Source organism: Spermophilus citellus (genome assembly GCF_964194105.1).
Source record: "Spermophilus citellus genome assembly, chromosome: 11".
Lineage (NCBI taxonomy): Eukaryota > Metazoa > Chordata > Mammalia > Rodentia > Sciuridae > Spermophilus > Spermophilus citellus.
Genome location: NC_138192.1, coordinates 70,144,064 through 70,374,761, shown reverse-complemented (window position 1 = coordinate 70,374,761; position 230,698 = coordinate 70,144,064). Strand labels below are relative to the sequence as shown.

The 230,698-nt window shown below is 34.7% G+C and overlaps 1 protein-coding gene across 1 annotated transcript; it reads left to right on the top strand.

Moving 5' to 3' along the window:
• Positions 1–34,063: 34,063 nt before the first annotated feature.
• SCN9A (sodium voltage-gated channel alpha subunit 9) lies at positions 34,064–215,888 on the top strand (the record flags this gene model as incomplete). Its single annotated transcript, XM_081262212.1, has 27 exons — positions 34,064–34,140; positions 118,478–118,785; positions 120,908–121,026; positions 121,400–121,489; positions 122,028–122,156; positions 123,875–123,966; positions 124,964–125,176; positions 136,031–136,094; positions 137,236–137,377; positions 139,229–139,435; positions 140,979–141,266; positions 143,465–143,836; positions 146,558–146,687; positions 147,824–148,062; positions 149,476–149,649; positions 150,444–150,800; positions 161,772–162,248; positions 178,138–178,258; positions 183,943–184,097; positions 187,444–187,617; positions 199,099–199,221; positions 202,734–203,015; positions 203,645–203,692; positions 204,857–205,007; positions 210,440–210,537; positions 210,674–210,944; positions 214,696–215,888. Exons 2-27 carry the CDS (start codon positions 118,528–118,530, stop codon positions 215,886–215,888), a joined length of 5,967 nt encoding a protein of 1,988 aa, XP_081118338.1. The 5' UTR covers positions 34,064–34,140; positions 118,478–118,527.
• Between the last annotated feature and the right edge of the window lie 14,810 nt (positions 215,889–230,698).

Here is a 230,698-nt window from a genome sequence, read left to right as displayed (position 1 = left end):
AAAAATAAAAGTTTGAGCAGAATTACTATGGGTGCCCTGAATTCCTTCACAGACATACTTAATTTTCCCTTTGGTTCCTGAAGTCTCTCCTTTCTCAGGTGGGTCTACATTTTCAACTATATGGTAAATAATAAACTTTATCAAATAACTGAGTGTTACAACCACAAACAGGGATTTTTTTTTCACCTTTGTTAGGTAAACCAAAACTTTCAGGGTCAGACACTTACTCATTCTTTATCTGGATGCAAACTTTTATCTTCGTTAACTCAAAAATCACATCATAGCTCACAGAATTCTCTCTCAACTCCAGTCCTAGTCTTCAATTAACTATCCAGTTGGCTCACCCCCACTGTGAGTCTAGGCTAGGTGAAAGTCAGTAAGTTCAAATTATCTGTAAGTTCAGAGTTCAAGTTCTTGCAAAATTCCATAAGTATCTTTCCTTACTTTCTCTCCCCCTTTCTTCCTTTAGTAAAAATATTTTGAGTACCTCCTAGATATTCAGCACATTAATTCACAGATAAATGAAATTGTCCTTTTCCTTAAAAAGTCCTTTCTTAGTTTGATAGATAAAACATATTGGAACTATTTGTTTGATTCCTTACTATAATGGAAACCCTCAAGAGGATGTCCTGGAAAGTCTTACTGAACTTCACAGGAAAGCTGGAACTTGAGCAAAGTTCCATAACGGATGGGATGTGTTCAGGGGACACAATGAAGTTGAATTTCAATCCCAAATTGAAACACTAGCGAATATTGAGGTTTAAAAAACTGTTAATAAAAATCATGTCTCTCTTCTTGTATGTTCATGCAAAAAGCACTCAGGATCAAGTGAGGGTAACCCTAGCAGTTAGGGTATTCTTATAAGGGAAAGAAAGTTGAAATCTCAAGAACATTACGGTTCAGATGACCCAAAAGAACATTAAGTGTGTTCTCTCAGATACCAACCACAACTTATATTACATGTTAGAAAGCCCATATTGGCAGTCAACTGTTTTTTTTTTTTTTAATTTTTGAGGAATAATTTATATTACCAACAAAATTCTCTTTGTAAGGTGCATAATTAAATGATTTTTAAAATATTAACAAGAAAGCATCACCCAATCTACACTTATAATATTTTCATCACTGTTGACAGTCAATCCTAATTCCACCCTGCCCCCAACCCTGGGCAACCACTAATTTACTTTATTTCTATAGATTTACCTATCAATAAATGACTTATATGTGTGGAATCATATAAGATGTGATTTTTTTGTGACTAGCTGATTTCATTTAGCATAATGTTTCAAACTTTACTTATGTCAAAGCCAATACTTCATTCTTTTTTACTGTTGAATAATATTATACTGTATAGTTATAGTGTACATTACTTTGTTCATTCATTGCTCAGTGGGTATTTGGGTGATTTCCACATGGTAGCTATGATGAATAATACTGCTATGAACATTACAGCACAAGTTTTGTGTAAAACTATGTTTTCCAGTCTCCTCATTATATACCTAAAAGTGGAATTGGTAGCACTGCATTAAATTATTTGAAAAATTTCTGTTCTGTTTGTAAAAGTGGCTGCACCATCTTACATTACTAGAAGAAATTATAAAGGTTCTAATTTTCCCCATACTTGCCAACACTTGAAATCTGTATTTTGTTTATAGCCATGCTATGAATGTGCAGTGATGTCTCACTATAGTTTTGTTTGCATTTCCCTAGCGGCTAATGGTCTTGACCACATTTTCATGTTTCCTATGCATCTGCATATCTTCTTTGGAGAAATATTTACACAAATCCTTTGCCCATTTTTAGTTTAGTTTTTATCTGTCATTGTTTCTCATAAAATATATACATATCAGATGTCAGATTTCCAAATATTTCCCCATGATATGAGTTGTGTTTTCTCTTTCTTGTGTCTTTTAATATGCAAATTTTTAAATTTTGATGAAGTCCAACTTTTGCTTGTGATTTTAGTATTTTATTTAAGACACTATTGCCTAATCCAAGTTCACAATTATTTACTCCTGTTTTCCTCTAAGAGTGTAATAATTTTAGTCATTACATTTAAGTTTATGCTTTCCGTTTATTTTTTAGCATGTAAGGGTTTCGGAGGGAGTCTAAGATTAAGCTTTTGTATGTGGCTACCCAGTGATCCTGGCATTGTATGTTGAAGTGCATTTGTTCCTCATTAAGTTGTCTTGGCATTCTTTTTGAAATTCTGTTGACCATAAATGTAGGGTTTATTTTTGAACTTTCTAGTCACTTGACTTCAATGCAAATACCAAATTGTGTTGATTACAGAAGCTGTGTAATAGGTTGAGAAACAAGGAAATTTGTGTCCTCCAGCCTTAGTCTCCTACTTTCAAGATGATTTAGGCTATTCTATGGCTCTCAGGTATCTATAGCAAATTATGATCTGCTTGTTAATTTCTGCAAAAAGGTAAACTGGGATTTTGATAGGAATCACATTGAGTTTAAAGATCATTTGGGGATTATTGCAACATTAGCAATATTGAATCTTCGGTCAATTCATATAGAATACATTTCACTTTTATTTAGAGTCTTATCAATTTTATTGACTTTTTAAAAAAACAGCTTTTAGTTTCATTGGTTTTCCCTATTATTTCTTTTTTTCAATTTTATTGATTTCTGCTAATATATTTCCTTTTTACTCTTAGTTTTATATTTTTTTAATTTTCTATTTCTTTGACGTGAAGAATTAGATTATTCTCTTGAGACCTTTCTTCATATCTAATGTATTTTAATGCTATAAATTTTCTTAATAACCCTATGTTAGTTGCATCTGACATAGTTTGATATATCACATCTTTATTTTCATTCAGTTCTGTGTATTTTTAATATCTCTTTTAAGGATCTATCTTTTACCCATGAATTTTTTGGGTGTGTTGTTTCATTTCTTAATGTTTAGAAACTTTCCAATTGTTTTTGGTATTGATTTGTACTTTAAATCCATTATCTCCAAAGAACACCTTATATTCAATTTCAATTATTCTAAGAGTACCAAGGTTTGTTCTATGGCCCAGGATACCAAGTTATATCTTGGTAACTGCTCCGTGGACACATGAAGAAAACGAGTATTCTGCTGTGGTTTGGTGGAGCATCCCATGTATGTAAATTAAAGCGTGTTCATTCACTGTACTGTTCAGACTGGCTATATCCTTGCTGATTTTCTGTCCTAGGTTCTATCAGATGCTAAGAGGGAACTATTGAAATTTCCATCTAGGACTATGAATTTTTCCATTCCTCCTTTCAGCATTATCAGATTTTGCTTCATTTTGAAGTTTCATTATTTGATGTAGAACTTTGTAGGATTGCCATTTAGGTTGCTTTTTATAGTATGTGTTGTTCCTCTTGGTTGCTACTATCTTTCTGAAGTCTGTTTTGTCAGATAATAACACAGCCAATACTTCTTTTTGAAAAATTAAGTTTTGTGTGCTACATCGTTTTTTGTTTTACTATTTTATGTTCAACTTACATATGCTATTGAATTTGAAGGGAGTTTATTGTAAAAAGTCTTTAGTTCGAATTTGTCTTTTATTCTCTTTTTATTGGTATACTTAGACCAGTTATATTTAACATGATTTGTTATGTTAGCACTTAAGTTTGCCATTTGGTTTTTTTTTTCTTCTGTTTTCAATCCTTTTTTTTTCTTTTATCTTCTTAAGTATATTGAAACACATTTTAAGATTTAATGTTGATTTTATTTTATTTTTAAGTGTATGTCTTTACATATATTTTTATTAGTGGTTGTTTTGCATGTTACAATATCTATTTATCTATTTATCTATATTGATTTTATCAACTTATCTGTGAGTTATGAGTTTACTGCAGTATTTTGCATGAAATGTATAAACTGCTCCAATTCATATATTTTTATCCTCCCCATATATAAAATATCATCATCCTGGGAATCCAATGGTGTTATAGTTTTTGCTCCAATTATCATATATGATTTATAAAACCCATTATCTATACCCATGTTTCTGTTCTTTGCATTATTAGTTTTTCTTCCTGATGGTCTTTAATTCCTTCTTTCATTCATTTCTTTCTATTTGAAGAATTTTGTCTAGCCAATGTTTAAGAGTCATATCAGCTAGTAATGAATTATTTTTCCCCTCTGAGAATGTTTTGATTTTCCTTTTGTTCCTGACAGATAAATTCACCAGACAGATTTAGAATTTATAATTGACAGTTCTCTTCTTTTAGCATTTGAAACATATTTTGTCCCTTTTCTGACCTCCAAGACCTCATATGGGAAGTCCATTGACCTCAATCTGGTATTACTCAGTAGATAATGTATCATCTCATTTTAATTGCATTCAAGATTCTTCTATGTCTTTAATTTTAAAATTGTTAATTGTTAGGTGTCTGAAAATATCTCAGAAATGAAAGCACCTGTATCAGAAATCATGGTGTGGGGCACAGATAAAGGGATGTCAACAAAACCTCAAGGTAATTTTAATATATACTAATCATTAAGAATCAGTTATCTAGATATGCACTGATAGATGTATGTAGTAATTCCAATTTAAATTAATAAGCAAATTAAATAAAGTAAATAAATTTTTAAAATTCTGATTCTAATTCCCAATAGTCATATTTCTGGTATTCAATAAATATCTCTCTAAAGTCTAATTCAATGATAGTACAAACTATCATTTGAGACAACATTTCCGTTGTCTCAAAAAAAAAAAAAGTTCTATTAAACAACATAGATCTAAAAATAAATGAATTTGTCTGATTAGTGATTTTGTAAACATAAATATCTGGCAGCACTTAATATCTTTCTTGTGCCATTCCTATGCTTCTCTCCACTATCCTTCCCCAAACCTGAGCTCCTCCAGGTTTACTAACACAGGTTGTTTCAATAACGTCTCTTTGTACCTGTTGCCAAACTTCTTCTCATCCACCCTTCTTGCTACTCTCCCAGTCTCTAGTAGTTGCCATTCTCCTTTCTCCTATGAGAAAAGCTTTTCAAAAATCCCACAGTATGAGTGTGATCATGCAGTGCATGTCTTTCTCTCTCTGGCTTATTTCACTTAACATGATGATTTCCAGTTCTATCTCTATTGCCATAAATGATAGGAGCTAGAACATCATGGTGGAAGAGTATGGCAGATGAAAGTTGCTCAGAACATAGACACCAGGAAACAGAGTGAGAGCTCCACTCACCAGTGACAAAATATGAACCTCAAAGGCATGCTCCCAGTGACCTACCTCTATTTCTTCAAATAGAAAGAAGTGAATGAAAGAAGGAATTAAAGACATCCTTCCTGCCTACAGTTACTGCCCAGTAATACATATCAGTGAATCAAACATTGATCAGGTTAAGGCTCTCAAAACCTTTTTGTTTCACCTCAAAACTTTCTTGCATTGTCTTACATAGGAGCTTTTGGGAGACTACCTCATATTTAAAACATAACACTATCTAACATACTATCTCATTATAATTAACTCTTTACTAAAACTATGAGTAATATAGGCAATAGTTTCTAACCCTATCTTAAATCTCTCCAAGATCCTTACCACTTAATTGTAAGAGAATTATTATGAGCCCAGAAAACAGTGCAGGGTGAAGTAAGACTGCTTTTGATCATTGAGTATATCATGCTGTTTCAGTATATAAAAGAGCTACCTTGGCTAGCTATTTGAATAAATGTTTTTTTAAAATTTTTCTTTCAAGCTTGATAAATCTAGTCAAAGAAAGTATTTTTTCTTTCAACTGAGTGAAACTTCTTTATATCCAGGTAAAGTGTTGACATAATTAGGACAAGCAAGACTCCATATAGTAACATCTATTTAAGTAAGAGATATGTTGTTTATTTCTCTTTTATGTCACAGAAAAGTGGCAAAGATTTATTCTTAAGATGTCTGCTTTTCTCCTGAACCTTAAATTATTAAATAGATTGCTGTCTCCTTACATTGCTTTCTTCAGTATACTCAAAAATTCCACTGCATTGCAACCCAAGCAAAATGAGCCAAGGTCTGCTGGGGATCTCTGCTGCAGAAGCATTTGATGTACACAGGAATTGTCTCATAAATAATCTACAATTATAAACAGGTGACCATATCAAACTCTCTTCACTTAATGCTATCCCCAAATACATTATGAGGAAAGTAATTGGGTACTTTCATTAGCAATTGATCTACACAGGAAGAAAGTTTGATTAAAAGCCTTGCAAGGCATTGATTGCATGTGCATTATGTTACATTGACCTGCATTATTTTCTACAGAAAATTGATGTACATCAGAGCAACAACCAGAAGAGTAACACTAAACAGAAATGTAAAACATTATAAAGCTTCAGTTATGAAAATCCAGAGCAATTTTTTCACTGCAGAATATTTAAGAAACACCTTGTGTTTCACCTTGTGAAACACCTTGTCATTGGTATGTGCTGGTGAGACACTGTTTGGTGCTGATGGAACAGTTTGTAGGATATGAATCCACTTTGGTCTATTTTCTTAACACCAATGACAAGAAGTGTCAAGAGGCTACAAGCAGCTTCCTGGAAAAGCTATCATTAATCTCCAGTATGATCACATTACCTTTTTATTATTTTAGATGAAAAAGAATAATTGGCCCATTTTCCCAATTACAGCCTATGCTTCAAATATACTATATCATATTCTTTGTGCATTCACCTCAATTAGCCAGAATTATCAACATAGTTTTCTAAACCCAGTTTCTGATATTGGTGGGAGAAAGCTGGATAGCCCCCATGGTAATGTCTAAGCCTTTTGACTCTTAAACCAATCTCAATAAGAAATGGAAATGTGGTATACTATCCCAACTATGTTATGAATTATTAAATAGAAAGCACTTATGGGCATTTGTAAGGCTGCATTGCAGGGTTGTCTGTATATGTAGCTTTATTTTGTAATGTTTTACCTAAGTGACTATTAAGACATCAGACATCTTACATAATACTACCTGTAAGTGCCTATTTTTTCTTTGATATGAATAATAGTCATTAATCTAGATGCTACAGAGATTCTATGTTGCTGAATAATTATAAACCATTTTATTTATATCATTATTCTGTTATGGTTATGTTCTCCACTTAGTTATTCCCTGATCATCTTTGTTGGCTTAGTGCATAAGGATAAAACATGCTAATATGAAAGACAAAAAAATAAATTCTAAGATGTCATTTGTGTGTTATACAATCGCTGGGGAAACAGGAATTATTTAAAGCTATTTTAAAATGAAGTCAGGGTCTTCTGTTTCCATTTATGAAGGATTAACTGCTGTGGAAATTGCTGTCTCATTGTAATAACTAGAAAAGTGGATAAAATGTATGACAAAAATATTTTTAGATATTGAACAATAGACACCACATAACTGAAGCAACAGAAGGGAGCCTGAGAGAACTCAATTTACAGATCTTTGTCCTGTATCACAGGCTGCTCTGTATTTGATTTCAATACCCTTCAGTACAATCCTCAGAAAGATTATACTAATCTGAAAATAGTTTAAATGCATGCCATATTTAAGGAATATAATAAAACTTAAAATACAATAGTGAATAATGTCAAATTAATACTGTCTAATATCCTATCAAATCCTTCATTTAGGTAGGAAAGAAACTGGAAATATGACCGCCAACTAGAAATAAAAAGATACAGGTTTAGTTATTATGTAAATTATGAGACAAGAAGACTAGGACATTAAAATGGACATTAAAAGTATAACTAGACAAAGAAGTAAAGGAACAGAAGAATATAATAAGGAGAGATTTTGAAAATGCATATCCAAACGGGAAACCTAGAGATAAAGTCAACTGAAATGAAAGATAAAATGAATGGATTCCAATGTAGATTAAACACTGAGTAAGAGATCAATGACTGGAAGCTGTAGGAGGGAATTATAGCATTAGATATATGAAAATGTTACTCTAAATCTAACAATACAAATTGAAATACTGCTAATCATTTAAAGTAAATATGTATATATATATAAGATATAAAGATAGATATGTATATTAATATACATACATGTTATATATGTATGTATGACAAATTAATGCATTAAATATTTAGTTCAAAAGACCAAGATAAAATACATACAAAGAAAGTAGCAAAAATTACATGCATAAGAGGAGAATCAGTGAAATATAAAATAATAATAGAAATGGACGTAATAAAAAAATGTGTCTTCTAAAGAGATATAGTACATGATAGGAAGAATTTAGTATTAATACATTTTAATACATGAATTAAACAGACTAAAAGTACACACAAACACACACACATACACACACATGAATGTATAAAATAAGAAATAGAGAAATATGGATGGATTTGTGATCATTAAATAAATCAAAATGACAATCTGAAAGCTAGTCTGTGATGAAAAATTGTCACCAGAGCCAGGTGGCTTATTAAATTTTTAAAAATAAAATCTCTATGTAAACTATCCAAGAAAAACCTCCTGAACTCATTATATCATATCTACTTGAGACTGACAAATAAAAGACAGTACAAAAAAAATCCTATATATAGACATTAAGGAAAATTATTATATACATAATAAAAATTTAAATTAGAAAACATTTAAGCAAAGGTATCCCAATCAACTTTAGTATCTGAAATATATAAAGACAGCTCCACATCAGAAAGTCTACCAGTGTTGTTTATGACAATAATATATTCAAAAAATACATTTTTCTATTGAAAGAAAATATTAATATTTATTTACAAACAAGTGAAAAGCCTTCTACATGTTATGAATAAACTAACCTTAAATGAATAATACCAACCTCAGAGCAACAGGACTATTTTTAAATAAGCAAATAAGTGTCACTATCATTTTTGTGTGAACCACCATTTCATAAGAGATCTTAATTTATGTCACAATAAAAAAGTAGAGTATCATATATAAAATAAAATTGTTATTTCTAGATTACACAATTACCAGAACATATAAGAGAGCATTCAAAGAAGTTATAATTAATGAGAAGTCAACAACAACCAGAAAAAAAAAAAACAAGTAGATAATGTAATATTAGGGAAAAGAGCTAGCAAGATGATTCATGATATGACTAGTAATAATTCTAGTTTTAAAATGAGGAAGAACATTATTTATTAACTGATACATAAAATTATATTTGCAGTACCTTGTTATATTTATATATATGTATATATATATATATATATATATATATATATATATATATCATAATGTTTAAATCAGGTAAAATATTTTATCTCCTCAGAACACTTATCATTTCTTCATAGTGAAAACTTTCAAAATCCTTTTAGGTTTTTGAAATGTATTATTATCTATGGTTACCCTATGTACTATTATGTAATAGTACATCAGAACTTCTTGCTCATATCTAATCATAATTCAGACCCATGATCAACATTTTCCCACCCTTACTTTCCCCAGTCTTTGGTAACCATCATTCCATTCTCAAATTTTATGAAATCAACTTTTTATATGGTACATATGTGTGAGCTCCTGTGGCTCCTGTCTTTCTGTGCCTGCCCTATTTAACTTAACATAATGATATCCAATTCTATCCATGTTGTTGCAAATTACAAGATTTCATTCTTTTTACAGCCAAATAGTATTCCATTATACCATATTTTCTTTTTAAAAAAATTTTAACTGTTAATTTCCCCCTTAGTCCTCCATTCTTTCTACTTTTATTTTAAGACAGGATCTTGCTAAAGTTGCTTAGGGTCTTGAGCTTGATCCTCCTGCCACATCCTCCCAAGTGGTTGGGATTACAAGTGTGTTTTTTCTAGTTCTATAAAGAATGTCATTGGAATTTTGATAGAGATCGCATTAAATCTGTAGATCAATTTGGGTAGTATGGACATTTTAGCAATAATGAGGTTACATTCTAGGAACATGGACATCGTTCTACTTTTCTGTGTTCTCTTCCTTTTTATTTTTTTTATTTTTTTCTTCCTTTATATATATATATATATATATATATATATATATATATATATATATAAATTTCATAGTAGAGATCTTTCACCTCTTCACTTAAATTTATTCCTAGGCATTTTTAATTATTGAAAATACGATTGTTCTCTTATTTTCTTTTTCAGACAATTCATTATTGACATACAGCAACACTACTCATTTTTGTTGGTTTTATGTCTTTCAACTTTTCTGGATTTATTTATAGTTTCTAATACCTTTTAGTGGAGTCAGCTTAAATTATTCTTTTCCAATTAAGGTACTCTTTATTTCTTTCTCTTGCTTGATTGGTATGGATGACACTTCTATAACTCTGCTGAATAAAAGTGGTAAAAGTTCTTTTTGTCTTGTTCTAGATCTTACTGAAGTGTGGCTGGGTTTGCAGCTTAGTGGTAAAATGTTTGTCTAGCATGCACAAAGCCCTGAGTTGGATCCCCAGAACAGCAAAAGAAAAAAATAAATAAATAAAAATAAGACGCAAACAAATCTGAGAAAGAAAATATTCAGTTTCTTTTTCCTATGGGAAAAATTTTAACCAATATTATGTCCATTTAAAAAATAATACATGGATAACTATGTTGATAATGTCAATATAAAATTATGTAAAATCTACTAAAATTAATATATATAGTTAATGATTTTTTTTGCATGGCTTCTGTTATTGAAACTAAAGCATGGGATCCCAAAATTTATGCAGAAGAGAAATGCTCCACATATAGAAAGACATAATGAGTAACAAATAAATAAACAAGACAATTTCTTCTATATAAAAAAATAGTAGTAATTTTTTTCCTTTCTTATTTAATGCCTTCCATACTTCTTCCCCTTTTAGCTTCTCTCAGTTTACTCTGTGCTTTCTGTATCTTCTTTCCTCTTTTCCTCCCTCTTCTTTCCTTTTTACTCATTCATATAGCATATAGTTTCATAATGGAAAAGAATAACTGTAGCAAATGCATCAGACACAATGTTCTGGGTAGTGATTGTTCACAAACCCTTTCATGACCTACATTTTTATATATATATAATTTCAGAGAAACTTTGACTTCATAAGCATTTGATGTTCTTTGAGCCATCAAATACATCTAAATGAAGGAGTGCCTCTGAAGTAATGTTTTCCAGATAATAAGATGGATCCCAAGTAGATCTTGTTGAATTAATGATAATTTTGAATTAGTACAAATTAGAGAGGGTTATCATAGATTAATAATTTACTCAAGGTTTAATAAATGGCAGAATATTATATTTTCTTGGAGCAAATTCTATTGTGACAAATATTCTGGGATAGCTGATTTTTGGAATACATTTTTTTCAACCAAATTATCAAGCAAAACTATCAAGCCAAACTTAAAAAAAAATGTTTTATCACATTTATATTGAACATTTTAGTACTGAAAGTAGTGAAACATTCATAAAAATTATTTTAGGTGTTGGGCATGGTGGCTCAAACCTGTAATCTCAGTGACTAGGGAGGCTGATGCAGGAGGATCACAAGTTCAAGGCCAGCCTCAGCAACTAAGCAAGGCTCTATGTAATTTAGTGAGACTCTGTTTCAAAATAAAAAATAATAAAGGCTTGCAGATATTGCTCAGTGATTAAGAGGCCCTGGATTCAATTCCCAATATTAAAAAAAAAATCCACTTTATGATAATTCTATAAATTCTACTCCTGCCATCACACATCCCCAGAAGCTAATCATATAGAATAACTTATTGAATGGTTACTGTAAGCCAAGTACTATGCTAAGCACTTTATATTTATTAGCATTATAACCTTACAAGAATCTCTTTGGATTGGTATTATAATTATTACCAATTTAAGGATGACTCACGCTAGTATATGCCTAGATAAGATTGAAACCTATATACTCAGATGTTACACTTCAATATTTCTAAGTAAAAACTGTAAAATGTTTCTTCCTTTAGTCAGTAAATCTTATATTTGTATAGATATTTATTTGTGTCTATCTTGTTCCATAATGGAATTAAAGTGACTTCCAAAAACACTTAGATGATAGATTGGAGTTTCTGACCACAATACTTCACTCTTCCCTGCATTGATATCCTTTGCCTAGTGGTGTTGGAGTTTCTTTCATTCAGTAATGAAGTAAGTTCATTTCTTAACCCATGAATCTAAGCTTAGACATGTGACTTGTTTTGTTTGAAAGAATGTGGCAAAAATTCTACGTACCCATTCTGAAGTTGGGCCATCAGAGATCTTACACATAAGCATTTGACCTGGTTTTTGCAGTTGATGTCTTTGTCTAAAAACATGCCTAAATTAGTCTGCTGGATGATAACAGATCTGTCCAGTAGAATTGATTTGCCCTCTGTCCCAGCCTAGATTGTCTGATTAGTCACAGCCAGTTAATCTCCAAATACGTGAGTAAGTTCAGCCCACATCAACATTCAACAGCCAGTATATTCCTGACTAGCAATAAACACAAATTGTCATATGCCAGGGAGATTTTTGTGAATATATGTTATTCACTAGTATTATTATGCCCATAAACAAACAAAATATAAAACAAGTTTCATTGAGAAATATTTGTAGAATTCACTCCATCCTAGACAATATTCTAGGTGCTAGGTTTCAGTGGTAATTAAGAAAGACAGAGTCCCTGCTTTTTTCAGAGATTAAGAGATACAGGAAAAAAAAATACATTAATGTACAAGTAAAATCTTCATAAAGAAAATGTAGATGGCCTAATAAACACTGATTGGGAAACAGAAGATATAAGGCATGAAGTATTTGGTCAGAGAAAGAGAGGACATTTTGATGTGGTGTTAGTATTAATTTAAGAAGGTAACGTTTGAACTGGTGTTTGAATACCCAGAAAGAGTTAACCATACTAAGATCTGAAATCTAATTATTCTAGGTAGACAAAACAGTAATGCTGACTCTAACCCGGTGTTCTGGGTAGAACTGTTTCCCACCAAAGGATATGTTCAAATCATAACCCTCAATACCTGAAAATGTAATCTTATTTGGAAGCAGGGTTCTTGCAGATGCAATCAAGTGAAAATGATTCAATGATGGACTAGGATGGATCTTATTCAATGGCCAGTTTCCTTATAAAAAGGCAAAAGTTTGTACACAGTAACCCAGCCAAGCAACTCGAAGAATTATTGACAACTGCCAAAAGCTAGGAAAAGGCCTGAAGCATAGAGAATGTTTACCAAGAACTCCAGAGGACACACACACACACACAAACCTAGTCTGCCAAAACCCTGATATTAGATTTCTAGTCCTCAGAACTTTGAGAGAATAAATTTCTGTCATTTTAAGGTAACCAATTTATGTTATTTTATTTTGGCAGCCCTAGAAAACAGACACTGTTTGGAACAGGTTTAGATTTAAGATCTGAATGAAGACCCACGAGATTGAATGGAAGTGAGGGGGAGAGTGTAGAAAACAAAGTGGAAGTGATAGGCAAGGACGTGGTTTTTGCAGAAATAAGCTATGATTTAGCTTTTAATATAAAAAAGAAAGTGAATTAAAAATAAAAGAAGGGAAATATATTTTTAAATGATTGTTTGACGGATAGGTTAACCAACTTGATTTAATCTTTCTATTGTACCTCATGGATAAATATGTAATTTTATTTGTCATTTAAAAATATGAATTTTTTAAAAATAAGGTAACTATTCACACCATGGAAGTCTTGTACTTGTTAGAATTGGGCTATGAATTTTGCCCTTGATTCTCTATCATCCTATGCAAAGAAACTTCATGAATCAAACTGCACATTGGACAACAGCAAACTAGTTTTCCATCACTGGTAGAGTGAAGGCTAATCTCCTTATCCTGTCATACCAGTCCCCCCAATGTTTCTGCTTATCTTTTCAAATCCATCTCCATTCACTCTCTTCCTCAAGCATAAAAATCATCCTGCTGATCTTAATCCCTTTAATGCACCATTTTCTTTCTCACTTCCTGTGTGTACTGTACTCACTTTTTCCTGGAGGATCTTGCCATCATCTTGCCCATCTTCACCGGTCTAACTCCTGTTATTCTTTATTGTGCCATTAGTTCACTTAACAACTGGGTTTCTTCTCCTCACGAGGCACCTTTTAGTACTAGATTATATTAAGGAAAAAAAAGTAGATTCTGTCTTCCTTCCTTCCTTCCTTCCTTCCTTCCTTCCTTCCTTCCTTCCTTCCTGTGGTGCTGGGGATTGAACCGAAGACTTTCTGCATGCAAGGCCAGTGCTCTACCAACTGGGCTATGTCCCCAGCCCCCATAATTTCTATTTTCACACAGCTTTTGTTTAACTGGTTAGACTGATAAAATACTTATACAATTAGTTAATATACAAGTATGATGGAAAAGAAGTTCAATGTACTGTGACACTGTAAGTCAGGGAGAGCCTGACTCAGTCTTGTGAGTTGGCTTCAAGCTGAGAAATAATTGATGACAGATATACGGCAAAGAGTGTGGGTGGCCTTCCAGTCACAGAATACTGCATGGACTTAGGCCTTTGAAATGAAAAGAACTAGTTCATCTCCAAACAACCTAAAGAAACTACTTCTTTTATCTGTCTCTCTCTTCCCCCTCCCTTCCCTTTTTCTCCTATTTGATGGTTGATTTTTGTTTTCATATGATCAAAAGAAGTCTCTGGAGTCATAGATGACATTAAAATCCCAGATATTCCACTTATTAATTTGTGTAAAATTTATTTAAGATAAATTTCAATATCTTTTCTGTTAAATCGGAATATAAAAATGTCTAACTCCTGGGTTGTTATGAAGATTTAATGTGGTTATTTTGTTCCAAGGACTGGCATTTGGAGAAAATGCAACAAGGCTATTTCTCTATTTATTTATGTGTTTAACATTGACCATTAGCTATGTGTTCTGTGTACGAAGCTCAGTGTTATACTGTTTTATAGATATGATTTTACTCATCCTCACAGACTCATGTGAGGCAGGAATTCTTGTTCCCATGACAAGAGAAGAGAGAATGATGCTTAAGTGACTCATGATCACACATTCAGCAAACTTCCCCTGTCTCTGAAGCTGACCATAAATATATTTGTTTAGCTCTGTTTAAGTGTAAGAATTTTGAACTTAAATACAAGAGAAGAAACAAGATAATATTTCATTATTTTGCAGTCGATGACCAGGCCTATTACAAAGTGAATTCACCACAAGACACGAGAAAGCAAAGTAATTGAGGGAAGAGCACTAAAAAATCAATAAATTAGTCAAACTGATCATTATGATTTTGCTTCTTGAGAACTATGACTTTCTTGACAATTCCACTTGTCAATTCCAACTATGAGAGACTTCAAAACCCCTCTGGTATAGATAATGAAATACCACCATGAGTCAATGGCCAGCAATTCAGCCTTCTATCTCCATCCTCTTCCTTCTTTGGTTCTCATGAGGCTGGTGCTTATGGTAACATGGCTTAATGTAAATCACAGACCCAAGAGGTCAGTAAAAACACTTTTGTCAACTGGATCTCAGTTTACCTGCATCTGATTGTGTGGTTTAAGTTGAGATACACTACGTGTTTTTTCCTGTTATTTCATGGTGCTGGGGTTTGAACTCACAGCCTCACCCAAGCTAGGAAAATGCTCTACCACTGTGTTATGCCCCCAAAACACATTATAGGTTTTTTTTTTTTTTTAAAGAGAGTGAGAGGGGGGGAGAGAGAGAGAGATTTTTTAATATTTATTTATTTATTTTAGTTCTCGGCGGACACAACATCTTTGTTGGTATGTTGTGCTGAGGATCGAACCTGGGCCGCACACATTCCAGGCGAGCGCGCTACCGCTTGAGCCACATTCCCAGCCCACATTATAGGTTTTAATCACACTACAAAGCGTATGGTTAAAAGAGTTTAGTGAAAAGAATATTAGTCCCTCCAGATGAGGGGTTACCAGTGCTGTGCCATGATTGGAACCAGTCAATAGGGGAGTTTTCACTTGTCCTCAGCTTCTGATTTCTCTACAACAGGGCTCAGTACCTCCCACCTTCAGCCCCATTATAAACAGCCCTGTAGATGGCTTGGAGAGCACTCCAGTCTCCTTGCCACAGCTGTTCCAATGTATCAATCACCCAATTCATTCTCTGGCCTCCTGCCTTGTTTTTTTCATCTTTCATTGTAAAGTCAGAAATAGTGCCAAATGCTAGAAGCTGGAGACTATTTCTCTCAAAACCCCCAAAGTTATCCCAGAATGATACAACATAGGGCAATGAACTCCATTTCTCTAAACATTACTAAGCAATGTAGACTACTTCCAGTACTGAGGAGTCAGAAAGATTAGTATGGAAGTTCAGTGGGATGTATTCTCCAGAATTATAGCTGAGAGGAAGCAAGGAATTCAGGTTGGGCAGAAGAGGCTGAGCAGACCTGCACCTGCAACAGCAGCCTCAGTGGGCTCCTGGGAAAAACAGAACAGTTATACTCCTGTGTTAATCATCCTTGGGTGTAGGCTGCTTCAGGAGGGGTCACAACATTGTGCAAGGCCACTACCTCCACTTAAGGACAGTTTCAAAGTAGGATCTCAACTATGAGCCTTTAGTAGCCCACACTACCTCTAACTTAGAAAATAGGTCTACTGTTCCTGAACAAAGATGGGTACCAATACAGTATCCTCTACCTCTTACCAACTGTGGTAGGTACATAGAATCCCAGGATACACTGGACATCTTTTTTCCTCTCTGTGTAGTGCTACCAAATATGGGTCTCTAAAATGATAAGTATTGTTATGCTCGAATTCGGGACCCCCAAAGACTACCAGAGACCCAAGATCGATGTAAGCAGCAAAGAGGTGTTTATTGCGAGCTAGCTCGGTCCTCCGTGTGCACACACAGCAACTGGTGACGCTAAGAGGCCCTGAGCCCAGGGTTTGCAGCAGTTTTATACATTCTTTGGAGAGGGCAGGGACTTCACATACATCATAGCCTTTTCTAGCAAATCATCACACACCACGGGAAAATCAAATAACAACTCTAAAACATGATTAGCACATTCACTGGCGGGAACAAGTTGGGTAGGGGTGATTGGTCAGTACAAAAGGGGTATTCGTTTGAACTGATTGGTTTAAGCCAAGAGGGGTGTATGTGCTGAACTACATGGTTTCCCAACTTGTTATCAACCACCATAAACTGGGAGGGTCATCTGGCATCCCAGGTATTTCCCTGTCTCATGCTGATTGGTGGCTGCTAGGGGGTTGCTATGGATCTCCACCTAGCCTGACTGAGTCAGGGACACCTGGGGCAGCAGATCTCTCCTGTTATTTGTAGATAAACAACTTAGCAGGGTGGGAATGTGCTTAGGAGTGCTCTGTGGGTTTTTCCAAGGACAAAGGTTATGTCCCTTTCTTGGACAGGCTTTGCTCTGAGATAGAGGCTGGTTTTTCAGTATAAGTCAAGAAAATAATTACATGTAATTGGATTTTGCAAATAAAATCATTTTAACTCTTTAATTTTGAAAATAAGCATTATTAGATACAGAAAGAGACTGACAAATATTGTCCTTTGTTAAAAAATACTACTTTATTCTGAGAATATTTTCCATGTACTAATGAAAGGGTAAAGTTTCTAAGCTGGAAAGCTTGAATTAAAATGTAAAAGATTAGGTACTATTAAGTTCCTCTGTTACACCCAGATTCCTGAGATAGTTAAGACAACGCCCTACTGGCCATTCAGCCTAGGGCCCTGTGCAGTTCGTCACAGGGCCCGAACCAATCAGTTTGAATGTGTACCCAGTTTAGAAGTGACCAATCACCCCTGCCCAGCCTGTTCCCCCCAATGAATGGACTAATCATGTATCAGAGTTGTTGTTCAATTTTCCCATGCCTCATGATGATTTGTTCTGATGTATGCAAAGCCCCCCACCCTCTCCAAAAAGTGTACTTAAGCTCTGCTTGACCTCTGCTCTGGGCTCCGGGCTGCTCTCCCTTCTTGAGTGAGCACGGAGTCCCAGCGCGCTGTAACGGATCCAATAAATCCCCCTTGCCATTGCATGAAGCTAGTCTCGTGGTCTCTTTCTCTGACGTTTCGCCGGACCCTTACACTTCTTTTATATTTTATATTATATATATATATATAGTGTGTGTGTGTGTGTGTGTGTGTGTGTGTGTGTGTATATATACACATGTATATATACACATGTGTATATATATATATACACATGTATATAGATATATATATTTAGTTGTAGTTGGACACAATACCTTTATTTTATTTATTTATTTTTATATAGTGCTGAGGATGGAACCCAGGACCTCACACATGCTAGGCGAATGCTCTACTGCTGAGCCACAACCCCAGTCCCCTCCTTTGCTTTTAAAATTAGATTTAAAAAATATAAAATGTAGGTTTTAAATGTTATATGTGGTAATGAAGCGAGATTTAAAGTTAGGTAGTCAGTGTAGTTAGGTAAATCGGGTCTAATATCGGGTAAGATCTAAAATGGAGGCTATGCTGAGAATGATTCCAGGACAACTCATGGAATGTTAATGAAGTCCTGAAAAGGCCCTAGGCCAAAGTCCACCCCAAAGGAATGTTAATGGAACCCAAGAAACAGCCCCCAACAGATTGGGAGATAACCCATATCAAAGAAGTGTTAATGAAGTCCTTCCTGCCCAGATTACTTGTTTGGCCCACCTGTGTCCCAACCCTCCCGCCTTACATTCCATCACCAAAACTATAAAAAGGGGGAGACAACCACACTTCCACGGATTCCACCTCTTGGGTCCCCTCTTCCTCCGGGAGAAGTCTTTTCTGCTGTCCTTTAATAAACTTCTAATTTCTACTCTGACCTTGCCTCGGCATGTGCTTTTCTGGTGTTATTCTTCAACATCCGGGAAGCAAGGACTCGTCACCGGCCAACAGCAGTAACAGTAATTTTCAAATGAATTTATGTACATATTCAGCTTCCTAAATGTTTCCAGTTGGGTATCCCATAGTATTTTGAACTCACTATTTGTAAACCTTCCCCCAATAGAACTATTTCTACTACAATATTCCTTTTTTGTGGTAAAGGAAAGTTTGTTAATAAAACCAGAAGCAGCACTAATTGTCACCCATGTTAAACACTTCTGATTTATCAAGGCCAGGCGGTGCATGCCTGTAATCCCAGAGACTTGGTGAAGTGTGTTGGGGGTGAGGGGGTGCTGATGCAGGAGGATCACAAGTTCAAATCCAGGCTTAGCAACTTAGTGAACCCCTGAGTAACTCATTGTCTCAAAAAAATAAAAAGGATGTGGTTCACTGGGTAGCACACCTGGTTTCAATCCCAAGTACAAAACAAGAACAGGAACAACAACAATAAAAATCCCTTCCGATATATATTAGAGACTTCTGTCCTATCTGAATCCACTAATTATTTTATTCCTCTCAAATCTACTTAAACAGAAAACCCATCAGTTCTTATTATCCTCCTTCACTTACACTCCATTTGTCTGTTTCTATTTTTTTCTCCATTGTTTTATTGATCAAACCATCCTTCCCAGTGTTGCCAGAGTAATATTTTTTCTTTTATCAAAGAATAATTTTTCTTTTGTTAAAGAATCAAAAAATCAAACATGAAGATGACAACTCAGATTTTCAAAAAAAATTTAAATGACTCCCATTCTTATGGAGTACAACTCAGCAGAGTATATTGCAGCCCTCCTATAAACACGTTCCCTTCCCCCTGGGCTTATCTTTCTTTATTCTCCCAGGGGCTTCTTAACTTTCATTTTCAGAGAAACCAAGAAGCCTGAAGTCTCACAAAGGGACCTATCTTTGCACACTATCTGACACCCTGCCTACCCCCACCCCCCAACCCCGCCCCACCCTGCGTGCCTGGAATGTCTCTCTCCAACCCCATCCACCTGACTAATTCTTGAGCAATTTCCCTGATCCACCTCAAGCGTCCTGTTTTCTGGGAACCTTTTGCTGGCACTGGTAAAAGCAATTACAATAAAATGTGAGGCCTGTTTTGGTAAGGGAAAGATGGGCCTAATAAAAACATGGCGGAAAAGAATCTAACCCATACTTTGTAGGTCAAGTAGGATTTAAAGAATGTGATTTTGGGGCTGGGGTTGTGGCTCAGCAGTAGAGAGCTCGCCTAGCACCTGCAAGGCCCTGGATTTGATCCTCAGCACCACATAAAAATATAAAATAAAATAATAATATTGTATCCAACTACAACTAAAAAATAAAAACATGTTTAAAAAAAAAGAATGTGATCTTTAAGATATGCAGGATGACAGAGGTGGCTCAAGTAGTGGTGTTAAGGCAGAGTGCTCCAGCACAGGAGAGTGCAAGAGCAAAGATCTTGATGCTAGAGATGAAGGACCCCAGCCCCATAACCTAAGGCCCGATTATGAAAAGTAGAAAGTATGCAGTAAACAGGTGAGCTCACCACATAACCTGTTAGAAAGGGCACCCTGCCCACATCACAGGACATGCTTGAGCAAACTGGGATCATAAGCGGGAACAGGGAGGAAACAAAATGTAAACCTGTGAGATTTATGAGTTTTTGGGGAACCTATAGTGAAAAACAAGTTTATCATAGTGAAAAACAAGTTTATCATAGTGAAAAACAAGTTTACCCTTTAAGTGACATGTACGCTGGATTCAAAAACACCTGTTATTGTGCTAGGTGGAAAACAACTCCTTTTTCCCTATAAAAGATCTGTACCCCAAAGCCCGGTGTGCCAGTTCACCAAAGCTTCGGCTGAGGTTTTGCTGTGCACCCGCAGGCGCCTGTGTATTAATAAACTTGCCTCTTGCTTTTGCAGCCAGTGTGACGCTAGTTCTCTTTTGGACGGGGGATTTGAGGGTCTGGGGGTCTTTCAGAGATACTGTAAGGGTCCGGCAAAGCGTTGGAGAAAGAGACCACACGAGACTAGCTCCATGCAATGGCAAGGGGGATTTATTAGGGATCCGTTCCAGTGCGCTGGGGCTCCGTGCTCACTCAAGAAGGGAGAGCAGCCCAGAGCCCGGAGCAGAGGTCAAGCAGAACTTAAGTACACTTTTTGGAGAGGGTGGGGGGCTTTGCATACATCAGAACAAATCATCATGAGGCGCGGGAAAATTGAACAACAACTCTGATACATGATTAGTCCATTCATTGGCGGGAACAGGCTGGGCAGGGGTGATTGGTCACTTCTAAACTGGGTACACATTCAAACTGATTGGTTCGGGCCCTGTGACGAACTGCACAGGGCCCTAGGCTGAATGGCCAGTAGGGTGTTGTCTTAACTATCTCAGGAATCTGGGTGTAACAGAGGAACTTAATAATACCTAATCTTTTACATTTTAATTCAAGCTTTCCAGCTTAGAAACTTTACCCTTTCAATACAGAATCAGAACTTGATCCTGAGGTCACCCATTCAGTGGGGAAATGTGGAGAATTAGTTGGAGCTGATAACACTGAGATTGACAGAGCAGTGTGGAGACTGTTTCCAGAGCCCAGATTATAGTTCATACCACTCCATTTAAATGGTAAGAATAGTGGTAGAAATCTTTCTATTTAAAACATATTGGTGTGAATTTTTCAACAAAAGGAAAGAAGGAAGGGAGGGAAGGAGGCAAGAAGGAAAAAAACCAAATCAGCTATGTAAGTCTATTTGCCAAAATTGACTCTTAGAAAATTGTTCTGATAAACAGTCAGAAGTAGTTGTCTTTATTTCCTCTAAAACCAGATCTTATGTCTGAACACCAGCAAAGTTTACCTTCATCCTTGTTTATAATGTTTTTGTAAAACTTTCTATTGCGTTTGAACACCAGATGGCAGTAGATGTAGTGTTTATCACAAAATGGAGGAGGGAGGAGGGTTTTGAACTGTATCTATTAAAAGAAATAGTACATATCCAGTGTCCACTATATCCATTGTGCTAGAATTTGTACTGGAACACCTCTAAAGGAAACAATGATGACCCAGTGCTACGAAGGTAATTTCATATTTGGTTTTGAGCTTTCTATTCGATGAACTCTCACTGGATCATTTCTCTTAATTGTATAAAAGACAGAAAGTCATTTTGCTAACACTTCTCCAAATTGGCCATCACAGAGAAAACATGAATTCATGTTGCTCACAGATAATGATTCTTCAGTATGGATTATGTTGCAATGAAAATGTATTCATTTTAACTTTAATATAGAAAATTTTTCATATTCATAAAAAAGAAATAAATCCAAAATGGAAAAGAAGAAAGTACCTTGAAACTAATTTAGTACAAACTTTCCCATTTATAGAGGAAAAAACTAATATACACAGTATTAGGAGACATGCCCAGAGGCACAGTAGGAACTGCAGATCAGGAAACAGCTTTGGTACTCTATCCAACACACCACAAGATAATTTTAATTTCTCCAGCATGTCTGACTTCAGTCAACAGTTTTACTTGTGAATAAATGAACTGCTGAGAGCTTTATTTTATTTTTTCTTTATTTTTTTCTTGTACATAAATTTTGTTTTCAATTCATAAATATGATTTGGCTAATATTTTCTATATGCATATATCATTTTTATGAGACATAGAAAAGCCACTTCCTTATGTGGGTGATGTACTATAATGCTTAGGCATACAGGCTCCAGGGACAAATTATTAAGTTGATGGCTTTTACATGTATTTGTGTGTGTCCTTGAGAAAGTTGTCTAATCTCTTGTATTTAGTAATCTCTTGTATTTTAGTAAACTTGCCTGAAAAACATGGGGTTGATAATAAAATTAGCTATCTCTAACAGTTGTTATATCGATTAAATGAGTTATGTAAAGTTTTTGATCTAATTCCTGGTGCTGTTAAATAAACATTATAGAAAGTCATTGTTTGGGTCTACCCACCTGCTCTAGGCTAAAATTAAAATGGAGCTATACACAATAAAGTTTCTTTTCAACAAGCTAAAATGAGGCTGTTTATTTAACCTCTCAAGAAATACGGATAAGAGAATAATGGTTAATTTCCCAAACTTTCAAATGGCATAGTAATGAAGTTTTCTCTGCCTTAATCCTTACATTAAAAAAGGCAACCCCAAGTAACTCTATATTAACCAATCAGTTATTGTTCTATTATTCTGTCTCCCTGTCCCTCCTATGTCCTCCTTGAAAGGAAAGTAACTTTAGAATCACCAGTTGGCTTTGGGGTTTTCTTTCTGCTCTCTCTCTTTTTTTTTTTTTTTTCTTCTGTCTATAAAACCATCCTTCTCTGCTTGGTTCATTTTAGCCTTTAGTTTATCTCATGAAGTAATGTGTTGTCTGACTCCAAATCATAAAACTAAAGTATTAGAATTTTGTCCTACTAACATAAATTGAAAAAGGAGGCGCAAGAGGTTCATACAAACTTATTAGGCTCTTATACATGAGTTGCAGGATAGTAGTTTTAGCCTCCCAGTATCCAAAGTCTCAAGATCTGGTTAATTTAATCTTTAACCATTTCAAGTTAGTTCCTCCTAAATGTAATGATGTTATGAGGGTGATAAATAAGGAGGAGAATACAATGTTCCTGCTTGTCTCAATGTTTACCTGGAACATATAAATAAGTAATCAATGTCAATCAACAGTCTGTGCTATTTTTGTTGAATTATACAATGGTAACAACTGGTTTGCTGGACCCCCATTGTTTTTGTTGTTTGTTTTTTTAATTTATAAAACCAGATCCCTTGGATGACATTTGAGAGCACTTATTCTAGGCAAGTAGAATTTGGGATTTGCAGGTGGCTATAGCACTTTTGTTCAGACTCTTTGTCTTTATGCTTGAGGTAAAAACAGTACCAGTACCAATTTGCCTTTTAAATTGACATTTTGTTTGTTTGTTTGTTTGTTTTGGTCCTGAGGATTGAAACCAGGGCCACTTAACCACTGAGCCACATTCCAAGCTCATTTTTACATTTTTATTTAGAGACAGGGTTGCTTAAGGTCTTGCTAAATTGCTGAGGCTGGCTTTGAACTCAAAATCCTCCTGCCTCAGCTTCCCAAGTAGCTGGGATTACAGGCATGCTCCACTGTGCAGGAAAGGTTAGCATTTTTAGAGATCACAGAGGGATCTCTAAAATGACTCACCTTGCCCCATTCCCCTGCAGCTCTCTGATTCTGGGGCCTCAACTGGAGGACAGGGGTAAGTTTTCTAGGGATCCCAAATCGCCCAGATTTTTTATTTTAGTTGAGACTGGTATTTATTTTAGCTGTTTTCTGACTCTTCTCTGTGAGAATTAGGAGTAGAATTTCATCTTTACTCTTGACAGAAGTTGAATACTGTATTCCACCTATCTCTGCAGAGGTTTGGATCTAAGATGAGAGCAGGGTAACTCACTGGTATGGGTCCTTAGGTGTAAAGGCTTTGTAAAATGCAGTTGCAAAGTTTTTTCTTTGTCATTCAGATCTACTTTTGTGACCAACCCTCTTCATTCCCATCCCAGTAAAAAACACCAGGAGAGCAAATCTCTCTCCAAAGAAAAAGGCATGACTCTTTCCAGTCCAAGAGGGGGCTCTAGACAATTAGATCCTTAGTGGAAGTGGGGGTACCTTGGTTCATGAAGTCCTCCTATCCCATAGGAACTTCCACCAGGAGGATATTTTTAGGGAACTTTCAGCACACTCAGAAGGAAGGGATAAAGGTTGTCACCTGGCACCTTGAACACCCAAGTTATAAGACAATTAGGAAAAGGGCAAAATTGATTCAAGAGTTATGGTTTGAGAAATAAGCAGTCTGTGATAGAACACATTTCAATATATAAATATTATCATTAATCTCACTGACCAGTACCAGTAATAATTTCAAGAGTTCAATATATTGTTTCTCTGAAATTTTTTCAATAAAAACATACTGACCATATCTTTATAAAGTATTATATACTGTTCAACTTGTCTTCACAACGTTTCACATGGTGATTCATTCTTAGAATATCAACAGGTTTTTTTGGAGAGTAAGTTAATTCAAACATCCCTGAAACAGACTTCCAATTTAAAATCTATCATATTCTATTCATAACTATACAAATGAATCATATATGTTTTTATTCTTTCTCACTGTTCTAAAATCCTGAGTCTACTGAAATGCTTAAAACATAAGGTAAAAATAACCAAAAAAAAAAATATTAAAACAAGTGTCAAAAGATATAACAAATATTACTCAATAATTTGAAAATCTGAGATTTCAATAGTAAGCCTTAACTGATTATAATTTAAATAACAAACCTAGAATCTACAATGTAAGAATCTATAAATAGCAATGGAGCCCTTACGAATGCATCAAAGACCTTTTATCACTGAGCTTCTGTGGACTGCCCAGCCTCAGCTCTCTTTAGACCCCTCTCCTCAGAATTCTTGATTCACAAACTAGAAATATTCATCCACTGATTCTTTCTCAACTATTTTCCCCATCTTTACCTTAAACCTAACTATTCTGTTGAGAAGTTATTACCATGTCTTAGCCTACACATTCAAATCTGCCAACACTCTAATTATGAAAGTAATCAAAACAATCCCAACCCCCCTGTATTTCCAAACTACATTTCATAATGTGCTGAGAGCCATTACCAAGTAGAAATGACGCATCAAAATTTCCTTGCTAGCGTACCCCATGTTAATGATTTCGCTGTTGACATTGCATGTAAGGTGACCTTGCTCAAAGACCAAGGCGGATCCGGGTTTAGAGCTGATCAGGTTTGAGGAAGTATCCCGGTCCTTGGGTTAAGGGCGTTCCCAGTTTAAGACCTTGGATTTTAGGGAAGTTCGATGTTGAGGATTATTGCTGCTGGAATTAGGGCGTTCCTGCTGCCTGAGCTCCCATTGAGCTCTCGTGAGATTCAGAGAGGATTTTGGGAAAAAAGCCTCGTGGAGTAGGTGAATTGGGTGGCAGAAGAACTGGGATTGCCCCAGAACGTGTGTGGAGGCCGGTGTGAGTTCGGGAATAAAGAATTGCTGTTTGAATCTACAAAGCTGTGTGGTGGCTCGTGATTCTGTGCCCAGCCAAGACTGCGGCAATAATGCATAGCAGAATTTTAAAGTAGTATCTTGGAAAGTTACATCTTGATATCACTCATGATAAATGTGCTGAAATATATTTGAATATCTCTTTTGAAAGTATCTTTAGTGCCTCTTTATATATCTTTGATGAAAGCATATTCCTGATACTTGAGAGTAAATTTATAAATCTAATATGCATATAGAATGTTGGGTAAATATATTAAAATTCTTATTCAAAGTTAAAAATAGTCACAGATTGCTATGAATTATAACTATAAAACAATTATTGCATCAATATTTCATCATTTCAAATAGTATTAAAGATATATTTATTTATACAGGTGAATAAAAGTCTGGAAAGATAGCAGTCAAATTGCTAAAAATGGGCTGTACATAAAGTTTAAAATAATAGGAGTCATTGACTTTCCATTCTTCACATATTCCTTTAATATTATCCAAAGTAGTAACTGTTGCTTTTACATACAGTGAATTATCATTTCTGATACTGTTTTTCATATATAGAAGTTCTGCTTTAGTGTTATGATATCTTCTCTTTCTCTCCTCATGATCTTCAGATTTTTCTCTATTATGTTGAGCATATTTAGCACTTATGTTACAGAATTTAATGTCCTCATTTGCTAATTTCTGGATGTGTTCTTATTGATGGATTTTTATTACCTGTGTCTTGTATTTTCCTTCTTCTTTCCATGCCTGAGATATATATATATACATATATATATATATATATATATATATTTTTTTTTTTTTTTTAATGTGGGTTGCCAGTCAATGTGAATTTTATGTTGTTATATTCTTTTAAAAGTGTTGGCTTCATTCTGGCTAGATTTAAATAATTGAAATCAGTTGGATCCTTTGAAAAAGTCTTGCTTTTAAGCTTTGCCAGGGTAAGTTTAGAGTAACTTAAGACTGCAGCTAGTGTGCCACTAAGATAATACTCTTCATAAGCCTCTACCCAGTATTTCCTGTAGGAGGTCTTTCCACTTTTACTAGGATGAACATAAAGTATTTCCAGTCCTTTGTGAGGTCTAGGAATTTTGTAACCTACTGCTTAACATTAGCTCTTTTTCTAGCCTTGGGTATTTCTGTTCTCAAAAGCTTGAGGGCATTCTGCTTCAGATCCCTGTTCTGTAAGCATCCTCCTTCTCTCAGGTATTCTGTCCCGCAAATGATAGTTGCCTCAGCCTCTCCAACTCTATTGTCTATCTTCTCAACTTGGGCAGATTGCTGAACTCTTTTGGGGTTCCTCTTTTCTGAGTTACAGTCTTGAAATTACATTCACATGGTGAACTGGGCTAATGATATGTTCATCTTATTTCTCTTCTTTAGGAATCACAGTCTTTTACACTACATTGCACAAGTCCAAAAATGGTGTTTCATATACTTTGTCTCCTTGTGTAGTTTAAGAATTTTCTTCCTGAAAAAGGAGATATCAATAACAGCAGTTCTAATCAAAAAGTACACCACAGAAAGCACCGTTCTAGTAATGGATTCTTCAGTGGGCTGTTTGACCTTGTGGGAAGAGTTCTTCATAAATAACTTTAATCAATCAGCATACTTATTAAGAGTCTACTACATGGAAGATGAAGATATATTTCTTTTTCTTCACATGAGTTTACTGGCAAAAAAATAGTCAAGACTATGGCAAATTAAACCAGAAGACACTCTGATGCTGATACATTGAAGAAACTCTTTTCTTTAGTTGTTATATTATTCATAATTTGTTCAATGTCTAGTCTAATCAATGTCTGACAGTCTTTATTGTATGAATTTCATACAAACTTTCTTTTATAAACACTATATTTTAATTATAAATCTCTCTTATTTTAATCCTTCTTTGAAATCCTACTTTTGAACACTGTTTTTTGGTAATGTATACATACACACACATAAAAAAAAAGAAAAGAAAACTTGAAGATTTATTTTTTCATTTTCAAAATAGCATAATTGTCTTTTTTCTTAAACTATAACATTGCTGGTTTGGAGGTATAGCTCAGTGGTTTAGCACTTGGCCTGCATGTGCAAGGCGCTGGGTTTATTCCACAGTGTCTCAAAATAATCATAATCATAATAAAAACATTGATGTGTGGCAAATATTAGAAGGTAACTGTATTATTCTAATCCTTTTAGATACAAAAAATAAATTCAGTATTTTAGCATCTTAATCTTATTTTTTTTAATATCACTGTCTACTATCCCTCCAGAAAATTCTACACTTTTGAAAATTGGAGTGTCAATTGTGGAAAAGATAGAGGTGTGGATTTCCATGTTACCAGCAAAGTGAAATAAAATAGGACATTGGAAAATTTCTATACATAAACATCTCTACATTTTTGTATCCAAGTTACAGAAGATCAGCTATGAGCAACCTTAGGAATTTATTCATTATTGGCTGGTTCAACCAAGTATCTTCTGCCTCTCCTAACTCAAGCCTTCTCCAGTCTTCCCCTAGGAACTACTTACTCACCTCTACATGTGGCATCATCCCTTGGGGTTCCATGAACTCAAGTTTTCAGTATGATATTCAAGAGGTTTACTGGGTTTACACAGATGAAAACAAAACAACAACAACAACAATAACAAAACCTCAAGGCTGATAAAAGCACAAACAACACAGACTAAAAGTAACACAATACAGAATGTTCTAGAGACTGGGAGTGGCACATGAGATAAACAAAAGGAAAGAAAATAAACAGCTGGAAGATAAAATAGAGTTTGGAAAAACAATAAACTATATGCACCATTCTTTTCCAATAAACTCATTGGCAAAATTCTAGGAGGGATCCCTCAGACATATCATAAAAAGAGCCTAGGTATATTGGGAATAGCATGTGCTTATGAATGGATGCTTAGAGGGGAATATATACACAGAGAGATGGATAATCTATATTTAATATCCATATCATTTTAGTGGCAGGTGAAAAGTAACATCAGATCTCTTTCCAATACACAGGTGGGAAGTACTTTTCTGTCCATTAAAATATTAATATTAATATTAAGCATTGTGCACATCATTAAACAGTAGATCATCCAGTCCAATATCCTGTCACTATCTTTTTTTTTTTTTTTTTTTTTTTTTTGCACTGACTGGAGATTGAACCCAGGAGCACTCTAGCACTAAGCTACCTTCCCCACCCTTTTTATTTTTGATTTTGAGACAGGGTCTCACTGAGTTGCCGAGGCTGGCCTCATACTTTTGATCCTCCTGCCTCAGTCTCCCTGGTATCTGGAATTACAAGCACTGTCCACTGAGCCTGGATTTCCTATCAATATCTTAATTGATGTTTTCTGGATAGTGCATTAGCCATCAAAGTTGACACTAAGTTCCTATAATCAGTCCAAATGGTGCCATCATTCACCAACTCATCTTAAATCAACTTTTGTCTTTTTTTCATCTGTAGGAATAATAGATCTGATGAGTTTACTCCATAATCTATAATATAATAATCTGGTTTGTTTTCAGTTTTGCTTCTTTAAATGCTTTGGGTATTGTAGGATCTGGTGTTCAAATCTGTTTACCATATTCATAACTTTAGAATTATTGATCTTTTTGCATTAATTGTCTTCTTCAGGTAGAGTCTTGGTGTTCTTAATACATCTTCATAAGGAAAGAAAAGAAAAATAGATTTAAAGTCCTGTGAGTTCTAATTGTTCTAAATGTCAGATGGATTATTTTGTGATGAAGTTGGATATCAGATGACAGAGAGTAACAGAAAGGTCTTTTGGGGCCAGTTTTAATTTCAGTGGCTGTGCAACAGAAAACTTAGATACAGAGGTCTTTAGCAAGGTGGCACAAAAATGGCCACCAAAATTAACCCACAATGGATCAAAGACTTAAAAGTAAAATGCAAAACTATAAAACTCTTAGTAGATAACACAGAAGAAACCTGGGGCAACATTGGGTATGGTGATGATCCCCCATCCGCTGGGATCAAACCTAGGACCTTAAGCATGCTAGGCAAGCTCCCTACCCAGCCAGGTGATGACATTTTAGATACAACAAAAAAGGAATACTCGATGAAAGAAAAAGAATGGTAAGTTAGTCTTCATTAATTTTAAAAATTTCTGCTCTGCAAAAGCTGTCATGAGAATGAGAAGATAAGTCACAGCCTAGAAGAAATATTTGCAAGGACACACTTGATAACAACCTGAAATACATAAAGAACTCTTAAAACTAACAAGAACAAAACAACTTAGTTTTAAAATGCACCAACCAATTTGACAACTCAGTAAATATATGCTAATTGCAAAAAAAAGTGATCCATACCAAGGTCAAAAGGAAAATGCAAATTGAAGCAACATGATGCAACACATTTGGTACCAGCATACCTATTAGAATGGCCAAAATCTAAAATAAGAATAACACCAAATGCTGGCAAGGGTGTTGAGTAACAGGAATTCTCAGTCATTGTTAATGGTAATGCAAAATGTTTTAGCCATTTGGGAACACAGTTTGGCAATTTCCTACAAATTTAAACAAATGATCACCAACAATACAATCATTTTGCTTCTTGGTGTTAACTCAAATGAGTTGTGTTATGATTTAGATAGAAGGTGTCCTCCAAAAGTTTATATTTTAGAAAATGCAAGTATGTTCAGCATTGAAATGATTAGGTTATGAGAACCTTAACTAATTAGTGGGTTAATCCACTATATGAATTAACTGGGTGGTAACTATAGGCAAGGAGGATGTGACTGGAAGAAATAGGTCACTGGGGTGTAACTTTGGGGTGTATATTTTGTGCCTGTTGAGCAGAGCGCCCCCTCTCTCTCTCTCTCTCTTTCTCTCTCTCTCTCTCTCTCTTTCCTAGTTGCCATGTCCTAAGCTGCTTCCCCCTACCATGCCTTTCTGTCATGATGTTCTGCTTCACCTTGGGTCTGGAGCTATGGAATTGTCTGACCATGCACAAAACTTCTAAGAACATGAGCCAAAATAAACTTTTCCTTCTCTTAAGTTGTTCTTGTCAGGTCTTTTGTTATGGCGTTTAAATCAAGTTGAAATCTTCTGTGCACATAAAAATCCTTCTATACAGAAGCTTTATTCATAATTGCTAAGGCTTGGAATCAACCGAGATGTTACTTAGTAGGTAATGAATAAATTGTGGTACAACCAGACACTCTAGTATTCTTTAGCACTGTAAAGAAAATGAGCTACAGGGCTAGGGTTGTGGCTCAGAGGTAGAGCACTCGCCTCTCATGTGCAAGGCCCTGGGTTTGATCCTTAGCACCACATAGAAAATAAGTAAAATAAAGGAATTGTGCCCAACTACAACTAAAAAATAAATATATTTTTAAAATGAGCCATAAATCATATAAAGACACGAAAAATGTTAAGCAAATATTGCTAAATGAAAGAAACCTATCTGAAAATACTACACACTGTATTATTTCCTTTATAGAACAATGTGGAAAAGGCAAAACGATGGAGATATTAGAAACATCAATGGTTTCCCAGCATTGCGGGATGAATAGGTGGTGTATAAAACTTTTTAGATCAGTGAAACTACTCTGTATGTTAAGATAATCGTGGATATATTGTAGTGGTAGCTCTTCCTCCATAGAAAATCTTAATTAAGCTTCTCCAGAAATCTTGACAATAATTGATTTTAGGAGTATCAGCAAAGGAGTCTCTACAAAAGAGTTCAATGTAGGTAAACTTCTTATTTTCCTATTGCTCTATTTTACTTGACTACTGGCCTAGAAGAAATCATGACTCCAGGTGTTGAACACCACTTTACTAGTTTTTCACGAATATTTATCCAGTATAGTAGTTTGTAGAAGTGTGTTTGCAAATGCAAAATGTGATTAAAAAAATAAAACAGATCCTTTAACAAGGCCTCTGGCCTTGAGCTAGAGCTTCACAGAGATCTCTACATTTCTAAGATAAGAGAAGTTACCAATTGGGCTCCATGGTAACAGTTGACAGGGAGAGGAAAGAAAGGGGAGAAGAAGATCTCCCCTTCTCAGGTGTTGTCCTTGAAGGGTGAAACAGTGAAAGAACAGTGAACTAAAAAGCTGCTTTTACATGAACTTGCAGACTCTGAAATTCTGAGCCCCTCCCTTTACATCCTGGGTATAAAGTTCTAAAACTACCTGAACTCAGGGTTCAGGGGATTAATTAATTACAGTGAAAGCTGTACCCTCTGAACCTGGCTGCGGCCAAATAAAATTGTTTCCTGCTATCTTTGGTGCCTTGCCTCATCTGTCCCCTACAAGAAAGTGTTATTGTACATTTGTTCAAACCCAAAGACTATGCAACTCCAAGAGTGAACCCTATTGTAAACTATGGACTTTGGATAATAATGGTGTGTCAATTAAAGTTCATCCACTGTAAAACAAAAAACTGTACCACTCTGGTAAGGGTGGAGGGAGGAAGGGAGGCTATGCATGTCTGAGGGCAAGAGGTATGTGGGAAAACTCTATTCCTTCCTCTTACTTTTGCTGTGAACTGAAAACTGCTAAAAAATAAAGTTTACCAAGGGCCTTGTACATGGGAGGTAGATGTTCTACCATTGTGCTACAACCCCAGGCCTAAAATCAAGCTTAAAATTTACATGGATCACATATAATCAAAAAGGCTGTAATTTTTATTACAATTGAATTTTCCTAAGTCTGAAACCAATCTGGGAAGAGAAAGTCACTCCTTCAGCATATGGCATTGAATAGGAGGTGACATACTTCAGTTCCAAGTAGAGCTTCTGAATTGGAAGTTTTCTTCCTTCAGTAGCACATCTTACAAATCAAGAATAGAAGGTTCAAAGTCTCAGGGCAAACCCAGGAAGCTGAGAAAGCAGCAGGGCTGGGCAGGCCCTGGAGCTTATAACCCTTGTTGTTTACCACTACGCCTCATTTCCATAATAAGGATGTGGAAGCAAATAACAACATAGAGACCTGTCCTTTAATTAGGCCTGAATCCTAAAATTCCCTGTGCCCCAGGGCCATGCCTTCTCCCCTTGGTGGAAATTTATTGTTTCTTTTTGAAAAAGATAATTCATTCCTATTTTCATTGCTTTTCCTTCCAGGTGGCTGTACAGAACACACACACACACACACACAAACACACACACACGCAATTATAAAGATTTTCTTTCACAGTGGCTCCTTCCAAGCTCTGAAATTCTGACCCACATCACTGATGATACAACTAGATGAAGGGGTCCAAAGTCTGGGAAAAGGCAACTCCTTCCCAGGGATTCCCTCCCCATCTACTACAGTCTCTTACTCCACCTTCAAGAAAAATACAATCTAGACTCCAACTAGATTGATTATTTAAAAAAGGAAGGAAGGAAGGAAGGGAGGGAGGGAGGGAGGGAGGGAGGGAGGGAGGGAGGAGAAAAGAAAAGAAAAGAAAAGAAAAGAAAAGAAAAGAAAAGAAAAGAAAAGAAAAGAAAAGAAAGAAAAATCACAGCCCAGAGACAGGTATCGAGCACCACCTCCCCATTCTCCACTAGCAAAACCCCAGGGAAGGAACTAATTCCCAGCCTCGAATCCCTGAGCCCAGGGCCAGGCGGTGTTGTCTGGCTCCTCACACACTCCCACAGCCCCAGTTCTTTGCCACCGGTCTCCACCTCCTCCACCCCAGAGTTTTTCTCCCGCTCTGCCACCAACCTAACAAAGTGGCTTCTCGGAAACGTTAGCCAATTCTGCTGAGCTGGAAGGGAGGAAGGGGATAATGGGGGCGGGGGTGAAGTAAGGGAAGGGCTCTATCTGGCTCCTGGACACACAGGCGCACACAAGCTCAAGCCCCACCCAAAGAGGTGGCCCTGGATCGGAGGTTGTGCGACCCCCTCCTCCCTTCACTAGCGCTTTGTAGAGAGGCTGCAGCAACACCCCCACCGCGCCCCTAGCTTGGTCCCCGCCCTGCGACCGCCTGCAGAGTTGGAAGGAGGTTTGCAAGGGTTGGGGACCCGAGCGAAGAGGGAGCCAGGGAGGGAGAAAGAGCTGCGCTACTGTCTGAGGAGGGCGGGGTTGTTGCCTCCCTGGGCGCGCCCTGGAAGGAGGGGCTCAGACTCGGTGCAGGCCCTAGTCGCGCTCCAGCTGCGGCTGTCTGGTTCCAATACCGCCGGCTCGGCAGACGGGGGTTGGACTGGGTGCCAGCCTCTGGTAGTATCGGGCACACGCGGAGCAACAGGATACCAAAGAAAGGAAGAAAGAGCAGCAGAGAGGCCGGGAGAGAGGAAGGGTTCCTGCAGTGCGTGCTCTCCCCTGGGCTAGATTCTGCAGGGCCACTGGGCGGGCATGAACCGCTGTCAAGGTCGCAGGTAAGTGCCTTTTTTTCTTGCTCCTCTAGTCTAGCGGAAAGAGAAGCTACCAGGCTCTCGCCCGTACTCAATCATCTGCCACACCCACCTGTACCCATTTTCACACGCCTTGGTTTTGGTCATTGGGTTTTACAACACCTGGAAAGTAGAAATGAAAGAAGCTGGTGGGTGATCCTTGCAATTGGAGGAAGAGAGACTGAAAGCCAACTCTTTCAACAGCAGTGCTGCTGCTTTGCTGGGTTTGAACCTGAGGGTTTACTGCCAGGTTCTGAACAGTTGTGCTGAGGAAAGGTAGGGACACCGAATGGTTTCCTGTCTTTTATTTCTTTTGGTATCTGCTGACAGAACTGCTAGATGAATTTCAGTACCAGGGGCAGCTCATGATTCTTTCCCAACCAAAAACATGTGGTGTATTCCCCATCTGTAAATCTGAGCGCGCAGAATCAGTGTAGCTCATGCCACCTGTGGGAGATCTAAGAAGCGCCGCATCCCTTAAGAGCACACAGACGGGAATAATGGACAAGGAGGCTTAGTTCCCCATTGCTCAGCGCAGTTTATGTTCTGGCGACTTATAAACCCTTAATCGTGAAATTCAGATCAGACCCAAAATCATTTGAACTTTTTATCTGCGTCAACCCAAACTTTCATGTGCCTTTAGAAAACAAAAACATTTTCGCTCCTTATGTTAAAGACAAAAGATCAAAGCAAAATTATGAAACTAAAAACTTTAATGCTAGTTTTTATGATTTTAGTTCATATTTACACACTTTTTATTTTCAAAGTTTTAACGTTTGTAGTCAACTGTACGTCCTCTGAAGCTTTTCATGAGAGAGAAGCTTACAGAAATTTTTCCAAAGGTTGATTTAATAAGATAAAGGCTGAATCAACATAAGCTTTGAAAAGAATAATTGATTTTCAGTTAGTGGTGGGAGGTTTAATTCTTTTCATTAGCACTGTTAATATTCTTTTCTATTTCTTTTTTCCTTGTGGACAAAAGAAAGGTGTTTTTCTTTTTGATTTTTTAATTTAAGATATATTTATTATTTTTGCTTTAACCTCAGTAAAACTTATTTATATATAATCTACAAATTATTACTTTGTCTATTTTAATGAAACGTCTTAAGATTCTTTTCACATTATTTTTTAAAAATTCAAACTAGAATTTAGAATTTACTTTCTTAGAATTTATGGCAAGATTTTAAAAAATACATTATTCATAAGCTGGTTTTAGGTGATTCCTGTATATGAAATTTTCATGATTATTAGCTCATAACAAAATGCTTCACAAAATATGGCATTTGATGTAATGGAAAATAAATTGTTTATTAAGGTAACTGATCATTTTTGTGCTTCAGATACTTTCTAAAATTTTTTTTTAGACACTTAAAGGGCGGTTTCCTCTTACAGGTAAATCATTGTATAGTCAAAGAATACATTTTTACAAAGACTAGGTGTCTGATAGACTCCTATGGTAAAGAGCTGGGCTCCCTGGGTACCTGATGCTTCCATGGAAGAAAGCTGAGTCAGGTCTGGCTCTCTGCCAAAAGTATCCCTGTGCCTACTTATTCCCCTAAGGCCCACAGATAATCATGGGAGTCATCCTGTGTTTTTGCTACCTGTTGCTGAGGTGAGTTTCAGCTGCAAAGAAAAAGTAAGAAATAAAGAAGAGAAATCAGGGTCCTGTTTGCCTTATTTAATATGTCCAACCTATTTTCTTTGTGGTAAGAAAAAAAAATAGAAGTTTGAATTTGCATGGATAATAAAAACATTTTCTACCTTCTATTTCTATTAGATAATGTAAATAACAATGAAGTGCTAGAAGTTCATATAGTATTTTTGTATGACAAGACATGACCCTGTAAAGGAGTTAAATTTTATTAAAATAAATGGAACATTCTCAATGTCAAAATTCACAATTTTTCCTGAAACTGTGTTTCAGATCCTTTCCCTAAATTTTTGCAGTCTGAATAAGTGGCTCCATCATTTACCAGATGTTGAAGTCATCTTTGATTGTAATCCCTTCCTCATAACCCTATTTCACCCCTATACAGCCTGTATGTAGACTCATTTAATTTGTCGCAAACATGTCTCTATTCCATTATACATATCAAATATATATCTTTTACTGTATTTTCTATATTTACACTGCCACCCAATGAGTTCATCTCATCATCATAATCTACCTGCCTGCAGTCCTATTTTATGGGCTTCACATTTGTTTCTTGACTCCCATAATTTGTTCCCCTATAATTCACTCTCCTTAGAAACAGTATCTTCATGTTGCTCCTTAAAAGCATTCACTGGCTCATCACTGCATTAAAAAGTAAAACAGAAACAGATTGATTACCAATAACAGTAGATTTCTTTCTTTTAGCATACATTTCACTCACTGATCTGTTCCTTCTCTTTAACCTCAACAAAACCCATCTTCCCCTGATTTATGTGTTTCTGCCACACTAGTCTTTTAGCACCTGGAGCACATGAAGCAATATCAATTTCACTCTCAAAGACCTCACATGCTGTCTCCACGGCCGAGACTATCCCCATTCACACACTCTTTACATGGCTAGCTCTTTCTCAAACTTTAAATTATCAGCTCAAAGATCTCTGTCTCAGAGATCATTCTTGATCACCTTGTCACAGTATGTTGTCCCCTTTTCCTCTTGATCTTGGTACCTTGTTTGATTCCTTCATGATTCTTATTATAGCAGGCAGGTATTTTGCAGATTTGCATACCTAGGAGCTCCAAGGGAACTCAGACTATGTCTTTATGTTGACCCAGCTTCCAGGATAGTGCCTGGCATGAGGCAGGAAGGGGGTTGCAGATATTTATATAAATAAAAAGTAAAAAGACATGAATTATTTCACCATAGTACTCACCAATGCTGGAAATCTTGTGATTCGATTTTGTATACATTGACTATCCAGGATGTTTGCAACCCTGTGCTATGATTTTGAGAAGGTATAATTTAAATGTCCTGAGATATAGTCCCTCTTTCATCAGTATAGGTGATAATGTGTTCAAAGATAAGTAAGGCAGTAAGGCAGTGACCACAACTTGATTAAAATATATTTTAAGGAAAAATTAGGCTGCATAAACTAATATGATTTTAGCAAGTGATTCCTAATCTACATTGATGACATTATGAGTCTGCATCTTTACCAAGGATTTAAGAGTCACTCAGTAATTAAGCATAATTTTTTAAAAAAAATAAATATAGGCTTTGAAGTGAACTCAGTTGATAGAAGCCTGATCCAATGAGACTGGGACCATAGATTGAGTGTGTACCTGATCTCAGTTTTTACTCCAGGTACAAGGAACAAATTACCTCACAAATACAAAGCATTCACCAAGGAGGGCTTAGGGAGAGACAAGGATCATGAGGACCCACCACTATTACTGGGATAGAGACAAGGGCTTCAAAAGTTATACTAATGAATAATAGTGTCATATACACACTAGAATTTTACTACAAATACACTTTGTGTGGCCATAGGTCCTCCTACCATTTTTATTTTTCAAGACTGCACTTAAATATGCTACACTAACTAGGAGTTTTGTTTTTAACAATTTATTGAAAATTTAGCTTTCAGATGGGTTATCAGCTTTGGTTAATGATTTTCTTTAACATTAACAAGTGGCCTACCACATTGTTTTTTGTTGTTTGTTTTTTGGTGAAAATTTTGTCTATCATGTTTCATCTTGAAGAACTAAATTATTTCATGAATTGGCACTGGGGATTGTGTTAAATTTTCTATTAAATTGGCATATTGTAGTTATTATGAAGTTTTGGAGTATATCTGTGTACTAATTGGATATGGTCCTCCACTTTACCCATCACAAATTAGCTAATTTATTCTTACACAGGAGTGTAAGGACTGTCACATCTTCCTTCAGAAGTAGGTGAGTTAGATCACCACTCTGAGATGGCAAGGTCATAATAAAATAAAAATTATGAGATGTTATGAAAATAATTTTATATGAAGATTTATGAGAGAACATTCAAAGAACGTGAACAGAATAATTTTGTGGAATATCAGACAACAGTTTTGGTGTCTTGACATCCTACCAAATGAAATTTCTTCATTGAAGATTTTTACTTACTCTTTCCTCTCTGCTTTGCTGGAAGGAAATCACCCTAGGCAACAGGAAAAGCTATAAGCTCTTGGCAGCAGAAAGTGGAATGAAGTACCAAGGACTGAAACCCTTATGGGTGGTAAGGAAATCTGCCAGACCATGATGAAGAGGGGAAGGAAGAGGGAATGCCCAGACAGTGCCAGTACACTTCATCTGCCACTGACAATTTTGAGTTGATATAATGAATAGAATTGAATTATTCTACGTCTTTTTAGCCCAATTGAGAACATAGTTCTTTCCTCTTCTTTCTTTCAAATAAGAATTTACTATAAGTGAAAGCATGATACTATTGCTTCTTTCATACAGGAAATGGAATACCTTTGGATTTTTAAAGAGATATAATAGTCCCAAATGCCATATATTATTGTTAAAACACACCATTATTTTAATTGTAGTTTTATTGCTATTCATTAGGATTTTCTTTTTTTGTGGAGTATTTGAGAGATTGTTCTTACTGATCATGAATTTCTTTAAAATATCTCCCCGGATTTTTAAAAAAGCTTTCTGAAACATTTATCAAAATGTGTTAACACTTCAACAGTACCTGGGCTTGTTCACTTGGGAATTTACAGGAAGTGAGTGCATTTACATTGTCATTAACCTAGCATCCTGTCCTACCCAAATGCCTTCTTTACTCCTTTTCTCTTAAACATGTGATATATATATATATATATAAATAAATAAAATCAGTAAATACCCCATTTTATGGTCAAACTATTAGTGCAAATAACTAGAAAATTCATCTTCTAAAGAAAGATTAATAAGATTAGAAAGATACAATAACATAAAAGTACAAAGACATTTTTCAAGAGATTGATAATGAAATTTTATATATGTCCTATGCCAAACTAGAATCCATAGAGTGTCTTGGTAAGGTTGGCTTTTTTAAATATTTTGTTTTAGTTGTAGATGGATGCAGTACCTTTATTTATTTATCTTTATGTGATGCTGAGGGTCAAATCCAGTGCCTCACACATGCTAGGTGAGCACTCTACCACTGAGCCACAATCCCAGCTCAAGTTGTTTTTTTCAAATAGAAGCGGTTTCACTGGATGTAGTGTCTGGCAACTTTAATTAGTTGCATATTTCAAATTACATATCTTAAACCAAATAATTATTTTAAAATTGGTCATTTTTGTGAGGCTTGATACTTTAGAAATTAGAAAACAAATATTTAATCCCATATAGAATAAAACAAAAAAATAAGAAATGTTATATGATTAAATATCATATTTCATGTATTGATTTGAATTCCACTAAGTGATTATTCTTTCAAGTTCAATGGACAAACTTCCTTTAGGGCTTACTGTAAAGGTAATTTATCAACTGTAAGTAATTTTGAAAGCAATAAAAAATAATAGTTTATTGGTGAGTAATGTATTCACTTTCTCTGAGTGATGGTATGAAATTAACTTTCCTTCTAGGGAAATGAACTGGGACCAATCTTTGCAAATAATTGAAGTGAGGATTTTATTTCCCTCTTAACATAATATATATTCTTGTTTCCGTATACAAACTTGGTTTCTGGTAATTCAGGTTTGGAGAAGGGAAATGCCATCTTCAGAGATCAACTGGGAACCTGGTTCCCATAATCCTGCCAGATCATCTGTCACACTTTCAGCAGTGAAGGTTCACAAAATGGCTAGGCAAAGAAGTACTTTTTCAATTCATATTACATTCCTCCTTTATTTCTGAGTCTTTGTACAATATTTTTATAAAGTTTTAAAAGCACAGAGAAATAGATTTGTGTTCAAATTAGTGTAGAGATAAATGCTTTTTTTATCTAGATATTTCTCTCACTCATCATGCAGTCTTAGTCAAATATTAATTTCTCAAAGGCAGTTTCAGTATCTGTAAAATTGGTAATATCTATTGGTAAGGGCTGGTTGTATAGATGTATAGGTGAATATATATACGTGTGTGTGCGCGCGCTCAAAAACAGCCACTTGAATGTCTCACATATGATAAGTGGGTGTTCAATGAAAAGGCAGCTGGATATTTGGTAACTTAGCATATTATAGAATGTATTGTGATTTTATTTTGAATACAAATGGGGTGGGAAGTTTCATAGGGATGTAATATGAATTTGAAAAAGCACTTCTTTGTTTAGCCATTCTGTGAACTTTCACTGCTAAAAGTCTGCCAGATGACCTGATAGGATTATAAGAAGCTTGTTCAAAGTTGATCTCTGAAGATGGCATCTATTTTTACTTTTCCTTTGTATCCAACTCCAATGGACGCTGGTAAAGCAGTTTCCCCTAGTTTTAAAGACAGTTATAATGTTACAACTCTAATTTAGGAACTTCATTTTGAATACTTCATAACATTATGTTGATAAAATATTGTTATTTGTCATTTCCACAAAGCTTATATTAATTATCTAAAAACATATTAGGAGCAAAACACGAAGGGATGTTCAAAATCAAGAATTTCTTGTGTCCAACTGCACTTTATGTTTTTGATCCTGGTCTGTTAGAATGCTTCATTAAAAAAGAGCATTTCAGTGGAGGAGGTGATATGCTAGATGTTATATTTGGGGATCTTACAACAACTAATATCTACTTTTATAGAAAAAGATTTTTAAAGTATATTCAGAAATTTCTCACTTAATTATGGCAATCAAACTTTTTACAGTAATTCACTCACAGAAATATCTATCTGAATTTTATTTTATTTTATTTTATTTTTTTTTAAAGAGAGAGTGAGAGAGGGAGAGAGAGAAAGAGAGAGAGAGAATTTTTTTTTTTAATATTTATTTTTTAGTTATTGGCGGACACTATCTATCTGAATTTTAAACAAGCAAATAATGTATTTGAGCATGGAGAAAAATATCTGCCAGAACGTCCGTTAACTTACTTCATTTTATTGGTTATGCGTTAATAAAACGAGGATCTTGTAAAGTAAAGCATGAAATAAGGGTAATAGTTTAATAGTTCCAAATGATTGTTTTCTTCAGAAATTCACAAATCTTCCTCCAAAAGGATAAAAGGCTATGTGTTGCAAGAAATGGCCAAGACAATATCAGAAAAATATAAAATAAATAATAACAAATACCTTACCATAGGAAAAATATAACTGACAAAATTGACATCTTGCTAATGTTATTGACAACAATAACATTAATTTAGCAGGCTTATATCTGAATTCTGCTGGGCTTATATCTCATTTATGCCCAGCAGAAATTTAATGGATTTTCAAATTCTCCCTTTAATTTCTCACAAGCATCCTTTCAGGTGGGGACACTGAGGTTCAGATGTCACTTAAACTTTCCAAAGACTCACAGTGAGTACTAAGTTTGAATAGAATACACTTTTTTTTTAATAGGAAATAAAATTATGTGTGTTTGTGTGTCCCAGTAATACATATGCACTTATCCCACACCTGGTTGTTAGACTGCCAAGTACTCATAAAAAGCTTTTTAACCCATCATTGAGCTAAAAAAAAGGGGAGTCACATTTGCAATTTCAAATATAGCAAAGGATGCAATCACAATATTAGAGAAGAAAAGATTAAAGATTGTTTAAGTGTTCACCTTGCATACTGACTCTTAGGAGCTACCTTTATGTTAAACTAAAATTGAGCTTTCTTTATGTAAAGAATATCTATACATTTAAAATGTTTTTTTGAACATGTTTTATAGGCTGTGTGCCTTTGATTTCCTGGACTAGGGGTGTCATTGTACTATTCTGAGTTAACTTTATCACCATTAAAAATGTTTTGTTTGCCTTAATGTTATAGCCTCAAAACAAGAAAAAGGACTTTCTCAAAATAGGTGTTTTAGTCAGCTTTTTCAATGCTGTGACTAAAGGACCAGACCAGCACAATTATAGAGGAGGAATAATTTATCTGAGGGCTCACAGTTTCAGAGGTCTTAGTTCACAGAAGTCCAGCTCCGTTCCTCAGGGTTTGAGGTGAGGCTAAGCATCATGGCTGGAGGATGGCAGAGGGAATCAGCTCACATCATGGTGACCAGGCAGCAAAGATAGAATGAGACTCCATTCTCCAAATACAAATATAGACCCCAAAGCCACGCCTCAACTCCAACTTCCTCCAGCCACACCCTACCATTTCAGTTACCATTCATTAATCCCTGTCAGAGAACCTTCTTGCATTACCTCACATGTGAGCTTTTGGGGGACACCTCACATCCAAACCAAAATAGGCAAGAGTTGAAGAAAGAGAAATTAAGAGGAGATGTTATTAAAAGAGATATTTGAAATGTCTAGGGTCAAGTCCATTCTGAAATGGAGAAGAAACAAGGACTGGAATTACATATACGTGATCCAGGATGTTAGGAGACAAAGAAGCAGAGCAAGTAAAGTGACTTTGTGAAAGATGAGGAAAGAAAAAGACAATGTTCATCTGAAGTATTATATCCCGGAATTAAAGAATTTGGGACACACACACACACACACACACACACACACATACATATTCATACAGTTATGTTGGAATATTGACCCTATGTTTTATTGTAGCAGTTGCAGGGTTTCCTAGGTCTTTGATCCACTTTGAGTTGATTTTTGTGAGGCAAAAGACAGGGATATGGCTTTATTCTTCAATATATGGATATCCAGTTTTTCCAGCACTATTTGTTAAAAAGACTGTCTTTTTTTCAATATAAATTTTTGGCATCTTTGTCAAGTATTGAATGACTGTAAGTATGTAGGTTTCTATCTTCTCTTCTACTCATTTGGTCTTCATGTCTGTTATTATACTGATACCATGCTGTTTTTGTTGTCATAGGTCAATAGTGTGATTTGAGCTCAGGTATTGTGTGCGATGCCTTAAGTATTAGTCTTCTTGAGCAGTATTGCTTTGGCTATTCTGTCTTTTACTCTTACATATGAATTTTAGGACTACTTTTTCTAGTTTCAGTTCCATGAAGAATATTGTTGCTTCTTTAAATAGGGATTGCATTGAATCTGAATATCCCTTTTGATAATTTGGTCGTTTCGACAATAGTAATTTTGCCTGTCTGAGAACATGGGGGTGCTTTCCACTTTCTAAGGTCTTCAATTTCTTTCTCAGGGTTTTATATTTTTCATTATAGATGAAAAATAGACCTCCTTGGTTAGTTTTATTCCCAAGTATTTTTTTTTGTTTGAGGCTATTGTAAATGAGATTGTTTTCCTATATGGAATAAGAGTGGTAAGAGTGGACATCTTTTCTTTGTTCCTGATCCTGAAGAAGTGGTTTCAATTTTTTTCTATTCAATATGATGTTGGTTTGGGGTTTGTCATATGTACTTTTTATGATTCTGAAGTAAGTTCTTTCTATCCTTGTTTTTTTTTTTTTTCTTTTAGTGTATGTAACATAAATGGGTATTGAAGGCTTTGGCTATGTGCATTGATATGGTCATGTGATTTTTGTCCTTAATTCTAGTTATATGATAAATTACATTTATTGATTTGCATATGAAATAAAAACAAATTGATCATGCTGGACAATCTTCTTGATGTGTTTTTAAATATGGATTGCTAATGTTTTATTAAGGATTTTTTAGTGTTTGTTCATCAGAGATAATGGTCTGTAGTTTCTTTCCCTCAGTGCTGGCACCTACTTCTTAAATAAGACTCAAAAATCTCAAGAAATAATAACCAAAAATCAATCAGAATTGGCTTCAAATTATAAAGTCACTACATAGCAAACAAAATAATTGAGAGCATGAAAGAGAGCCTATAGAACTGGAGAATATTTTTGCCAAATATTTTCCAACAAGTATTTTCTATATCCTTAATATCCAGAATATAGAAAGATCTCAAAACACTTAACAACAAAAAAGCAAAAAAACAAAAAGAACCAATGAACAAACAATAAGACCTCCCCCCCCCCCCAGTAACCAATCAATAAATGGGCAAATGAACTTAACAGTTCTCAAAAGAAGAAATATAAATGGCCAACACATTTATGAAAAAAATATGTTCAATATTCTTAGCAATCAGTTAAGTATAAATTAAAACTATGCAAAGATTTCATCTGACTCCAGTTAGAATGGCAGCCATGAAGGATACAAATAACAATGAATGCTGGTTAGGATGTAGGGAAAAGGTACACTCATATATTGTTAGTACAAATAGTTTGGAAAGCAGTATGGAGATTAGTCAAAGGCTAATACATGTATATCAAGGTTTATAGCAGCACAATTCACAAGATCTGAGTTATAGAACCAGGCCTGGTACCCATCATTGATGAATAGATAAAGAAAATGTGGTATTTAAAACAAAGTGGAGTCTTACTGAACCATAGAAAAGAATGAAATCATTGCATTTTTTGCTAAATCGATGGAGCTGGAGAAATCATGCTAAGTGAAATAAGTCAGACTCAGAAAGTCACAGGTTGGATGTTTTCTGTCATATGCAAAAGCTAGAGAGAAATAAGGAATTTTTTTAAAGAAAAGGGGGATATCATGAGAATAGAAGGGAAAACAGTAGATTGGAGGAAGGGGACTAAGGAGGAGAGAGGAAAGCGAAAAGGGAGGAACTGTGAAATTAAATCGACCAAATTATGCTATGGGCATGTATGAATATATCACAGTGAATTCTTTTTTTTTTTTAAGAGAGGAGAGAGAGAGAGAGAGAGAGAGAGAGAGAGAGAGAGAGAGAGAGAGAGAGAGAGAGAATTTTTAAATATTTATTATTTTTCAGTTCTTGGCGGACACAACATCTTTGTTGGTATGTGGTGCTGAGGATCGAACCCGGGCCGCATGCACGCCAGGCGAGCGCGCCACCGCTTGAGCCACATCCCCAGCCCCCACAGTGAATTCTATGTTTCTGTATGACTATAATTTAAGAAAAAAATGAATAAATAGAAGGAAGACTAATAAAGGATGGGGAATGGAGGAGGGAAGGAAAGGGGAAGTGCTGGGGATTTAAATGGAACAAATTATGTTATATGCATTTATGAATATGTCAAAATGAACCTCACTAGTATGTAAAACTGTAATGTATTCATTAAAACAGTTTTTAGAAAATTGAAAATGGGACTGGTGATGTAGCTCAGTAGTAGCATGCATGAGGTACTAGGTTTGATCCTAACATCAAACAACAACAACAAAATTAAAAATAGATATATCATCTGATTTAGTAATCCCACCCCTAGGTATATATCCAAAGGTTTTTGGAAATTCAAAGAGATATCTGTGTTCCCATGTTCATTAAAGCATTATTTATAATAGCTAAGTATGGAGGGAAAAAAACCCAATATATAGAGAGGTGAATTGATAAATAAAATGTGGTATATACATAGAACAGGATATAGTCCACCTAAAAAAGAAGGAAATTTTATTTATGTCAACATGGATGAACCTGGAAGACATTATACTAAGTGAAATAAATATTCATAGAAAGACAAATAATAATAATTTCACTTGTATGACAGATTTAAAGTGGTCAAAATACAGAAATAGGGAATAGAATGGTGGTTGCTAGGAGGTGATAGGAGGGAGAAATTATAGTTATTTACAGTGGGCATAAAGTTAGTTATACAAAATGAACAAATTCTAGATTTTGCTGAATAACATAGTGCCTATAGTTAATAATGCAGTGTTCTATACTTAAAAATGATTTAAGAGGGTAGAACCCATATTAAGTGTTCCTAACAAAAAAAATAATAAGGCAAAGGTCACAATAAAATCTTTGGAGGTAATAGATGAGTTTATTTCTTTGTGGTGCTAGAATTTTGAACATGTATGGTATTATGGATAATGAGTTTGGAGATATATGTATATATCTCCAAAGTCATCAGATTATATACATTAAATTTGTTTTTATATATCAATTATAGCACAATAAATCTCTATAAAAAAGGGTTCCAATCATATCTTGTTCATGAGAGCATTTTCATTGGGGCCTTATATGCAGTTTGTTCTTAATACATCTGCTAAAGGAGTCATAAATATTTTTTCACAACTATGTCCTCAAATTTTATTTAAAAAACAAACAAACAAACAAACCTCCTTTTCACTGTAATTTACTTTTTACGAATGTGGTGGAAGTAAGTTAACCGAGACTTGGAGGCTTTGTTTAGCTTTCTGTCATTGCTAAATCCTGAAGAAATAATCATGCTTCTTGTTTCATACTCAGAAAAGGAACAGTACTTTTTTTGGCCACAGTTTAGGTTCACCAAACCTGAATGACAATTTTAAGCTTTCTTTGCACAAATGTGTTAAAAGGCATTTTAGCATATACTCAAGTTGATTAAAAAGGCTGAAATTTAAATCCTCTTCTAAAAGGGTGATCTTTTGGAGGATTTGATTTAGAGGTGAACTGGAAGATAAGAAAAAAGAAACAGAGCTGAAACTCCATCTGATTTGTCTTGGGCTGGTGACCAAGCCATTAAGCTGCATCTGGTTGGCCTCCAAAATGTGTATGTCAGGAGTTGGCATCCAGGTTGGCATTGGTGCCATTGAGGCTTGTGGGGAGGGAGGCCCTGGCAGACATTCCAAGTGCAGTGGTAAAGGAGTGTTGAGTCTCTCCAGGGCAGCTCTCAGAAGGCTTGGCATCTCTATTCTGTTCATTTATACATTTCCTGGAATTTATAAGTACTTCTTCTCTCCTTCCCTTTTCCACTATTTCCTCTCTTCCTTCCTTCAGGAAGTACATATTGAGTAGCTTCTCAAGCATTATTGTGGACACCGTAGGCACAGCAGAGAACAAAACATGGAGATCTGATGCTAGCTTTGAGAGAAAGATAATGAATAAATAAATATACTCCCTCCCCATCATTGTGTTATCATAATTGTTGTGAAGAAAAATGGGGCAGGACAAAGGGAATTAAGGAAGGAATTACTTAATAAGGGTGCTCAAGAATTAGTCAAGAAGCAATATTTGAGGAGCGTCATAAAAGAAGTTGAGGAAGAGATTGAGATAGCTAAGGAAATGGAGATTCATTCCACTCACAGCAAGTGCAGGAGCTTTCAGGGCATGTGTGGTGTGTTTACAGAGCAGCAAGAAAACCAGGGTTGTGGCAATGAAGACACCATGAGGGAACGTAGTAGAAGACAGGATCCTTTTCTTAATGTTGTAAAGATTATTAATCATCCCTAAAGTTTATAAAAATTAGCATGGGACAAATTTTGTAAAGGGATGAGTATGCCTTATTTTAACTGGGTCTCTTTTTGGATATGGGTGACACATGATCAGAATAAATGCTTGAGAAGCTCATAATATCATACAAGATTATCTTTTTGTCGTTCTTTTGTAATTTTCATGTAAATGTTTTATATTCTATTTCCATATACAAACAGATTGATTTCTCGAAAGCCTTTATTACTTACTACTTGGAGAATATGTCAAAGGTTAAAATTGAAAGTATCTTCAACTGTTCAAAATTCTGGGAACTAAAGAGTAGTAAAAGTACAGTGATATTTTCCATATTTTGATTAATTTTTTTAAAATCTATTTTTATGTTGTGCTGAGGATCGAACCCACTGCTTCACTTGTGCTAAGCAAGGGCTCAACCATTGAACTATAACTCCAGCCCTTGATTATTTTTTGTGCCTATTATTTGACATGTCCATACAAGTCTACTGCCTGGCAAAATATAAACTAGGGAAACTCCTGGCATCTACTCAGGATTGATCCGTTGCTAAGTAATCTAGAAACTCTTAATTCATTGCTAACTCATTAAAAACTTCAGGTACGGGGCAGGTACGGGGCTGGGGATGTGGCTCAAGCGGTAGCGCGCTCGCCTGGCATGCGTGTGGCCCGGGTTCGATCCCCAGCACCACATACAAAACAAAGATGTTGTGTCGGCAGATAACTAAAAAATAAATATTAAAAAATCCTCTCTCTCTCTCTCTCTCCCCCTCTCTCTCTCCCTCTCTCTTTAAAAAAAAAAAAAAAAAAAAAAAAAAAAAAAACTTCAGGTACTATATTTTCTAATATATGTATAAGATGTTCCAATTAAGTCAAACAAAGATCTGTCTTGCTGTGGTTATGTTCTCCATATACCCTGTCTCAGTGCTTTGCAAGAGTAGGTGTTCAATAGTACTTGAGTGAGTAAACAAATGACTAAATGAAAGAAAATAAACCTATTCTGCTCCCTTAAGTGTCAGTAAACCAATCATTTCTACTAGTTAGAATTTTAGATTTGTTTTAATAAAAACAAATTTAAAAACTCTCTTCTTTCCTTTAATTCTCAGTGAAGATACTAATTTTTCACTCATTTTTGTTAGAAGTATTTTCAGAAGGGTTCGCTACTGAGAACTAAAGTTTGGTGGTTAGAGTTTATAACCACAAACATTTCTTGTTCTGCTAGGTAGTCATTCTACGAAGTCAGGAAGTCAGGTATGTTTCATAAATAGAAAGTGATACTATGGAAATTTAAGGTCACTGAATAGTTTTACTTATGAGAATATGATAAATAAACATCTTTTTAAAAATAAACTGTTCAATGGACAAATTAAAACAATGGTTAAAATAAGCGAAATCTTTAAGAGTTGAACACATTTGCCACTAAATAGTCATAGATGATTTTTGCCTAAATTTTCACTTTATCTCGGAATTCAAATCTCCCAATGAGATATTTTCTGGAATACAAATTTGAGAAAAGGTAGGAATTATTTTCTTTTCATTTACTTCTTGCTCTGTGGCCACTACATGGAATTTTTCTCAGAATTCTGTTTATATCTGTGAGATTCTAAAAACCCTTCACCAAAATGGCGAAAAGTAAGAAATATTATCATGTTTATCATTTTTAAAAAATCACACCCTTCATCTTCTGAATGTTTTTAAGTTACAACAAAAAGACAATATGTTTTAAACACCTTTATATGGGTTTTAGCATATTCCCAGATTAAAGTCAGCATTACTAGGTGCCTTGCTATAATTATAAGCTCTAGTTCCAAGAGGGAGAAGAGAAGTTTGAAACATAGGAAGTCCCTCTGCCTGTGAACGTTAGTTTGCAAAGGTATGTTTGTAAATTTATGGGTTTTTTTTTAAATTCCATAGTACTCTACTACCCATAGATGAATTCTCATTAAATAAGTTGTTGCTTAGAATCATAAGACAAAATTACCCTCTTCTGCTGATATGCATCCTGAAAGCATGTCTACTCCTACAGTCTTGAGTAGATGTCACCCTGTCTCAACAATGTCCACAAATGTTCCAAGAATCCTTGTGCATTCATGCTACTGAATTCATTTCTTTTGATACTGAATGAAGAAGCCTTGAGTCTACCGAGCCATTTCTGACCTGTCAGGAATATTTCATCAGCATCTGTCACTGTGCTTCAGTTTTACCTTCTTATAGGAATCCCTTACCTTCTGTTGCTTTAGCATTAAGTTTTGGAGCATCCACTTCTGCTAATGAGGAAAAATCCTCTGACCAGTGCTAGAACATTTTACATTAAAAAATATTAATAATGTTTGTGTCCTGCTGGTATTACCTAGGCTCGACATTTTACCTTAATGTGTAATCCTGCTGTGCCCTGAAGAATCATTTTTAATGTCAAAAGATTGATGTTTATGGACCTGCACATTCATTAGTTTCATATACTTTTGATTTTTGGTTTCCATCATATCACAGTGTCTTTCTCTATTATATCTTTCTTTTAGCATGCTTGCATTTATTCAGCCTGACAGATTTAATCATTTTCAGCACCTTAAGAACAATGCACATCATGCATGGACTAGTGAACCTCATGTTGACAGGGACTAAAATGGCCGAGTGACACATCCATCGCCATCTTCTGGTAGAAAGCAGTGCAGTCCTGGGTTTGCAATGAGCAAAGGTGGTTTTAATCTTTAAAATATACTTTAACTGGAAGTTCTGTTTAGTGACACACTATGTTATAGAGTACAAGTTACTTACCCTCTGATTGTGTGGCTGACTGGGAACTGTGACTTGCTACCACTGCCCAACATCATGAGAGATTATAGAAAGACATATCACTAGTTTATAGAAAACATCAAAATTTAAAGTGAGGGGCTGGGGATGTGGCTCAAGCGGTAGCGCGCTCGCCTGGCATGCGTGCGGCCCGGGTTCGATCCTCAGCACCACATACCAACAAAGATGTTGTGTCCGCCGAGAACTAAAAAAAAAATAAACATTAAAAACTCTCTCTCTCTCTCTCTCTCTCTCTCTCTTTAAAAAAAAAAAAATTTAGGGCTGGGGATGTGGCTCAAGTGGTAGCGCGCTCGCCTGGCATGCGTGCGGCCCGGGTTCGATCCTCAGCACCACATACCAACAAAGATGTTGTGTCCGCCGAGAACTAAAAAATAAATATTAAAAATTAAAAAAAAAAGAAATTAAGAAAATAAACTTATAAAAAAAAAATTTAAAGTGAATTTTCTACTGAATGCATATCACATTTGTGTCATCATGAAGCCAAAAACTCACAATCAAATTGTCATAATGCAGGAAACATTTAAAATATATTCTACACTTAAAATATACCAGGAAATGTGCAAAGATCAAAATGCAGCATTCATTTCCCCTTTTAAAATGACTTTATAGGAGAATCATGCTCACTCTGTTTTGCAATGTAAAAATCCAACCTTTAAAGAGGTCGGTTAACTTCTTTAAAAATATAAACTAGTAAGCAGTAGAGATCTGACTTGAATCCATGAGTCTCTCACCTAGGAGGCACCAATTGAACATGCATGTTCTACTTTTTCCTGTTTCACTGCAGACCTAGATTTTAAATGAAAGCCATAAATATGTTAGAACAAAATAAAGCATAAATAGCAAATGTGCTATACTTACAATTTTAAGGCTTTATTTTATTGACTTATGGTTTATCATTTAAAAGCTGCAACATAAAAGGGTTAAATGATAATAATATTGTTGGTACTTTACAGAAATTGTGTCTATTCTACATGTAGCCTTGTACAATGTATTTACTTATGAAGAATTTGCATAATGCCACAGAACTAATTATATGGAAAAATATAACAAACAAAATTCAAAACCTAAGTTTACCTGGTGCCAAAGTTATTATGCTCTTTCTCCTAAATCATGTTGATGTTTTGGGAGAAGTGGGAGCATACACATCATAGTAAAAGTGCACTCGCTATAGGATGCTTTACAATAAAAGTGTAGAACCTCTTCTGCAGCCATACTTTAGTGACCTCAGAGGTCACTTAAGTCTATGATTTTGTGCTCTCAATAAAGGTTAACTCTAAAGAATAGAGAGATAAGATATAATAAAAACTAAGACATATTTTTTACAAATTCCTTATACATGGTATGTAGATAAGATTTCACATTTTTTTCTGTTAAAACTTCAGACATGCCTGCAAATATTAATAATGTTCTTAATTTCCTTTAATATAATGTACTTCTTGGGTTTATAAACTTTATTTTCATATGAATTTCAGGAATACTATGTTTTGTGAACCTATGCATACAGAGATAACTTCTGGAACATAACGTAGAGTAAATAATCATTATGGGATGTTATAAAATGCTAGGATCATGATATTTTTAAAACATTTATCACCAAAGAATCTAGGAATATATTTTTAACTATCAACCTGCTACTCTGAGTATTAAATTATCACATATACGCCTTAAATTTCTACATACCAATTGTTCAAAAACTAAAAAGCCACAAAACTTTTTTGCATGATTTTTAAGACACTGTTTTTGAAGCTATTAGGTAGGTTTTTGCAAATTAACCATTTTTAATAAATAATATTCATTTTAAGAATGTGTTAATATTAATTAACACAATACTAAATGTGAAGTCAAGATTTCAACAATTAGGAAAGTATTTAAAATTATTATTTATATATTGATTATTGTACTTAATGTACACTTAACATTAGAGGTTCTAAGATAAATAGGCAGCTTAATTCATTTGTCTTAATATGATGGTGTACTTTATTTTTGAAACCCAAAAAGAGATTAAGAAGGGGATTGATGCTGGTGTGGAAGCCCATACATGTAATCCCAGTGGCTCAGGAGGCTGAGGCAGGAGGATTGTAAATTCAAAGGCAGACTCAGCAACTTAGTGAGGCCCTAGGCAATTTAGAGAAACCCTCTCTCAAAAGAAAAGAGAAAAAAAGGGCTGGGGATGTGATTCAGTAGTTAAGTGTCCCTGGGCTCAATCCCTGCTACTAGAAAAAAAGAGGAAAGGAGTCATAACACATAAAGATGGCAGTTCTTTTTAAATTAATCTGTTTTTAAACTTACTGCAGTCTCAATGAAAATGGAACGAGAATTCTTCCCCCTTTGAAATTAGATAATCTGACTCTAAAAATATGCACTAAAATAAGAGCTACATATGATAGGACTAGTCCCATTAAATATTAAATCACTTTATGAAACTAGAATAATTAAAATAGTGGGGTACTGGTACAGTAGATAGCTCAATGAGATAAACATCATGTTTAGAAATAGACATAATCATGTGTGAGAATTATAAAGGTGGCATCTCAAATAAGAAGATTCAAATATTAATTAAAAGGAATAATTAAGACAACTTAGTAACCATATGGAAAAAAAACAAATGCAGATCACTAACCCACAAGTTAATCTCAGATTCATTTCAGATTAATTTAAAATAAAATATAAACCACAAAATTACTGAAAGAAAATATGTGGGAATTTTTTTAAATTTCTCAAAGTAGAAGTTTTATTTGTTTCTCAAAACAAATAGTGAACTAAAGCACTAGAATAATTGGAGAGGTTTGGTAAATTCAATTTAATTTTTTTTTTAAAAATGCATTTAGGCCAAAAGAAAGTCATTATCCAAAAGAAATAAAGAATTACAAATTGATAAATATATTTGCATTATGCCAAAGGAAAGAACTAATTTTATTATTTTGTTAAGACTTTCTAAATTAATAAGATTAAAGACTAAAAGTCCAGTATAAAAATGGAGAGTGTTAGATGCTGACAACCCATAGGAAAAGAAGTACAAATAACTTCTAAGCATATGAAAAGATTCCTAACTTCACAACATAAAAGAAGACGCCAACTAACCTGACAAGAAGTTATCATTTCCCACTGCTTAGAATTACAAAGGTAGAAAAAAGTATAAAATACTTCCATGAAGATAGGCTAAAATAATCCCTAAGACATTGTCTGTGGAGGGTATGAGTAGATAGGGAATTTGGCAATATTCTCTTTCCAGAGTAAATGCAGTTGCAATCATGACTCAGCAATTCCAGCCTGTCATTTGTTTCACAGTGTCATTGCTAAATAATTGTGATACATCCATAGAACTGGAATTTATGAAGATGCTATAAAAAGTAATGGCCCTATACATACTAATACAGAAAGATTTCCAGATTACAATTTTAAATGGCAAAATCGAGGTATTAAACAGTGTTAATTAGGTTATTGTTTAGGTGAAAATAAAATTAATAACTCTGTATGTTCCCATAAAAACATTCAGGGAAAGAATCTTGGTGTCTGGGAAGCTTGGAAGAACTAGAAAATTATTTTTCATTATACATTCCATGGATATAATTATTTATTCTTCAAAAATAAATATAAAGAATGCACATTGGACTGAGCGATTCAACTTAAAAGTGTTCTGGTCTTGACACAAATTCAAAGATACCAAACTGGCAAAAAGAAAAAAAAGAAAGAAAGCAAAAGAAACTTTTATGAAAAGAAATTAATGTCCGTGGCACAACAAGCAGCCCTTACCAAAGAAGGAAATAATAAATACCCCAACGTTTATAAAGGACCAATAAATAAATTTAGCAATAAAAGAGTAGAAATGTCTCAGAGAATACACATTTAAAAAATAAAAGCATTTTTCAAAAGACCTATTGTTTTGTTCTGAAAAATATATGCTTATATGTTACTGGATGGATTATAGAGTTTTATAGCCTTTTCAGAAAGCAGTTTGGCTATGTATATGTATATATGAAGACCAAGTTAATATTTCATAATATTTAATTTTTAATATTTCATAATTAAATAATTAATATCTGGGATTTCAAGTATTACCATGGCAAACAATATTGAATATTTAATATTTCATAATTTTTCTCTGAATAAGGTTAATTTTATTTGATTTTTATACTCTTTAATATTTTCCAAATTTTCTATCAGTTAAAGTATTCATATTCAATATATTAATATCTACAATTTACTTGTACACATGACTTCCTGTAAAGGATTATGTCTTAATGGTAATAAAATACTTTCTATGTGGCTTATTTGCAAACAAATTTTAAATAAACTATTATTTAATGACAAGAATTAATTTATCAACAAATCTAGTATTTTATCTATGCCCAGGTTTCTTATGCATTTGTGTAGTTTATACATTTGTATGTCACAATTGTGCAAATATCGTTGTTAGTGGTTTGAACATTAGCTAATTTGTTAATATATGTTTCAAATAGAATATTTACAATTTTAAGGTGCTTAAGCACTGGTAAAATTGAAAAACATGCCTAATAGATTTTTAACTTCTGCTATGACTAGTGTAATTCAAAATTAGAGAATTTTAAACCTTGACTGGGTGGAATCTACTATTTGTGGACTCCTGTCATTCATCTGATTAAGCTTTGAACCTTACTGTTTATGTTTGGGACAAAGTTACTTTAATTAAGCAAGCAGATAGTGTTTTTTTATTGTTATTTTTTATTTTGGTGTCATTAAGAAGGAGAAAAGAGCCGTAATAGCAGAACTTTATATTTCTTGCATACTTGAACACATATATAAATGCAGAAATTGCTTTGTTTGGTAATGCATTTTAACATTTTAAATGAGGGAAAAAAAGAAAAATTGAGATTTCATAACTAAAAGACTGTGTTTCTGATGTAAAATCCATCACAGTTATTAGCTACTTTCAGTATTTGAAGAGGCTTAAAAATATTGAAAAATCCAAAGTAAATTAATAATTAGAATTTGTTTATAAATCAGTGTAACATAAAGGTTATTTTAAAGGCAAGAATTCTCAAGTGTTAAGATTTTGAGGAGTATTTCACTATCTCCATTCATCTAACCTTTAACAATTTCATGGTATACCTGAACGATAAAAAATGCCCAAACTTCCTGCCTAAAGAGCCTAGAAATTAATCGAAGGAGACAGGCTGATGAAAGACATGAGGCATTTTAGGAGCTAGGGTAAAAACCTGCCTTAGGGGACAGTTGAGAGCTCAAAGCAGACAGGAGATATAGGAGAATGAGATGCTAACAAAGAGTTGAATTTATATTTGAAGCTAAGGATATAGGAAGCAAGATCAGATTGCTTCATGTAAGAGGGATTGAGCTTACTATTAAAAGCCAAGTGATCAGTGATCAGGACAGTAGAAACAGTTTGGCCAGGGAACAGCATGGGAGTGCAGGAACATCTGGCTGCCTCCTGGAGAAACTGAATGTGGAGGGGTGAGGATGAAGTGTAGACATCAGACAGAGGAGACAGCACCAACTAGAAAAATCAAAGTCAGACTAACGACCTGGCCGGGTTGCTCTGGAGATGGTGAGCCAGCTACACATGATTTTCTGGAGATTGAGCTCAGGGGTTGAGCCCTTTTTGTTTTTTTATTTTGCAACTTGGTCTTGATAAATTGCCCAGGCTGCCCTCAACTTTCCAAGTCGCTGGGATTTCAAGTATTACCATGCTAAACAATTGATGATTTTTTAAAAAATCTGTAGAAATTTATCAGATTTCCCATTATAGAGGCAGGGTCTTTTGTTCATTGAACAAATATAAAATAAATCTAAACTTCGTTATTACCCAACTAAATGTTTTTTTTCCCCAATATTTTTTAGGGTACTTAACCACTGAACCACATCCCCAATCCTTTTTACTTTTTGAGACAGGGTCTCACTAAGTTGCTTAGGGGGTTACTAAATTGTGAGACTGGCCTTGAACTTACAATCCTTTTGCCTCAGCTTCCTGAGTTGCTGGGATTACAGGTACACCAGCACACCTGGTTCACCTAACTGTTTTAAAGCATTTTTTATAGTACTTTTTTTTTTTTTCAAAAGAAATATGCTTCTTTTCACAGGGAGAAAAACTAAATACCATTAAAAGAGCAGAATACACTCTCAGACCTGGAGACCTTGTTCAGGAGGAGTATTCATATTTCTGAAATAGGCTCTAATTTGTAATTTATTTATTTATTTTTCAGTTTAATTAACATGAAAGACTGAATATATAGTTGGGGGAAAAGTATCTTGATTGGTATATAGGAGCATATTCTATAATGTTACTGTTACTAAAGAGAAAATAAATTTGAAACAGAACATTTTAAATCAATTCTTAAAGTTTTAAATTTTAACTAATAAAAGAAAAATATTTTATTAGTGAATAATATTTTGTGATTGAGGATTTCTTTTCTCAATAATATTCACATATTCCAGTATAGAATTTAAGGTATTTGCTCACTTATTGTTTAGTTTCTTAGTTTCAGTCTTGCTGTACTCTATCCTTATAGTAGGCATATATTTTAAGTTATCGCCACATTAATTTTCATGGTGTTTCATTTTTTAACCTTACTTGTAATTTAGATCACATTTTACATGCTTTATTTCATGACTCATAGCAAAGCAATGTGTATATCAATCATGTAAATAATTGTTGGAAAGAATAATCCTTAAAAGGGTATCATTAAGTCAGTCCATTATGAATTTTGTTCATTATGAATTTTCTATTATGTTATTAAAATAGGCTGTGTACAAAGGATATGTAAAAAATGCTCTGCATCACTAGTCATCAGAGGAATGCAAAATGGAACCACAATGAAGATATCATCTCAGTCTAATTAGGTTGACAAAAAATAATAATTGTTGATGAGGATGTAGAAAGAATGCTTATGCACTGATGGTGGGAATGTGAAGGAGTATGGCCATTATGCAAAAAGTGTGGGGGTTCCTTAACATGATGAAAATACAACTACCATATGACCCAGCATTCCACTACTGGCACACATCCAAAATAAATGAAATCAGTATGTTGGTGAGACATCTGCACTCCCCTGTTCATTGCAGTAATATTCACAATAGCCAAGATAGGAAGTCAATCTAGGGGTGTATTGATGTATTGATGGATGAGTGGATAAGGAAGATGTAGTATATAGACACAATGGGATAATAGTCAACCACACAATGAAGGAAACCTTGCCATTTGTAACAGCATTGATGAACCTACAGAACATGTTAAGTGAAATATGCCAGGCACAGACAAACAGATACCATATGATCTGACTCATATGTAAAACATAAATAATTGATCTCATAGAAGTTGACAATAGAACAGTTCTTTATCAGAGTGGGGGAGGGTTAAAGAGGTAGAGATGTGGAGAGGTGGCTCAAAGGATACAAAATTAGATAGGAGGAATAAATTCAAGAGATTTATTGTATAGCAAGGACACTACAGTTAATGATGTTATATGATATTCCTTCAAAATGCAAAGACAGGGAATGTTAAGTGCTTTCACCACAAAAATGGTAACTATGTAAAGCATTGCATTTCGTAATTACATAGATTTTACTATTTCCCAAGTTATATACATTTCAAAATATAATGCTGTACAAGATGAATACATAATGATATTTGTTAATTTAGAAAATTCAAGGCTGTGCAAATCTGATACTCCATTCAAATTATGATAGAAAACTTACTAATATTTCAAGTTAATAGGATTTTTTTTCCATTTGATAAATTTAGGATTTATTTTTTAGAGATACTATTTCAATATTTTGTATATTCCTTAAGAATATGCAATAAAGAAAGACAGTAGGGAATAGAATTTATGATGTAGTCTAGCTTTCTTATATGTTTAACTGCATTTTACAATGGTAAACATTATATCACACTAAACCTGAAATTTAAAGAAAAAAACAATTTTCAAGCATCATTGCATTATTTTGCAAATGAAAATAGCTGGTATTAGGTATGTTGATGATTGGCTTGGTGGTATTTATTTATAACTGCAGAAAGGGATTTGTTCTCATTCTAATCAAGAAAGATAAGACATTTTGTTAAAAATAAAATCTGTCCACTGATAATTAAAGTAAACATTATAAGCACCTGTCTCTTACAGTTTAGCTATGATAAATCTGCAATTTTTTTCTATCCAGCCCCCAAACCTAATAACTTGGATGATCTTTTTGTTCTCTCTTGTCCAAAGCACAGACAGATGGATCAGCCAGGGAATTCTCCACAGCTCTGCTTCTCTAAAACCACAAAGTCAGGAAATGTAATCAGAGTGCTCAGCTGAACCAGAGCAAGAGCTTTCCTAATGGGTAACTGTGACTTGAGAAATCACATCCATTAGGTAAAGTGATTAAATATACATCAGTCTTTGGCAACAGAGCCATGGAGATATTACAGTAGAAGTACATCATCACGTGACCCATCTTTTCTGCTTAAAAAAGAAACATGTTTTACTTTTGATGTGTATCATTCTTAAATTCCTCAGTTCAGTTGCTGGAAGCCATTTTCCATGAAGAGGTGTACACAGTTGATGATGTTCTGTGAACTATACATTAATACTATATTGATAAACCTAAAGGAAGTGTTTCTGATTTGCTGACTCCCACCCTGATATGTAGTTTTTTGTTTTGTTCTTTTTTTATTCAAATTTGTTATACCTGACAGTATATTGCATTTCAATTGATAGTGCACAAATGGAGCACACGTTTTCATTTCTATGGTTGTACACAAAGTAGAGTCACACCATTCATGTCTTTATACATGTACCTAGGGTAATGATCTTCCATCATCTTTCTTACCCCTCTACCTGCTCCCTTCCCCTCCCTGCCCTTTGGAGGATCCAAAGTTCCTCTATTCCTCCCAGATTCCCCCCCGACCCCCATTATGGATCAGCATCCACTTAGCAGAGAAAACATTGGTCTTTGGATTTGGGGGATTGGCTTATTTCACTTAGCATGATATTCTCCAACTCCATCCATTTACCTGCAAATGCCATGATTTTGTTCTCTTTTAATGCTGAGTAATATTCCATTGTGTATATGTACCACAGTTTCTTTATCTGTTCATCTATTGAAGAACATCTAGGTTGGTGTCACAATTTATTTATCATGAATTTTGCTGCTTTGATGTGGCTGCATCACTGTAGTGTGCTGTTTTTAAGTCATTTGGGTATAAACTGAGGAGTGGGATAGTTGGGTCAAGTGGTGGTTCCATTCCAAGTTTCCTAAGGAATCTCCATACTGCTTTCCAGATTGGATGCACCAATTTGCAGTCCCACCAGCAATGTAATAGTGTGCCTTTTCCCCCACATCCTCAGCAACACTTATTGTTGCTTCTATTCTTAATAACTGCAACTCTGACTGGGTTGAGATGAAATCTTAAAGAAGTTTTGATTTGGTAGAAATGTTTAACATTTTTCATGTATTTGTTGATCAGTCATATATCTTCTTCTGAGAAGTGTCTGTTCAGTTCCTTAGCCCATTTATTGATTGGGTTATTTGATTATTTTGGTGTTAAGTTTTTTGAGCTGTTTTTATATCTGGAGATTAATGCTCTATCTTTTTTTTTTTTAAAGAGAGAGTGAGAGGAGAGAGAGAGAGAGAGAGAGAGAGAGAGAGAGAGAGAGAGAGAGAGAGAGAGATTTTTTTAATATTTATTTATTTAGTTCTCGGCGGACACAACATCTTTGTTGGTATGTGGTGCTGAGGATCAAACCCGGGCCGCACGCATGCCAGGCTAGCGCGCTACTGCTTGAGCCACATCCCCAGCCCTTAATGCTCTATCTGATGTATATGTGGTAAATATTTTACTCACACACATCAGAGACAGCACCAAACTCTAGGATTTATAATGATCTAAAAAAAAAAAAAAGTAGTTTTCTAATACTTTTGGTGTCAATTTGTTCTTTTTTATGGCTTGAGATATAATGTTAGATTATTTACTTGTTAACTTTTCCTTCCTCTAAGGAATGAACTCCATGCAATGAACTTTCCTCTTAGTATTGCCTTCTTGGTGTCCCAGAGATTTTGATAGGTTTTATCAGAGTTCTCATTTACCTCTAAAAACTTTTTAATCTACTCTGATGTCTTCTGCAATCCATTGTTCATTTAGTAACATATTATTTAGTCTCCAGGTGTTGAAGTAGCTTCTATTTCATTATTTTATCATTGATTTCTAATTTCATTCCATTATGATCTGATAGAATGCAGGTTAATATTTCTACGTTTTTGTATTTTCTAAGAATTGCTTTGTGACATACTATAATTGGCTTTGGAACTTCAGAAGAGTTTGTTTGATGAATGTAGAGGCTTCATTGTTTGGGGCATATCTATTTATAATTGTTATGCCTTGTTGATGTATGGTCCCTTTAAGCAGTATGAAATGTCCTTCTTTATTTCTATTGATTAACTTTGATTTGAAGTTTATTTTATTTGTTATAAGGATGGAAACTCCTCTTGCTTCTGCAGTCCATGGGAGTGGTATGATTTTTCCCAACCTTTCACCTTCAGCCTGTGGATGTCTTTTCCTATAAGATGAATCATTTGAAGGCAGAATATTGTTGGGTCTTTTTAAAATCCGATCTGCCAGTCTATATCTTGATTGAAAAGTTTAGGCCATTCACATTCTGGGTTATTATTGAGACATGATTTGTATTCCTGGTCATTTTTGTCTATTTTTGGTATTTAACTGACTTGGTTTCTCCTTTGATTGTTTTTTTCCTTTAGTGTAATAACTCCTTTTGCTGTTTTTCCTGGCTGTTTTTCATTTCCTCCTCATGGAATATTTTGCCAAACATGTTCTGCAGTTCAGGCTTTCTAGTTGTAAATTATTTAAACTTTTGTTTATCATAGAAAGTTTTTATTTCATCATCAAATCTAAAGCTTAAGTTTGCTGGATATAAGATTCTTGGTTGGCATCCATTTTCTTTCAGGGATTGGTGTATGTTATTTTATGATCTTCTAGCTTTGAGATTCTGAGTCGAGAAATCTGCAGATACTAATTGGTTTCCCCCTATATATAATCGAATTCCTTTCTTTTGTGGCTTTTAAAATTCTCTCCTTATTCTGTATGCTAGGCATTTTCAGTATAATGTGCCTTGATGTGGATCTGTTTTGATTTTGTACATTTGCTGTCTTGACAACCTCTTGTATTTGATTTTCCAATTCATTCGTCAGGTTTGGGAAATTTTCTGATATTATTTCATTGAATAGATTCTTCATGCCTTTGGTTCGAAACTCTATGCCTTCCTCTCTCCCAATTATTCTTAGATTTGGTCTATGCTGGCCATGGATCCTACTAATATAGTGTCTTGGTTTGTTTGGAGCACTTTCTTCCTTTGTTTTTTCAAGTTGTTTTTGTGTTTTTCCTCCTAGTAGTGCAGATCTGGGGTGTTACAGTTTTTACCATGTAGACTTACATACAGTGTCCCTACAGAATCCTAATACCTCTCCTTTAGAGGGAGATCAATATTAGCAATTTCCATACAAACAGTATACAGCCTTAAACCAAGTAGCTCCTATTAAGACATCTACAGTTTTGTCACAATAGATAGAAATGGTAAGTTCAATTATTACCTATAATATAAACAATAGGTTTGCAAAAGGGTCTACAGTTTCTAATGGTGGACAAAGAGAGAACAGGGGAGGAGGTGTAGGATGAGATATTAAGGAGTTAGGAGTTGAGGATATAGAGTTATTAGATCTCAGGAAGCATGGCAGTGGAATCAAAAGAAGTTGGCTAGCAGCAGGAGAAAAGAGAGAAAGAGATTTTGGGGAGACAAGTGGAAAAACAATAGAGAGAGAGTACAAAAAACAAACAAGGAAAAAAATTAAGAAAAAGAAAAAAATGTAAAAATAAAAAAGAATACAGCACAATTATAGTATACTGTTTGGACATCCCAGTCCTCAGTAGCCTAATTCATGAAAAGTACTTGTTTTAACAAATGTTGGGGATATGAGGGCTAGAGAAGAGAGAAAGAGAGGGAAGAAAAGGGAAAAAGAAAGAAAGAAAAAAGTCTCAAAGGAAAATTAAAGGATTGTTTCTGTTGGAGTTCAATATCTTTCCTGCTTCCCTTCTCATTCAGTAGATGGGGTTGTCTATTGTTTGCTGGTAACTTCACTCTCAGGATGGTGAAGGTTATTAGGGTGGGAGGGTTGTTCTTGGGAGCAGAACTCCTAGACAGAGTTATAGCACTTTCTGGTCCCCATTGGAAGACTGCACCAAAAGGATCTCTTTTGGGGCTCACTCACATGATGAGGGGACCGGGTTTTATCTTCTTGTATTGCCTGTAGACCTCACAATTCCTGGTCTCTAATTTAGTCTCCAAACTGTATATCACTCACCTCTTCCCTTTCTACTTCCCAATCAGGAACCTCTCTCTCCAGAGGGTCTGTGGGCTGGGCTCTGTGTCCTGTGCACTTGCTGTGGAACCTGCTTTGTATCAGGCAGATAAGAATCAGGCTTTGTGAGCTATGGACTGGCCACATAGCCATAAGCTCTGTGCTGGGTTAGTGGCTGGGGGAGAGAGGGAGGACTATAGGTACCTTGTTATTGCTTCTAGATCCTAGATGTTGTCCTAAGCTGGGAGTTGCCTCCACTAAAAATGGCAATGGCAGTAGAGAAAATAACCTAAGATGGCTTCAAAGGTGACCCAAGAGAGAGGCAGCCGCTTTCAGGCATGAGGTGTCAGGTCAGGCCAGGCTGTGGCCTTAGGCAGTGTGCTCAGAGATTCAGCTCAGTGACGTTCAGTGCTAGGTCAGGAAGCTGTCTCCAGACCCTGTCTGGTGTCCTCAGGTTCAGGTTACCAAGTGGAGGGGACTGTGACAATGGTTGCAGTGTCCCAAGATGGAGACAACCAGTGGAGCCCCACATTGCTGGTGAGGGGGTCCTGCATGGGAGCCGCAGCTGGGAGACGTTGAGGCCAAGAGACCTGTAGGAGCATATGGTGGGATTCCTGAGCAGAAGCAGCTGTCAGGGGTCCTCTAATAACTTGCAGAGAAACATTATTCCTACCACTTGAATCCTAGGTTATGGAGGAACAAGGAATGCACCTCCCTTTAGCCCACCATCTTGGGTCTTCCCCTTTTTTGTTGTTCTTTATGTTTAGGCATTTAATGTTTGAAGTTATTTTGTTAAATTATTTCTCAAGAAGCCCTTGTTTCTAAAAATTAGATTTTTTTCCACTTAAATATGCCTTAAATGTCTTAAATATAAAAAGTCAATAAATGATACATGCAAATTACTATTACCTTTACAGAAAATGTTTTTGTTTCAATTGTGTTTTAAGATACTTAGTCATGAAGAAATGTCATCATCAAAATAGCATTCTCTTTATATTTATAATTTTAGAAATTCCTGTCCCTTATTCTTAGTTTTCAAATATTTAAATATATGCTGCCCTTTATATATTCATAGCCTTGTTACTAACCCACTTGAAATAGTGCATACACTTTGAAGGTTCTTTTGAGCTGTGAATAATCTTACTTTTTTCATGGTGACAATCACCAGGCAATTGAAAGGTGTGTGACAGAAAATATGTTTACAATTTTAGAATCATAGACAATTTTATGAAGTTGAAAATGCCTTCATAAAGTATAGTTCTGCATCCTCATTAACAGAGTCCTGGGAGTTCAATTCAGTGTGTCTAGGATAATTGGAAGCACAGTACAATAAAGGATAAAAAGTAATAGTCATTTTAAATTTCTCATTAATGAATTTCTTTTTTTCTCATAGTTTTATTGAGGTAAATTGAAGTAGAATAAAATGCACATATTTGAAGTATGCAGTTTGATCAGTTTTGACATGTATATAGCCAATACAATCAGTATAAAAAGTATTTTCATTACTTTTTCTAAATTTGAAATTATGCAGACTATTTCCAGAATGATCTATATTACATTAGAAATCAATCACGTTAAGATGTATAGAACCCCACCCCTACAAGTCAACTATTTTAAAATTAAATGAGACACTTATAAATATCTCAGAGGCCAAGGAAAGAAGGACAAGAAAAGTAAATAAAAAGTGCTTTGAATGAAGTGATAATAAAAGCTTCAAATATCCAGATCTTTGGGATGAAACAGTATTCAGATGAATATTTATAACTTAAAGTACATGTATCAAAAAGAAACTACAATAACAATCAAATTATTTTCAAGTTATGTAGCAGGAAAAATATAAGAGTAGGAATAGAAATATATGAAATAATACAGCTAAAATTTGATAAATTCAAAGGAAGTCTAATCAAGAAAAAAGAAAGAACACAAAAATTAATATCAATGGAAAGGGAGCTATGAAAATAACCCCAGAGATGCTAGAAATATATTAAGGTACTATTATAATTGCATGTCAACATATGTGATGCCTTAGATAAAATGGTTTATATTAGAAAAGGATCCATGTACCACTGAAAAGAAAGTGTATTCAGTCACTAATGGTTGAAATATTCTATATATGTCTGTTAAATCTAAATTATCAATTGTATTTTTTACTTCTATAGCTTCTTTATTTCGGTTTTTTGTTTGTTTGTTTGTGGGTGGTTTTTTTTTTTTTTTTTTGGAGGATCTATCCAGTGGTTACAGAGGCATGTTATAGTTACTCAGTCTTGTGGTGTATTCTATTCTTGAAATTGAGAAGGGTTTGTTTGATGTACATAGATTCTCCATTGTTCAAAGTATAAATATTTGTGATTGTAATGTCTTTTGATATATAATTCCCTTAAGCAGTAAAAAAAAAAAAGCCCTTCTTTGTCCTTTCTGATTAACTTTGGCTTAAAGTCGACTTTATCTGATATGAGGTTAGAAACACCTGCTTGTTTACGGGGTCCATATGAGTGATATATTTTTTTCCATCCTTTCACCTTCAGTATGTGTATGTCTTTGCCTACATGATAAGTCTCTTAGAGACAGAATATTATTGGGTCTTGTTTTTTGATCCAATCTGCCAGTCTATATCTTTTGATTGATGAGTTTAGTCCATTAATGTTAAAAGTTATTATTGAGATATGATTTGAATTCACAGTCATTTCTAGTTTTTAATTTGAATTAGTTTTTCTTTGATTTACAATTTCTTAGTGTAGTACGTCCCTTTACTGCTTTCCACTTTTTTTTTCATATCATGTTCATGGAATATTTTGTTGAGAAAGTTCTGTAGTTCAGGCTTTCCACTTGCATATTCTTTTAACTTCCATTTATCATGGAAGGTTTTTATTTCATATTCAAATCTGAAGCCTAATTTTGCTGTATATAGGATTGTTGGTTGGCATGCATTTTCTTTCAGAGCTTTGTATATGTTATTCCAGAACCTCCTAGCTTTGAGGGTCAGGGTTGAAAAATCAGCTGAGATCCAAATTGGTTTTCCCCTCTATGTAATCTAATATTTTTCTCTTGCAGCCTTTAAAATTCTCTCCTTATTCTGTATGTTAGGCATTTTCATTATAATGTGCCTTAATGTGGGTCTGTTGTAATTTAGTATATTTGGGGGTCCTGTAAGCCTCTTGAATTTGATTTTCCATTTTATTCTTTATATTTGGGACATTTTCTGATATTATTTTATTAAAAAGATTGTGTATTGCTTTGGTTTGTATCACCCGTATCTTCATCTCTCCCAATAAATTTTAAATTTGATCTTTTCATATTATTCTATAATTCTTGGAAGTTCTATTCATGGTTTCTTTACATTTTCTCCCTGTGATTAACTCCATTTTCTAAATTATATATTTTGTCTTCATTGCCTGAGGTTCTGTCTTCCAAGTGGCCTATCTGTTGGTGATGATTTCTGTTGAATTTTTAATTAGGTTTATTGTTTTCTTCATTTCAAGGATTTTCTGCTTTGTTTTCACAATCTCTATCCCTTTATTGAAGTGATCTTTCACTTCCTCCATTTTCTCTCTGATTTTATTTCTTATAGTGTCCTTTACTTCATTGATGAGTTTAACTGTGAACATTCTAAATCCTTCTCTGACATTTCTTGCGCTGTGGCATCAGTGGATTCTGTTATTGGAGTATCCTTGTTTGTTTGGAATGATTTGTTCCCTTGCTTTTTCATGTTGTTTGTATGTCTACTCATTTAACAATATGGATCTAAGGCAGCAGAATTTCTACCCTGTGAACTTATAGTGTCTTTGAAGGTTTCCAGTACCTCACTCTTTATGGTCAGAAAAATAAGAACAACAATCAACTCAAACAATATACAGCATTAAACCTAATAATTCCTACTATGACATTTACAATGTAAATTATCACAATAAACAGAAATGATATTATCAGTTATTGCCTACAATAAAAATAGCAAAAGCATTTATAATTTCAAATTGTGGACAGGAAGAGAACAGAAATTACATAGGATATGATGATTATGAGAGGAAGAGAGAAGAAGTAAAAAAAATAAAGGAAGAGTGAAAGAGAACCATATAGTTTGGCTATTAGCAGAAGAAGAGAATCAAGGGAAACAGGTAGGAGAAAAAATATATAAAGTAAAATATTTTTTAAAAAAGTAAGAAAAAAACAAAACTAAAATATACTAATCAAGCATCCTAGTTCTCTCTCTCTCTCTCTCTCACACACACACACACACACTCACACACACACAACTAACTCATAAAAAATAACTGGCTTCAAAAATGCTAGAAATGAGAAAACCACAAATATGAATATGTATAAATGTTCACATACCATCAAGATCACAACTAAACAGAGAAAAGGAATTTTAAAAAGATCTTGATGAAAAATAATTCTTTACATTGGTGTTCAAAGATTCTCAGTTTCTCTCCTCAGCAGTTTTAGATGGGGTTGTTTGGAGTGTGATGCTCCACCTTCTGGATTGCTTGAGTGAGAGAGATAATTCTGTAAGTGGAATTCCTGGAGGCAGGGTTTGGGCTGCCTCTCAAAGCTTCAGTGGGCTGCAGGCTCTTTTTTGATTGGCAATTGGTCTGAACATTTTAAATCAGTGCACCTTTAGCACCCAGTACTTCCTGCTCCACATTGGAAGGCTATACCCCAAGGATTTCCCCTGGTTTCCACTCATGTGGTGGAAGACTCAATTCTTAGTTCCCTACATCACCTTCGAATCCCATGTTTCCTGGTCTTGGGTTCCATCTCCAATCTCTTCCACCCCTGCCCTTCCAAGTTCCTGGCCAGATGCATCTCTCCGAGCTAGTCCTGCAAGTAGCCTGATCTGAGGGGATTATGTAGAGCCAGGTGGGTTTCCATGACCAGTAGTCCCCTGTGTAGACCTCCCTCCACACTTTATTTTCTCCTAGTCACTTAAACATACTCTGTGTCATGCAGTATGTGCTTACTGGGTTTGTGTTTCAGGCCAAACTGGGATTTGCCAAGAATTGTCTCCCTCAGCTGCTGGTGTCCATGCAAAATGATTTCTTCCTTTGTCCTCTGCATACTGCCTGCAGAAATGACTGCATCTTTCCCTGTGCACAGACATTGTGCAGAATGTCTTTCAGGTTTGCCAGGCAAGTCCTTGATCTTTAAATGCTCCATACCCAGACATGCCTCAGGTGCCCCCCAAATGTGGGTTCCTATAATTCCCTTATCCCCCCAGTATATTCACAAAGGCATTGCTCTGACTGGAACTTCTGGCCCAGCCCTGTCAGTGGCTATGTCGCTGGAGATTTCTTCCTTATTTTATTATATACAACCTCCTGTGACCCAATCTGCTTTGAATGGCCAGTTTTAAATTTCAGTGAGTCCCCATTTTTGTTGTTGTTGTTTTTGTTGTTGTTCACTTACTTTGCTGAGAAGCTGCCTGTCTGCTTTCTTGATTTTGCTCCTTGGAGCAGCCAGGAAAGTGACCTCCTCTATTCTACATCTTGAGAAACTCCTCATTAATGAATTCTTAAAGCACACTCCTGTAAACACTAATTTCGCTCCCCCAAATCAAAATTTCTTATATTATTAAATCTCTAAATCCTTCAAATGATCAGAGAGAAAGGGGTGGAGCAGTGAGCTTCATTTGTGTGTGTGTGTGTGTGTGTGTGTGTGTGTGTGTGTGTGTATGTGTGTTTTGTTCTGCTGAGGCACATAAAAGAATTCACAGTTTCAGGAGACCAAGTGAATGGGAATATAATACTAAAAGATGAAGTTATTAGAAACAGAAGAGATAGAATAGAATAGAAGCCCAGATAAGAATGCATGATTTATACTTGGGGGTGGACAGCTTCACTGGCCTGTTTGATAATTGCCCTGACTATGTAAAACTCTTAAATCACCTGTAAATCTTACATTCAGGAAAATCAGAAGCATAGAATTGTCATACTGTGAGCACACTTTCAGAGGTCCTAGCCACCCTACTCATTCAGTACCCAGAGGTACTTAATTCATAGTACATAAAGTTATATAGAAAGAAGTCAACAAACCAAAGTAGAAGACTTTTGACTGAAAAATATAGCAGACCAATCATATGAATTTGAAGTATTTCTATATACACAGCAACTCTAGGCTCCTGTATTCTACTGTTCCCATTTTCTACTTAGGGCTTTTAGTCAAATTATTTCCTAATTTTAAGTATAGTGATGATAGTCCAATTTTCTCTGACCAGTAAAAATAATTAATACTCCTAAGTTGCAGGATGAGAAGGTACTCAGTAGGTTAGTAAAGCATCTGATTAAATGCAGAACTTAGAATAAAAAGATGTTATTTATAAAATGATAATAAAAATAATACCAAAGTTACTAAACTTTGTGACTTACTTTCTTTCTTATTAGGGCTTTATGTTTAGTACTTCTTCTTACCTTTTATGTTCTCTACTTTCTGAGTGAGGAATAGAGAAAGAAAGAAATAAATAAATAAATATTTATTACAACCTCCTCTGTGCCACATTCATTAAATATTTACAGTAGAAAGATGAATAAGATGCTCACAGGCTGAGGGAAGGATAGTTATGGTGAATAATGATGAGAGTAACTGCCCTGGAGCTCAAGGGAAGTGGTCATGGGTTAAATGACCCTTGGGCTGACTCCCAGTTGAGTAGATACCCCAATGGAGCTTAGCCACCCAAGGTCCTGTGTCCTGGATAGGCAGGGGAGTTGGAATGAAGGAATGAGGCAGGGACCACTTGCAAAAAGCCCTTGTTGGTAGGCCTTATAGCTGTGGGGAAAACACTGATGATGTTAATGCAGAGAAGTGGTATGATTAATTTTTAATTACTGCATCAACAGTAATATATATATGAAGGATAAGAGACAAAGAGAATGGGGACTAAACACTGGCAAACTATTGTGAGACTGCAGACAGGAGAAAAAGACATAAAAAGAAAAAAAGGGAATTTGTTTTGGAGTGGTTTTCAAAGTATAATCAATAGGACTCTTTGTTAACTGCTAAAAATCTATTCTCAGTCCTCACAGAATGAATCACTTGTCAGTTTCAGCACTGTGATGATTATGATGGTCATGAATGAGGAGGGTAATGTATATGAAAGATTAGAGTTTGCTGAAGTTGTGTATTTTATTTTTGTGGTTCAAAACCTTTCCACTATTTGTTTATGGAAAATAATTGATACATTAATGGATAAACAATTACATATCGGCAAATGTTTTATATTAGCTAATGTTTATTAATATATGTTAGCCTCCTGTTTAGTTGCTGCCTGGCTTCATTTCAGTTTATACTCCTAGATTTACACATTGCCAGCTGAGAAGTGAGAATTCTCTCCTTTATAAATGAATACCTTGTTTGGATACCCACCCTCTTGCTATAGGGAGAAGCTGAGTCCTTGTGGAATATGTTTATGAAAAGTTGTCAAGTACTTATGTGGTCTCATGGTTTATCTGAAATTTAAAGTTACCCAAGATCTATGCATTTTATTTGATAATCCCATCCTATGTTTTTTTTTTTTTTTTCTGAATTGTTCATCTATTTTTTTTTTTTTTTTTTGTCTCCTTGTGACTTCATTGTACAAGTTCTAGATCAGAATGTACCAGACCCTTTAAATTCTGGGGCATGGGGCTGGGGATGTGGCTCAAGCGGTAGCGTGCTCGCCTGGCATGCGTGCGGCCCGGGTTCGATCCTCAGCACCACATACCAACAAAGATGTTGTGTCCGCGGAGAACTAAAAAATAAAAATATTAAAAATTCTCTCTCTCTCTCTCTCTCTCTCTCTCTCTCTCTCTCTCTCTCTCCTCTCTCACTCTCTCTTAAAAAAAAAAAGTAAATTCTGGGGCATGAATTTTAGGTGCCATGTGAAGGATGGGTTTGGGGAAGGATTGTCTATCAATTAATTCCAAGTGCTTCAGATGCTGATTCCTGGGTTTATTTTCTTTTCTTTTTTTTTTTTTTTCATATTTATTTTTATTTATTTTTTTTTTATTGATTATTTATCGCATTACATAGTTCATGATATATCATCTTTCATACATTAGACTCAAATTGTGCTTTGAACTCCCATTTTCACCCCAAATACAGATTGCAGAATCACATCTGTTACATATTCGCATTTTTACATAATGCCATATTAGTGACTGTTGTATTCTGCACTAAGAAATGACAAAATCCTGGGTTTATTTTCAGTGTTGTCATTTATTGATTACTTCACATAAAACCTTAATGTGTTTATAACTGAGGAAGAATGATGGAATAGTACTAACAATGCCGCAGGTGTGTTTTGAGCATTAATTAGTTAATTATGAAACATTTACTTGAGAAGCTCTCTAAGTAGTGAAGAGCTCAAGGATTTCCACCTTGATTGGGGGTCTTCTTAAATAGCACTTCACCAAGCTAGGAGAAACAAACATAACTTGTATGTGAGCTACATCACCCACTAGGAATGCTGATCTCCCAGAGTGATTGCCTGCATGAAAAAAAAAAATATCCCCAGGGTGCCAAAGGCTTTCTAAGAGCAATGATTCATGAACCACTGGATGTAGTACATGCTGTGAAAGGCTTTGCATCTGGAGTTTTAAATAGTTACTTGACATTTTACTTATATAAAATAGAAAACATTTTATATTTTGTGCCAGGAGTTGCAGTTATAAACTGAAAAAGCAGAATACTCCAAAAATGGTAGATCTCAGAGAAACCTGGGAGAGGGCATCTGCTAGAAAGAGAGAAGAGAATGATGGACCAATTCTTTAGACAAATTCTCAATACTAATACCTCTTGTGTTTTTTTTCTAAACAAGAAATTCTTTAATTCAGCATCTCCATATAAATATGGACCAAGCAGGTAATCAGCAGATTAGTTTGGAGGCAATGTGGCAGATATGTAGATGACTCAGTCCCAGTTCCATTTCCCTATTTCATTTTTCATTTGAAATATCCTGCTCTTCAAACAGACTTAAGTTTTATTTATGTGAAGTTCAAATAGAATGATTATTTCAAAAATATAGTGCAAGGGCTGGAGGTGTAGCTTCATGGCATACCACTTGCCTATGCACAAAGCCTTGGGTACTATCCCCAGCACCACCAAACAACAACAACAACAAAAAAAAACTTTTGTGCAAATGTCTATTTTTCTATAGTTTGGGGGTCTGAGCTTTTTCTCTCCTAGTCTTTATAACTAATACTAGAAATTACCTGCTTTATTAGGTAGTTTTTAAAAAATATTCCATAATTTCCCAATTAGGTGAATTCCCATCTGAATCCATTCTTTAATGAGAACAGAGAGTATTCTCTACATCTGCTCCATGTTTAGTAAATTTCTGTTATGGTTTGGATGTGACCCCCAAAAGCTCATGTGTGAGATAATGCAAAGTTCAGAGGAGAAATGGTTAGGTTGTGCGAGTCTTAACCCAATCAGTGAATTAATCCCCTGAGAGGGATTAACTAAGTGGTAACTGAAGGCAGGTGGGGTGTGGCCAGAGGAGGTGGGGCATTGGGGATGTGGTTTTGCCTTAGATATATTGTATCTGGTGAGTGGAGTCTCTTTCTCTGCTTCCTGAGCATCATGTGAGTTGCTTCCCTCTGTCACAGTCTTCTGCCATGATGTCCTGCCTCACCTTGAGCCTCGAGAAATGCAGCCAGGCTCTTATGAATTGAAACCTCTGAAACTTTGAGTCCCTAAAGAAACGTTTCTTCCCCTCAAGTTGTTCTGGTCAGATCTTTTAGTTGCAGCAGCAAAAAAAAAAAAAAAAAAAAAAAAAAAAAAAAGCTGACTAAAACAATTTTCAATTTCTTTTGGTGCCAAGCAATAGTAGTTATTTCTACAGTCCCTCAGGTCACTAACGTGCTTGGTTTTGTTGTCAGGGTAGCAGTTGAACAATAAGTTTCACAAACACATGATAAATTTTTTTTTCCAGTTTGAGCAGAGCATCTCACATTCATTAGAAGAAATGCTCTAGAGACCCATCTTTATGTCATCAACATGCTCAAGCAATATATACTTTAAAGTGTCTTATATATTTTCTGTTGTGCAGTACCAAGTAGTTTTAAAACATTAAAAAGATTTGTAGCTCCTATTCCTTTGTTGAGATGAATAAAAGGTGTTCAGATGCCCTGAGGTAAGCCTGAAATGATCTGTGAGAAATGCCAAGTCATGATAGATTTATTGTTGGGAAAAAGGTTCATGACAATACCGTGACCTTTGTTATTAAATTTTAAAATTGTGACTGGACCCAAATAATGTGAAAATATTTCTGATGATTTATTTAATTTCTACCTTCCCTGAAGAAGCCCAATGATTTTTTTTTTTTTTTGAGAAATTGATTATGGCAGGAGAGAGGGGAGAGTAGTTGGGCATTATTGACCCTACCGTCTTTGTTTACTCTCTTTACAAAGTGGTAAGACAAATTACATTCCCTGAAGCACAGGTTAATCAAAGGCCCAGAGGAGCAGGAAGATGAGACATCCCTTACCGACATTTCAGTGTGGTATTTTTCTCTGTCTTGGATGTTTCAAGGCAGAAGACAAATGCCCCTTAGCCTATAAATCCCAGCAAGCAGACCTAGTGATATAGAACTTTCTGATGTGGCCCACTGTGTCTGTTTAAGCACAGCATATCCAAGATTCAGGGAGGATGCTAGATCCAGTAGTTTTTAAGTAATGTTGGAAAGTGTAATTTATCATGTGTGTGTATAAACAGATTTGTTTATTCCTAACAAGATATAACATCTATTGTTTATTAGCAGATATTATCTTGGGATACAAATAAAAAGATTAAGGCAAGCACTATTAGTTTTCCTTGGGGAGGAGGTGGTAATAGGTGAGAACACAACCAAGGATCCTGTCCTCATTCCTATTGATATCTACATGGAATAATGGGAGGTTAGGAAGAAGAAAGGCAACATGTGCCTTTGCCTTCAACAGGCTGTCCTGGCAAATATACCTGATTTCATTTGTTTATTTGTTTGGTCCTCTGATGATTTGAAATAAATATTTACATTGTGTTTCCTACAACTTAGTTTCCTGTCAATAATCCCCCATTTCCTTAGGTTGGTCTCTCTCTCTCTCTCTCTCTCTCTCTCTCTCTCTCTCTCTCTCTCTCTGTTTTTTTTTTTAACAAGTCTACTGACTTCTACATGCCCCAAGTTTTCAAAAGAGGCAAAACTGATTTTAAAGTCTGCCTTTGCCCCCTCTCTAGCAGTTTCAAGTGAACATCTACATCTCCATGAATTGAAGTGAAGATAACAACACGTTCTTAGTGTTGCTGAAAAATTATATTTTTAACATGGCACCTAACATTGAGTAACTGCTTTATAAATATTCATGTTCTTCAATAGCACACCAAACTCCACCTACTCTACAACATCAGCTTCTCTCATTTTGGCCTTTAGAACTTTATAAAAATTCCTGTATCAAGTGCCAAAATTTTCATGCTCATCACAAGACAGTACTAATTTTGACATGAAATATTCCAAAAAGGGCCTGGCAATATCACTCAGTGATAGAGTGTTTGCCCAGAGTGAAAAAAGCCCTGGGTTCAATCTCCAGTTCTGCAAAAATATTATAAATAAATATATATGTTCTGAATATATCCTAATAAAGATTCTGTGAAAGAACTTTGGGAACCACTAAATCAAGGTATACAATACAACAGTGATTCACTTGTTATTCTTCCACATGAATTCATGACATCTCTACTTGGGCCAGTAGATTCCCATTTTATATGGGGGCTGTGATATTTTAACTTCTGGAGTAATTGGAGGCATATTCACAATAAAATCAGCCCAAATCTAATTTATCAATTTTATCAATTTGACTGTGGTCAAAGCTCCCTTTTGGTGCCTTGAATAAAAGTTGCTTCCCAAAATTACGAAGGGCATCATCCAAATGCTTTCTGACACACACTCCTGCTTAATGTCTGAGGCAGAAAGTTTTATGTTAGTGACCTCCTCCTCCCACATATTTTGAATTTTCTCATCTAAAGGCACAGCTATGATATCAGTGATGGAAATTTCCATCTCTGAGTTTGTTATCCAGATTTGTTTCCTCTTTGCACAAGGCATTTTAGATGGCTTATCTGAAAATAAAAATGAAAGGTATTACTAAAAGAAATACCAACATAAATCAGATATTTGTAGTAGAAAGGAAAATGAGAGTTTCTGGAAATTTCATTTCACCTCTTACACAAGATCTAACAATGAATTGCTAGTATGATGATTATTTATATAGCTCAGATGAATTTTTAAATTTTTTCTCTGTTTTCATATAATGGAGCCCAGTACTCTTATAAGGATGAAAAAGTTAATGGCAAATAGCTAGAAGGACACTTTTCTAATCCAATACAGTAAGTTACAAATCTTTAGTTTTATAAAATACCATCTCACCAGAAGGATTTACTTTGTGGTTTCTCATGTTTCATATCTGTGTTAACTCCTAATTGATGGCTAATTGTATCTTTTGAGCAGTTTAATAGTGTCAGCCTCAAATAATAGATATTAAAGATTTACAAAGTTAAAGGTATTTCAAAGCCTATATTAGTGATGCCTCATTTATTCTAAGTAATGTGGTATGGTTAATAAATTTAAATTCATACTAGTCTGTGCCAAGTTAGGTTGGTTGACTGGAAGATGCTGCTACTACAGGTAATGCAATGGGCTGCATCCCTGTAGGCACCCACTATTTCTCCACAGAAAGGCATCATATATTTTTAGGTAATTCTCTGACCCCAGCCAAGTATCTCAGACAAGTATAGAATTAATCCTTTTTGAGATTTAATAGTTATTCAGCATTTTTGTGTTCAGCCCTTTATAGACTTTATGTTGTAAAGTATCCACATAAAGTAGATGATTTATATGTATTATCTTCTGCAATACACACAATAATATAATGAGGATAAGCACTATTGTCATCTTCATTTTCTAGATGAGGAAACTGAGACTTAAAGAAGTAGAGGTGTTATCACACATAATCAGAAAATGATACAATTCCAACCATGTTCTTTTTGCTGCATAGTTCCTAATACTATATATTATATTCCCCAAAACAAAGGCTCTCTTTTACCTGACTTTGAGATGCATACAGTGATCCTTAAAAAAGAAAGAAAAAGTTATTTCTCTGTCCATGAAAAGCATTTGGCTGGTATTTTGCATCAATTAAGAACTTATATTTAGGAAATATAGACATTCCCAGTTGTATAAAATACTGATATATGTGAAGTCCAGAAGCTTGGGGTTTCCATATGTAAAGGCATGGCTTCTTGTTTTCTTTTCAGAATAAAACATCAATTAGAATTCTAAATTGTCTATCATTTTGTCCTATGCAACTAGAAACATATGTGACGAAAATTATGTATGCATGTTGCATCTCAAAAATAAAAATCACTCACATGATTATTTCATATAAATAAGACTTTTCACCTACACTAGATTATTTAGTTATTTTTGCAGGTTCTGGGAACATGTCATGCAGAAGGAGATAATCCAATCAGTTTTCGGTTGAAAAATGCTAAATCTAAAAATATTTTTGCAGTGTATAGGTACAATTGTTTGGGGGACATTTTGGTCAGAGTTTTCCTGGAAGGTTTGGCAGTGAATGCATTGCATTAACTGAGCCTGCTAAATAAATAAGTTTTGATTTGGACATGTGAAGGGCACAGTCAGTGGTATCCAGAGAGTTCAATATGTACACTTAAGTGGGATGCTGATTTTTAAAATTCTTATCTTTGAGAGTTTCCATTTTGTGTATATTTTAATATACAGTGTTTTAAAGTTGTACATATTGATTCTTTATAATTTAGGAGATATGTAAATTCATGTAATGGGACATGCTCAATGTATTATTCTAATTACTATTTTTGGTAAGGATGAGTGATCAAAAATAATTGAAGGCTGTCTCTCCCTCCAGAGATGACCTGCATTGTCCCTTGAGTGTGTATCCCTTCCTTTTCCCAAAAGCTTCTCTTAAAGTAGCCTACATTCTCCCTTTAATATATGTCTGCTTTCCTAAACAAATCTCTGTATCTCTAAAATAATAATAATATAAACATTAAGGAAAATAATTTCACTCTAATAGACTAATCTTCAAAACATGAAAAAAGTGAGTGATAATATGATTATAGCTGTGAAATTTAGGACATTTAATAATAAGGATCAAAAATAATCCTATCATTATTATCATCTTAACAAAAAGCTAATTGCATTGACTGCTGGCATGATGTAAGTAAGGGTCATGATTGGCCGAGTTTTTGAAACAGTAACCAAGCCAGAGTGTCTCCATATAGCATTCATTGAAGAGATGATTCCTACCACTAATCAAAATCTCTTCTGTTTCTTGTACAAACTTGAAATAGCCCAATAATTCTAAATTATTTAAAAGTAAAAGCAATATAGTATGAGTATTATATAGTCTATATGTATCTATTCAGGTATGTTTTCTTCTCCCTATTTGAAGGACGTTATAATTGCCTGATCTCAGATAAAATATCATGACAAGACTTGAGAACAACACAGTTCACACTGTTATCACTCAGTTATTATTTTGATACATATTTGTGCTACACAGAAAAATATAAGTCTGCAACATTTCCTATGTATTGATCACATTATTTTTTCTGTGCTTATAAGACCAATATAAAAGAACCAGAATCTTCTAGCATTCTCCAATTTAAGGTCAAAACCTTCTTCCTATTTCCTGAATGAAATGTCAAGTTAATGTTATTGATGAAATGACTGTGGCTTAGCTTCCTTGAAACACAGACGGTTAGTGAAAAAGCAATTAAGAAAATAATAAATAAATGAAATAGCAATCCCTCTCCCTTTTTCTTCTTCTGTATTACGTCATAAGCAAAAGTAATATAATAACCACTAATTATAGGAAACCTTCTAGACTTTTTATAATTGGATCTTTCATTTTTCCCACAGCAACTGTGAACTAAGAATTTATTCACAAAGCAGGCCTAGTCTGCTCCTGGGGAACTCTCGTTACTGCTCCTTTGTTGATCAAAGCAAAGAGAACTATGTACATATGTAGGCCTATTGGCTAAAGTGGTGCCTTTAAAAACCATCTGAGGGCCAACTCTTGCCAATTATTTTATCATCTACTATTAAAATTACCTATCTTAAGTAGTATGAAATGGTGGGAGCCACTGAAACATGACTAGATGGCAAACATGAAACTTTTTGGACTTCAATGCTCAGTGTCACCATATGTTAAAGAGTACGAGGGAACAGAGTTTGCATTCTGTATTTCAGAGCATTGTTCTATACAAAAGAGCTGCAAAAATTGTAAACCAATGTGACTTACTATATTTTATATCTTTGTTATTCTTGAATATAAACTGTATATTTTCTTGAAAAAATGTCATTCTATTATATGCATAAATAGTAAAAAAGTATATTCTCTACATATTTTTCAACCCAAATTTCAATTGTTCTACTAAAGAAGTACAATCAAGATATTTCCAAAGGAAATTGTTCTTTAGAAACTATGTTGCTAAAGCTATGTCTATCAAACACACAGTTACCATATTCTTGGCCTGCATTTGTATGTCAAGAAATAAACTTTATGATACAACTAGAAGACCAAAGCTAAAAGACTAGAAAATTGATTTTAAAAAATTGGGAAACTAAGTCTCTATAATAGTAGTTGAAAGAGGGAAAGTGAAATGATTCAGAAACTTCAGCAGAATCAATGTGAAAACAATATTTCATAAAAATGCACATGTACTTGATCTTTAAATATTTTATATCAATGTTAACATTTCATCTCTTGGAAGAAATCCCAAGTACAGTCAAGGATGAATTATATTTTCTAGAAAGAAAACACTAAAGTATATAAAAATTCAAAAAATGTGTTCTTTCCCATTTGTATTACTTTGGGATTTTTGTCTGTACTTATTTTTCTTAAGGAGACTGACTTCCTGATTGTTTTTCTTTTCATTCTATTAGGCTGTAGGTCTCTGGAACAGAAATAACCAGGTTCTCATCAGACCTTAACTCATGCCCTCTTTTCAATTAGCCAGATGCCTTCTTTACCAGTGAAAGGGGATATAGTGAAATTCCCAAGTAGCTCAGTAGTTAAATCACTTGTGCAAGTTCATGCAACAGGGGTGGAGCCAATGTTTGGACCTATCGTTTCCCAACAGAAATATCCTGCCTCTCTAAACAGTAGACTTTCATTTCAAAGAGAAATGTCAGAAGAAAAGCCTTATATAATTGTCTTTTGAGTTAAGGTTCTCATTTATTTTGCTTACTATAATTTCATTATATAGCGTTTACTTAATTAAAAATCAGATTTATCTTGCTAAGGTGATTTGGGGGCATTGGTGGGCACTATGGAAACCAGGGCCTTATGCATATTAGACATGCACTCTATCACTGAGCTACAACCCCAATGTTAATTCTCTTTACCAATGTCAATTCTCTTCTTTGCAATGATAAACCTGTGAGGAATTAACAAAGATTTACTGAGTAGGCACTTGGTTAGATGTAAAGAACTCAATTTTTAGTTGTTAATGAATGCATTTATTTAGAGACTTGATACCATGTATTAAAATGAAAGGTAATATATTTATGAATCTTTACATCTACTTTCACGAAGTCATTACACTTTAGTGTGGAGGCCCATAAGAAAACTAAGACATATACATTCAATACACTTAACAAAACACTAAGCCAATGTGTTTCCTTCTCAAGAAATTTGTTGAATTTTCCTTTCCCACTCATCTACATACACATATTTTTGATTAAAGTAAGACAAAATAAAAATTTAAAAACTTTCAAATCCTGTCACTGTCAATAGAAAGCTATTACATAGGAAATGAGTCTTTTCTGTATATATTAGATATCGAAGAGTTCGCAATTACTTGTCCATGTCCATAAAGAAGTTAAGAGCAACACACCTGCCATTTTAAATTTGATTTTTAAAGAACTGTGTGCCAGAAATTTGGCTTAAACAGACCGACAAAGTGTGCCTTCTAGGTGTTCCTGATGGGCAGGCATTCTTCAATTAAGTTTCTGGGGATTGTTTTATTTAATTACAAGGACAGCTCACCAGATAAACTAGTCACTGATTGAATTTCTAAACTCAAGTCTGCTGAATAAAGCCAAATGAGTCATCCATTAAAAAAAACTTCAGTGATTCAGATGCCGAGACCTTTAGAACAGTTACACACTCTGAGCCACGTACTTCTACATTTTAAATTTCTGAAGCTACAGATATCCCTCTCACAACGTTGTTTTTTTTTTCCCCCTTATATTTGGCTGAGGATCAATGGGCCTTATTTCTAATCCTGGCTCTGCTACATACAGCTCTGTTAGCTTGGGCAAATTATCTAACCCTCTAGATGACACTTCTGTTCTCTTATGTAAGAATTGAAAGGCTTGCCCTCTAAGCTTTAATCACTTCAGAGCAATGTTTTAAAACAGGATTAATGTGTTGTAGTGTGTAGATTTTATCACGCATGCAACATGCAATGGGGTAGATCAGAACAGAGAGCATCAACAGGCATTACTCATAGTAAAAATGAGCATTGTTCGTGAAACTTTGTTTCAGGTATATGTAAATAATGTATATCAGTCACAGACTATAGTTTGCACTGAGGTTCATGTTACATTTTTTTTTTTAAACCATCTCTAGAATCTTTAGCAGTTTAACCACTTTTTGTATGAGGGTAAGTTTCCAAATGAACACTTAACGAGTCACAATTTTTCTACAGAATTTTGTCACATCTTTAAAAATACAGTTACCCAAAATAATAAACCCCAAAATAAAGTAAACAGGATGGAGAAACATTGATGCCTGGGATAGATATAAAACAAAAGATATCTAATTGTCTACCTTACATTTAGTCATGAAAAATCAGAAGTGCATTTAAGCACTAAATAGTTTGTTTCTTTAAAAATGGAAGATGCATTTTTAAATATTTGCTTATCCTAAAAGTTGCTTGAGAGTTAAATTTTAATGTTGGCCTTGTTTCATTATGTTCCCTTCAGAAAGATGAGTCTGATAATTGTCATCTGAGATATACATATTAAATGAAGGTGATTAATAATTATTGAGCCTCCATAGTCAGTAATTAATGTAATCTTGAAGTATTTGAGTTTTCATTTACAGATTGTAAAATAGATTTGAGTGGTATTGATCTTGGAAAATTTCAATTAGCTAGAGTTATTTGCTTTCATGTGGCCATTTGTATACATACCATTTGGATCAATGCCTATGTACTAAATCATTATTGGCATCATTAAAATACTTCCTCTGGATTTATGGGTAAAATCCCTATGATTTCCTTACAAGGTAAACGTATTTGGTTGTGCTTTTACCTTCCTCTTGAATGCCATTGCTTTGTGCTTCTTTTTCTCTCTTTGAAAAAATAATACTAATTATGGTAGTGACGTTGTTTGCTTATGGGATTGTTTTTTATAGCTCTCCACAATTCATAAAATCTGTACTTTTTTGAGAGAAACAACCTGTGTGGTAACATGTCAAATACTTAGTAAGCTAATTTTTTAAAATTAAGAATAATTTTGAATAACGAAATACATTTTGATAAGTGTAAATATGTAGGCAAAATGTGTTTCAGCATTTTATATGATGTAACCAAAAATAACTTTATTCAGAGGTGAGTTTAATTTAGCATGAATCACCCTAATTACTACTTAATTTGATAGCTTTTTATTTTCCTTAAGTTTTATTTGGGATTATATTAAGTAGTAATAATAGACTGAGCACAGTATGTTAAGCTTCCAGGTTTTATGCTTTTTGAAAATTTAAACCCAAGGTAAATCTCCAGACTATTGTAGTTGGATGAAGTCCTTGTGTGCCCATGTCCTGCAGTCTTCCTCATCTGCTACTGTGGCTTTCAGCATGACAGTTGCTTTGTGATCCAAGATCATGGCTGTAGTGCTGATATGCAAATTCAAGGCAAAGGAAGGAAGAGAAGACTCACGTTATGAGGCATCTGTAAAGAAGTTTTGTGTACCACATTTCACCACGCAATCATAGCAGATTGCCATTTTGGTTTTGGTTTTGTTTTTTTTGCAAAAAAATGCTGTGTGATCATTATGTGAAGCTTGCTAGTTTTCCTTCCTTTCCTTCTTTTTAAATTGTACCAGAATTGCTTAAAAGTCATGTATTACTAAACTGTCTTTGATGCGGGATTAGTATGCATGGAATATTTATTAATATATGTTAATGTGGAGACAGGAGACAACGGTTATGTGGTAAAATACATTAACTCTTCCCACATTTCTGTAGCTAGAACAGTCACACTCCCACCTGTGAAGAAAATTGGATAATGTAGGTTTTCAACTGGGCAAAACATTGGTTTCTTTTCTGATATTATAACAAAATATTTGAAGCGTTAGTCTCTTCTCTATTACTATAACAAAATACTTGAAGCTAACTACTTTTATGGAAAAGACATTTACTTAGCTCAGATTTTGGAGGCTGAAAGTCCAAGCATGGGCACCTTATCTGTTCAGTCTCTGGAGAGGGCTCCCTTAGCTGTTGTCACAACATGGCAGAGAAGCAGGAGGAGAAACATCTGCGTGTACAAGACATCACGTGGTTATAAACACAGCCGGGAATTCAGATGTCAGGTTTGTTCTTTTCATAATAATCTACTGTTGCAGTGAATAAATGACATCCTGCAAACTATATTATAACTTTTAAAGGCAGTGCCCTCCAAGAACTAATTACCTTCCCTAGGCCCCAACTTCTACAGGTTCTACCATCTCTTTTTTTTTTTTTTTTTTTTTAAGAGAGAGTGAGAGAGGAGAGAGAGAGAGAGAGAGAGAGAGAGAGAGAGAGAGAGAATTTTTAATATTTATTTTTTTTTTTTTTTTTTAGTTCTCGGCGGACACAACATCTTTGTTGGTATGTGGTGCTGAGGATCGAACCCGGGCCGCACGCATGCCAGGCGAGCGCGCTACCGCTTGAGCCACATCCCCAGCCCTCTACCATCTCTTAATACCACCACATTGGGGAGTAGTCTCCAGTCTGTGAACTCTTTGGGAGCAATGTACATCCAACTCATAGGAGGCAGGTTTCCCAAGATTTTCTTTCAAAGAAAGAGAATTAGAATGAATACTTGAAGAAGACATGCATCCTTTCTTTTTTTTTCCCCAAATAATGGACCAATTATTGTGTTCAGTGCTTCATAATTTTTTCTTCAAAAAGCAGTCTTATTATCAAATAATTCTGATGGATTTATTAAATAATCATTTGTAAAGCATACATGTTATTCAAAACCAAAAAAATTATGTGCTATTCAAATTCAGAAAAATCAGAGAGATTTGAATACACTTTTTTTAAAGACCAGAATAGTACTTTAAAGATCATCATATAAAGTCTACATTTTCCAAATGAGGTAACTGACACCAGGGTACGTGAGGTGATATGCTCTGGGTCTCAGAGGTAATAAAAGTAACATGAATCTAGAATTCGTGAGGTTCGTTCCACAACTCCAACTGCTACATTAAGATGGTCTATATTGACTAAGTGATGCTGTGTTTTGCACTTTGCTTCTTTAAAATGAACATTAGAATATAAATGTTTTAACATCTATATAAATCATATGGAATAAGACAGTTTAAAGGAGGACATTTTTATTTTTTAAGCTTTCTTTTTAGAAAGGAAAAGTCTAATAAAACTATGCTGTTGTGTTGTTTTACAGAAGTGTGTCATCAGGCAAATTCATTAGGAATTCAGAATTTATTTTCCTGTAAGGAATATGTAGTGTTTACACAGCTGAGCCATAAGCCTGTTTAACCCTTGGTGTATGCAGGAGAGCATCCAAATTGTACTGTAACCATCTGTCACATTTGTTTGGTAAATGTTCAATGGTATTGACAGTACGTTCCAGGCATTGTGCTATATATCAGGTACAAAATAGACTTCATCAAAACCTCACAACATTTAACCCTGTTGCCAAGACGACAGACATTAGACAAACAATTCAGTGTGATGAGTACTTCCACGGAAGAGAATAAGTTTCCTAGAAAACATTTTATCTGGGAGAAGTAGGAGTATATAGAACCCTGAAGACAGAGGCAGGAAAACAAATTTAAAAAGCCGAAGGTAAAATATTCATACTTTCATACCTTCGCTTGGCTACAAGGATTGGTATTGATTCCTAGAAAGGCAAGAACTATGAGTATATGAAGATTGGCTTCATTTTCCAGAAACACTCATTTGATGTCTCTGGCCTCCCGCTAGGAAACCTCTCACCCCTCTGTGTTCTCTGCCTTTCTCCTGCACATGCATTTGTGTGCCACAATCTGCTTTGTAGTCCAGGAAGATTCAAGTCCCAGTGTGCAGCTTGTTAACTGTACCCCTCCCTTCCCATTCTTCCTAAAAATTCAACCTGAAGTTAATTTCTTAGTTTTTTTTTTTTTTTTTTTTGGTTTGTGTGTTTGTTTTTTGGTACTAGGGATTGAACTCAGAAGCACTCAATCACTGAGTCACATCCCCAGCCCTAATTTGTATTTTATTTAGTACAGGATCTCACTGAGTTGCTTAGTGCCTGGCTTTTGCTGAGGTTGGCTTTGAACTCACCATTCTCCTGCCTCAGCCTCCTGAGCCACTGGGATTACAGGCATGCACCACCATTTCTGGCCAATTTCTTAGTTCTGTTTTCTTGGAAATAGGTGTCAACTACACTGCTTGTGCTAACAATTAATGCTATAACACAGAGATCACCAGCAGGTAACACCACTACCATAAACCTTATGAATGAGATGTAGTAGTAGATGCTCAAATTAGTGAACAAATATCTGAGTAGAAACTGGATTTCCATAGTCTCAAACTCTCTTCTCCAGGATTCTTATCAACAACAAAGGGAAAATAGTGAAGAAACTGATCAGGCTCTAACTAATCCAAGTGGTCATGGTAAGCAGCTGCAGCTCCTGACCCACTGTATGTCATATGCTAAGAAAGGCACATACTTTTTGAAAAATTATAACCCTACTCCAATTATGAAAAATAATTGGGAAATCACAAATTAAAGAGTATCTTACAAAATAATGAATCAGTGGTCTTCATAAGGGTCAAGGTCATGAAAGAAGAGGAAGGACTGAAGAACTGTGACAAAGAGACTAGGGAGATATAAAACACTGAATACAGTGAACCAAGATGGAGAATGCCTATAATCCTAGAAGCTTGGGAGGCTGAGTCAGGAGGATCAAGATCGGTCTCAGCAACTTAGTAAGACCCTGTCTCAAAATGAAAAATAAACAAAAAGGACTGTGAATGTGGCTCAGGCATAAAACACTCCTAGGTTTATAGTCCCCCAATACCTCCTATAAGGTGTTTAAAAAAAAAAAAACATGAAATTTACACCTGTAATTCCTATGGCCTGGAAGCTGAGGCAGGAGAATCTCAAGTTCAAAGCTATTGTGCACAACTTAGTGAGGTCCTAAGCTACTTAGTGAGACCCTGTCTCAAACTATAAAATAAAAAGGGCTGGGGATGTGGCTCAGTGATTAGGTGTCTCTAGGTTCAATCTCTGGTACAAAACACACACACACACACACACACACACACACACACACGCACACACACACAAAATTTAAATAGGTTTTGTAGTTCAGATAATAGTATTCTAGTAATATTAATTTCCTATTCTTTATGTTATAATTCCATTAGTGTTAATGTTATAGGAATTTAATATTATATAGAATTTCTTGTACTGTTTTTATTCCTGTCCTGGATATTTAAAATTATTTTAAGGTAAAAAGTTTTAAGCATAACTGATGCTTTATAGAGAAGAGAAACCAACAAGTGGTGTTATAAGTATAGTGCTATTGTACATGTGTGTGTTTGATGGTAGCCATGCAGCTCTGAGGCTCAAAACAGAAGCATGGTTGATAGCTGTGATTGGAAGACCCTATTTGCAGTTGAAGAGCTACAAAAGCCAGATTATATCATTGCACATGCACACAGTTAAGTAACCTGACCAACACAACTCAGCTTTTCTGTGTTAGCATCTGGATTTCAAAGGAGGTAGCCTGGCATGCATTATCCAGCATTAAGAACTTGGATCCCACCATTTTTCGCTTTTGTTTTTGTTTCCCATCATCTCCTTTTTTTTTAATTTGTTCTTTTTTTAGGTATACATGAAACTAGAGTATATTTTGACATTTACTTACATGGAGTATAACTTATTCTAATTAGGAACCCATTTTTGTGGTTGTACATGATGTGGTAATGCATTCATATATGAACATAGGAAAAGTATGTCAGATTAATTATATTGTCCTTCCTATTCTCATTCCCCCTCCCTTTCCTTCATTCCCCCTTCTCTAATCCAATGAAAGTCTATTATTTCCTCTCTGCCTTATTATGTGTTAGCATCTGCATATCAGAGAGAACATTCAGCCCATGTTTTTTTCAGATTGATTTATTTCCCTTAGCATGATAATTTTCTGTTCCATCCATTTACTGGCAATGCTATAATTTCATTCTTCTTTATGACTAATATTCCACTATGTATATATGTTGCATTTTCTTTATCCATCCATCTGTTGAACAGCACCTAATTTGGTTCCATAACTTATCTATTGTGCATTGAGCTACTATAAAGAGTGATGTGGGTGCATCATTTTAGTATGCTAATTTTAAGTCCTCTGGATATATGTTGAGGAGTAGGATAACTAATCAAATGGGGGGTTCCTTTTCAAGTTTTCTGAGGAATCTCCATACTGCTTTCCAGAGTAGCTGTACCAATTTGCAGCCCTATCAGCAATGTGTGAGTGTACCTTTTTCCCAACATCCTTGACAACATTTATTGTTGCTTGGATTCTTGATAATTGCCATTCTGACTAGAGTGAGATGGAATCTCAGTGTAGTTTTACTTTGCATTTCTCTAGTTGCTAGAGATGTTGAATATTTTTTCATACATTTATTTACCATTCATATTTCTTCTGTGAAATGTCTATTCAGTTCCTTTGCCCATTTATTGGTTCAGTTATTTGATTTTTTTGGTTTAAGTTTTTTCAGTTCTTTATATATCCTGGAGATTAATGCTCTATCTGAAGTGTATGTGGCAAAATTTTTCTCCCAACCTGTAGGCTCTCTGTTTATGTTGTTGATCGTTTCCTTTGCTGTGAAGAACCTTTTTAGTTTGATACCCTCCCATTTATTGATTCTTGATTAGATCTCACCATTTTCTTCTATTGAATTCATCTTTCCTGTACCAGCTCAAACCAATGCATACTTCCTTGTGTTTCAAAGGTGCTTTTAAAATACTTTCATTTGGGGCTGGGGATGTGGCTCAAGCGGTAGCGCACTCGCCTGGCATGCGTGCGGCCCGGGTTCGATCCTCAGCACCACATACAAAGATGTTGTGTCTGCCGAGAACTAGAAAATAAATATTAAAAATTCTCTCTCTCTCTCTCTCTCTCTCTCTCTCTCTCTCTCTCTCCTCTCTCACTCTCTCTTTAAAAAAAAATTTAAAAAAAGTCAACATCAAGTTTAAAAAAAAAATAAAATAAAATACTTTCATTCAAGCAATTATATCATGCTTTCTATTCTGGTCATTATGTATTTTTTTTAAAGACTATTATTCTTTTGAAAGCAGAAATCTTCCTGATTAATGTCATATTACTCTTTATGTGCTGGTGACCCTATTTCCACGCTCCTGTTGTGAGCTTCAGAGCATCCTGGCTAATTGCTTATTGAAGCTGACTACTTTATGTCTCTAGGACCTCAAACACAATATATCAAAAACAAAAACAAAAACAAACAAACAAAAAAAAAACCAGTCTCATTGTTTTCCTCTCCTGCTCTTCAAGCCTCACCTCTTGGCTTTCCTATCCTAAGAAAGGAAATGATAGCCAACGCAGCTGTCTGAAAATATTCCTTAATGCTATTCTCACTCCTGGAGTTCCACATTGGACTGTCAGCAAATGCTAACTTTTAGCTTTCTACAGTATAACCACATTCCTGCTCACAGTGTGTTCCTGTATATCTCCTGTATATGTTAATTTAGTTCAATTGGCAACTGACCTTTCTGCTATAAATTTGTCCTCCACATTAAACACAGATTTCATCATCTCCCTGTTTCATCTCTTTATAGCTAAGTGTATACCTTTTTCGGTAACTCCCTTTCTCTCCAATGTATCTTTTAAGAAAAGAGTTCTCTAAAAAGTAATGGGAGTAAAGAGTCAATATTTCCTAAGTGATTTAGTGTTGGTGCCCTGGATCTGCAGCTCAGCACAGGTATTCCTTATTTAGAGTGCCATAATCAGAGTACCAAAGCATGGAGCTTAATTACCTGATGGTATTGAAATGATTACCACCTAAACAGTGACCTGCCTTTCTGAATACATTGACAGTCTATAATACCACTCAGGAGTTAGAAAACTAAAAATGGAGCATCCCTTAGGGTGTTTACAATGTAAACAAAGCAATTTGATAGTGTAAACAAAGCAATTAGATAATATAAGCAAAGTAATTAGAGCCAAAGGAGCAAGTAAATTCTTCAGAACCCTGGAAGTGTTAAATGGAAAAGGCCTCTAGATGAAATTGTGACTGTAGTCTGGTTTCTCAATGTTAACACATTTGATTTGGGGGGCTATATAATTCTTTGTTGGGATGGAGGTTGCATTTTTTTAGGATATTTAGCATCTTCCCTGGCCTCTGCACATCAGAAGTCAAAGCAAGCACCTCTTTCCTCCATGTTTCCATGCTTGAGAGTTGTGAGACATTTCATTTATACTTGATAGTGTTATGGGCCAAATTATATGTGCCTTAATCAGACAAATTCCATTTTACCCTGAGACTCCATTTCATGTGAGAAATTATTCTTTCATGAGATTACCCTGCCTCTGCTACCTCCTGCTAAGCACACTCTGTCCGAGGACACATGGAAAAAATGTATTATTAAGAAATGCATTTGTAAAATGTTCTCCATTTAGATACCATTTTTCTTGGGCAGTGTGCTATACCCTAACCTGGGTCATTTTGACCCACTTCCTACATTGCTATAGGTTTTGACTTACTGGTAGTTTGTGGGTTTTAGCTATAAAAATGTACCCAGCCTTCTGCAAAGGGGTGAAGATTGCAGAGGCAACTTGCTTGCTGCCTTTCCATCACATTGGTGAATAAAGACCCATGTCTTGCTCCAAAACCTACCTGGTGACATTTCAAATTCATCAAAACAATATCATGAGTTGAACTCTATTTAATGATTTTTATCCTATATCCTGCATTGGATATGACAGTATGCCCCAAACTTCCTTTATTCTTCTTATTTCAACAAATAAAAATTCTGCAGTTAAAGATATTTTTCAGCCACAGTAGCACTCACTTAAGTGGCATTAGTAGCTGAAATGCTTTTTCTACAAGTGACAATCTGTATATTCCAGGTGTTTCTCCTATAGATTTGGCTAAGGAAAACTGGAAATACTTATTAAGCATTATTGTTAGTGTTGTATAGATTTAATGCAATTACTATTAAGGCTCCAATGATGTTCTTTATAGAAATAGAAAAGGTAGTTATGAAATTTATTTGGAAAAAATAAGAGTTCCAGATTAGACAAAGCAATCCTTAGTGAGAAAAGTGAAGCAGGAGGTATCACAATACCAGACCTTAAATTATACTGCAGAGTTATAGTATCAAAAATGGCATGGTATTGGCACACACACATACACACACACACACAAAAGAAAAAAACCAGACATGAAGACCAGTGGTACAGAATAGAAGACACAGAGACAAATCCACATAAATACAGTTATTATAATAGCAAATGGTTCTGGGAAACCTGGAAATCCATGTGTAAAAAAATGAAATTAGAACCCTCTCTCTCACCCTGCACAAAACTCAAATCAAAGTGGATCAATGATCTAGGCACTAGACCAGAGACCTCATACCTACTACAAGAAAAAGTAGGCCCAACTCTCCATCATGTCAGTTTAGGAGCACAATTCCTCAATGAGACTCCTAAAGCAAAAGAAATAAAATCAAGAATCAATAAATGGGATGGTATCAAACTAAAAAGCTTCTTCACAGCAAAGGAAACAATCAACAACATAAACAAAGAGCCTACAGAATGGGAAAAAAAGATCTTTTCCACATGCACCTCAGATAGAGCATTAATCTACAGGATATATAAAGAACTAAAAAAAAAACTTAACACCAAAAAAAAAAAAAAAAAACCCAAGTAACTGAACCAATAAATGGGCAAAGGAACTGAATAGGCATTTCATAGAAGAAATAAATAAGTTCAACAAATGTATGAAAAAACAATGTTCAACATCTCTAGCAATTAGAGAAATGCAAAGTAAAACTACACTGAGATTCTATCTCCAGTTAGAATGGCAATTATCAAGAATACAAGCAACAATAAATATTGTCGAGGATGTAGGGAAAAAGGTACACTCATACATTGTTGGTGAGACTGCAAATTGGTAAAACTACTCTGGAAACAATATAGAGATACCTCAGAAAACTTGAAAAGGAACCCCCATTTGATTCAATTATCCCACTCCTCAGCATGTACCCCAAATTAGTACACTATAGTGACATGGCCACATCAATGTTTATGGCAGCCCAATGCACAGTAGTTTAGCTATGGAACCAACCTAGGTACCCTTAAACAGATGAATGGATAAAGAAAATGTGTTATATATACACAATGTAATATTACTCAGTCATAAAGAAGAATGAAATTATGGCATTTTCTGGTCATGGATGGAACTGGAAACTATCATGGTAAGCAAAATAAGCCAATCTGAAAAAAAAATAAAAAAACAACAAAGGCAGAATGTTCTCTCAGATATATGATGCTGACTCACAATAGGTGGGGTGAAGTGGGGTATAGGAGTGGGGTTTCCTTCATTGGATGGGGAAAGCCAGAAGAAAGGAGAGGTGATGGGAATGGGAAAGACACTAGAATGAATCAGACATAACTTTCCTATATTCATATATTAATACATAACTAGTGTAACTCCACATCATGGACAACCACAAAAATGGGAAGTTATACTCCATGTATAGTATAATATGTCAAAATTCTACTGTCATATATAACTAAAAGAAAGAAATAAAATTTTTTTAAAAAAATTATTGTTGGGAATTCAGAGTATTTGTTTTCATATTAAGGGAAGGAAAAGCTATTCTTTAGCCCAAGTTTTGAGTTGTGAACAGGTAAATATTGTTAGTGATAAATCTGGTTCAGGGTACATTGTCTGAAAAATCAGCCAAACTGTAACACCCTCATTCCATTGATTATGTTTCTTGAAAATCTTGGTTCACAACAGCTTCACTCCTGTAGCTATGCTTCTGGGGGTTAGCAAGTCAAGAAGAGCCAGCCCAAAGCTCCTAAGACTATTAATCACAATCATCACATCCCTGTCCCTCTCATAACTGCCAGCCAATCAGTGACAGCTCCCATGATTTCAGAAAACAGCTAATTGGTATGTGCTTCACTCTGACGACCGTGTTTCTGATACTCCATGGATCAATAACCATTTTAGTCCAGTGTAATACTAAAACCACTGTAAGTCCATTATTCCCTTAACATACCTGCTTCTGCAAATTCATCGATCACTGAACCCAGTGCTTCCACAGCAGTATGAACTCCTGGCTTTGTTCCTGGGGTTTGTACCTCACAAGTGCATTTCCTTCTTGCAAGCCACTAGGAATTCTATAAATTTTGCATCAGATGTTGTGTTTGCTTTATTATGTTCTCAAAGTTTTGCAACCATTTCAATGGTTCTGCTCTTATTTATGTTTAGTTATGTGATTGGAACTAGTAGGGAGCATCAGTAACAAGGCTGTGAGATTATCAAATTCCTGTGTCAATATTGTTGTCCATTTTTAAAATTTTTTTTGAGGGGGAGGGGTACTGAGGATTGAACCCAAGTGGGCTTTACCACTGAGCTACATCTCCAGCCCATTTTATTTTATTTTATTTTTTTATTTTGAAGCAGGATCTCACTAAGTTGCTTATTTAGTTGCTGAGGCTGGCCTCAAACTTGCAATCCTCTTATCTCAGCCTCCCAAGTCACTGGAATTGCATTCATGCATCACTGCACTCAGCTATTATTTATGATTTTAAATATATATTTTTAGACATTGATGGACCTTTATTTTGTTCATTCATTTATATGTGATACTGAGAATTGAACCCAGTGCCTCACACATGCTAGGTAAGTGCTCTATCACTGATCCACAACCCCAGCTTCTGTTATTCATTTTTATTTATGTATATGCAGATACTGCAGTGTCAAAGTGCATTGCAAATTTTCATTATCAATACTGGATAGTCAATAGCAAAGAAAATGCCTTTTGAAGCTTTTTGTGCAGTGATTTTTAATAATGAAAGAGATGAATAAAAGCAGACATAAGGCAGCACACTAATAGCTATGTATGAGAGTTGCATGATTTTTCTTAACTTCTACCAAAGTGATAGAATAACTTTTTTTTTTAATTAAGTGATTCAGATGAAGATAAAATAGTCAAAGTAGGAGTCATCTTCTACTTGGTATGCCTTTAAGCTCAAATAATGGAAGGGACTGCTACCACAGTGCTTTTTAATTCAGAATCCTTAAGTGAATTTACAAACGTTAAAGACAAAATCTATAGCAAAAATAAGAACTGTAATATCTCTATATATCACCGTAGAGGTTAATCACAGATCAAATGCTTCATCATTTTATGTTATAGCTATATATAGTTACAATTTAAGAAAAAAAATATTTGTGAAATAGTTAATACTTTCCCTGTGAAAAGGCCTTGTTTACAAGGCCATTATGAGTAAAATACCTTCCAGCTGAGTCTTCAAAAACAATAACTATTTTCTTTTTTCAGAATGTCTCCTATTGAGTTAGTTATTAGAGCACAGGAGCAAACAAGTTCTGGAGCAGTGTTAAATGAAAAAGACCTCCAAATGAAATGGTGGTCTAAGACTAGAAAAATCAGATTTCTTTCTGTGGAGATAATACAAATACAAAGTTGGTGTACTTTTGATAAAAGTTTCAATGTTTATGCAAATTTGAAACAAAGCATAAGTGAGGCTATGGACATTTTTGCTCTATGTTGTAGCACGTGGCTTAACAGCAAGTGATGTTCCCTGTGTTTGTTGTTGTTGTTGCTGTTACTATAAGGAAATATCTGAGGCTAGGTAACTTATACACAAAGAGTTTATTTTGGCCCACAGTTCCGGTCCCTACTTAAAGGGTCATATCTAGTGGTGGCCTTTTGCTAGCAGATACTCAAGGTGGTGGAGGACATGATATGACAAAAGACAAGATGCACACACATGTCTACACCCTCCAGTTTCTCTCTTCTTAAATAGCCACCAGTATTTAATCATGGAGGCCCCTTGATGAAGACCTTATCTAATGCTTAAGATGTCCCCATTGGACCCACCCCCAAACATCATTAGGTTTTCATCCTCTTAATACGTCTACAAAGGGATTATTTCAACATGCAAACCCTTGAGGGGTATGTTCAAATTCTATCAGAACCAGATAGTGTTTTTTACAGCAAAGTATTTGCCATAAAATTATTCATTTATTTCAGCATTTACTCTGTTCAAAGTGAACTACTAACAAATTTTTGTAATTTTATTTGTGTTTCTTATTTTTAAGTTCTCTCATATTTTAAAAAGTTGTTAGCACTCTAAAAAATGAAGTTCAGAGAATCCTCAATTTATATGAAGCACAGAAATCATACTTTCATTCTAAATAAAATGATCCAAATTTCTTGTGCAGTGAAGCCTACTGGTTTCTTGTTCACAACTTTCACTCTCTTTAGGAATAGGATTATGCAGTTTGAAAACAGAGTGAAGGTTGCTATCGAAGTTCTCCATTGTTGAAGAGGACTTGTTAAATGTGTTAAAGAAAAAAAATAATGAAAATTTTATTTCTGAAATGCCAAGGTTGTCTTAAAAGGAAAAATATTATTTAGGAACACAGGGAAAGCCATAATTAAGTGAGCTATTATTATGACATTTGTCATGACTATATTCTGAAATGGCTTTCATCCCTTGAAGAATTTGATTCTTCTTTTTTTAAGTGTTTATGTATTTATACATACATACACCATATCTTTATTTTATTTATTTTTATGTGGTGCTGAGAATCAAACCCAGTGTCTCACACTTGGTAAGGCTTTACCAAGTGCTTTATCACTGAGCCACAACCCCAGCCTGAATTTGATTCTTTTATATGGATGTTAATAAATATTTTTATAGAATAATAAAATGAAGAATGGAGCAAGTGAAATCATTATATGTAGTCAAAGAAGAAGGGAAGAAAATATCAACAAATGTTGTTCAAAAGTTGTCACAAGCAATCTTTGAAAAAGTTGTAGATACACAGAAAAAGAGAGAGAGAGAGAGATAAACATACAGATAGACATACATATGCATACACATTATCTCTAATTAGCTTTAGGATTAAATAGTGAAGTGAAATACTATCTATTTGGAGCTGGGGCTGTAGCTCAGTGGCAGAGTGTTTGCCCAGGACCTGTGAGGCACTGGGTTTGATCCTCAGCACCACATAAAAATAAAATAAAAGCACCTATTCCCCTTCTCTAGAAAAAAAAAATATTATCTAATCAGCTAAGATTGTCAGGTAGGTACAATCAAACACAGATTGATCAGATAATTATAATGGATATTTTATATATATATATATATATATATATATATATATATATATATATATATATATAATGCAAATGACAACATTCTGTTCCAGGTGGTGGTGTATTTTTCAATTGTATCATTTTACTTTTGAATTTAAGTGCCATCTAGTGGCAATGGATAGTGTTCCCTACCCTACATAGAAGGTCATAGATGATTTGTATTTTCTTTCTTGTAAAGTTATAATATTGTAGATCAGAGAATTCCCAAATGATTTAGACCTAACTCTGCCTATTCCGTTATCTAATTTTATCAGTGGAATATGAAATACTATAATTGCAAAAGGCAATACACTAAACAGTTATATTTAGTAGGAGCATTTAAGGGCATTTAGGGATTGGGAATGTAGTTCAGTGGTAAAGCACTTGCCAGGTACAAAGCCATGGACTGGATTCCCAACACTAAAAAATAAATTAAAAATTTTCAAAGGAAAAAGAAAAAAAAGGGGGCAATTAAAATTGGAAGCATGGAATTTTATTTATTTAATATTCATTTACTTATTGGAGAGGGTTACTGGGGATGGAACTCAGGGGCACTCAACCACTGAGCCACATCCCCAGCCCTATTTTGTATTTTATTTAGAGACAGGGTCTAACTGAACTGCTTAGCACCTCACTTTTACTGAGGCTGGCTTTGAACTTCCCATTTTCCTGCCTCTGCCTCCCAAGCCGCTGGGATTACAGGTGTGTGCCACCACACCCAACTACTTTATATTTAAAATTGAATTCCCAGAATTTACCAGTATATTACGTGAAGTGATTACTCATACTCTTATTACTCCAAGAAAAGAAAAAGAAATTATAGGATAAAAAATTAAAATTATCTTCATTACTGGAAAAGATTATCATCTGTAAAAAACACAGTATTAGAAATGGGAATAAAATAACATCACTGTATATAAAGTAAAATAATTAGAACTAGATTTCTACTTAGGAACTAGAATATATATGTTTTTAAAAAATAGGACACATTCAAAATAGTGACATAAAACTATTTAGTATCTAAAGTTAACTGAAAAGTACAAAAGCTACATTGAAAAAATGTAAAAATAATAAAGAATATAGGGCATATTTTAAATAAAAGTCATTTCATGCTTTTTTATGGAGAGACATAAAAGTATAAATTCTTCATAAATAAATAGAAATTTCAATTGCATTTTAAGGAAATTGACAAGTAGATTAAAGGTCACATAAGAAGAATTTAACCTGGGCTGGGGATGTGGCTCAAGCGGTAGCGCGCTCGCCTGGCATGCGTGCGGCCGGGGTTAGATACTCAGCACCACATACCAACAAAGATGTTGTGTCCGCCGAGAACTAAAAAATAAATATTAAAAATTCTCTCATTCTCTCTCACTCTCTCTCTCTCTCCTCTCTCACTCTCTCTTAAAAAAAAAAAAGAAGAATTTAACCTTAAAAATGGGAAAGATTAGTCTCTATGCAGTATGACACTCTATAGGAAATCTTTGTGGTAGTAGAGAGGCTCTATTAAGCAATACTCTAAGATCATTAAAGCAAGGCTGATTAAAAAATGTCTGTTAAATGAAGAAAAGATAACAATTAATAAATAGTAAGACGACAGACTAGAAGATATTTGTGATTCTGAAGCTGACGGGGTATTAAAATATAGTATATGCAAGAAACATCTGCTAATTAACCACTTAAAGATGCAATGATAATTTTAAAATGAGGAAAAGGAGTTTGATACAGTAGTAAATACACCTGTAATCCAGTTACTTGGAGGCAGAGTAAGGAGGATCGCAAGTTGAAGGCCAACCTGGGAATTTAGCAAGACACTGTCATAATAATAATAATAATAAGAAGAAGAAGAAGAAGAAGAAGAATACAAAGTGTTGAAGGTATAGTTCAGTAGTAGAGTGCCCCTGGGTTCAAAGAAATAATAAATTAAAAAATTTAAAATGGGGAAAAAATAACAATTTATACCAGAAAGAAAATGAGAAAGCTAACAGACATACAAAGAATTGTTCAGTATCATTATTGACTAGAGAAAGGCTAAATTTGATAATACTGTAATTTTTGTATTTTTTTTTTTACTACTTAGTCTGGCAAAAGCTAGAAAACTGAATATTTGGCAAGTGTTGGTAGAAGATTCCAGAATGTTCATGCACTTCAGGTGAAATAAAATAAAGTGCACTCATTCTAGAGAGACCAGTTAAGTATGTGTTTCCTAGGATCTGAAAATCATGCTCCCAAATGTAGATTGCCAAGAAATTCTTGCACAGCACCAAAAAAAGGGACATGTGCACCATCATTCATGGTGGTGACAGAGGTTGGTTTGCTTATGAGGTAATAAGATCTTGGCTAGAAGAAGCCATAGGAATGGGTTCATGTGGTTATATGTTTTTTTTTTTTTTTTTGGCATGAGTTATAAAAGTAAGCTATTTTAACCATTACCCTAATTTCCCTACTGAAAATGAGTATAGAAATAACCATGGGCATATTTGGTTTGTAACCAGAGAATCTGAGTTGAATACACATGAAACTTGAGTTCAGTGGACTCATTTATGTTGCTTGCAGTCAGATCTATATAAACTTATTATGGTCTCATATATATGATATATATATATATATATATATATATATATATATATATATATATAGAGAGAGAGAGAGAGAGAGAGAGAGAGAGAGAGAGAGAGAGAATAAAAATGTATAGCACTATGTCCTGCTCTTTTCTTTAACTTTGCCACAGCGGGCAGGGGGAGCTGCCTCTTCACTATCTAAATCTGGGTAATTAGGTATTGTCCAATACTGACCTATGTTTTTATCTTCATTGTATTTCATACAGGGGCTATTTTAAACACACATGCTGACTTGAAATTTTCCTTTGTGTTCTCTGACTACATAAAACTAAAGCTACACAAAATAGGTACAATCAAATTCTAAATTATATTTTCAAAAAAATTAAGAAACCTAAATACAAACAAGGTTTAAGATATTTGTCTAGAGTGGGGAGCAGTGGCACATGCCTGCAATCCCAGCAACTCAGGAGGCTGAGGCAGGAGGATCTTAAGTTTAAACCCAGTCTTAGCAACTTAGCAAGGCCGTAAGCAACTCAGAGAGATCCTGTCTCTAATAAAATATAAACATGGACAGGGGATGTGGTTCAGTGATTAAGCGCCCTTGGGTTCAATCCCTGGTACAAAAAACAAACAAAGACACCAATTTGTCTATAAGTATATTAAAGCTCAAATATAAAATGATAGGTTAACTGAAATTTGGAAATATGAAAAGAATATTTTATATAGTATTTTCTGTGCCACTTTAACTTTTTGTATTAAACTACCAGAGAAAAATAGGGTGATATGAAACAAAAGTTATAAATAAAAGCAACCAAGTCTATGGAAATCATACTAACAATGAACAGAGAAATATGTAACATGTTTCGTCAAACAGAAGCATAAGTAAGGACGGTATTTCACTAAGAAGTGGGGAAGTATTATATAAGTTCCTGGATTACTTAATAAGCTTATTGAAGAAGAATGAATCACACGAATATGTTGGGAGAAAAAAAGATTTAAAACTCTGATGAAATATCCCCGCCCCCCCAAAAAAAATCTGAATGAAAGGTTGAAATTTCTTGTTATTTGCCATGAAATACTAACATCCAGATGACACAGAAATGGTCCTACATCACTACCTTGAAGATACTGAAGGCAAAGTGGTTAAGGAGTGTTATTAACTCATGAGTGTTTAAGTTTGGCCTCTGAATGAAGACACTGTACATGAAAGGAACTTGCTCTGGGTTTTCCCCAATTTAACAGTAATACTAAAAATTCTTAAAGCATTACCAAATAGGAAGCTAGGAAACTACAGTCAGGGATAGGCATGCACACACTACAGTTAATCATGCTAAATACTGAACTGTATCTATTCTCTCCACCAATAAATTGTTGTCCTGGGAGGAGATAATCAATCAAAGATAATGAAGACAAAAATGGGAATATTCTTGGGGATTAAAGAAATACATCAGGGAGTAATTAATACAATTTGGAAATTTGTGGTATTAGTGTTTTATTTTAAATGGGAAAGTCATTTAATTTATGTTCTCACGTTTGATAAATATTCCATTTTGTCTCAAATTGTGCTAGTGTTTTATGTCTAATTTGTATTTTTTCATGTATCTCCATTATGTAAACTACAGACCCATGAACCTAAATGTGTCTTGGGTTGTAGATGGTAGCCAGGTTTTCCCACTGAATTCAGATAGGTAAAATGTCTGGTGATGTACATTAGAGCATAATGAAGTGGTTAGAAATACAGATTGTACTTATAGCAATATGGATACTATACGTAGTTAAAACTATAGTGAGAGGAAAAAGAAAAAAAGAAAGAGATGCAGAATGAAAATGTTGTGTAAATTAGAGACACGAATCCAAGAAAGTACTCAATTTTCAAGAAAACAAAGGATATACAGTAAGCACATTAGAATGATTGTCTAAGGATGGGACTGGGAAGGGCGAAGTGACAGAGAATGCATATTGAAGAATGGTGTTGAAGAAAATATAATGTGGACTTTGCACGTTAACAATGCAGCCAAGAGCTGCAAGTTTTAACCTTTAAATCTGAGATTAAAAACTATATGTAGAAGGTAAGAACTTCTGTTGATATTTTCTGCAAATCAGCTAAATTATAATTTAATATTTATAAGGAAGGTTAAGATTTGTGCAATTTTTTTTAAGTCAGAAGTGTCTGAGATTATAAAAATTCAGAAATAGAATCTAAAGTGTTCATGAAGATACATTTCAAATTCCATGGAAGGACAAAGCCAAAGATTATTTTCTGTTTGAAAAACTGAGAATAGTGAGGGCAATCAGACTGGAGATGAACCTGAAGGTGAAAGTCCTGGACCAAAGCAAACACTTAACAGTTTCATGAATGAAGAGTTACAAGAGGGAAGATTTGAAAAGTCACAGCGCAGATCAGCTAGTTTCTATTCATCCCTGATCAAAATCTTTCTATTTAAGTACAGGTCAGCTGCCTTTTCTGAGTGTTCTCATTGTTCCCATATGATGACTGCATTGCAATTGTTTACCTGCCCATATTCCCATATTCACAGTAGACTGTGAGTCCCAAGGGACAAGGACCAAGAAAGCCTAGTTTGTATTCAGTTTCCAGCACTTGGCACTTAGCAGTCACTTTAAAAATATTTGCTCCTCTTGCCTTACACATACAAAAATGGCAACTATTTAAAATGGTGGATATGTTACTTTGTTTCATAGCCACCTTTTTACTATCTATATGTATCCCACAATATCCTGCTTTATACCTTAAATATACATAATAAAAATTCATTTTAAAAATTTTTGTTGAAGAGGAAATAAAATGGAGCAAATGTTAAAGGAATATCTGTATCATACCAGTGCATACATGTAGCCATTATTCCATTATTTGTATAGCCTGCTGAAGTGGGGATCTTTTCTCTGTCTCCTCCCCCTCCCCCTCCCCCTCCTCTCCCCCTCCTCCTCCTCCTCCTCCTCCTTCTTCTTTTTTAATATTGGGGATTGAACCCAGGATGTGCTAGACAAGCACTCTATCACTGAGCTACATTCCCAAGCCCTATGTATGTTTTAAATTTTGAGATAAGTTCTCACTAAGTTACCCAGGCTGGTCTCAACCTTGCCATCCTCCTGCATCAGATTCCCTAGTGGCTGGGATTACAGGTGTGTGCCACCACGACTGGCTCAGGCAGGGGTACTGCTCTTAAAATAAAAATTACTTTCATTTTGTTTTAGCAATTTGAACATTAAGAATCTGTAAATATTTAGGTCTTTCTGTGTAATCTTTTATATTTTAATAAAGAAAAATCCCCCAAGTATTTTTTGTTAGTTTTACTAGAAGGCTATTATTATAGTAATTTAAAATACATTTCAATAAAACTAACAATAATAAAAATAATTTAACTGATGGCTGGTCTTTTAAAACCATTTTCTAATTACACTTCAGTTATTACAAGGTCTTACAAAATAAAGCTATTTCAAAAAAAGGAATTTTTATACTATATTATATATTAAGGGAATTCATGAAGAGTATGTTCTACATAGAAAAAAATCCATCTACTGTTTTTTAAAAGCTTGGAAGCAATTACTTGAGCAATAAAACCACTCAAATGTTATAGACTTAAATAATTGAAAGTTGAAATAAGTCAAAGAGAAATCTATTCAAGATTACCTGTATATTTGTATATATGAATAATGATAAAGGATTCAAGCAAATTACAAACTAGAACCTATGCATTTTATTCAGCACAGTTTTAAAACCTACAAAGCAATCATTATTGCTTGTTTAGTAATTTTTTCACCTTTGTAGAGTAAAATTTTCTTGCATTTTCCCAGATACTTACCCAGCCTAATGTTCTTCATTTCTTGAGGCATTTCCATCTTGTGTTTAAGATCTTTACTTTCTGCCTAAAGAATTTTCTTTAGTGTCTACTTTAGCACAATAATGACTTCTTTTTGAAAAGTATATTTTAATTAAATCCTGTTATAGTTTAGATGTGGTATCCCCCCAAAGCTAACATAATCAGTTAATTAATCCTTGATGGAATTACTGGGATGTAACTGGAGGCAGGTGGGGAGTAGCTGAAGGAAGTGGTTCATTGGGGGTGTGGCTATAGGTTGCATATTTTGTATGTGGAAAGTGGATTCTCTATCTGCTGCTTGAGTATCATATGAGCTGCTTCTCTCTGCCACATTTTTTCCACCATGATGCCCTTCCTCACCTTGAGCCCCAACAGATGGAGCCTGTTGACTCTGGACTGAGATCTGTGAAACTGTGAGCCCCGAAATAAGCTTTTCCTCTTCTACGGTTGTTCTGTAGGGTCATTTAGTCACAGCAGTGAAAAAAGCTGACTAAAATAAATCCCATATTCATCTTTTTTAACTTTGGTAAAGTATAATATATAGGTAGAAAAATGCGTGTTTCCTTAACATGCAGACCAATGAATTTTTCACAAATGAAACAAACCTTGTAACCAGTACTGGGCTAACAGAATTCCCTCATTCTAGAATATGCCCATTCCCTCTGCTAGTCTGGATTTTCAGTGACCACAAAGACTACAAAAATCAAATGATAATTCTATTTTGCTACAAGCACAATTACAAGCTAATAATATTCTTCCTAGAGATAAAAAATCTAACAATTGGTTAACTGAATGTATTAAGTTAACATATTTATAGACTGTAGTTAAATGGTGACTGTTGCATTTCAGATCTGGTTTGTCCTGCAAAGACTCCTGTGTTAAAGGCTTGATCTTCAAAGCATCGTTATTCAGAGTGAGGCTTTGGGAAAGTGATTGGATCGTAAGGGCTCTGACCATCATTAACTAGTGAATTAATCCATTGATGAGTTCCTAGTTGAATGGACTGTTGGTAGGTGATGAAAACTGTAGGAAATTGGGCCTACTTAGCAAAAGTATGCCATGGGGGCCTGCCCTGGAAGAGTTTATCTTGTCCCTCTTTCTCACTGTTTCCTGGCTGGCCCAAGGTAAGCAGCTTTACTCTATCACATGCTTCTTGCCTTGATGTTCTGTTTTACCAAAGACCCAGAATGATGAGTCCAAGTGCCCATGGACTGGAACCTCTGAAATCATGAGCCAAAATAAATATTCCCTCCTTTAAGTTGATTTTCTAAGGTATTCTTATTACAGTGATGAAAAGCTGCCAAACTAACACAGTGATATGGACTGCGGTTCCTAACACTCTTGTCAGGGATTGCTCCCCCACAGTACTGATGAAGGATGACTAGAGATCATTGAGGCCAAGGGAAATGGAACGAGTTACTCTGACTGACACTAGCTGTCTAGTGACATGGACTGGATAAATCCTCAGTGAAGACAGGCAGTTATTTTGTATATAGCATTGTACTGTATTTGGTTGTTCACTTCTGATGCAATTATAATAAATTATATAAAAGATAAAAGCAGATTGAGGTATTATATTGGGGAAATGAATAATTGGTATATAGATTCATAAGAATCAGTTTAATTCATCTCCTTACTCCATCCTTACATGTGGAAATTTTCGCTAATTTTTATATTTCAAATAACAAAACAAGTAATATAGTCATTATCTATATCATTAAGTTCAATGAATTGTGACCATTAGTTTTACAGATTCTAAACTAGACAAAGTGTAAGATAAAACATTAGAGATAAAACAATTGTTAATATGAAGAGGTATATCATTTCAGCACTCTGAGTAAACTTGAGTATATAATAGGATCTGCCAAGATTACAGCTGCCTCCCTCTATGGAGTAGATGGAAAATACCAAGGCAGAAAATTTCAATATTGGTGAGTGGTTTTCCCAGACACTTCACTGCATATTAAATGCAATGTTAAGCAGTATTTGGACACAACCCATACTGCTTCCAGTCTTCAGCCTGAAATTAAGAATCTTCAGTGATTTGAATGGTCTCAGTCTCTAAATTCAGTTTGGATACCATTTGTGTAAGGTACAGGGTTTCCAAGCAGTCGTGATTCAAGTATGAGTTCTTTGTTTGTGTTGGCATGACTGTTCAACCACTAAATCTCTGTTTCAGAGAAACATGTGGTAACTGTTAGAGAAAAATGATCAAGATGCTTAGTCTAAAATGCTTCCATTAAAAAGAAAAGCATTGAGTGGCAATGCCAGGACCTTAGGTCTTACTTGGCAATTTCTCCAAGGAGCTCTCAAAAGTAAGATGAGCATTATTTCTAAGCTTTCCCAGAACAGTTTCACCTTATGCCTGCTGTCTTTAAAGTCTTATGCAATGAACATTTACTATTGACAAAACAAACAAAAAATCCTGATTTGGAGCACAAATACTTTGGTTATCCTACCAAGGATGAAATAAATTTCATAAATATAACCCTGCCAGCCAAGGTAGAGCAGTCTGTCCTTCCTCCAAAGATGTTGTACTGCCTTCCCCTCTCCACCAAAGGGTCATAATTAAGCTTCTCCAAAGACCCTCACCGTAATTGTTCTTATCAATGGGATATCAGCAAAGAGTTCTGCAGAGATCTCAATGTGGTTTAAAGCTTCCTCTTGTCTATAAGGGCCAAGTTTATCTGTCTTGTCAAAACTAAGTTTGCTATAAGCTTGATGCTGTACAGAAATTACCATCTGTCTTACTGGTAAAAACTTGTGAAAACCTTTGTGTAATCAAAGAAAATGGCACAAAAAGTACTTGATGTAAACTCCCACAAAAATTATAAACTCCTTATCACTGAGTATAAAGTTCAAAGAAACTCCAGCCTCAGGGCCCAGAGACATTTTAGGCATTAGTCCCCTCTGGACCACTGCAGCTTAAATAAACCAACTTCCTGCTAATTCCTTCGGTGTCCAGCCTCATCTGTCCTACATCAATGTGATCAGTATTCAAATTAGTAAAATGGGAACAGTAGAGATATACTTTAATTTCGGTTAGAGAGCAGATAGGACTAGACTCAAACCTCTCCTACTTTACTAATTTTTTCTTGTATTCTCCATATTCAATCCTCTAGCATGTTTTACATTCTTATCATAACTCTAGAGCTATTCAGTGACTAAACTGAACTTCCTGTTGTTATTAAATGTTCCAGTTACATCTTGCTTGTTATTGACATGTAGGATTTTTATAAACTTGACATTCTACTCACATACTGAGGCTCAGTATGTAAGTCCTTTGGTTCCAGTATGTGTAGAAGAACATCCAGGTCCCATCTGAAAATTTTTCAATTCTCATGGAAGAGAACTTAGATCCTAAGAGTTTATACTGTAAGGAAACATCACCTCTTTATTTCCCTTGATGGTGTCTTTCTTTTTTTTATTATTAAATTTAGTTACTATGGATAGAGAAAGTATGAAGGTGATAACACTAAACATAGGAGAAGATTTTTTAAAAGTTTTGGTGACAACAGGGTCTTTTATGGTTATGTTAGTCTGCTTCCATCAGTACAATCAAAATGCCTGATAAGAATGACTGAGAGGAGGAAAACTTTACTTGACCCCATGGTTTTAGAGGTTCAGTACATGGTTAGTCAATTCCATTGCTCTGGGACTAAGGTGAGACAGAACATGATGGCAGAAGGGTATGGTAGAGGAAACTGCCCAGTTCATGATGGCCAAAAAGCAGGGAGTGAAATCAAGGATCCAGGGACAAAATACATTCCTCAAGATCTCACACTCAGTGACCTACTTCTCCAACCACACCCAATCTGCCTACAGTTAATGCCCAGTAATTCAAAGTATTAATCTATTAATGGATTAATCCAATGATTAGGTTTCAGCTGTAATATCTAATCATTTCACCTCTGAATATTCCTGCATTGTCTAATACATAAACTTTAGAGAGGACACCTAATGTCCAAACAATGATATTATTTAAAAATCATGTAAGCTCATTGTGATGGTGCACACCTGTAATCCCAGCAGCTTGGGAGACAGAGGCAGGAGGATCATGAAGCCAGCCTCAGCAATTTAGCAAGGTCCTAAGAAACTTAGTGAGACCCTGTCTCAAAATAAAATGTAAAAAAAAAAGAGCTGGGGATATGGCTCAGTGGTTAAGTACCACCCAAGATCCACGCACACAGTGGGAATGGGGTTCCTTTGGGTAGAATGGGCTGAGAAATAAAAGCTGAAAAAATAGAATAGTAAAAACACCACAGAACACAGAAAGTAGTTTCAAAGTGGGGACAGGATAGACAAACTGACCATATGGATTGAGCTTCTTAACACAAAGTTTTTTTTTATTTATATCAGAAGACATCAAAGAAATTCTATGGACTATTCTTCACCAAAATAGGACAAAGGTGGAGGCAGGTAGGCTGCTCAGTTCCAAATGGTTATGCCCATCTCTGGTGCTACTATGATGGACCTTTCTAGCACAGCAGAGGGGAAGTTCACATGCATCGGGTGTTCTGTCACCACGGGAGAGCCACAGGACATTCCTAGTACCAGACCTATTCTCTCCCTGGCTTCCATGCCCAGAGAAGTTCCCATGTATTTCACAGATGGCTTCCAACAGTTAAGCATCCCTGAGTTTGATCCCTGGTACCAAAAATAAAAAATAAAAATAAAAGTCATAAAAAAATAAAAATAAAAGTTAAGTATAACCTTGATAACCAGGATGAAACTGTCTTGTCTTGCTCTGATGATGATAGCAGGTGTTTGGATGTCATTAAAATGACAATTTCAGAGTCTAATTGACTTCTTTCATTGCCGTGTTACCCCATAGTTCTCATCATAACAAACCAGGAGAAAGCCTTTTATAACCTAAACAGCATTCTAAAGATGTATATACAATAAAACTATCATTTGGAAACTTAAAAACATATTTAGTAGTCTTAACGCTATCGTGTAAATGAAACTGTCCATATTCTAAAAGAAAAGATGCACAGAATGCCTTATGTTGTATTTTTTAGTCTACTGAGTCATAATGTCTCTCAAATATAATGAGGACTCAGACATTGTGACTCCAGTTTAGTTCTAGTTTTATAAACTGTAACCTCAGTCCTGACCCAGGCAAGTGCACTTATAGAAAATTATGCTCCCAGGCATAATGTCTTGAAGAAATTGATCAGCATTTTTCTAATGACCTCTTGTTGATCAAAACAATGATATTTTATACTGTATAAATATAAATTTGTGCATATTAATTACAACCCATTTTAATTAAAAGTAGTTCAAATTTGTAAATCTTTTGTCACTTAGGTATATTTTAGGTAAAGATAATATATTTACTTGATAAATTCATATGAATTATTAACTTCATGTAATGCTACTGTAATTCTACCTCTGTGAATTTTTTTGTTTAAAAACTTTTATATCTTTTATTTGAAGTTTGGCAGATATTCAAGATAGATTATCGGACCAATGTTTTTAAAAAATATTTATTTTTTAGTTGTAGTTGGACACAATAATTTTATTTCACTTATTCATTTTTATGTGGTGCTGAGGATCAAACCCAGGACCTTGCACGTGCAAGGCGAACACTCTACCACTGAGCCATAACCCCAGCCCCTATTAGACTAATTTTAATTAAAATTTTTTGAGACAGATTCTCAATAAGTGGCAAGCTGGCCTTCAATTTACAATCCTCCTGCCTTAGCCTCCCAAGTAGCTGGGACACCCAACCCCAATTTTAATTTTATATGATTAGAATTTAAGTTACTACAGAGAGGAGTCTCAGTGATGTCATGCAAAACAGTCTGAGATTATCATACAATTGTGAGTTGATAACGTTCCCTTCTCCTTAAGAAAATATCATATCTTAGTACCTCTAGTCATAGTTAAAAGAAATAAGAACTTCAAACATGACTTGCTTTCTAAAAGCAATGTTGAAAGCTGTCAAATAAAACGTTTTGGGTATTTTTAAAATAATTACTCCATTCAGAATCATATTTTCATATATAAGACAAAGTATGCTGATAAGAGGCATTACAAAAGCATACTCAAACTGCAAAGTTACCTGAAAATAATATGCACATACCCTATCAGCAGTCCAGTAGAGTTGTGACTCTGATGTTAAGACATCCTTTGGAAACTGCAGTACAGTTCCAAGGTGAGGCACCTGCTATGTGGCAAAGCAGGTAATTGAGGCCACTAAGGCTTTTTCTAGCCTTTGATGATGGACACAGTTTACTTTCCTCCCCTTCATTTAGGAAGAACTGGCATTGGATTCACTTCTGTGATTTCCGGAAGATTCACAATGTGTACTGTAAACCTCTAGGGGAATCCACTCCCTCCTCATGCTCTGGGACTCCAAGAATACCCTTTCCAGAACAATATGTTCAGAGCCATACCAGGCACCAGAGTCCTTGAAACTCTCAAGAGACTTGTGATGTTTCTCTGCTTGAAGGAAAAGATCATTGCTGTCCTTTGCTCAAAGACTCTGTTAATATTACTTAAATGCTTCTCAGAAGATAAACCAAGTGTTGGAATTCATTTCCTTTCAAGTCTGTTCATAAATATTGACTTAATTAAAAATAGAAGAGCCCAAAGTCTCAATGATATTTTCTGAACTACATAACTTTGTCTATTTAAAAAACATTATTTCACAGATCTTCACATAAGTACAAAACAACAAAGGTAAAATAATGTGAATTTACTTGAATAGTGGAAGTATAGCAGCAAGCTAAGCTGAGCAATCAACATTCATTTTAGGGATATTTTTGTAGTGCCTAACATTCCATTTAAAAGGACCTGGAAGGCCAGGCATGGTGACACATACCTGTAATCCCAAAGACTAGGGAGGCTGAGACAGGAGGATTTTAAGGATCTCAAGTTCAAAGACAGCCTCAGCAAAAACCAGGCACTAAGCAACTCTGTAAGACCCTGTCTCTAAATAAAATACAAATAGGGCTGGAGATGTGGTTGAATGGCCCCGAGTTCAATCCCTGGTACAAAAATAAATAAATAAATAAATAAATAAATAAAATAAAAAGTAACTGCAACTATTCTAAGTACTTCCACTATTTTAGACTTAGGAATTGTGTAATTGGGACATCCAAGGGATACCAATCTAGAGAGACTCGAGACTCTCTGTAGAGGAGGGGACCCACAGATCTGGTGCCCAAGGGAGTGGGGGTGTCTTGCTCCTTTATAAATTTTAGGTGTCCTTTCTTCTTATGCCTACATGACCAAAAAGCAGGAAGAAAGCCATCCAGTGGTTTATTGCTTGTGTTAGAAAGTGGGATCCTTTCCCAACCGGAGGCTGTTAGCAACAGGTTGATGGAAAAGTGCTATCTTCACATTTCCTTTTCTTTGATAATCAGCTACTTGTCCTTTGCCTGGTCTCACAAGGTCACAGAGCTAGTAAGTGGCATGTCCATGATGCAAACCCCATATTTCCTGGATCAAGAACTTGCTCTTAAATTACTGTGCTAAACTACACCTCTGTTTACTATTATAGATGTAGGATGTTTCAGGTTTAAAAGACTGATAATATATACTTTAAATTAAAATATCTTCAAGTTGAATGTGATTAGTCGATTTTAATTATGGAGATAAAATGAAATTGAAGTTCAAAATCAGATTTTTAAAATAAATGCTTGGAAAGGCTAAACATATCTCCTGGTTGATCAGTTTACAGCTGCACTAGTTTTCTCTGCTCCTTGCTTGTTGCTTAGCAATGGATTATGTGAGGTTGCACTGGAGCTGACAGGATAAGGGATGAGTGAATATGGGAGACACTCAGAGGATGGGCATTGCATGCCTTAAATGAACAGGGGGAGAGTAAGGAACATAGAGTTGGAATCACATGAGTAGTATGAGTAATGTTTAAATTATAAAGTCACAATTAAAAATTGTACATATTGAAGAGCTTGGTTTTCTTCTTCACTATCTTGTGATTATATCTATACATGTGCTAGGGACCAAAAATATTCTTGTCACTTTTTCATCCTCTTTTTTTCCTATCATTCTCTGTTCTAAAATTTCCATCAGTTTTGTTTTATTTCTACTACTTCTATTGGTTGGATTTATACATTTAAGTAGCACTTATCTGACTCTATTTCCCATCGCCTCAACTTTGGCTAGAGCACACTGATTCCCTTCAATGTAAATAAGGAAATCAGCTCTCCTACATCTCTTGCCCTTCTCCTCTCCCTTTTGCCTCTCAATTTATGCCAGCTAGCTCATGATTTTTATATAAAAAATAGTATTTTCAATACGTAATGCACACATATCCTGTTCAATACAAATATAGTTACACTTGTATTTTGTGTATTGTTATATTTTGGATGTGTGGTGGCCCCCAAAGCTCATTTGTGAGACAACACAAGACAGTTCAGAGGGGAAATCATTGGGTTGTGAAAGCCTTAACTCAATCAGTGAATTTATCCCCTGATGGGATTAACTGAGTGGTAACTCAAGGCAGGTGGAGTGTAGCTAGAAAAGGTGGGAATTGGGCTCGTGGCTTTGGGGTATATATTTGTATTTGGCAAGTAGATACTGTTTCTCTGTTTTTCTGATCATCATGTGAGCTGCTTCCCTCTGCCATACTCTGCCTCTGTGATGTTCAGTCTCACCTTAATCCCCAAGGAATGCAGTCTGCTGTCTATGGACTGAGACCTCTGAAACCATGAGCCCCCAAATAAACTTTTTTTCTTCCCCTACAATAATTATGGACAGATTTTTTCAGTCACAGCAGCGAAAAAGCTGGAAAATACATATATACTTTGGTAATTGGTATATTTGCAAAAAGATAAATGGATACAATTTGATCATACTATAATTATACAAATATCTTTCATTTTAAAGCAAGTATTATAGTTTGACACAAAGAGGGAAATTAAATTTCCCACTTAAATTCTACTACTTGAAGACCATGTCAAGCTGAAGTGGACCCTTTGTTCTCTAATTCCACCAGTTTATCAAACAAATGTCACGTTTTGACTTGTTTCCTATTTAGATAATTGTTACACTGCATAGCTATTAGTACTGTTTGAAGAAACAAATTCCCTTTCCTTTTATTCACACTACATTCTGAATAGTCTAATTTAAAATGTTTCTTATATTTTATGTGCTTTTAGAAGTACATTTTAAAATCCAAAGTAATTTAAAACATGAAAAGGAAATAAATTTTGAATCTCTTTATACTTAAAATATGTTTTGCTTGACATCATACTTGATAGTAGGCAGTCAGAAAATACTGATTTTTTCCTAGCATCATATTTGCCTGGGCAATTTTTATGGCAATCTGATTCTCATTCCTTTGTATTACCTTCTTCTTTCCGGAACCTTTCCAAATCATGTTTAAGTTCTAAATTTTTACAAGAATTGGCCTTACAAATTAATCTTTTTTCATTCTTTTGGCCTGAAGATTCTTGATTAATTTTCTGTTATCATGTCTCTTATTATTTCCCATCTTCCATTTTTCTGTTCCTTTGGGAATTGAGATACAACTGATAATTGGTTCTCTGGATTATTTTTTACCTGCTGAGTTTTATTTTAAGTTTTACTTTGCCTCTTTTCTCTACTTATGGGAGATTCTTCTTTGGCACACATCTAAAGCATAGAACTTCATTTTTATACATGTCCAAACCCACACCACTAGAAATGTGGCTGCAATGCTGACTTCTCTTTTTTTATTCCATGAAATACTTTTAATTACAAGGATTGTGCTGTTGTTATTGTTGATTGCCTATTGTTTTCTATAATGGATTTTCTATCCTCTCAAATATCTTAGGAATACTAACTTTAACATTTAATATTCCCCAATATTTGCTAACTTTTTATTTGCTCTAGAGTTAAGCATTTGGTCCACCGATTGGTTTTTCAGTTTTATGTTTGGTAGTCCTTCTTACCAATTCATTTTTATAATGTATTAATATTAATTCTTAAAAGAACAGATTGCTGTTGGCCAGTATTCTGTCTGCCTTTAGATAGGTTTACTTCCTAAACAACTTCTCCCTTGAAAGGGGGCAATGACTGCAAACTCTGTCCGTGTCTGTCTGGTGTGTTGATAAGCAGGCTGGTTACAGTTTTAGGATGTATGGGCAAGGAGTAGGCCAAAAGAGTCTACCTTTCACTGAACTTTAGGGGGAATAGCAATAGACACCTGAGGAATCCTAGCTCAGCTAATTCTTAGATTAAATTTTTAGTATACTTTGGGGTAAATATCACACTGCTTTGTATCTAAATATAGTGGGGGATTCAGAAACATTGTTGAATAAACATCCTTGGATTAACTTGTCTTCTGATTTCCTTTGTTCCTGTGCCAGCTCTCATTTCTCTGTTCTAATCTCCCAACAAGTGTTGTAGGCTGTGGCTTCTGCCTTGATCTCCTCATTAACATAACCCCATCTGCTGTCTTTTCTTCAGATTTGTATAACCATTTAGTGTCTTTCTTTGATTTTCAATGATATCATGAAATTCCTTACCATAAGTCACTTTCTTCACTTTCCCTTGAGGATATGGAAGCTGGGGACGATAAACACTAAACACGTGGACTCAGACCATTGTCATGAATTAGATACCTATCATGAACTGGATGCCTTTGACTAGAAAGATAGATGAAAATCTGTAGATAACAGGTGGATGATTATTAAATAGACAAACAGATACATAGAAAATCACATGCAAACATACCAGCTATATAATAAGAAAAAAGTCCATAATAAATATTTGATAAATATTTTAACTGCAGGAAGTCCTAGATATCAGAATAACACATTCACTTTTTATTTTCAATAGTTGCCTAAGTATCACTAATATGAGATTAAGGGTGAGTGGGTAAAACAATCATGAAAACACAAAGTAGACTCTTGATGGACAAAATTGTGACCTCGTTCTAACAAAAATACGATCATAGTAAAATGAACATATACTGGAAATATGGTAATTTTTTTTCAAAAATCTAATTTAAACATGATAAGAATAAATACTGATTGACTTTGTTAAATTAAAACTAATCATCATAAATCCTGGAAGACACTTGAGGTTATCGCTTTGGATAAATTCTTTGAAGGAAAATTATTTAGCAAAGAAAATAAATCAACATATATAAGACTTTCAGTAGATATTTCAAAATTACCTTCAAAACAGTAGTACTCACTATGTGTTCTTATTCAGGCAAAAGCCAGTGTTTTTCCCCCATAGCCTCTCTATTATGGCCATCAATTTTAATATCTTTGCTCATTTAATAAGCTAAATTTGTTTTCCCATGTTTATTTTAGTTTTTGTGTCTTTGATTACCTGTGAAGTTTGACACGGTTTCAGTGTTTTTTAATGATTTGTATTTTTAAAACTATTTATGTTCTTTGCTAATTTTAACATTGAAAACTCTTTTTACTAATTAAATAAACAGATTTCCCTCTGTTATTTTTATTGTATTTTCTTACTGTTATGTAGATGCCTTCCATTAAAAAAAATCATTGTGATGATAATCTAGCATTCCTTTTCTCTAAAGATTGTGTCTTTGGTAATATTTTAAAGGGTGTCTCTACTTTTACACTAAGTGTTCACCTTCATTTTTACTATAATTTTTGAACTTCATTTGCCCCCTTAAGTATATACTCTACCCAGAAATCTCAAATCTTAAACTGGATGCATGACTGAAAAATACCTGTGGACTGTTTAGTCATCCAACAGACTAAGGAAGGGGAACAAAAACTTTAGTCATGGGTAGGTTATTCTTCATCATTGACATCTTCTCTGGGTGCATTGGAATAGCACATTATTACATTTTTAGTTATGTGGCCTATGGGAACCCTGTCACCCAGCCTTATTGTACTATTATTTCCAATGAAACTCAGATGCCATCTAGAGCTGCTGCTTTTAAAAGCCACTATATTAGTAAAATGGAAGTAAGTTTCAGGTGTTCGAATAGATGCTACTACTGATGCAACTACTGAATAGAAGCTGCTACTGCTGCTGCAGGAATCTGACCAATATCTCCTGGACTTACCTTCTAGCCATGATGCTAGTAGATACTTCGTCTCTTCCTTCACTTTTCCATGTCCCAATCCACTGTCTGTGTGTGCTTAGTTATTCATGAGCTGCGTTCTGAAGAAATGCATAAGCAGAGAAAGAAAAAGATGGAGGGAATAAAAGGAGGGAGAAATGAGAACAGGAATACTGGAAGAGTAGAACTGGTGATAGACTATTGATAATATCTATTTACCTAAATTTCTGTCAAATAATTCTTGAGCCCAGCCCGATGGCGAATGCCTGTAATCAGAGTGTCATGGGAGGCTGAGGCAGGAGGATCACAAGTTCAAAGCTAGTTTCAGCTACAGCAATGTGTTAAGCCCTGTCTCCAAATTAAAAAACAAAAACAAAAATGGGCTGGAGATGTGGCTCAGTGGTTGAGTGCCCATGAGTTCAATCCCAGTATACTCCGCAAAATAATTACAATAATTCTTGAAACAGATGACACCCTCTCACTTGATTCCAGAACATTCAAAAACACCAGTTAGTCAAGCCATTTTTTCTCCAAGACCACAGGTCTGTCTTTGCTGAAAGGCTATGGAGGCTAGTGACTTTGTCTTCCTCATCTTTGATTTCCAGAACTACTGAGGAATCTCCAAAGTGCAAGTGGCAACTGCTCTCCCTGAATTCACTGCCTTACTTCTCAGACTGATCTAGTATAGATTCAAACAGTTCATTGACCTCTGAAATCAAGCCACCTTATCTGTGGTCAAAGTTTTATACACTGTGCCAAGCTTGAGCTTTAAGTGGTAGAAACTTTAAATCCCTGATTCGTCTTAGGCCCAAAGGATTCCCAAGTTTATACTCAGCCCATGGAGATTCCACGGGTGGTTGTATGGGTTTGTTTCCATTTTATTAAACCCTTCCCTCATTTCAGTACAATTTTCAAAAAAATATGAATCAATTTTTTTTCTAAAGAGAGAGTGAGAGAGGAGAGAGAGAGAGAGAGAGAATTTCTAATATTTATTTTTTAGTTCTCGGCGGACACAACATCTTTGTTGGTATGTGGTGCTGAGGATCGAACCCGGGCCGCACGCATGCCAGGCGAGCGCGCTACCGCTTGAGCCACATCCCCAGCCCATGAATCAATTTTTAAGTGTGTTTTTGAAACAGTTTTATCCAGGTATAATTGACATAACACCAAAATCACCATGCTTAAGTATATGATTCAAGAGTTTTTAGTATATTCACAAAGTTAGTTACCTAATTTTAGAACATTTTTATCACCCCCCCAAAGAAACCCCATACCCATTAACACCATCCTATTTAAAATATACACACCCAAAGACCCCTATTTTTCACTGCATTCTTTTTATTTGATGGACTGATTGATTTTCTGGTACTAAGGATCAAATCCAGGGCCTTGTCCATACTGATGTCCATACCACATTCTTTAGCTCTCATTACATTTTTCTTAAAAATTATCATAATTTTAGTTTCCAACAACATATACATCTTTTCTTACGGGTATTAAAACATAGGAATAATGGGGAAAATAATGTTAGTAAAACAATTCAAAACCAGGGGCAAATTAGTAACTACAGAATTAGTTAACTAAGTTAACTAACCAAATTCTGTTCTCAGAAGATCAGCCATATTCTACTCTTGTTTTCACAAACTAAATATTATTAGCTGCTTGTACCCATCAAAATAGATGGCTTCATTCTTCTTTGTTCATAATTATAAAATTCCATAATTTCGAGTTCATAAGAAGAGATGTATATGACCAAAATTTACATTAAATCACTTTCATTTTTAAAATTAATTAATTTATTAATCTATTTATTTTTTACATCACTTCCAATATATTCTTTCCTGGGAAAATTTGCTATATGTCTACCGACTGTCAAAGGCTTATAGTTATGTAGTTTTATAAGTGAATAGGGAATTTCTATCAGAAATGTATAAAATCTTGTGCTATAACCAAAGGGACTCACCACCTTCAATTACCTATAGTGGTCTTTCCCCTGACATGTGTGTATTTCTGTGTCTCTCTTTCTACACCAGAAGAAACAAGGGGTCTGTGCTAACAGCCTTCTCCTTTATCACACTGAAATTGGGGTTGTCTTTGCTGTATGAATTCATGAGATTGGCGCCCCTTTTTATAATGGAAATTCCTTGAAGACAACTGTTTTCTCCTTGTTCTCACAGTTCAAAAATATCTGAATAGTAACACACTTAGATAATATATTTGGTACAAATATTTAATGTAAATGAAGATGGGTTAAATATGGACATGTTATGATATATGCCATGAAATGTCAATCACTTACACATCATAAAAACAGCAGTTTTCAGAAAAGCAAAATTTTCTCTATACATTTTTTAAATCATATGTTCAAAATTTTCTGTCTTGTTTTTAAAGAGGTTTACCATCTCTTTTTAAGATACACAGGTTTCTGGTAATAAAGTGGCAACTCTTTCCTAAGATGTTTCTTTATATCTCTGCTAATAGCTATAACCTGCTAATTAATTAATTAATTTCTTCCTTCCTTTCTTTTTTTCTAGAGAAGTCTTTTTTTTTTTTTTTTTAAATTTCATCCTATGCTGACTATACTCAAAATTACCATGAAGTTAGAGGAACGAAACACCATTTTGTTTTCTCTAACCATAGTAATCACAGGAAAAAAAAAATCCAAATATATTAAATATTGGTTATCAACTTCAAAGCCTTATTCTAAGTATTAAGATCGTCTGATACCAATTCTTCCTGCCAAAACATCTGACATAGCAATAGCCAGTGACACAAAGCTAAACTCAAGAGTTATTTTTTTTAATTATTTCATCATTTTTCAAGAATGTATGGGGAGAGTTGAAAATATCTTAAATGTGCATGTACATACACACATATCATCATTTCTACCTATTAGTTTTTAGTGCTGGTCCTCTACAAAGGGGAAGATAGGGCAGGGAGAAGAAGTCAGAATTGTTAGATATCAGGTGGTTTGAGAAGCCTTATCTGGTGAACACCCAAACCCTGAGCAGCTTTCCTCAAGTTTCCAGTTTTCAAAGGAAAAAAATCAATTATTTGAGCATGAATTTTGGCTCCAAGTTACTGCTGATTTAATTACATTAGCTGAATTAATCAGAATCATCTTTGTTTTGAAAGAATCCTAGTTAAAGGAAGATGCTCTCCCCTTCCAAGAGAAAAACAGTGTGACTGGATGCCAGCGGTTTGGGGTTGGGGGTGAGCCAGAGTGGGCTGAAATCCTGGGCAAACACAACCAAAAACCAAAAAGCAGAAGACAGAGTGACAACCTGCTAATTTCTTCTTCTGTAAATACGCTTGCTCAGCACCTGTGACAGGAACCCGAGCTGCCTGCAGAATGAGGAAAGGATAAAGTCTACTTGCATGGGAATGTCTTGAAACCTGGAAGTCTGTACTGTGGAAAAGATACTGAGAATGAAGGGTTATGCTCAGCATTTGGTGAAGACTCCATTGGGCCTTCACCTCTGCTGAATAAACCTTGCTCTTCTACCTCTCCAAGTGCTACTTGTCTCTTTGCAATGCCAGCATTTTCCATATTTTTCTGTATTTTTTGTAACAGTCAATTACTGTTACAACCCATTGTTATACTTGTTCTGTGCCCAAGTAACTTCAAGGAAAAAGTTAGTCATTGTGTTATAATTGAAGTTTATTTTGTTTTACATGGAAATAGGAGAAACTTGGGAAAGAACTGTAAGTTTTAACTGGACCCTATTTTTTTTTTTTTTTGCATCTATACAACCCCTGTGGATACTACTTCAATTTCCATAATTTTAATATTTAGCACTGAAAAAAAAGAGTAGAATGTGACTCCTTTTATTTATCCTCCCTCTATGTGTGACCATATATCACTTAATATGCAAGCAGTTTACATGCCAAGAACAGGTTGACATGTGAGAAGCTGGTGTGTACCAATTCTCAAGCAAGCTTACTGCAGAAAAAGAAGACTCATTTTTATTTTGTAATGGAGTGTTATGAAGTTACTTTCACTTATTAAAATAATAAGTCTGGAAGGGGATTGAGAGGAAATACTGGGGATGAAGACATAGAACCAAATTGTTCTATTGCATGTATGAATATTCCAATAATGATAATGCACAAATATAAATAATGGTAATAGAAGAAAAATCAGTGGATTAAAGCAAATGACTCAGAAGGAGGAGAGATATTGGAGGAGATTGAGCAAATTGCTATATGCATTTGTGAATATGACATGATGAAACCCACCATGATGTATAATTATAATGCTCCAATCAAGAATAAATTTTTAAAAAGAATCTTGCTTTTTTAAAATAAGAACTCTCATTTTCACTCTATTGTATTTGAGACATATAAACATAATTACATATAAAAACTCATTTCTAAATTTTATCTTCTGTAATTTTGGAATTTTTCTATAGTCATGTAAATTGATCAGGGCACTTGTAGTCTGAATGCATATTATAGTGGCTTTTCATTTTTAATATTGACTCCATCACAAAATTTTTCTAATTTTTTTGTCTCTTTGTTCTTCCCATAATATTTTTGTTTACATCTCAAAATAGAAATATAGCCTTCTGATTTTTAGAAGGTATATCTATTTATTGAAAGAAAATATAAGTGTGTAAAATAAAGGAAAAAAGAGAAAAAGAGTGTACTTTTGGTTTTGAGGGGAAGGAGAAAGTGGAGGGTGTTGCTATCAAAACCAACGTGAAAAGACTAAAAGAAGAACATTGAGTCGAATCACACCAAAGATAAGTACAGGTGAAAAATAAAGGGAATTTAGAAAAAAAAAAATCTTTGGAAAATTGATCTATTTTCTTTTATTTTACTTTAGAGCTGTGATGCATTTATTTTAGATTTTTAAATAAAGATCATTAGGAGGCATTTTCATGAGTCCTGTACCTTCCCTGGTACATAGTGGTCACTAAGCAATTTGATAGTAAGTCTGTGAGCATCTTACCTATTGGGATTTGTGTTTTTTGTTTGTTTGTTCTTTTTGTACCAAGGATTGAAACCAGGGGCACTTAACCACTGAGCCACAGCCCTTTCTATGTTTTATTTTGAGACAGGGCCTTACCAAATTGCTGAGGTTGATTTGAACTTGGGATCCTCCTGCTTCAGCCTCTGGAGTCTCTGGGATTACAGGCATCTGCCACTACACCCAGCCTAGTGTGATTTTTAAATTTTTTTATTTTGCATTTGTTCTAATTAGTTATACAAAACAGTAGAATGCATTTTTACATATAACACATAAATAGAGTATAACTTCTCCTTCTTCTGGTTGTACATGATGTAGAGTTATACAGGTAGTGTAATCATATATTCACATAGGGTAAATAATGTCTGATTCATTCTAGTATCATTCTTACCCTCATATTCTCTCCCTCCCTTCATTCCCCTCTGTTTACTCCAAAGTACCTCTATTCTTTCTTAGCCCCAATCCTTATTGTGAATTAGCATCCACATATTAGAGAAAACATTTGGCCTTTGGTTCTTTGGGATTGGCTTATTTCACTTAGCATAATATTCTCTAGTACCATCCATGTACCAGCAAATGCAATGATTTCATGCTTCTTTAAGACTGAGTAATAGTCTATTGTGTATATATGCCTCATTTTCTTTATCCATTTATCTGTTGAAGGGAACCTAGGTTGGTTCCATAGTTTACTATTGTGAATTATGCTGCTATGAACATTGATTTGGCTGTGTTACTGTAGTATACTCATTTTGAGTCTTGTGGGTATAAATTGAGGAGTGAGATAACTGGGTCAAATGGTGGCTCCATTCCAAGTCTCCTGAGGAATCTCCATACTGCCATCTGTGTTTTTGCTGCTCACTTCTTCTGCAGTGCTAGGGACCAACCCAGAGCATTGTTATGCTAGGCAAGTGCTCTACCACTAAGCTACACTCCTAACCTGTTTTTATTTTTTAAGGTGCCTATCCAGGCAGCAAAACATCAAAGTCTGTATTTCTTCCTTTCTACCCAGGCCTCTTATGTAAGGAGCTGAAGGGGAAATAAAATATACAGGATGAAAAGATGGCAACGTTGCCACCCCCAGGACCTCAGAGCTTTGTCCACTTCACAAAACAGTCCCTTGCCCTCATTGAACAACGCATTGCTGAAGAAAAAGCAAAGGAACCCAAAGAAGAAAAGAAAGATGAGGAGGAGGATGGTCCAAAGCCAAGCAGTGACTTGGAAGCTGGCAAGCAGCTGCCCTTCATTTATGGAGACATTCCACCCGGCATGGTGTCAGAGCCCCTGGAGGACCTGGACTCATACTATGCCGACAAAAAGGTGAGTTCTTGGGACGTCAGTGGCAGGTTTTTGTTGGCTTCCTTCTGTACAAAAACAACAACAACAAAAAATTAAATTGAGGTTAATTTGAACTTAGTAAACATATCATCATCAAAATATTAAGTTAAATACATACATAGTAAATTCAGAATATGTGCTTCTAATTTTTCATTAATCCAGATTTTAGTGTCGCTAATTTGGTTTCTTTGGTCTTTTTTTTTTTTTTTTAAGAGAGAGTGAGAGAGGAGAGAGAGTGAGAGAGAGAGAATTTTTAATATTTATTTTTTAGTTCTCGGCGGACACAACATCTTTGTTTGTATGTGGTACTGAGGATCGAACCCGGCCCGCAAGCATGCCAGGCGAGCGCGCTACCACTTGAGCCACATCCCCAGCCCTCTTTGGTCCTTTTAAAGGGTTCAGTAGTATACTATTCTGCCTGTCTGAATATGACACTCTGATCCCACAAATTTCAGTCATTATTTTCCCTGCTCATAGTTAATTCCTGAGTGTATAAACTCAAAAATTCCATTAAAATGTTTAATACAAATGAAAATTTCTGATTTAAAATTTTAAACACCAAAATAATAATTTTTTTTTTTAATTTTTCAGATTTCAAGAACAGGGTAGCTTGAACTTGACAAGGCTACATAGCAATGTTATGACTTCCATGCTAGCTTGGACTCTTATCATCACCACCTGTAGCATAATTGTTCACATTCTTTCTATTTGTAGAAAGAATGGATGAATGGATTTTTTTAAAGCATGGGGTATTATTGTTTAAGAAAAATAGTTGCACTCAAGGACTACTTATTAATTTTAAAACTGATATTCAATGTGAAAGTGAATTTTATGTCACCATTTAGACATACCTGATGTAGTGAAAGGGAACAGGAAAATAAGAGCATGTGAAAATAATTGTTTCTGATTGGCCTCTTGAGCACTTGCTGCCACTTACAAAGAAAAGTGAAAATTCATGAAATTATCTCCCCAGTTGGGTTAATGCTTATGGCCAGAAGGCCACTGATAAACTTTAAGATAAATTCTGAATAAGCAACATAATGAAGGCTAAGGCAGTGCCTTCTAGATGACACAAATAACTTGGCTGCCATGACAGGGATTTAAACCTGGTCTTTCTGAATTCCAGGGCAATGGCTTGGGTTGTTTTAATATTTGCCTGTAGCAATTATTTTCTCATTTGTTTTTCACTTCTCACATACCGAAGTGATAGATAATGTCACTCGTTACACAAAGGATATAATATTTTAAGAAAGCTTATTTTTGCTTTTATTATTTTTTAAAATTTCCATGGATGGTTGGCAAGAAAGTTTTTTTTAACTTATAATGTTTTAATTTTAGCCATCACTATTATTACAATTAAAATAGGGAAATTGAACTGAGTGATTGGAAGGATTCTTCCAACTCTGACATTCCTTAAATTTATGAAAATATATTTTGGGAAAACTCATTTACTATTAACCATGACAATTGTCAGCAAGTATTAAAATTCTCAAAATTTGATGATTAAAATTAGAGATGCTACTTTCTGCCTGATTAGATTAAAATGTAGTATAATGGAAGAGAAAGAAGTTATATTTATTTGTTTGTTTAGTTATTTATTTTACTGGGGATTTAACCTAAGGGTGTTTAAACACTGAGCCACGGCCCTTTTAAATTTTTTTTTTTTTTTTAATTTTGAGACAGTGTCTCTCTAAGTTGTTCAGGGCCTTGCTAAATTGCTGAGGCTGACTTTGAACCTGCAATACTCCTACCTCAGCCTGGAATTATAGGCATGCACCACTGTGCCTGGTAAAAATTGTATTTTAACTAATTTCAGTAGCTTACAAATTATTGTTGCTATTGAAGCGATATATGAAAAAGAGAAAACATAGTATTTTGGAAGCATTAAGAAATGCATGATTATAAATATAATTGAAAAGAATCAGAGTTCATTGGTCATGGTGATATTGATAGCTGTGTTGTGACACTGGAAGCAACTTGCCTGAGTTCAGTGGCACTATTTTTTAAAGATAACACTACCAAGTGAAGCCCAACTGCTGTTATCATGTGCTATACTGAAAATTTACATTCTTAACTTCATACTGTTTTCTTTTTGCTCCTGCAGACTTTTATAGTATTGAACAAAGGGAAAGCAATCTTCCGTTTCAATGCCGCACCTGCTTTATACATACTGTCTCCTTTCAGTCGTCTGAGAAGAATATCTATTAAGATTTTAGTACACTCATATCCTTTCCAAAATATATACTTGAAAGATATTGGAGAGCAAAGTTTTTACTACTGTATTAGAATATAGGTTTTAGTCCTTTTGCGTCTTGAATGACCCTGGTTTTAATTTATGGATTTCAATATAAATCAGTGTAGATCTCAGGATTAGGAGAATGTCATTATTAGCATTTTTATAATATTACTTTTATTTATTTTTCAAAAAACAAAAAAAAAGAAAAAAGAAAAAGAAAAAAGACAGAAAGAAAGAACCAAAACTATAAGCTCCTTTAGATTCTTTTCTAAGGAAAAGTTGTTCATATTTCAGCAAGTATTATCATGCAATATTCAAAGTTCCTATTGTGGTCTCTTGTGTTCCTTGATTCTAAGCTACCTTATTCAGCATGCTTATCATGTGCACTATTCTGACAAACTGCATATTTATGACCATGAGTAGCCCTCCAGAATGGACCAAAAATGTAGAGTAAGTGGATATATATTTTAATATAGTTTCACATTATCATTTTCATCCTTTCCTTTCCTTCTAGAAAGTTAGCTTCATAAAAATCATGATGTTTATCCTCATCCTATATAGTTGCTTTTCTTTAATTTATTTTTTTCTCAATGCTATTATCTCACTAGCAGTAGATTAGAATAATTTGATACCATATTTTCAAGAACAAACTCATCAGCTCCCTTGCCCTGTTCTTAAACATGTCATCTATCTCTTGTTCTTGAGTGTATTTTTGATAGGAGGAACCTAGGAATTTTCTAGGCAGACCTAACACCTATGTTCTTGGTTATTTCAAGCATCTCCTCTGTCTGGAAATGTTTCTGATATGTACATTTTAAGAATTTCTGGAAAGAACTTTATTGCAATTTATTTTAATAGAAAGTAGGTCCATAAACAAACAGCATCTGCCAATAGATGTCTTTGGTTAATCAGAGGACATAAGTAATAAAGATTTACACAAAGCTATATTCTTTTCACACCTAATATACCTATGGGTTCCTGTGTTTAGGTACACTTTTACTGGAATATATACTTTTGAATCACTTGTAAAAATCCTTGCAAGAGGCTTCTGTGTAGGAGAATTCACTTTCCTTCGCGACCCATGGAACTGGCTGGATTTTATTGTCATTATTTTTGCGTAAGTACTCTCATTTTTTTGGAATGGTGAACTCATGAAAATCTCAGACAGCACAGTATACAGTAAGAACAACCCATGGGGTCTGATTTTTCCTGAATACATAAGAGTGCAGTTAACAGAACAAGAAGCTGTATGAAAGTTACTTGTTGATAGGTAAATAATACATTTTTCAGATAGAGTATTTCCTATTCAAATATATATGGCATCAAGATTGATCACCTTGCTTCATGCTTAGCACTTGAGTGAATCACCTATGCAGTACCAATTAGGTGTGCATTTTTTCCAAGATTTTACTTAAAAATCTTAAAAATCTGTGAGAAGTAGAAAAATATCCTCAAGTTATTATAAGTATGGTGCTCTTTTTATTAACTTGTATTATTCAAGGACTAATGTGGGGGCTAGGGTTGTAGCTCAGTGGTGGAGTGCTAACCTAGCACATGTGAGGCACTAGGTTTGATCCTCAGCACCACATTAAAAATAAATAATATAAAAGTATTGAGGCCATGTACAACTAAAAATTTAAAAAAGGGCTAATACATGTTTTAAAATAAAAAAGTGTTTTATGGGAATTGTCACTATTTACTAGACCTAATATTAATGCCTTTTATATGCATTCCATATACATCTACAGTTTATATTTGAGGGAAATATTACATTAAGACATTTTTTTTAAACAGAGAGAGAATTTTTAATATTTATTTTTTAGTTTTCAGTGGATACAACATCTTTATTTTATTTTTATGTGGTGCTGAGGATCGAACCCAGCGCCCCACGCATGCCAGGCGAGCGCTACTGCTTGAGCCACATCCCCAGCCCAAGACATATTTTTAATTTATTTATATTGTTACTCTTCCCAAATGTGTTTCTCAGAAACATTTATTTATCTTTAAACTCAAACTTCGGTACAGTATTTTCTATTATTTTGAATCATAAAAGTAATCTATGTTCTTCGAATCCTTTAAGCAATTCAGAAGTGTCTTAAGATTTCTAGCCTCTGATTCCCTCACCAGAGACCACCTCCTTATTCATCAGACTTCTTATTTGGGGGTCACATATGATGTTGTAGTTCCATCTGCTTCCTGCCGATTAGAAAACTTTATGCTAAAACAGATTACTCTTCTCGTAGTCTCTTTTTTCTATCGATGCAATTTACAACCATGAAATAACCCTCTTAAAGTGTGCCATACAGTATTTTTAGTATGATCACAGATGTGTAACCATCACCACTGTCTAATTTGGAGACATTTTTACAAATGATCCTGGACCTGGACCCATCAGCAGTCACTACCATTCCCTTCTCTCCCAGACTCTTGGAAAACACTCACCTTTGTTTGTTTGTTTGTTTGTTTTTCTTTATGGATTTGCCTCTTCTTATGGATGGACGCATAAAGTATGCAAGTGTCTGACCTATTTCTCTTAACACCCTGTTTTCAATGTTTTATAGAAATTTAAAAATCTGCATTACTGTAATGTTGCTGGGCTAGTAATTGAAGCATTTGTTTAAGCAGTTAAGCAGTTGATATTACAGTTTCATCTTGTTTTCATCAAAGGAGTCAAAGCAAAACCAATTAGATTAAGTTAGCTAAAAATAAAAAAAAGACTTATAGAACTATGTATTTAATGAAGAGTAACAAACAGAGAAACTACCTTGACTAAAGGCACAGGTAAGTATCATAGAGTCTATCTAAATTCTGAATAACTCTGATTTAATTCTACAGGTATTTAACAGAATTTGTAAACCTAGGCAATGTTTCAGCTCTTCGAACTTTCAGAGTCTTGAGAGCTTTGAAAACTATTTCTGTAATCCCAGGTAAGAAGTAGTTGGTGTGAAACATTAGGCTACTCATAACTCCAACTGTTTGGGAGTTGTTCTTTGTCTGTTTGTGTGTGTGTTGTCACCGTGTTTGTGTATAAACTCCCCTATTGCAGATATGTGACAGAGTTTGTGGACCTGGGCAATGTCTCAGCGTTGAGAACATTCAGAGTTCTCCGAGCATTGAAAACTATTTCAGTCATTCCAGGTGAGAGAGGGATTAAACACAAGAGCTGACTTTGATCTTTTGGAGGAAAGATAAAAAAAATTTCTCTTATGTGATTTTAACTAAGTGTGAGACCTTTCATTTTCCCACAATCACTATTAAAAGTCAGCCTTTGAGTTTAATCAGTTGCATGGGTGTTGGAGAATGAAGATGACCACGTTGGCTCACATCTCCACTTGAAATTTTCCCTCCTGTCTAAGGGCTCACTTTCCAATTGCTTTTCCAGGAAGGAAAATTTCAATTAATTTTAAATGCTTCCCATATATTTTGAAAAATAAGTAAGAAACATCAGCATGGGGGTATTGCATGACACAGTTGTTTTATATATCTCTCAACAAACCATTTCTTAATTGAAAATGAGTTCATTCTAAGTTGTCATTATGTGGTGCAATGCAGACTCTTATTTGTTTTGGTGCCATTATAAAGAGATGGTTTGTTTGACCAGTGGTTTGAATTATAAGTTACAAAAATTATGCTACTAGTGAGAATGAATATGATCTGAGCAACCAAACTATTCATTAGACATCTTGAATATTCCTTGGGAATATTTTGCTATTATTAATCATTTGCTTTTCTAGGTATAAACAAGGTATACATAAAATGTCAAATCTGCCCTTGTGAACTAGTAGGCTTTTTTTGAGTTAGATAACTTAAGATCATTGACTTGACAGAGTGCATGCATTTCTAGGAAAGCTGGTGTTTTGCTTTTGTTTTTCATTTAGAGGTTTTGTCATTATGAACATATTCTTTTTTTTTCTCTATTTACAGGCCTGAAGACCATTGTAGGGGCCCTGATCCAGTCTGTGAAGAAGTTGTCAGATGTCATGATCTTGACTGTGTTCTGCCTCAGCGTGTTTGCTCTAATTGGGCTGCAGCTGTTCATGGGCAACCTGAAGCATAAATGTTTCCGGGATGAACTTGAAAATAATGAAACATTAGAAAGCATAATGAATACATATGAGAATGAAGAAGACTTGAAAAGTAAGAATGTCTCTGTAGTTGATAAAAGGTTGAAATAATACTAAAAGCATTGCTCTCTTTTAACAATGAAATGTTGCTTAAATTTTAATTATTTAAAAATCATTCAAATATATAGAAAGTTGCTACAATGTGAATTTTTATCATGGTATATATGATTTTTATAAATCTGCCTGATTTTTAGCTTTCTAGCAGTTCTGGCAATAGGAAGAGGGATAATTCCATAATTCTCAATTTCTGTAAGATAAAACAGAATCAATTTGTTATAGAAAAATAAATATATCTATGAATTAATAATATTAGCCATTTCATCTAACTATATATGATATATTTTATGTTATAGTTTTATTATAACATATGCTAATATTTATTATATAATGTGATATATTATTTGACAATAAAATTACATTTTACACTTTAATTATAATTGACATAGATAATAAGAAAAGTGCTAATATTAATAATCAAATATTAAAATTTGTATCTCCTTCCCATCCATGTCCTATGGGGGTGGTGGAGTCGGAGTTCCTCTACCTGAAGCAGGCTAGTTGCAACATAAAGCTCTAAGAAAAGAATGGGGATGGGGGGATCACACTATATACAAAAGTAGTTTTAAAAAGGGAGGGCAAGACAGCTCTATGACTTAGGGGTTGAACTTCCACACTGGGAAAAGAGAGGGAATAAGCCGCATTTCCTTTTTTTATACAAGGGAACTTCAAAGGTTTTCTACAGAACCTTCTTCACCAAATAAGGCAGGAGGTGGGCTGTCCAGGCCCAATGGGTCACACCCAATTCCAGAGCTACTTCCTATCCCAGGGAAGACTGATCACTGATCACTGGCATTGTGTAATCCATTAAGTGGGGGTGGGGCACAAAATAGCATGCAATGTCAGACCAAAATCTCCTTGGCTCAAGTCCAAGTTAAGATGCTAAATATCCCAGGAGTGACCTCCCACATCTCCTGGTAATATTTCTATGGATTTGTCTAAAACCAAGCAGTTTACTCTGCTTTATCAATGCCACTCTTATAACCAGTGATAAGTTTTATAACTTTTTCTGATGGCTTACAGTATAGGTTGATGGTATCATATCAACTATTAATTCAGTAGAATTAATTCTGTAGGTACAACAGGAAATGGTCTGCTCTGTCTTGGAGTCTGCTTAATTCTGAATTATATATTAGAGTGTCATATATAAAGCATGAACTGCATATTCACTGAACAGTTATTCCTTATGACAGTGTATCTCACAAAAGCTATTGATAAATATTAGTTAAAAATGAAATTAAAATTTTACTTTCTAACACCTATAGTGTTTCTCTATGCTGATGCTCACATGAACACATAAAATTTAATAGCTAATTTGATCCAGGGAAGAAGGCAGAAAAAAGAAGATGAAAACAGGAAAGCTAAAGGTTTATAAGAAAAATAACTAATATATTTTCCTTTAATACCACCATTCTGTTAGGAATTTGGCACTTTTCTTTCTTTTTCATTTTCATCTACTGTTTTAGTCTGTATTTTGCTGCTGCGACTAAAAAGACAAGAACGATTTTACAGGAGGAAACGTTTATTTGGGGGCTCACGCTTTCAGAGATCTCAGTCTATAGATAGCTGGCTCCATTTCTCAGGGCTCAAGGTGAGGTAGAACAACATGGCAGAGGAGTGTGATAAAGGGATGTGGCTTGCATGATGATTAGGCAGCACAAAGAGACTCCACTTTCCAGATACAAAATATATACCCCAAAGGCATGCTCCCAAAGACCCCCCCTCCTCCAGCCACACCCTACCTGCCTTAAATCACCACTCAGTTAATCCCATCAGGAGATTAATTGCTGGTTGGGTTAAGGCTGTTGGAACCCAATCATTTCTCTTCTAAATCTTCTTGCATTGTCTCACACATGGGCTTTTGGGGGACACCTCACATCCAAACCATAACACCTACTTTTCTAGTGTCTGATTTTTATAAATATGATATTGGATTCTACTTTTAATTTCCAGAGAATTTTATTTTTTAATTTACATATTGTAAACCTAATATATCTGATGGATAATTGTTGATATTTACATTACTTTTTGTGAAATTGTAGCATTTATTTAAATTTAACTTTTTTCACAGAGTATCATTATCATTCCTTTTATTCTGAATCTTTATTCCATTCTGAGTTTATAATTTGAATGTTTTTAAACCTTTGTTAAAAGAAAAACTTGGATAAATTTAACAGAATTTACCTGAGCAAAATGTTTGGTGAATCAGGCAGAATTCAGAACAGGAGAGGTTCGGAGAGCTGTACACAGTAATGTAGGCAGGCATTGTTTATAGACAGAAGAAGGAAGTGACATACAGAAACAGCTGAATTGGGTATAGCTTGGCAGACTGGATAAATCGGCAGCCTATGATTGGCTAAAACACAATCACTTGTTATAAGAATGTTTCCTGAAGTTAGTTTATAATTTGTTTACATACTAAACTAGGTTGCAGTTTCCTGTGTATGGAGGCAGCTTTAGGACAAATTTAATTTAATAATTTTCTCCTTCTGATCAGCTTCCCAATTTTGAGAGTTTGATTGAAACCTTGGGCATTGATGGCTCTCTGTCATCATAATAACCAACTTATTTGATCCCAGTATGAAACTCATATTTGTCATGTCTTGTCTGCTGGATGTTTCTTTATGTTCTATTGTTTTCATATTTTAACTGTAGTGAGACCCTTTGATGCATAATTGATTTCTGCATATGAGCATTTAAAACTCTTGAGAAGATTCAGAGCACCAAAGAAACTTTACATGGCTATTAGAATATTAATATATTGAAGAATACTCCATAATAGGAGCCCCCACAAACTGAACTGATCAAAATCAAATATGTAAAAAATTAGCTAGAAGAGGAATTTACTTCCTTTAATCAAGTAGTTGGTTGATGCCTTGCAACCAAGTTTCTTTCATACCGAATAGATTTATCAAAGTGCAGTAGGATATATTAACTACTTCTTCAGTAAACATGTAGTTCAAAACTATCCTATTATTTAAAATAACTTTGGTAAGAAAATTTAAAGAAGTTTTCTGGGCAACTGTAGTCTTTGCAAGAGTTGGTTATAATAGTTAATGTTTGAAATTGATTTAAAATCATAACCTTATTTACATTTATTTCAAACCAGGAAAGGAATGTTCTACCAAAAGATGCCCATTTTGAGGGATTTATGCCTACTGGAAATTTCCTGTTTAATCCATAGTGCAAATAAGGAGTGAATAATAATGTTTACTTTGCAACTGATTATGACTTGACAGTGCTAACATTAGAATTCATAATAACCCACATTAGCCCCTTATTTGTGACTTATTGAGACAGGAAGTTGCCTTGGCATATGGTTAAATGATCATGATAGCATTAAATCTTCCACAGATAAAAATGTTCTGAAGAGCACAAGAGACTGTTCCCTGTGGGTGCATTGAACATTAGGAATCAGCAGTAGGCAAGACCTAATGATATTTATCAAAGGCTCCATTATTTAATTGTTGCATGTTGGAGGCTACCATCAATTAAGGGATTAGATTTATAAATTTGTTTACAAACTTTCAAGTTCTCTTTGTTGCTTTTCTTACTTAATTTCTGGTATAATTTAGCTGTATATTCTTCACTATAGGTTTTACCTATTTTCATATTTACACAAAGAATCTGAATATTATTAAAAAGGACTAAAAGTGCAATTTGAACAAATAGTCACACTTGAAATACAAGTGAAATTTGTTAAAGGGTGAACTAGAAAATTTTTTAAGCTCATGTAAGGATTTAGGTTTTACATGACATATCCAACATTTAGGTAAATTCACTACAAAAGCTGTTGATTATGAAGTCTTAATTATGATATTATCTGGCCAAGCATAAACAGAAAGTAAGCACAGGAAAAAGAGGAAATGGGCAAAGGTTTCATGATGACAGAAAAGAAAAGTCTGGATTCATCTCAAGAAAACTTTCCACATCTAGGTTGTTACCTGCTTCTGAGAATGAATCTCAAAAGGTTAGTTTCATCTTCAGGTCTCAAATGAATGTACAGTAGGGTCCTCTTGAGCTGAGAGATGTGAGTCCAAGACTGAAACCATGAAGTTTTGCTGCAGTAGGGGTGATGAGGAGACCTTGGTATGATCTCTTCCAAAAGGGCTCAAGGGCAAATGTCTTTTATTGTTACTTTGAAAAGATCCAGTCTCTGGGTTCTAACTCATGAAGGGTTTGCCTGTCATCACTTGGTGTCACGAAGGGCTTTTATTCCCTGTTGTCAAACTTTGCTTTGGAATAACACATAACAGCCTTGTAATGTTGAATCAATTCAAATTCTATGTAAGAACAGGAAATACATGTAGTACTGTGAGGGGAAGACACCTTCAAGTGATTATTTTATAAGGCTTTAATCCACTAGAGGTAGATCTCATCTCTATCAAGACCAATAGGGACACCTTTAGCCAAGACAATCCAGTCAGTCCTCTCAGTTTTGCCTAATGCCGTTGTGTTTATTATATCTCGTTTAACTATTTTGTAACCTTCTGAGTTAAATAAGTTTTCCCTATCACTGGAGATTTCTCTAGGAATGCCTCATGGAGAATACATACCTTCTAAAAACTTTTTAGCTATGCTACAGCATTGACCTTCCTATGTGGATAAACTTTCATATGCCCAACATTTGTGTTGATAATTGGAAGAAATCCATTCATAAATTTTCAAATGATACTATAGGTGACAGAAATGTATCACCCAAGGTTTTTATTGTCTTAACAAGTTCATGGGTTTGATAATCCAAACATTGGCTTTAATTCATTTTAGCAATTTTAGAACAGTCACCTAAGCAATTATTTCATGTTTTTTTTTTTTTTTTAATCATCTTAACTATTCCATGAGTCATGGGGTGCAAAACTCTTAAGTATGGAAGCTTTAAGGACATAGCCAAGACCAAGCATCCATCTAGGCTCTGCATAAGACCACATTTAACACTGGGTTTACATTATTTTAAATACAACTTTTATTTCTCCAAATCAAGTGCTCAGATTTTGAAGAATTTCATTCAATTTCTGAAAAATTACTAAGAATAAATCCATATAAATAACTCAAAGAAGTTTGAGCATTACTAATTTGAAATTACTTTTCATATAATTTAATATATATACATATATATATATATATCCCAACTAATTTAATGTATCTGTTTTCATAAGAAGAAAGCTCCCTTGAGATGTTCCAAGGGACCATTGAAAAAATTCCAGAATTAACTTGAAATCAATAGAAATATTTAATATATCACTTGATTTTGAGAAGTTTATCTAAAATATTAAGAGGTCTAAAACACTTGCTAGATTACAGATCACATGAACAATAGTCATTCATTTAATAATAGTGACAATTTAAAGACTTCAAAAGGAAATACAAAATATAACATAGTTGTAGAAAAATATTATGTCTTTTAATAGAAAGGACTTAAATTTTCTAAAGCCATCAAAAGCCTAATATAATACAGTAACAATTGATAACATAGAATTATCTTGGTAAAACACAGAATCTTGGTTTCCTAGATCAATTACCTAAAAGATAAAGAATTTTTTTAAAATTTCTTATTAAGAATGGACAAAAACTCCAAGAAAACTTAGTTGTTTTATCTGAAAGAACCAAATTCTAGTTTTGTATCAGTGCACTTTTTATATTTATACTAAAAATTTTTATAAAAACTTAAAAATAATTCTCTTAATCTTATCCAACTAGATCACATATAAAATTTCTTTCACAAAGTTCCTCTTCCATAGCACATCTGACCTTGGTGCAGTCCTTCAGTTATTTGTTCTATACTTTTCTCCTTTCTTGTTTTGAAATAACTAGTCACTTGACTTCAGGACGAAGATTACACTCTTACTTCCTTAACAAAACAAAGCAGCCTCACAATCTTATAGCTTTTCCCTACCCAAAGTAAAACTTACCTTCCTCATATACTTGCATATAGAGTTGTTTTCTTCCTATTTCTAGTAATCCTACTTATATATTAGAATTATTAAATCTTAGTGACCTTTACTCTGCTCTGGAAGTGAACAGAGCATTGCATGAGAAAATTGGGGGAGTGGCAGAGGCACAAGGTCAGACTGAGACAGTGACAGAGGTGAATGAAAGGTCAAAAATAAGAAAGGATAGTATTTATAGACAACACTTTCAAGAAATTTTATTGTAAAGGGCATTTAAATAAGGGGCAGTGGCTAGCATTTTTTAAAAAATATGGGTTTTGACAGGAAATTCTCTAGAAGTATAAATGAAAGAGTATTAATATATGGATTAATTCAGGAGGATAGACAAAATCAAGGCCTTGAGAAAGTAACAGAGCTGAGGAAAGATATCTCTGTTGAAGCAGAAAGACAGATGGTGGTATAAGCTGCAGAATTATTGAAAGGTGATTAAGTTCAAACCCAAGGGCTTTTATTTCCCTAGGGAAATATAAAATGGAATCATTGGCTAAGAGTGCAAAAAGAAGAGGAGAAATCTACAAAAGGGTTTGAGGAAATGAACTGTATGATCATATTAAGGAATGGAAAATTGAAATTATTTTGAGTGCCAATTTGATATTAAAAAACATCTATTCAAAATATATCAATTCACTTGGATGGAAGAATTTCTCCACCAATATTCAGTCATTTGGGAGCAAACATGAAAAAGATAGGTGCCAGATTATATGTAGGTTGTGGTTCTGCCAGGTTAGCATGAGAAACAAAAAGATGCATAGAAGGTGAAGTTATTAAGGGAATTATGATAATGAGCGCCCATGGGTTTAATCTGGAAAAGGAAAGAACTGAACTCAAGAGTCAGTTGCTAGATTATGCAAAGTGCTGAGGTAAGTGAATTGGCATTACTGAAGAAATCAAAGAATTATAATGGTAAAGGCAACCTACATAGGAAGCCTGAATATAATCGATATTGTTTTCTTGTTCCTATAGCAAAACCTTTTCAGAGGTGTTTTTAAAAATCCATTATCAAATAAATAAACTCATTGTCTAGACTTTTGTTTAAAAATGTACAATATATAGATTTCCCTTGATGTTACTTACCATCTACTCCAATGCTTATCAAACACCCTTCTTGCTGCTGTAGATGAAAGCAAGATTCAATTGCAGTTTGTAGCTAAATTTTCAGTGTCATACATTAATATAATGTGGTTCTATGGGGCTAAAATGGGATTTGTGTTGCTCCTATTTTCTCAGTGTTTGACATTTAATAGAGAAAATTTTTGCAGAAACCGCAATGCTAATCTTCACTATTACCGTTTTTTTTTTTTTCCTTGTCTCCATCCATAGCTCTTTTCTCCATGGGACTTTATCTCACAGAATGCAGAGTTATCATTTGGGGGCTCTCAAACCCAGCCTGATCCTCTGCACTAGTTTTCTCGGAGTTGTCTTATTGCTTCTTGATAGGAAAACATAACCTCCACCTCCCAAAGCCCAAGCACATATTTGTTCCAAGCTGCTTTTCTAAGCAAGGCAGATAGACCTAACCATAGAATATGTTTTGCCATTTTTCTCTACTGATCCTGCAATTAATAGGATATTCCCATAAAATCTGCACTAGAGTAAATAACAATTTTAGATTTTTGTTACAGTAAGTTTTGTAATTCTCTTATTTCTCATATGTATTTCTACAACCTTTGCTATTATATTACATTGTCTTCTTAAAATAGATTTGAGAAAATAATTCATGTACCATAAAATTCTCCTTTCTAAAATGTACAATTCCTTTTCTCAACCACATTCATGGAATTGTGCAAACCTCACCACTAATGTGAAATATTTTTATCTACCCCAAAGAAACCCAGTACCCATTCATAGTCACTCACCATTCCCTTTTGCCTCTAGGCCCTGGAAAATACTAAGCTGGGTTCTTTCTTCATGGATTTACTTACTCTGTATATTAAACACAGATGAAATCAAACAATATTTGGCTTTTGGTATCCTTTCTTTCACCTAGCATGTTTCACAGTTCACTCCTGTTGTAGCACATGTCCACAATTCATTTCTTGGTTGGTTGGTTGGTTTTCTGTGGTGCTGAGAATTGAACCCGGGACCTTGTGCATATGAGGCAAGCTCTCTACCAACTGAGCTATATCCCAGCCTCACAATTCATTTGTTTTTATTATTACATTTTAACATTTCATTTTGAGCATATACTATATTTTGTTTATATTTACCAGTTGAGAGACATTTTTCCCTTTTTTAGGCTATAATGTACATTCATGTACCAGTTATTATGTGGACATATGTTTTTAATTCTCAGTGTAAACTAGTAGTGAAATTAATTGAGTCATGATTCAATATTTATCTTTCAAAATCATCCTTACTTTTTGTGTACAGAGTTTGATTTTTTTTTGCATTCCATTTTCCCCATTTCTTTAGATATTAAAATTAAATTCTCCAGAGGCCAATTATTCTAACAATTTCATGTCTACTTGTTTAGAAGTCATTGTGAAGTGTTCTACAAGACCTGAGTGAGCTACCTGCATTGCTTCTCCTTTCATCATTCTTATACTGAGTCAAATATGGCAGCCTAGCAGCTTGCTAGTACAGGTAGCTCTAAAGCCCATTCCTGTATTGCAGCTTCTCCACAATTGGTGAACAGTAGCCATTAGCTTAAAAGATTATGCCAAGTATTCCTTCCTCAGTAAAAAGCCTTGGAGGTTTATGTAAGACAAGCCTGCATCTTAGATTCTCCTATCTTCATGCTTCTAGGTCCATCTACCCTGAGGCACAGAACTCCCCCACCCCAAAAAAAGCTGTTTATGCATATTCTGTCTTAAATTTCCATCTCAGACTAAAAGGCTTTACTCGTTTTTTTTTTTAAGAGAGAGTGTGAGAGAGAGAGGGAGAGAGAGAGAGATAGAATATTTTTTAATATTTTATTTTTTAGCTTTTGGCTGACACAACATCTTTGATTGTATGTGGTGCTGAGGATCCAACCCGGGCCGCACGCATGCCAGGCGAGCGTGCTACCGCTTGAGCCACATCTCCAGCCCAAGGCTTTACTCTTTAATTTGCATAAGTAAAACAGTGATAAGGAGTAAGTAAATTAGTCTTATCTGAAACTGGATTAACAGTTTAGTAATAAATGTTCCTGTCCTTGAAAGACTAGTATAGAATGTGTGGCTTTCTGATATTGCTTTACATATTATATCCTTCTTAAACTATTCAACAACTCTATAAAGTAGGTATCATTAACCACATTTTACAGCACCTAAGGCTTGAAGGCTTAAAGATAATTCACTTTCATAGGAAGGATAGAAGCAACACTAAAATCCAAGAATATCTGACTTCAAAGTCTTAATTTCAGTATTACTCTAAGTTCCCTCATAATTGCATTTTTTTTCTTCAACTTGAATCAAATAGGAAGTTTGACCCTTATTTAAAAGAACAAATATTCTGGAGTGATGGCAAAGCTTTGAAGCCAATAGGAGACCCTTTACTACCAAAAATAGGCATAAAGTGTATCATGAAAGTTATGAAGTGGAAAATTTGCATTTATTTCACTGTTAGAGCTTCAATGCCTAGAAATGAGTGGGTCTTAAATAGCATTGGTTGGGGAATGAACAATATGATAATTTCAGAAAAAAAATTGTTCATTCATGGTACTGCTTTGCTGATCCTTTGCCTCTTCTACAGTATTTTGGGACTCAATTAAGAGCTCCCTTCTCTCCTTTCTTTTCCTCTCCCTCCCCTACCCATTCTCCTTTCCCTTTCTTCCCCTTCCCCCCTACACCTACTCTCTGGATAAACTCCTTAAATCCCCTGACTTTGAAGACCATCTCCTTGATGATGATGCACCGTGGACAGCTCTAGTGGCCTCCAGCTTCTCATCAAACTCCCTACATGAAAAACAGAATTTAATTCTTAATGATCATCTCAAACTAGGCATGGCTAAAACAGAGCTTTTTCTCCAGAGATCCTCATCTCAGTAACTGCACCACCATGTCACCAAGTCCTCTCTCTTGCATGCACCCCACACACCCTCCATCAGCAGTTCTGTCCACCATATTTCCATCCCTCCTCTGTATATCCACAGCTGTTCTCTGAGTTGTAGGCATAGTATGGTCACTTAGTTGGTATCTGTTTCTGCACTTGGTTGTCTATAATTCACTGCCTATAAGAAACTACAGAGACTTGAAAAATGTTAATGAAATCTCCTACCACTCCTTCCCACTTCTGTTCCTTCCAGTCTTACTTAATATCCAAACTCCTACTCCTTTTTGTGATAAGCAGAGTGCTACACAATCTGGTCCCTGTGTGGTCCCCCCACTCATTGCAATAGGGCCATCTTACTGGTTCTTTTACACACTGATTTCATCTTGGCCTCAGAGCCTTTTCTCATGCCTTCTCCCTACCTATTTGAGTACAGAGAAAGATTTGGAGAAATAAATGCAAATTTTCCACTTCATACCTTTCATTATACCCTTTATTCCTCTTTTCTGCATTGTCAACTTCTTTGTGACATTTAGGTCTCTGTTCAAATGCCTTCTCCTTAGAAAGCTCTTCCCTGACCACAGCTCCTCATATTGTCTTAATGTATTTTCTTTAGAGCTTTTATCACTATCTGAAAGTACCATGTATATTTATTTATTTACCTGTTAAGTGTTATTTGGAATTCTTTTTTGTCATATCCACTGACGGGCATATATGAAGTTAACAGTAAATATTTGAGGGAGCATATATGAAAATATAATCAGTAAATTGTTACTCATTGCTCGGGATTGAGACTGGATGTGTGTATGTGTGTCTATATTCATTAATTTACCTGTTATATCACAATTAAAGCTTACACTCTATAACATTCTATTCAAATTCTTCCTAAACAGAATATTTTTATTACTTGGAGGGATCCAAAGATGCTCTCCTTTGTGGTTTCAGCACAGATTCAGGGTATGTAATATTTGTTTTGTTTCTAGTCTAAATGCTGCAAAAGAAGAAAAAACATGTTCAATTTACCGACCAGAAACTTTGATTCTTATATTGCTTTCAATGTTTATAATTAATGCATATTCCTGAAAGCAATCTTAAAAGCTATGCTTAAATTAAAACAAACTACAATTTTTATATTTTTATGTAAAAATAGAAAAGAATCACTCCCCAATAACTGCATGGAAAGTGGGTTGAAGCCTTTTCAAAGAAGAGTGACAAAATCAATGTTTCTTAACAGCCCCAAGGTTCTATGCATTCTCTAGTTAAACATAGCTTGTGGGTAATGAAGTATAGTGTTTTTGTCTTTCTATAGAAAAGAATCCCATGGACTTTGGTAAAAAAAAATTTAAGAACCTCTTATTTATACGCATATGCCAACTTCATTTTGCAGTAGGACATTTGTTGCTGCTCTTACTTTTGTCTAGATAGCTCTTCATCTATTGCTGTGCACACTGAGAACATAGAAATAAAGAAAATGTTGCTGCTCCTCCCAGAACACATATGTATACTATGGCATCATGGAAGCCAAACCAATTTTGGAAGGAGAAAGTCTTAAAGCTACAAATTTTTATGAACTTAATTGATATATTTCAACTATTCTTGATTCTAATTTATTCCAAGAATAATTTGAGGGGAAGCAGTTTTGCAGAGGCCTTCATCAATCTTTATTGATCCAGGCACTATTATATGACATCTGGTGAAAGTTTCCAAATTTTGCCACCAATGATGCTACTGCTGCTAATGGCAGCCACCATTTATTAAATGCTTTCTATGTACAGGAAATAGGCTAAGTATTCTGCACATTGTATCTTTGTTAAATTTTAAACCAGTGTTATCCTTTCTGTGTTCTGTGCTATTATTCTGTTTTCACAGAAAGAGGGAACTCTGTCTTGGAGAATTTAGGTGATTTGGCAAAGTCATCAACTAGTAAATAGTAGGGTGGGGTTTTTACTCATGTTATCCAGATTCCAAATCATGTGTTCTTAGTCATCACACAACACTGTCCCCATAAAAGAAACCTTGGGTTTGTGACTTCTGTAAAGTGCTCTGCGGTTTGCATGCTGAACACACCCTAACCTGTCATATTTTTTTTCACGTATAGTCAGTGTCCAGAAGGATACTCCTGTGTGAAGGCTGGCAGAAACCCTGATTATGGCTACACAAGCTTTGACACTTTCAGCTGGGCCTTCTTAGCCTTATTTCGGCTAATGACCCAGGATTACTGGGAAAACCTTTACCAACAGGTAGGTGCCCAGAAAGACATGCATTTTTGAATGACATAAAAATCTAGTGTATATTGTATACCAGTCATAATACAAGTTTTTCTTTAATTCAGTTGAGAATAGAAAAACTCTACTGTTTATTACTAAAATTTAAAAAAAATGTTTTACTTTCAACACTATTAGAGCAGATTTACCTTGAATCATATTTTACTCATCTTTTCTAAGCATATTTGGTATCTTTTCCGTTCCTAAATATATCATCCCATGCAAAACCCCAGAAAAACAGCAGAAAACATTATGTATTCTTCTCTCAATCCACTCCTTGTATGCTCTGCTTTCCTCTCATGCTTGGGGTGTTCTTGAACACAAGAAATCTCCTCTGCTCATGTATCCACCATGTTTTAGTTTTTGAACTCCTATTTATAATTAAAGATCCAATTCCCTTCTCTAAATTTTCCTCTCCCAAGTCCATTTCTCTCTCCTCTAGACTCCAATGACTTCTTTTATAGCCTTCACTTGAAATCATCAGTCTCTGCTACTAAAATTATTAATTTACATGTTTATCTCCTCTTACTTCAGGGTGAAACTCTTGGAGTTGTGGATTCTAGCCACTTATTTATATATTATCAGCAGCCAAACACAAAGGAATAAGATTGAAATGATTATTCTGTATAATAAATAACAACAAATCTCTATTCTCAGAGCTTCCACAGATTTTTTTTGGACAGTTTTGTATTAATTTAATTTCTGAGAATATTATGAATGAATATAGAAATGATAAAAATACACTTCATATGAAATAAAAAGTACTGCAAATGATTTTTTTTCTTTCTTTCTTTTTTTTTTTTTTTGTTTTGAGGTGGGATCTTGCTATATTGCCAGACTATCTTTGAAGTTCTAGGCTCTAGCATTCTTTTGCCTCAGCTTCCAGAGTTATTGGGACTCCAGGAGTGCATCACCATACCTGGCTCTGATATTTTTAACTATGCAAAAAGAGGTCACCTTACTCAAAATTAAAGAGACACAATAGTGACTTGTGATTTTTTCGCCTCTCAGAATGACAAAAAAAAATTTTAAAATTAAAAGGAGATCAAAAGAGAGACGAATTCTATTATGTATGGCAAAGTAGGTTTTTTTTTCATATCACTGGTGACCACTGAGAAGCTCACATGGGAATTTCTATGAAGAGTAAAATGAATATACTACTTGTCCTAAAAAATCTACAACTAGGAATTTACTTGAGAGAAGAAATTGATGAAAGTAAACTGTTAGAAAAAGGAATTGAGTTAACTTGGCATCAGAAATTTGAGAGGGAGACATTTTTCATTTAATATCTGTTTCTCCTATTTTGAATTAATTTAAAAGTGTAAAGTATTATAAAGTATAATGCGTTTTAAAATTATTAACAAGAATAATAATAAACACCTATGATAGATTTATTCAATAAGGTGATTTGTCATGTATTAACATTAAACACTACCATTAATAATTCATGTTAAAAAAGAAAAGATAGGATTTTAACAATAAAAGATACCTTAAATTTTATCTACTCTTAAAATTTAAAAGTAAGCATAGGAGCTAATTTTTTAAGTAATTTTAAGACATGAGAAATATGAGATAATTATATAATTATACTTAATTAAGACTCATACTTATCTTTAGATCTATTAGATTTCTATATTCATTGTACTGAAAATATTTGTTTTAATCCGGATTGTTTTCCATGAAGATATAATTTTAATCTTTTATATTTTTATAGGATGATTTATGCAAAATCACCCAATTTACCATTTCTAATATACCATTCATGTTAAAATAATTTGCTGAAAAACACTTTGTCTTACTAATACATTAATTTCTACTTTTCCTTAGACACTGCGTGCTGCTGGCAAAACCTACATGATCTTCTTTGTTGTGGTGATTTTCCTGGGCTCCTTTTATCTAATAAACTTGATCCTGGCTGTGGTTGCCATGGCCTATGAAGAACAGAACCAAGCAAACATCGAAGAAGCAAAACAAAAAGAGCTAGAATTTCAACAGATGTTGGATCGCCTCAAAAAAGAGCAAGAAGAAGCTGAGGTATTGTTATTTGGTGTAAAGTTCTTCCTAAAAGTAGAAATGCAAATAGTAACAACAGAGGTCTTTGGTCTACATTCAGCCTTTCCAGGTGAATTTTTCTTAATTAATTTCTATATGAAAATAAAATCTTTATATCTAGTGTAGTTGTAAGAATCAGTTCTGGATTGAGCTAAAATTGACATCTTCTCCATATTTCACTCTCTGTTCTAAGGATTGCCTCTAAGACTGTTATCAGCAATGCAAAGTCCCAAAATTTTAAAGGATGCATTTCCCCAGAATAACAATCATATGCAAAGGTTTAAGAAAAATTCTTTTAATGTTAATAATCTGTGGGGTAGAAAGCAAATGTGCACCAAAATGTTTTTCAGTAATGTTGCAGGGATTTTTTAAGGTAAAAACTGAAATTTAACAAGTCCTAATGGTTTTAGTCATTTAGGGTAAAGTCACAGATTCTGGAGGATTCCTCTGTAGTGCTCTCTCCAAAGGTGTACTTCAGTAGAGAAACTTGGGAAGGAAAGTACTCAAAGAAATATAATTTCTAATGTAGTGTAAGATTATTGAAACTTGTTTGATGATTTGATCTATTTAAAGCTCTTCAAGGATTCTAAGATTATTAGGACAGGGTAACAATATGTGATACAGAGAAACTTTGATATACAAATGTATACAGCATAGTATTTTAATAATATTAAAATCAGAAATATTTAAAAATTAGAAACACAGTTAAGAGAATTATGACATTTTTGTACCTTAAGAGTATTATTCAGCCCAAAATTAAACATTCAAAAAAATTATATCATGAGGGAAAAAAGCTATAAAATAACAGTGAATTAAATAATAGGTTACAATCATGATTTTAAAACTATATACATATATAAAAGGCTGAATGAAATGTTAAGACCACCTATTTTTGAGAGGCATGATTGTGAGAACTTTTCTGTTTTTCACTTACCTCTTTTCCCCAATTTTTTAAAAACAAAAATTGTTTATTTTTTATTAACAACCAACTTTATAAAGAGCTGATTCAGATACTGGGTTATCCCAGGTACTTCCTAGGGAACCCCTAGGAGTCTCTTATAAGAAAATAATCATCAACCTTACCATTCTCTTGAGCTGCTATTAATTTTTAATAATTCATTTCAGCTTTTAGATAATTTAATCTCACTAAACTGTAGAGTGCCTGATTCTACTGATAATGTTGAGTAGTTAACTTCCTGATACATAAACACATTATCTCATTACATGGTTTATGTGAGATTTATGTACCCTAATTGCATAGTAAAATTTTGACATGCGATGTTTAAATTTGCATACTGTAAGCAAATTCATAGCATGTCATAGTTAAATTCCAAAGCACCCTGGAATTTTACCACAATGTGGAAGAAGCAGGTATATGCCTTGTAAGCTTTCTGGTCATAGTATACAGGAACACGGTCACATGCACAGTGCAATTAAATGGATGGGTATAGGTGCCCATCCAAGCAATTTTGTTTTTGCAGAATTTGAAAGTGGTTGACACATGTGTAATGTCTGGGCCCAACAGGCAATAGCAGTGGCAGCAGCTGAATATACAAGCATCGGGCGAAGCAGAATAATGGGCCTCTCAGAGAGTTCGTCTGAAACATCCAGACTGAGCTCGAAAAGTGCTAAAGAAAGAAGAAACAGAAGAAGGAAAAAAAATCAAAAGAAGCTCTCCAGTGGGGAGGAAAAAGGAGATGATGAGAAGCTGTCCAAATCAGGATCAGAGGAGAGCATCAGAAGGAAAAGTGTCCACCTTGGTGTGGAAGGTCATAGACGGACACGTGAGAAGAGACTGTCCACCCCTAATCAGGTAGTGTCCAAACTGCTGGATTGTGTCTTCAGAGCTGGATGGGGCAGTGGAGTGCAGTGCTATGTGCTGGAGTAAGGGCCATGAGGAGAGGAATTTGAGTGGTTTATTTGGGATGTTTAAGTAAAGTCCTATCTATCACTGGACATTTATGAAAGAAATCAGACACATTCAGCTTTCTAACTTGTTCATTTTTGGTTGTCTTAACTTCTTTAGTGATCTAATATTCTTTCCTTTTTCTCTTTTTTGTCATGCTGGGGATTGAACCCAGGGGTCCTCTACCATGTAGCTACATCCCCAACACTTTTTATTTTGAGACAGAGTCTCACCAAGTTGCCCAGTGTGGCTTTGAACTAGTGATCCTCGTGCCTCAGCCTCCCAGCTCTCCAGGATTACAAGAGTACAACACCATACCTAGCAATAATCAAATTGTATTAAACAAAATATTTCTGAGAATCACAGAAAAGATGAAGAATCTATTTAGATTATAAGTTAACTTTCATAGTTCTATTTAGCCTATGTCTTTAAATAACTTGTTGATTTTAAAATCGATCATAAATTAGCTTCTCTTTTTTCACCACTTTTATCATCTGGTTATGATATCACCAGAATATCAAGCACTCAGTTTATAACTGTAGACACCTTTGACATCCTCTCCCCACAGCTTCATCAGCTACTACTTCACAGTCTGTTAATTCTGCTTGGTTGAATTTCTCTTTCCCTCTTTCATTTTCCTACTGAAACCATCATATCTCAGGCCCTCTTGCCTTCTATTCTGCACAAACCTCCAAGATGAATCATTGCTTCTATTCCTTCTATTATTCCTGACCTTTCCCTCCATCCCCAAATCACTTTTCTAAAATGAAAATATAGTTGTCCCCCTGCCCAGCTTCAAAGGAACGAAGGAGAAAAGGAAGGAAGGGAGGAAGAAAGGGAGGAAGGGAGGGAAGGATGGAAGAAGGGAGAAGAGAAAGATCAATCATCTTCTGTTGAATAACCACTGATCATAGAACAAGATCCACACCTTTTCCATGACTGTCTGGGTTGGGCTTTGTTCTCCAACCTTCTATTCCCCTCACCCTCAGTTCAGGAGGCTGGAGTTTCATCTTTCCTGCAGGCTCAGTACCTTTAGGTCTTTAGTACTTATCACACATGACTTTCTCTAACTGAAGTCATTTTCTGCTTTGTTCCTCCTGTCATAGCACCACTGGTTCTTCACTCCTCGCTCAGGTGCCTCTTGTCCTGCATATGTTCCTCTCGTCTCCACTTTTCCCAGTCTGCTCCTCAGTGCCTCATACAGAATTACTGTCTTCTTCATCTTTCCCTTCATTTAAAATTTCCAGCTTCTCCCACTCAAGTCTGCAATACTCTGCCAGATATATACAAAAATGATTCATTACCTTCAAAGATTTCATAATCTAGATGGTGAGATGAAACTTGAACTCATATAACACCAATAAAAAGAAATATGATAAGTGTCATTTGGACTATTAGTTTTAAGGCAAAGACCTTGCCATATTTGTTGTTAATAGTGCCTGCCCCTTTGTCCTTTATATAGCAAGCACCAATGCTAATTGAATCTGACATATTCAAAGAATTTCCATTCAGTTTTGGTTTGTGGAAATAGTTTTTCTTAGACGTGATTCATATCAGTGTGCCCACTGCCACTTTGGTCATGAATGCCTTTTTTTTTTTTTTTTTTACTTCTAACATTTCATGACTTTGTAAATTCACTGCTGATAAAAGTTCTTTTCAACACAGCTTACCTGGGCTCTCAGTGCATAATGTCGAGTTGCAGCAAGTAATGCAAAGAAGCACACAGCATGGGGCTTTGACATTAAGCACGCAAGGGTAGATATATGAAAAACAAAACGACAGGTATCAATACAACATGTTTTAAGTGACATGTCTGTATAGCAAAATGAATGGTGCATAAAGACTGGAAAGGGTACTGTAAGACATAATAGTAGAGAGCTAAACAATTTACCTGCTCATAAAGAATGAACTATTCAAATTCCTTCATTCTTTTCTGGGGAGAATTTGTCTTATGGTTGAATTGCTTTGTTTTTAAACATATTTCCTTTTAACCAGCACCGAGTTACCTGCTTTCTGGGTAAGTGGGTTCAGTGGCAGATTCATAAAGAACACTGCTCTAGGTAGGCACTCTGAGATACATGTCATCTTTTATTTTGTTTCTGTAGTCACCACTCAGCATCCGTGGCTCCTTGTTTTCTGGAAGGCGCAGCAGCAGAACAAGTCTTTTCAGTTTCAAGGGTCGAGGAAAAGATATAGGATCTGAGACTGAATTTGCTGATGATGAGCACAGCATTTTTGGAGACAATGAGAGCAGAAGGGGCTCCCTGTTCGTGCCCCACAGGCCCCAGGAGCGACGCAGCAGTAACATCAGCCAAGCCAGTAGGTCCCCCCCACGGCTGCCGGTGAACGGGATGAAGCACAGTGCCGTGGACTGCAATGGTGTGGTTTCCCTGGTTGATGGACCCTCAGCCCTCATGCTCCCCAATGGACAGCTTCTGCCAGAGGTGATAATAGATAAGGCAACTTCTGACGACAGCGTAAGGACTTTTTCCATAGCTCAGGCATGGCTGAGCCTTATTCCTGCATCAATCAGTGTCTCTGCTAGAGGGGCCTTCTCTCTGGCCTGTGAATGGCTCTGCATTTTGCAACACTTTCTCCATAGAAACACACCTTTAATTTAATTAATTTAATCCTCATATTATATGTTGTAGGAATTTAATTCAAAACATAATTTACATCCCATTTTTGACAAACGGTCCTTATCTCTTGATGTTATAATTGGAGATTATAAATCATCCCTTTAAAGAGCAATCTATGAAAGTTATATGTAGCAGCACAGAAAATATGTTGAGAATGCTGATATTACTAGTTGATAATCGGTCCCATTTCTGTAAAGAAATTTGAATTATTTGCCACTTTTTACCCTCTTTTTTTAGGTTACTACTTAATATGCACCTTATAGCAAGGGTTCTTATTTGAGCTATTAAAAATAAAAATAGCAACAAATGCATATTTAGGATTTACAACAACTCTATGTCATGATATATTACTATTACTGTTTTTACATGGGAAAATTGAGGCACAGGGAAGTCAAGCAGTTTCCCTGTCCTCATCCAGCCAACGATAGCTCTGAAGTCTAAACAAGCTGGCTGTGCTATTCACAGCTTGTGTTCTTCACCACCATGCTCCACTGACTCTCTAGGACAGTGGCTCTTGTTTTGCAAATAATTCAGAATGTCTATGCTTCATTCCTCTACATAAATTTAACCATACTATTTTCACTTTTAAAAATATGTGTCTGGAATACTGACAAAATACCCAATACATATTAATTCAAACAAACATAAAACTAGTATATTACAACTAGTAAAAAAAATAATAATTCAAGAGTTTCAGAGTCACTGAGTGGTTAGATGAAAGTATCTAATTAGGCTTGAAGGTGAGATCCTTCTGGTTCCTGGAAGTTCAGGAAACTTCTTTAGCTCATTCACTATGTTGTACTGCATCACAAATGTCAGCAACGGCTTTGACTAGTGCAGCAAGCTTCAAACATATGGTACATTCTTATTTGCAGACCATGCAGTATTTCACATGAGAGTAAAGTTCCATCAAAGCCATGGCCACACATACGTTTCAGTTTGACTGAATGCATGTGCTCTTGGGTCTTGTGCGACCTCTCTGCTTGCTTGATACAGCTTCATCCTTTCTATCAAGGTGTTCTTATCAGCTGAGCATGTTAAATTTCTATGAAACCATGCTTTTGTTATATTTTATTTTTCAATTATGTGTGTAATCTATAAAATGTAATTTATGTGAGATTTGAAGATTATTTCACATTTTTAAATGAAGTGTTTTCATTTAAGAGCTTATTTTACCACGGGGGAAAAATGATACCTCAATGAGTCTTAAAGCTAAAACTGCAAAACTAGACGAATCATAAATGAAATCAGCATAAATATGTGGCCTAACATAACAGTTTAGATGAAAGCACTGTTTTGCAAATAATATAATCTCTATATTTCAGACATTTCTACATGAAAAAGAATTTGTTTAATCCAACAAAATCCTGTTTGAGTTGGGTGAAATTTTTTTCTGCTTGTGGAATGTCAGTAATTTAGAGATTATAGCACAGAAAATGTGGTTATAGAGAGAGCTGTATAAAGTCATCTCCAGCTATTGTGTATCTGCCTTTGTGTATACATACACACATATACATATTTATTCCTGTATGTCTGTTTTGATGCATGTATACACAGGATTATGGCTATACAACCATATAACTTTATGACTCAAGGACTATATGTTATATGAACTATATAAACATATATATACATATATATATATATATATATATATATATATATATATATGTTTGTGAAATATATTTCACATATCATATAAAACAGATGATGAATATAGAGTTGTATGGTTGTTTGTGTATATGTGTGTGTGTTAGCATGTATGTGTGAGTGTGTGTATTATTGGCCTATACCAAACTATTGTAGATTTTTCAGTTTGATTTAGTTGCCATACTTAAAACATCAGACATTTTCACTTAAAAGTGAACATACCCTGTGTGTCTGAGCTCATATTTCTGCATGGCAATGTGTTTTAGAGATGAACTGGTCACCTGCTTCAGATGGAGCTTATATTCTCCCTTTAATTATAGTTTTCATAAGTCTTCAGGGTCCTTTTCAAGTTAAGTCATTCAACATTATATGCTGGGCTCAGTTCATGAGGTGCCCATCTTGTTGGTAAGAGACAGTCATTACAGTCACATTTGTTAATGCTCAAAAGAACAGTCAGAGAAAGTTATCAGAGAATACTGAGGTTCTACCCCATCATAGGCATGCCACCACCACCTTTGTCTCCCTGCTTTCCTGTAGGATTCTCCCTTGGTAAAAAAAAAAAAATCTAAATAAATTGCATACTCAAGAGGATAGAGAGATGGACATCATCCTACAGTAAAATCAAGTTTTGTTTTACTATTTATATACTTGAGTTATAATTCCTTCAACCCTCATAACAGGAACATGAGGCAAGTACTGGTAGGATCCTCATTTGCCCATGATTAAATGGAGAGTTAAGTAAATGACCCTTGTGATTGAGAGCCAGAAAGCTGCAGAGCCATAATTTGAGCCAGCAATCTAGTCTTTACTTTTATTTACTATAGTTACCTAAGCAAGATTTAATTTTATACCTATACTTTATTAGAATTCTATTCTTAAGACTCTAATTAAGCATTTTTTTTTTTTTAGGGAACAACTAATCAAATACACAAAAAAAGACGTTCCAGTTCTTATTTCCTTTCAGAGGATATGCTAAATGATCCCCATCTAAGACAAAGAGCAATGAGCAGAGCAAGCATATTGACCAACACTGTAGAAGGTATGTGATAATAGGCTCTTTACAGTACAGATTCTCAAATAAAATTAATGTAAATCCTGGTCACCTCTAAATAGGTACAAGATATTCTTAGGAAGAACTCAAAGGATATAAAATGGCTTTGAGTAATCACAAAGATAATCAAGGGAAACTGATAGAGTTATTTTTATGTTCTTAAAAAATGGATTACATTCTAGTGACTGATGTATTCTGCTGTCTATCCCATTCTCCACTGTCCCCTCATCCCTTCTCCCCTCCCCTCCCCTACTCTCTCTCCATCCCCTCTACTATAAATCGTTTCTTCCACTTATATAATTTTCCTCCTACTCCTCCTTTCCTCTTATATGTAATTGTGTATAACCCTGTATACGGGGTAAAAATGGGAGTTCATAACCCACTTGAATCAATCTGTGAAATATGGTATGTTAAGAACTATGTAATGTTATGAACAACCAACAATAAAATAATTAAAAAAAAATGGATTACATTATTTGTGATTAAGAATGAACATTGGGTGAAATAACTTTTCAAAGATAAATAACTTAATGATGATTGATGCAGAAAGCCAAATTATCCCAGAACTGTGTGATTCTTTCACTATGTAATCTTATAAACTACTTCTACTCTCTGAATTTATCTCATATGATAAGCAAAGAGAGTCAAAAGGTAACAACATTAAAAATGTGCCGGCTCCCACCCTCTCCTACCACAGTATGCCCCAGGTTTCACCTTTCCGTTGGCTAACACTTCACCCCCCCCCCACACACACACTTTCATCATGGCCCCTAAGTTTTTAACTATCCTGTAAATTTATGGAGAAAAGTAAAGGAGTTGATGGGGTAAAATGTCTGTTTTGTGGGTTCCTCCTTCACTTATTTCCATTCTCTCATTTGGGGATTGTTTTCACTTATACACTAGCAAAAGGTTTTCTGAAGAGTATAGAATTGTCTTACTATTGCCATGAGATTAAAGACATAAGAATACATATGTGTATTGGTGGAATATACATGTATCACAGCACTGTTATGCAAAGTCTAAGCCACAAGCCTTGTTTGAATATTGCTGTGTATTACTGATGTTTATCTGGTTACTAATAGACAATTGACTAACTTCATGTTCTCTGTGTCTCTTTCTCCAAGAACTTGAGGAGTCTAGACAGAAATGTCCACCTTGGTGGTACAGATTTGCACACACATTTTTGATCTGGAATTGCTCTCCCTATTGGATAAAATTCAAAAAGTTTATCTATTTCATTGTAATGGATCCTTTTGTAGATCTTACAATTACCATTTGCATAGTTTTAAACACATTATTTATGGCTATGGAGCACCACCCAATGACTGAAGAATTCAAACATGTGCTCACTGTAGGAAATTTGGTGAGTCTCTTATAGTGTTTTCTATATCCATAGCTATTCTCATAGGTTTTCAGTGTTGCCATTTCTTTTCTTTTTCTTTAAGTCAGCGGGTCTGTAGCTGGATAATTATACATACCTAGAATTTACCCTTATGAATTAATGTGCAAGGTCAAGTTTCTGGTTATAGTTATTATTTTAAAATAATTTTGCAATAGTCTTGAGTTCTATAAATAACAATATTATTTACATGCTTGTCATCATTTGGGAAGTTAATAGTGGTCTTTGCCTGCCAGAATGTCTGTCAAAACTGACATTTTGATACTTTTATTTTACTTACATTGCATCTTCCTTTTTAGTGCACACTCCACTTTTTTTTTCTTTTTTCTTTTTTCTTTCTTTCTTTTTCTTTTTTTTTTTTTTTTTTTTACTGTGGATGCATTAGTTTAACATAATTGTGGTGAAGTATCTGGGACTTTGGAATTCCAAAGACCTGGATTTGATCCTGATTGTGTGACATACTAATTATATGAATTTGATCAAATCATTTGAACTTTGTCTAATAGTTGAAAACTTTAACTCCATGAACTAGCATTCTACTCTCCTTCTACTTTTTCTTGTTCATGGAGGTCTAGATCATGCAAATCCATACTTTCTCCCTGAGTTGGCGACATCACTGTGAACTCAAAAGACATTCACCCTGTCTTCTTTCTGTTATCACAATCCCAACTTCAGTTGATCCCTGCTAATCTCTTGGTGCTACATTGTTTTACAATTGTCTCAAGCATTTATTGACCTAGACGTTTTCCTTTGAACCATCTTTGGTCTGATTCTTTGAGTCAAAGTGTACCTGAATGATTCATAAGCAAGCTTTTCACCATTACCACTTCAAGTGAGGCCTTTGATACCAGTGTCAGGAATCAATTATGTTTTGCAATGCCCTTTTATCAAAATTTGGGATGTCTAAGTTTAGCTGCCACAGTGTCAGTTAATTATGTTTTTCTCTCCTACTGATAAATCTTTCGAGAGTGAGTCAACATGTTCTTCATGGTTGTAAGAATAGTCAGATTAGAAGAAAGCTTGGCTCAAAATGTCAGTGTCAATCCATGATTCTTTTTTATCTTTTTCCAAACTCGTGACCCCACATGAACTTATTTGCAAAGAGTGACTATGTTAAATGGAATTTTAATGTGCTCTACTAAAATGCTATGTCATGGTGATAAAATTTGACAGCATAGATCTTTTTAACCCTTTGATACTTGTATGGGAGGTAAAAGAAGAGTGACACTTTGTTTAGAGAATTAAATGAGATAATAATATTCATTTGTAAAGTGTGTAGCACATTGTCTGGAACAATCAATGCTAAGCAAACAGGCATTATCATCATTGTATTATTCCATGCCATCTAAAAATGACAGAAGTATATTTCTTACTTAGGTCTTCACTGGAATTTTTGCAGCTGAAATGGTTTTAAAACTAATTGCCATGGATCCATATGAATACTTCCAAGTAGGCTGGAATATTTTTGACAGCCTTATTGTGACTTTAAGTTTAGTAGAACTTTTTCTATCAGATGTGGAAGGATTATCAGTTCTGCGATCATTCAGACTGGTAAATATAAACTAACCTTACCCTTATACTCTGCAATGAAGGAATGTTTTTGGCTCCTAATTATTATTATTTAAACCTTTCAGGTCTTGAGTCACAAGAAAAATTTGCTCTAAATATTTAGTAAACTGTACTTTTTTCCCTGAGTCCATTCATTAACAAGTACAGTTAAAGAGCTAAAACCATGTGAATGTTTTAATTTTAGGATCTTGATGATATGATTAATTTTAATTTGAAGCATATGCTACTTATAATAGAAACATTTTTTTTTACCTAGTAGGAAAATAATTTATTTCACAATGGGAAGTTTAAATATTTAATCCATAATGTGTTCCTATGTTTATGGATTTGGTAATTAAAGATTAATTCACTGTTCCCAAAATAATTGATTGATATAAAAACAAAAAGAGACTTTTGAAAACATATTTTTTCCTAATATGCTAGGCTTTTCCCAATATCAGCTTGAGGAAAATTATAAAGGTATTATAAAATAAAATTAAGGTTAAATTATCAATTATAAAAGAAATAATACCTAACAACATGAAGAAACTTCTATTTCAATCCTAAACTAAAATTGCACACTTTGTAATGTGTGTTGTAGCTATATTCGACCAAGTGTAACAAAAGAACAGAAAGATTGAAAAGAGATGAAAATGAAAAAAGGAATAATCGATTTTAATCAGATAATAATGACAATCTTACAGGACTAAAGTCTATTTTAAATTTAGGACAAAAATAAAAAATGGAAACATTGACATTTTTATAATTATAATGTTAAAATTTATATTTGCTTTTAGCTCCGTGTCTTCAAGTTGGCAAAATCCTGGCCCACACTGAATATGCTAATAAAGATCATTGGCAATTCTGTGGGGGCACTGGGAAACCTCACCTTGGTGTTGGCCATCATTGTCTTCATTTTTGCCGTGGTTGGCATGCAGCTCTTTGGAAAGAGTTACAAAGAATGTGTCTGCAAGATCAATGAAGACTGCAAGCTCCCACGCTGGCACATGAACGACTTCTTCCACTCCTTCCTGATTGTGTTCCGAGTGCTGTGTGGAGAGTGGATAGAGACCATGTGGGACTGTATGGAGGTTGCTGGTCAAGCCATGTGCCTTATTGTTTACATGATGGTCATGGTGATTGGAAACCTAGTGGTAAGTAACAGATGTTTACAGATTTACTATTCTCTATTGAAATTATTTTATAATAATACAATCTGTTCTTTTTATGACTTTAAAGCTATATTATAATAAATACAGATGATTTTAATACAAGTGAGAACAGGAAACAAAATATTGTTTTAGTTTTCCTGGAAAAATCTCCCTTTTTTATATTTCTCAAAATCAACCCCTGTTCATTATATGCAAAGTTCCTACTTTATTCTTTCTTTTTGATAGTGGTATCATATGATTCAAATCTGTGATTTCATGTCTCTTAAAAGATATGAAGCCTTTTCAGATTAAAATCTACACTAGTAAATAGTGCATAATTATGTTAACAATAACAAAAATGAAGGTATAATGAACTAAAGCAAATGAGAAAACTGGTTTCACCACCTTATAGTCACAAAATCTAGCATCCGTAGCAAAGATCAGCAAACTATGGCTTATAGGCCAAAGTCATTCCCATTCTTTAACATGATCCTGTGAGATAAGAAGGATATTTATAGCTTTAAGTTATCAAAAAAAAAAAAGAAAGAAAGAAAGAAAAGAGAAAAAGAAAGAAAGAAAGAAAAAAGAAAAGGAGAGGAATATTTTATGACACAGGTACATTATATATATATATATATATATATATATATTTTTTTTTTTTGGTAACTGCCAGCATAGTTATTTATTTATTTATTTATTTATTTATTTATTTATTTATTTATTTATTTTTTATTGGTTGTTCAAAACATTACAAAGCTCATGATATATCATCTTTCATACATTTGACTCAATTGGGTTATGAACTCCCATTTTTACCCCAAATACAAATTGCAGAATCACATTGGTTACACACTCACATTTTTACATAATGGCATATTAGTGACTGTTGTATTCTGCTACCTTTCCTATCTCCTACTATCCCCCCTCCCCTCCCCTCCTATCTTCCCTCTCTACCTCATCTGCTGTTGTTCAATTCTCTCCCTTGTTCCCCCGCCCCCCGCTTTCCCCTCACAACCACTTCTATGTAATTTTGTGCAACATTGAGGGTCTCCTACCATTTCCATATGCTTTCCCTTCTATCTCCCTTTCTCTCCCCCCACTCGTCTTTGTTTAATGTTAATCTTTTCCTCATGCTCTTCCTCCCTGTTCTGTTCTTAGTTGCTCTCTTTATATCAAAGAAGACATTTGGCATTTGTTTTTTAAGGATTGGCTAGCTTCGTTTAGCATAATCTGTTCTAATGCCATCCATTTCCCTGCAAATTCTATGATTTTGTCATTTTTTAGTGCTGCGTAGTACTCCATTGTGCATAGATGCCACACTTTTTTTATCCATTCATCTATTGAAGGGCATCTAGGTTAGTTCCACAGTCTAGCTATTGTGAATTGTGCCGCTATGATCATTGAAGTGGCAGTATCCCTATAGTACGCTCTTTTAAGATCCTCAGAGAATAGTCCGAGGAGGGCGATAGCTGGGTCAAATGGTGGATCCATTCCCAGCTTTCCCAGGTATCTCCATACTGCTTTGCAAATTGGCCTTACCAATTTGCAGTCCCACCAGCAGTGTACAAGTGTACCCTTTTCCCCACATCCTCGCCAACACTTATTGTTGTTTTACTTCATAATGTCTGCCAATCTTACTGGAGTGAGATGGTATCTTAGGGTGATTTTGATTTGCATTTCTCTGACTGCTAGAGATGGTGAGCATTTTTTCATGTACTTGTTGATTGATTGTATGTCCTCCTCTGTGAAGTGTCTGTTCAGGTCCTTGGCCCATTTGTTGATTGGGTTATTTGTTTTCTTATTGTTTAAGTTTTTGAGTTCTTTGTATACTCTGGATATTAGGGCTGTATCTGAAGTGTGAGGGGTAAAAATTTGTTCCCAGGATGTAGGCTCTCTATTTACCTCTCTTATTGTTTCTCTTGTTGAGAAAAAAACTTTTTAGTTTAAGTAAGTCCCATTTATTTATTCTTGTTACTATTGCTCTGTAGTATAGTGTGAAGTCTGGTATCGCTATACCGTCTGATTCACTCTTCCTGCTTAGAATTGCTTTTGCTGTTCTGGGTATTTTATTTTTCCATATGAATTTCATGATTGCTTTATTTATTTCTACAAAAAATGCCATTGGGATTTTGATTGGCATTGCATTAAACCTATAGAGAACTTTTGGTAATATCGCCATTTTGATGATGTTAGTTCTGCCTATCCATGAACATGGTACATTTTTCCATCTTCTAAGATCTTCTTCTACTTCTCTCTTTAGGGTTCTGTAGTTTTCATTGTATAAATCTTTCACCTCTTTTGTTAGGTTAATTCCCAAGTATTTTATTTTCTTTGAGGATATTGTGAATGGAGTGGTTTTCCTCATTTCCATTTCAGAAGTTTTGTTGCTGATATACAGGAATGCCTTTGGTTTATGCATGTTGATTTTATATCCTGCCACTTTGCTGAATTCATTTATTAACTCTAGCAGCTTCTTTGTAGACCCTTTTGGGTCTGTTAGGTATAGAATCATGTCATCCGCAAATAGCGATAATTTAAGTTCTTCTTTTCCTATTTTTATGCCTTTAATTTCTTTTGTCTGTCTAATTGCTCTGGCTAGTATTTCAAGAACTAAATTGAATATAAGTGGTGAGAGAGGGCATCCCTGTCTTGTTCCAGATTTTAGAGGGAATGCCTTCAGTTTTTCTCCATTTTGGATGATGCTAGCCTGAGGTTTAGCATATATAGCTTTTACAATGTTGTTTTACAAAGTTCCTGTTATCCCTAGTTTTTCTAGTGTTTTGAACATAAAGGGATGCTGTACTTTGTCAAATGCTTTTTCTGCATCTATCAAGATGATCATATGGTTCTTGTCTTTAAGTCTATTGATATAGTGAATAGTATTTATTGATTTCCGTATATTGAACCAGCCTTGCATCCCAGGGATGAATCCTACTTGATCATGGTGCACAATTTTTTTGATATGCTTTTGTATTCGATTCGCCAGGATTTTATTGAGAATTTTTGCATCCAAGTTCATTAGAGATATTGGTCTGTAGTTTTCTTTCTTTGAAGTGTCTTTCTCTGGTTTCGGGATCAGGGTGATGTTGGCCTCATAGAACGAATTTGGAAGAGCTCCTTCTTTTTCTATTTCTTGAAATAGCTTGAAAAGTATTGGTATTAATTCTTCTTTGAAGGTTTTGTAAAACTCCGCTGTATACCCATCCAGTCCAGGGCTTTTTTTGGTTGGTAGTCTTTTGATGGCTTCTTCAATTTCTTCCTTTGTTATTGGTCTGTTTAAATTGTGAGTATCCTCCTGACTCAATCTGGGCAGATCATATGACTTAAGAAATTTATCGATATCTTCACTATCTTCTATTTTATTGGAATATAGGGTTTCAAAATACTTTCTAATTATCTTCTGTATTTCTGTAGTGTCTGTTGTGATATTGCCTTTTTCATCCCGTATGTTGGTAATTTGAGTTCTCTCTCTTCTTCTCTTCGTTAGCATGGCTAAGGGCCTGTCTATCTTATTTATTTTTTCAAAGAACCAACTTTTAGTTTTATCAATTTTTTCAATGGTTTTTTTTTGTTTGTTTCAATTTCGTTGATTTCTGCTCTAATTTTAATTATTTCTTGTCTTCTACTACATTTGCTGTTGTTATGCTCTTCCCTTTCTAGGTTTTTGAGGTGTAGTGTGAGTTCATTTATTTGTTGTTTTTTTCTTTTTTTGAGGAAAGAACTCCAAGAAATGAATTTCCCTCTTAAAACTGCTTTCATTGTGTCCCATAGATTCCGGTATGTTGTGTCTGTATTGTCATTTGTCTCTAAGAATTTTTTTTTATCTCCTCCTTTATGTCTTCTGTAACCCATTGATCATTCAGTAACATATTGTTCATTTTCCATGTGATGTAGGATTTTTCCTTCCTTCTTTTATCATTGATTTCCAGTTTCATTCCATTATGATCAGATATGGTGCATGGTATTATCTCCACACCTTTATATTTACTAAGAGTTGCCCTATGGCATAATATATGGTCTATCGTTGAGTAGGATCCATGTGCTGCTGAGAAGAACGTGTATCCACTTGATGATGGTTGATATATTCTATATATGTCGGTTAAGTCTAGGTTATTGATTGTGCTATTGAGTTCTATAGTTTCTTTATTCAGCTTTTGTCTAGAGGATCTGTCTAATGGCGAGAGTGGTGTGTTGAAGTCACCCATAATTATTGTGTTGTGGTCTATTTGACTCTTGAACTTGAGGAGAGTTTGTTTTATGAACGTTGCAGCTCCATTGTTTGGTGCATACAAATTGATAATTGTTATGTCTTGTTGGTGAATGGTTCCTTTTAACAGGATATAGTGTCCTTCTTTATCCCTTTTGATTAATTTAGGTTTGAAGTTGATTTTATTTGATATGAGTATGGCCACTCCTGCTTGCTTCCGAGGGCCATGTGAGTGGTATGATTTTTCCCAACCTTTTACCTTCAGCCTGTGTATGTCTTTTCCTATCATATGAGTCTCCTGAAGGCAGCATATTGTTGGATTTGTTTTTTTGATCCAGGTTACTAGCCTATGTCTCTTGATTGGTGAGTTTAGGCAATTAATATTTAAGGTTACAATTGAAATATGATTTGTACTTTCAGTCATGTTTATTTATTTATTTATTTTAGTTTGGCTAGTTTTTACTTTTTGGTTATTTTCCTCCCCCTTGACTGAGATACCTCCTGCTGTTAGTTTTTGGCACTATTTTTCAATTCCTCTTCTTGTAGTATTTTGCTCAAAATGCTTTGCAGTGCTGGTTTTCTGGCTGCGAATTCTTTTAGCTTTTGTTTATCGTGAAAGATTTTAATTTCATTGTCAAATCTGAAGCTTAATTTTGCTGGATACAGTATTCTTGGTTGGAATCCATTATTTTTCAGCGTTTGAAATACATTGTTCCAGGATCTTCTTGCTTTCAAAGTCTGTGATGAAAAATCAGTCGTTAACCTAATTGGTTTACCCCTGAATGTAATCTGCCTCCTTTCTCTCGTAGCTTTTAATATTCTCTCCTTGTTCTGTATGTTGGCTATCTTCATAATTATATGTCTTGGAGTTGGTCTATTACAGTTTTGAATGTTTGGGGTCCTGTAGGCTTCCAGGATTTGGCAATCCATTCCATTTTTCATCTCTGGGAAGTTTTCTAGAATTATTTCATTTAATATGTTGTCCATTCCTTTGGTTTGAATCTCTGTGCCTTCTTCTATCCCGATGACTCTCAAATTTTTTTTATAACATCCCATATCTCTTGAATAGATTGCTCGTGGGATTTAAGCATCTTTTCTGTGTTGACTATATTCTTTTCAAGTTGATAAACTTTGTCTTCATTATCTGATGTTCTGACTTCTACTTCATGTAGTCTATTTGTAATATTCTCGTTTGAGTTTTTAATTTGGTTTATAGTTTCCTGCATTTCTAGGATTACTGTTTGATTTTTTTTTAAGATCTCTATCTCCTGGTAAAGCTCATTCTTTGCCTTTTGAATTTGTCTGTTTAATTCATTTTCAAAATATACTTTTATTGCTTGGACTTGCTGTCTCATGTCTTCTCTAATATTCCTTTCCATCTGAGTTAGGTATGCCTTGAGTTCTTTCCCTATCCCTGTTTCTGATGCTTCTAGGTCCTCTTGTAGATTTAAGTTCCCCTGCATTGTTTGTACTCCTTTTTTTTTCCCTTGTTTTTTCATAAAGTTCACGCTACTTTCCAGCTCTATTTGATTGCTGTGTTTCTGCTCTCTTCTATAAATTTGTTTTGGTTTTTTATATCTCTGTTGTCTCTCCTTTGTGTTGGTAGACTATGCCTGCTAAAGTGGATTCTGCTGGGAAGGAATTCCGACGGCCAAGCTGCAGTGACGTCACCTCTCTGCTATGGCGGGCCCCAGGCTCCTTGCCGGGGTGTCCGAATGGGGGGATGGGACTGGACTGTCTCTGGTTGGTTTCAGCTCCCGGACGCGGACGGCCGATCAGTTGCCGGCGGGTGGGCGGTCTCCAGCCGCCCAGTGGCACAGACAGCGGGCTGGCTTTCGCCAGCGGGCGGGCGGGCGATCTCTAGCCGCCCAGTCGCGCCATCGGTTGCCGGCAGGCGGTCTCCAGCTGCCCAGTCAGAGGGGCAGCCGGTTGGCCATCGGTCACTGGTGGGCGTGCAGTCTCCAGCCGCCCAGTCGTAGTGGCAATGGGCCGGCTGTCGCTGGTGGGCGGGCGATCTCTAGCCACCCAGTTGTGCGGTTGGTCGCCAGCGGGGGGAGGACTCCAACCGCCCAGTCGCGCGGGCAGTGGGTGGAGTTTCACCAGCGGGCGTGTGGTCTCCAGCTGCCCAGTCGCGAGGGCCTGGCCTCTAGTCCCCTGGTTTCTCCTGCTAGTCCTGGTTTCTCCTGCTAGACCAGATTTCCCCTGAGTGATGCCTCTCAGCAGTTCAAACTGTATTCTGGGCCTGCCGTTTGTTGGGCATGGAGGGTGGCTATTGAGAACCACCCCGACCCCCGCACTCTATTGTTTTGATTTTTTCTGCTTGCCCCTCCCCCCGCGCTGGCAAGACAGGTTTCGTTTTCCCCGCTGATGGAGGGGGAGTTGAAGGTCAGTGTCTCTAGTTTTCCCCGTGTCTTTTTGCAGGCTTGCTCTGATAATCCCTCCCCTGGAGAGCCTAGGAGAGATTTTATGCGAATTCCCCGCTGTATGGGAGATGAGCTGAGTAACACACACCTGTTTTATTGTTGCAATCTTTTGGAGAGTGGCGGTGGTTACTTCAGCTCTCCAAGATGGTGGCCGCTGGTTTCCTTGGTGGAGTTTCCGTTGTGGGGGATAGAAGTGTACCTCTTCCTTCCCCGTCTGAATTCCCGAACTCAGCCCGGGGCTCCGTGAGGGCTCAGGTGGCAGGATTCCACAGAATCCACAGCAACGTTTCTCCCTGCTTGCTGGTCACTTCTTGGCGGCTCCCCACCATCTGTAGCCGCGGGGCGGGCCGCGCGGATCAGTCAGCCCAGATCTCCGGTTGCACAGTTGGCTCGTGTTTGAGACTCAATTACCGGACCTCGGTGCTGGAAATCCTTCCTCTAGGTTTCGGTGCACCCTCATTTTGCTGTAAGTTCCTAACAAGATAGTTGTTTGTCGTTCTAACTCGTTATTCACCCGCGTAGTGGCTTGGTACACGGGGTGTATTGCATTCTATTCGTGGCCATCTTGGGAATCCATTATATAAAATTTAATTTTGGTGTCTATAAATAAAGTTTTATTGAAACATGGACATGTTCATTCATTTACATTATACCAATGGCTGCTTTTATACTATAATGGCAGAGATCTTATGTCATATAGAACCCCAAATATTTATTATTTGGCCCTTTACAGAAAACGTTTGCCAGTCACTGGTCTGTAGCATGTTTTACAGAGGAACCTTCCTATCTTTCCAGTTAATGTTTTCTTGGCTTGAATCTGTTTTCTTTCTTCCTTATTCTGGTTGGTAAATACCTCAAGCTTATGAGCAGGAGAAAATTGGGATAAGATGCTTTTCCATGAGCCACTAACCTCAATTTTCAAATCCACCATTGGCATGTCTCAATGATATTCTTATTATCAATTCACTCATTAGGTATCACAGGAGATAGGGTACATTAACAGCTATATGGTAGGTACCTTTATTCCCAGTGGATTGAAGAAACCATTGAATTACTTTTGTCTTTGCAATTTTCATGAAAAAAAGGAGAAGGGGTTACATTTCAAAATAGAAAACTATGTTCATCAGGTCAATATGCCAAAAATATAAGGTGAATTATAAAATATATACTTTAGACCTTTAACATACACACACACACACACACACACACACACACACACACACACACCATGAACTACCATTCTTTAATTCTTGATCATCCTCAAGTTATAGTGGTAAATAAATTTTCTAGTTTTATATAGGCTTACAAATCTTTTACTATGCAATAAGATACATATTTTCTTTGTCTCTTCTGAGCATAATTTTCAATTTTGTATAGCAAGATTTGTTTGTGTATTTCTTCTCACACAATTTCAACATAAAATAGTGAATAACTGAAACAGATAAGTGGTGAAAACTTGCCAGACTAAAGCCAATTATCACAAGTAATTCAAACATTTATTATGTATTCAAGTATACACAAAGGGCAGGGATTCCTTGGGCTCTCATCAAGTTATTTATTCAATATTTTTATACCTCCTCTGTGAAAAAGAAATGTTCTATTTAGTTATTTTTAGGTACAATTTATGTTTAGAGTTAATTAGAATATAGAGAAATGGTACACAAAAAAAAATCAGGTGAGGAAGAAGTGAAAAGTGAAAGCAATGAGGTTAGAAGATAATGCTTTTGACATTTAGAAAAGAAAAAGAAGTTCTAAGTTAAGACTCAGGGAAAGCTTTGAAGCAGGCCTTTGAAGAACATATAACATAATATTTGAGCATGATCACTAGAGTGAGGATAATGTTTCTGTTTAAAAGGCAATACAGATTTACAGTAAAAACAAATGAGATAAATTAGTGATTGCTTAATCCATGCAGAATTAGTGATAACTGATTCATAAGGTCACTCATTAGCTATTGGTTCATGATAATAAATAAACAGAATTATAATTCATAAAGTTGACAAACAACTCTAGAATAATTAAGGAACTACCAATTATATAGAATTAGAATCTGAGAAGAAATTTAAAAGTTATATTACTGATATGCCCCTCCACATTAGAGCTATATCTTAAACTAGTCTAATTTTTAAATCTTTTCTCTCATTTATTCTTTTTTTTCTTTTTATTGGTTCTTTTCAGTTGTACATACACTAGGATTAATTTTGACAAATTTTAAAAGCATAGAATATAATTTGTTCTAATTCAGTCACTATTACCTCCCCTCTCCCTCTCCCTGTTCCCTTCCCTGTACTATACTGACTTTTCTGCTATTTATTTACATTTTTTAAAATTAGTGTTTTGTGGATATACATGACAGCGAGATTCGCTGTGGTATATTTATATATGTACCTAGGAAAGCTAGGTCAGATTCACTACTTTGTTCTTTTCTCATCTCATCCCTCCTTCCTCCCCTTCAGTCCCCTATTCCATTGATCTTTCTTCTGTTTTTTTTTGTTTGTTTGTTTGTTTGTTTTTATCCCACTACCCCTTATTTTGGATTAGCTCCAACATATAGAGAAAACATTTGACCTTTATCTTTATTTTTGCCTGGCTTATTTCACTTAGCATCATAGTTTCTAGTTCTGTTCATTCACTGCAAATGGGTCAGTTTACTACCATTTAATTGAAATGGTTAAAAACCATAAGTTTAAGGGCTAGGATAGAGTACTGCTTGCTAGCATCATAATAATAAAAAATAATAATAACAACTCAGTGACAAACAGACACACAAAGAATTTCCATTAATTTTAAACTTTAGAATAACAGATTTTAATCAGCTCAAATCTGTATCCAGAAACTGTTACATTAATAAACTAATGCATTAAAAAATGAGACTTTGAACAAATACTTTCATGACTGTTTCATTTTTTGCCCAATACAGTAAAAGATATGACACGAATTGGAACTTATTATTTATATTGGTGCTATCCATTAGATTATGGTAAAATTTTTCTTTTTAGGATTTTTGAAGTAAAAGAACTGCTTACAGTGAAATGACACAACAAAAAAATTGTACTGAAAAGTGTGCTGACACTTGCATAGGTCAAGTACAATAATGCTTTAAAAGACTTACATCATCAATATTCCTATTAAAACACAAACATATGTAACCATATATTTCATAGTAACACATGAAAAGGCTAGAATTAAAATAAAATTTTAATTAAATAAAATTAAAATAAACTATTTTAATTTGTTAATGATCATCAAAATTGTTTTCTATGATTCATATTATCCCTACCTCTAGAACTTTGTTTGACAGTTTCAACCTGCTCTCTCATACTTACACATCTCACAAAGTGTTTAAGATGTGGCTAAAATCAAGGGCGAGTCCTTTCTCCTCAGATGTGATTTTGATTTTTTTTTTTTTTAATGAGAGGTGGATGATTTTAGTCATGAAGAGACTTAATCAAATAGTAATTCAATTTCCTTTTTGTTTTCTATATAATATAATGTTTAAATATAATTTATGCATTTTCTACCCTATGTAAAATTATTCTTCTTCTTTAAAAACACTGTTGAGTTCACCTGGATCTTACTTCAGGGAAGAAAAATGGAAATGGTCTTGCTCATAAACAGGACTTTTTTTCAAGGATAGACATTGTAGTGACTTCTTTTGTAACCCTTCCAGGGACAAAATGATAAGCAATTAAGTCAGTTAGTGTCATTATCTCATAAGAATCAGATCGAATGCATGGATCCTCTTCTGTCCCTTAAAAGTCACTTCAATTTGCAAGTTGACACAATAATTAGGCAAAATGGTTTGTTATAGGAACTCTGTAAGTACCATGTGTTTCTTTTGTTGAAATAAATGGCACTAATCTTCTGGGATCAGTGAACAGAGATCTTGGTCTGAATGACCTGATTACAATAATACACCAATTCTCTTGTTTTATTGTTTGTCATTGGAAATAAGTAGAGATTATAAATGAGTATTAGGAGAATTTTTAAAGTTTACTAAATGCAATTTGACAAAGGGACTTCTGCTACAGAAAAGGACTTAGAAATGACCTACCTTGATGCTGAGGGATCATTTTGTCCTCCCCACTGGAATTCTTCATGGGTATGGCTTACACTGCTCTCCAGAGTTCTCAGTTCTCTGGTGTATGGAGTGAGTAGTGAGGATTCTGCCCTCTCCTCCACTGCTCTCACACGTTGTGGTCTGTTGGTCTGTGGGTGAGAAGGTTTGGAGATTTTTTTTTTTTTTTTACTGATTTGTTTTGTAGCCTATATTTCAGAAAAGTTTGCTTAATTTTTATTTCTTGTCTCTTTATTTCTCTGCCTCTCATTCTTACCCTGATATAGGTTCTGAACTTATTTCTGGCTTTATTGCTGAGTTCATTTAGTTCGGACAATCTCACAGCAATTGAGGAAGACACGGATGCAAACAACCTCCAGATTGCTGTGGCCAGAATCAAAAAGGGAATAAATTATGTGAAACAGACCTTGCATGAACTCATTTTAAAAACATTTTCCAAAAAGCCAAGAATGTCCAGGGAGGTAAGACGAGCAGAAGATCTAAATGGCAAAAAACACAACTATATCTCAAACCGTACACTTGCTGAAATGAATAAAGATCACCCCTTCCTCAAGGGAAAAGATAAAACCAGCGGGTTTGGAAGCAGTGTGGACAGAAGCTTGATGGAAGGAAGCGATTGTCAATCCTTTATTCATAATCCCAGCCTCACAGTGACAGTGCCAATTGCACCTGGAGAATCTGATTTGGAAAATATGAATACTGAGGAACTTAGCAGTGATTCAGACAGCGACTACAGCAAAGAGGTAAGACTGCTTTACACACATTGTTACATGTTACCAACTAGTAGGACATGAATCAAATTTCAAATGTCTGTTGTCCTCAGTTTTTTCCAACATTGCATAGGCTAATGGAGAATGTGTGGGTGAGTTTACACAACAATGTCCTGAAGGTTCATCTGATAAAGTTTTCTTCTTGATTCTTAGTAATTAATTTAATCTTACTTTGCTGTATTTGAAAGCACCAGGTATCTTTGATGTTCTCATCATCCTTCATCCCATGTTAACAATTGTAAAGTCACATCAGAGTCCTTCCAAGTTCTGTTGAATGCGCCTATCCTCTCCTTCATCATCATCTTCATACTCATTGCCAGCCCCGGCCACTGAAAGTGAAGTCTCTATTGGTCCCTCTGGCACTACTTTCCATCTACTCTAATTCACTTATTAGGTTAATTTCACTCAGATTTAATCTTAAACACATCACCCCACGATGTGTTTATGGTCCCCAAATTCTCCTGAATTATGCACTGTATATAAAGCCACCACCCTAGAGCCTCCAGGAGCTTTAACCAGCTGTATGTCTTCATGCTCAGCTGTAGAACCATCACCTGGACCAGTCTTCCTTTCAGATCATAAACACTTTCTACCTGTGTGACATGCTTGTGATTTCCTTCTGCAGCCAAAATCCTATATTCATTCTTCAAGGCATAGTCCTCAGATTCTTCATCTATAAAACTGAGTATTTAAACTATAATTTACATTCATATTCAAAGTGTTTAGAAAAATACCCAGAGTGTTCCAAGGTGTTACCCATTGTATCTAATCTCTGCCCAAATGGATGGAATCTTTTCTCATTTTTAATCTGATACTGTCTTTCTTGGATTTATTATTTAGTCTTGCATTTTAATGTTTTTGAAATTATGGTATGCATAAAATTGTACTTTAAACTCATTGAGAACAGGAACATCTTTAAAAGCTTTCTTTTGGGTCCTCTTTACCCATCTTACCTGTATGTTTTTAATTGAGTCAAAGTATGTGTTGAACTATAATTTACTATGATGAAATACAACTACCACAAGTGAATAGTATCATAAATTATTTTTTATGTCATTGCTTAAAAGATGCTTCAAGCAAGATTTACTTGCTTGAAAATAATTTTCTTTCTTTAGGTCACATTAAAAATTAGTTGACAGATATTTGCCAAACATCTTATATCTATTTAACCCCACTAAGATCTGCTCTCTGTGAGTTTATAGTGGATATAGAAAAGAAGGTTATATGGAATAATGATGAACTACATATTAATCATGAACTATATATAATATATTATATATATATATATAGTCATATATATGTCATGTATACTGTAAATGCTCAGTGCTTACATATTGTGAGAATAAGTGATTAAATGAAACTTTTTATTTAGTCAAGGAAATTTTTTCCAAGATGCTGAAATAAGGAATAAAATATTTTATATTTTAAGTCCTTTATATAGAAGAAATAATGCTTTGAAAAGTTATTTATTTTATCTTAAAGGTAGAATCTCAGATTCTGCACACTTTCATGGTAGCAGGTATCTGAGCTTGGTCTCATATAGAAAGGGAAATTAACTCAGTTACCCATTTTTATATGAAGAAAGATTTAAAAAGATTGAAAAACCTCAGTTGCCTGTCAGACAATCACTCTCTGTGCAAGCTCAGGACTCTAGGTGTTGAAGCACTTCAGGAGTTGCAGGGAGTAAACCAAAGTGATTTCATTTATTGAGTATTTTGGTACCTGAAATAGACTGTTACTGTTACTGATTAAGTTACTCTGCCACCTCTCCCATGAAACATTCTGAAAAATCATCTTGAAGTGTGCCACCTTCAGGACATTGAAACCCACTAGCCAATATACTAGAACAGAGCAAGGAGGAAGTTTCAACATCTATAGGAAATGATAGCTCAGAAATATTAAGCTGTGGTCAACTGGGAAATCCATGTGTCTGGGGTCTTCGTTTCCAGCTGTTTAAGATTAGAATGTTTCTGGAACAACTTTTCCTTTATTGTTTTGTTTTGCGCTTCAGTTTAAACCCATGAAATGCAAATTTTCTTTATCTAAAGTATCTCTAACCCTTCTGTGCGAACCTTCCCTGCTCTAATTCCCATGATCTTCTGCTCCCAGTTGAATTTCCAACTTCTCAAACTGCTTATTTTCTCCTTTGTACTTTCTTCTTGTTTCCATCTCTTAGATGTCTTTAAAATCCCGATTGTCACATTCCTGATGAGACTTGATGAGCCAGAGAGGCAGATCTAGATTACCTAATACAATGTAACTCAGAATTCCTTACATTCAGGTCATCTGGGTCCTGACAATTTCCTTGGGGCATGATTAAGAATACAGGCACTCAAGAAAGAGTGCTTGCCTCAAATCCTAGCTTTGATTCTTACAAACTCCATTATCTGGAGTAGTTCATTAAGACAGTAAAAAAAAAAAAAAATACACACACACACACACATACACACATACACACACACAAAGAGAGAGAGAGGGAAAAAACTACTTTTTTTTTCAGTTTACTTACATGTAAAATAGAAATGCAATGAAGATTACAAGACTAATAGACAATGTCTGTCAAAAAGTAAGTGTTCAACGATCAATTATTGTAAGTATAGAATTGGATCATCATCACACACACACACACACACACACACAGTCAAGAGCTATTTGATATGAAAAGAATTTAAAAGAGGTAACATGATGTCGGGCAGTGGTTCACAAATTAGTGTGTGGAAGACATTTGGGGAGCTTGTTACAAAGGCCTTTTCTAGACATAGTCTCTGAAGTCTGCCTAAATCTGAATGCAACCTCTGGATCCTTATCAAGACTGTTCCTAGTGACTACTGTGATGGATGGAGTTGTCGTGGGAAGTGAACCTACCTTCTTCCCTGACTTGGGTTCATGTTCTTGATATATTGTTTTGATTATTCAGGTGCTGTTATGTTTTTCTCATTTGACTCTTTAAAGACCTGTATTTTCAACAAAGGGAAAGAACATCAATGGCATTTGACACCTCTCCCTCTTTCTCCCTAAAATCCCCTGTCTGTATGACCTAGTACCCCATTTCCCAGTATACATTGTAGAGATATTTCAGTCTACCTTTAACACTAACTCTCAAGAAGGCAGATTTCCATGGCGGGTACGTAGTTAAATGTACACTCCAGAATCAAGTCAGAATATTTAATAGTAAAACATCTTACCAAGAAATGAGTTCAATTGAAAGGTTCATTTAAACATTTCTGAAAAAAAACAGGTGGCAGCAGAACATCCACATTTATCAGAACAGTCTCTTTGAATCAAGAAGGCATATGGTCATCTGGAGTATATCCATGAGACTAAGTCTCCTGTCGCTGCTTCTCAGAATGTCAGCACTGAATTGACAGCTTCTCTCAGTCAGCCTCCTACTGAGGAGCAGGGCAGCCCTTAAGGCAAAACTCAAACATTAACACACTGTGCAGATCTTACCACCGGCAATGGAATGTTTCCTCATTATGGACCTCAAGTGAAGTATGAAATGTATCCATTCATTCAATAAATATTTATTGCAACTTGCTATGCTCCAGGCACTGTGTTGATTTCCAAAGGGAAAATGTCCTGCTCTCACTTAGCTGCAATACAAATCTATCTTAACTTATAAGTTAAAATGTAAGAGCCCAGGGACTGGATATAAGGTCATGAACTGTTTGAACAATGTATTAATGTCTTAGTGCTTAGGAAACAAACTTGATGACTAAAACAACAGATATTTTTTGTCTGGCAGTTTTGGTGGCTGAAAGTCTGAAATCAATGGTTCACCAGGGCCACACTCTTTCCCAAGATTCCAGGGAAGAATCTTCTGATTTCTTTGAGCTTCCTGGTTTCTGGTGGTTTCTGACAATCCTTTCAGCTTGCAGCTGCATCACCACAATTTCTGTCCCCCTCTAGATGTGTTATTTCCCCTCAGTGTCTCTGTCTTCTCCTCTTCTTATAGACACCAGTTATATTGGATTAGAACCCACACTAATGACCTCAACTTCACTTGATTATATATGCAAAGACCCTATTTCCAAATAGGATCACATTCAAAGGTACCAGAATTAGAATTTTAATGTATCTTTTAGAGAGGATACAATCCATATTTTGACTTAGAAGACTGAATGGATATTGATACTCTTAAAATATGCAGAAAGAAGATAAAATTTATGGGGTAGGGAAGATATAGCATTTAGTTTGGGGTCACTTAGTTTTGAGATTCTTGCAGGACAGAAAAGTGAAACTGAATTGTAGGTATTTATTAACATGTCTTAAGGAAAAAAAATCAGAGCTGAAGACAGGTTGGAATTTTGTATGTTAACTTACATTAGTCATGGGATTATTATGAAAGAGAAATCTGTGTGTAGAAAAGATTTAATGAGCAGTGTTCTCAGAAACAATACCTAACATCTATCAAAAGTGAGGGATTCCAGCTGATTGGGCAGAGGGGGATGTTGAAGTGCTATAATTACAACAGAGGTCTTGGTTGATCCTACAGTGTCCCTAGTAATAGTATGACACTTTGGCATAGACCCAAATTAAGGGAAGAGGGTAAGGCAGCACCTCTGTTCCATGACAATTTCCAAAGAAGGACTAGGCTGTGAGCCATCTGCATCTAACCACTTCTGGAAGCTGAAACAATCAATGGCTCACCAGAGAGTGGGATCTGAGTTGCTCTCCACAGCATCTCCTACACAGCAAGGAGCACAGAAAGTTAAGAGGACACTTGATCACCTCAGCAATGCCAGAAAAGCAAGCACACACACACACATTCAAAGGGAAATATGTAGACTAGCCACTTTGATTCACATTATAAAATTTTTCTCCTCATAATAATCCTAGATAGTCCATGTAATTAATCTGTATTTGTAGAGACTGAGACTAAAACAATGAGAAAAGATGCTATTACTTCCTTATGCTTCTGGGGCTTTCTAAAATTTGAAGTCCTGGCTTTAGGCACTATCTTGCATGCCACAGAAGACAGGAGAGTGAGTAGGAATGTAATTATTTTCTGTTACCTCTCTGTAATGGTTCAATTTAGAATCAAATATTCCCTTACAATGATATTATGCATTTTCTGGTACATTGTTATTCTAATATTGCACTCCTAATTACACTTCTAATATTACTTAATGCTGATTCATTAGGTTATAGTTTATCTCTGAAATCATTCTCAATTTTTATATTTTGGGTATTTAAATTTGTTTCCTCAAAATTATCTCATTGTCTTCTTTATGGAACTGATTTTAAATCTTATAATACTTTTTATCTCAAGACTAAATAACTCTTCCCTTCCCAATCATTCAATATTACCAGTATACTTTATATATTATAGCATTGGTTGGTGCATATTAGTGTGTGTGCATACATATATTTCTATAAAATATAATAGTGCATTATAATAAAATGCCACTATTTTCTCATGCAAATTATTGACAAATATGACAGACTCTTTGGAGCAAATCCAGGCCCTAGTGGTCACTCCTAATACATTCATGTCTGGTAAAATCCCCTTTGCAGTAGCTTTTAGGTTCTTAATAATTCTAAGGCTTATTTCACTCTCACTTGTTTGTTAATGAGACTGATATGTGATTCAGAAGCATCATTGAAAAAAAATGATGAAATAACATTAAAAAGCATCACTGAAGTTCAGTTCATTGACTTTAAAGCTTTTCCTTTGTCTACATGACCTATTGCCTTATTACAGAAAAAACAGTAAAAAAATTTGGCATCATTTCTTTTAAAAAAAAACCTCATTGTGTTTTTGAATCCTCATGTTTTTTTCAGGGAGTTGTGTTTATTAAAATTAACTAGTTATTATATCATTTCTCACAATTAAACTTTATAGGCTGTAGAGTACTCCCACTCACTGGTGCACTAAACTATACCTATCCATTCAGACTCCAGTTATTTGAATAAAACTACTTTACTTGATGGTACATGAGCAATCTCCATATATGCATCTTTTTTTCTGGCATTACTTTTGTATCCTGTGTAAGTCAAGGTGAACACCTAAATACATTGGAATAACTAGACCGAATATTCTACCTTCATATTTAACAAGGTCTGGAGGTCAGCAGTCCACATGGTTTTCGTGTTCAAGGCTCTAGTCTTCACATGTGGCTTTCTTCTATTTAATCCCCATTTTCATATATGACTGATATAATGTAGCCATATTTATGTTCAATTTCCAGGCAGGGAAGAGAAGGAAAGAAAAAGAGGCAGAGGAGGTGCTTGTCACACTAGTCTGAGGAAAGCTGAAGCTTTCCCAGAGATCCTGGGCTGACTATATGGCTTGTGTCTATTGGCAACAGTAGTGAGACACAGTCTCCCTTAAAAGCAAGGTGGCCTGGCAGAAACAGGACATTTATCTGCGTATATTGCCACCTTGATTAAAATGTGGACTGTCTTAGTAGGACACACTGTAAAAGATATTAGTAGTGTTTGATATGCTTCTTCCATATTTTTACTTCTCCTGGTTATTATTCCTTTTTGAGAAGAAATTCCTTTATGAAATATTATTTACAAAAGTATCAAAAATTGAAGGAAAATAATTTTATTTTCTAAAAGATGTAGACACTGGATATAACTTGGGGAAACATATAGCCCATTATACCATATTGGACATAGATTTTCTATGTTCATTTATCAATCCATGAATAGAGAAACTCCATATCATCTACAACCACAAAAAAAGGGTCCTAGTTAGAATAAGTTATACTACATATATGTATAATATGTGAAAATACACTTTTCGGTCATGTATACCTAAAAAAATGAATAAAAATCAAAATAAAATGAAATAACGGCATATAAAATTACCAAGAAAGAAAAATTAATTTTTACTTATTAAATTAGAAAAATATACAAAATAATAATATATTGAGTTGAGCAATAAGAAACTACAATATTCATTTTACCTACATAAAGTAGACATTTCACATAGCTCATTGTAAAATAAAGGCAAATAAAAATGTGAAACAGAGTTTATTCTATGAATGTACCTTTATTAATTACTTGTATTAATACTAGGCTACTTAGTATTATTTCATTTATTTATTGTATTTATGTATAACAAGAGAATGTTTTGAAATTTTCTATGACTATATACCCAGCATTATGATAGGTGTAGTTTTCTCTCTCCCAAGTTGTACTCATGAAATATTTTTGGCCCTTTATAAATATTGGGTTCCCCAAAAAACCACACTAAAACTTCATATACTTCAAATGTGAATAGAAAATAATCATTAACATGAAGATGTTTACGATTTAATAATTTGCACCTAAGATAATTGTGCAAACAGTTATACCATGAAGCAAAGCAAAGCGCATTTCATACATAACAGAATAACAAGCCAATCCATTGAGGATGCCCTGAGCAAGGGACTGTATCAGGCTGGAGCACATGAGTAGGGAGTCCCTTGAGCCAGCTCCTACAGTATGGAGATACGGTCACTGGGCAGATGTGTCAGAAGGAAATCTCAGGCAGAAGAGCAAACATACATATGGTTCACCTGATTCACTCTTTCATTTATCCATCCACTCATTTATCTATTGAGTATTCAACTTGGAAAGCCATCATCTTTGGAAAAACTTAAAAGTGCTTTCTTGTTAAGAAATGGGTGCATTCTACTGATTTGACAAAAAAAAATTGTTTAAAGATCTGTTGTAGTCAAGGTTAAATATTTTATATCCTTTTGCTGTAATGGTGTTTTTTTTTTCCCCCTTCATCATTAGGTCTATCTATTGATTTTTTTTCTCAAAGTCTTTTTCTGAAAGAGGAAGTTTTAGTCTACAAAAGAATAGTTTAGGTTTTTACTTATTTCTGAACTTTAGAAAATATAATCTTTTCCAAAAATTGATTTGACTCAGCAAGATCTAGGTCTGACTTACAGTTGTGTTTTGGGAGGAAGCTGGCCTTTGATCCTGTCTTTTATTCATAGATTCTTTATTAAGAATCACTCTTCTACATAATGATTTTATACCATTTTTTCCTGCCAATTTTCTAAAAATCTTTCCATCTTTAAGGGATTTGTTCACTTGCCAAAAAAAGAAAGAAATATTGATCTTATATATTTAAATCAATGTTTCTTACTGTTTGTATTTCAATAAGTCTGAAACATCACTTTCTTGCAATGCTGTTTAGAATGTCAAAATAATAAAATGTGATAATTAAAGGTAAACCAAGAAATCCCAATTTTACAATATGCTTTTCCAATTTATACAATTTACTCTTACTCCACTCCACACTGTATATTACCTGCTTTTAAATGATGATTGTATTGAAGAACAAGCAGAATGTAAAAGTTTCACACCAGCACATTACAGTATTTAAATTTATCTCTTAAATAATATAATTATGTAACTTGTTGATTAAGTATATGTTGAGTAATATTTAACCTTACTACTATGTTTCAAATATATTACTTAATGTGCAGGATTTTCAAACAGATAACTAATTTCTATCTACAGGTACATGATGTACAACTTGATAAAGCACAGTTGACTGAACTCTCTGTTTCATGCTGCCTTTCTAAACTTCAGTAACTACCCTTCTTACTTCTCACAGGGGTAAAATCAAACTGGATCATTCAAGGATGCAGATCGGTGCTTTAACCAGGCAGACACATATGTGACCACTTTTACACAGGTTACCTAAAAACATAATACATATATGATATTTTTTTCAGTGTCTTGCATGCTGTTCAGCTACAAAATCTATTTTGCCTGATCCATTGCAAGAAAGTAGAAACATAAACGATTGTTCAATAGATGAATTGACATCACAGCATGTCATGGGGGCAATTCCATCATTCTTTGTGATTCTCTTGATGACTTCTTTGACATATTTTTCATGTCCTTAGGTGATTTCAAGTGCATGATCTGTAAACTTTTATTGGATGGATTATAAAAGTAAGATACAAAATGTAACAGAAGCCATCAAAGCAACATTTAGTCACAACATTTAGTCCAAAAAGAAAATCTCTATCAACTTTAAATTCAGTAGGTTAGAATTTCATTAAAAACAAGTTTTGTGGGAGAAATTTTTCAGCTATAAGCATAAATTCAGAGCAAAACATGATCATTGCATTTTTACTCCCATATTAACATATAAGGGATTTAAGACTCATATGATTCAGCTGCTTTCTGAATACACAGTTATGAAGTTTGGGGCAGAGCTATATTACTTTAGTTTGTAGTCTAAACTTTCAGTACATTTTTAAATGATTTTAAGCACCATGATCTCTGAGATATTATTTTTTTTAATCAATTCAATAATTTACATTTGGTTTTATTTGCTCATATATAAGTTGCATCAACTAAAAGACAATAGATTCCACCTATGCATGAGAGATAAGTGCTTAAAATGTTTGATTCCAGAACCAATATTGCTCACTGATGAGAATACGTTTCTGATTGTATAATTTTCTGACTGGAGTAGACCTGAGCAGCTAGGAGGTCTAAATACAGCAGATTGTGAAGTGAGCACTAAATCTTTCAGTGAGATAGAAAACTTTTTTTTTTTTTTGGCTAAACTTAGAACACTAGTATGGGTAGCTTTTTCTAATATTTCTATAAATTATTAAAGGATATATTACTCAGATATATAATATATTACTCAAATACATAATGTTTTGTTTTAGTAAACTTTAATTCTAATTGTTTCTAATGAGGAAAAATATATGTTAATGAGAATCTTGCCTTTTTTTATAATCCAGTTCATATTCTGAATTCTTCTGTCATTGTTGAAATGTTCATATTATTTGTTATCCATTGTGAAATGATGAAAGCAAAACTTTATCCTGAAATTGATACAGTCTATGCTAACAATTTACAATGGAAAAAATTATTGTTGTGTTTATTGAAACTTGAAATTAATGTTAAATATGATCTTAAGTTAAAAAAGATTAATTTTTCTATTTAAAATTGGTTGTAATTTAGAGCTAATATTCTTTTTTTAAAAGAGAGAGAGAGAGAGAGAGAGAGAGAGAGAGAGAGAGAGAATTTTTAATATTTATTTTTTCCAGTTTTTGGTGGACACAACATCTTTATTTTATTTTTATGTGGTGCTGAGGATCAAACCCAGTGCCCCGCGCATGCCAGGCAAGGGCGTTACTGCGCTCATCCCCAGCCCCTAGAGCTAATATTCTTGAAGAAAATTTTTATTTCACAATGTAAAAAATTGTCTTTAATGAGCCTAAATAGAGATTCACATATATACAACAGTATCTACATGTATATAGGTAAAAGTCATTGCATCTGAGAAAACTCTTTTCAGAAATATACTTACGTACATCTATATTTACATATACATGTGCATGTTGTAAATTCATAAATTATTGTTACTATTTTTTTCAACAAAGACTGTTAGGAAAGATGTGTATGTTAACAGATGATCTTTTGATGAAATAAAAACTGAATATTTCAGTTGTAAACAATGAGTTAAATACAGAACATTGGCAGAAGTTGCCTACATAAAATTTAGAAGAAACACATTATTCATGTAAACTTTATATTTTGCCTTATATTTTCAATATTAGAAATCTACTTGTTTAAATGACCATTCAGTGAAATTTGTCTGTCCTCATTATTTGTCTGTCATCATTATTAGTAGTTTCTGAAGATAATATAGCTATTTCAATGTGCAGGTTGCTTCTTTCCCTCCCTCCCTCCCTCCCTCCCTCCCTTCCTTCCTTCCTTCCTTCCTTCCTTCCTTCCTTCCTTCCTTCCTTCCTTCCTTCCTTCCTTCCTTCCTCTCTTTCTTCCTTCTCTCTCTCTCTCTCTCTCTCTCTCTCTCTCTCTCTCTCTCTCTCTCTCTCTCTCTTTCTTCCTTTTTCTGGGTTATTTAAAAATTACCAACAGTATTTAACAAATTCAAATCTTAGAACCAACACTTTAACCTCACATTCTGCCTTCAGGTTTATTTAGGTTGCAATCCTTGTTTACCCACTAACTGCAATTTTCCAGAAGGTCTCAGTAGTAACAATGTTTAAATGTTTGTTTCCAAAGTTTACAGAACACTTCTAATTGGAAACACTGTAATCCAGTTAATTCAATACTTGTTTTCTGAAAACAACCAGGCGAGCATTTTAGTGACTGGGCACAGAGCCCTTGACTACAGACTGGTGCTTTATATTCCAAGACTTTATTGGTGAATGCCCTGACCCTTTTCCTTAGAAGCTGAGAAACTGAGAGTCCAGCCTTCTTGTGTGGCCAAACGTTACTGTTTTTTTCTGTTTGCTTTATATTCAATGTCATATGTTTAATTCTATCCGTTGTCATGTTACTGGATTGAAAGTGTCCTAGGTGAAAGACTCTGGGAAAAATAAGACCTTTCGATAAAACCATTGGTTTTATATTTAATGTCCCTGGTGGTGACTACTATGTGACCTTGTTATTCCTCCATCTCCATGTTGACCCGTGAGGAAACTGTGAAGTGCATTTACTGAGGAATGAACAGCTGTTTCCCATGAGTCTATACAAGATTCCTCTGCTGGCAAACAAAAACAAAAACAAACAAACAACAACAACAACAAAAGAACACTAGGGAAAGAAAAAAAAAATCAGTTTTCTTGCCCTTGATTTGAAAAAGCAGAATTTTAGCTACTCGTAATTATAATGTGAGCCAATATTTTGCTGCAACTTGTAAATAAGCCAAACATTGTCTGTTAAGTCAGTGAATATGAGAATCCTGATAACAGAGAGGAAAGTAATATTATATTTCCATCCATCAAGAATATCTAGAGTACTTTTTTTAACACGGGCAATTTCAGACATATCAGAAACAGATTGAGGGTCCAGAAATCTAAATCAGGTAAAGAAACTAAATTTTATTACATTCAAGATGGAAAACACAAGTGATAATATCATAGGTGATCTCTAATTGAAAAAGGCTATGCAAAAATAAAGCTTGTGTTTTCTCCAATACCTTTTAAAAAACCATGATACTTCTAAGTAGAGAAAGACTACTGTGATCTTTTATTCTGGAATTTTTCTTTTTTTCCTCTTTTGTAACTTTTATGTTTTGTTTACTTATTTTTATGTGGTGCTGAGGATTGAACCCAGGGTCTCATACATGGGAGGCAAATGCTCTACCACTGAGCCACAACCCCAGTCCTTGTGATCTTTTATTCTGAACCTTATTTTCCTCCTTAATGATTCAGGAATATCATTACAGATATGGACTGCAATATTGGGTTGTTGAATTTAAAAATGAGTGATAATGAACTTGAACCTAATCAAATTGTTTTTCCTGCTTATTGATACATAATGGAGCTTAACTTATTACTAATGTCTCCCATAATTTTTCTTTTTTGTGCCAATACCTTTATTTCAGTTTGCTTCTTTCAACCTTCTTGCTGTCTATTTTGTATCTTTGTTTTGATGCTCAAGTGAAATAAATATTCTAGGCTCTGCTCCTTAAAAGAATATTTATTTTCTGTTTTGAAGCAAGCAGCCTTATGGTACGTACTTTAAATGTAATATCTCTGAGATATTTTCAATGTCAGTCCTCCTTTTTGAGAAAGATTTTTCTCATTTCTGTGTTCTCTACAGTGCTGCTGTGTTTGATGGTTTTTGCTTTTGAGTGGCAGATCATTAGGTCATTAGATAATATTTCTTCACTCCTCTTGGAACTAGAAATTATTGACTAGAATTAACTACCACTCATAACAACATGAAATATCCTTGTAATATTAATGCTTATCTCAGGAAATATCAGTAATAAATTAGTAAGTGAATGACATAGGGCATTTTCTACTAAGACACATATTTAATAATGTCTCTACTCACACATAATATTGTAGAAAACACACCTTCAAGCTAATCAAAAAGAATAATAAAGGTTTTAATTTAATCATATTTTCAGTAAAAGAAAGGGGCTTCTTAGATAGCTGCATAAGTTCACCCTTAAGATAAGCATTGCTTCAGAACTACCACGTTTAATGGATACACATTGAAGAATATTGAAAGATTAAAATTTTTGTATCAAATGTGTTGTTTTTATAAAAAGAAAAGAAAGAATTTTAGAAGGTATACTCAAATCACCTTATTCAATAAAAGGAAAGAATGTAACTGTGGAACTCTTTCTATTCCTTACAACAGTGAGTTCACCTTCTTGGGTCTATGCTTAGTTTTAATTTTATTAATATGAAGACTGCCAAAGATTAAAAAAAATTCTTAAAAACTTAGTAAAATGGAAAAAGGAAATTTTATGTTAAAATCAAACCTCTTCGAAAATTACAGAAAGGTCAATTGTGATATCAAAATGACATTTCATCATACTAAAATATTTATTTCACTTCTCTTAACATAACATATTCTTTCTTTTCCAAAACTACAAAGAAAACTAAATAAAAAGATCAAATTTATAAAAATGAAGGCAATCATAAAATTAGTATAGAAAGACATATATAGTTGGCATGATCTTTTCTGTGTAGTAAAAATAAATGAGACAAATTTTAAGGATATTAGCCTTCAATTTAAAGACATACTTTTAGGACCCCATTAAAGAAACTTGTACCTTAAAAAGTGTAGATTTCAAAGGGTGAATAGATTAGACCTCAACAGTCTCCATTGCTAAAGTATGTGAATTATATATATTTAATTTTATATAAAGTACCAAAATAGCTACTATGTGAATACCTAATGCATTTGCAGGAAAGCAGTAAATATCTAAAAATCTATTGACCACAGTAATTTGATTTGTGATCTATGTTAATTATAATTTATGCTGACTACTCTGTTAATTCGGTTCTAGTGAATATTACTGGATTGTTTTAATTTTGATGTAAAATCTGAGTAATATCCTGAATTTAATTGACAAAATTTACCATAAAACCTGCATTTGAAAAGGAAGGTTTCAGTGGCAAGATACACTACATAAATTTTCCTGAATTATCACTTTCTCGTTATCTAACTCAGCCTAAATCTTCTTTGCCAATGCCCTTTTAAACAGTGAGAAACCAAATACTGATATTGAATATGCTTTCATTAATCTAGACTGTCAGAATTCTGCAGATAAAATTTTATTTAAAAGTTGTTGACAGTTGAGAGAAAACCACTATTTCTATTGTTAATATTTTGGCTAGTACCAGAGAGGTCCTTGATATTCTTCTATTAGCAATTCTTACTACTGTTTTGCCTCAAAATCTAGGCCAGTAGTTATTTTCAGGGTTATAGGACTTCATCTCAGCACCATAGAAACATAGAGACTTCTCTTCCAGTTCCTGAGTGAAAGTTTGCTTACAGGTGAGAAGTCAAGAATTTATTATATCAAATAATTACAGTCTTTTTGATATGGTAAAAAATACCAGCTTTTGTGATAATTGGCACAATAATAATATTAGTATATCTAAGATTTTCCAATGTTCTTTCCTGACTTAATGTATATTTTATAGCATTAAGTTTTATAGAATATTTAGTTATAATTGATTTCTTTTTCCCTTTCTTATTTTAAAGTAACTTTAAATGAATTTAGTTTTAAAAGTTCATTTTAAATGAATTTTTATATCAATGTTATTCATAACTGATACTATGAACAAACTCCTCAACCTAGTAGAAATAATGCATCTGTGCCAATGGAGGCTAAACATGTATAAAAAGGACTTATTCTTAAGTTATTCTTTATGTACATTACTTGTGTCACTTAAATTTTTTTATTGGTACATACTAATTATACAGAGTAGTGGGTTTTATTATAGTACATTTTCGCCTGCATAGAACACAATCTGATCAATTTCCCATCCTAATACCTCTCATCTATCCTTCCTTGTCTTAGTACTTGCATTTGCTTAACCTATGCTCCAAAATTACAGCTGTAAACTTAATGAGAAAAGCAAGTGTTGTAATAACTAATAGTTTTACATAATCACATGTCATTTAACAAATGAAAATGAAAAATGAACACTTTCATTAATATGTTGCTCTATTTCTTTGTAAAACAAGATTAAGGAAATTTGACAGAGTTTTGCTACAATTTCTGTATGTATTTGCTATAAAAACTTCTGTATATGTGTGTATAGACATCATGTTTTCATAGTTCTGGGGGGAGTTGCTTGTTATGATCAGCTAGATGATCATAATAATGACACTGAATTCATTGTTCTGTGTATCAGTCTGCCATGTTTGATTTCACTGAATCTTTGCTTCAGAGTTTGCATGGGGTGTTCCCTTTAGTATCCACTCTTTGGGCATTATAAATAATACATTATGATCTGTCTTACTGTATCCTAAAATTTTAAAATAAAATGGATAATGTTGATACGGTCCTTCACATTTTGATTCGTATGCATTATTTGATTTGGTGGGTCTCCTTTAGAGACCTTCTATCTATATCATCCTGCTATCTATATCATCTTTAATTCAAGAAATAGAGAATGTTTAGCTTTTATTTTATGCTATTATTTTATCTTAATGTTTACAAACTTTTTGTTCCAACTGTTGGATATGACCTTCCAACTATCCAGAATTGGCAATTTGATACTTATATGTTATTTCTATCATTGTATTAAAATAATTACTGTTTTATATATATTTATATTAAACATAAAATAATAATAAGATATGGCCAGTGCCTTACCATATAATTAACATCAAAATATTGCCTATGAGAATTTTGTCCAAATATCTGTTAGCTTCATAAAAATATAATGTATTTTTCTCAGGATGTGTAGATAGAACGATCAAGTACAGATGCATTGTGAGGTTCCTTGACCTCAATGTGTGTTTATACATTTTGTATGGCCATCTTACTGTGAAACTTTTTTCATAACACTTTGCATGATTGATTATTAAATGAAGCTTAAATGTAGGACTTGAATGAACCCTAAATGATCTCTCTGGGGGGTGGTAAATTCTTTTTCAGAGATTAAGCCGATCAAGTTCCTCTGAGTGCAGCACAGTTGATAACCCTCTGCCAGGAGAAGGAGAAGAAGCCGAGGCTGAACCTGTGAATTCAGATGAGCCAGAAGCCTGTTTTACAGATGGTAAGAAAAAAATTAAAACACCAACATTTATTGGTGTTTTGGGTTTTGTCTTAATACTATTAATTGGGAGGATCCTTGTTTACAAAAAGTCATGAGGCTCCATTCCATGTTGATTCCTTGGTGACTCTGTTTACAAAGGTGATTCATTGGACGTCTCTAAGCCTCAGTTTCTCCATTTATGTTACTCTACTAGCAATGCTTTGCAATGACAGTGCATTCACTGTAAAGTTCTCTGCTGCTGTGGGAACTTCATCCTTCTCATTCTGGATCCTTAATTCACATTCAAGCATCATGGAACCACTAGAATTCAAGTTAATGGGACAGATGGTACTGTTGTCCTTTTCATCAAAACTGAAATTCACTGACACTTCAGTGAGCAGTCTTATAATGTTACTACAGCCCAACTCAGAACTCTTCCTCTACTTGGTTTCAGAGGTCACAGTCCAATATCATTCTTTTATAAAAGTTCTGAGTCCTTCTATTTCTTTTATTGACTATTTTTCTGCACCTCTTGAAATTAATAATGTATCCCCACACTTTTGGCCCTTGGTGTCTTCTTATTCCTAAAGTCTACGAGATGGCTTGAACAACCATTTCTGTGCTGTTGACTCTTACCCCAGACTCCCTCTTGAGTTCTAGATCTGATTACAACAGTTGGTTGGTCATCTTCACCTATTGCCTTAAAACATTTAAAGGTTAATAAATATAAAACAAATTTAGTGTGGTATCCTTCACATAATCTATAGTGTCTTCTATTCTTTACCTTATTTGGTAACATCATGATCTACCCTGCCTCCAAGGCTAAAAGCTGAGAAAGCCTCATCCTCTTCTTTTCTAATCACAAGCTCATTAGACACACTGGGGATAGGGCCCACATTCTCCAGAGGATTCTGATTCATGGTTAAATTTGGGAACCCTTGTTTTATAGGATAGAATCAGAAGTCTATAATCTGACATGTGGAGCCTTTTATATTTGGCCTCAGTCTTTTTTTTTCTAATATTATTCCCTCCTTTTCATTCTCTGCCATACTCAATTTCTCACTGCCCTTGAAATTTGCCAGGGGTTTTATTCAAAGAGGTAACTTTGACCTCAATCTAGGAAAGTGTTCCATATTATCTGAACAAGCATTATATCATCTAAATAAAAAACACAAACCTAGAGTAGGCTTCCAGGAGATCTGAGCCTAGTAAACATGATTTTCAATTGGCCTGCTAGTAACCATCTCTGAGGCCATGAGCCCATTTTTTTTTTTTTTTTAAAGAGAGAGTGATAGAGGGAGAGAGAGAGACAGAGAGGATTTTTCAATATTTATTTTTTAGTTCTCGGCGGACACAACATCTTTGTTTGTATGTGGTGCTGAGGATCGAACCCGGGCCGCACGCATGCCAGGCGAGCGCGCTACCGCTTGAGCCACATCCCCAGCCCCATGAGCCCATTTTTTTAAATCTTGTACCTCATCTGTAAAATGGATATAACAACAACATTTGTATCATAGAGAATGGGACAGATCAAATGAAATAATTATTATTAATTAATTGGCATAATGCCTATCTTCCTTTTCACTCTGCTCTCCTTATTGGTTTTCAAGTATTTTAACAGTCCCGTGTAGAAGTTGTACTAGCATTGATGCTAATGACTTGATATTTACTCATGGGCTTACTTTCAACATCACTATTTTTGTAGAACTCATTGATTTGCTTTCAGTCTCTGAGACTTTCTTAAGAGGTCTCCTAAAACACTGATGCATTAAGCAAAGTGACTGAAAAATAAAAATATCTACAAACTGCAATGAGTACATGGATTTTATTTAAATACATGCCAAATATCATTTTATGTGAGAAGCAAAGGAGCATCATACCCAGTTGTTATAAGTTTTGTGTTTGCTGAAATCATTGCTGTAAGCAGAGCCCACAGAATTTCCCTTGTAATTGTGCATGTTGAGAGCACTTGTGAATTTTATCCACATGTCTGGTTGTTTCTCAATAATTAGCAGCAACCTTGTATAGTTAAATCTGTGTAGATGTACCAAGATTTCCCTTATCCATTTTATGATGACCATTGTGAAGATTTTTCTTTATAAAGAGGTTGGGTTTATAAAACAAAAAAAGCCTTCAAACCAGAAAAGGGCTCTAGAAAATTTTTAACCTCTACAGAAAGTGTTAACACTATACTCTTTCTTAAGAACTTTACAAAGGTTGTTATTCAATCCTGAGAAACAATAATATATTCAACATAACTAAATATATATATATTTAGTTATGTTGAGATCATTTATAGTTTTAAATTGAGGCTGAGGCTGGTGTAGAAGAAATGTCATGATGACACATTTTCAAATGAACCTTGGCCTGGGTCATTGAGAACTGATTGCGGGAACCCAACTCTTAGTCACATTGTTTTGATAATGCTCCACTGAGGAGGCTTTATACAGTCACCAGACCTCTTTGGTTAAGAGACTCAGCCTGGTAAATTTAGAATAGCAGCCAATTTGCTCAAACTTTCAACCTCTTATTCATTTACTCATTCCTTCTTCCAATAAACAATTATTAGACACCTTCTATATGCTGTGTCCAGTTCCCAGCACCAGAGGAATATAGAGTTGTGGATAAAAACAAGTTCCCTTGCTCAAATAATGTGAAAATATAGAGATGATAAAAGGAAAGGATAGATACTAAAGGTAAGGGATTGGAACTTACTAGCATTCAACATAATGGCTTGAGAAGGCCTTTTTATTAAGGTGACATTTTATCAGAGACCTCATGAAAAGTAAAGTTGGGCCATGTGAATATATGAAGGAAGTTTATTGTAGGCAGAATAACAAAGGCACTGCCCCAAGGTAGAAATATGCATAACACTGGATGAAAACCAAGAGGCCAGTAGGAATAGAACAGATTGAGAGAGTGGGGGGTGGTAAAAGGTGAGATAAGAGATGTAGTAGAGGCCAGATCATAAGAGCTTTGAAGAATATTGTAAGAATCTGGTTGAAAAATCTCATGATATGCCATCTTAAGAGTGGATGGATAGATAGCAATGGAAAAAGATGGGAGATTTCTTGGAGGTCTCTGCAGTAATCATCCAGGTGAGAGATGATAGAAGTTTAGTTTATGTCAAGAATGGTGGGATTGGTGACAGGGTGAGATTCTAAGTGTATTTTGAAGTTAGCACTGGATTTGCTGATGTACTGGATATAGAAAGCAAAAGAAAGAAAGGAGTCAAAGATGAATTCATATTTGGGGGTCTCAGGGTTAGTAAGCTAAACCCTGAGGGCAATATTTATGAACCTTCATCTCAGATAAAAAAATATGTGCCCACTTTTCTAATTAGGATAATAATAGACAATATATTGTCTCCACATGAAAACTTTGACAGCATTAGATTTTACAGGATTGGAAATTGTCAACTTGTTTACTTACATTGGAAATTACTCTTATGATTCATGACTGGTCTACCACGAGAGCTGACATCTAACCAGTGCCAGTATATAGCAGCATTTGGCCTCCAGAGATTTTTGTTACCAGAAAAGCAGGAGAAAAATGAAAGGAAGTAAGAAAGATGGATAAATGAGTGACTGTGCTTCCACTGCCGATGACTGTTAAAATGATTTCGTCATTCTCTGACTCACATTCATTGATCCTTCTCAGCTTCATAGCTATCACCTTACTAATGTGTTCTATTGACTTTGTCCTTTGTCTTGTCCCTTAGTTCCCCTTTCTTCTTTCCTCTCATGCCATGTCTGTCCTTAGCTCTGTCCAATGGCTTTGTGATTCTAGACTTCAGACTACTTCCCTAGGGCCCGTGTTGTTCTTTACTATTCTTCATTCTGCATGTCTTGGCAGCCTGTAAAATTTTGAATTTGACATGTCACCTTGATTCTTCTTGATTTTATATTGCACTCCTTTGGGATTATACAGTTCATTAATTGTATAGTCAGAATTTGAGTTAAAGAGAATAACCTTCTTTCCTTAAAATAATGTATTTTCTGTTAATTTGGTAGGTGGAAACAGCTCATCTCCCCAAAATGTTCTGAGTTCATCAACTTATAAAATAACTAATCACCAATGCTGACTTGAATAATAGAATAACCAGCTCCTTTCCAATTTTCTTTCTTTAGAAAGGAAAATGTGAATAAAACATTTATTGTAGAGGATTTAGACATTTTAATGAAACAATGGAGAAAAGGGTTTTTTCCTAGTAACTTCTTACATACATTTTACTGATTATGCTATTTTATTTTTATTAATGAGCAGTTTGTCTTTGAAGAAACCAATAAGCTCTTTTTTATTGGAGATTATGGGTTTAACATGATGAAACCCAGGTTAGACTTTATGTAATGTATCATGAGAGCAAATTAATGAAACCACCCCAAAAACATAGCATTTACCCATTGGGACTCATTAAATGTTTGAGAAGTTCTCTGTTATGTTTACATTTAATTAATAGTCCTTTCAAGAGAAGTGTGTGATAACGTTACTAACCAGCTTAGTTAGAAATCTCTTCCATAAAAGCCAGACAGGCGGTTGAGCACTCTTGCCTCAAAATAAAAGGGAAAATCTCTGACGAGTGCTAAACCCTGTGGGCAATATTTCTGAACCTTTATCTCAGATAAAAAAATGTACCCACTTTTCTAATTAGGATAATAGTGTTTTTTTCTTTCCTTGTAAGACTGTTTCTCTTCAATTTTAAAGCTGACAAAAACTCCACACTATATAATGTTTTTAAACAAATGGAAACTTTATTCTCCAATAATCTTTACTTGAAGCAAGTAGAGTGTTCAGCATGTAATCTTTGTTTTCAGGTTGAACATAAATTGTGAAGTCTCAAGCATTCAATTTCTATTAAGACTATTCCATCTCAGCCCAGCATAGTGGTTCACACTTATAATCCCAGTAACTTGGAGGCCGAGGCAAGAGGATGGCAATTTTGAGTGCAGCCTTAGCAACTTAGTGAGTCCCTAAGCAACTTAGTAAGATCCTGTCTCAAAAAAAAAAAAAAAATAGAAGGTCTGGGGATGTGGCTCAGTGGTTAAATGCTCCTGGTTTCAATCCCCAGTACAAAAAAAAAAAAAAAGAACATTTCATCTCAAATGTTTCTACTCACTTTTTCAGAGCAATATATAGCAATATATTTCATACCTAGAAGTCCCAAGTCAGATTTGTTTTTAATTTAGAATACTTCAAATAGTTTCATTTGCATCTTTCAATGAAGATGTATTTCTTTTGAACTTAATTTTAGGATTTACCATTAATTTCTATAATACTGTTTAGGATGGCATTTCTGAAAATGTTTTTAATAGAAGAGTGGAAGCATCTCAAATTATAGAATAGATCTACACCTAGGAAAATCTGTTAGCAAGAAGACCCTGAAATACATCCCCTCAGAGTTTATTTCATCCATTCAACTCATTAAATCAAAGTGATTTAAACAGTGTGGAGGAGATTTAGGAGAAATTAGTGAATTACAGAGAACAACAACATATAAAAAATAACTAACAAACATTCAGAAAACACCATGGAAATAAGAAGATGAGAGAGGTGACATCCAAATGGAATTTGAAATGGCAGGCCTAAGTGTTAGAAATGATTTGGTTGAAGAAGTATCACAGAAAAATCTTTTTATGAAATATTACAGTGTAAGCTTTTTACTTGTTTTGAATATCAAGGTGTTGCATGTATGTCTTTCTTTCCAGGTTGTGTTCGGAGATTCCCATGCTGCCAAGTTAACATAGAGTCAGGGAAAGGAAAAATCTGGTGGAATATCAGGAAAACCTGCTATCGGATAGTTGAACACAGTTGGTTTGAAAGCTTCATTGTTCTCATGATCCTCCTCAGCAGTGGAGCTCTGGTAAGACATCTGATACATAGTCAATAAATTGATTGTCAGTATTTTTAATAAATGAGTTAGAAGATAAAAATATCATGGCAGGTTGTTTTACCTAAGGGGAAAAAAAACCCTACAGATTGCCAAGGACAAAATTTCAGCTGAACTCAATGAGTATTTACTGAGTTTTCCAACATGTCAGACACTATTCTTGGTAATGTTGAATGTAAAGATAGATCTGATTTGGGTAATATTCTCCAGGAGCTAATAGTAATGGGGAAGAGAGATACATGGTGCTCACAGACCTGAGATGAATTTATAAGTAAATATTATCCATAAAGCAACAAAAAACAATTGGTCATTTGTTATTTCAGAATGGTACACAGCAAAGCTTTGCAAGGTCTAGAAAGAATAAACGTTTTCAGCCTGTCAAGGTGGGTTGAAGGGAGCAAGCGTATAATGGTAAGAAAGCATAAAACAACATAAGATATTCAAGAAATTAAAAGTTTCTGAGCTATAGAGAATGCCATGGGAGGAAGAGCAAGTACAGGTGACCAGAGAAACTGGGGAAATATAGGCACTGTCAGCTCCTGAAGCAGTTTTTATAGAGGAAAGTAAATGAATGTTTTAGGGCAAGAATCGAAGATGTTTCTTATCCTTGTTCATATATACATGCCTTGTAAAAAGGATCTAGGAGAACTATAATCTTTCTGAGACTTTTTAAAATTGCACTTCTTTCCTATGACCCTGACAAAAAGGAGCCATTAGAAACCCATTAGCCCACATTCAGCTAGATATGCTCCTGGAAATTCCATTATACTGAAAGCAGAATACTTAAGGACTTTGCACAATGCCTCATAGACAGTCTTCATAGATCTGGAATTTGATTTTACAACACTCACAGGCTAATACAGTAACCTGTTCTTTCATAAATGCTGGCAGAGATGAGATGCCAGGTTAGAGATAAAGGTCTTCCTTACTCCTGGCACCAAGGTAGCATATGCTTGAATGCATTAGTGTTGGTTGTCCTGTCCCAGTTCCTGTAGCAGCACAGTATGGGCTGGGTGAATGCTGTACACTAGAGAGTAAACATCATAGGTGAAGAACTCAGAGCTTAAGGAAACGATTCTTTTATACCAGTTTATGCTGCTCTTTGTTCTACTCACTTCCCTCAAGGTTGTTTGCCTCAAACCCAACCCTGAGAAAGGGCCTGGGTGAGAGAAGTCAGGGCCTTGTACTCTTGGCATTCCCATTGAAAGCACCCAGGTACCATCACGGGTCCTCAGTAAATTGCCTCTCCAAACAAGCCTCACTTCTCAAAGGCAGAGAATAAGAAAAACACGCTTACTTATCTGGTATTGTGTAAGCAGGAATCTTAATATTTCTGTAACATCTTGTATTCCTAGTAACTGAAGTTCCTTCTATGTTGAGTCATATACATGACCAAGACTTACAGAGAGGAGATTTAAAACACAAAAGTTTAGAGTAATTTCTTCTTTGAAATATTTAAAAAGGAGATGACATTTTGGGGGAAGGTGTTCTCAAAAATGGAATCCAAATGAGTTATATGAAGGAAAAAAGTATTTCAAGAAGTTAATGTTTTCACTGGGACAGTTTGCTAATTAGGCTAGATTTTTTTAAATACCTGTCTACAAAATGAATAAAAACATAAGAACTTTAAGTTATCATTTAGGATATATTTATTGTATTTCAAAATGTTTACATAAATTTTCTCATTTAGTTAACAAATGATCCTGTAAAATTATGGTGTTTTTCTTCTACCAATGAAGAAGAAGCTGAATGCAAAATTTAAAATGTTCCTTAATGTCCCAAAACTAGTAAACCACAGAGCTGTCACTTAATTGAAGTTCAGCTTTAATCTCAACGTATTTTCATTCAAAATGAGAATACATCAAGAAGAAACAAATGAGTTATAACTGAAACGACTACCAGTAAAACCTAAACCCCTCCTGTGGCAGAGCCCACATTGTGGCATCCTTGCCTCCTGCTCCCACATCCTCAAAATGGGTCCTAGAAGCCAAGACCCCTGCAGTGAAGCCCTGCATCCTGCCCTGGGACCAGTCAGTAAACAATACTGCATCAGGGCATCTGCTTCTCCTCACAGAGAGTCACTGCTGGTCCTGCTGTGAACCTGAACCTTAGTTGCAGGAATAGGAACCTTCTTCCTTGAGACCCAATCCTACTTGACTTCATGCTTTAAGGGCAGTCATTGCCATCATTTCTGCTCAAATGGCTTGCCTGATTTCTCCAGAACTTGGGAAAAGGAAGCAGGTAGGTCCTAGGAGCTAGAATCCTTCTGCTACACTCTCATTCCACTGACCCAACCTTGGCCTATTGTTGGCACCTTCTTTGTGCATCTTAGTTATCTGTCAATTCTCTCCACCCAACTTCTTCATTTCCTTCAGTACTGATATTAAAAGTTTCCAAAAAGTACTAGGCATAGTTTTTAAAGTATTGAGAACAGAACTTGGAAACAAAAGAATGAGAATGATACATGCCCATAACCATGGACAGGTAATACAGTATTAACCAACAAGGATATAGGTCCTTTGGCTTTCTTTCTTCCAACAAGGTGAACAGTGTTTTACCCTGAAGGTAAAATCCTAAGAATTTAGAACTATTTAGATCAGCAATCATTTTCAGTGTCTCAGTGAGCTCAATTCTTTAAGTCCATTCAAATATTTTCCCAAAAGACTTATGGCTACAGGTCATTGTCTGTCACATTCGTGCAATGAATTGAATGGTGATTTGTAGAGTCAAAGCTTATGAGAGATGATGAAGTATGGATGCAGGAGTCAGAGGGAAAAAAAATCATATTCTGTAAACTGACTGTGTTCTGTAGCCCTAGTAAGCTATTGCAATCATGAATTTGGCCAATTTTCCCTCTCGCCTTCTATTTTCTCAACACAGTGGTAGCACTGGAATGCACAAGCTTGTCAGAGCCAAAATAGAGGTTTCAAATCCTACATCAGGGTGTAAAGTGGAGAGTAAGATGTAAAAGATTTATAAGACAGGCTCACCTGAGATGTGTCCTTAAATTATCAGGATTCATTCAATTTGAATGAGGAGAAGTGTTAGATGAAGGGAAAAATCCCTACAGGGGTCAGATATCATGTTTTTTCTCTCAAATAAATTATTAGTAATTTCATTATTTTGCACTGTTCTCTTTGCTGCTTGAAACAACTGGTAAGAAGACCAGAACAAAGTGCCATTGGGTATCCATAAACTAGAGCAGGGACAGATGGCTCACAGCAGTATTACATTTCAGTGGTCCCCATCAGAATTGCATTTCCTGTTTCTCTAAGTTTTAAATTATGCATGAATTGAAATTCAAATATTATTTCCACAGGCTTTTGAAGATGTATATATTGAAAAGAAAAAGACCATTAAGATTATTCTGGAGTATGCTGACAAGATATTCACCTACATCTTCATTCTGGAAATGCTTCTAAAATGGGTGGCATATGGTTATAAGACATATTTCACCAATGCCTGGTGTTGGCTGGATTTCTTAATTGTTGATGTAGGTCCCTTGGAGTCAATTTTAAAAGGCAATATTAAATTTATTCTTAAAATGTGTTCTGAAAATATCTTCATGGATATTACCTATTATCATATTTTAATTTTGTTAGCTTCATGTATTTTCAGACCATAGGTATATGTTTTTAGAAATGTTAGTACAACTAGAAGAAATATATTCATGAGGAAAACACTCCAGTGAAGGGAGATTCTCTTCTGTACCATTCTAGCATTTATAGTGGACTTTTGTATGTGTTTTCTGTAATCAGAGGAAATGTAATTTTTTAAATATATGATCTGAATATCATTCCTGTTAAGATTAAGAACAAAATGAAAAACTAGAGGGTGGTTAAATATCACAGATTTATCACAAATTAAAGACAAAAATACTAATCTGTCACAACATAGAATTAAAAGACACAAAAGGATAAAGAATGTATCAAGTTGTCTGATCAATGAGCTGAAATTTATGTTAAAAAAATGGCTGCGATGGCCCACTGGCTTTATATTGGGGGAAGGAAAAGAAAGGAATTTCAAAATGCTTTCTTATAAGGACAGAGAAAACTGAAAGAAGTCTCAATTTTTGTTCCTGTCTCAAACAAACAACTGCCCTTTACCTCCAGAATGGTAGTAAAGCAAAGTAGCCATTAATAATTTCAAATGATAAATTCAAAACACTGCTGAGTACTTGAGTGATAGAAAATACATAAGCATACTATATGTATTATTTTTAAAAATATGAAACTATTTTTACAGGCTTCTCTTTGAGATAATTGGGAAAGAAATTTAAACTAGTTTATGTGATGGAGGAATTTAAAATAGATACTAATGGCATACCACCCATTGTTAATCATTCATTTGTATTTGGTGTAATTTATTTTATACTTTAATGATCTAATTTAATATATATTGATATATTTTATATTATTGGAAAAGGTATGACCTTGTTCACCCTCCTTTATTATTTTCAGGGTATGTTCTTCAATCTTTTGCATAGATTTTCAGAAATCTAGTCTTTGTGGTTAGGAAAGAAATATTCAATACTCAGTTGAATATTTTTTAAAAAACGCAGTTTTTAGAGAGTTATTTTCTATATGATGCCTGGAAAAATTAGAGTGCCAGTTGAAATTTTTTATACTACCAATAAATGCTTTAACATTCAAGGGTGTACACCATCACTGTTTTCAAAATATAGTATCATTCATAGATAAAAATATAACCATAAACAGCAAATTCTTCCCACAAAATCAAACCAAAACTAGTCATATTTACTCAAGAGTTCAGTTTATCAACTATTATGTGAATCTCAGTACTTTTTTTTTATTTTTTTTTAAATTTTTTTTTATTTTTTTATTTTTTTTATTGGATGTTCACAACATTACAAAACTCATGACAAATCATATTTCATAGATTAGAATCAATTGGGTTATGAACTCCCATTTTTACCCCAAATACAGATTGCAGAATCACATCGGCTACACATCACATTTTTACATACTGCCATATTAGTGACTGTTGTATTCTGCTACCTTTACTATCCTCTAATATCCCCCCTCCCCTTCCCTCCCATCTTCTCTCTCTACCCCATCTATTGAAATTCATTTCCCTCCATGTTTGTTATCCCATTCCCCTCGTAAACTCTTATATATAATTTTGTATTACAATGAGGGTCTCCCTCCATTTCCATGTGATTTCCCTTTTTTTTTCTCCCTTTCCCTCCCGCCTCATGTCTCTGTTTAATGCTAGTCTTTTCTTCCTGCTCAGCCTCACTGTTCTGCTCTTAGTTGCTCTCATTATATCAAAGAAGACATTTGGTATTTGTTTTTTAGGGATTGGCTAGCTTCACTAAGCATAATCTGCTCTAGTGCCATCCATTTCCCTGCAAATTCCGTGATGTTGTCATTTTTTAGTGCTGCGTAATATTCCATGGTATATAAATGCCACATTTTTTTTATCCATTCATCTATTGAAGGGCATCTGGGTTGATTCCACAGTCTAGCAATTGTGAATTGTGCTGCTATGAACATCGATGTGGCAGTATCCCTGTAGTGTGCTCTTTTAAGGACTTCAGGAAATAGTCCGAGTAGGGCAATAGCTGGGTCAAATGGTGGTTCCATTCCCAGCTTTCCCAGGAATCTCCATACTGCTTTCCAAATTGGCCGCACCCGTTTGCAGTCCCACCAGCAGTGTACAAGAGTACCCTTTTCCCCACATCCTCGCCAGCACTTGTTGTTGTTTGAATTCATCATGGCTGCCAATCTTAATGGGGTGAGGTGGTATCTTAGGGTGGTTTTGATTTGCATTTCCTTGACTGCTAGAGATGGTGAGCATTTTTTCATGTACTTATTGATTGATTGTATGTCCTCCTCTGAGAAGTGTCTGTTCAGGTCCTTGGCCCATTTGTTGATTGGGTTGTTTGTTTTCTTATTGTCTAATTTTTTGAGTTCTTTGTATACTCTGGATATTAGGGCTCTATCTGAAGTGTGAGGAGTAAAAATTTGTTCCCAGGATGTAGGCTCCCTATTTACCTCTCTTATTGTTTCTCTTGCTGAGAAAAAACTTTTCAGTTTAAGAAAGTCCCATTTGTTGATTCTTGTTATTAACTCTTGTGCTATGGGTGTCCTATTAAGGAATTTGGAGCCCGTCCCCACAATCTGTAGATCGGAACCAACTTTTTCTTCTATCAGACGTAGAGTCTCTGATTTGATATCTAGCTCCTTTATCCACTTTGAGTTGACTTTTGTGTGTGGCGAGAGGAGGGGATTTAGTTTCATTTTGTTGCATATGGATTTCCAATTTTCCCAACACCATTTGTTGAAGATACTATCCTTTCTCCATTGCATGTTTTTAGCTCCTTTATCAAATATAAGATAGTTGTAGCTTTGTGGATTAGTCTCTGTGTCCTCTATTCTGTACCATTGGTCCACCCGCCTGTTCTGGTACCAGTACCATGCTGTTTTTATTACTATTGCTCTGTAGTATAGTTTGAAGTCTGGTATCGCTATACCACCTGATTCACACTTCCTGCTTAGAATTGTTTTTGCTATTCTGGGTCTTTTGTTTTTCCATATGAATTTCATGATTGCTTTATCTATTTCTACAAGAAATGCCATTGGGATTTTGATTGGCATTGCATTGAACCTATAGAGAACTTTTGGTAATATCGCCATTTTGATGATGTTAATTCTGCCTAACCATGAACAGGGTATATTTTTCCATCTTCTAAGATCCTCTTCTATTTCTTTCTTTAGGGTTCTGTAGTTTTCATTGTATAGGTCCTTCACCTCTTTTGTTAGGTTGATTCCCAAGTACTTTATTTTTTTTGAGGATATTGTGAATGGAGTGTTTTTCCTCATTTCCATTTCAGAAGTTTTGTCGCTGATATACAGAAATGCCTTTGATTTATGTGTGTTGATTTTATATCCTGCCACTTTACTGAATTCATCTATTAGTTCTAGTAGTTTTTTTGTAGACCCTTTTGGGTCTTCTAGGTATAGAATCATGTCATCCACAAATAGTGATAATTTAAGTTCTTCTTTTCCTATTTTTATGCCTTTAATTTCTTTCGTTTGTCTAATTGCTCTGGCCAGTGTTTCGAGAACTCTATTGAATAGAAGTGGTGATAGGGGGCATCCCTGTCGTGTTCCAGATTTTAGAGGGAATGCCTTCAATTTTTCTCCATTCAGAATGATGCTAGCCTGAGGCTTGGCATAGATAGCTTTTACAATGTCGAGGTAAGTTCCTGTTATCCCTATTTTTTCTAACATTTTGAACATAAAGTGATGCTGTACTTTGTCAAATGCTTTTTCTGCGTCTATTGAGATGATCATATGGTTCTTCTCTTTAAGCCTATTGATGTGGTGAATAACATTTATTGATTTCCGTATATTGAACCATCCTTGCATCCCAGGGATGAATCCTACTTGATCATGGTGCACAATTTTTTTGATATGCCTTTGTATCCGATTCGCCAGAATTTTATTGAGGATTTTTGCATCTAGGTTCATTAGAGATATTGGTCTGTAGTTTTCTTTCTTTGAGGCGTCTTTGTCTGGTTTCGGAATCAGGGTGATGTTGGCCTCATAGAATGAATTTGGAAGAGCTCCCTCCTTTTCTATTTCCTGAAATAACTTGAAAAGTATTGGTATTAATTCTTCTTTAAAGGTTTTGTAGAACTCCGCTGTATACCCATCCGGTCCTGGGCTTTTCTTGGTTGGAAGTTTTTTAATTGCTTCTTCTATTTCATCTATTGATATTGGTCTGTTTAGGTTGTGAGTTTCCTCCTGACTCAGTCTGGGCAAATCATATGACTTAAGGAATTTATCGATGTCTTCACTTTTTCTATTTTATTGGAATATAGGTTTTCAAAATAATTTCTAATTGTTTTCTGTATTTCTGAAGCGTCTGTTGTAACATTGCCTTTTTCATCCCGTATGTTAGTGATTTGAGTTCTCTCTCTTCTTCTCTTCGTTAGTATGGCTAGGGGTCTGTCGATCTTATTTATTTTTTCAAAGAACCAACTTTTTGTTTTGTTAATTTTTTCAATAGTTTCTTTTGTTTCAATTTCATTGATTTCTGCTCTGATTTTAATTAGTTCTTGCCTTCTGCTACATTTGCTATTGTTTTGCTCTTCCTTTTCTAGGTCTTTGAGATGAAGTGTGAGCTCATTTATTTGTTGGTTTTTCCTTTTTTTGAGGAATGACCTCCAGGCGATGAATTTCCCTCTTAAAACTGCTTTCATTGTGTCCCATAGATTCCGATATGTTGTGTCTGTATTTTCATTTATCTCTAAGAATTTTTTGATTTCCTCCTTTATGTCTTCTATAACCCATTGATCATTTAGTAACGTATTGTTCATTGTCCATGTGATGTAGGATTTTTCCTTCCTTCTCTTATCATTGATTTCCAGTTTCATTCCATTATGATCTGATAAAGTGCATGGTATTATCTCAACCCCTTTATATTTACTGAGGGTTGCCCTATGGCATAATATATGATCTATTTTTGAGAAGGTTCCATGTGCTGCTGAGAAAAAAGTATATCCACTTGATGATGGTTGATATATTCTATATATGTCAGTTAAGTCTAAGTTATTGATTGTGATATTGAGGTCAATAGTTTCTTTATTCAACTTTTGTTTGGAGGATCTGTCCAATGGTGAGAGAGGTGTGTTGAAGTCACCCGTGATTATTGTGTTGTGGTCTATTTGATTCTTGAACTTGAGGAGAGTTTGTTTTATGAACGTCGCAGCACCATTATTTGGTGCATAAATATTGATAATTGTTATGTCTTGTTGGTGAATGGTTCCTTTTAACAGTATATAATGTCCTTCCTTATCCCTTTTGATTAACTTAGTCTTGAAGTCGATTTTATTCGATATGAGAATGGCCACGCCTGCTTGCTTATGAGGACCGTGTGCTTGGTATATTTTTTCCCAACCTTTTACCTTGAGCCTGTGTATGTCTTTTCCAGTCAGATGTGTCTCCTGGAGGCAGCATATCGTTGGATTTGTTTTTTTAATCCATGTTACCAGCCTATGTCGCTTTATTGGAGAGTTTAAGCCATTAACATTTAGAGTTACTATTGATATATGGTTTGTACTTCCTGCCATGTTTGATTATTTATCTCTTTTTTTTTTCCCTAATTTAGTTTGTTTCTCCATGATTAGCTTTCCTCCCATCTTCTGTCTTTACTGAGGCACTTCCCGCTGATGGTTTTGGTTATTGTTTTCCATTTCTTCCTCGTGTAGAGTTTTGCTCAAGACGCTTTGCAATGCTGGTTTTCTGGCTACAAATTCTTTTAGCTTTTGTTTATCATGGAAGATTTTTATTTCGTTGTCGTATCTGAAGCTTAATTTTGCTGGATACAGGATTCTTGGTTGGCATCCATTGTCTTTCAGTGTTTGAAATACATTGTTCCAGGATCTTCTCGCTTTCAGCGTCTGTGATGAAAAATCCGTTGTCAACCTTATTGGTTTACCCCTAAATGTAATCTGCCTCTTTTCTCTTGTAGCTTTTAATATTTTCTCTTTGTTCTGTATATTGGATAGCTTCATAACAATGTGTCTTGGAGTTGGTCTATTGTGATTTTGTGTGCTCGGTGTCCTGTATGCATCTACAATTTGTATATCTGTATCCTTTTTTATTTCTGGAAAATTTTCTGTAATTATTTCCTTTAGTAAGTTACCCATTCCCTTGGCATGAATCTCTGTGCCCTCCTCTATCCCGATGACTCGTAAGTTTGGTTTTTTTATGTTATCCCAAATCTCTTGGATGTTTTTCTCGTGGTTTTTTACCAGCCTATCTGAGTTGGCTAGACTCTTTTCAAGGTGATATATTTTGTCTTCATTATCTGACGTTCTGGCTTCTACTTGCTCCACTCTGTTAGTGATACTCTCAATTGAGTTTTTAATTTGGTTTATCGTTTCCTTCATTTCTAGAATTATTGTTTGATTTTTTTTTTTATAATTTCTATCTCCTGATAAAGATGCTTAACTTCCTCTTTTATCTGTTTTTGTAATTCATTTTCAGTGTGATCTTTAAGGTTCCTTTCCATCTGTCTAAGGTGTTCCTTGAGTTCTTTATATGGCCATTTTTCTGATGACTCCAGGTCCTCCTGAATATTTAGGCTGTCGTTCATTGTTTGTATTCCTTTTCTACCTTGCTTTTTTATGCTCATGATACTTCTTGTTCTGTTTGACTGTTGAGTTACTGTTTACTCTTATAAGTTTATTTGATGCTTGGGAGGAGAGGTATTAGAAGGGAAGGGAAGAAGTCACTAAAGAGAGCAAGTGTAGGCAGGTGGAGTTCAAGAGAGGGGGAATAAGAAAGTTGAAAAGAAATGAAAAGACAAGAGAAAAAAAAAGTGAGAAGAAAGAGAGAAAAAATGAAAAAATAGAAATTTAAAACAAACGAAAAAAAATTATAATGGTAATAAAAAATGGAACTTGAAGTTTAAAAAATAATAGTAATAATAATAGAATAAGAAAAATTAACAAAAAAAATTGAAACCATTAGTAAGAAAGTTAAAGAACACAACAACGTCAACTACAAAAAGTGAGAATAAAAAAAAATACTAAAAATAATCTTTAAAAAAATAAAAAAAATTACTAATAATAAATGCAGTCATAAAGCTCGATTGAGTTCTCTTCCAGTGGGTGGAGCTATGCCCACTGGGCCAGGCTTCTCCTCTTGATAGGTGGGAGCCAATCACTGTGCCTCAGCTCTTCTTCCCAGACTGTGCGGGTCTCCAGTCCTGAATGCCTGGGTCCTTTTCTTGTGGTTCCTCAATCCGGGCCCCACTCGCCTGTGATGCTTATCGCATTACTGTCTACATGTCGGGTCTGCTGCTCGTGGGAGTCCTGTTTTCATGGATGTCTGGGCACACCCTTTCTGTTTGCCTCCCTCAGGCCCTAAGTTTGTAGGGTTTGGGGCTGAGGACCCCCAGTGAATTTGTTTGCCCTCAGGTAGCAACTCCCCTGGTAGGTGGTGCAAGGGACCTCTGTTGTCAGCCCTGGTGGGGGCGATAGCCGGGAATTCTGTGCCGCTAGTCCCACATCACTCCCGATTCCCTGGGTCTGGCTATGGTGCTCTGTTTTTTTTTTTTTTTTTTTTTTTTACCTCTGTGAGATCATGTGGGCCGACTAGTTATTTCAGCTGGGTCGTTAGTGCTGAGTCACGAGAAGCAGGCGATCCGGGGCTTAAACGCCGCAGATACGTGCTCAGTGTGCGTTTTCTGAGGGGCCCAAAGTGTACGCCCTAGCTCCACGTCAGCTCAGCATTGCCTAGTGATCCTGAGCAAATAGGCTTTAGATAGCAGCGCCGCCGCAGCCTCCGCTGTTCCTCGGCCCGGTGCCTAGCTCCCGGGGCCCAAGCGGCTGCCGCCGCGGCTCTCCAACCGCCTCCTCCGGAGCATGGGTCCTCTCGCAGGGGGATGCCGAATGACCCAGCCTTCGGAGGACAGGGCTCGGCACACAGCCCCGTTTTAGTCTCTAGCTGCTGCAGCTAGACCGAGTAGACAGGGCCCTCAAGGCAGCATGCCGAAAGCAAATGGCGGCTCCCGCGGAGTGGATTTTCGGCCCCGAAACCCCAGCCCAGCCAACAATTTCAGTCCACTAATTCTCCTAATTTCCGGCAGGTCTCTTTTCAGCGGAGTTTTGCTCGAAGTTCATCAGTAGGTAGAATCTGGGTATTGATGGATCTTTTTGATCCCGTTACTGTAGAGATACTGGACGTGCTGTTTCCTCGCCGGCCGCCATCTTCCTCTGAATAGTACTTTTTTTTTTTAATACTGGGGTTGAATCCAGGGCTCTTTACCACTTAGCTAAGTCTCTGATCATTTTTATTTTTTTTAGTTTGAAACAGCATCTTACTAAGTTACTTACGAGTCCACTAAGTTGCTGAGGTGGCCTTGAATTTGCAATCCTCCTGCCTCAGCCCCTTGAGTCTCTGGGATTACAGGTGTACACCACCACACTCAGCCGCTCTTTTTTTTTTCAATAGCATAAAATATGAAAAATAATATCACTTTTTAATATGAATTATTCACAATTTTTTCAGTGTACAGCATTTTCATTATACCAAATGTAGAATTCTCACAGAATTTTTGTTACTTTACGTTAATGACTTTATACTGTTTTTATTCACCTTTAATAAATAAAATTATTTAGTTACCACCCAGAGAAAGAAAAGTCATAAGGTGAATCCCTTTTGTAACAGAATAGTTTTAAAGAAAAACTAACCAAAATAATAAAAAAAAAAACAAGAAAAGGAATATAGGTTATTTTTTCTCTTAAACTTTTAATACAATTGTTTTTTTTTAAATTTTTATTTATTTTATATTTTTTTATTGGTTGCTCAAAACATTACAAAGCTCTTGACATATCATATTTCATACATTAGATTCAAGTGGATTATAAACTCCCATTTTTACCCCAAATACAGATTGCAGAATCACATTGGTTACACATCCACATTTTTACATAATGCCCTATTAGTAACTGTTGTATACTGCTACCTTTCCTATCCTCTACTATCCCCCCTCCCCTCCCCTCCCATCTTCTCTCTCTACCCCATCTACTGTAATTCATTTCTCTCCTTGTTTAAAAGGGAAATTGCATGGAAATGGAGGGAGACCCTTATTGTTATACAAAATTACATATAAGAGGTTGTGAGGGGAATGGGAAAACAATTGGGTTTTTTAAGTTATAAAAATATTTAAAATACCTTAAAACTTTGAAAATATTATCACAAGTATACACATTTTTCACTCAATTTATGACAAAAACATTTACAAATACAGATTAATTTCTTTTTAATTAAGAAATGACTGTTTATAACAAATTATTTTGTTTTATACTTGAAAATCTGAACTTAGAATCTCAATGTGTATAATAAAATGTTTAGGAATACTTAATGTATAGAACTCAGGAAAGCATATGACTTCAATTTGAAATGTTGTTTTTTGAAAACAGAAATATACATGTATACAATATTTAATAATACACAACTTTGAGAGTAAGTTCCACAGAGTATTCTGGCTGATAGAGATAGAAATCTAGGAATATAGATTTTGGAAATGATTGATTTTTTTTTTTTAAAGACAGGGTCTTAATATGTTGCTTAGGTTGCTCTGGCTGATCTCAAACTTATGATTTTCTTGCCTTTTGCTCCCAAGTAGCTGGGCTATAGGCACACACCCCTGAACCCAGCCTGAATATTTTTATTTCTCAAAAATTGAGAAGCTTATTGTCAACAGTCATTCTCAGAGTATGATATCTGAACCAAAAACATAGGCACATGTATATAGGAACTCATTAGGGGGTAAATTCTCAGAACCCCTCCAAAATTTACTGAATCACAATATCTGGGACTGGGAACCAGCAAACTGTTGTAGATTACAGGTTAATCTAATGCATATTCAGGTTTCACAATCACTGATTTGATTTGCTGTTCAGAGGATGGACTCTTCTGGTTTCTACAAGTTTTTGATTGTTTGAAATTTACTTGATTGAGCATTATAAATTAACATGAGCACATATTTGTGTATGTACAAAGGTGTGCATAATTTGCTAGCTGGATAGATGCATATATAGAAAAGCATATAAATATTCTCAGACACAGAGTACACTGTAGTTTTTTCAACAATGTTCATATATTCAATATCATAAAACTGGTTTAACAGTGGTTTAGAGTACTGGTCTACTACTTCCAGAGGCTATTCAAATTGTAATCAGTGTTTTAAAACTTTTGGTTTTTTTTCTGATTAAAATGGGAGTATATTTAGTTTTTAAGTGTACTGTAAATGGAAAATAATGATCTCAAATGACTGAATTTAACAGTGATAAGAGAAGCAATTTAATTGTAATGGAAGCAATTAGTTCTATCAGTTATAAGAAATTTAAAAGAAAATGCAATATCACATTTAGTTCAATATTCTGAAGTAACTACATAAGGTCTAGCACTTTTAAATCTTCTGTTTTGTAAATCAGCTGACTTGTCTTTGAGTAACAGCAGCAGTGACTTGGGAGCAATGGATTTTTTTTCAACTCCTTAAATAATTAAATATAAGGAAATTGTCTTTGAAGTGTTCCTCTTCTTCCCTGACAAACCCAAATCTAGTCGTTACCTCAGTTCATAGTGAAAATATTTAAGACATTGTTCTTCAGCATTATCTGTGGCTACCCAGTGTAAAATAAATAAATATTTAAGTGGAATTTATCCAGAGACTAAAACATTTACAGATCCAAAGCCATTGAGGAAATTTTTTTTTTTGTTACTAAAATATATTTTGATTTCTGATCATGTTCTTTCTTCTGAAATAATTTATGGTTAGAGCTTAGATTCCTGTTAGATACTGGCACGGATGGTCACTGTGATTGGTCTACCTAACACAATAAAATTTTTACATATTTAAGTTTATGGTGAAGCCAATGAGACCACCTACTCTCATTCTCGGTTCAATATAATTGAGAATTTCTTCCATAAATTATTACAAGGTAGATCTTTAGTGCCAATCCTGAGAAACTGAAGGATAGAAATATTCTGTCAGGAAATTTGCCTCTTCTCAAAATCATGAGTCTTCAGATTGTTTTTGAGTAAGTTTTATATTCAGGCTTAGATTTAGTTTAATGTGACACTTTTGTGTCAGTTACAGAATAAACAAACTTTGTTAGGCAGTAGATGTTATTTCAATTGAAACTTTTATAGTTGTTCTAATAAAATTTTCACTTTAAATAATCAAGTGCATAACCATCAATTAACAAAGTATGAAAATTATGATTTCTGTTTAGATATAGTAAACATATTTCATTCCATTATTATTATTTTTGGTTAACTTTCCTTGAAATCTAATTTTGGACAATGAGATAATTGTGTAGAAAATTATACTGTTCTTGTTGAGCTTCTCTGAGCATTGAAATTAACTTTTCTTCTTGATCCTTTATCAATTTCATTGAAATAATTAATAAAAATGTTATTTTTTATAGGTTTCTTTGGTTACTTTAGTTGCAAACACTCTTGGCTACTCAGACCTTGGCCCCATTAAATCTCTTCGGACGCTGAGAGCTTTAAGACCTCTAAGAGCCTTATCTAGGTTTGAAGGAATGAGGGTAAGAAAATAGTAAATTTATTAATATAAAGTTCTTATTTTTAAATGGGATACTTATAGTGTAAAAATGAATGGGTATGTAGTAACTTTGGACTGTTCATTTACATGCATATACATATACATATGTAGATATGGGCTGTTTATAGTAAGTGTGATATACACATATGTACAGTATTTTAGCACTTTTTTAAAACAGAAGAATGAATCGAGACATTAATTCTTCCTAGACATATTATTTTTAGGCTATTGGATGATGAAGATAAGTGACTCTTCCCTTTGTAAATGGAAATCTGTTTTCTAAAAGTCATGTGAAAAGACCTGACACCAACTCTCATATACAATTTGGGGACTTTCCTGTATCAAATGCTCAAATAAAGTTTATTTGGAACTACCCCATATGGCAAGCATAAGAAAAGACAAGGAAGTGAAGTAACATTGGCCATCACCTTCAATTTCATATTTAAAATAATGGTTCAAAGTTAGTGGAATTATGTCAAAATTACATTTAAAGAAAACTAAAGCTCTGAAAAATTACTTTATTTACACTAGGCTTCACAGGACCTAAAACAAAATTTGTTTAGCAGAGACAAACAAGATAAAATAGATAACACCTATGACCAACCCACTTTTAAGGTTGCTTTGAATCAACAAGTTAATGACACACACAGAGAGCAGTGACTGAATTTTCTATAATTAGTTCATATCCTCATTTATTGCTATGCTTCTGGAATTTTTTGCTCTGATTTGCAACTATTTTCTCATACCTCTTGTTCTCTCAGCCTGGAATGTTCCACCTTGCTTCCTCAATCCCCACTCACCACTTGATGCAGCAAACACATACCTACCTTGAACCTTAGTATGAATTTGCCTTGTCTATTCACCATCAAGAATAACTACTTATCCTTCCTCTATGATTACACCCAAAACTCCCATTATATTGAATGTTCCTTGTTTCCCTGACTGCCTTTCTACCTATAGTCTCAGACCAATTTCATGCAGAGAAAAGTCTAGCTCACTGATTCTCTAACTGTGGTCACTGATCAGCTATCAGCATCATCTGGCAATTTATTAGAAATGAAAATCCCTGGACCCCAGCCCAGACCCTACTAAATCAGAAACTGAACTCAGAAATCTGAGCTTTAACCAGCCTCATGTGAATATTACTGATCCTTCAGCCTAGCAGGTCTCACTGATAGCCCTGTCAACCTAAGTCTTACGGTAACCTCTACTACTTAATATATCCAGTTAATATGACTTTCATGTATAGAAAAGAGATGATGACTATATAAAAAAATCATAAGAAAAGTTGAAATGCTCTTTATCATATAAAAATTGAAGAGTTACATTTCATTTTATGCAGAAAGAAATTCTTGACATTCATTTTTTGAGCATTAATAGAATGTCACACTCCATCTAGGACTTAGGAGTGATCCTTGGATTTGAGGAATGTTATATGGCATTTTAATTAACAGAATATTCTTGTCCCTGCAAAACCACTGCCTTTGGTGATTAAGTCAGTCTATAGATTTACACTGTTTACTCTTGTTTTTTTTTTCTTTATCTAAAATCTAGGTGAATTGGATTGAAAAGAACATTTTAGTGTATTTGGAAGAGCACAATAGCAATTTATGTTTGTTAACTATGTGAAAAGAAATATTTTTAACATGGTTAACAAAACAATGCATTTGAAGCATATTGAAGCTAGTTTCCTTGGAGTCCTAAGACTCTTTAAGCCTATTTATTTTCCCAAGTGGCTTCTAATCAGAGTGATAGGAACATATCTCTCATTGTTTCATTATTACACTTTTTTAACACCAACTATGTGTCAGCTGTTGTGCTATAAAAAAGAACCCAGTGCAATGAAAAATAAATTCCAGTCCCCCAAGGATTAGTAGAGCAGATTGTCATAATACAGACAGGGAAATAGTGTTCTATGGTATCTGCTGTAAAACAGTAAGCATACAATGGTGCAGGAATCCTACAGAGGAGGAAGTGCCTTCCCAGAAAAACTAAGAAGAATTCACAATGAGATAACATTGGAAACATAACTGAAAGAATAAGCCCCAAGCCACGGGCAGGTGGGCATTAGTGGTTGAGAAGCACAGAGTTGAGTATGCAAGGTGTTTTGGGGGCAATGAATACAAGGATCAGTGTGCTTAAGCAGTAAGCATAGTGGTGTGGGTAGCTGGAAATGGAGATAAAAGGGTAGGCTTGATGGAAAGTTAGCCATTTTGAACTCAACTTGACTGAAGAAAACATGTCATCTTTCTAAAAAGAAGCACAGTCATAAATGCTTTTTGTATCACTTCACATTCCCATGGATCCTCTATAGGTCCACGGACTCAAAAATAACTACTGTTCTGGTCACAGAGTTAACAAACCATAGCCCTTATGACTGTGGCTAATTGACTGTTTTTGCAAAGGAAGTTGTATTAGAATATAATCATGCCCATTTGTTTATATCTGATGTGTGGTTGCAATGGCAGAGTGCAATAGAGCTCATGTAACCCAATACCTAAAAATGTTGAAAAATATGTTTGCCAACCCCTGTGCTAGATAATCTCATACGTAGTCAGAAAGCCCCAATGTGTCCCCATTTGAAAATGTCTTGAGAGCCTCCTTAATATATTGAAAACAAGAAGGACAACAATGTGATTGTACTGACACATTATTATCTTCTACACACTTGTTCTCAAATGGGGACTATGGCTGCATTGTAAGAAAACAGACAGTTTTGAAGGATTGGGGTAAATAAGAAAATCTACAGACTCAAAAATGCTACAGAAGTTGTTCTGGAGAAAAATCAAAATGTCGAAATCACTGGTGATCAGTAGCAGAAGAAATGCTGAGTGGCAGAAGAAAAGAGAGGAATTATTTAAGACAAACTATGTATCTTTACTATCTGTACTTGCCCAAGAACTTAGTAAAATGTGTTTTTAGAGATAGATTAATGAATTCAAGAAGATTACTTTTATTTCATAGAAACATAAATCTACAGAGTTCAAACCTTTGAAAGACTCCCAGTTTTATCTCTACTAAGGTATATCAGTAGTTTTTCTGTGTGGGGAATAATTAATGCTGGTAATTCTAGGATTATGAGACTTTAAATGTATATATCATTTTTAATACTTATTTTTATATGTTTCTCTCTTTTCTAGAATGTGCAGATTTTATGGTTTCATCTTATCAATATCAGGTTTTTGGTTTATTACTTTTTCATTTATTTAAGCTATAATATCCTCTTAGTTACTCTGTCTCGTGTTTTTTAATAGTTTTATTGTGTTAAACGTGTAATTTATAAACTCACCAATCACAGAACTCATCTCTCAACTGGTCTTGTCTTGCTTGGCACTCTATTGAAATAGAAGGCATTTAATATATACTCATCGGTTGCTTGATTTGATGTCTCAAATAAAAGTGGTTTTCTGATGTCTTTAATACTGTCTCAATGTTGCCTATTTAACCTTTTTTGTTTCACCAGCCCTAACCACTCTTTCTTTTCTTGAACACTAGGTGGTTGTGAATGCACTCATCGGAGCAATCCCTTCCATCATGAACGTGCTTCTTGTGTGCCTAATCTTCTGGCTGATATTTAGCATCATGGGAGTAAACTTGTTTGCTGGCAAGTTCTACGAGTGTGTTAACACCACAGATGGGAAACGGTTTCTTCAAAATCAAGTTGAAAATCGTTCTGAGTGTTTTGCCCTGATGAATGGGAGCACAAACGTGAGATGGAAAAACCTGAAAGTGAACTTTGACAACGTTGGGCTTGGTTACCTGTCTCTGCTTCAAGTTGTAAGTGACCCCGTGCATGAATACTCAGAATTTACTGACTGTTAGGTGAAGGACATAGGACATTATTTAAATAATTTATTAACTAGAAATTAAAAATAAAATGCTGTGTAACTTTTAAAATAGAGTTGATCTGTCTTAGAACCCTATAAACATGGTTAAGAAGCATAGGTTTCTTGTGTTTGAGAATTATGAACTGAGAGTTGACTGCTATTGCACCATCTGAATATTGCTTCAAAAATAGTAGTTTTTGGACTTCCAGTTTTTTTCCTATGGGGAAATGAGAGGGACTTTCTAGTGGTATAGACTATCCTTAAGAAATGGAGAAAAATATTTCCAAACGTACTCATAAAATTCTCTTTCATTTATCAAAAAATGAAAGTTTATACCCCAAATTCACAGGCAATTATAACAATTTGGAAGTAGAATTAAACTTTAGATTGTGATTTGGGAATCTGTCCTCTTTTAAAAACAGAATCTTTATATTAAGTTGGTGCTTGGAAATACAGAAAAACTTACTAATTTAATATTACTTAATATATGTTGTAAGATTAAATAGACAAAACTATATATTTATGGTAGTTTGGGAGCATAAACTTCACATTCAGATTCTGTTAATGTTTTATTTACAGGCCACATTTAAGGGATGGATGGACATCATGTATGCAGCAGTTGATTCTGTTGATGCAAGTATTAATCAACATAACACTAAACTTTACAATTTAAAAAAATATCCTTAGTTTTCTTCAGTGGTCCTCAAACTATAGCTGCATGGGGCCCTGTGTATGTGCAAATATAACAAAGAACTTCCACCTGATATTAAACTAGTGGTTATGAGTGCAGCATTTGGAGACAGATCCTGACTCGAATTATGGTTCAAAGGCTCTGCAATGGTCATTGAACATAATTCTTTACCTTTCTGAGCCTTAGTTTACTCTCCTGTAAAAATAACATAATTCAGTACTTACCTCAAAGGGTTATTTTACAGATTCAACAAGAAAATGTTGAGCTCTTAGCATAATAGTGGCAGTAAAAATGTTTAATAAATATTAGTTTCTTGATATAAAAATGAAATAATAATTTTAAATAGTTTTTACTGTTTTTATATTTTGAAACACTTTGGTAGATTTTATACAAAATAAATTCCATGGAAAGAAAATTTAAAGATTACTAATTAGTTCATATTGTCACAGATTCCTCTGAAGATATTTTTGTAAACAAATGAAGAAACAATAAAACAAAATTTATCTAAGTATGGTGTCATCCCCTTTACAGGTTTTTCTGGAAATAAAAAACATACTAGAGATCATTTAGTTACTAACTTTTCTACCAATCTGAGAACAAGTACTATATATGGATAGATTCTTTATAATCATTTGCAGATTACATCTATGTACATAATAAGCATTTGTTAAATTTTTTTCAATACTGATTACATTTTTAAGAATGCCAGGTTAAGCTGGGCGTGGTGGCACACACCTGTAATTCTAGCCACTTGGGAGGCCAAGGCAGGAGGATGGCAAGTTTGAGAGGCTAGCCTTGGCTAACTTAGCAAAGCCCTAAGCAACTTAGTGAGACCTTATCTCAAAATAAAAATAAATATATAAATAAATAAAAAGGGCTGGATATGTATTTCAGATATAGCTCAGTGGTAACGCATCCCTTGGTTTAATATCCAGTATCAAAAAAAAAAAATGACCAGGTTAAGCCTCAATAATGCTATGGTTTCTGAAATACCAAGTTTGCCTAGGCTAGCACTGAGGATTGCCTTGTCAAACCACATGAAAAAGAAATGAAAACAGTGACTGCTAACTTTTTAATTTACTTTTAAATTTACTTTATAGGTAAACAAGCAGCCGAAATATGAATACAATCTTTACATGTATATGTATTTTGTCATCTTTATCATCTTTGGGTCATTCTTCACTTTGAACTTGTTCATTGGTGTCATCATAGATAATTTCAACCAACAGAAAAAGAAGATAAGTATTTCACGTATTTTCATCATTTCCCTGAAAAGAAATGAATGATTATTTTCCCAAAAATATAATGTGAAAGTTACTTTGGTATCAATTAGTAATTAATTTTGTTAGTGCTTCATGTATTTTTTTGAATAATTGACAATAGATACAATTATAGATGTGTTCAATTTTACTCATTTTTGTGCAGAAAATAATTTCCTAAATCATAAATTTCTTAAGCAATATATCAACTATTCCATTTTTTTCCAGTGTTCCCTATAGAGGATTAGAAAATTAAGAAACAGTCACTAATTCTTTATTCAAACATTTCATAGTTATTTGACTTTCTTCTGAGCCACTATTCTGTGTGGTATGTATTAGGTTGGTTCTCTAGTAGGAAGAATATAAATGTGACTTTTGAACTTGAGGAGTTTATATTAGAGCATAAGAAATAAAAACTAAGATTTGTTGAGTTCTATAAGCCAGGCACTTTCCTGAATATTTTTATTTCATTAATTCTCACACTGACTGTGGCTGCCTTATTTTGTTAGGGCTGCCATAACAAAATACCGCAGGCTTAGAATAACAGCATCCTGTTCTCTCACCATGCTGGAGGCTAAAAGTCCAGAACCAGTTTTGGCAGGGTCATGCTCCTTCCAAAGCCTCTGAGGGAAGGTCCTTTCTCCATCTGCCAACTTCTAGTAGCCCAGGCATTCCAGGGTTCCTTGAAGCATAACACTAATCTCTCTGTCTGTATCTACATACTAATCTCTGTGTCTTCCTCTTCATCTATTAAGGACAATACCAGTTGTCCCTATTAGAGCAACTACTGAATATTGGATTAAGCACCCCTCCACTTCCCCATGACTTCACCTTAATTTAATTATACTGCAACCACACAATTTCTAAATGAGGCCAACTTTCTGAGGTACTAGGGGTTAGGATTTCAACATATTTTCGGGGGGGGGCACATGATCCAATGCAGAATGTCAAGTTTAATGGTAATATTATTATAGACAATATATTAGAAATGAGGAAAGGCATAGAAAGGTTAAATAATTTACTTTAAATTATACATCTAGAGCTAAAGGTGTAGCTCAGAAACACAGCATTTGCCCAGTATGCACAACGCCCTGAGTCTAATCCCCAGCACATTAAAAAAAAAAATTACACATATAGTAAGCAATGGAGTTTAATAGAATTATTCGTACATCACCTGAATCTTTTTTTTTTTTTTTTTTTTTTTTTTTTTTTTTTTTTTTTTAAGAGAGAGTGAGAGAGGAGAGAGAGTGAGAGAGAGAGAGAGAATTTTTAATATTTATTTTTTAGTTCTCGGCGGACACAACATCTTTGTTGGTATGTGGTGCTGAGGATCGAACCCGGGCCGCACGCATGCCAGGCGAGCGCGCTACCGCTTGAGCCACATCCCCAGCCCCATCACCTGAATCTTGAACATTTGGTCTATTCATTCAGGCTGTCTGTCTATTTTACTATATTCCCAAATATTATGATATAAGATCATAATGAGTAAAAACTAACAACAATGAAAATATACATGAGCAGTCAGCCGAAAAGTGGATACAGCCATAAAAACGTCTATTCAGTGTGACACTTGAGCAGACCCTAGAACATAAATTAGAAGATAGGGAGCAACTGGGAAGTAAAAAGATGATAATCCATATGAAGGGATCAGAACTGTGGAAGCTTATGCCCAGTGATGATTAAGGAGGCAATTTGGGAATAATAACAACCCATCCAGTCTGTATGCAGATTAGAATTGTGAAAGAAATAACAAAAAAATGAGGTTTGGGTCTTTTTAAAAGCAGATATGAGAAGTCATGTGAGATAATTTTCAGCAGGAGCTGATATATCATTACAACAAGTAACTTTTGAACAATACCTTGATAATTAGGACTTATACTTTTATCCTGCATAAAGTATCTCACATGTGTAATCTATAAGACGTTAGTATCCCTAGTTAACCTCTCAGAGATGTTATGTTATTTGTATATAATCAGCCATAAAATAGTTTCATCATAAATCTAACCCCAGAGCTCCTTTTTCCAAAGACCATGAATCTTAACTTCAATAAAAATTTATCTAGCTGGGCATATTGGCAAATGTCTGTAATCCCAGTGGGAGGGTGAGGCATGAGGATCTCAAGTTTGAGGCCAGTCTTAGCAACTTAGTGAGACCCTAAGCAATTTTCATGAGACCCTGTCTTAAAATAAAATAGAAAAATGGCTGGATGTAGTTCAGTGGTAAAGTGCCTCTGGGTTCAATTCCCAGCATACCGCCCCCACCCCCGCCACCACCAAATTAATCTAGCAGTGATTCACAGAATAGTTGATGAGAGACAGAGGTAATTTCAGACCCTATTTTACCAACCATGTGGGCCATACCGTATACTATCCAAAATAGTCCTTTGTGGCAATGAAGAATAGGAAGTATATTCAGTCAAGATATTTTAGGTGGTGGATTCCATAGTTTGCTGATGATTTGCAAGAGCACAGAGTTTGAGTATTGTTTCTTGTCAAGTAACTGTTTACTCTGCCTGTGGCACCTCCTCCAGGAAAAGAGATCTTTGGAGGATGAAGAGAGGGCATGATTTCAGATACTGGCTTTCTACCTAAGAGGATAGATGTATATGCATTGAAATGTCATTAGTGCATGTGATCGACTACTCACAAGCATATGAATAAGTCTGTTGAACTTTAAAGACCATGTTTTCCCCCCCGCAATGCAATGTTGCCTCTTAATGTTTTTAGCCTTAGTACTTTGATCTCACCTTCTGGATCTATCCACATCTCTTTCTGCTAACCAATCCCACTTTACTAGATTTTTCAGCTGTCATCCATGTTAGTACTCTCTTCATCTTTAATAAATTCATGTGACGATTGTATTTTAATAGTTAATCATAAGTGTCTTATGGAAAATTATAATATAAATTATTAATGGGTTCAAATTATAAACTGAAAAACTATGGGCAGTTATTAATTGGGAAAATTATGTGATATATTTACAGACATGCCTAGTACAAACCTGAGCACTTGAGTAAATCTAAGGAACAACAACCCCCTTCAGTAATTATAATCTTATTGTATAGGATAATAGCAACTACTCTACAGCATGTTGAGTATCCTTTCTCTAAAATGCTTAAGACAAAAAATGTTTTGGATTTCAGAAGTTTTTCAGATCTTGGAATATCTGCAAATGTGTGTGTGTGTGTGTGTGTGTGTGTGTGTGTGTGTGAGAGAGAGAGAGAGAGAGAGAGAGAGAGAGAGAGATATGAGAGACTGGATACTGAAGATGGGACACAAGGCTGAATGCAGAATTCATATACATTTCATATTCACCTTATACTCTTAGGCTGAAGGTGATTTTATACAATATTTTCAGTGCATCTGCTTTTTTATTTTTATTTTTTTTTGCTACCCATCACATGATGTCAAGTGCAGCATCTTCCACTTAGGGTATTTTGACAGTATTTGAAAAGTTCCAGATTTTAGAGCATTTCAAGATGTTGGATTTTGGCATTACGGATGGCAAACTTTGCTTGTCAAGTACCAGTATTATGCTAAGTGTTCAGCATATACTCTCACAATTGATCCTCTTAATAAATGAATGATGTAGCTATTCTATTAAGAGGAGGTGATTTGTATGTAAAGAGATTTAAAACCTGCCTAGGAATAAGAGAAAAGCTTTGAATAAAGTTGGTAAAACATCAAAACTGCAGTTTTAATTACCAAGTAATACCTTACAGAGTATCACACACCAGTAGACCAGCCTGACTTAGAGACTCTCTGCCACCTAGCTTTTTGCACGAAGGATACATTTTGCACAAGACCTATATAATTGACAATAAAAAAGAAACAAAACAGCAAGACTGGGTTCTCTACTGGAACATTTAAAAATTTCCTCTTAGTTTTCTCCCACCCTTCATCATATTGACAATCAGGCTATGATTAGAAGAAGACACAAAATCTGCTACTGTGATTTTCACTTCTAATTCAGAGTTCTTACTTGATATGTTCCCACTCCCTCCTGATAAGTTTTCAACATGCTGTGATATTCAGCCCCACTAATAAACAATTTGGAACGCTGGGGCATCTCTTGACTTTGGCACAAGGCTGTCTCTCATGACTAATATTGGTAGATAAGATGAATGCTAAAATTACATGAACACTGCATATCCACTAGAGGAAAGTAAATTAAAGCACTTTAGGAACTCTCTAAATCTGGTTATCATAGGTGTTTGATGAATAAGTAATGTGGTGTAGCAGGAAGCTGAATGTTCCTTAACCCAGGAGAACTGAAGGGAGGCCATAACTGGGTCATCTTCAACCTAGGATCCTACCAATTAAAGAAGAATTTGAGAACTACAAATTCTCAAAACTGGATTATTCTATTAGAATTTTCTAAATTAGAATGCATTATTATAATTTTTGATGTGACTTTAATAGGTGATACTATAGAATAGTGGGGAATTTGTACATATCTGTAAAAATCACAGAAAACCTCAAGAAATTAACCAAAGTCTAAAGGAATAACCAAAGCTTTTACCTCCCCTACATGAGATTTCATCTTTTCCAGTATGGGGAAAAAACCTCATTTAAATGTTAACTTTTTACTATAAAGTCATAATGATTGTATTTTCTTTCTTATAATCAATCAGAAAGTCTTTCAGTTCTTACCAGTTCATTATTGTGACTTTCCTTAATACCAAGAATTTTATTGTGCTTAATGGTATTAACCAATAAAGCATGAATATGGCAATTCATTTTTTGGGATGTCATAAGGAGTTTCTTGAAATACAGACATAGATATAGATGTGGATACAGACACAGATAAAGAAACATAAATTAACTATTTATTATGTATTCATAATACAGACATAGATATAGATGTGGATACAGACACAGATAAAGAAACATAAATTAACTATTTATTATGTATTCATTTTTCTCTCTTAAAAGAGAAAAATGAATACATAATAAAAACAAATATAAATATAGAGAGAACTGTTAATAATTTTGGGCTCATACTTCTTATAAGAGTAAAAAACACTAACCAGATCATCAAAGAAGATATTTACCACTATTAGTTCTTATAACCCTCACTAACATATTTGTTATTTAGCAATAAAATGCCGATAAGAGAAGTAGATGAAAATATCAGCACATAGTCTGAAATAACACAAGTTAGTACACAAAAAGATAATCAAGCCAATCATTATTATATGTAATGTATATATTTTATGTATGCACATTTCATTATGTATGGAGATTCATGTCACTATACTTAGGTAATCCTTTAAGAAAGATTTTGTTTATAGCTACAATGGACATAATAAAATGCATTTTGTTTCTATATTAATTTATTTTTTAACCTGTTTTAGGACCAGAAAAAGAAGTCATTCAGTGATTCTGGTTTTAACTAGATGTGTTTTATTTCTTTACCTTGGAGGTCAAGACATCTTTATGACAGAAGAACAGAAGAAATACTATAATGCAATGAAAAAGCTGGGGTCCAAAAAACCACAAAAGCCAATTCCTAGGCCAGGGGTAAAATAATGCTTTATATTAACATACATGCATATATGTGAATTTTAAAATTATATTTAGTTGCTAATGAATATTTAACTTTATAGATGACATCTGAACACTTCTCTAATTTCCACATTATTCTTGTTTCTTATAGAACAAATTCCAAGGATGTATATTTGACCTCGTAACAAACCAAGTTTTTGATATTACTATCATGGTTCTGATCTGCCTCAACATGGTAACCATGATGGTAGAGAAAGAGGGACAAAGTGACTACATGACTTATGTTTTATATTGGATAAATGTGGTTTTTATTATCCTTTTCACTGGAGAATGTGTGCTCAAGCTGATCTCCCTCAGACATTACTACTTCACTGTAGGATGGAACATTTTTGATTTTGTGGTTGTGATCCTCTCCATTGTAGGTAAGGCCATTGATTCATCCTTAAATTTTAGTTTTGAATAAACTAAATTCCATATGTGCCCAGAGCAGTGTCTGAATTCTTGAATGTAAATTTACTTTGATGTAAATTAGTACAATGAAAGAATGAAGGAACCTTAGAAACCAAACCAAACCCCTGTTTCAGAACCCTGGGTTCACACCTACAGGCTTGAAAGTCCAAAGTTTCACCTGTTGGGAAGACATAATACCCACTGACATTTACTTTCCAAGTTTCCCCTTAACAAAGCTAGCTAAAATGCTTATTTGTAGATATGTCTTGGAAACCAGTGCAGAATTTGAAATTGCTGCCAGTTTTGGCATATAAAACTTATCTTTCGATTAGTAATATGAATGGCCAGAATATCCATGACTCTTTGTGAAAGTTCTCCCTGAATTTAAAGTCTCAAGAAATGTCAGCATCATTTCTTAGGGCTCAATACTTGGCCCGTCTATAAAATATAGTCATTTCTCAATCAACCACAGTAATATCTATGAATCACAATACATACATAACTTTATACTTCTTCCCTTTTCATCATCATGACTTTTTCTTTCTCTTTTTTTTCTCATTATCTTTACACACCTAATATTTTAGAATTATATTTATTTTTAGTATTCTAAACTGTATGTAGGGATTATGTAGATCATTTGATACAAATGAAACTTACAGATGATCAAACAAACCCAGAAAGGTTAAAGGTTTCATGTCGTAGAGCCACAAAACTGACTGCTACAAAACTTAGAAGAGGCATTTAAAATCAATTATTAACAAATATTATCACCACAAGTGACACTAAAATTAAAATATAAGAAAACAAATTAAAATTTAGGTAGGAATTTTATACTAACACTAAGGAAAAATAATAATGAAATAATTCCCAACAAGTCAAGAAGACAAAAAAGCATCCTCCTATCACCTCCATGTTTAGCAGTGTTGGCTAATGCCAGCAGATAAGAAAACAAACAGGTACACATGTTAAAACAAGGGGCCAACGATCTTTATCACTCTCCAAATCACTCTAAAATTAATCTGGAAAGAAAATTAGAGTAATGAGGAGTGACTTCATATTGCTTGATATTATGACTATGTGATATTCATGATAAGTATAATAGGGTTTCAAAATAAAAGTTCAATGGATTCAAAGAGATAATCCAAAATAAACTTGAAAGCATAGAGACCTACTTATTTACTAAGTACAATGATCATGTGAATCAGAGGTTAGTATTTTTAAAAATGGAGTCAACAGAAAATCAAGGGTCAAATGTCTTCTCTCATATGCAGTAGCTAGAGCAAAATAAGGGAGTAAAAAAGAGAGGGGTTGGATATCATAAAGACAGAAGGAAGATCAACAGAATAGAAGGAGATCAAGGGAGGAAGGACAAAAGGATGAAAAGAAGGAAGGACAAAAAGGAGAGGAAATGCAGAATAAATTTGCTATGTGCATGTAAAATATACCACAGTGAATTTGACCTTTATGTATACTTATAAAAAAACAATTAAAAATATATAAATGAGTAGAAGGTAGGCCAGTAGAGTAGGAGACTGGGTGAAAGAGGAGGGGAGGGAAACAGTGGGTAAGGGTACTGGGAACGGGAATGAAGTAAATTAAATTCCATGCATGTATAATTAGGTCAAAATGAACCCAACTATTATGTACAACTATAATGCACCAACAAAAGAAAAGAGAGAGAGAGGGATAAGTGAATTAAGAGATAGAACCCATAGTGTTTTTCATAGTGTTTTTCTTTCTGATAGTTAAATTGTGTAATGTATAGTTTGGGACATCCTGTTGGTAACAATAAAACACCAATTGGGAAGCAGAGGCATGACAATGAATCAAAGGAGATTAAAAAAAATGGAGTCAAGAAGAAAATATGTGGAAAAAGATTTTGTGTGTGTATGTGTGGTACTGGGGGTTGAACCCAGGGCCTTCAGCATGCTAGGCAAGAACTCTCTCATTGAATTACATCCCCAGCCCTGGGGATAGATATTTAACCGTGAACTCTAATAGTCTTTTCTATTTATGACACAAACCTAAGTCTATAATGAAAATATAATAATGGATATGACCATAATAATCAAAATATCCAATGCAAGTAGACTTATCACACATAAAATTGATTGAAAGACAAATAAGAAATGGGGAATTTTATACAACACTCAAGTCCAACACTCAAGTCCAAAATGAATCAGACTTCAAAAAGAAAAATCACTTTTGTAGATCAATAAGAATATAGTAAACATTCTAATAGACAAATAGGTAAGGACCTTCCTCAGGCAAAAGTTTAAAATAACCAACAAAGATACAAATATCCAATCAATAAGAAAAATGATAGCTTATTTTCTAAAAAAAAAATAAATAAATAAGTCATTTTAATAGACTGTAAGTAGCATATAGATGTTCTTGTAAAAAAATAACAACAGCAACAAAAAAGGCAGAATGTTCTCTCTGATTTATAAATGCTAACCCAAAACAAGGGAGGTTGGGAAGAGAAATAATAGAAATCCATTGGATTGGACAAAAGGAAAACCATGGAAAAGGAGGGAGGGGAAAAGGAAAGACTGTAGAATTAATCGGACATAACTTTCCCAGCCTTGTATTTGAATACAAGACCAAGATAACTCTTCATCATGTAAAACCACAAGAGTGGGATCCCAATAGAATAAGTTATATTCTCTTACGTATAATTTGTCAAAATACATTCTACTGTCATGTATAACTAAACAGAACAATAAAAAATAAAATAGTAATAATAATAGGAAAAAATAAAGAAAGAAAAAAAGATGTTCTGATAAAAATTGTAAAGAAGTGCAGTGCAGCTAAACACAGTGGCACAGGCCTGTAATCCCAGCAACTTGGAAGACTGAGGCAGGAGGATTGCAAGTTCAAAGCCAGCCTCAGCAAATTAGCATGACCCTGTCTCAAAATAGAAAACAACAACAACAACAAACAGGCCTGGGGTGTAGCTCAGTGGTAAAGTGCACTGCCCAGTATTGGTGAATGTGGAATATGAGCACTTTTATATACTGCTATTAGATATATTATAGACTTTATAGAGATAGGTTTTGTCAGTTTCAAACAAAATTTTAAATATACAGTTAACTCAACTTCTATTTATGTGTTATTAAAACACATATAACTAGGAAAAAATGCCTATTTAGGTAATTTTTCAGTCAGAAAATTGAAAGTAATATAAATGCTATTCTTCCATATGCGATTATTTTTACAGAACATTACAACTGTAAAAATTGTCATTTGTATAGCTATATTTACACCACATGTCACAAAGAGAAACTACAAAATCAAAGGACATCATTATATTTGTGTGTCTATTTGCATGTTCATGTGTTTGAATCCAAAAGTGGAGTGTTGCTCAACAAAATATTAAATATTAATTAGTTATAACTGGTAATATTTAAAGTGATTTGTATTTTCTTTTAAAACTTTGGTGTATTTCTTGAATCTTTCTATATGAGTAGTTATTTTCTTATAATTTAAAAATATTGTGAAGGAAAAAAAAGGGTCTGTGAACTTAGTAAAATAGGAAAAATGTGAAATAAGAGTAATTCTACTCATTTCCCTTTTGCTCTACTTTTGAGAGATTGGTTCAATATAAACTTAACAGTCCTGAATTCGTAAGAGATAGAGATGATACATAAAACTATTTAGAATTATGATACTGTTTAGTATGAATATTTAAAGATATTCTTTTCATTTTTTCCTCCCTAATAGGTATGTTTCTTGCTAAGCTGATAGAAAAATATTTTGTGTCCCCAACCCTGTTCCGAGTGATCCGTCTTGCCAGGATTGGCCGAATCCTACGTCTGATCAAAGGGGCTAAGGGGATCCGCACACTGCTCTTTGCTTTGATGATGTCCCTTCCTGCCTTGTTTAACATCGGCCTCCTGCTCTTCCTGGTCATGTTCATCTACGCCATCTTTGGAATGTCCAACTTTGCCTATGTTAAGAAAGAAGCTGGAATTAATGACATGTTCAACTTTGAGACCTTTGGAAACAGCATGATTTGCCTGTTCCAAATCACCACCTCTGCTGGCTGGGATGGATTGCTGGCACCTATTCTCAATAATGGCCCACCTGACTGTGACCCAAAAAAAGTTCATCCAGGAAGTTCAGTTGAAGGAGACTGTGGGAACCCTTCTGTTGGGATTTTCTATTTTGTCAGTTACATCATCATATCCTTTCTGGTCGTGGTGAACATGTACATCGCTGTCATCCTGGAGAACTTCAGTGTTGCTACTGAAGAAAGTGCAGAGCCCCTGAGCGAGGATGACTTTGAGATGTTCTATGAGGTTTGGGAGAAGTTTGATCCCGATGCAACCCAGTTTATAGAATATAGCAAACTCTCTGATTTTGCAGCTGCCCTGGATCCCCCTCTTCTCATAGCAAAACCAAACAAAGTCCAGCTCATTGCTATGGACCTGCCAATGGTCAGTGGTGACCGGATTCACTGTCTTGACATTTTATTTGCTTTTACAAAGCGTGTTTTGGGTGAAAGTGGAGAGATGGATTCTCTTCGTTCACAGATGGAAGAAAGGTTCATGTCTGCAAATCCTTCTAAAGTATCCTATGAACCCATCACAACTACACTAAAACGAAAACAAGAGGATGTATCTGCTACTATCATTCAGCGTGCTTATAGACGTTACCGCTTGCGGCAAAATGTCAAAAATATATCAAGCATATATATAAAAGATGGAGACAAAGATGATGATTTGCCCAATAAAGAAGATATAGTTTTTGATAATGTTAATGAGAACTCAAGTCCTGAAAAAACAGATGCAACCCCATCCACTGTCTCCCCACCTTCATATGATAGTGTAACAAAGCCGGATAAAGAGAAATATGAAACAGACAACACAGAAAAGGAACACAAAGGAAAAGATGGCAAGGAAAGTAAAAAATAGAGCTTCATTTTGACGTGTTGTTTACAGCCTGCAAAGGTGATTTATTTGTGTCAATAAGACTCTTTTAAGGAGGTGTATGCCAAACTCTTTTTATTGAAACATTCTCGAAGACAGTCCAGTAACAAGCTCTGATTCTCTAAGACAGGTGGGCAGCCTTAGCAGATGGCTATTTTTGCATTGATAAATGATTCTGCAAGAATTGTATAAGTAACTCTGGAGGAATTCATCATTACAGCAAACAAAGGTGATTTGATATTTTTAACATATCAGAAGACCATGTAGAAAATTTTCATGTCTGCCTACTTCTCACTAGCTCGTACTTACAACCTCCCCTCAAACACATGCACACAAATACAAACACAAATAGGAAAATATCTATTACTTAGAAATCAATAAAAGTATTTTGCCTTGGTTTTGGAATGAAGTTCCTAATAGAAGTAATGGACATCAGGAATGAATGTTTAGTTAAAACATCTTCTTATTAGGGAGCTATAAAATTATTTTTCCACGTACAGAGATCATTCTACATTTTGAGGTGCTTGAGTTCATTCTGCATTGCTTCAGAACCAATTTATATGTGCCTATAAAATGCCATGGGATTGAATACAAACATAGGCTCTTTATTTCTACAAATATTTTGGATTTACCTGAAGTTACATTTATCTTGACTCAGAGACTTGGTATTGACTCAGAGACTTGGTATTGAGTTTCATAGCTTGTCTTGTGTTGTGTTGTGTTGTGTTGTGTTGTGGATGGGATCTCACTATGTTGCCCAGGCTGCCCTTGAATTCCTGGGACCAGGTGACCCTCTCAGTTCCTGGAGTAGCTAGGACTGTAGTAATAGCACACCACCACACATGGTCAGCCTGTCTTTTTTTTTTTTTTTTTTTTTATCTCCCACTTTGTTCATACAATAACAACCGAATTTGAAAATTTATTCTATGTATCACATTTCTCCAAAAAAAATGAAGGTAATTAAGAGGAAATGTAATTGACAAATATCTATTTACTGTTATTTATGCAATCTAGCACTGGTGTGTACTGCTCAACAATACAAATAATGGCCCAACTCAATCTCTTTTGTCACATTGATCCTCTCTTATGCATTTTTGTTTAATCATCCTTTAACTCTAGGCAAACTTGATGTTTCACTTCAATAAAATGATTCCCAATATGCAATTATCTATTTGATCCCAGAGTATGAGTCTGAGCAGATAATGACTTGGGCACAGTATTTCCTACATCACTTATACACTATCCCAAATGTGTTTGGCAAGTTTTCAAGTTATAATATAGGGCAGGCTTTTAATACCTGCTTGTCGGGTGTTTACTTTGAATGAAGTTACATTCAAAGAGTGATTCTTGTCAACTTGCTTTCTTGCCTCTAATTTGCTTTCTTACATTTGAGAAGTAATCAGTTTGGACCTCTTTATTTTCATCTAAAAAATATCATGAGGATGTCACTTTCTCCTCAATATTCTTTGATATGAAGTATATTTTGCATTAAACAATAAAGTAATCTGGGCTTATGATTTTAAAAGTATATGTTTATTTTGCTCACTCTAGCTGTGTTCATCCTACCAAAGATGAGAAATCTAGTTTTTTTAGAAAAATGCCCTTGTTAAATAATAATAATAAAAAAACAATGAATGGCCATGATGCATTTTCTCAAGATCTTTATTCCAGAAACATGAAATCTTTCTTGTATCAAGTTGTCCATGATTAGGTAAAGATTGAGGCACATAAAAAGTAGTTTTATTTAGAGAACTTTTCCGGAAGACTTTGAAGCACATATATCAAACATACTTCATAAATATACTTTTAAAATTTTAAAAATAACAAATTATATTTATGTAAGTCATTAAAACACATTTTTGTTGTTCCATACAGTTTTTTTAAATAAAGGGATATTTAATCATACCTATAGTGATGAAGAGACATGGATAGAGAATGAGAGATGGAGAGGAGAGACTAAGAAAGATAGCCACAAGAGAATCAAATTAAAAACTGACATTTCCATGGAACTTTATGTCTAGAATGTTTTTAAATTGTGATGTATTTTATAATACCCATACTCAATACAAGAGATTATCATTTGAGTAAAGCATTGCATTACATACCTGCTAAGCCCATTGAAAATAGGTCTTGACAATTTAATTAGGGAACAATAAAAAATATATGGCATTTATAAGATTTTTAAATGCTTTCAATTAAAAAATTAATATCACCTTAAACATGGATTCAGTTCATCATTATTTTACACCCATATAACTACTATAGTATTTTGAATTTTTATATGATTCAGTATGAAAAGATGTTTGGTGGGCAGGTTTATCTGTGACTTATGATTAAATATTTTTGCATTGCCTGATTTTTATGTAAAATAAAAAATATTGGCTACTAGATCTCATCACAATTTTTTCTTAGCATTTCAAAAAATAATTATAAAATCATTCTTTTTTCTATTATGAGCTATAATTTTTTTAAAAAATATAACATGGTTAGATTTTATACAGATATTCTTCTCCCAGAAGTGACTACTTGTGACATTTTATCAATTAAAGATAAATATTTGGCACCAAGAGCTCATTAAGTAAAGCTCTAAGTAAAAATAGACTTCTCTTTTACGTAGATTATTGTTTGTACTAATTATAAAAATACTACCCTTCTGAAGGCATTGTCATATTACTACATAAATTATATATTCATTGAACTTAATGATGTAGAATGGCAATTACAATGAAAATTTAAAATTAGACAAAATAGAAGCAAACAGATTTGAACACAAATCCGTACATAGAATTTTGGTGTAAATAGAAGAATCTCATTTTACCTTTTTGTCTGTTACCTAATTTGCAAAGATATAAGTGACGTGAGCTGTTTCTAAATACTTAATTGTTGAAAATCTCAACATAAGATGTTTAGCTCTATTTTATAGAATTTTGATAGCTTTATTAAAAAGACTAAAAATAAAATGCATATGTAAATAAAGCACTCCTTACTAACAATTTCAGAGAATGTTAATGGAAATAATGAAAAGAGGGTCAGCTAAAGTAGGATGGCCATGTAATTGGACTGGGTTTAGGACCTATGAATAGAGGCCACCATTTTTTTAAAATATGTATGGTTTGTTATGTTATTGTATTCTTGAGGAAAACAATCAAGGATTGCTTCATGAAAATAAGTGAATAGCCATGAATATAATAATGCTGTTTACATAGTTCTTCACAAATTTCATAGATCTATGAATGCTCAAAATGTTTAAGTTTGTCATAAATTATATTGTAGTGATACTTGAGATTTACACATTGTAATAGAATCTAAAAATAAAGGTTATAAAAATAAAATCATATTGGTATGTATTTCTTTCTCAGTGAGCATAGCCTCTATAAAGACAAATTCAGTGCATCTCTAATAGTAACTAACAGCCTTTTTTCTTTCTTCTTTCTTTATTTTATGTTTGAAAGTCTGTACAACTTTAAATATCCTTCATAAGATATACTCCTAGATACAAAAGTTAAAGAATATAGATTTCCAAAGCAATTCATCCAAATGCAAAGCAGTATTTATGCAGAAGGAGAAAATTGGTACTGGAAATGAAAATACATGAACATGTAGCCATACAGTGAATGTACAATTATTTTGTTGTTGTTGTAATAGTATTGTGAGATTTTGTAGGATATATAATGGCTAAGAGCTTCTTACAACTAGAATTGTATTTGGATCACAAATTTGCCATTGTTTAACATATATATGTTATTACATTATCTAAAACATTATTTAACATATATAAGTCTCAGCTTTCTCATCTATAAAATTGGAAAAGAGTACTTCTTAACAATATGGTTATAACATCATTGTTGTATGTCTTAATAAGACAATCCATATATAGCAATTAGAATAAGGCCCAATACCACAGAATCAAGAATTAACAATAGTAGTGATAATACTGTGGCAGCCAATTTACTATTAATAATGTAAGAGTCCAGGATACCTTTGTATAATACTGGAAGACAATGCAATCTACACAAATGTCAAATGATAAAAATATTTTCTCTTTCATATGGCAAAATATAATACCTAGAAGAGTGTCATTCATCCTGTTAGTGAGTAGTTAACACTTAGGGATGCAAAGTATACACAAAATATTTCAATATTTAGCTACTTTTGAGATTTATGAATCCAAACAATATGATGAAATCAGGAAATATACACATTTACAAAGATTTAGCATATGCTGAGACATCTTAATGTGAGAGAGAGCTACATTTTGCTTATGTAAGAAAAGGCTATAAACCAACTGTGATATACTAATTTCATCTAAAGTGAAAAAAGTGAAGCCTTAGGAAATGTGAGAAGGGATGTGTGTCTCCAGACAGAAAACCCACATACCTACATCCATGCTCCTACCTCACAAAAGATAACCTCATGAAGTTGATAAAATAAATTTGTATTATTTAAGCTCTTCAATTTGTGATAATTTTCTGTGAAGAATGAGAAAACAATACATTTCCTGTCATCTAATAAACTATGTTAATGGTAAAAGAAAAGGGAGATCAGAGGGAGAGGTTGGCATATTATTCTCACTTACAAAAGACACAAACGTAAAGGAAAGGCCAATCTTTTCCTTATTAGAAATTTACAGAGGAGATGTTTTTTCCTCCCTCGTTACTCTACTATTCATATCAACCATTCAGTGCAACTTATTCTTGGCACCTCATCTATCAATTTATAATCAGAAGTCGAAGAAAAGGGGTACATTGAAGTGATATTCTTTTCAGGTTGATGAGAATACTTGATCCACTTATGTCTCTAAAATGAAGGCCAAAGGAATCTATCTATAGCAAGTGTATTCTAAAATGTTTTATTTGAAACATGAAAATATTTCCATGCCAAAGACATTTAAGAAGAGGTAAATGTTAGGGTAGTTGGTACAAATATGCACAAGAGACACATCTCTGAGTTCAAGCAAATGTTTATTGACAGGGGTTGTCTGTCAGGCTGCCCTTTTGCCAGGTGCAGCAAACGGAGTCACTTGAATAGAGGTTTTATATTTTTTATAACAAGGAACAGGAGCAAGTAGGAAATGACCTTGGGTGCAATAGGCTAGAATTGACCTTGGATACAGGTAGCTGAGTAACAACAGATTTTTGTATGTAGGGACCTTGTAATGGGGGTAGTTATAGGAACAGAGTATCTTAAGTTTCTTTTTCTTGGCAGTTTATAAGTTTTGGTTCTGAGTTCCAGAACCAAAATGAAGTTACTAATGTCTAGGGACCTAATAGCACATGCTATAATTAACCCTTAGAGTAACTCACTTTAGCATATTAGACTGGCAAAATATGAAACTTTGAGTCAGAGAGAAAGGATAAATTATTACTTACAGTAATAGCCAAGGTATTATCATTTTTGTGTTAAATCCTAACTGAGATCAGATTGATATAATAAAATAGGGTGGCTTATATAATAGGAATTTATTTTTGCAACTTGTGAAGGCTAAGAAGTCCAAGATTTCTGGGTGTGGTGGCATATGCCTGTAATATCAGTGACTGGGGAGGCTGAGGCAGGAGGATCACAAATTCAAAGCCAGCCACAACAACTTAATGAGGCTCTATTTTAAAATAAAATATAATTTTTAAAAAGGACTGTGATTTTGGCTCAGTGGTAAAGCACCTGGGTTCGATCCCCAGTACAAAAATAAAAATAAAACGCAATGTCCAAGATCAAGGTGCCTGTCAATTGGACTCACAGATAGGGTTCCTTCTCAGGCCTATAAAAGGCTACAATCTCTGAGTCTCACAGAAGGAAAAAAACTAGTTTGGGTCTTTCTTTCTCTTTTTTATCAGGGCTCTAATTCCATGATGAGCTGTTTGTATACTTATGTCTTCCTCAGTGACTGGAATCACCATCTACCCAGTTGTCCGAACTAGTAACCTCTCTCCTCATCCCTCCACATTCATTCACTCAGACCTTGGTCCTCTCTCCTAATTACAATGCAAACCCATGCACTCCCTCTAATTTCCACTGCCAACCCCTAATCCAATCTATCATTACTTTGAACCTCTTCATTATACAATACAATATTTTTTTTTATTTCATCACCCTAAATTTATTTTTCCCTCACTTCTGCATCTATTGTCAGTAAAGTAGTCAGAATAGATTTTTTTAAGATTGTTATTTCTTTGCTTGAAATTTTGTGTCATTTCCATAATGGAAATTCAGCAACAGTTCTTCATTGCTGTTATGATAAAATTTAAAACCCATGAAAGGATTTTGCCAGTCCTACACTATTTTGCCTACAAGCTCTACTAGGCCTATAATCTCTTCAGCATGACTGGCTCTCCTGCCTTTTATCTTATTTTATCCCTATCTTATTTTGTGTGTTTTGGCCTCAGTAACTTTCCTTCAGCTTGCAAAACAAAAATACAGTGATGGGCAAGGTGACGAAAGAAAGCCTGTAATCTCAGAGGCTTGGGAAGCTGAGGCAGAAGGAGCTCGAGTCACAGCCAGCTTCAGCAATTTAGTGAGGCACTAAGCAACTCAAAGAGACTGTGTTTCTAAATAAAATATAAAAAAGGGGTGGGGATGTTGGCTCAATGCCTCTGGGTTCAATTCCCAATACATAAAAAAAAAGAGTCTATGATTATGTCAACCTAAATAACAATCACATTTTACAAGATTTTACAAAGAATAATGAAATTTGGGCTGGGGTTGTGATTCAGTGGTAGAGGGCTTGCTTCAATCCTCAGCACCACATAAAATGAAATGAAGATATAATGCCCTGCTGGGGCCATGGCTCAGTGGTAGCACACTTGCCTGGCATGTGTGAGGCACTAGGTTCGATTCTCAGCACTGCATGTAAATAAATAAAATAAAGCTCTATCAACAACGAAAAAAATTTTTTAAAAAGACATTGTGTCCGCCTACAATTAAAAAATAAATATTGAAAAAGAATAATGAAATTTATTTGGAAATATGAGAGAATTGCAATGAAAATAGATGTATCATAGTATACTATGAGTGAATTTTAAGTTGAGGCAAAGCGAGATTTTTACAGATGAAGTGTGGAGGAATAAAATAAGGTGTTTTCTGTTTATTTGGCTTTTTGTTCTGTTTTGGGTACTGGGGATTGAACCCAAGGGTGTTTTACTACTGAGCTATATCCAGTTCTTTGTAATTTTTATTTTGAGATGGGGTCTAACTACATAGCTGAGACTGGTCTCTAACTTGTATCTTCCTTCCTCCAGCCTCTCAAATAGCTGAGATTATAGACATGTACAATCATGCCCTAATTAGTGCAAAAATATTTTAAAATAATAATATTTACTGTAAGAATTAATAATAAGAGTGGTGCCAGGCCAAGACTGAATAGACAGTTATTGGGCAAAGGTTCTTGAGGAAGTATTTTTGGTGTAAAGCTTTAGTGGCCTTTGTCTAATGTGGTTTGGCAGAGTCTTTTGTAATAATTATCATCAAGAACCCTTCCTTCATAACCTCCTGTATTTTCCATTTATTTCTTTTGTTAGAGTTGACATAAGTGATTCCATTTTTATTCTGAACACTTCCACACTTTCACACTTATAGTCCATACTTGGGCCAGTACACTCTGGCCTGAAAGAAGCTATGTACATATCCTTCTCTTGATAGTTGACATATTTATATGGAATTGATTCCACTCCTTATAAGATGAATAAAGAAAATTGGGACAAAGTATATGACTACTTTTCCTCAACAGTTTTAGCAGTAAGCTCAGAAAATTCAGATAACAACAAGTAGGAAATAATATTTCTAAAAATTAAAAACTATAGTATATATTCTACATTAAAACCAAACATCTCTTCCACTAATATGAGGTAACATTGGCATTCATGCATTCTTGACTCTTGGGTTGGTTAAGACTTTGTTGTTGGAAGTTATCTTGTACATTGTGAGATGCTTAGCAGCATTCCTGGTGTCTAACCACTAGATATCAACAGACACCTCCACTCTTTTGACCCTATCCTATTTTGTGCGTTTTGGCTTCAGTAACTTTCCTTCAGCTTGTAGGGTATTCAAAACAAAAATACAGTGCTGGGCAAGGTGGTGAAAGCTTGTAATCACAGAGGCTTGGGAGGCTGAAGCAGAAGGATCTCAAGTTCAAAGCCAGTTTCAACAATTTAGTGAGGCCTTAAGCAACTCAAAAAGACTGTGTTTCTAAATAAAATATTTTTAAAAAGGGTTATGACAACTAAACTGTCTCCACACATCACCAAGTTTTCCAAAAATCTTCCCCAGCTAAGAGAACAAGTGCTCTTGACATTTTCTATCCAGGCCTAACTTATGAAAGTCCTCTGTCATCTTTACTATTTGCTTAAAAGAGACTAAAACTCCAGCAATATTTTCTGAAGCAGAAAACCTGAGGATGGAGCCTCAAAATAGGCACACAGCAGCAGTGCCGGCCATTGCCTGATGGGTGGGTTAGAATCTTTTCCTTTGTTGTTGTTGTTGTTGTTGTGTGTAAGAGAGAGAAAGAGAGTTATTGCTATGCTGATTGGTTCATAGACATATACATAAACAGTTGCTTCCTTTCTCTCATTTGTATTATTTTTTAATGAATTTACTCTTCCTTACCTTGTCTCTTAGTTACGGTTTTTGTTTCATATAATTTTGTTTTATTTTTGTTTGTTTCTCTTGTTCCTCTTTTTTGCTTTTCTTTTGCTGCTAACAGCCAGATTCTGTTGCTCTTTCTCTTTTCCTTTACTTTGTTTCTCCTATTTTTTCTTCCCCTTCCCTATAACATCACCAGCTACATATCTTCAGCATTCTTTGTTCACTTTGTGAAATTGAAAAATTTCTTTTACCTTCCTATCAGATTTTATTTTCTCTTAATTAACTGTATTTTTGCCATCTTTTACAGCTAGTTTGTTTATATAACTCCTGCCCCCACATTCATGCTGTTGCAATTATTACTGCTGTTGTTGACTCAGTTGACAACTGTTGTTCATTTTAATGCCAGATCTAGTTCATTGTCACTTTTTGTTTTTGTTATTGGACATTGCTGGCCCCACCATTTCTATTGTGTGTGTGTGTGTGTGTGTGTAGTAGTAGTTAACATGAAACATATCACAGTAGGAACCAGATATTTATTTTAATGCTGTATATAATTTGCATTGGTTGTTGCTATTGTTTGTTTCCCACTATTCTGTGAGGGACTGGTAGCCTACAGGGACACTCTAAGTTGTATAAGTTCACAGAGTAGAGACTCTGATGCCAAACTAAACTCAACCAAAAGAGAGCAGATGTTGCTCTACAAACAAATTAATGCCACTCAATCTTCAGCAATACTTTAATACAAAGAATAGAAGAGACAAAAACCCAAACTAATAACCAGGCCCCAAGAAGAAATAGCTAGTTGTAGTCCTTAGGTCACACTCATGGATGTCTACTCCTATAGTAAAAACAGAGAATTAACACAAAGACTGTAGATATCACAACTATGGGGGTCTCAATCTAGATCATGCTAGTATATTTTGGCAAAGGAAGACTGTACCCTAAATAGGCCCCAAAAAAGAGTGGAAGAGAAATCCCTCCTCTAAAAGATATATAGTACCCAAAGGAGAAATATAAGAAAGATAAAAAAAAAAACAAGGTAATATAATGCCTTCTAAAAATCCATAATTCAACAACTGACTCCAAAGATATTGCAGTGGATAAAAAATCAGATAAAGAATCCAAAAGAATTTTATAAAAATGATGAATAAATTCCAACAGGACATAGAAAAGTAACTGAATAAATTAAGGAAGTCCGTACAGGATATGAATGATGCATTCAATAAGGAGATAGAGATATTGAAAAGAACAAAACAAATATCTCAGAAATGAAAGACACAACAAAGCATGTTCGGTTGAAATTCTCTCTATAGAGTCGACCATGCTGAAGACAAGATTTTCAAGCTAGAAGACAAAGTGGCCAGTCTTGAACATTCATTCAGCATTAAAGAAAATAAAATAACCATGATCAGAATATATAAAAACTCTGGGATAATATTAATAGACCAAATTCAAAAGCCCTCGGAATTCAAGAGGACTGTGAAATGCAGGCTAATGGAATGGATAACCTCTTCAGGGAAGGATAATAGAAAAATTTACCAACATTTAGAATGTGATTAATATCCAGATACATAATACATCCATAGCCTCAAATAAGACAAAATCAAAAAAGAACCTCTCCACAATACTATAATTAAAATGCCTAACATACAAGAACAGAATTTTTTAAAACTCAGGAGAAAATGTCAGGTCACATTTAAAGGCAAGCCAATCAGAGTCACTTATGATTTCTCAGCACAAACTAAAAGCCAGGAGGCCTTGGAAAGATGGAATGATATGTTTAAAGTCCTAAAAGAAAATAATTGTCAATGAAGACTGCTATATTGAAATATATTGCTATCCTTGAAGATTGAAAAGGAAGGAGAAATAAAAGGCTTCCAAAACAAGCAGAAACTAAAAGAATTCATGATTACTAAATTAGCACTACAGAACTACTTAAAGAAATACTCCAAGATTGCAGAATCACATCGGTTAAACATCCACATTTTTAGATAATGCCATATTAGTAACTGTTGTATTCTGATTCTGCAATCTTTGTAATGTTTTGAATAACCAATAAAAAAAAGAATGTAACCTAATACAGTAACTTACTACAGAAGAAAATTTATATGGTCAAATCTAGTGATGCAGAAAAGCATTTGAAATAATTCAACATCAGTTAAAAATAAAAGCTCAACTAACTATAAAAAAAAAAGAAATACTCCACACAGAAAAAATTAAAAACAAACTCCAGCGCTCACAAATAAACAAATCTCATTTGAAGAGTAGCTAAGAAAAGGAGAAATAGGACCAAATTTAGTATTATAAATAAATCAAAATTGCAGGAACTAATAAATTATCTTTTAATGGTAACATTAAAATAAAATTGTTTCAACTCTCCAATTAAAAGACACAGGCTGCCCGAATGAATTCTTCATAAAGACCAAACTATAAGTTATTCTCAAGAAACATACCTTACAGGCAAAGACAACCATGGAGTGAAAGACAGAGAATGGAAATTTATATACTATGTTAATGGAGCCTGAAAATAAGCAAGAGTAGCTACTAATAACTGACAAAGCAAATTTCACACCAAAATCAATAAGAAAAGACAAAGACAGTCACTTTATATTGGTAAAGAGAACAATCCATGAAGAAGATAAAACAATAGTAAATATTTATGTCCCAAATGTGGTTGTATCTGATTACATAAAAGAGACACTACTTAAATTTAAGCCTCAGATAAATCCATAGTAGAATAATACAGGGTGATTTCAACTTACCTCTCTCACCATTATATAGGTCATCCAGACATAAACTCAGTAGACACTCTATGGATCTGAAAAATGTTATAAAACAGATGGACTTAACAGACAACTACAGAATATTTTATTCAACAATAGTTGACTACACTTTCTTTTCAGTGGCTCCTGGAAGCTTCTTCAAAATAGACCATAATTTAGCCACAAACAACTCTTTAGCAAATTAAAAAAAAAAATCTAAGGATAGCTTTGTTTCTAAGTAAATTATTTTTATCTTGTACTATGAAAGAAGACTAGTTTTTTTCTTAATAAATTTCTGTTTGTGAGAATAAATCTGTGGAATAAAAAAAAATTTTTTAAAATTATTTAATTTCTTGCATCTTATCAGACTATAATGAAATGAAATTATAAATACACACAAGGCCCTACAAAAACTATATAAACACAGAAAAACTAAATAGTAGATTTTTGAAAGATTAATGTATAATAGATGAAATCTGAAGAGAAATTTTAAAATTCTTAGAATCAAATTACAATAGTCACACAATATACCAGAACCTCTGAGAAATTATAAAGGCAGTGCTAAGAGGACAATTTATAGCTATCAATGCCCACATAAGAAAATCAGAAATATCCCAAATAAACAATTCAAGGATGCATCATAACACCCTTGAAAAAGAAGAAGAAATCAATTTCACAGTCAGTAGAAGGAAATAAATAATTAAAATCAGAGTCAAGGATCCAAGATGGTGGGCCAGAGGGAGGCAGCATTATGTGTCACTCCATGACCTGGGACTTAAGAAGTGAGAATACTTTTTCTTTGTGAGTGATATTCCTGCTTCCACACAGGAATCATGGCCACTGTGCCTGTGCAGGGCTCCAGGCCTCAGCATCAGTGTAGGTCTCCCAACTAATCACCCACACAGGACTACCAGGTGGCCAAGCAGAACCATCAGCATCCCCCATGCAAAACTTTCAACCAATAACATTTAATGATAGAAGCAGAAACAAAAAAGAAAAAAAAAATCTTCTAATGAAGAGAAACCCAGGGCCAGATGGATTCTCAGCTGAATTCTTCTACCAGTCTTTTAAAGAACTAATACCAATATTCCTCAAATTATCCCATGAAATATAAAGGGAGATAACACTTCCAAATTCGTTTCATGAAACCAGTATAAACCAAAATCACATAAGGACACATCAAGAAAAGAAAGCTACAGAACAATATCTCTGATGAAATAAGATGCCAAAATACTTAATAAAATGTTAGCAAATCATGTTCAACAAAATATTAAAAAGATTGTACATCCTGACCAAGTTGATTTTATTCTAAATAAGGATGGTTTGACACACAAATCAATAAATGTATTCATCACATAAATAGAATTAAGAATAAAAGTCATTTAGTTATTTTCATATATGCAGAGAAGGCCTTTGACAATATTTAACACTCATTCATGGTAAAAGAAACTAGGGATAGAAGGAACATACCTCAATATCATGAAGGCTAAGGATGGAGAGCCTAAGGCCAACTTCATAGTAAATGGGGAAAGACTGAAAGCATTTCATTTCAAATCTAGAACAAGACAAGGATGTCCACACTTATTTAATATAGTGATAAAAATTCTAGCCTGAGCAATTAAATAAGAGAAAAAAATAAAATGTTTAAAAATAAAAAAAACAAGTCCAATCATCACTGTTTGCCGATGATATAATCCTATACCTAAAAGATCCAAAAACTCTGCCAAAAGACTCCTAATGCTAATGAACAAATTTAAGTAAAGTAGCAGGTTACAAAATCAATATACAAAAATCAGTCTCTTTCCTGTATATCAACAGTGAATCTTCTGAGAAAGAAATCAGGAAAATAATTTTATTCCCAATAGCCTCAACTAAATACCTAGGAATAAATCTGACACATCGTCCCAAAAAGGTGAAAGAGCTCTACAGTGAAAACTATAGTACACTGAAGATAGAAATTGAAAGAAGACTTAAGAAGGCAGAAAGACTGCCCATGTTCACGGATAGGCAGAATTAATATTGTTAAAATGGCCATACTACCAAAATCAATTTAGAGATTCAAAGCAATCCTCATCAAAATACCAATGACATTCTTCACAGAACTAGAAAAAATAGTCCTCAAATTCACTTGGAAAAATAAGAGAACCAGAAGAATCTAAAGCAATTATAACCGCCCCCTCCCCCCAGCCCCCACCGAAAGAAAAAAGTAATGCTGGAGGTATCACAATACCTGACTTCAAATTATAATAGCTATAATAACAAAAACTGCATGGTACTGGTATAAAAACACACATGTAGACCAATGGCAAAGAACAGAAGGGACAGAGACAAATGCACACAAATATAGTCATCTGATGCTTGACAAAGGTGACAAAAACAAAAACTGAAGAAAAGACAGCCTTTTTAACAAATGATGCTAGGAAAACTGAATATCCATATGTATAAGAATGAAACTAGACCTTTACCTTTGCCCTAATGAAAAAATCAACTCAAAACGGATCAAAGACCTAGGGATTAGAACAGAAAGTATGCAACTCCTAAAAGAAAGGTTAGAGTCAACACTCCAGCATATAGGCACAGGCAACAGCTTTCTCAACAGGACCCAAAAAAGTTCAGAAAATAATACCAAGAGTTAATAAATGGGATGGTATAAAATTTAAAAAAAAAACTTCTTCATGGCAAAGAAAACAATTAGGAATGTGAAGAGAGAACATACAGAATGAAAGAAAATTATTGCTAGCTAGTCTTTTGACAGAGGATTAATGTCTAGAATATATAAAGAACCCCCAAATAACTTTAAACCAAAAATCAAATAACCCAATTAATAAATAGGCAAATAAATAATACAGACACTTCTCAAAAGAAGAAATACAAATGGCCATCAAATACATGAAAAAATATTCAACATTAATGATTAGGGAAGTTCAAATCAAAACTACACTGAGATTTCATCTCACACCAGTCAAATAGCAGTCATGAAGAATGACCCAGCTATACCACTCTTTGATATTTATACTCAAAAATTAAGGTCATCATACTACAGTGATACATATCTATAGCAGCACAATTCACAATAGTCACACTATAGACCCAGCCTAGGTGTCCATCAAGGGATGAATATGTAAGGAAAAATGGTATACATGCAAAATAGAGTTTTATGCAGCCATAAAGAAAAATGAAATTATGCTATTTGAATAAAAATGGGTGGAGCTAGAGACCATTGTGTTAAGCAAAATAAGTCAAACTCAGAACTTCAAGAGTCATACATTTACTCTCATATGTGGAAGCCAGAGAACAAAAGGAAAAGAAAGTTGTGGGAGGCGGGGGTGATCATGAAGATTAAAGGGATATCAGTAAAGGCAGGGAACCAGCAAGTGAGAGGAAGGGAGGAAGGGGGAAGTGCTGTGGAGTGATATTGACCAAATTATATTGCTATATTGTGTGTATGTACAAATATCT